Genomic DNA, 288358 nt, shown 5'->3' on the forward strand with positions numbered 1-288358 from the left:
TGAACAACTCCAGGGCTTGCAGGCCTGTGGGGTGCAGCCCAACAACTGGCAAGCCAGCTATGAGGCCAAGGGAACTCTGTGAGTGCCAGGTTGTCAGGAAATAAGAATGGGAAACTAAGTTTTGGGAGTTAATCTGTGTCTGTAAGCAATTATAGACACAGGCTTTAGGGGTTTTAACTCAGGCACAGGCTTATGAATTGGACGTGGCCTGTAACCCAGAAGGGTTTGGCTGGGGCCTGTGACAACAGCAAAATAATAAGAGTACCCTTGGGCTTCTGGTCCCAATTAGGGAAGCAGGCAGAGCAACAATACATTGTGATGGAACAACAGCCATACACATCTACAATGAGTTACAACAGATGGAGGACCTTATAGAAGGCCCACCTGAGTCATGAAGCAAGCCAAAAGAGCATGCAACATATGGGAACCCCGTGGATATGCATAGCAACCATGGAACTGAATTTACTGGCCAGGAAGTTTGGAATGGGCCGATAAAAATGACAAATGCTGGCATGTCCACCTGCCTTACCACTCCACTGCTGCCAGGCTAATGGAAAGGATAAATGGACTACTTAACAACAATTGAGATGGAATCCTGCCCTCTCAGCTGCAGACCAGGAGGCTAACTCATGTCCTGTGAGCCATAACTGAACATCAGGGCCTACACCACGTTCACCCAGAGGCAACACCATCCAAGTTCAGCTGTTGACCACCGAAAGACTGTTGCCAACTCTCGGACAGGACAGTAACTCACTTTTGCCCTGACTGCAGGGCTCGTCTACACCAGAGGAGCTCCCTGTAACACAGCCCTGTGACTGGCGGGTAAGTCCCCGGTGGCTCAGGTTTGCCTCCCCATGAGGTTAGGGTTGTAAAGGGACCTCGCCTGTCTTCTACCCAGCCCCACTTAAGACTACTAAGGCAATTAATTGAGGCCCCCCTACTGGAGAAAGGCATCATTGTATTAATCTTGTGGTCTGTCATTACACTGCCTCGGCCCTCTATTTGGCCCTGGCTGTGGGGAATGACGGAGAAGGCAATGGCACCCCACTCCAGTACTCTTGCCTGGAAAACCCCATGGATATAGGAGCCTCATGGGCTGTAGTCCATAGTCTGAGCAAAGGGAATCTGTTCATGGACTGGGTGACAACCGTGGCTTCACTGAAGAATGAATCTGATTGCTAGGTTGACAGTGAGATGCCATTGTCATCTTCCTCTGGACTTCTGTGAAAAATTGACCTGATACTCTTTAGCTGTTGGTGTCTGTAGTGCATTTGTGGTATTTGGTTTCCGTGCACCTCCACATACCTGACTGTGGCAGAAGAGGGGTGGACCAAGATTGTAAGAGTCAGGGAGGGTAAGTAGGGGTGGAGCGTGTGGTCAGGCCGTTCAAGCTGGCTATTCTCTTGCTCTCCGTGCATCCCCTGCTTGACCAGGCCCTGAGTCACTCACGTGACTATCCAAACCTATTAATCATAGGGCTTAATTAGTAACTGCCTATGTGCTTGCCCCGGAGAAGGCAATGGCATCCCACTCCAGTACTCTTGCCTAGAAAATCCCATGGACGGAGGAGCCTGGTAGGCTGCAGCACATGGGGTCGCTAGGAGTCGGACACGACTGAGTGACTTCACTTTCACTTGTCACTTTCATGCATTGGAGAAGGAAATGGCAACCCACTCCAGTGTTCTTGCCTGGAGAATCCCAGGGACGGGGGAGCCTGGTGGGCTGCCGTCTATGGGGTCGCACAGAGTCGGACACGACTGAAGTGACTTAGCAGCAGCAGCATGTGCTTGCCCTCTGCCCCAGCCACTGGCTTCACTGGTAACTCATGAGACTACCTGAGGTCAATTTCCCCTATAAATGGAAGCCTCCTAGATATCTCTCTAGGATCTTTGCCTCTGACATGGATAGGAAATCTTAAAATAAACTGTCAATGTTTCCAATACTGTCTCTGGGCTCTTATTTGGATTTGAGTCTGGGCAACTGCAAGGCTCCCAGACCTGCAGTGGACAGACAACAGTTGTTCATCTGATTATGCATTAACCAGGCCTCACAATGGCAGAAATATTTGCTCAACTGTAAAGATCAATTTTTTTTTTTCAGGCACTAGCAATATAACTTCACAGAAGGTAGCATTCCTTTCTCAATCTTGCAAAGGGTCAAGATGACCTACCACTCACTTTTGTTCATGCAGAACTTTATGTACAATGCCAATATGTCATTTCCTGTAAAGATACTAATTGTTGTGGAACAGACTGGGTCAGACAGCCTGGAGAAATACTGAGCTGCACCTAATGGAGGTTCTTAGCTTAAACACTTACTTATGACCTTATTAATATTACTAGCTGTATTACTTGTATTTTGCCCATTTTATTGTTTCTTGCATTACAAATGTGTGACTGAACCTCAGATAAAAATGGAGACTAGCAACTTCAAATGACTGCCCAAATATATAGTTCTATAAGATCAATGATGATAAGAGTGTAACTCTACATACGGAAGAAGCAACAAGAGAGAACTATTTCCTGGACCATAAAAGACTAGTGAGACAGATGGTCCAGAGGCCTTGTTCTGTTAACAGAACTTAGTCCTGTAATAGCCCACTGAGTAGCTTGTCAATGAAACTGTCCCCTGACTTGGGAATGAGTATTCCTAATGCTATGGGACCAGTTGGTCATCATGAAATGCCTCGCAAATCTTGGCCAAAATTAAGTCCAACAGAGGAGGAAATGATAACATAATGTTGCTCACCATCCAGTTCCACAAGACCCATCATTGGCCACAGCAGTTGCTGACTTATAGTACACCCTCAAAGGAATTCAGTGTGATCAGTATGAGGCATCTGTCTTCTGGGGAAATGGCAAAACTGGCCCTTAGGTAGTTAAATATTTTCAGAAGAAAATTTTATGAACCCAGTTTCTTGTATCTTCCCATACACAGAAAAGCACTAACCATTAACTAAAATGCCTGTCCTTCATAAATAGCAGTACACTTCTACCAAGATGTGTGCTTAATTGTGTGTACTCTTTCACCAGAATCTCATATACATTGCCCTTCCCACTTAGCTCTTCAGAAAAGTTCTCAGAGCTTTTTAGTCTCAGCTAAAGACTGTCTCCTGGATTATAATCCTCAGACTGGCTTCATCAACCCTCACAACTGAGATGGGCCTCACTTAGGAGAAAATGTTATGTATGTAAACTTAGCAAACTGGTAAGTTTGGAGGGAGAGAACAGGTAAATTTATTCCATTATAAAGTAGGGGGGGTCAAGCTCTTTTCTAGAAAATTTATTATAAGATTATTTAAGTAGCAAACACTTATGGTAATAATAGTATAGAATCAATTTTTCAAAAATTCCACTTAATTCAATTTTCCACAGGTGACAGCCCATAAGACCAAAGCCTGGGGTGGTGATGGTTATAGATGAACATTTTGTATTAAGAGGACGTCTTTCAAAAGTTATACTGGATGCTTGGGGCTAGTGCACTGGGACGACCCAGAGTGATGGTATGGGGAGGGAGGAGGGAGGAGGGTTCAGGATAGGGAGCACATGTATACCTGTGATAGATTCATTTTGATATTTGGCAAAACTAATACAATTATGTAAAGTTTAAAAATAAAATAAAATTTAAAAAAATAAAATAAATAAATAAATAAATAAAGACTTTTTTTATGTTGACAAAAAAAAAAAAGTTAACATATATGGTTGGTATTTTTAACTCTTAAACTGACAGTATACCTCATTGCCTCAGCCAAAGCCGAAGGATAGCTATAAGGCATGGAGTGAGAATATTGAATATGACCCTTCTAAAACCTGGCTTTTCTCCCCACCCACACACACAAATAAACCCCACTACATTATGACTGAAAACAGAGTATAGGCAATGAACCTCTTTTTAATACTAGATTGTTAAGATGAATGCATTTAATATTTTAAAACTGGGAAACCATTGCTGACTGCATCGAGGAGGAAATTTCACAGCTGATTCTTAGTTTTTTGTTAAGAAAGCAATGATCTTGGCAAGTTTCATAGTTCAGGCATCAGAACTCTGCTGCTGTTCCAAAAAATAAAAATAAATAATAACTAGTTAAATTAGTGTTTGGGGAAATGGATTAGAGTGTAATGTATGCAAGCAATTAAGCAACACGGACTTGATTCACTGTGATGTCTAAAGTGGCATTTTAAAAAATGAAAGTAGCTAAATTTGGCCCTGATAAAATATATAGCAGCAATGGGTTAGGAATTTTGCAGTTTTGCCCAAAGAGTCCAATCAAACAACCCATATATTAGGTGGCTGTTAACATGCTGGCAGCTGAATTTTTTACATCAGTTTCCAAGGTTGCACAGTAATTACATCTACTGTGAGTCATTTTTGCAGCATATTTTATAAAACTTTTACAGGTTTGCTGGGAAGGGATTATTCAAAGTCACCTTTTATAGATTCTGCCATGAATATTAGACAGTTCTTTGAAAATGTTAGTGTTTACCACTTCCATTGCTTCTGGTTTAAGCCTAGTTGGCATTTGAGAGTTTATGTATGAGTGGAGCTTCCTTTTCTGTGTAGACCTGCTGTTCCCTAGCATTGCTAGTTTATGTTCCCACTGAGCTGCTGCCAGGATAAAATAAATCCAGTTGCCTTTTGCTGCTCAAGGCCAGCCTAGCAACCATGGAAAGAATTAGTTGCTCTGAGCACTTGTCCTTGGATGTCATTGGAAGGTAGTGATGTGCAGTTTCATGGTCAATACAGTCCACAGAGAGTGTGTTCATTTGAATGGCTGACTAATTTAGATTTAATATTTTGGTCCTTGCTCTTTATTCTTACTCTCAATTATATCCAGCCAGTGCCCAAAGATGTGTTGAAGACTGTGATTGGATAAATTACTTTGTATAACATTTAGATCCACTGATTATGGATAAATAACTTAGCATTACATTAGGTCCATTGCTTATTAAGTCATTTGTGCTTTAGTTTATTCTATTTACATTAGCACATTTTCACACCTGAGTGAAAAGTCCTGGTTGTTTCAGGTTAATATTTTAAACATACTCTTATATTTCATGGATGATATTGCATTCATTTTAGAATATTAAAGCCTGGTGAGAAATTTATTACATTTTGGAGATGGTGCATGATCTTCTTGGGAGCTGATGTCAGTTTTGGAATTTAGGATGGAGGAAGATAAATGTCAGGAAAGCTGGAGCTCCTTGGGAAGCTGAAAGGAGGGAAGGAAGCACACTGGTCTTCTCCACTGGAGTCATCAGCAACCTCAGCACCATCTTCAGCAAAGCTCCAATGAGGTGTGTTCACTCTAGTTCAAAAGATGTGGGACTGTGAAGATTGTGGGTGAGCAGTAGAACCAGTCTCTGCTCTCACTCAAGGATCCAAAAAAACATGTAATTTTGTTTTAAACACCTAGTTTCTCACATTATTTTTATGAGAATGGTTGTTGAGCTCTGCTGATACTCTAACTTGCCACTCTGAATCTTCTTGTCTTTCAAAAAACTAGTCCTGGCTATTGTGCCATTTGGATCTTTTTCTTTTCATTCAAAGAAGAACAGATTTTGAAAATAGATTTCAAACTTTAATGTTTGTAATTAGCAATGTCAGTATCTTTGGAAACTTCATTCAGCACATTTATTGAATGTTTATTCTTTAGTGGGATCTCTTCTGAGCATTGGGGATTCAGGGCTAAACTGATCTCAGAACAACTAAAAGACCTTGATCTCATCAGGCTTCTATTCTGGTGGAAGAAAAAGGTGATAAAGAAATTATTATAAGTGCAATGGAGGTAAATAGAGCAGATCAAGGGAGAAGGGAAGACAGGGTAGTAGCTATTTTAGATTCGGTGCTCAAGTGAAACTTTTGTAAACTGTGCCATTTGAACAGAGACCTAAAAGAAGTGAGGATGGAAGTGTTGCAAAACCCTGGAAGAATAGCATATCAGAGGGAATAATGAGCTCCCACAAAGATCCCAGAACAAGAACTAGATTGGTGGATTTAGAAGAAGCAAATGTAGTAAGAGTTAAGAAAACAAAAAATTAGAAGGAAGTAAGGATAGGGATACAAACAGTGGTAAGATCACAGAGGACCTTCAAGATCCACATAGGTATGATTTTAAAACCCAACAGGTAGGTTGGATTCATTCTGAACATCCTAAGTTACCATAGTAGTTTTCAGGCAGAAGTAACATTTTCTGATTTAACCTTTCTAAACAATGTCTCTGCCTGCTGTGTGGAGAATATTGGGTTGGTTTAGGGGATGGAGATATGAAAGTAGAAGCAGAGGACCCATTAGGAGACTTTGCAATAGCTTATGCTAAAGATGTAAGTATCTTGAGCTAGGTTAGTAGCACTTGAGGTGGTAAAAAATGGTCAAGATTCAGGAAATATTTTGAAGGAAGACCTGATAGGATTTGTTGGTGAATTAGGATGAGGAATGGTGTGTCTGGTGGTGGTGGTGGTGGTGCTGGTGGTGGTGGTCGGAGGGAGTGGAGCACTGGTAAAGAGTCAAGGATGCCTCCTGGCTCTCTGGCCTAAACAAGTAGATTCCTACTGGTGCATCTTATCAAAATGGGGTAGACTGGAGAGAAGCAGGTTGGAAGGCAAAGGGAATTGTATTAATCAGCACAGACTACCGTAACAAGATACTATATACTACTGAGCTTAAACAACAGAAAATCACCTCTCATGGTTCTAGAGGCTGTGAAATCTGAGATCAAGGTGTCTGCCACTCTGATGTCTGGAAACAATTCTCTTCCTGTTGGTAGACGGCTGGCTTCTCGTTGTGTTCTTACATAAAACCCAGGCTCTCTCCTATCTCTTCTTATAAGGGCACCAATCCCTTCTTATAAGGGCACCAATCCCATCAGAGTTGGGGTCCCAGCCTTATGACCTCATTTAACCCAATTTTCCTCCAAAAAGCTTATGTGCAAATAGCATTGTCTTGGGGCTTAGGGGTTTGACATATTAATTTGGGAGAGGAAACATGAAAATTTGGTCCTTAACTGGAAGATACAGTTTTGGCCATTTTTGTGCTTTTCTCTACTGCAAATATATCAATGATTTAAGTAAAAATGACCAGGCAGTGCATCTGTATGAAACTCAAGGAGACTATGAGGCTGGAAATATAAATAAAGAAGGCATCAGCATTTAGATTTTAAACCACAAAAGGGATGAAACATCTAGGGAGTTGAAAGCAAAGATAGAATGCTAAGAACTGGGGCTCCTTTTGGAGGTGAAAGAGTTGTAGGATTCAGCAAAGGAAACTGAGGGGGACAAATCTCACTGAGGCAACAGGAATGCTAGCAATGTATGGTATCTAGACATCAAAGAAAGAATGAGCTTCAAGAGAGACAGCTCAACTGTGTCGAATTCTGTTAGTAAGTCCAGTAAGCTGAGAACTAAGAAATGACCGTTGAATTTTGCTAGGAGAATTCTGGGGATCCTGATAAGAATGGTTTCTGTGAGTCTGTGGAGAAAAAAAAATGCTGAATGAAATGGGTTGAGGAAAAAAGGCAATGAAGAGATAGATACGCAGAGTGTAGACACAGAAGACTTTTACTCAAGGGAAAAGTTTTACTCAAGGGAAAGCAAAGAAATAGGACAATAGTTAGAGGTGATTTGGGGTTTAGAGAGAAGTGTTTTTTTTTGTTTGTTTGTTTGTTTTAAGGAGAACTACTATAGTCTGAATTTATGCTGATTGGAAATAATGGAGTAGAAAAGCAGAAACTTAAGGTACAAGAAAACGGCAGATTAATTGTAGGAGTGAAGTCCTAGAATGGTCCAGAAGGAATGTGATCCTTATACAAATGGAAAGGTCAGCCTTACATAGGTACATGGTCCCCCAGTGCAAAGGAAGAAAAGTCAGGTTACACGGAGTCAGGTTTGATAGTGGGAAGATGAAGTAATTCTCTTATTTTCTCAATTTTGAAGTGAAATAAATGGTAAGATCACTAGCTGAGAGTGAGGAGGAGAGACAAGTGTTAGAAATTGGAGGAAAAAGGATAGAGTGTGGGTGTGAAACTGTTAGCTTAGAAAGTAGAAGAATAAACTGACTAGGTAAATGTAGTAGAATTGCTGAAGGCCCATTTAAAACCAGTAAATGTAATCTAGGGTGAGAAGAATGAGAATTTCTCTACTTAACATAAGGTCACCTGTGTTTTTTCCTAACCACCTTTACTCTTTGGTGCAAGCAGGAGTAGGTGGAAATTTGGGTTTTAAGAGAATTAAGATTTCGCTAGGTGGGTAAGAGGAGAAGGCAATGGCACCCCACTCCAGTACTCTTGCCTGGAAAATCCCACGGACGGAGGAGTCTGGTAGGCTGCAGTCCATGGGGTCACTAAGAGTCGGACACAACTGAGCGACTTCACTTTCACTTTTCACTTTCATGCATTGGAGAAGGAAATGGCAACCCACTCCAGTGTTCTTGCCTGGAGAATCCCAGGGACGGGGGAGCCTGGTGGGCTGTCATCTCTGGGGTCGCACAGAGTCAGACATGACTGAAGCGACTTAGCAGCAGGTGGATAAGATAGAAGAGAAAATGGATTTTTAAAGCTATTTCTAGTTGTCTTTTGCTAAAACTAATTTCCCTAACCAAAACTCGCTGTGTATTCTGATATGTAGGCATTCAGCTTTTTTCTTAGTCATGCCATAACTAAAAAACTCAAAAGCTGAAAAACAGCTTTCCCAACATAAGTACTATAATTTTTTCTCACTTATTTAATTCAAGTTGAGGACTCTATTTTTAAATTTTTTTAACCAGTTTTTCTTACCTAACAGCATAAGCTGTAGAGAAATAATTATGCATGTTATTAACATTGGTACTTTTGAGTTTCAAAACAACTTGTTATAAGAATGTCCAGGAAAATATGCTATTCATACAAAGAAGTTTATTTAAAAATTATTCAGATTATACTAAGTGAATGCATGAAACTCCATAATACCATGAAAACTATATGTGAATTTAGTTTTATTGAGCACCATGATGAAGGTAGCGTTCCAAACTGATCAAACAACTTGAAGAGATGGCAGAAGAGATGGCTATATAGCCTAACCAAGATATAAAAGCAGAGATCTTCATTCATTTGAAATATAGACTTTAGGTCTCACCTCTTTTTTTTTTTTTTAATTTCCTTCCTTTCAATTCCCTGTAGAGAGGGGCCAGGATGCAAAGTGGTCACAAATAAAGAATTGGACACTGTAGAAATACAAAATACAGGAAGTTGTCATAATTAGAGCTCAGGGAAGGTAGATATTCCCTTCCCTTTCTGACTGGTTAGAACATGGTGCTAGTGGTAAATTACCTGCATGCCAATGCAGGAGACATAAGAGACCCAGCTTCAACCCCTGGATCTGGAAGATCTCCTGGAGAAGGGTGTAGAAACCTATTCCAGTATTCTTGCCTGGAGAATTCCACGGACAGAGGAGCCTGGCAGGCTACAGTCCATAGGGTCGCGAAAAGTCAGACATGACTGAAGCAACTTAGAAAGCAGGGATCCTAAGACTTAACGTGAAGTTTTTTAAATAGGAAAAGCAAAGTGATTATAAATCTAGAATACTTGAAAAAGACTTCTTATTGGATAGATTTTTGGCTCCTGTTTGTAAGTACCTATGACTTGCATTGCTATAGCTTCATGTCCAGGTAAAACTCAGAAAACTTCTTGCTTCAGGATCTTAAAAAGGAAAGTGAAGAAGAAAACTTCAGTTCCTTTCATAGTTGTCCAACTAATTTATCAAAAGCAAGAATGACAGTTACAATTCAGGTGGATACCTTATTCAGAATTTAAAAGTGGGTATCCAGTAGAAGCAGCCATTCTGTATGTCTCTCATTATTAACTTGATTATGCTTGCATAGAAGCATGGGACCAAGACTGAACCTCAGCGCTAAGCATAGTGGAGAGCGCTGAAAGGGGAGCCAGGAAAGAAGAGAAAGGAGTATTTAAACAGTCTAAGAACTTCTGTTTTAATAACTCTTGGGTACAGTTGTCTGCTTATTTATTCTTGGTGGTTCTTAACTTCCCTTGAGAATATAATAAATGCCATAGTTCACACACATATGCACAGCAACATTTTATACATATATATAAAACTTGGAAAACAACATCAAAATTCCTGACCCCAAAAGTAGGGATACCCACATTATGATCTTAAAGATGCAACCAATCAATAAGTTATTTATGGTGTGACATCTTGAATTTGTAATGGGGGTGTAATGATGTCTTGGGTACATGTTTTTTGTGTGTGAAATCACCTTTATTTTCTCCATTAATTTGAAAGATATGCTGAAACAGAAATGTTAAAACAACCACTAACTGAAATGTTTATAGAATGTGAAAGAATATAATCAGAAACCTCATCAGATATTTTTAAGGTCTAACAATCTGTACTCGCCCTTCTCAGACTTGGTGCTATCTAATCCTATAGAAACTGCTTTTCTGAATTAGATTGGATCTTGATTAACCAGAATTATTGCACAGTTGACAAACTCAAAATTATAGCTGTGTTGTCAAGTACTACAGAAGACAATGTTTCTAAATCTCCAAAATATGGTTAAAAGAAGGCTTTTCTCCCATGGAATGTACCTAATAAGGTTCTGTAAACGGGATATGATTTCTAAGCTGGAGGCTAAGAGAGTTCTAATTCTGTGGTAGACATCTCCCTCAAATGTTTAGGTTAACATTTATTTTCACCACAGAGCACATACAGACTGTATTTCTCTTTTTCATGGCCCAATGGGGCTTTCCTGTGCATCAGACTTCAAATAGTAATAGGATTTTTAGAGGAAAGGGAAAAGAGAATAATCAGATGAAGGCAGATAATCCACATCTCCAAGTCAAAACAAAGGTGTAAACAGCCTTTCTCAAATAGCCTGAATAAATTTGCATTCCCTAGTCTTTATCAGTTCAATTCAGTTGCTCAGCCCTGTTGACTCTTTGCGAGGCCATGGACTGCAGCACGCCAGGCTTCCCTGTCCATCATCTACTCCCAGAGCCTACTCAAACCCATGTCCATCGCGTCGGTGATACCACCTTTTAATCTCCCTCAAATAAAAGTGCCCCTTTCCTCATGTAGCCCTTCCCCCACAGCCCTCCCCACACATAGGTAGAAAGTTTAGTAACGCGGTCTAAACTTTAAAAAGAAGGTACAACTCTTTTCTCACATATCATACTAATTCAGATAAGAGGATTTAAATGTTAACATTGCAGATGTTTTAAAAAGGAAATCTAGTTTACAATTCCCAAATCAATTTGTGTTTTTTAATTGTAAAAAAATAAAAAAAGAAACTTGATATAGGCCATGTATCTCATATTTAATATAAGGAAAAAAACATAATGTTTTCTTTAAATCTGGGCTGGGATTCTCTAAGAGGGAATACAAGAATCATTAAGTATTCAAGATTCTCTTAACTTCTCAACTGTGAATCTCAATAAAGGTAAAAGAAAGTAAAGCCATTTAAGCATCATCTGTGGAAGGAATCTTGGTCAAACACCAAATTTGCTCCATGTCCTTAGTAAAGATATGATTCCATAATATAATAGCTTTCAAGATAAATTTTATGTAAAATATTTCAAACTATGCCCAGGAAATATAAACATTTAAAAATTGGTACAGGTCTAATTTATTTTCAGTGAAACAAATATATGATTCAAGGTAATAATAGTAGCATCTCATAAAATAGTGCCATTCTCATGGAAGAACACACAATTCAAACAAGATTGAACTTCATCTCTGGTTACCTTTTCATAAACGTGACCCAGTCTCCCTCTAGCAGAGTGTCACTTTTACATGCACATTCAAACATGATAAATGTCATCTTGGCATGTGTTTCACATAAGGACGGCCAAGCCCTTGGCTAACACAATGCACGCCTGAAGATGTGTGGTCTCCCTCTGCCCTTTACCCTGGGGTTTCATGAACCAAGTCCAGGAAATGCGGTAGAAAGGGCAGTGAACCAGGAGTTGAAAGACCCCACCTATCTCCGTACTTTCTAACTACGCAAGGGTACGTGAAACCCTTAATCTCTCAGCTTCAATATGCTTCTCTATAAAATGCGGGGCAGTCACACCCTCTTGGCCCACAGAATTGTTATAAGAATCAAATGAGATAATGTAAGTGAACACACTTGAGAAACCACACTGCACACACACAAGGTAAAGGAAAATCTGGATTCAAGCTTTTATAGTTCTTTGGCTCTTATGTGAGTTATGAGGAGTTTCATAAATCCAGTCCATTTTTATGGTTAGCTCTAATACTTTATAATGATCCAAAAAGGGTTGGGAACATGTGCTATAATTGTGCAGGAGAAGAGCTGCGACTTTTTCTTTTCCATCTCAATTAACCTCTGCTGAAGGTCACAGACAGGCCAGAGCTAAAAGTCTATTTTCCGTTTTGATCTTTTCACACCTTCAAATGTAAAGGAAAAAAAATAGCCAGTTGTAGAGTATTCAGTTTTCTAAAATACTCTGAGGAGAAAGGAACATTTTCCTCATGTGGGTCCTTTATTCACATTTTGCTTAAATGAATAGATTTTTTTCCCAATATCTTCTTTGCCTCTTTGTCTCAATCAAATTTGTGTGTGTCTGATTATAGTCATCAATGGTCTATGACATTTCTATGTGATATCTTACAACAGTGGAGGGCTGATTTGTCTCTGGGGCCTCATAGGTTTGACAATGTTAAGGCTAGTGTAAGTAAAAGGAACTTACCACTATAATAATCCTAATTTCATAACAGTTCAGGCAATTTGTCTTACTGGTGTTCCTTTCGGTCATAATCAAAATGTAAAAGCGCAGCACTTTTTAAAAGGTATACGTTGTTTCACAGTGGGTTACCATTTGTCATGGAGAGAAAAGTTTTTTATTTTATGTGCAACAAATACTGTTTGAACACCTATCATGTGCATGACAGTATGATAAGAATGATGACATAAGAGTAATGGAAATAATATTAACCACTACTTGAGACCCTACTAAGTGCCAGATACAGGGCTACAAGCCTCATATGAATGGTCTCATTTAAGCCTCACAAGTAAGTATTCTTGCCCCCATTAAACAGTACAAGAAAGAGACTCAACAAAGATAAGTAACCTGTGCAATATCATCATTCAAAGATACTGATTGATTGTACAAGTCAGATACTAGCTGTGTTTTCCTTCCTCTGGAGATCTAGGTGAGACTGTCTTGAACAATTCAGTTACTCAGCTTTCGAATCCCAGTGCCTTCCCAAACTTTCCTGCCAATTCCCTGGTCTCCCTTCATCTCTTGGGTTCCAGCTATACCTGAAATATTAAAAATTTAATATAAAATTTATTTCAATTTATATTTAAATATAAAGCTTAAATATAAAGTCGTTCTTAGCTTTGGGAGAAATATCAATAACCTCAGATATGCAGATGACACCACGCTTATGGCAGAAAGTGAAGAGGAACTAAAGAGCCTCTTGATGAAAGTGAAAGAGGAGGGTGAAAAAGTTGGCTTAAAGTTCAACATTCAGAAAATGAAGATCATGGCATCTGGTCCCATCACTTCATGGGAAATGGATGGGGAAACAGTGTCAGACTTTATTTTGGGGGGGCTCCAAAATCACTGCAGATGGTGACTGCAGCCATGAAATTGAAAGACGCTTACTCCTTGAAAGGAAAGTTATGACCAACCTAGATACCATATTGAAAAGCAGAGACATTACTTTGCCAACAAAGGTCCGTCTAGTCAAGGCTATAGTTTTTCCAGTGGTCATGTATAGATGTGAGAGTTGGATCGTGAAGAAAGCTGAGTGCCGAAGAATTGATGCTTTTGAACTGTGGTGTTGGAGAAGACTCTTGAGAGTCCCTTGGACTGCAAGGAGATCCAACCAGTCCATTCTGAAGGAGATCAGCCCTGGAATTTCTTTGGAAGGAATGATGCTAAAGCTGAAACTGCAGTACTTTGGCCACCTCATGCAAAGAGTTGACTCATTGGAAAAGACTCTGATGCTGGGAGGGATTGGGGGCAGGAGGAGAAGGGGACGACAGAGGATGAGATGGCTGCATGGCATCACTGACTCGACGGACGTGAGTTTGAGTGAACTCTGGGAGTTGGTGATGGACAGGGAGGCCTGGCATGCTGTGATTCATGGGGTCGCAAAGAGTCGGAATGACTGAGCGACTGAACTGAACTGAACTGATGACAGTAATTGGCACTTTTTCCTGTAAAGGAACAAATAGTAAATATCTTTTTACTTTCAGGCCATAATCACGGTTGCAACAACTTAGAAAACACATTAACAAATGGACAGGGCTGTGTTTTGATAAAACTTTACTTATGAACACTGAGATTTGAATGTCATATAATTTTTGTACATTATTAAATATTTCAGATGTTCAAGCTGGTTTTAGAAAAGGCAGAGGAACCAGAGATCAAATTGCCAACATCCACTGGTTCATTGAAAAAGCAAGAGAGTTCCAGAAAAACATCTATTTCTGCTTTATTGACTATGCCAAAGCCTTTAACTGTGTGGATCACGATAAACTGTGGAAAATTCTGAAAGAGATGGGAGTACCAGACCACCTGACCTGCCTCTTGAGAAACCTATATGCAGGTCAGGAAACAACAGTTAGAACTGGACATGGAACAACAGACTGGTTCCAAATAGGAAAAGGAGTATGTCAAGGCTGTATATTGTCACCCTGCTTATTTAACTTATATGCAGACTACATCATGAGAAACGCTGGGCTGGAAGAATCACAAGCTGGAATCAAGATTGCCAGGAGAAATATCAATAACCTCAGATATGCAGATGACACCACCCTTATGGCAGAAAGTGAAGAGGAACTAAAAAGCCTCTTGATGAAAGTGAAAGAAGAGAGTGAAAAAGTTAGCTTAAAGCTCAAACTTCAGTAAACGAAGATCATGGCATCTGCTCCCATCACTTCATGGGAAATAGATGGGGAAACAGTGGAAACAGTGTCAGACTTTATTTTTTGGGGCTCCAAAATCACTGCAGATGGTGGTTGCAGCCATGAAATTAAAAGACTCTTACTCCTTGGAAGGAAAGTTATGACTAACCTAGACAGCATATTAAAAAGCAGAGACATTACTGTGCCAACAAAGGTCCATCTAATCAAGGCTATAGTTTTTCCAGTAGTCATGTATGGATGTGAGAGTTGGACTGTGAAGAAGGCTGAGTGCCAAAGAATTGATGCTTTTAAACTGTGGTGTTGGAGAAGACTGTTGAGAGTCTCTTGGACTGCAAGGAGATCCAACCAGTCCATTCTGAAGGAGATCAGCCCTGGGATTTCTTTGGAAGGAATGATGCTAAAGCTGAAACTGCAGTACTTTGGCCACCTCATGCGAAGAGTTGACTCATTGGAAAAGACTCTGATGCTGGGAAAGACTGGGGTCAGGAGAAGAAGGGGACAACAAAGGATGAGATGGCTGGATGGCATCACCAACTCAATGGACACGAGTTTGAGTGAACTCTGGGAGTTGGTGATGGACAGGGAGGCCTGGTGTGCTGCAATTCATGGGGTTGCAAAGAGTCGTACATGACTGAGCAACTGAACTGAAATACTCTTTTGGTGTTTTGGAACCAATTGAAATATTAAAATTTTAATATAAAATATATTTAAATTTACACTTAAATATAAAGTCATTCTTAGTTTCATACAAAAATGGCCATGAAGGCTATAGCTTGCCAACCCCTATATCATGATATCTTTTATAGTTGTGAAGGAAACATACTAAGTATTGTTAAATTTTTTTCTCTGCCCTGCCCTAGCTAAATCTCAAAAAAGATAATATACATAATAGAAAAAAGAGATACTTTTCCCACCAAGTACAATAAGCCTATCATTTCTTACCCCTTCCTCTTAAAAATGCAATGCAACATATTTAAATTTAGGGGATCTTTAAAAAGATACAAATGAACTTATTTACAAAACAGAAATAGGGTAGATGGTATGATATTTACCATTTAACTAAATGCTCACAGGAGTAAAGCTAAGCCTGTTTTCTTCTTAATTACAGACCCTTAGGTTTTTCAGAGCTTTTAATATCAAAATCATTTGAAACTAATGTCAATTATGACTCTTCAAGAGAATGATATATTGTTCAGTGATTCCTGTCTGCTAGCTATAGAACTCTTTCTTGAAACATTTCTAGAATGAATATTCTCAGATCTAAGTATCTTCTACTCAAAATGTAACTCATGGGGCAGCAGCACCAGATATACCTGGGAACTTGTTAAAAAGTACTCTCAGGCTGCACACCAGATCAGAATCCTCTGAATCAGAATCATTTTATTATAACTCCTAGGTGTTTTGAATGCACAGTAAAAATTTTAAACATTGCTATAGACCATAGTTTTGTAAATATTACTTTAAGCTAAAATAATAGCATAGATCAAGAAGCTAAAATAAGTCACATGAATTACTACAAAGTTTGGCTGCTCTGAATATAAAATTCATCTCTATTGGTAAATTTCAGTACCTCAACTTGTTACTTTCATTTTTTACTTCCTTTCTCATCATATTCTGATGTTTGCTTTTATTTATTTCTCTTTTTTTGGGGGGTTGGGGAGCGGGTTGGCAGGGCAGGAGAGAGAGAGCACAGTTGGAAAATACAACTTAAAGATACAATAACTGACTCCATACTCTGAATGTTTTCAAAGATTTAAACAAAATCATCTGGGAGCTAGAAATACGCCTCTTTTTTTGTTTCTGATTCTTAATAGAAAACAATCATCATCATCATTGTCTTTCAATATATCCACAGTTCTCTCCAGGAGCATCTGAATCTTTATTATCTATATTATTTTAGTGAATACAATGATTTTCCAGGTAAAAGTCCTAACACATGTTCTTCACCACAAATCTGCGTATGTAGGTAGGAGTAACAGCTAAATCTGACTGATGTTTACTGCAAGAAGATTTCTAAGGGCCTTATATAAAATTTACAACACAAGCTCTGCCTTCCAGACATATATCTGTTCAAAATCCCCATGATCCATGGGCAAATAGTTTTCTTATATTTGTAACTGCTTGTTATGAATAACAGCTGTGAAGTTGTTCTGTACTTCTCCATTGGCAGATACTGTTTGGAAACCAAATGAGATTCTTAAATGGGTTCAGATAACTTTTCATTGTGTACCACTAGTTCAAATAGCTAAAGAACCTCTCTATTGCTATTCTCAAACCCCACTTTTGTTGGTGGTTATTAAATTGCACCATATGATAAGAAATATGTTCCTGATTTTATCCTCCAGGTACAGCTCTAGATCTGTCATTTTCTCTCTCTGACACCTCAGAAAGAGGAATCTGATTTTAAAAGGTGGACATGAAGCACAATTGAAAATAACATCCACATTGTCTTTATTTGCAAAACTCTTTCCAGTTTCCAATCTGTTGGTCCCTTTTGTAAAACGGTTCAGCATATAAAATTAGAAAGTCATAAGACTTCCAGTGAACTGGATCCTCATTCTTCTCGGAGAAAGCCATTGAGAATATTCTGCATTAAAGAGCTATGTGGGCCATGATGCCGAACAAGCATCTGGACCACATGTGTAGTTAACACGGATGGAGATAAGTGATAAAAATATTTCTGTACTCACTGTGCAGTAGTGGCACCGAAAAGACCCTAACTCCAGCAATAATTCAGCATAACTCTAGTGCAATGATAGCCTGTGAACAGTTGACCCTAGCTGTGGTCTACTGCAGGATACTAAAGCAAGGTTTGTTCTTGTGTACATTCCCTGATGCTTAAGGCTTTCAGTTATTATAAAGTTCATCTGCTCAAATGTGTCAGCTGAAGATCCCTATAAAACTGAAATCTTTGGATCATATTTGATTATTCCCAAACAGTCAATAACTAGTTATTCAACTAAAAGGTAACAAGCCTGAATTACACCTCAAGTTCTTAAAAAGCTAACATGTGACCCAAGTTGATTTTTTAATTCAATTAAACTAAAACAAAATCAGTTCACCCATTTCTCTCATGCTCCATCCCCTGCCTCTAGCAACTACCAATCTGTTCTCTGTATCTATGCCCTTGATATATATAAATATATCTTTTAGATTCCACACATAAGGGAGATCCAGTACAACATTGTCTTTTTCTGAATGGCTTATTTCGTTTAGAATAATGCCCTGGAGGTCCATACAATTTGTCACAAATGGCAAGATTTCATTCTTTTTATGGTTGAGTAATATTCCACTGACACATACATAAGTATATACATATATATACATGTATATGTGTGTATATATATATATCATAATTTCTTTATTCACTCATCCATCATTGGAATGTTGTGCTTTAGTTGCTCATTCATGTCTGACTCTTTGTGACCGCACGGACCGCAGGCTCCACTGTCCATGGGGATTCTGCAGGCAAGAATATTAGAGTGGGTTGCCATGCCCTTCTCCAGGGGATCTTCCCAACCCAGGGATCAAACCCAGGTCTCCCACATGGCAGGCAGATTCTTTACCATCTGAGCTAACAGGGAAGTCCATTGCAAACTTAGGTTCTTTCAGTATATTACCTATTGTAAATTATGCTGCAGTGAACATGGGGTGCATATCTTTTCAAGTTCATCCTCTTGTTTTCTTCCAATAAATACACAGACATGGAAATTCTAGATCATATAATGTTTTTTTTTCTTTTTGAGGTATCTTCATTCTATTTTGGATAGAACCTACATCAATTTACATTCCCACCAATAGTGCACGTGTTCATCTTTCTTCATATCATTACCAACACTTGTTTATGGCTAGTCTTTTTTATAATAACCATTCTAGTCGGTGTGAGATGCTATCTCATTGTGGTTTTGATTAGCATTTCCCTGATGATTAATGAGGTACAGCATATCTTCATGTGCTTCTTGGACATCTGTATGTCTTCCTTGGGAAAATGTCTATTCAGACCTTCTCCATGCTTTTAATTGGATTGTTTGTTGCTGACTGGAAAAGGTCACTTTTCATTCCAATCCCATAGAAAGGCAATGCCAAAGAATGTTCAAACTACCACACAATTGCACTCATCTCATATGCTAGCAAAGTAATGCTCAAAATTCTCCAGGCCAGGCTTTAACAGTATGTGAACCATGAACTTCCAGATAGTCAAGCTGGATTTAGAAAAGGCAGAGGAATCAGCGATCAAATTGCCAACATACATTGGATCATCAAAAAAGCAACAGAGTTCCAGAAAAAACATCTATTTCTGCTTTATTGACTATGCCAAAGCCTTTCACTGTGTGGATCACAACAAACTGGAAAATTCTGAAAGAGATGGGAATACCAGACCACCTGACCTGCCTCCTGAGAAACCTGTATGCAGGTCAAGAAGCAACAGTTAGAACTGGACATGGAACAACAAACTGGTTCCAAATCGGGAAAGGAGTACATCAAGGCTGTATATTATCACCTTGCTTATTTCACTTATATGCAGAGTACATCATGCAAAATACTGGGTTGGATGAAGCACAAACTGGAATCAAGATTTCTGGGAGAAATATCAATAACCTCAGATATGCAGATGATACCACACTTATGGCAGAAAGTGAAGAAGAACTAAAGAGCCTCTTGATGAAAGTGAAGGAGGAGATTGAAAAAGTTGACTTGAAACTCAACATTCAGAAAACTAAGATCATGGCATCTGGTCCCATCACTTCATGGGAAATAGATGGGGAAACAATGGAAACAGTGAGAGATTTTATTTTGTAGGGGCTCCAAAATCACTGCAGATAGTGATTGCAGCCATGAAATTAAAAGACGCTTACTCCTTGGAAGGAAAGTTATGACCAACCTAGATAGCATATTAAAAAGCAGAGACATTACTTTGCCAACAAAAGTCCATCTAGTCAAAGCTATTGTTTTTCCAGTAGTCATGTATGGATGTGAGACTTGGACTGTAAAGAAAGCTGAGCACCGAAGAATTGATGCTTTTGAACTTTGGTGTTGGAAAAGACCCTTGAGAGTCCCTTGGACTGCAAGGAGATACAACCAGTCCATCCTAAAGGAAATCAGTCCTGAATATTCATTGGAAGGACTGAAGCTGAAGCTCCAATACTTTGGCCACCTGATGCGAAGAACTGACTCATTTGAAAAGACCCTGATGCTGGTAAAGATTGAAGGTGGGCAGAGAAGGGGATGACAGAGGATGAGGTGGTTGGCTGGTATCACCAACTCAGTGGACATGAGTTTGAGTAAGCTCTGGGAGTTGGTGATGCAGTGAAGCCTGGCGTGCTGCAGTCCATGGGGTCACAAAGAGAGGGATACGACTAAGCGACTAAACTGAACTGTATGAATTATTTATACATTTTGGATATTAGCCCTTTATCAGCTATATGATTTGAAAATTTTTTCTCCCATTTAGTATGTTCCTTTTTCATTTTATTGATGGCTTTCTTTGCTGTGTAGAAAACTTTTAGTTTGAAGTACTCCCACTCATCTAATTTAATATTGTTGCTTTTGCTTTGGTATCATATTTAAAAAATCATTGCCAAAACCTGTTGTGAAGCTTACCACCTATGTTTTCTCCTAGAAGTGTTGTAGCTTCAGGTTTTGTTTTTTTGTTGTTTTCTGTCAAACCTCAACATGAATCAGCCATAGGTATATATATATCCTCTCCCTTTTGAAACTCTCTCCCCTCTCCCTCCCACCCCACCCTTCTAGGTTGGTACAGAGCCCCTGTTTGAGTTTCCTGAGCCATACAGCAAATTCCTGTTAGCTATCTACTTTACATATGGTAATGTAAGTTTCCATGTTACTCTTTCCATACATCTCACCCCCTCCTCTCCCCAAGGCCATAAGTCTGTCCTCTATGACTGTTTCTCCATGACTGTTTCTCCATTATTGCCCTGTAAATAAATTCTTCAGTACCATTTTTCTAGATTCCATATATGTGCATTAGAATATTTATCTTTATGTAATATAAACAATATTTATCTTTCTCTTTCTGACTCATTTCACTCTGTATAATAGGTATCTCCCTCATCAAAACTGACTCAAATGTGTTCATATTTATGGCTGGGTAATATTCCATTGTGTATATGTACCACAACTTCTTTATCCATTCATCTGTCGATGGATATCTAGGTTGCTTCCACTTTCTAGCTACTGTAAATAGTGCTGCAATGAACAATGGGATACTTGTGTCTCTTTCAGATTTGGTTTCCTCAGGGTATATGCCTAGGAGTGGGATTGCTGGGTCATATGGTGGGTTTTTTTCCCCTAGTTTTTTAAGGTATCTCCATACCGTCTGATACCTAACGGTGAACAATGTCAGATTCATGATCTCCAAAGAAAATTTAGCTTCAGGACCAGGGAACAGTCTTGATCACTCAAGAGCTTTTGTGTAGCGGAGTTTTATTAAAGTAAGAAAAGGGACAGAGAAAGTTTCTGATGTAGACATCAGAAGGGGGATGGAGAGTGCCCCCCTTGCTAGTGTTAGCAAGGGAGTTATATATGTTTTTAATTAGTTATTACAATAAATCAAAAGAATGTCTCAATGTTGTAAAGTTCTTACTAGACCCACTCCCATAATTTATGTTTTAAGATAACAGGATTAGCCAGAAGGTTTTCAGGAAGAAGAAACTGTCCTCAAGCAGGATACATTGTTGTTATATAATCCTTCAGTCAGTGAGTCAGTTCAGTCGCTCAGTCGTGTTCGACTCTTTGCGACCCCATGAATCCCAGCACACCAGGCCTCCCTGTCCCTCACCAACTCCTGGAGTTCACTCAGACTCACCTCCATCGAGTCACTGATACCATCCAGCCATCTCATCCTCTGTCGTCCCCTTCTCCTCCTGCCCCCAATCCCTCCCAGCATCTGAGTCTTTTCCAATGAGTCAACTCTTCGCATGAGGTAGCCAAAGTACTGGAGTTTCAGCTTTGGCATCATTCCTTCCAAAGAAATCCCAGGGCTGATCTCCTTCAGAATGGACTGGTTGGATCTCCTTGCAGTCCAAGGGAAACTCAAGAGTCGAGGGTGGGATGATTTGGGAGAATGGCATTGAAATATATATAATATCATGTGTGAAACGAGGCACAATGCTGGTATGGGGAGGGAGGAGGGTGGAAGGTTCAGGATGGGGAACACATGTATACCTGTGGTGGATTCATTCTGATGTATGGCAAAACCAATACAATATTGTAAAGTTAAAAAATAAAATAAAATTTTAAAAAAAGCATCAATTCTTCAGCACTCAGCTTTCTTCACAGTCCAGCTCTCTCATCCATACATGACCACTGGAAAAACCATAGCCTTGACTAGACGGACCTTTGTTGGCAAAGTAATGTCTCTGCTTTTGAATATGCTATCTAGGTTGGTCATAACTTTTCTTCCAAGGAGTAAGTGTCTTTTAATTTCATGGCTGCAGTCAACATCTGCAGTGATTTGGGAGCCCCCCAAAATAAAGTCTGACACTGTTTCCACTGTTTCCCCATCTATTTCCCATGAAGTGATGGGACCAGATGCCATGATCTTCATTTTCTGAATGTTGAGCTTTAAGCCAACTTTTTCACTCTCCTCTTTCACCTTCATCAAGAGGCTTTTTAGTTCCTCTTCACTTTCTGCCATAAGGGTGGTGTCATCTGCATATCTGAGGTTATTGATATTTCTCCTGGCAATCTTTATTCCAGCTTGTGCTTCTTCCAGCCCAGTGTTTCTCATGATGTACTCTGCCTTAGTACAGAGTTTAAACTGAGTTTTGTTATGTAATCATCAGTTCCTTGCTTAAAGAAAAAACATTTTATGTGATTAAGAGTAAGGAATGTAGAGAAAACAAAAAGATGTTTGTCCTTTCCTCCTCCATAATAATTCCAGACGTCTCTCTCCTCGGGGACCCCCAGACTTCTTATCAACCTTCCTAGGAATTGATTCTCTCATTTCCCCCTTCTGATGTCTATGTCAGAAGCTTTCTCTGTCCCTTTTCTTACTTTACTAAAACTCTGCTACACAAAAGCTCTTGAGTGAGCAAGCCTGGTCCATGGTCCCAAAGCTAAAAATTCTTCAGAGATCACAAATCTGACATTGTTCACTGTCAGCTATCAAAGTCTTCCATACTAGCTGTATCAATTTACATTCCCACCAACAGTGCAAGAGCCTTCCCTTTTCTCCACACCCTCTCCAGCATTTATTTTTTGTAGACTTTTTGATGTTGGCCATTCTGACTGGTGTGAGGTGATACCTCATTGTGGTTTTGATTTGCATTTCCCTAATAAACAGCAATATTGAGCATCTTTTCATGTGTTTGTTAGCCATCTGTATGTCTTCTTTGGAGAAATGTCTGTTTAGATCTTTTTTCCACTTTTTGATCGGGTTGTTTGTTTTTCTGGCATTGAGTTGTATGAGCTGCTTGTTACTTTGGAAATTAATCCTTTGTCGGTTGTTTCATTTGCTATTATTTTCTCCCATTCTGAGGATTGACTTTTCACCTTGCTTATAGTTTCCTTTGCTGTGCAAAAGCTTTTAAGTTTAATCAGGTCTCATTTGTTTACTTTTGTTTTTATTTCTGTTACTCTAGGAGCTGGGTCATAGAGGATCTTGCTTGATTTATGTCATAGAGTGTTCTGCCTATGTTTTCCTCTAAGAGTTTTATAGTTTCTGGTCTTATATTTAGGTCTTTAATCCATTTTGAGTTTATCTTTGTGCCTGGTGTTAGAAAGTGTTCTAATTTCATTCTTTTACATGTAGCTGTCCAGTTTTCCCAGCACCATTTATTGAAGTGGTCGTCTTTGCCCCATTGTATATTCTTGCCTCCTTTGTCAAAAATAAGGTACCCATAGTTGCATGTGTTTATTTCTGGGCTTTCTGTCTTGTTCCATTGGTCTCTATTCCTGTTTTTTGTGCCAGTACCATACTGTCTCAATGACTATAGCTTTGTAGTATAATCTGAAATTAGGAAGGTTGATTCCTCCAGCTCCATTCTTCTTTCTCAAGACTGCTTTGGCTATTCAGGGTCTTTTGTGTTTCCATATGAACTGAGAAATTTTTTGTTCTAGTTCTGTGAAAAATGTCACTGGTAATTTGATAGGGATTGCACTGAATCTGTAGATTGCATCTGGTAGTATAGTCGTTTTCACAATACTGATTCTTTCTACCCAAGTACATGGACTATCTCTCCATCTGTTTATGTCGCCTGGTTTCTTTCATTAGTGTCTTATAATTTTCTGTGTACAGTTCTTTTGTTTCCTTGGGTAAGTTTATTCCTAGATATTTAATTCTTTTTGTTGCAATGGTGAATGGGATTGATTCCTTAATTTCTTTTTATGATTTTTTATTGTTAGTATATAGAAATGCAAGTATCCTGCAACTTTGCTAAATTCACAGATTAGCTCTAGTAATTTTCTGATACTATCTTTAGGGTATTCTATGTAGAGTATCATGTCATCTGCAAACAGTGAGAGCTTTACTTCTTCTTTTCCGATCTGGATTCCTTTTATTTATTTTTCTTCTCTGACTGCTGTAGCTATTATTCCAGAACTATTTTGAATAATAGTGGTGAGAGTGGCCACCCTTGTCTTGTTCCTGATCTTAGGGGGAATATTTTCAGTTTTTCACATTGAGAATGACACTTGCTGTATGCTTATCGTATATTGCCTTTACTATGTTGAGGTAGGTTCCTCTATGCCCTTTTATTGAAGAATTTTAATCATAAATGGGTGTTGAATTTTGTCAAAGGCTTTTTCTGCATCTATTGAGATTATCATATGATTTTTATCTTTCAATTTGTTAATATGGTGTATCACATTGATTGATTTGCATATATTAAAGAATCCTTGCATCCCTGGAATAAACCCAACTTGATCATGGTGTATGAGCTTTTTGATGTGTTGCTGAATTCTGTTTGCTAAAATTTTGTTGAGGATTTTTGCATCTATGTTCATCAGTGGTATTGGCCTGTAGTTTTCTTTTTTTGTGTTATCTTTGTCTGGTTTTGGTGTCAGGGTGATGGTGGCCTCATAGAATGAGTTTGGAAGTGTTCCTTCCTCTGCAAATTTTTTAAAAGATCTTTAGAAGGATGGGCATTAGCTATTCTCTAAATGTTTGATAGAATTCTCCTGTGGAGCCATCTGGTCCTGGGCTTTTGTTTTTGAGGAGATTTTTGACCACAGTTTCAATTTCAGTGCTTGTAATTGGGTTGTTCATGATTTCTATTCTTCTTGGTTCAGTCTTGGAAGATTGAACTTTTCTAAGAATCTGTCCATTTCTTCCAGGTTATTAATTTTATTACCATATAGTTGTTCATAATAGTCTCTAATAATCCTTTGTATTTCTGCATTGTCTGTTGTAACCTCTCCTTTTTCTTTTCTAATTTTGTTGATTTGATTCTCCTCTCTTTTTTTCTTGATGAGTCTGGCTAAAGGTTTCTCAATTTTGCTTATCTTCTCAAAGAACCAACTTTTAGTTTTATTAATCTTCACGATTGTTTCTTTCATTTCTTTTTCAATTATTTCTGCTTGGATCTTTATGATTCTTTCCTTCTACTAATTTTGGAGTTTTTTTGGTTCTTCTTTTTCCAGTTGTTTTAGGTATAAAGTTAGGTTGTCTATTCAATGTTTTTCTTGTTTCTTGAGGTAGGATTGTATTGCTATAAAATTCCCTTTTAGGACAGCTTTTGCTGTATCCCATAGGTTTTGAGTTGTCATGTTTTCATTGTCATTTGTTTCTAGAAATTTTTTTTATTTCCCTTTTGATTTCTTCAATAATCTGTAGATTATTTACAAATGTGTTGTTTAATCTACATATGTTTGTGTTTCTTACAGTTTTTTTCTTGTAATTAATATCTAGTCTCATAGCGTTGTGGTCAGAAAAGATATTTGATATGATTTCAATTTTTTAAAATTTACTGAGGTTCGATTTGTGACCCAAGATGTGGTCTATCCTGGAGAATGTTCCATGTGCACTTGAGAAGGAGGTGTATTCTTCTGCATTTGGATGGAATGTCCTGAAGATATCAATGAGATCCATGTCATCTAGTGTATCATATAAGACTTGTGTTTCCTTATTAATTTTCTGTTTTGATGATCTGTCCATTGGTGTGAGTGGAGTGTTAAAGTCTCCTACTATTACTGTGTTACTGTCAATTTCTCCTTTTATGTCTGTTAGTGTTTGTCTTATGTATTGAGGTGCTCCTATATTGGGTGCATAGATATTTACAATTGTTATGTCTTCCTCTTGGATTGATCCCTTGATCATTATGTAGTGTCCTTCCTTATCTCTTGTAATATTCTTTATTTTAAGATCTATTTTGTCTGATACGAGGATTGCTACTTCAGCTTTCTTTTGCTTCCCATTTGCATGGAATATATTTTTCCATCCTCTCACTTTCAGTCTATATGTGTCTTTAGGTCGAAAGTGGGTTTCTTGTAGACAGCATATATATATATGGGTCTTGTTTTTTTATCCATTCAGCCAGTCTGTGTCTTTTGGTTGGAGTATTTTAATCCATTTACATTTAAAGTAATTATTGACATATATGTTCTTATTGCCATTTTCTTCATTGTTTGGGGTTGATTTTGTAAATCTTTTTTCTTCTCTTGTATTTCTTGACTATATAAGTCCCTCTAATATTTGTTGTAAAGCTGGTTTGGTAGTACTGAATTCTCTTCACTTTTGCTTGTCTGAAAAGCTTTTTATTTCTCCATCAATTTTGAATGAGATCCTTGCCAGACACTGTAATCTTGATTGTAGATTTTTCCCTTTCAGTACTTTAAATATATCCTGCCATTCCCTCTGGCCTGCAGAGTTTCTGCTGAAAGATCAGCTGTCAAGCATATGGAGTTTCCCTTGTATGTTACTTGTTGCTTCTCCCTTGCTGCTTTTAATATTCTTTCTTTTAGTCTTTGTTAGTTTGATTAGTATGTGTCTTGGCATGTTTCTCCTTGGGTTTATCCTATATGGGACTCTGTGCCTCTTGGACTTGGTTGACTAGTTCCTTTTCCATGTTGGGGAAATTTTCCATTATAATCTCTTCAAAAATTTTCTCATACCATTTCTTTTGCTCTTCTTCTTCTGGGACCCCTATAATTTGAATATTGGTGCATTTGATATTATCCCAGAGGTCTCTGAGACTATCCCCAGTTCTTTTCATTCTTTTTACTTCATTTTGCTCTTCAGAAGTTATTTCCACAATTTTATCTTCCAGCTCACTGATTTGTTCTTCTGCTTCAGATATTCTGGTATTAATTCCTTCTAGAGTATTTTTAATTTCAGTTGTTTGTCTCTGCATGTTCATTCTTTAATTCTTCTAGGTCTTTGTTAAATGATCCTTGCATTTTTTTCCATTTTGTTTTCAAGGTTTTTGATCCTCTTTACTATCCTTATTCTGAATTCTTTTTTAGGTAGTTTGCCTATTTCTTTTTTATTTATTTGGACTTCTGTGTTTCTAGTTTGTTCCTTCATTTGTGTAGTATTTCTCTGCCTCTTCATTATTTTTTTTTTAAACTGATTGTGTTTGAGGTCTCCTTTTCCCAGGCTTCAAGGTTGAATTCTTTCTTCCTTTTGGTTTCTTCCCTCCTAAGGTTGGTCCAGTGATTTGTGTAAGCTTCTCATAGGGTAATTTGTGCTGAGTTTTTGTTTGTTTGTTTTTCCTCGATGGGCAAGGCTGAGTGAGGTGGTAATCCTGTCTGCTGATGATTGGGTTTGTATTTTTGTTTTGTTTGTTGTCCAGATGAGGCATCCTGCACAGGGTGCTACTGGTGGTTGGGTAATGCTGGGTCTTGTATTCAAATGGTTTCCTTTGTGTGAGTTCTCACTGTTTGATACCCCCTAGGGTTAGTTCTCTGGTAGTCTAGGGTCTTGGAGTCAGTGCTCCCACTCCAAAGGCTCAGGGCTTGATCTCTCTCTCAGCCAGAGAGGGGCTCAGTAGAGAGGGAGCCAGGTTTTAATGCATTTTAGTTAATTTTGTGTATTGTATAAGACAGTGGTCCAGTTTTTGTTTTGTTTTTTTTTTTGATGTGGCTGTCCAATTTTCCCAGCATTATTCATTGAAGAGACTGTCCTTTCCCTTGTATATTCTTGCCTCCTTTGTGATAAATTAATCATTTTTTTGTGTGTGTGGATTTACTTCTGGGATCTCTATTGTGTTTCATTGAGCTATGTGTCTGTTTTTATGCTGATACCATACTGTTTTAATTATTATAGCTTTGAAATACAGTTTGAAATCAGGGCATATGATGCCTCTTCCTTTATTCTTCCATAACAATATTGCTTTGGATATTTGGGGTATTTTATGGTTCCATACAAATTTTAGGATTTTGCTCTATCTGAAAAATGCCACTGGAAATTTGATAGGGATTGCATTGAGTCTAGATTGATTTTGGTGGAATGGCCATTGTAACAATATGAATTATTCCAATCCATGAGCAAGGGATATCTTTCCATTTATTTGTGTGTTATTCAATAACTTTTATTATTCATGTAGTTTCCAACGTACAGGTATCTTACCTTCTTGGTTAAATTTATCCCTATTCTTTTTGGTACAATTGTAAATGGGATTTTCCCTGAATTTGTTTTTCTCATAGTTCATTATTGGTGTATACAAACACAACAGATTTTTGTGTATTGATATTTTGTATCCTGCAACTTTACTGAATTTATTTATTCTAACAGTTTTTGATGGTCTTTAGGGTTTTCCATATATAATATGTCATAAGCAAAGATTGACAGGTTTTTTTTTCCTCTTTCCAATTTGGATGGCTTTTATTTCTTATTCTTGCCTGGGTGTTCTAGTTAGGATTTCCAGTACTATGTTGAAAAGAATGGTGAGACTATGCACTTCTCTCTTGTTTCTGATCTTAGAGGAAAAGCTTTTACCTTTTCACCATTAAGTATGATGTTAGCTTGTGACTTTGTTATAGATGGCCTTTATTATATTGAAATACATTCCTTCTATACTTTTCTATGTTGGTGTTTTTATTATAAATGGGTATTGAATTTTGTCAAAAGGTTTTTATACATCTATTGAGGTGATTGTATGTTTTTTATCTTTCATTTCGTCAGTGTGGTGTGTCACATTGACTGATTTGTGTATGATGAACCATCCTTGCATCTCTGGAGTAAATCCCACTTGATCTTGGTTTATGGTACTTTTTTAATGCTTACTATTGACTTCAGTTTCCTTAATATTTTGTTGAGGTTTTTTGTATCTGTGTTCATCAGGGGTATTGGCTTGTAACTTTTTTCTGTGTGGCATCCCTGGCTGCTTTTGGTAATCAGGGAAATTCTGGCTTTATAAAACAAGTTTGTAAGACTGCTCTTATTTTCTGTTTTTTTGAAAGAGTTTGAGAAGATTGGCATTTGCTTTTGAATGTTTGGTAAAATTTACCAGTGAAGCCATCTAATTCTAGACTTGTTTACGAGAAGTTTTTTTTTTTCCCTCCAATTCAATTTTCTTGTTAATAATTGGTTTGTTCAGATTTTCTATTGCATCATGATTCAGTTTTGAACTGCATTTTTCTAAGGTATTCATAGTAGTCTCTTATGACCTTTTGTATTTCAGTAATATAGCATCTCTTCTTTCATTTCTGATTTCATTTATTTGAGTCCTCTCTCTTGGTAATTCTAGCTACAAGTTGTAAATTTGTTTATTTTTTCAAAGAACTAGCTCTTAGTTTTTCATTGATCTTTTATATTATCTTTTTAGTCTCTATTTCACTTATTTCTTCTCTAATCTTTATTTCACTTACTTCTAACTTTGGGCTTTGATTTTCTTCTTTTCTAGTGCCTTAAGGTATAAAATTAGGCTGTTTATTTGAGGCCTTTCTTGTTTCTTGAGGCAGGCACACATCACTTAAGAACTTCTCTCTCAAGAACTACTTTTGCTGTATCCCATATATTTTGGTATGTTGCATTTCTATTTTTGTCTCGTTTTTTAAATATCTCTTTTGATTTTATCTTTGACACATTGGTATTCAGAGGCATGATATTTACTCTCTACATATATGTAAATTTTCCAGGGTTTTTTTTTTTTTTTGCCTTTACTTTAAAATTTCATAATATTGTGGTCATAAAAGGTGCTTAATATGATTTCAGTGCTCTTAAATTTATTAAGATTTGTTTTGTGGCCTAACATATGATCTACTTTGGAAAATGTTTCATGTGCACTTCAGAAGAAAGCCTATTCTGTTGCTTTTGAATGGAATGTTTGGTAAACATCTGTTAAGTCCATCTGGACTAATGTGTAGCTTAAGGCCCATGTTCCCTTATTGACTTTCTGTCACTGGATGATCTATCCATTGACATAAGTGGGTTATTAAAGTACCCTACTATTACTGTATTGCTATTTATCCTTTTGAAAGTGAAAGTGAAGTTGCTCAGTCATGTCTGACTCTTTGTGACCCCGTGGACTATAGCCCACCAGGCTCCTCCATCCGTGGGATTCTCTAGGCAAGAATACTGGGGTGGGTTGCCATTTTCTTCTCCAGGGGATCTTCCTGACCCAGGGATCAAACCCAGGTCTCCTGCATTGCAGGCAGACACTTTAACCTCTGAGCCACCAGGAAGCCCATTTATCCCTTTAGGGCTGTTAAAATTTGCTCTCTATATTTAGGTGCACCTCTGTTGGGTACATAAATATTTACAAATAAAACTTCTTGCTGGATTGACCCCTTTAGTGTTAGTGTTAGTCACTCAGTCATGTCTAACTATGATCCCATGGTCTGTAGCCCACCAGGCTCCTCTGTCCATGAAATTCTCCAGGCAAGAATACTGGAGTGGGTAGCCATTCCCTCCTCCAGGGAATCTTCCAGATGCATGGATCAAACATGGGTCTCTTGAATTGCAGGTGAACGCTTTACCTTCTGAGCCACCAGAGAAGCCCATAATCATTATGTAATACCCTTATTTGTCTTTTATTACATTCTTTGTTTTAAAATATATTTTGTTTGATATAAGTATCAGCTTTTTTGGTTTCTCTTTGTATGAAATATCTTTTTCCATCCCTTCAGTTTCTGTCTGTCTGTGTCCTTACTTCTAAAGTGAATCTGTATATGCTGTAGGCAGCATATAGATGTGTCTTTTGTCTTATTCATTCAGCCACTCTGTCTTTTGATTGGAGAATTTATCCCATTTGCATTTAAAGTAATCATTGATAGGCATTGCTTATTGCCATATTACTGTTTTCTGACTGTTTTTTTATAGTTCCTCTCTATTTCTTTTTTGCTTGCTCTTTGTGGTTTGACTTTCTCTGGTGGTATACCTATATTCGTCTTTATTTTTTGTGTATCTGCTATGAGTCTTTGCTTTGTGGTTACCATGAGGCTTACATATAACAACTTTTATATATGAGTTTATTTTAAATTGATGACAACTGAAGTTTGACACCATTGTAAAGCTCAACATTATTCCTATGTTTTTAATGTCACATTTTACATCTTTTTATCTTGTGTGTCCCTTAACTAATTGTTGTAATCAGTTATTTTTACTACTTTTGTCTCAACATTTATAATACCTTTATAAGTGATTAATACACTACCTTTACTATATGCTTACCTTTCCAGTGAAGTTTATTATTGTGTTCTTGTTACTATTTAGTGCTCTTTCTTTTCAGCTTAAAGAAGTCCCTTCATAACGTTTCTTGTAATGCTAGTTTAGTGGGTATAAACAGGTAACTTTTGCCTGTTTAGAAAATTTTCTCTCCTTCATTTCTCATAATAACTTTGCCAGGTTATCCTTTAAGCAATTTGAATATATCATGCTACTCCTTTCTGGCCTGCAAGTGTCCACTGAAAAATAATCTGCTAGTATATTTATGTAGGGGTTCTCTTGTATGTAACAAGTTATTTTTCTCTTACTGCTTTTAAGATTCTCACCTAGTCTTTAAATTTTGACATTCTAATTATAATGTACCTTGGCATGGGTCTCTTTTGGTTCCTCTTATTAGCACCCTCTGTACTTCTGAATCTGTATATCAGTTTCCTTTCTCAGGGAGTTTTCAGCCATTACTTCTTTTCAGCCATTACTTACTTTCTTCTATGAAATCAGAATAAAATTTCTGCCCTTTTCTCCCTGTCTTCTCCTGGGAGCCCTATGATGCAAATACGAAACCATTTGATGTTGTCCCATAAATCCCTCAAGCTATCTTCATTTTTTTTTTCTTTTTGCTGCTCTGATTGGGTGAGTTCCATTGCTTGTCTTTGAGTTGATTGATGGTTCCTCTGCTTCATCTCATCTGCTGTTGAACCCATGTAGAGTATTTTTTTAGTTTGTATTCTTCAGCTCTGTAACTTCTACTTGATACTTTCTTATATTGGGTTGGGCAAAAGTTTGTCCAGTTAGTGAATATGTTGTTCAATAAAGTTCTTGGTGAAAATAAATAAACACCTTTTATTTTCACTTAAAACCAAATAAACTTTTTGGCCAACCTGATATTTTCCATCTCTTTGAATTTCTCCCTGTATCCATCCATTCTTCTCCCTAGTTCAGTGAGCATCTTTATGACCTTTTCTTTGAATTTTTCATCAGGTAAATTAATTATCTCCATTTCATTAAAGTTTTTTCTTTGGTTGTTCTTTTGTTTGGAACATATTCCTCTGCTCCTTAATTTTGCTGACTCTTTGTGTTGATATCTCTATAGTAGATGAAACAACCACCTCTCCCAGTCTTGAAGGAATGACCTTGTATAGCAGATGAAACTTGACATTCAGCCCTGCCTCAAGTCTCGATTGTTTCTCAAACCTTTGTGTTTGTCCAAGCAGCCTACTATGTGTTCAGCGACTCCCAGTAACTGAGGATGTGCCAGTACCTGTCAGTGCACCAAAGGGGAGGATCTCAGCACCTATATTCAGGCTGACCAGAAGCCAGATCCTTAAACATCAGATTTTAATGGTTTTCAAATATATACAGATCTGTAGAACTGCAAGTTTTGTAAGTCCCACTGGCCACCAGAGACAAGCAATCTGGAGATGTCCATTGGTCAGTAATCACAATAATCAGGTCTTCAAACAAATGTAGAAGCTCTTTTCTGGATGACACCAGTGAGCTGGAGAAATAAAGAGGGAGAGCCAAGATGGTACTGCTCTTGGAAGCAACAAGATGATGTCCACAAGCCTCATTCCTTGCGAGCAGGTTTTTAGGTCACTAAAGGTGCTAAATCTGAAGCCTCCCCCTCAGGATGAATCTCCAAGATAAGTAAAGGGGCCTTCACAGAAAGACTGAGGACTATACCTCAGTCTTCTGTCTGTGCATAGCCCTGGTGGTGATAGCCAGCCAAAAATTTTCTGTCAAACTTCCATAGTACAAAGCAACCCTGGAAAGAAAGCCTCTTCAGTCACCAAAGCCAGGCAATCAAAGGGTGTCCATTGGGCAGCAGCTACACAAACGGGGGCACCAGACACAAAGGCCAAGGCACCAGACAAATGACAAGCTCCCCTCCAAGAGACACTGGTGCTCAAGAGCATGGCAGAGGATGAACATTAGGATGGAACTGTCCTCTGAGGTCTCTGAAAAGGATTGCTGTGTGCCTCAAGATGCAAGTGTAATTAGAAGCCTGCCCCTCAGGCCACAATCACGATTAGTTAATAGGCCTCCTTCACAGAAAGACTAGGCTTGTAGGTGTGTTGTCTCTTGCTGTGCCCTGGAGGTGTTAGCCTTTTAAGAACATGTTCTCCTTTGGTTACAGTCCCATTGGTCCCACGGTTGAAAGTCCCACTGGCCACCAGAGCCAGGTGATATAGAAGGGTCCCCTGGCAGCAGTCATAAAATTAGGGTATCAATAGGGATATGAATTCCTTTCTGGGTGACTCTGATTATCACTGTGCCATGGGACCGATACAACCAATTCCCTGGCCTCCAGTCAAGTAATCATGAAGTGTGCCCTAGGTGGCAGCCACAAAAATTGGGGTATCAGCTATGTGTAAAATTTCTCTTCCAGGAGATACTGGTACTCTGGAGAAAGGGAAAGGGACAGAACACTAAGATTGTACCCATCAGTCTCTGTCCCCAGAGAGTGTTCCCTCAGGCTCAGAGATGTGTGTGTTAAATGAGATGCCTGCTGCTGCTAAGTCGCTTCAGTCATGTCCAACTCTGTGCGACCCCATAGACAGAAGGCCACCAGGCTCCACCATCCCTGGGATTCTCCAGGCAAGAACACTAGAGTGGGTTGCCATTTCCTTCTCCAATGCAGGAAAGTGAAAAGGGAAAGTGAAGTCGCTCAGTTGTGTCTGACTTTTCGTGACCCCATGGACTGCAGCCCACCAGGCTCCTCCATCCATGGGAGTACTGGAGTGGGGTACCATTACCTTCTCCGGAGATGCCTGCTCCTCAGGCTAATTCTGTAATATCAGCAGGAGAGTCTCTAGTATAAATCTGAATGCTGTTGGCTGCCTATGAGCTGAGCCACGGGGTGGATGAGCCCGAGTATGTGAGCCATTTAAGAGCCATTTCTCAGATCACTACAGTCTTATGAGTCTTGGCTGCTGATTCTGAGAGTTAGATATTTTGGGGGCTCTTCAAGTGTATGTCCTAGAAGTTAAGATGCCTGATGAGGGGTTTGAATGCTGTGCTCCTCAAGGAGAAGCTCTGAGTTTCAAGTTCTCTCCCAGTTGTGGGGCACCACACTAGGTGTGGGGTTTATGGCAAGTTTGCGTCCCAGCCTATCTTATACACACTGATGTGCTTTTCTTCTCATTGGCTCAATGTGTAGTCATCACTCAGCCAGGCGTTAGGTTTTTTTTTTTAAAGAGGACTTGTTCTGTATGTAATTGTAGACTCACTGTGTCCATGGAAGGAGGTGAGTTTGGGATCTTCCTATGCCTGCATCTTGAACCAGCAGTTACTCCTGGAATACCCCATGTTGATTGAATTAAGGTTTGTACAGTATTTTCACTGTTTTACTGATCACCTTACATCATCTTTCTGAGCTTAAATTCTGCTGTTTCCATGAAACCATATTTATTTCCCCAACCTGATAGCTTTTCCTCTTTTGAATCTCTAAAATATGCTGTATCTCTCTCAAGGAACATATAATGTGTTCTGCCTTGTCCTATTTTTACATTCACGTGGAAGTGATAAGAGTACCTATTTCAAATGGTTGTTACAAGGATTAAATAGGTAAAGCTCTTCCTTGATAGCTTAGTTGGTAAAGACTCCACCTGAAATGCAGGAGACTCTGATTCAATTCCTGGGTAGGGAAGATCCCCTGGAGAAAGGCTAGGCTACCCACTCTAAGTATTCTTGGTCTTCCCTTGTGGCTCAGCTGGTAAAGAATCCGCGTGCAATGCGGGAGACCTGGGTTTGATTCCTGGGTTGGGAAGATCCCCTGGAGAAGGGAAAGGCTCCCCACCCCAGCATTCTGGCCTGGAGAATACCATGGACTGTATAGTCCATGGGGTCACAAAGAGTGGGACACAACTGAGCAACTTTCACTTTCTAAATAGGTAAATATATGTAAAACTCTTAGGACAGTGTCTTGCACATAGTACATGCTATGGAAACATTAATATTAGCTTCTAACATCATTAATGTAATATTTAGAAGGCCCCTTAGACTTCACATCTATGAAGGAATTCACTTGTTTTTTTTCCTAGAATGTTTGATTTTATTTTACATTTAAGTATTTGATCCATTTGGTCTTTCATTCTGATGAACAGGGTAAAGTATACAACTTTATATTTCTCTATACTGCTGCTATATAAAGGACTTCCCTGGTGGCTTAGAGGGTAAAGCATCTGCCTGCAATGCAGGAGACCCGGGTTCAATCCCTGGGTCGGGAAGATCTCCTGGAGAAGGAAATGGCAACCGACTCCAGTATTCTTGCCTGGAAAATCCCATGGACAGAGGATTTTAACCTGCTGCTCTAGAACCTCACTATCACTTACTGTCTTCCATTTCTCCCCCACTGATTTGAGAAGCCACTTTGATCAGATACTAAATCCCCATAGGTAACTAAATTCCCAGAATGGCACAATTCTCAAAGTTTGTAGTTTGCTTCAGTATCTGATAGATATAATCTCCCCATCAGTGATTTTCCTCTGGCTACACTTGCCATAAATTCCCAAATGACTCGAATTAGCTTGTTCAGTTTGGGCAGAGAGGCTGCTGCTGCTAAGTCGCTTCAGTCGTGTCCAACTTTGTGCGACCCCGTAGAGGGCAGCCCACCAGGCTCCCCCGTCCCTGGGATTCTCCAGGCAAGAACACTGGAGTGGGTTGCCATTTCCTTCTCCAATGCGGAGAGGGAAGAACAACAAAACCTGGTGGTGTTTTTTTAGAGGGTGAGGATGTTGTTAAATCTGCAAACTACCCTGTATGTGTTGTCACGCATCCCTCAGTACCTGACTCGTCTTCACATTTGTTTCAAGTGTACTTTGTGTTAATAAGGACTGTTTCTTCATATGTCTCTCACATTTTTTGTAGTGTTTATTTCTAAATATTCACTTTTTTATACCATTGTAATGTTTTTTTCAACTTTATCCTCTAAATGGATATTTGTATCATGAAGCCTTTTTAAAAGTATATTAATATAAAGCATCTTCCTAAACTATCTTATTGTATATAGTTTTTTAGCCAAGTTTCTTGGGTATTCCAGGTATATGATCATACCATCTGCAAATAGTATAGCTCTGCATCCTCATTTACAATTTTTACACCTGTCTCCTATATAATGTTATATCTTTCTCTTATACAAGTCAATAATTTAACATATTAATAATATTATTATGATTTTACATAATCACTTTCTCATATACAATTATGTTGCCTAATATCCCAGGTCATTACTGAACAGTAGTATGATGGCAAATAACCTTGTCTTGGTCTGACTTTAGGAAATATCTCCAGCATTTTTTTATTAGGTTAGATGCTGGCTTGGGGCTGAGATATGTGCATTTTATTAAGTTAATAAAGTATCTTGATTCCTTTTGTATTGGGTGCTTTTAAAAAAATAGCAGTTTAATTTTGTCAAACGCCTTTTGAGTGTCTTATGGAGATTATCATGATTTTCTCATTGGAGTTATAATATGATGAATAGTATTAACCTACTTCCTAATATAGAACCATTCTTGCATGTCTGGCATAAATCCTCTAAAGACAAAAATGATTCTGTAATTAATTGTTGGATTCTATTTGCTAATATTTTGTATTTTTGCAGTAGTATTTATAAGTGAGCTTATTTCTGTATTTTGTTTTGTATAAAATTTACCTAGATCCTAAAGGATAAGCAAGCAATATTATAGTTATATAGTTTATTAATCATTAATTCTATTCATTATTAGAGGGACTACATCTCTAAGGAGAAATTTTCCTTCCTCAAACACTTGGTTATACCCAGGTCTAGCTTATACTGAAAAGGCTAAATGCTCCATTTACTAATTTTTAGAATAATGAGTTTGTTTCCAATATTCCCCAAAGATAACGAATGAGGTTTTGTGGATCTCCTTCAGTATTTCTATGAATTCATTAAGTTTTAAGGTACTGATGTGTTTTAACTATTGCCATTTTTATTCTTACTGATACTCAAATTACCCCATTTTTGGCAAGGGAAAGTCTGTTTAGCTTGACTTCAGAGTCTTAAATAGTTTTCCTGCTTTCTTGTGTGTCAAGATTTCCAGGTTCATCTTGCGCAACTACCCTCTTAGGCCACAGCAGCCAGATCTTCACATTTCCCCTTGCTCAGCCATTGGCTCCAGTCCTACAAAAAAAGCACAACCTTGGGTGAGGTCGTTCAGCTCAGGCTGACTTTGTAGAACTGTCATTTGGAAGCTGTGTGTTGACTGCACCCAGCACAGCTGAGTCTTCAGTCCTTCCTGAAACTAGACTGGGGTAAAGTATCCTGTTCACTGCACATGTAAACATTTAGTCATGTGAGGCAAACAGGAGGAGTGGGTAATGTCTAGCCAATAGTGATTATGTGTTACAGCAACACTAAAAGGGTAAACAAAAGAGAAGCCCACAGAGGAAATGGTTTTTTTTTTTTAAAAAGACCACCAATGAAGAAGGAAAACCAGGAAACTGTCCCCCCAAATTGTGTCCTTTGCACCTAGAACAATGCCTGGTCTATGGAAAGAATTGAATAACTGTTAAATAAACAAACAGTCCACTGTGTCAAATTCTAGAAAAGTCGTGGGAAAGTATTTGCTTTGTCAAAACAAAGGTGATGGGAATCATGACAATGGTAATGCAGAAGCTACTGTGGGTTGAGGAGTGTGTGGTACCCAGACAGTAAAGAGAGACCATGCTAAGGTCTGCTCTGGAAGTAGCTCAACTAAAGACGAGAGACTTATGATTTTCTTAATAAAGGGTTTTTATTGGTTTTGTTTGTTTTGCTCTATTTCTTAAGTTGGAAGGCACCTAAGGATATTTATAGGCTGAAAGGGAAAAGCAAGTGGGGTGGGGGAGATGTTACATACAGGAGAGAAGGGATATTATTTCCGAAACAAGTCTTCTGAGGAGGAAAAGCAGTTAAGACTCACAGTCCACAGGTAGAGAGATTAACTTGAGCAGAAGAAAGGCCAAAGTTTCTTCTGGGAGGAGGAAAAGGATGGAAGCATGGTGAACATTCAGTAAGAAGTTTTTCAGTAAAGCATAAGAGTGATAAATTCAGAGCTTGGTGTCATAGGTAATGTTAATAGTCTTTTATATACACTCATAGTAGGTGGTATTTCTGTGCCTTTTTCCTAGTGTTGCAAGGAGCTAGTGTTTACAACATTTCATTACATAGTTACAAATTGAGACAGATTAGAATTAAAACAAAGTCCCTCTCTAAAAGCATGATAGCAGATTAGAGACAGGGCTGAACCAGAAATTGGAAAACCCAGGTTCTAGACTCAGCAGGACTACATAGGCCTCTCGGTTCAAAGAAATACTTAGCTTTTATGATTGTACACACTATAAGATATTTAAGAGAGATAATCAAGATCACATGTTGACTAGAAATGACATGGGAAGGGAGAAGAAAGAATCAAGAATGACTTCCAGTTTCTAATTTTGAATAACTGGATGGATGGTAGAAATACTGGAGAGAAAATAATAATACCAGATTATTAGGATAAAATGAGATATATTTAACCTACATGTAAATTGAGTTCTACAAAAGACACTGATGTTAAGAAACTGATACATAATGTTCACTGAAAATATGAAATATATAGAATAAATTATAATTAGCTAAAATGCGGTGGCAAACTATAGTACAGTCTTATAGCATGTGAGGTAAAAGGAAGAAAAATAATCTTACTGTTAATTTAAAAGAGATGGCAGGAATAGATGTAGAAGATTTCTAACAATTTAAATGTTCCTGTATTTTTCTTTATCCGGAAGTGCCATTGGTCTTGTTATTTAACTTAAACCTATTATTTCTTCTGAAACAACTGCATCACAGTAACAGTAGATCCATGTAACCCTAGAGTACGGTAGATCACTGAAATGTTGGTTGCTTTAAACAAAAAGAAGTATAAAATCCAGCCAGTATTCCAGATTGCTGTTCTCCTGGGCACTGATTCTTTGTTCAGGGCTGTCAAACAGTCTTGTCACTCCCAAGCTTCTGTGACATGCAGCACTAATTGTTTGCAGCCCAAGGCATTGCGTGTTCCACTTTCAAAGGCATCGAGACAAGCATCTTCTGAATTATCTAATCACTCTAATTCTATATTAATGGCACAATAACGGTGTTTTAAATTCTTTTGTTTATGATAGTAATTCTCACTCACCTACTGGGGTTTAATCAAGTATTCACTCTACTCACAGATAATTCAAATTATTTCAAACCATCTGGCTTAGTTTTAGATGCATTTTTAAGCTATTTATATTTTGAATAACTTTCTTTATAGAGCATAAAATGTATCTCAGTCTTTGGTCCAAATCTCTCAAAAGTCCAGATATATGAAATCTTTACAAATTTCTCCTACCTTTGGTGATCTGGCCATCTTCAAAATCCTAGAGAACTCATCTGAATGATTCCTTTATTACAGCGTCTATATTGTTCGTCCTGTCTAACTAGATTGAAAACTTCTAAGGACAGCAACAACTAATACCATTTTTCACATTCCTGTGCATAGTATAATAGTCTATATATTTTAAAAAATATGATCAAATATTTGCTGATAATATGGGATAATATGGCACTGGGATTAATATGAGATTAACATGGCCTGGTGTGAAATGCCAGCTCTGCTCCATAAGAGCTCCGTGACTTATCCAAACATTCCTGCTCCTCAGTTTCCTCATCTATTAAACAGGGATTTTGCTGTACACATTCATATAATTATTAGAGGAAGAAAAAGGTTAATATGTGTCAAACATTTAGATCAAATCCTTTTTTTTTTTTTTTTTTTTTTTTGCATACAGCCTGCGGCATGCAGGATCTTAGTTACTTGTCCAGGTATGGAACCCATGCCTCCTGTATTGGGAGTGCAGAATCTTAACCACTGTGCAGCCAGGGAAGTACCTGGACCAAATTCTTGCCATATAAATATTTGCTTGAGTTGATAACAATCCCTATTCAACTCCATTTAATTTTAAAGCTTAATTTATTCAATAACATTATATATAAAATATAATATCTATGAAGCAGTGTTTCCTTCAGGAAGAAAGTAATCAAAAGCATCATCCTCACCCTAATTTTTCTAGAGTTAGTAGCAATAGCCCCCAGGACATCTATGAACAGACTAACATTATGCTAGATCAGCAAAACAGCCTGATTAACTTCTTGGTGACATGTTAGATGATAAAGTAATGGTGTACATTCACTAAGTGAATGCCATTTTAAACAAAGGAACCTAGCCAATTTAGAGTTCAATATACCACTAACGTGCAGACCAAAGCAATGCCAAGAGATGCTGTGATGACAAACATTGTAAAGTCTTTCAAGTTCACTTTCAGTAGAACCATTAGTTGGTGCTTCTGGGATATGGCAAATCAACATGATTATTCTAGGAAAGAGAGGAAAAGAGTGGGGAAGAAAAGGGGGAAACGATATAGAAGGGCAGAGAATGGTAAAAGATGCACACACATGCACACACACAAAACTATAAGCCATTACATTCATCTAACCTGCAGCCATGAAATTAAAAGACACTTACTCCTTGGAAGGAAAGTTATGACCAACCTAGACAGCATATTCAAAAGCAGAGACGTTACTTTGCCAACAAAGGTCCATCTAGTCGAGGCTATGGTTTTTCCAGTAGTCATGTATGGATGTGAGAGTTGGACTGTGAAGAAAGCTGAGCACCGAAGAATTGATGCTTTTGAACTGTGATGTTGGAGAAGACTCTTGAGACTCCCTTGAACTGCAAGGAGATCTAACCAGTCCATCCTAAAGGAGATCAGTCCTGGGTGTTCTTTGGAAGGAATGATGCTAAAGCTGAAACTCCAGTACTTTGGCCACCTCATGCGAAGAGTTGGCTCATTGGAAAAGACTCTGATGCTGGGAGGGATTGGGGTCAGGGGGAAAAGGGGACGACAGAGGATGAGATGGCTGGATAGCATCACCGACTCGATGGATGTGGGTTTGGATGAACTCCGGGTGTTGGTGATGGACAGGGAGGCCTCAGATCAGATCAGATCAGTCGCTCAGTCGTGTCCAACTCTTTGCAACCCCATGAATCGCAGCATGCCAGGCCTCCCTGTCCATCACCAACTCCCGGAGTTCACTCAGATTCACATCCATCGAGTCAGTGATGCCATCCAGCCATCTCATCCTCTGTCGTCCCCTTCTCCTCCTGCCCCCAATCCCTCCCAGCATCAGAGTCTTTTCCAGTGAGTCAACTCTTGGCATGAGGTGGCCAAAGTACTGGAGTTTCAGCTTTAGCATCATTCCCTCCAAAGAAATCCCAGGGCTGATCTCCTTCAGAATGGACTGGTTGGATCTCCTTGCAGTCCAAGGGACTCTCAGGAGTCTTCTCCAACACCGCAGTTCAGAAGCACCAATTCTTTGGCGCTCAGCCTTCTTCACAGTCCACCTGGCGTGCTGCAATTCATGGGGTCGCAAAGAGTCAGACACAACTGAGCGACTGAAATGAACTGAACCTTTATATATTTTGGTGTTTCCCTTTAAGTGTGTTTGGATTTTTTTTGTTTGTTTTTATTTGGGTACACGTCTATGAAATATTACACAAATACTACTGCAAAGAGGATTTAAAATATTTCATTATCCTATTTTTTAAATTATGCCTTATTTTAAAAAATAAAGCTATTTAGGAGAATATTTTGTGCTTCAAAAAAGTACATTGATAGACAGGTGGATATATAGACAGACATATCTCCAGCCATCCTTTACAGAGGGCAGAAATAAAGTTGTTCTTCACTTGCTGGTTAAGGTCACTTTAGAACTTGAAGATATTTTCATCCGTGTGTTCCAGTAAAGACAATGATTGTTAAGTGTTTGGGACTATATTGCAGCAAAGAGAAATAGCAGAATTTTGACAAACCAAAAGGATTTGTAACCAGCAGATAGGATGAGGGAACACATGTTTCTGAGGAAGCATGTTCTGGGCTCTTTAGAGGAGCTGCCAGTGTGTAGAACACGATAAGGGCTGGCTCCCCAGAACACTCATGTTGTCTTCTATCAGCCAATCACCTTCTAAGCAACATGTCCACCTTCTAACTCCTCTAATGGAGAGTCATGTCAATTGCTGGTCTTCCTGAATACAGGCCAGTGTGTTTTACATACAGAGGGTAGCAAAAAAGCAAAACTCACTGTGAGTGTAAAACATATAAAACATAGACCCTCCATGCTATAAACTCTAGGATGAGTTACATGGCAATGTAGGTATGCACACAAAAAGCTGAAAGGAAATTCACCAAATGTTAACCTTATACAAAGGTGGGATTATATGATTTTGGCTTTATTCTTTACATGTGTCTTATATGGCAGAAAAACATATTGTTAAAAAAATCAGAATAATAATTTTAATGAATAACCTAAAGAAGAAAGGCAATTAAGATGTAATTAACCATAAAGTTAGCATTTTTTTCCTATACTTAGATCTCAATGTGAATCTTTGCCTGAGAATCCTTAAAATTCAAAGCTCTTACCAAGAAAAGAAAAAGGACAAACCAAAATTCACTAAAAATGATATTATGAAAAAGTTTTCTTCAGTTCTTTTATTTATATCAACAATTTTAGCCAGGTTCTAACTAGGCCAGCAACTCAATTGCTAAAGCCCTTGGTTTATCAGTATGGCACCAGCCCCAGATTAATAATTATGAAAAATCCCTGTTTATTGGCACTGATTTTAAATAAGTTGAGTTAGATTTTTGAGAGGAAAGGAGACAGGAAAAGTCTAATCTTAAGGGCAGATGAAAAAAATATCTAACAAAAGATAGCTCTCTCACAAAATACTATGTATGTGCTAGAGGTGATAGAAATTAAGGCTTTGGGGGAATGGCCCCCAAAATAAGAAAAGAATATTTCAATTAAAATGAAAAGTTAATGGTCCCTAAGGTAATTTCTAACCTGAAAAATCTTTAAGAGGTTAACAACTTCATAAAGTTATCATTAATAAAACAGATTCCAGTCTTTCTTAATAGTTTACACCTTTTAAAATAGACTCCTGTAGACTATAAGTGATTTCCAACTACATTAAGTCTCTTAGAGTTATCAGTGTTTGGGGCTTTTTCTTTACGTTGTTTTTTTGTTGCTGTTGGGTTTTCTTTTAAATTAGTTTTCTGGTCCAGTTTATGTCAAATTAATTCTTCAATGGTTCTCAAAATGAGCCTTCTTCAAGAAGAATGAGGGTGAGACTTAATCACGTTCTCCTAGTATTGCTGTGGTAAGATTCATATTTAGACTAGGTATGCATTAAGTCTAAGTTTATATAAAGTAGAATGTAGACAAGTTTAGCAGTCAATGGATCAACTTTGGGTACCTTTGAATCGAATTTTCCTTTACACCCTTCATTTTGCCTGTGAAATACCATAGTAAGAAAAAAACCCAAGGCTCACACTAACAAAGGGAGGATGGTTAGCTTAGAAGATCCAATGCATGTGTGCTAGTCATTTGAGTCATGCCTGACTCTTTGCAACCCTATGGACTGCAGCCCTTCAGGTTCCTCTGTCCACTGGATTCTCCAGGCAAGAATACTGGGGTCCACTGCCATGCCTTCCCCATGGGATTTTCCCAACCAGGGATCAGGCCCATGCCCCTTACATATCCTGCATTGGCAGGCGAGTTCTTTACCACTAGCACCACCTGGGGAGCCCATATGGAAATCTTAAACAGGGCAGGTGGGGTGAGGTTCCCAAAGGCAATGAAGGAAACGGATCAAGAGGACCTAGCAGTAAGACAGAAGAGTCTGTCCAGTGCCCACCCCTTCAGAATCTCAGAATCTTCAGAAATCAGAATCTCCCCCACTGTTTAAGGGATTTTTACAATATAAATTATGGCCTGGATTAGGCTCTTATTCTGCTAATCCTCTTAAGGATCACATTTGAGATCCTGTGAGATTCTTTGAGAAACCAGAGAAAACTGAATGATTATGAAGTTGCTATGAAATGCTGACTAGAAAAGTCTGTCCTGAGGTGTCTGAAGCATTTGGTTTGTGAACTCACCCCAGCATTGCTTTCCTGTGTCCTTTGTCCTCTTTGCATTTATGCTGAATCCAATTCCCACTTCACTTAGAGATTATTGCCCTGAGGATCTCATAATAGAGACAAGTTGTATACAAATTCCCCACACCCTGAGGAAGGACCCTTAGCCCCAGCCACTCCAAAGAGGGATGGCCACCTGCAAAACGGACGCATGACCACCAAGCACTACACTGCTTCATCTGACCTGGTTTCCTCATTTCAGATTTCAGGCACCTCTTTCTGGGTCCTATAATCTCTTTTAACTCACTCTAGCACTTCAGCAAAACCATTGTATCTTTGTACTACTTTTAAAAATGTAGAGTTTTCAAAGTTTTTTTTTTTTTTAGAGTAGTGCCTATCTTGGAATAGCTATATAGCTTTACTCAGTAATAAATAACTCTCTTTGAAAAAAGATGCTTAAGATGGATATCCTGCAAAACTCCAGAATTATTGTGAAATCACATTTTTATCTACCATTTTTAGAGTCCATTTGATTTATCCCAGCTTGGCATATTAGAGTAGACATGGGAATACAAACAGCCTGATAGTTAAAATTTTGTCTGCATATGAATCTCCTCTGGCTTCCTTCTCTGCCAGGAAAATTTTTCCTGTTGTCAGTCAACTGATCCTAATATCTTCTTGGAACAGAGCAAACATTTTAAAGTGCAAAGCAAAAGTCCTCCCCCAGCCTGGAGAGAAAACTTTTTTTTTTCCTTGAGCTGTTGATGTCTTTAAGAGAAATGACTTTAGTTGAACCAGTCAGATGATAGAGGACACAGTTAACTCCATATAAAGGAAAAATGTTTGAATACCAGTACCACTGATTTCAAGTAAGGTTTATTTGGGTAACATTGTTTAGGAAGATAATCTGAGTCATAAATTGCACAGAGGCTACATCCCTCTTATGCAACAGCAGAGGACTAATTTTGTTGTAGTTTTGAATTCTGTATGCTTATTTGAAAAAGTCTCATATTTGTATGCATTTTGAAATATTTTATCAGCTTAGAAAGGAACTCAGTCTTCCTAACTATTGCATTGCTTTAATTAACTGATCATTTCCAATTTTTTTAGAGTTTTGGTCAGAATTGGTTACTCTGAATCTAAAGAATAAAATGAAAACACAGCTTTATTTTAAACACTAATAAAAGGTCTTATTTTAAGGTAGACAAAACAAGTCTTCTTAAGACAGCCTTATGATAATAGACCCAGAGTCTCTGAGCTTATTTCAGCTATTATCCAAGCACACATTAACTGTTGGCTAAACGTAAATTGATAGAAAACAGTCACCAGAGAGAACACCTAAAAACCAGACCATACTACTGATAGTCACAGAAAAGAGATTTAAACCGAATTTTTTTTTAAAAGCTATGTTAGAGTGTTCATAAAGCTCTTCAATGATCTTGTATTTTAGAAACATGAATTATGTGTCAGGGATGATTCATGGACTGGATAAAAAAGGGGTGAGGAGCTGGGTAGAGGTAGAGAAAGAAACAACTCAGAGGACAGGAATATTGGGTAGAAAGAAATTCTCTTGAGCTTTTATAATTTTCATTATCAGTTTGAGATAAAAGGAATAAAATATTTTGGATCAGTTTAAACAAAGCAAATGAAAGGTACACAAAATGAGAATGGAGAATTACTTTTTTTTTAGACGTAATTAAGGTTAATGTCTTATTTGCAAAATGTTTGGGCAGTAATAGCTATTTAGGTAGGGTTTGCTTGAGGGGAACAGATCCAATAGGAGATGGGTCTTTCTTTATTTCTATCATCTATCTGCCTGCCTGCCTGCCTGCCTACCCACCAACCTATTTATAGAGACAGAAAGACAGAGATTTTTATGAAACTGACTTATACAATTTAGGGGGCTAGAAAATCTAAAATCAATAAGGCATAAGAAAATCATAAAAGAAATAAGGCAGGCCAGCAGGCTAGAAACTCAAATAAGAATTGATGTTTGCAGCCTTAAGCCCAAAATCTGCAACACAAGTCAGCAGGTGGGAAACTTGGGCAGTGTTTCTACGCTGCAACCTTGAGAAAGAATTGCTTTTTTCTCCATCTTTGCTCTTAAGGACTTCAACTATTTAGATGAGACCCACCTGGATTAAGAAAGATAATCTGCTTTATTTAAAGTCTTCTGATTGTTAATCATATCTAAAAGCTATTTTCATAACAACATCTAGACTGGTGCTTGACCAAATAATTGGGCACCATAGCCTAACTAAGTTTTCACACCACAATAGCTTTAGAGACTACCCTTAATTTTGTATGTTTCAGTTTTCTCATAGTGTCCAGGAAGAGTGCGATGATGTATTAAATAGTCAGTGGAATGTTAAATAGGATATGTATTTTCTAAGATTTTGGAGTTTGGTGTGCATCTGTATGTCTGTGTGTTAAAGTTTGTGCCATATGCTCAAAATTATTAGTGGATGCTTCTAACTTATACTTTCAAAACAAATATATGCTATTATAGCAATTCTCCTGCAACTTTGCAAAAGGAATATAATCTATACATTTCAAATATACGGTTAAATATGCCTCTAATAATTACACTTGATAAAAACTTCACTCCAGATTGTGAATCATATGGCTAATATCTTTGAAGAGGAAGGTACTTAATCATAAAAGAAATAAATGATCTATTAGGATATATGACTTCAGTAAATCTAGACATTTATCTTTTGCCCTTTGTTTTTTTTGTTGTTGTTGTTCTTTTTTTTTTATTTTTTCCTTTTTTTTATTTTTTATTTCAGGTATACACATGCTCCCTTTGTTTTAACATTAGCAAGATAACAACATAGATACATGACAGAGTTCATTCAAGCCATGTGCATCACTTTTCAAAAATGCTTATAAACTTCAAATTCTTTGTTTTGCTTTTTTTGTTTTTACTTATATTTGTTTGCAGAGTAAGTCATTTTGTTGGCTGAGTGATTCGTTGGTTGGTTTTGGGACTCAAATTAAATATTTTATCAGGCTTAGGAAAAAAAAAGAACCTATGAATATAAATGGGAATTTAGAGAATTATTTGGAAGAAAATGATCATAGATTTTAGTTGGTTTTATTGGAAGTACCGTATCCTAGTAAGTATAAACAGTTTCACTTGCTTCTATAAAATAATGCATTTTTATCTCTCTAATACCTGCCTTTTTTTGTAATTGGATAAATAGTATATAAAGGAAAACCATCAAGAGTAACTATAAAACATATTCAAGTAAGTCAGAGTATCTAATTTGCAATTTATGTAATGGAGATAAGTAGTTAAACAAAAATGGCACCATTTTTGTTTAACTTAAATCATTTAAATGATAAAACTAATCATATTAGCAATTTAAATACTTATTTAACTTTGGTACATATATTTAAATATCTTTTATAGATATTCAGATTTATGTCCATTCCTGTTGTATTCAAAGCCAACAAATAAAAGCACTGTCTTTCTTTGCTAGGTTTCTAAATACTTGTTTTACTTAAAAATACAAAGAACTTTTTAACATTGTCCTTAAGGATTATTTTTTTCCATTTCATATTTTGACAGCCTTTCTCTCTTTTTTTAAAAACGTGTTTTCTATAGCTGCTAAAAAATTTACCTAAAACTTAGTAGCTGAAAACAACACGAATTTATTATATTTCTGTAGGTAAGAAATCTACAAGAGGTCTCACCAGGCTAAAATCGAGGCATCAACAGGCCCGCAAATCATTAGGATGCTCTAGGTGAGAATCTGTTTCCTTGCCTTTTCAGCCACATTTCTTGGCTCAAGACCCCACTCCTCCAGTGTCATTCAGCAGCATCAGCCAGGACCTTCTCACATGGCTATCTATTTGGGTCTCTCTCCTCTGCCTCCTTCTTGCACTTACAAAGATGCAGGTGATTAGACTGTTCCCTCTTGGAGAATCTTAATTCCATCTGTTACCATGATTTTTGCTTACCACGTAACCTAACACATTCACAAGTTCCTGGCTTCTTCAGGACATGGACATCTTTCAGGGGCCATTATTCTGTCCTTATAGGTTAATCATTCTTGCAGCTAGGTGATGGGTGCATAGGGTTCATTATTCTAGTCTATCAATTTTTAAGAGGCTTTAACTTTTCCAAAACAAAGAGGTAAAACATAAATTTAGGATCCTATATCACCCAAGGAATTGTGTCCAGAAGAGAATTCTAAATTTATTTACAAACTCATTAGTATTCAGCCACTTAGGAAATTTCCATATTTATTTTCATATTTATTTCCAGTGAGGTATCTGAAAAAAAGATAAGATAATGCAACAATTTTAATACTTAGAAGTATAAAAACATAGACATACATTTTGCCTCCAGCAAACAGCCCTTCCTCAGATTTCATGCCAAAATTTTTTTTAATAATTTTTTTCTAATGTTGATTACAGATTCTTGGAACTTTTAGGTTTTGAGAGCGCTTTCATATTATCTGGCCCAAGAAATCTCTGACACATGACTTTCATGCCAAATGATCACCCATACGTCTACTGAACATCCCTAGGGTAGGACTGGGTCACAATCTCCAAAGCAGTCTAATGGACAACTATGATTACTAAGATTTTGTTTAACCCATAAGGCTTTGGATGAAAAGTATAAAACTACGTTCACATAACAGTCTACAAATATTTGAAAGCAGCTCATATGTCACGCTGAGGCTAAAATACCTTTAGTTCCTATAGACCTTAGTGGCAACCTGAAATTGGTAAAGAATGAAGACCGTGTCCCTATGGAAATTTATGCTTGGAGCAAAATTTGTCAATTTAAATGAAAATCCTCAAACAACTCATTTATCTAATAAATTGAATCACAACACATTGGGAAAATCTAGAGAAAATTTTACTCATTTCTTTACTCCAAAAGCCATCCCCACAGACTTTTTGGGATTCTTACCCTTCCACAGAAAGGTATTTTAACTGGGTGGGAAGTAACCATTTTTATCCTGGATTGTTGTTCTTGTTCAGTTGTCAATTCATATCTGACTCTTTGCGACCCCATGGACTGCAACACGCCAGCTTCCCTGTCCTTCACTATCTCCTGGAGTTTGCCCAAGTTCATGTCCACTGAGTCAGTGATGCCATCCAACCATCTCATCCTCTGTCGCCCTCTTCTCCTTCTGCCTTCAGTCTTTCCCAGCATCAGGGTCCATTCCAGTGTGTTGGTCGGTTAGTCCTGGACATAACTGTCCTGCACACCTGTGAGCCATGAGGACAGATGACGGACCTAAGGAGACAAGAGTTGCTCAAAGTGTGATATGATTGAACTGAAGGGCTTTCAACCTTTACTGAAGGTCTTTCATTTCTTAAAGACCAGCTGAATTTCTGCTTCTGTAACTTGAGGGAGAAGGTAATATCTTTTTACCAATTAGCAGATTTGAAAACCGATTTTACCTGAAAAATAAAATGACAGAAAATGCACATTCCACTTTTCTAGTACCTAACTAGACATGATTTGCTGAGAAGCTTACAATGACAAAACTAAAAAAGAGGCCATGGCTTTGTAAAATTTAAAGCTTTTAAGACTTATTTAATATTTAATATATTTTATTACCTCAGGAAAACCTTAGTTCCAAGAAAACCTTAAAAGGGCCAGAGCCATGTTTTAGATTTCATTAGACAATATGGATAAACTCTAGATAGAGTTACAAGTCTGAAATGAGTGGGGGAAAATTTATAGAGGCCCAACTGATAGGCAGGAGGCTAAGTTCACACCACTGTAAGAGACAGTTAACTGCCTCAGCTTTTTGTCAGTTGGGGCCTCTATCCTGTACAGCTGATTGAAAATATAAACCAATAAAAGCCCTGGTTAAGACATTTTTTCCTCAAAGCTATTCAGTGACTTTTCAGAACTGAGACCGTTCCTCTTCAATGGCTTGTTTTACGTGTTTATTGACTCTGGCATAGAAGATCCTGGTGCAAGTCTATCATTTGTTCCTTTTCCAGAAACGATCACATATGTTTCCCCAAATTGTACACTTACTAGACCGCTGGACTCTTCACTCAAATTGTATACAACCCACATGCCTGACCAGTTATTAGCCTTAGTTATGCAGGGCTTTAAACTTAGCTATTGTGCTACAAAGGGCTACCACACCATCCTGCCAGTGACCACTTCATGACAGTATCTACCCAGAACATTTTTAGATTATGTGCAGCTTTTATTAACTTTTGCCTCTGTGGACAGGAATTAGTTATGGGTCAGAAATATGAGCTCAACATATACCATTCTCCTCACCCTATCCCTATTGTTGTTGTTTAGTTGCTAAGTCGTGTTCAGTTCTTTGTGACCCCATGCACTGTAGCCCACCAGCTCCTCTGCCCATGGGATTTCCCAAGCAAGAATACTGGAGTGGGTTGCCACTGCCTTCTCCAGGGGATCTTTCTGACCCAGGGATTGAACCCACATCTCCTACATTGGCAGGCTGGTTCATTACCACTGAGCCACCAGGGAAGCCCCCTCCCCTCGCCCCACCCCGCCACACCATCCCTATATTTACACAGAAATCATCAGATTACTGACATAAGAGTTAGTGTTAACCAGGATGTCTTTTAACACAGCATTTTATATTTTCATAGCTTGTGTTTCCCTCTCTTGAACTTGCTTCTAAACAACCGTAGAAGCATGTCTGGATATACTCAATTAAAACTTGCTTATAATAGAAACTATTCGGTTAATGCAATTTAAGTCTTGCAAACTCAGAGTAGCCTGAATACTCAACTGCCCCTATTAGCTAATCATTGCCAGAAGGAAAGGTTACATGTCAACCATTGTAAACCCAAAGTTAGTGTATTTGTTAGGTGGTGTTTAAAAATAACAAGCCAACCAGTAAGTTATTTATTTATTTGGATTGGTATAAATGTCACAAATAAGTCATCTTGGCAAATATTCAGGCAGTAGAATTATTAAAGACAGGCATTACATGAGCACTTTATTAAGACTGTGTTCTGGTGAAGGGGACATCTGGTTATATCTCCTTAAAAAAAAACTCTTTTCAAATGAAAATCATATCCACCATGATATAAGAAATAGAACATTATGGCCTCTATCACCCATCTGTCCCTCTGATTAAATGGTTCCAAAATCATTCTTTTGAAATACCCTGACCTTTTCAGTGGGTATAGTTTCAGCTTACTTAGGGGGTAGCTTGGCTTTCTCTCCTCAATTGGTTTTTTAACATTCATACAGAGATGGAAAATAGCTCCAGTGTCTGCCAAGGTTCATGGACATCTGCTCAGCGAGCCTTATTCCTAACTCCATTATATCCTCTCCTTCATCTTTTCTATCACTCTCATTTTTACTCATTTTATGCATGATTTTTGTGTACTGCATAAAATCATATATATATATATATATATATCTCATAAATAAATGTGTAGATGTACAGAGGAATAGATGAACAAACTTGTCCTGCTTAATAATGAACCTGAGCCCTTTTCTGTAGTATGGCTTACTGTTTATTATATACACTCCTGAAGATCTTTCTAACCTCATCTCTTGACATTCTCCACCATATCCTTCATACACCAACAAACTGAAGTAGTTACAACTCCATAAACATACTGGTTTTTCTTTGGGACAAGTTTCTAAAACATTTGGGACCTGCTATTCTCATCAGAAAAATGGAATAACACCCATTGGGGTGGTTGTAAAGATTAAAACCATTAATTTATGAAAAGCTCATAACAGATACCTGCCCATATACCTGCCATATAGTAAGGGCATAGTACACATTATTTGTTTTTGTGATTGCTGTAATAGTGATGATCATATTTTTCCCCAAATCCATGGTTTTATGCATATTCTTCTTCCTAAAACACTGCCGTGTCCACCTGGCAAATTTGTATTTATTTTTCTCAGAGAGGCCCTTCCTTAACCCCTATAGGACAAGTTAGGGTCTTCCTTCTCATACTTTAAAACATTTTTGTAGACGTTTGTTTTTGTGCTTAATACATAACACTCTAATAATGCCTGATGTCTTCTCTTCCCTATGAGATTGTTAAAGGTCATGTCTCTTTAAAGATACCTCTTAGCACAGAACAGAGCACCAGTGTCTGGGGAGATGGAAGGAAGGAAAGGGAGAAAGGGGAATGAAAGGTTAAGGAGGGAAGAAAGTAAACAGAGGAAGGAAAGAGCAAGCAAATAAATGAATCCAGTCTTCTGGCAGCTGTCCTGTCCTCCATCATTCCTGGAAGACCCCCAACAGTGATGCATTGATCTCATTTACAAATTCTGTCAGTGCGCTGATTAACAGTTCCCAAGTTTATCACTCAGGGCATAAATAACTGTAGTTCTGCAAGATATTAATTCATTTGCAGTGACTAATTTGCCTCCTATTTGATGATAATGCCAACTATTGACTAAGGCAAAATCTCTCAGCTTGCCAACCCCCCAAAAATCACTTATTCAGAAAATGGCTCATATAGGAAAGAAGCAGCTGCTTTTGAAATTGACACAAATGAGCCAAAATTTTTTTCTTTTAGAAAAAAATCTTATTCAAGAGATCCATTTAGCTCCAGTGGTGAGGTTTTGGTGAAGACAAGTGGAAAATGAAGGATAAGGGAGCACAGAGTAAGTAAGCATATCGATTTTTGTCATCATTTGCTTTCTCTCTGATGATCTTCCCTGTCTTGATTTTCTAAGTTATAGATGCAGGGTTCTTATTGATCTAGCCTGTTATAATGGAGAAAGAAAATTCCATCAGAAAAATAAAATTAATTGCAAACTGGAAACATTTTCTCATAAAGAACAACAGTTTTTCTCTCTTGATGTGACAGAGATCCTCTTTAAAAACATCGGTTTTGGATACACTGTTCATTGGCAACAGAACTCATGAACGTGAGAAAAATCTTCCCATTTTATGAAACGATATTTCAAGCTCTGAAAATGCTACAAATATGTAAGTTTTATCCGATATCCTGTTATACGATCCTAATAATAATAAAGATCACCAATTTTTTTTCTATGGTGAAAAGATATGTGCTAACTAAAATAGAGATGAAGTTACTTTTCTCACACAAACACACACACATTCCCTCACCACTAATAGAATGACCAAGTGTAGATCACAAAGTCATCTCTCTTCTTTCAACCCAGGTTCCTTTTCAAGACAGTCTGTGCGTGAGACCCACGCACAGCTGGTGAACTCTGCTCTTTGGAGCAGGCTTGGTCCTTCTCCCAGGAACTTGTGGCACTTTCTCCTTTCTGCCCTCTGCATATTTCTCAAAACTACCAACCAAGACACATTCTACAGTTAATCCTACCCTCCTTACTCTTTTTCCATCTTCAAATAAACACTTGTGCTTTCTACCTGTTTTTTATTTGATTTATTTTCTCCTTTTTGGCTCTTTTATAATTATTCTTGTGTTTTTGACTCTCTCTCATATCCCCCACCCCTCCGCCGCCATTCTTACTCCCCAAATCCTACAGCAGACATGTGATTTCTGCCCCTTTCAGCCCATCCTATCCACCAATGCCATATTACGTTCCTAAGTCACCATTCAGAAACAGTTCAAATTTCTGAGCTTATTGTAAGCCTTTGGCAGTCTGGTCACAGTAGCCTACTTTTCAGTCATATCACTCACCATTTGGACTTTTGATTTCCACCCTTCTCACCCAAACCTGCTCCCTCCATAGTCTTCTCTGGAGCAGCAACTGACATGATCAGACAGCCAGTTACTCAAGTGAAAAAAATCCTAGAAATTTTCCTTGAGTCCTCTCTTGCAGCCCCCACATCTAATCCATCACCAAGCTCCCTGATTCTACTTCCATAACATATGCCTACTTTGTTCATTTCTGTTCACTTGTACCACTGCCTATGCAAACCATCATAATTCAGCTGGACTACTGTTTGGTCTCTCCTGCATCTCCACAATCCAGTTCCCACACAACATCTGAAGAGAGTTTTGTGAAAACATAAATCAAATCACATCACAGCCCCACTTCTGCCTTTATGTCATCTGGCTCATATGAACCTCTTGGACCCAAGCCTTTACCACTTTATCTTCTCCCGCTATGCACCAGCCACTCTGGCCTTCCTTATAATCTTCTTACTCACATTTTTACCTGACAGCCTTAGCACTAGCTTTTTTTTTCTGCCTGTGGTGCTTTTCTTCCTAAACTTTGCATAGCCACTTTTGTCTTTCATCTCACAATCTAAATGTCACTAAATTCTTTACCCAATATAAAGTAGCTGCCAGGTCCTGTCATCATACCCTGAATGGAATTTATCTGATATTTCTTTTTATTTTCTATGCTTATCTTGTTCATTGCTGAATTCTCTCATATCTAGAACAGTGCTTGGTTCTCAATGAATATGTGTTTAATGAATGAATTAAAACATCTTTCCCATCTCTGTGCCCTGTCCTCAACACTGGACAATATTCCTAATGGAGAGTAAGAGAACCAACAACCAGAGGTGGTTGAGTTGGTATGGAGACAGTAAGGCTGAGAAAAAGGGAGAGAGAACAACCTGCCTAGAGGGGAGCATCTTTGTTGAATGATAGTTATGAGACACAATCAACTAGGATCTTCAACATTAGATTCAGAAGGTTTGGCTCAAACATGATTTATAGAGGATTCTTCTTAAACTTAGGGAAACAAAAACTGAGCTCCATGATGTTTGTTTTATCAATTCCTTAAACCCAATACCTAGAACAGTATTTGACACACATTGGCAGCTCAATAAATAGTTGAAGGCATAAATGAATGAATGAACATGATCTAACCATTGCTGCTGCTGCTGCTGCTAAGTTGCTTCAGTCATGTCCGACTCTGTGCGACCCCATAGACGGCAGCCCACCAGGCTCCCCCGTCCCTGGGACTCTCCAGGGAAGAACACTGGAGTGGGTTGCCATTTCCTCCTCCAATGCATGAAAGTGAAAAGTGAAAGTGAAGTCACCCAGTTGTGTCTGACTCTTAGTGACCCCATGGACTGCAGCCTACCAGGCTCCTCCATCCATGGGATTTTCCAGGCAAGAGTACTGGAGTGGGGTGCCATTGCCTTCTCTGGATCTAACCATTAGCATTCTTACTTAGCAATAGTTTGTAACAGCAGTTCCCAACCTTTTTGAAACAGGGAACTGTTTCATGGAAGACAATTTTTCCACAGACTAGGGGTGGGGAGATGGTTTCTGAATGATTCAAGAAAATTACATTTATTGTGTACTTTATTTCTATTATTATTATTATTATATCAGCTCCACCTCAGATCATCAGGCATTAGATCCTGAAGTGTGGGGACCCCTGGTTTATAAGACCCAAAAGAGATAAGAAAAATGTAGAATAAAATTTCTCAAAACCTGGGCAATGGATTATATTTAAGTGATTTATTAAAATTCAGCTTCCTGTGCCTTTCCTGAGACCTGCTGAGTCATCTAAGACTGGGATCAGGAATCTGAATGTTATGAGTTTCATGTGTATTTTTTACACACAAACTAAAGTTTGAGAATTATTGCCTTGAGAGAGGTAAGATGATGAAAGACCTAAAGTAGGATCTATATTTGAGGAAATTAGTGAAAGACAAGTTGCCAGAATTTTGAGAAGTAGGGAGAAGAATCAAAATGACTGTGCAACCTGGCAGACAGAGAATTACACTGTCATTGGTAAAATATAGGAGACTTGTGCATCATTTTAAAAACATACAAGGTAGTAGATTTTTCACCTTTTGGAAGACAAAGTAAAGGCATATGTGTAAAGGTGAAATGTGAAACTAAACTAAGAAAACTATGTGTTCCCCAAACCACAGAAGGTAAGAAATAGCAAAGGTATTGCCACTGCATTCCACAGTGTGAGAACGCTAAAGACAAATAAGTCTCGTTTCTTATTGTCAAAACCCTTATTAAAGTCATGTCATTCCTGTTTATTTCACAGTGAAAGCACTGCATATGTCTCAGTAAATAGTTCCTCATGCAAAAGATCCTTGAAATTAGCTTCCTCCCAGCCATAACACTGGAACACTGCTAGAACACAAGGAATGCTAGCAATCTAATCAGAGGAAAGATCTGAGTGCAATTATCTCCAGTAAACAGTAACATTTTAGAAAGTTATTTGGTTTTCCATAGTTCAGGTTTTATGCATAAGTGTAGGTTTCAGAATCTAGAATCTATACTTACAATCAGATTTTTTTGATGTAAAGATGGGTTGAGGCCAGTGAATGCGACTCATGAGAAGAAATCTTAAAACTTGGGAACTACTTCCAGCATGTTAGCCTCTGTACTTCTGTACTGAGTAACCTGACATTTAAAATCCCCAGTGAGTTGAATACCCAAAAATAAGTTAGCCCTTCCCACCATGATGGACAGATGTTTAATATTACTTGAAGAATGTTCAAGTTCCTTTTGGCAGGTTCTAATTAATGACTATAATATGAAAGAAGTAAAAGAAGGCAGGTCAGCTGACAAGCAGTATTGGGACATACCTGTAACTGTGCTCAGGAGACTGCTCACTTCACTGCAACCATGTGGAGACTGATTTTCTGAGTCTGTTGCAAAAGTAGAGGAGATTCTATGCAAAAGTATTAGGAGATTTTATGTGAATTGCTCTGCAGATAACACCTCTATGTGTTTTCCTCTAACTAGAATAATAAGTAATGTTGACCTCAACTTTTAAACAATAGCAGAGAAAAAAAAAAAAAAACAAAACACTGCTTAAAAGTTTACACAACAAAATTTGGGACACACATTAGTAAGGTGTGGGGTACAATAACTAATTACTTCATTGTTCCTATCAAGGGAGCTATGAATGTGTCTTGCCAAAAAAAAAAAGTCATAATCTACGTAAGGCAGCATACCTGAGAGTAACAATTTCTGCCCCTGCCCCACAATCCTAGAAAGATTGTGAAGAGATTATTCTCTTCACCTGGTGAAGAGAATAAATTTAAATATAAGAAGAGCAGAATTTCTTTCGTGGAGTTCTATCCTTCATAGATGACCATTCCTAGGGCATCTTTCATGCAGAAATTCTAGATCAAGAAACTACTGATGAGGGAAATAGTTAAAATCTTTAAAGTGTGCTAAAAATTACTACTCAACAATACCAATTCAAATACTGAAAGAAGGATCTTGGGGTTATTTATGCATTCTGTCAAATATCTGTGTACAACCTTAACTCTGCATGATATAATTATGTTTCAATATCAATTATCAGAATCTTACTTGACTTGATCCTACAGTAAGAAGGAAGTAAAATAATTCCTTGAAGATCCTCAGATCTAAACCACTAATTGGCTCAGGCTTAAACCACTAATCAGCATATAGCCCATGGCCTCTTTTGCTTGGTCCCCTCAGTACCTGAGCTACCTCGAGGATGTCCAGTGCAGAAGCAGTGGAGGGGGAAAGAAGTGATCCTTATCCAGAGGCTCAGAACACTGGACATAAAGCCAAGTCAAAGGTTTCAAAAGACAGGGAGCTTTTTTCTGTGTCCTTGGCTTGTTGTGAAATGGCTGACTTTAAATATGAAGATTCTCTCCCTTCATCTTAATACTGCATACTTCTATCATTTTTATCACTTTCTCCCACATGGATAAAGATCTAGTCATACACTAGAAGGAAGAAATGTTTTCTTTCTGAAGAGAGATATGTTTTCTATGTGTTAAGGACAACTGAACACAGAAGGCACAAATTAGATTTATTTAGAGGTCCGTCTTGTCAAAGCTATGGCTTTTCCAGTAGTCATGTATGGATGTGAAAGTTGGACTATAAAGAAAGCTGAGCACCCAAGAATTGACGCTTTTGAACCGTGGTATTGGAAAAGAATCTTGAGAGTCCCTTGGACTGCAAGGAGATCCAACCAGTCCATCCTAAAGGAAATCAGTCCTGAATATTCATTGGAAGGACTGATGCTGAAGCTGAAACTCCAATACTTTGGCCACCTGATGCAAAGAGCTGCTTTGAAAAGAACCTGATGCTGGGAAAGATTGAAGGCAAGAGGAGAAGGGGATGACAGAGGATGAGATGGTTGGATGGCATCACCGACTCAATGGGCTTGAGTGTGAGTAAACTCCAGGAGTTGGTGATGGACAGGGAGGCCTGGCATGCCGCAGTCCATGGGGTCGCAAAGAGTCGGACACGACTGAGTGACTGAACTGAACTGAATTTTGCCCATCTCTGGTCCTTCTTTCAACAATAGCTAGTCTAATATGTTTAGAAAGGAAAAATTAAAATAAAATTTCATTCATTATATTCAACAACTACAAAATGCATTTAAAATTTTCTTTGTCATAAGATTATAATGTTTTTCTGTAAGGCATTAAAAAGACTTAGCACCAGAGACATAAATATAAAGAAATAAGTTACTTTCGATAATTTAGTTTTAAAAAAATTAGCTCTGGGCCATTTCTCAAAGTCAGTCTTCTGGGTTAGGAAAATGGAAAGTAATTTAGAGAAGCATAATACCTTTTACTAAATATTTCAAAGCCAGGACATCCATCTATATTATAAGTGAGTAGAGAAAAAAATTATTTAGCAGCAGTTCAGACACTGCCCAGCTATGAATAACCAACTTGCAAACATCAACTCTTGAGTAAAGGGATGTACACTTTCCTCTCCCCACAACAAAGCTCAACTGATGCTGCTTCTGAGAACTTTCCAACTTACATTTTCCTCTGTCCATTCCCTTCTTTACTTCAAGAAGACTGTGCACAAACCACACACAGCAGGTTAGCTGGCTTTTCTGAGATGGAGAGGGACTCAGCTTCCTTCCATTTATTGAGACTCCCCATATGTTAAAAATTTTAAATGTGTTAAAATGAGGTTACAAAATTTGTAGCATATTTTAAAAGTTCAGTCTTGGAAATGAGTCTCAGTGACAGTGTGGATAACCTCATTAGGAGACAACATCAAGTATCTGAATTTGAGGCCCTCATGAAGATGAGAACAGACTAATGGCTCCCCAAATTCTCTTTATAAATAGCCCCGCTATTTCTGCCCAGCGCTCACTCTGGCAGTTTCTAGCAGGTTTCCCTGCCACCAGTATTTCAGACTTCCAATCTATCCTCCACAATGCTTCCAGAATGATCTTTCTAAAATGCCCATTTGATCATATTATTCCCCTGTTTGACCCTCCTCAGATCTCCAGTCATCCGTAGAATAAGGCAGGCCACTTCACACGGGGACCACAGCCCTACCTGGCTGACGCCTTCACTTACGTCTCCTGGCAATCCTCCTCTCCCTCTAAGCCTCCTACTCTGCGCACTCATTTGTTCACACAGTTCCCAGAACCTGGATTGTTCTTACTCTCTCCCTCTGCCTGTAAAGTACCTGCTCAGCATTCACCACAAGCCTTTGAGGACCCCTTTGGGAGGCTCTGGCCATCTTTTTCTTTTTTGACCCCACGTAGCCTGGTGACTTTTTCACAGTCTTTATCACAAATATTGGGCTTAATAGTTTGATTCACCTTACTAAGCTTGAAGTTTCTTGTGAGCCAGGACTGTGTTTGATCCATTTTTTTTTTTAATCATCAGTACCTGGAACACAGAGAGTATTAGATTACCTCATATTGCAATATTTTCATCTCTGCTGTTGCTCTTCAGTTTACTTGATTTTTCTTCACATTTGTTTCTTTTCCTCTTTTCACTATTCTCTTTTTGAATTTTAAAAAGCACTTTCATCATAGCTGATAAGAGTTAAACCAGTGTTATTCAAAGACTTTTTATCATGGATAAGCAGAATTATGTTTTGGAGGGGAATTATACATAATTTTTAAAAAGCCATCAGCTTCTAAATTTCTTGAGAATATAAGCCTCTCCATGACAATTTCCATACCTCTCTTCTCTCATACTTAAATCTGTTTCTCTCCAAGCACTGAGAGACAAGAAAATTTTAAGGTTTTATTCAATTTTATTATTTCTATCTTTGGTTTTATTGCTGCAGTATTTTTTTTCTGCTACTTGTTCATTTCAAATGTATAATGTTTCTGCTATGTTGTAGATTAAGTGACTTTCATGGGCTGGCCTGCCAACCCCTGTACCATCCATAATAGTTTTTTTCTGTGGGGAAATATATTTTAAGTTGCAACCAATATGCCTCAAAATTCTTTTAGAATTCAGCATATTTGTAGGTTGTGGATTTCCACTAAGATTCTCCAGTGAAATTAGAAAACTTGTATTAATTTGTTATTCATGCAGCAAGTATTATTAACATTTAATCAATGTGTTGATGAACTTCAGGATGAGCTTCAAGTTCTGAGGATAGGGAGTGAGATGAATTAGGTGCCTGACTTCGGGGTGTTTGCAATCTACACATAAATTTTCCTAAAAGTCAGCCTGCCTCTTTAGTATTTGTCGTCCCTTGTGCAAACATATAAATTCTATTTATGATCTTAATGACATAAAAATAGTTATTATGAGAACTACAGTAACTTTCATCCTTCTGAGAAACACTTCATAGATATAAGAAATATTTTGTCATGTTAGTTTCCTTAAACACTCATTTGAGATCATAATCATCCAAGAATGGTTTTTGTTTTCACTTTTGTTTTCTGGCTGCACCGTACGGCAGGTAGGATCTTAGTTCCCCAGCCATGGATCTAACCATGCTCCCTGCAGCAAAAGCAGAGAGTCTTAACCAATAGACCTCCAGGACAGTCCCAAATGTCTTCTTTTTTAATGAGCTTCCCTCCATCTCAAAGAGATTTGTAATATTTTGTTATTTCATAATAACTACATTGATCCTTGAATACTCTTCTGGAAGCACTCCTCAAACGACATACTTATTTTTGTAGCCCTCTTTTTCTTTGGTCTAGACAGATGGATCCATCCACTATTTAAGGCTCTCATTTATTGTCTTCTACCAAGAGAAAAAAGATAATGGGTCTGGAGATGTAAGGTCTTTAACGATGTACAATCTTGAGCATTTAATATGTGAATTAGTGGTCTTAAATGGTTATCCTTTAATCAGATAAGAATTATTCTTGGAAACTAATGGATGTAATCTGTAAAATAAAATTTGTTCATTAGTGATGGGAAGGTTTCTAAGGGTCTTTTAACATGAAATAAATAAAGCAGTAGATCAACAGATGATAGGTACATTTCATAATAATCACTCTGGAAGAGCCATTCCAAGTAATAATTACCTACTCAGGAATGATGAGGAATTTCTAATGGTTATAACTATCAGGTTCACTTACCACATGGCAAGCTTAAAATGGAAACATTCTTTAATGGGAAAATAACGTCTTAATTTACTCTCTTAAAATTTTTAAAATAAATTAATAAGTGCAATGTTTTCATGTCTACAGTTTTATTTATTATTTTCCTAAGGATAATAGTTTTTAATTTATCCTCCCAAGAATTAAAATATTATAATAATAATACATTACAAATAATTATAAAATATAAATTAAACTACTGGCAAAACAGTATACTCTTTTTCTGTTTCCACAGAAGCCTTCCTTCTATAAGACATACCTTACATTTCCTGATAAAAGTTTTTATTTAACCTTTTCAACTTTTGGTGTCCTTTTTCCCAAAATCTTGAGTTTAAATCAGTTTATATTTTGTGGCTTGTCTAACTGAGGAGACCTCCTACTCTGAAATGGGTCACACTACCCAGAAAAAAAAATAGTTTTTTGGTGCCAGTCTGGAAGGAACAAAGAGGTCAGCTCCTACTATTTAGATGGTGATTGCAGCCATGAAATTAAAAGACGCTTACTCCTTGGAAGGAAAGTTATGACCAAACTAGATAGCATATTCAAAAGCAGAGATATTGCTTTGCCAACAAAGGTCCATCTAGTCAAGGCTACAGTTTTTCCAGTGGTCATGTATGGATGTGAAAGTTGGACTGTGAAGAAAGCTGAGTGCCGAAGAATTGATGCTTTTAAACTGTGGTGTTGGAGAAGACTCGTGAGACTACCTTGAACTGCAAGGAGATCCAACCAGTCCATTCTGAAGGAGATCAGCCCTGGGTGTTCTTTGGAAGGACTGATGCTAAAGCTGAAACTCCAATACTTTGGCCACCTCATGTGAAGAGTTGACTCATTGGAAAAGACTCTGATGCTGGGAGGGACTGGGGGCAGGAGGAGAAGGGGATGAAAGAGGATGAGATGGCTGGATAGCATTACCAACTCGATGGACATGAGTTTGGGTGAACTCCAGGAGTTGGTGATGGACAGGGAGGCCTGGCATGCTGCAATTCATGGGGTTGCAAAGAGTCAGACATGACTGAGCAACTGAACTGAACTGAAAGAGAAAGAAATTGTCACCATCTTTCTTGCCAGTTAATTCATTTGTTACCTATTCATTCAACCCAATATTTACTAAGTATCTATTTTAGACAGGCACTACTAGCTTGGGAACTAGCCAGGGAATGTCAACACACACAGTGAAAATTACTGTACAATACAAGACAAAACACCAGAAGTTTATGTGTGGCTCTCTAGCTTAGGGAAAGCACTAGACCTTCACAATACTGTTACAATTAGGTAATTTTTGTCCACTTAATAGATTCTACTCTTCCTAAGATTTCATGGTTTCTCTTACCAGGGAACTTCTGAATTATATGTCGGTCAAAGATAAGAACTGATTTCAGAAACTCCTTGGAAAGCTTCTATAAATAACCCCTCATATGGTTTTTAGAGCATCTACTGTTACCCTATCATTTTTATTGGAAAAAATGCATAGATCCTCAGCAATCATTGGTTGAATGTTAATGATTTTTACTGTTCTCAGATAATAGTTTCAAGCATGTACCTATGCTTAAGGCATCTATTGAATGAATCTAGCAACATTCCCTATACATCTCTTACACAGCTAACTCAACCAGACTTGTTTGAAACCAGGTTTCTTGGTGTGGGTGCCGTGGAACCTGAAAGATACTAATCATAAGAAGAGTTAATCTACCTCATGAATCAATCAGAAGCCTGAACTCAGAGTCTTGCCCTTTGTGTTAGACTTCCTCCTCCTGCACCACCTCTATCCCTTGAATTTCCCGTCAGGAAGAACTTTGAACCTTCTCTCAGTGGTGTGGCGCCTCCCTGCCTGTCCAGTAACAGATTCATCTTTAATATTTTTCAGCTTTGGTCTTTATATGTTGATTTTGACATATAAAAGATATACAATGTGTATTTTTCTAATCTAAAAATTATAATGTTTACCACATGTGAGACACTTTTCTTAGAACCTTGCAAGTCTGAACTCATTTAAGTAGCAATTTGTAGTTTTTCTAAAGTGAGGACTGGAATCACAGATACTTTTAAGATGCATCATTTAAATCAGTGAATGAGCCTGCCTGATTGCCCAGTATTTCTGTCTTACCATCTAGCACCTTATTACTGTTCAGCCTTGTTTTTCACTTGTTTTTAACAGTAACTGTCATGAAGAGTTATGAAGAAAATTACTCAAAAAAAGAAGGCCAAATGCTAACTAAGGCTGTTGACAGAAATAAAAAGGAAGGAAGTAATTTGGGAAAATAATGTTTCTGGATCAGACATGTAACATGAAAGAATTCACAAAACCCTCTACACAGAACAAAAGAAAACCATTTTAGAGAGAAACCATTTCATCTCCCAGCCAATACAGTAGCTGCATACCATGGAGAAGAAAGGTCAATGAAAGTTGAATTCATTTCCTTGGTGTTAGGAGGCTATGTACCAGAGAGAACTATCAGTGCAAAAGTAACTAGGGAGTAAGTCAGAAGTCAGAATAAAGTCAGAACAAATATTCCCACAATATATAAAATTGAGGATTCACAAAGGTCTCCAAATGTCGTTGTAAAAGTCATGAGTCTACTACACAGTTTAGGATGATTGCCTATGACATGGTTTTTGTTATTCACTGTGAACTTTTGAATTTTTATTTTATATTGGAGTATCATTGATTAATAAAGCTGTGTTAGTTTCAGGTGTACTGCAAAGGTGATTCAGTTATACATATAAATGTATCTAATCTTTTTCAAGTTCTTTTCCCATTTAGGTTATTACAGAGTATTGAGCAGAGCTCCCTGTGCTACAAAGTAGTTCTTTGTTGTTGTCAATTCCAAATTCCCAATTTATACCTCCCCCCATACCTTTTCCCTTTGGTAACTGTAAGTTTGCCTTTGAAGTCTGTGAGTCTGTTTCTGTTTTATAAGTAAATTCATTTGTATCATTTTTAAAAATTCTGCATGTAAGTATTATCAAGTGATATTTGTCTTTCTCTGACTTACTTTACTTAGTATAATAATCTCTAGATCCATCCATGTTGTTACAAATGGCATTATTTCCTTCTTGTAATGGTGCAGTAATATTCCATTGCATTTATATACCATATTCTTTTATTCTTTTTTATTTGAGTATATTAAAAGCAGTATTTATTGCTTTATACTGCTGTGTCAGTTACTGCTATACAGCAAAGTGAATCAGCCATGCATATAACATATATTCCCTCTTTTTTGGATTTCATTCCTATTTAGATCACCACAGAGCACTGAGTAGAGTTCCCTGTGCTAGACGGTAGGTTCATATTACTTATGTATTTATATATAGTGTGTTCAACTCAGTTTAGTTGCTCAGTCATGTCCGACTCTTTTCGACCCCATGAATTGCAGCATGCCAGGCCTCCCTGTCCATCACCAACTCCCAGAGTTCACTCAAACTCACGTCCATCGAATCGGTGATGCCATCCAGCCATCTCATCCTCTGTTGTCCCCTTCTCCTCCTGCCCCCAATCCCTCCCAGCATCAGAGTCTTTTCCAATGAGCCAACCCTTTGCATGAGGTGGCCAAAGTATTGGAGTTTCAGCTTAAGCATCATTCCTTCCAAAGAACACCCAGGACTGATCTCCTTTAGAATGGACTGGTTAGATCTCCTTGCAGTTCAAGGGAGTCTCAAGAGTCTTCTCCAATACCACAGTTCAAAAGGATCAATTCTTCGGTGCTCAGATTTCTTCACAGTTATTTGTATATAATATATATTGGAATATATATATCTCCCAATTCATCTCACCCCTCCTTCCACCTTGTCATCTGTTCTCTATGTCTGTGTGTCTATTTCTGCTTTGCAAATAAGATCATCTATACCATTTTTCTAGATTCCACATATATGTGGTAATATGTGAATATTTCTCTTTCTGATTTCATTCTGCATGGCAGTCTCTAGGTCCCTCTACATCATTGCAAATGACACAATTTCATTCCTTTCATAGCTAATACTCCATTGTATGTATGTACTATATGTCTTTTATTCATTCCTCTGTCGATGGACAGTTAGGTTGCTTCCGTATCCCAGCTATTGGAAACAGTGCTGCAGTGAACGTTGAGGTGCATGTATCTTTCTGACGGTTTTCTCTGGTATATGCTCAGGAGTGGGATTGGTGGGTCATGTGATATCTGTTTTCAGTTTTTCAAGGAACCTCCATATTCCTGTCCATAGTAGATGTATCAATTTACATTCCCATCAACAGTGTAAGAGAGTTCCCTTTTCTCCACACATTTTTCAGCATTTATTTCTCATGGATTTTTTTATGATAACCATGGCTCCCCAGGTGGCAATACTGGTAAAGAACAGCCTGCCAATGCAGGAGACATAAGAGATGCAGGTTTGGTCTCTGGGTCGGGAAGATAACTTGGAGGAGGGCATGTCAACCCACTCTGGTATTCTTACCTGGAGAATTACATGGACAGAGGAGCCTGATGGGCCCCAATCCATAGGGTTGCATAGAGTCAGACATGACTGAAGTCAGACATGAGGACATGACTTAGCATTCTGACCAGTGTGAGGTGATACCTCATTGTAGTTTTTATTTATATTTCTCTAATAATTAGTGAAGTAAGCATCTTTTCATGTGTCTCATAGCCATATGTATGTCTTCTTTGGAGAAATATCTATTTAGGTCTTCTGCCCACTTTTTGATTGGGTTGTTTTTTGATTTTGAGCTGCATGAGCTGTTTTTATCATTTGTATGCATATATAATTTATATATTTTTTATATATGTTTATAATTTATATACACATTTATCCATTCATCCATTGATGAATATTTGGGTTGCTTTCACCTTTTGATTATTATGCATAGTGCTGCTATGAATACTGGTGTACAAGTAGCTGTCTCCGCCTTCAATTCTTCAGTGTATACGCCCATAAGTGGAGTTGCTAGATCAATGGTAATAGTACCTTTAACTCTTTGAGGAAACTCCATATTTCAACAGAAATATTTTCATAGAACTAATGCAGTTGGTATAATGGTAGTAAAGCTTAATTTTAAATAATACATGCCCCCACTATTGATTTTAGTAAACTAATTAAAAATCACATCCACCCTTTAATAGTCCTTATTTGCTGGTGCAGATATCTTGCAAACTTCTATTCTTTCTAGACCAGGATGTCTATGGCCATGAGTGTTCTCTGTCTCTCTGTGAGCTGTCCAATGATTTTCCCTGGTGATTCATAGCTTCTTGTTCTTAATTATTAACTCTTGGTTTGATAGCAGAAACTTAAAAGCTGAAGAATTATCTACTGTGAAACACGTTCATCAGAATTTAGGTTCATATTTTCTTTTGCCTGTAGTTCTTGCTTATTTTCTTATACAAGTCAGAAATAAATTACAGTTATGACCATGGTCTATTAACTTTTGATAGTTTATTTTACAATGTTTTCTGTCCACATTTGTAAGGAAATAACTTACTTAAATGATTGGGGATCTTTTTTCCTCCTTTGATTGCAGCCCTGTCAGTGGTAGTTTCGGCGGGTTTGTTGAGTGTCTTAATGTCAGAATACAGCTGTTACCCATCACAAAGACTTTTAAGAAGCCTTTTAGGTCAAAAGCTCAAATATTCAAATATCCACTAAAGTTAATACATTTATGAAAATAGTTTTTTTATCTCAAAGTTTGTATAAGAATCAAGTGTCAGACAAGCTGTTTTGTGTCTCTTGTTAACAGCAAAACTGTAGTTTAATTAAAAATGTCATTGATGAATTATGCAGGAAAAGAAAGGAATTAAAATAAAATTCGTGAAACATTTTCCCTAACCTATTTCATTTATGCATTACACTGCTGGCCCAGTAATGAACCAGATTTCTGTAATAATATTTACTTCACCCTGAAAATATGTGTAGCATCACATGTTGTGATAGTATAATCAAATTATATATAATATTCTTATTCTGGGGCTGTGATGTATATTGCTCTAAATTTGAAATCTGCTTACCTTTCTTTGCTTCAGAGTCTTAAATCAATTCAGATCTATAAGTGTGTAGCTTCATTTATTCTGAACCAAATATAATTTCCTTTTCAGGGTTGTAGTGTCTTTAAGAGGCTCATTAATAAAATCCAAATGAGGTATCTTGGGACTTAGGAGAATACTCATGTCATTTTTATGAGTTAAGTACAAATAGTTATATACATATAAGATTTCCTATCAAACACACAATAGCAAAATGTTCCTGACAAAGTCAGAACATTCTAAAATAGCTGAAAACTTTTCTAATGCCTTTGAAAAACACCAAAGCAATTATGCTGGTATCTTTTGAACCAAAAATTCTATTTTCTCATTGTGACTGAGTCTAGCTGACATACCTTTAAAACAAAGTGGAACTCCTCACTGGATTTGTAGCCCAGGTGGCCTTACAACTTTAACTTTGAGGCACAAATACCCTACTTCTAGAACTGTGTAAATACACAAATAACCATTCCATGCCAATTTACAAAATGAAAGGACTAGTTGAAGAAATATATAGGTAAATTAATAGGAATCCATGACTGAAGAATTGATGCTTTTGAACTGTGGTGTTGGAGAAGACTCTTAAGAGTCCCTTGGACTGCAAGGAGATCCAACCAGTCCATTCTGAAGGAGATCAGCCCTGGGATTTCTTTGGAAGGAATGATGCTAAAGCTGAAACTCCAGTACTTTGGCCACCTCATGTGAAGAGTTGACTCATTGGAAAAGACTCTGATGCTGGGAGGGATTGGGGGCAGGAGGAGAAGGGGACGAGAGAGGATGAGATGGCTGCATGGCATCACTGACTCGACGGACGTGAGTTTGAGTGAAATCTGGGAATTGTGATGGACAGGGAGGCCTGGCGTGCTGCGATTCATGGGGTCGCAAAGAGTCAGACATGACTGAGCGACTGAACTGAACTGAATGGCTAAAACTAAATATGGACAGATAATCATTGTATTTAATAAGAGCGCAATGTAAACCCAACAACAATAAAATTTTACCTATTAGTTTGCATCAAATGTAGGACCAGTGATCTGGAAGCATAAGAAAGGCATCAAAATTTTGGAGGCTGTTAAAATCATCAAAGGTCAAAATGCTTTTTCTAAATTTAGCAACAAATCCATCCTCCAACTCGGCTCATACATGGCCTTATGCCAACAGCTTACAGTTTATTACTGGGATCTGTAATACTGATAGAAATAATCACAGAATCATTGATCTGCAAGGAAGCTCAAGAAATTATCTGTTCTGCTCCCCAAACAGGAAGACAACCCATTTAAGACAAAGTATCAACCTGCTAGTTTTAGAGTTCTTCAGGAGAATTGCTGCTGCAGCTCTTTCTGTTCAAAGGTGATCTAACACATTTATCTGTTTTGCTTTGTGGCCCCTGAGTTCAGAACATAAACTACAATTATGTTTAATTAAACCAGCTTAAAAGTTTTGCTTTCTTCAATTTCTCTTTATCTAATCCTCAAAACTGCTGAGCTGATTTTAATATTAAAAAAAAAAAGACTTATTCCTAGGCTGTAACCCTGCATGACGAATTCCAGCCCAGAGCAACATTTTATGATCCAGTGTCAAGTTCTTGAAAAATGAAAACTGAGAGGAAAGAGAGGTTTAACTATAACATGGATACACTTTGGACTAGATGTTAGCCACCTGAATAAGGTGTATGTGTTTAATCATAAAAACTTACTGTTATTTTCCTTTTCTGGTTTGAGCATGTAAAACCTGTTATTTTCATAATCGGGACCAAATGTATTTTGTACTCTGAAATTGAACCAGAACTCAAAAGGGGGATGAATGAACATTACCCATGCAAGTAATAGGTTTGAGACAAGGTTTAATTGAAAAGGAAAATCCCACCACCTATTCACTTTTAAAGCATGAATTGCATTCAACACACAAATCCTTTATTATTCATACATGGAAATATGTGCTTAATGATTAAGTCTCTAAGGATTTGCTTGACAGAATAATCTAAATTTCTTCTTTTAAAAAGAGGCAAATGAAATGTAGTTTTTAATTCTTTAAAGGACAAGTCACAAAACATGTAAAAATATAACACAGGCTCTTAGTTTTTAAAAGTGTATCTATAATTTGCCTATCCATTGGTTTGTTCATCTGGATATCAGTAACATACAGACTTGATCTAATAATGGCTAATTATGCAGTTGTTTATCAGCTCATTTGAAACATTTTGAGATTCAGTCTAGCTCAGCAAATTACTGTGCTTAAGGCAGTTCTATATTCTAGAAAATTATAATATCCCCAGAAGGCAAAGAATTAATAAAAATCCTCTTTTGTAAAAGATTATCATTGCAGAGCAAATGGAGCAGATCTTCTCTATCCTACTGCATTTAATATTCTCATTTTTCCCTGAAACTTTGATGGAGAGGCAATGAGAATATCTCTGTTTTATTAACTTATTAAGAGGCACATTTATAGAACTCATGCACCATATTGATTTCTAAAGCCACAGTGCTGCTAAGAGCCAATAATCACATAAGAGCAGAATGATTCAGTTTATCCCAGAATGTTTCTGAAACTTGGTAGAGCCCAAATTTTCACCCAATTCAGAAAGCCTGGTTATTTAACATCAGTACAGTCCATGGGGTTGCAAAGAGTCGGACACAACTGAGCAACTGAACTGAAGCCTCAATTTATTCATGTATAAAATAGAGGTAATAAGAAAAGACAACCTCTGAATGTTATGACAAATAAATGAGACAGTGCATGCAATGCACCTAATACAATGCCTGTAGTAAATAATGTTAGTTTTGGTTATTATTATGATGAGTATTATCATTATCTCTTATGGTTTAGGAATCAAAGATATATGCATTTAATTAGCCATTTGCCTAATATTTATATTTTTCCAATAGAAATATCTTCATATCAGCTGGAAGTTTAACATGAACTTTCTGCTCCAGCACTTTGTGACCCAGAACTGCCTCAACAAGCTAACATCAACCCAGCCAGAATAGGTGAGCTACTATTACACAAGATAAATTATCTAGGCTGTAGTTGGGAATCATTCCAACTTCATAGCAGCTGGGCTTGACAACATAGTATTTTAAAAAGCACTTGATGCTGCCTCAATTGAACTATCCCAAAGAGTTTTGAACTTTTTCATCATGACTCAGATGTTTTTGTAGATTTTGCCACTTTCATTTCCTCCATATGGGATCATTGTATCATATTTTAAGAAGAAAAAAATCTTTAAAAAGAACTATTCAGTTACCTTAGCTAGAACATATGAGACTCTTTGCTTTATAGCATTATTTGCACAGAATACATGTACTGCCTTTTCATCTATTTTGTCAACCAGGACTACTTTTGGACTACCAGTAAAATTCAGTGTGCTATCTTTAGTTTATAAATATGGTTGAAGCCAACATATATGTGTGTGTGTGTGTGTATATATATATATATATATATATATATATATATATATATATATATTAAAACAACCAACATCTCCATTTGTATACTTCAAGAACTAAGTTAATAAGTGTTCCCTTAAAACCAGAAATCAACCCTAAAGGTAAACTTTGGAACTGATGATGACCCAGTTTCCCAATTCCTGGCTTCCAGATGTCTCTGCTTCTCTTTGTTCAAGAAAACAATTCCTGACGCAGGGCATTTCAACTTGGTGGAAATGGACACATTACTGATTTATTTTTTGCCCTAATATGTGAAAAGCAGACTATCCAAACATCAGGAATGAACTGCAGGCATTAGCTGCTCTTCTCATTGTTCAGTTGCTAAGTTGTGTCTAGCCCTTTGCAGCCCCGTAGACCGCAGCACTCCAGGCTTCCCTGTCCTCCGCTATCTCCCAGAGTTTGCTCAAGTTCATGTCCATTGAGTCGGTGATGCCATCTAACCATCTTATCCTTTGTTACCCCCTTCTGCTTATGCCTTCAATGTTTCCCAGCATCAGGGTCTTTTCCAATGAGTTGACTCTTTGCATCAGGTGGCCAAAGCATTGAAGCGTCAGTTTTAGCATCAGTCCTTCCAGTAAACATTCAGGGTTGATTTCCTTTAGGATTGACTGGTTGGATCTCCTTGCTGTCCAAGGGACTCTCAAGAGTCTTCTCTAGCAACACAATTTGAAGGCATCAATTCTTTGGTGCATAGCCTTTTTCATGGTCCAACTCTCACATCTGTACATGACTACTAGAAAAACCACAGCTGTAACTAAACAGACCTTTGTTAGCAAAGTGATGTTTCTGTTTTTTAATACACTGTCTAGGTTTGTCATAGCTGCTCTTCACTTCACTCTGTACCTAGTGTTTGACTTCTTATTTTAAAGTGAAAGTGTTAGTTGTTCAGTCGTGTCTGACTCTTTGCAACCCTATGGACTGTAGCCTCTGTCGGTGAAATTCTCCAGGCAAGAATACTGGAGTGGGTTGCCATCCCTTTTTCCAGGGGATCTTCCCAACCCTGGGATTGAACCTGGGTTTCCTGAATGGTAGGCAGATTCTTTACTGTCTGAGCCAATATCCTCGCATAATGGCATTTAGGGTATGGTTGTAAGTAAAATATTTACACTGAAAAAATATGTATGTGTTAGAAAACAAAATTCAACCCAGTAAATTTGAAGATACAATTGGCTTTATTCAAAGATTCATGAATCAGGCAGCCTCCCATCTAAGCAATTTTTATTAAATTTTAAAAACACCTAGTAATAGCCTCTTTTCCTTAATTATTCCTCAAATTTTCCTAAGGAAGATAGAATCCATTACACGGGCTACATATGTAGAAAAGAAAAAACAAGACCAAACAAATTAAAAATCCATGTAGGGTGCACCCCATGTTCACTGCAGCCCTATTCACATAGCCAGAATGTGGAAGCAACCTAAATATCCATTGACAGTGGAACGGATAAAGGAGATGTGGTGCATATACATATAATGGAATACTATTCAGCTATTAAAAAGAACAAATAATGCAATTTGCAGCAACATGAATGGACCTAGGGATTGTCATACTGAGTGAAGTCAGACAAAGAAAGACATATATGATATCACCTATATGTGGAATCTTAAAAAAATAGTACAAATTAAGTTATTCATAAAACAGAGTCACAGATGTAGAAAACAAACATGGTTACCAGGGGAGAAAGAAGGTGAGAGGGATAAATCAGGAGATTGGAATTGTCATATACACACTACTCTATATAAACTAGATAACTATATATAAAACAGATAAATAAGGACCTACTGTAGAGCACAAGGAACTCTACTCATTATCCTGTACTGACCTATATGGGAAAAGAATCTAAAAATGAGCAGATATATATATATATATATAACAGATTCACTTTGCTGTACACCTGAAACTAACACAACATTGTAAACCAACGATACCCCAATAAAAATTATAAAATAAAGCTAACTTAAAAAAGATTGGATATATGTATATGTATAACTCATTCACTTTGCTATACATCTTAAACTTACACAACATTGTAAATCAACTATACTTAGCAAAAGATTTTTAAAAGAAAAAAATCCATGCAGGGTACAGAAGCTAACAGCTTTAAAAGAAGTGAAGACTTTCTAGAAAGCAGTGACTCTGGAGTGCATGTTTACTCTGTAGACTAATGAGACTTGGGCATTCTGAAGGAGAATGTTTTGAGCCCTTTCCATTACTAGAAACTGTTAAAATGGGTTATTGTCACTCTGCTTAATATAGTGGTGGTTTAGGAAAAAGCTAGACTGGAGAGGGCAAAGTGTCTTTCACCAGAGGCTTCCAGAATCCCAATCAAACCCTTTAGCATGGGGTCATGAAAGCACCACCTTTTCATCACTACCATCACAGCTGTGGTTGTGTTGCTGTTATTGTTTAATCTCTCTGTGTTCAGCCTGCAATAATCACCATAATTCACCCTAATGTTATGTGATTAGCAGTCTCAGTTGTGGTGAAAATTAAACACCACTCACATAGCACTTGTGACCTTTCACCCCTCGTGGAATGGGTCAGGGCTGCAATGGCTGAGAGACAAAATGCAGAAACTCACATGGTGCTGCCTGCACTCTCTCACGCTGGGGAATCAATGGAAATTTCATCTTCCAACCATATGTGTTGATCCCTCAGCAGCCATACTATGAAAGTTCAATTCTTCCACTTAATTTATTCTTATCCTGTGAAGATTGCAAAAGAATTTTGTAAAGTATTGCTGCAGTGCCTTAATACAGAGGCAAAGTGTCATTTTTAATAGCCAGAAATTCAATTTCATTCACACCATCATCTACAGATTAACTGAATATTGGACGTATTAAGAAGTTTGGCAAATTAGAAGCTTCTTGGTCTTACGCTGAAGCCAGTACAGACAAGTCCACTGAAAAACAACTGGCAAGAATGTACAAATAACTATCATCCTTTTCTATAAGGAATACATTTCCTTACATGCTAGAGTTCTAAGTTTCGTAGAACACCGTTAATAGTAAACACTATAGGAATCTGTTATTAATTTACAGACTTTTCAGATTATAGCAATGATTAGAATTTGAAAATTATTTCCTGACAACTAATTATGGCAGGGTGAAAAAGTGGTAAATTTTTCAATATATGAATGTTTAGGCATTTATAGAATGTTGCTATTTATCATGCCTATACTTTTAACCAGATTTGACAATATGTGGCATGATGAGTTTAATTTTCTATAGCACAGTACAAACTCTGCATTTTTCCTAATTATAGCTTCCTACATGTCAGCTCAAATAGGAATAGACTCACTTGGTTCAGCTCAATTTCCACAGCCTGACAGGCATGGATATCAAAATTAATTCTAGAATGAAACTTCATAAAAGAAAATCCTATTTGACAAAAGAACTACTGAGCTTGAATCACAGTTGCATTTGCATTGTGAAGTCCCATTTTTATTTTTACTGTATATAAAATAATGCCAAAGGAGAGACTGAATACCCAGAGAGAGTTCATTTGAGGCATCCTGAGAGTATCTGCCACGTGCAAGTAAAGCAGAAGCCTTTTTTATGACATCTTCAGAACTTGACGATTGAATTACAGTTTTAGTAATCATCCGTTCCCCTTCTCCAGTGTCACTTCTTTTGTAATATAGTGCATAGAAAAGACTTATGGTTCCAGTTTTATCAGCCTGCAATAAAAATATAACAACTGTTGTATTAAATTATTTAAGTTGTAAACCATTGTGAAAAAGAAAAAGTTTTATCGACAGGCAGGCTGAAAAACTGATTATAATGGAGAGCCAAATGTATTGTGCTGATTATTCCCAATTTTTCCCCTAGTTTAGCATATTGTAAATCTTCAAGATATCTTTCAAAAAAGGTCTGGGTATGTAGGGTTCTTTCATTTGTTGCTTATTTAGAACTGGACATGGCAAGAGACAAACAAAACCTGTATAGTTCCAGGTATCAGTTTATTTTAGTAGAGTTGTGAATGCAAATGGAGTAAGGTATTTGCATATAATACAGAGATACTTAAGGTTATGCAATGGAACAACAAGGTTAATATAGACTATATTAAGGTTAATATAGAGGTATATCTCTCAAGATAATATAGACAGACATTATATGGATATGGAAATCACTCAGTTGTGTCCGACTCTTTGCGACCCCATATTCTGTAGCCTACCAGGCTCCTCCATCCACGGGATTTTCCAGGCAAGAGTACTGGAATGGGTTGCCATTTCCTTCTCCAGAGGATCTTCCCAACCCAGGGCTCAAACCCAGGTCTCCCGCATTGTAGGCAGACGCATTACCGTCTGAGTCACCAGGGAAGCCCAGACAAACATTAAGTATCAATAAAAAATGATAACTGAAAGAAATTTAAATGTAAAATGAATGCATTTCTCCAGAGTGATACAGACCCAAGAGACTGTCAAGTCTTTTCAGAATTTTTTTTTCTTATATTGATTTTACAGTCACTCAGTACTGCTACTTTCTATCAAATTATAGTATTCTGATGCTGCGTACAAAAGTTACTAGGCTAAGAACTTTTCTCACTCCAGTGTTCCTCCATTCCTCTAATAGGTATTTCTGTCTGTTGTTCAAGGGCTAAGTCATGTCCAACTCTTTGTGACCCCATGAATTGCAGCACACCAGGCTTCTCCATCCTCCACTATCTCCCAGAGTTTACTCAAACTCATGTCCATTGAGTTGATGATACCATTGAACCATCTCATCTTCTGTCACCCTCTTCTCCTCATGCTCTCAATCTTTCCCAGCATCAGGATTTTTTCCAAAGAGTTGGTTCTTCACATCAGGTGGCCAAAGTATTAGAGCTTCAGCTCCAGCATCAGTCCTTCCAATGAATATTCAGGGTTGATTTCCTTTAGGATTGACAGGTTTGATCTCCGTGCAGTCCAAGGGATTCTAAAGAATCTTCTCCAGCACCACAATATGAAAGCATTAATTCTTCTGTGCTCAGCCTTTATTATGATCCAACTCTCACATCCATACATGACTACTGGCAAAGTCATAGCTTTGACTATACAGACCTCTGTGGGTAAACTGATGTCTCTGCTTTTAATGTGCTTACTGTCTAGGTTTGTCATAGCTTTTCTTCCAAGGAGCAAGCGTCTTTTAATTTTGTGGCTGCAGTTATCATCTGCAGTGATTTTGGAGCCCAAGAAAATAAAATCTGTCACTGATTCCACTTTTTCCCCACCTGTTTGCCATGAAGTGATGAGACCAGATGCCATGATCTTATTTTTCTGAATGTTGAGTTTTAAACTAGCTGTTTCTTTTTTTAATTAACTCATTTTAATTGGATAAATCACTTTACAATATTGTAATGGCTTTTGCCATACATTACCATGAATCAGCCACAGGTATACATGTGTCCCCCCATACTGAACTCCCCTCCCATCTCCCTCGCTACCCTATCCCTCTGGGCTGTCCCAGCGCACCGGCTTTGGATGCCCTGCTTTATGTATTGAACTTGCACTGGTCATCTATTTTACATATGGTAATATACATGTTTCAATGCTATTCTCTCAAATCGTCCCACCTTTGCCATGTCCCATTGAGTCCAAAAATCTGTTCTTTACATCTGGGTCTCCTATGCGGCCCTGCATGTAGGATCATCGCCACTATCCTTCTAAATTCCATACATGTGCCTTAATATACAGTATTTGTCTTTCTCTTTCTGACTTATTTCACTCTGTGTAACAGACTCCAGGTTGAGACTATACTATATAAAGCTACAGTCATCAAGACAGTATGGTACTGGCACAAAGACAGAAATATAGATCAATGGAACAAAATAGAAAGTCCAGAGATAAATCCACGCACCTATGGATTCCTTATCTTTGAAAAAGGAGGCAAAAATATACAACGGAGGAAAGACAATCTCTTCAACAAGTGGTGCTGGGAAAACTAATCAACTATGTGTAAAAGAATGAAACTAGAACATTTTCTAATAACATTCACAAAAATAAACTCAAAGTGGATTAAAGGCCTAAATGTAAGACCAGAAACTATAAAACTCTTAGAGGAAAACATAGGCAGAACACTCTCTGACATAAATCACAGCAAGATCTTCTATGACCCACCTCCTCAGTTCAGTTCAGTTCAGTCACTCAGTCGTGTCCGACTCTTTGCGACCCCATGAATCGCAGCACGCCAGGCCTCCCTGTCCATCACCAACTCCTGGAGTTCACTCAGACTCACGTCCATCAAGTCAGTGATGCCATCTAGCCATCTCATCCTCTGTCGTCCCCTTCTCCTCCTGCCCCCAATCCCTCCCAGCATCAGAGTCTTTTCCAATGAGTCAACTCTTCGCAGGCAGAGTACATCATGAGAAACGCTGGACTGGAAGAAACACAAGCCAGAATCAAGATTGCTAGGAGAAATATCAATAACCTCAGATATGCAGCTGACACCACCCTTATGGCAGAAAGTGAAGAGGAACTCAAAAGCCCCTTGATGAAAGTGAAAGTGGAGTGAAAAAGTTGGTTTAAAGCTCAACATTCAGAAAACGAAGATCACGGCATCCAGTCCCATCACTTCATGGGAAATAGATGGGGAAACAGTGGAAACAGTGTCAGACTTTATTTTTTGGGGCTCCAAAATCACTGCAGATGGTGACTGCAGCCATGAAATTAAAAGACACTTACTCCTTGGATGAAAAGTTATGACCAACCTAGATAGCATATTGAAAAGCAGAGACAAAAAAAAGAAAAACAGAGACATTACTTTGCCAACAAAGGTCCATCTAGTCAAGACTATGGTTTTTCCAGTGGTCATGTATGGATATGAGAGTTGGACTGTAAAGAAAGCTGAGCGCCGAAGAATTGATGCTTTTGAACTGTGGTGTTAAAGACTCTTGAGAGTCCCTTGGACTGCAAGGGGATCCAACCAGTCCATTCTGAAGGAGATCAGACCCACCACCTAGAGTAATGCAAATAAAAACAAAAATAAACAAATGGGACCAAATTAAACATAAAAGCTTTTGCACGATGAAGGAAACTAAACCAGTTTTTTCATTCTTCTCTTTCATCCTCATCTTTAGTTCCTCTCTGCTTTCTGCCATTAGAGTGATATCATCTGCATACCTGAGGTTGTTGATTTCTCCTGGCAATTTTGATTCCAGCTTGTGATTCATCCAGCCCGGCATTTCACATTATGTACTCTGCATTTAAGTTAAATAAACAGGGTGACAATATACAGCCTTGATATACTCCTTTCCCAATTTGGAACCAGACCATTGTTCCATGTCTGGTTCTAACTATTGCTTCTTGACCTGCATACAGGTTTCTCAGGAGACAGGTAAGGTGGTCCAGTATTCCCAACTCTTGAAGAATTTTCCACAGTTTGTTGTGATTCACACAGTCAAAGGCTTTAGCATAGTCAATGAAGAAGAAGTAGATTTTTTTTTCTGGCATTTGCTTGCTTTTTCTATGATACAATGGATGTTGGCAATTTGATCTCTAGTTCCTCTGCCTTTTCTAAATCCAGCTTGTACATCTAGAAGTTCTTGGTTCATATACTGTTGAAGGCTAGCTTGAAGAATTTTGAGCATTAGCTTGCCAGAAAGTGAAATGAGCACAATTGTATGGTAGTTTGAATATTCTTTGGCATTGCTTTTCTTTGGGCTGGAATGAAAACTGACTCTTTCCAGCCCTGTGGCCACTGCCTAGTTTTCCAAGTTTGCTGGCATATTGAATGCAGCACTCTCACAGCATCATCTTTTGGATTTGAGACAGCTCAGTTGGAATTCCATCACCTCCAGTAGCTTTGTTCATAGTGATGCTTCCTAAGGCCCACTTGACTTCACATTCCAGGATGTCTGACTCCAGGTAAGTGATCACATCATCATGGTTATCTAGTTCATTAAGACCTTTTTTGTATAGTTCTTCCATGTATTCTTGCCACCTCTTAATGTCTTCTGCTTCTTTTAGGTCCATACCATTTCTGTCCTTTATTGTGCCCATCTTTGCATGAAATGTTCCCTTGGTATTTCCAATTTTCTTGAAGAGATCTCTAGTCTTTCCCATTCTTTTGCTTTCCTCTATTTCTTTGCACTGATCACTGAGGAAGGCCTACTTATCTCTCCTTGCTATTCTCTGGAACTCTACATTCAGGTGGGTGTATCTTTCCCTTTATCCTTTCCCTTTTGCTTCTCTTCTTTTCTCAGCTATTTGTAAACTGTTAATTTGTCTGTCTTTCTAGTACCATATCTCCTCCAGAACTTTCTGTCCATAAGGTGCCTCCTTTCCCTTGCACCTATAGGCCACACCTAGGGATCCTGGAGCATTTTCTGGTTTGGTCAGAATGTTGACATTTAACACTTTTGCTCTCCCACACTCCACTCCCTTTCTGCCTCCACAATTGCTGGATATTGAAACAGCTCAAATCAGTCACTCATACCTACCCTCCCCCTCACACACACACAAACACACACAGACGCCTCCTAGCCACCTGGAAAAAAAAAGGGATCCCCTTGACTAAATAATCAGACATTTCTTTAAAGGAAATTAGAATATGGAAGCCCTATATTTCCACCGAGTAAATCAAATCATACAGAGGATTCACAAAAACTATGGGTTAATGGATCCTTTATTCTTGTGCACAACAGTAATCCTGGCTCTCTTACCTGCTACCACAGATGTTTTCTCTAATCTAGACTCAACAACAAACTGGCCATATTCTCACTTTGATGGTGATTATAATAATGCAATTTCTATGTGCCAGGCCCTTTACATTAACTTATTCAACCCTTATACCATACCCATGAAATATGTATTATTCTGATTCTACAGGTATTTAAGACAGTTAAGTCTTGCTCAAAGTGGCATAGCTAAAAAGGGTCAGAATTATGATTCAGATTAAGCACATGGCATCCACATGCTTACCAAGTATACTACATTAATACAGAGTGATTCAATCTCTAAGTCATCATCACAAAAAGGAAAGAGTAGGATTAAAAAGAAGTGTGTTAGAGTGAAATGGTTTTATAAAGAAATTAAATTAATGTAAGCATTTAAAAAAAAAAAAAAGAAAAATAAAAAGAAGTGTGGAAGACCTGGTGCTCCTCTCTGGCTTCTCCTCTTCACTCCTTTGTCATACATTTGCTGAGTACAGGTAATGTGCCAGTCTATCCTTGGTCTGAGAGTATAAAGAATAACATATGGTTACTGCCCTCATTATCCATTGAGAAGGAAAACCAGGTAAACAGCTGTAGTTCAGTATGATGTTGTAATTGAAAAACATAAACAAGGCATTATGGGAAGACTGGGAAGAAAATAAAGCCCAAGGAATTCAATGCTTTTACTAAACTTATTGACAGTCTATCTCCAGGAAAAGAGTAGGTTTTCTAAGGGAGAATCCAGACTAGCTCCATTCTAAACTAAGTTTTATGAAAAGTAACTGTCTGCTTGCTCTCCCTACACTAAAAAGGAAAAATACTAGCTAGGTCAACTCCATTCATTTACTTGAAATCAGAAATCATTTACTACCTTCTTCCTTCCTCACCTACAGTTTTATGAGGCAGGACTCAGATCAATTTGGACAATTTCAATCAGCAGTCTGGAACTGGCCACTTCCCTGACATCTAGACTCCCTAAAGGTACATTGCTTTGTTTAATTAGATCCTCCTACACCTTCCCTTCCAGTTCCACAGCAATGAGACTTGAAATTAAGTAAGCAAAGACACATGGATAACTGGTCTTTACTATTGATTCCTATTATTGAGACATTCTACCAAGCTGGTTTTATTATATATACATGGCCCAGAAGTAGTGAACCATACTGTTTCTTCCATACTTCCAGAAAGCACTAGATACTTCCTATTATTTATATTATTAAAAACCATGAACTTGAATTCAGAGTGCAGCAGTCAGTAGAGGTACCAGTCATTATGTTTAGCTTCCTAAATAGATAGCAGAGTTTCATTGTTGTTGTTGTTCAGTCACTAAGTCATGTCTGACTCTTTGCAACCCCATTAACTGCAGCATGCCAAGTTTCCCTGTCCTTCACAATCCCCCAGAGTTTGCTTAAACTCATGTCCATTGAGTCAGTGATGCCATCCAACCATCTCATTCTCTGTTGCCCCCTTCTTCTCCTGCCTTCAATCTTTCCCAGGATCAGGGTTTTTTCCAGTGAGTCGGCTCTTCACATTAGGTAGCCAAAGAATTTCATAGGAGAGCCAGAAATTGAAAACACCTTAGAAAAGCCAAGCCACAAAACTTCACAAACAATCCAGGAGAGCTAAAATCTCTTTTCTTTTCTCCTGAGTAACCCAGGTTCCATTCTCTCTTAACTAAGAATAGCTAGTATCTTTGTAATAAAAGTCTATTAATTTTTCAGTCAAGTCAAGAAACAAACAGTGTTTGGACCCTGGCAACAAAATCTATGGTATTACAACTAGAAAGGTCTAGAAAACAAGGTTACCTGACATACCTTGAATAAAGAAGGCTATTAGGAGCTTCAGCCAGAACAGGGGATGAAGGAAAGAGCATCTTCAGATGTTTGACCTACTGTGATGAGATCAGCTAACCAAAGACCAGGCCTGTGTGCTACCCAGCAGATCACTATGGATGCCCAGGTTGGGGTTAAAAGGTTCCTAAAGACAAATGTGTTAGAGAAGACTCTTGAGAGTCCCTTGGACTGCAAGGAGATCCAACCAGTCCATTCTGAAGGAGATCAGCCCTGGGATTTCTTTGGAAGGAATGATGCTAAAGCTGAAACTCCAGTACTTTGGCCACCTCATGCAAAGAGTTGACTCATTGGAAAAGACTCTGATGCTGGGAGGGATTGGGGGCAGGAGGAGAAGGGGACGTCAGAGGATGAGATGGCTGGATGGCATCACTGACTTGATGGACGTGAGTCTGAGTGTACTCCAGGAGTTGATGGACAGGGAGGCCTGGCGTGCTGTGATTCATGGGGTCGCAAAGAGTCGGACACGACTGAGCGACTGAACTGAACTGAACTGAAAGACAAATGAAGAATAACCATCTGACCCAAGAACTGCTAAGAATAATATTTACTCAGGGAATCTATCTATCTGCAGGACCTGGACCTGGAGTTTTTATTTAATGAGAAAAGATAAGAACACTATAACCTGCACTTCAGAAAAGACCTGAAAGGCAAACAAAGAAAGGAGACACACACATATAATCTCAGGAAAAGAAACATTTCTACAAAGGAAAGAATATATGATAGTTTGAGGCAACCAATCAGAGATCAGCTGGTTTCATTTGCAGGAAAATGTCCTACAGAAATAAATATTCGGTAACTAGATACAGCAAGCCTTGAAGATAGAAACCACTTTTGTTTACCATAGGAGATTATAAATGTGAACATATCTATGAATAATAACTAGCACTACTGATAATGCAATAATCTCTTACCTTTACATATAACTCAGACAATAAGTGATAACGTCTTTGAATACAAGGGACAATGAATTTGTGTGAGGGACTTAGTTGAAAGTACTGGTTTGTTTCACACCAGCTGTCAAATAGGCCTCTCAAAACTCCTTTAAGTATTGGAAACAGTGACCTGGGGATGAAAGGCCTGTAGCCCAGGAACTGATCCCTTGAGCCACCCAGATCTCGTCACTGACGATACTGATTAATCCATGCTGACAAACCAGATTTGAATCAATAGAAATTATCTGTAACAAGAAACTAATTGTGTATTTAGTAAGTTCAGGGAAATTTTGGGTGGCTTTAAATTTATATGGAAAAGACTCTATTGACTTTTGGAATCAAAATTCATACCACCTTAAGGCAATATTGCCTTGGGTTGTAATAACTTATGGTGTTCTATTTTCTCTCTTGAGTAACGTATGGTCTGAAGGCATGTAATCTGTTTACTCGTAGACTATGAAAATTCTGTAATTGTTATTTATGGGGACTTAAGATCTATGTACATAATGAGAAAAGCACAGAACATGTACCTCTTATACTACTTTCATACAAAACATCCCTGTTTAAATGAACCAGCAAATCACAGCCAATTTCAAGCCACTTTACAATCTCAGTTCAAATTATGCAGTGGCTTAGAATAGTAAAAAGATGTCCCTAAAGTTGCATCATCTTTAGGAGACAGGAGACCTCAGGTGTTAGAGAGCTGCTGAGAGGCAAAGTGGATGAACCAATGAACCAGTGCTGAATTTATATTGTACTTTTCACACAGGAAGATTATCTAGGCCTCCAGTACACCTACACGTGAATCCATGTGTGACATCTAACTCTTCACTTAATTTCCTTATGGACCATTTTTCTGGAAAGGAAGATGGAAAATTTCAGCCAGCCACAAATGGACTGAGACCCTCCGATCTCATTTCACATCGAGCAGGTGTCCCAGACAGGGTTTGAAACTGAGCTACAAAGGTGAAAAAAAGAGAGAGAAAATACTAATAGAGCTAAACAAATGGCCCTTCATAGGAGCTACGGCATCAGCTTAAACTAGGTTTGTCTTAGTATCTAGAGTAAAGCCTTGCCTTGTGCTCTTTGCAATTCAGTAGTATTAAAATCCTGTTTTTAGCAGAAACTGCTAACATATCTAACAGAAGGACCTTACTAATCGTTTCTCTCTCAAGGAGGAAAGAAGTCTAAAGGCCAGAGCTTGAGGTCACAGGTCTATGAGGGAATGTGGCAAGGTCTGTACTTTATCAAATGCAGGAGCCACAAGAAACCTTCACCTCTTAACCAGGTTGCTCTTTTTGTGGCCAAAAACAGAACTCTTCAAACCATTCTTTGCCTTAGATGGATAAAAATCCCTCTGAATATTCACCAGACCCCCTCTAGCATGACTGCATTGGTTATATTAAGGATTTTAGGCAGACTATTAGGATTTGTTCTGAATAGTTGCGCCACGGTACCAAGCACATGTAGGGCAATAGGTGAAAAGGTAAAGAACCTCTGTTTAATAGAGTTTACATGCTGTATGGGTCTAAATTGTTTAGCTGCCTGATAGAATTTTTATAAAGCCTAAAATAAATATCCATAAACTTAACAGATATGCAGGAGAACTTAAAAAACTGCTTGTTTTTTTCCTTTAAAGGTCACACTTTTTTCCCATAACAGTAAACAGCATGATAAAATGCCTTCAATATATCATAAATTATGGAAAATAACCACTGACTTTTCAAGATAGTTTAGGATATAAATACTTGGATAGTAATGCTATAGATGGTTTTCAAATATGAGTGAGAAGTATTTCCAAACTCATCACTGTTCAAATAAATTATGAATGTGATATAAATTAAAAATTAGAATATTAGCCACACTTAGAAAAAATAGTTCTAGAATAGTCCATTTACTCATTACATACATTGATTTGAAATTGTACAGATTTGAAAACCATTGACAATGGACCTAGGACCACTATTAATATATCTGAAAATCTATTTGATTTTATCCTTTGGCTGTCTCCCTGGTTCAGTGGTATCACCTAAAGATTCAAGTAATCCCTCAGTCCACTAATGTGTTTACCAAATATCCTAACTGATACCATTTAAAAGAAATAACAAAATAAAAGTAACCTTAAGAAGATATAACAGTAGTATCCTAGGCTGTCTTCAAAAATTTTCCCTATTCTCTAAACCACATCTCCAGCCCTGACTTGTCACAGAGCCCCATTCCTGTGTGTCATCTATGTATAACATATTTCCAATTGAATTTTCCTCAGTATCTCAGACATTATAAACCAGGGATGAGCAATCTATGACCCATGGCCAACTTTGGCCAGCAGTCTGTTTTTGTAAAGGCGTATTAAAACTCAGCTACCTATATTAATTTACATATGTCTGTGGCTTCTTTTGCCCTACAGTGACACAGTTGAGCAACAGATCATACAGTCCACAAAGTCCTTTACAGAAAAAAATCTGTCAATCTGTTATAAACACAAAAGAAAACTTACGATCTTTTCCCTAAAACATGTGCCTCTCTTCAGTTCCTACTTCCTGTTGTTGTTTAGTTGCTGTCATATCTGACTTTTGCGACCCCATAGACTGTAGCCCACCAGGCTCCTCTGTCCGTGGGATTTCCCAGGCAAGAATACTGGAGCGGGTTGCCATTTCCTCCTCCAGGGGATCTTCCTGACCGAGGGATAGAACCTGCGTCTCCTGCCTTGGCAGGTGGATTCTTTACCACTGAGCCACCAGGGAAGGTACAACTATAACTCTAATTTGGGGGCTTATCATGACACATTCATTTTATTGCCTAGCCTCCATTCTAGTTATATACTGCTGCGTAACAGAACACTCCAAACATAATGACTTTAAAAACCACCATTGTTTTATATCTCATGATTCTATGAATCAGAAATTTGGGCAAGATTCTGCCGGGCAATTGTTCTGCTCCATTTAGCATGAATGAGAGTTGCTCATTGGAATTTATCTGATAGCTGGCTTGTCTGGAGGGCTCAAGGCAGCTTCATTCACATGTCTGGTGCCTTCATGGGGACAGCTGGACAACTGGATTCAGCTGGGCCCTTTTGCTTGCCCTGTAGTCTTCAGTTTTGCTCATCTGACACCACCATTCCTTGGTGACTTTCACTGTGTACATCTTCCCTATGTTTGAGTTTGTTGAGGATGCTTTTGCTTGGCTCCTGTCTCCCAGAGTTTCCAGCACAGTGTCACTAAGCACTCAAATGTTATCCTATTAATAGGCTTTAACTTATGACCTGTTTGCTTCAAAATAATATCTTCTAGGCCTGACTAATTCTGTTATGCATCAGGGCTAGGATAATCTGCACTCCTGAAGAGCATCCTAAGGGAATTTAGGAGTGTTTTTCTGTTTAGTGCTACTATTACCTTTTGCCAGCCTGGATGAACATACTATGACAGAGACAGAGAGAGAGTAATTAGGGGTAGGGGTGGGGAAGAAGAACACAGGGTATAACTCAGTGTCATATATGAAGTAGATACCAAATAAATATTAAATGAAGACGATAAGCCCACATCATGACTGATGGATTTGTGCGGAGAAGCCAATGAATGACATTTTTAAACATGCCATAGTCCTTTGGGCACTTTTATAAAGCTCAATTAATTCTGGTATTAAGGAACAAATATAATTTATATCATTCTAAATAAAATCATAACAAAGGGGAGAAAAGTACCATAGAAAAGTAGGTATAATTAGCTAATTTAAAATTCAATCTCTTACTATGTTACTGAATCTGCGTTTGTTTATAGTTTCCCTAGAACCTTAACAGTGCCAGAAACATGAAGGTTAGTCAAGGAATACAATTCTCTGAAGCTATCTACTTGCCATGCTAGTATTCTATATGCTATAAACCCAAATAGATGGTGTTCCTGGCATGTAGTTACAAAACTATCTGAAGAAAAGGACTATTTTAGGCAAAATTAGGGGTTATATTTTGCAAAGTAACTAGAAATAAGAAAAGTTTGCTGTAATATTTACTGCTTTAGAACCCTCCTCCCCGCCACAAAAAGAATCTCTATTTTTTTTAATTTTAATTGGAGGCTAATTACTTTACAATATTGTAGTGGTTTTTGCCATACATTGACATGAATCAGCCATGGGTGTACATGTGTTCCCCATCCTGAACCCCCTTCCCACCTCTCTCCCCATCCCATCCCTCTGGGTCATCCCAGTGCACCAGCCCTGAGCACCCTGTCTAATGCATTGAACTTGGACTGGCGAAGATTCTCTATTTTGGACCAGAATATAGCTCCATGTGAATTGTTAAGATCTGGTATTACTTAACTTCACTTCCGGTGTTTTAAGATGACATCAGAAGGAGCCTTGCCTTTTCTTACAGAAAAGCCTAATGGCTAGCTAATTCTGGAAACGAATTTCTTCCCTGCTGCTATTCTTAGCCAGAGACAGTCATTTGAATGCTTTACACATACACACACACACACACAAAAAGGCCTCAAGCCTCCTCCTGTTTCACCTTTTCATTGCTCAGTGATCATTTAGAAAGCAGACTTGTTCCAGACAGCTTTAATTAAACTGTACCAAGGAAGCAGATAGATGTCAATGGGAATGATCCATAACATGAGGCTAAGCATGTATTTAACACTGTTCCATCCAGTTCAATCACCTTCTAGCATTTCAGTGGCTTTATATTCATGTGGCAAAGAATGAATGTGTATATGTGTGTTTTTTTAATCCATCCCATTAGTGGCCATATGCTTGGGCTTCAATGGATATAAGAACTGTCTGCAATCTGCCAGGGATTTAGGGACATCAATAATTTGTGAATAGTCATGTTGGTACTGGTCGAAGGGTTAAGTGCTCTGCACACCAGGGGCACCTCTTAGGGGATCTGAACTCTTAGTTGACTGTTAGGGACCTTATCCCCTGTGGGGCTTCCTACTACATGCTGCTTGTCAGATACATCCAGCTGTAGCTGGGAAGCATTATCAGCTTGGGGATTTAAAGATCTGTGTTAAGTACTGATAGAATGGTATCTTTGAGTTAAAAAGCGGGGAGTATATTGTGGCAAACTCAAGGAGGTTTTCACGGTCCGTGTGAAGCATATGTTCTCTCCTTTTGCATGTTCTTTCATATATTCCTCATGGCTAAATAACACAGCATCCTTCTAAGAAGAGTTTATATTTAACATTTGCTCCCACAGTTGTCTGGTAGATTAGACTGTGTCAGTCAAAGTAGAAAGACAAATGTCTCTTTAAGAGAAATTTTGCCATAAAAGGCTTTTCTTCCTATTCCCCTAAAGAAGATGAGGGACAGGTAACGTGAATGAATTTTGAAGTACTGGTCTTCCCTGAAGATTTCTCAAATAAGGTTATTTTAATACTGAAAGAAACAGAGATCACATAAAACCTTTTGCATTATGTGTTAGCCCATGACTTCATGTCCACCTAAAGCCTTGTCTGTCTTACTCACTATTGCAGCCCCTGCACTTGGCACAGTGCCTGGCAGATGAAAGTGAAAGAGAAAGTGAAGTCGCTCAGTTGTGTCTGACTCTTTGCGATCCCATGGACTGTAGCCCACCAGGCTCCTCAGTCCATGGAATTTTCCAGGCAAGAGTACTGGAGTGGGTTGCCATTTCCTTCTCCAGGGGATCTTCCCAACCCAGGGATCAAACCCGGGTCTCCGGCACTGCAGGTAGACACTTTACCATCTGAGCCAAGTACTTAACAAATGCTTGTGGGACGAAAGGATGGATGGATAGATGGGAGAAAGAGAGGAAGGGAAGAAAACACTTGGGGGAATTCTTTTGTAAGTCTGACCTGCATGCAAGTAGTTGCTCTCTAGAATTTTCTAGGAGCTATTTTGGATCTGGGAATAGCTGTTTGGCAATAAAACTTTCCATAGTTTTAATGGATAGGGATTTCAGAGCAAACTTACAGTAGTATGACCTCTTAGTAATACTAGCACTTAGTTCTCTTATTGAGTAAAGATAGGAATAATTATGTTGTGATGACAGGTTTCCATCAGATTATTTTTGCTACCATATATCTAGATGTGGTTTTGTTAAAACAATATAACAATATTAAACAATATTAACAATATAAACAATATTAACAATATAAAACAATATTAAAATATGACTGGATACTACCATAGTAAAGCATACTGTGGTTTCTTAAAGGAGAGTAATGATGAAGTAAGCAGAGGGCTCTTCAGTCCTTCTTTCCTTATATGTGTAATCTGACCTTTATAAATATAGAGATAGTTTGTCTAGTTTACAGTTGAGATTCTATGTGTGTTCATTTCCAGTAATTCCAGCCTTCTTACCTTGGAGTCATTTTATCCATTCCTTAATTGTCCCTAGTTGATGTCTAGAAAGTCTTTTTAAACTTCTTAACTGCACAGTGAGGCCTCAGTGGACACCTAGATTGTGTCTGCTTGGGAAGATGCCAAGCACTAATGAGTATTTTGTTTAATGTAATGGAAACTGAAAGCGCATGGCTTCTTCCTTGACTGATCAATGCCCACTTCTGTTGTTTGAAGGTATCTATAGATTCTGAATTCTAGAAAAAAGGTCACAAAGGGGCAGCTACTTAGTGTCTGCCTAGGAAGTACTTGAGGATTCAGAAATTGTGCTTATATGGCGCTCAGTATAGGTAGAAAGTACTAGAGTTAGTACTTTAGCCTCTCTGTTCAGATAAGCCAGCCTTTCTTTCAAACCCAAATTCCATAATCTTAAACTTTGCCATGTTAATTTAAACTATTTCATGTTAATTTATTCCCTAATTATTATTTTTTTAAATCATGTTGTTAAATTTTAGGCCAAGCAATATACACTTCTATGTAATCATTTATTTTGGTATTATTTTATTATTATAAAGGAATTGGTATATATCATATTTGCTTTATTGTTTGCTTTTTCCAAGTTTAAGTCACAATGTGTTCAGCACAAATTTTAGTGTAAATAATTAAGACACTATTTCTTAGTTATATAAACAGATTTGCTGAAAAACCAAACCTTAAGCAATTCAGTAGGCCAACAAGATCAAGTATGTTTGAGTAAAAAGTAATGATTTCCATGTGTTACTAATGTTCTACACACAACTAAGTGGAAAGCGTAGAGGGTGTTTCTGAGATTTCATTGAACCATATCTGGCTGAACAGATACAGAGCTCCCTTTGGTTGTACTTATAATTTACAGCCTACTTGAATGTGCTAGATAATTTTCAAAAGTAAAGATTTCAAGCCACTTAAAAACTCAAAAGAGATTTACCTCTCATCTAAAGCTTCCTGGGTTTAAAGATCTCATAAAAGGTCCATGGAGATGGTAAGAAAAGATGGGTTTTAAATCTGAAGAATGGAAATAATTTAATTCTTCAACGTTGACTATAATGACTCACTTTCTCTTTGTTTATTTCCAAACTATCATCTTGCTTCAATCATACTATTATATACCTTTAAGAGACTCTGGAACAACACATCCCAAGCCTCCCTGAATTAGAGTTTATAATAGAAACCCTGCCTGACCCTTAATAATTGTTACTTTACTGAAATACTGTAATACTTAAACTAAGTTGCTTATTACACCAAACATGAAGTCCTTTGACCCTTAAGGTTCAATATTGATCAGCCCTACTTCTGTCAATACTCACCTCGAGTGTCAACAGTTTTCAATGTGGAATAAATTCAAGAATGGATAGTCTTTTTAATCCATAGAAATTTAAAACACTTCATTCCTACGCATTATAATTCTTACCCAGTTAAATAATTGCTTATTTCTTCCATACTCTGACTGGAGATGGGGCATCATTGTGAGTATATCATTCAATGTGATTACAATAAGTTAGCTATAAATGATTCTTACATTGGGTACAGGATTCATGTAAAAATTTTAACTGATAAAATGTTTCTCCAAAAGAAGACTTAAAGCAAGTGTACTGCAAATTCAACAAAAGTGGCTGAGCAATTTTTTAATTTTGAGATCATGAGGGGGAAATGCTTTTAAAAAGAATATTCAAGTGCTTGCTTTGCCCTTGGATAATGCAATAGCAGATTCACTTTTTTTAAGCTGTCATATTTTTCAGATTGTCAAATGCATATCAAAGAGCTATTCTCTTGGCAAATTTTATGAATTTCAGTTCCGTTTTCTTGACAATTTAAAATTCAATTATTCCAATTATAACTAAAGGTCATTAGTCTAATGTGGCAACTTCATGACAGTTTTAGTTACAAGAGAATTTCTCAGTTTAGACAGGAAATTCTGCCATATGAGAAATTTTTATTGTACTAAAAAGTTGGATGATAGTAGAAAAGATTTTGGTTTTCTTCTCATGCTTTTATTATTTACTAATGAAAACATATACTTATTATAAATATGTGATTGGAAGAAAATTACATAATATCTCATGCCTCACTTCTATGATTAACATCACCAAATTAATAGCAAATGCCTTCTGATATTGCTGGTTTTATCATCATTATATTTTTTCTTGAATATTTCTTTTGAATTGCATTCCTTTCTAATTTTAAATAACCTTAACCTGAACATCATTTTCAGATCTAGGGGAATACATTTTCATTTCAATCATGTTACAGGTAGAATTTCTATTAAGATGAAAAAGGAGATGAGTTGGAGACCTGGTAAATATTTTAACATTGGTTCTACTTGGTGTGATAATGGAGAACTCCTCAGGGAAAACATACCACAGAACCAGACACAGTGGGTGCTGAATGTCAGGCCCACAAAATACAAGAGTCTTTATCCTTGTCCTACCTCCAAAGAAACTGACTTTGCAGCGGCAGATAAATGGTAGATAAATGCATTCAACAGCTATCAGTTGTGCATCTGCTCTGTGCAAGGTCAATAGTGAAAACTCACCATTTTCTGTTTTTGCATTTTAGTGTTTCAGACCCTGTTAGAGGTACAGATGAACAAGATGGTACCTGCACTGGTCCCGGTACCCGTGATGCATTTACCCTGAGGAGAAATGGTCCATGTGGCTTGCCGGCAAGCACTTAGCTTGCTTGGGAGCAAGCTCTCCACGCTAACTGTTCTCATCACCGTTCTGAAATCTCTGTGTCACGGACGCACAGCTGTCCTAAGGATTTTAATACTGCAATTCATAGGCCTTTTGTTACACAATAAGCCCCCAAATGCCTTTCTACCTAGATGTAAACATGTGTTTCCCTTCAAGATTTCAAAAATATTCCCTAGCAACACAAACTCTCTGAACTTTTAGCTTCCTGCTAGAGTCGTGTAAAGTCAGCCTCTTCTGAGTCACTGGTTGATTTTTTTCTGGCAGTATGGTTTACCAATTGCCTCATCATTATCATTTCTTGTCCACTGACCAGAAAGGCTGGAGGTGTACATGACAGTTGTGTTTGGCATTCTATATGGTCTCCCTATCAGCTCACTTTTGAGGCCCAGTATTTAGCAGAGACTGTTCTTTTCTATACAGCAGCTCATTAGTTTCACCCACTATTGTGCTAAGCATGCATTTTACCTGCACTATTTCATTTCACCCTCACAGTGATCCTCTGTGGTGCAGAGATAAAAATGACTAGGACGTGATCACCACAAACTGAAGAACCAGGACATGAACCAGGAGGATCTGACTCCAGAGCTCTTGTTCTTAACCACTTCATTTATACTGCTTCTGCAAGAATGGCCTTTATATAATTAAAATTATATAATTTATTTAAAAAATTTATTAGAAGAGTAAATCCTAAGAACACAAAAACTAACTCTCGGTCAAAATGAACGCTTTTTTATTGGTGTGCTGAAGAGACTGCTAGAGAGACATGTACCTTTACTGTTAATTTACAAGTAGGACACAGGAGCAGAAAATGTGGTGATAAAAGACTATTTCTGTCTTTTTAGACATTCAGCACATTCTCCCATCACCTAATTGTTTAGATATGTATTCTGCAGTGTCCTTTAGCTTCCCTACCATAGTCAAGGCTTCCCTGGTGGCTCAGAGGTTAAAGCATCTGCCTCCAATGCAGGAGACCTGGGTTCAATCCCTGGGTTGGGAAGATCCCCTGGAGAAGGAAATGGCACCCCACTCCAGTACTCTTGCCTGGAGAATCCCATGGACGGAAGAGCCTGGTAGGCTACAGTCCACAGGGTCGCAAAGAGTTGGACACGACTGAGCCACTTCACTTCACTTCACTTCACTTCACCATAGTCAAAAGGTACTGTATAGCTATTTGCATGTAAGTGGTGAGGTTTATTTTGAATAAAGAGTGAATGTAACTTTCATTTTTGCCTGTAATATATAAACATGAATCGATAAAAATTCTTCCTGAATCTTCTCCAAGAAATGGCATGCATTTCCAATTAATCTCATAACTTTAACTGTTTGGCCATGTTCCACAATTGATAGATGTTATTTTAGTTCAGATACAAAGAAGAGAGAGAGAATACACCCAGGCCAGAGGATGGGGTGTATATTAACTTTTAATCACATTTTGCTCACCTAGTCAGTGTTTTTTTTGAAACCCAACATACTTTGGTTGATCTCTGGGACTATTGTTGTCAGTTCTTAACAAATTGCAAAAATGACATGCCCTACAGAATCCATCAAATTGGTGACAGAACTTACACAGGGTCTAGGACATCAAGGCTATCCGTTACCTTTCAAGGGTGGGTGTCCATGGAAAATCACTAAGCCTCTATAAAAGATGGCTTTTAAGGAGCAGTTTGGCTGATGGGCTGGGAGAGAAGGAACTTGAAGTCTGACTAAAGATATTCAATGAAAGTAAGAAAAACATAAGGCAGAAACTAAAGAACTTTTGAGATATTAAAAAACCATATATTTTCCTTCATTATTGTCTACATGACAGTATCCAAAACCCTTCATGCAAGGCCCTCCAGAAGCTGTGCTGACCTGTTTTTCAGGTCTTACTTCCCAGAATTCTCCCCTGTGTTTTCTGCCCTCTATCACACTGGGTGCTTTTTCCCAGCACCATGGTATACCTTCATGTCTGAGTGCCCCTGGTACCTTTCCACCTTTGCCCCTGTGTCATCTGCTTCACAAAATGCCACTCTCTTTTTATGAGAACTCTGCACCTCTCCTCTCTCCCACCTCCACTCACCACACCCAACAAGCACAAGTAACTGCCTTTTCCCCAAGCTCCTCTAGTTCTCTCAGTATCTTCTTTATCATGCTGACATTTGCTAAGGGTCAAATGCAGAGCCTCTTTCAAGGTCTTGTCTCCAAATCTAGTCACATAAAGTACTGGAGGTTAGGGCTTCAACATATGGATTCTGGGCAAACACAATTCAGCCCCTAAGAGTATCCACTACCTCATTCATCCTTACAAGCAACAGCTGCAGCCTCTCTGTACCTCTGCACTATTTTCACCATTAGTTTCGTCAAAAACACAGCGTTTCTGTGCCTAACTCTACTCCTTCCGGCTCCCACAGTCTAGACCTCAAGTCTGTTTATTTTGCAAAGGGACTTTGTTCCTTAATGAGTGAATAAAGACAATGGTTCCAAATTCCAGGGTTTCTTACAGAGTTTAAATTGTCAAATGCCAAGCCCTTGTGTCAATATAAGGAAACAGAAAAACAACTCCCTTTTTTAGCACCGAGAAAACAGGAAACAAATATATTTTGGAGAGGTTGCAGTCATTAAAAGCTTGAGAAAGGAATCTAAAGGTACATATACTAGCCATTTCAAGTGGACAAACGCTGGCCTAGTTAAGGAGGATGACTGGTGCTTACTACCTAGTGTATCAGCCTACATTCTGACCCTGGGACCTATGAAACACCCATGGACATGAAGGGATTCTTTCTTGTGAAAAAAAAAAAAGTGCTAACTTTTCAGAGGGTCCTAATTCCAGGCCAAAATGAGGAGCATTGACTAAAGCCTCTTTAGAATTCTGCAAACTTTCCTGTTTCCACATTCGTCAGGGGTAAGCAGGCGGACTCTTAGGCAGTATGAAGACACTATGTTAGAGGGCTCACCTATTTCCGTCTCCTCTCTCATAAATCATTCTCACACTGTGCCCAGAAAAAGCAATTACCTGCGATCCAACGCACTGCATTTGAGCTCCAAGTGGAAACCTGCAGTGGATGAAACTAACCATGACCTCAATTTGGAGCTGGCCTCATGTTAGGCCTCCTTACTTCAGAGGGGGAATCAGTATCCCCTGTGCTCTTTTCACTCAAGTGCTGCAAAGGGAGGAAACAATACAGACGTTCAAGACACGGTAACTCCTCTCCAATCAAGAATTCTTTTCCTTTTCTGCGTGGGAAAATTTGAAGTCATCCCTGTGGGAAGGATTGTTTTGGGGGTGAGGGACTGCTGATGCTACCCTTACCGAGCCTCTGTATTCTTCTCTCCCCCTTTCACTTCCTCGGGCTTTTAATAGATTACATCAAGCTTTTAACAGTTTACATCAGTATGGTGATGCAATTTATGCGTGTAAATAAATGGAAATAGCTAGTAAATATTCAGAAAGCAGCAGAACCATCTTTTAACACACGTTATACTGGTGAATATTTTTTCATACTTTCCCAGATCTACTGCTGAAGAGCATTTCCTAGAGATCTTTGTAGCAATGTATGCATCCAAATATAGTGTGAGGCATCACCTCACTGGAGTCAGAATGGCCATCACCAAAAAGTCTACAAACAATAAATGCTGGAGAGGGCATGGAGAAAAGGGAACCCTCCTACACTGCTGATGGGAATGTAAATTGGTACTGTCACTATGGAAAACAGAATGGAGGTTCCTTAAAAAACACTAAAAACAGTTACCATATGATCCTGCAATCTCACTCCAAGGCCTATATCCAGATATCTATTTAGAAAAGATACATGCATGCCAATATTCATAGCAGCACAATTTACAGTAGCCAAGACATGTAAGTTAAATGACCATCAACAGATGAATGGATAAAGAAATGTGGTAGATGTATACAATAGGGTATTACTCTGCCATAAAAAAAAGGGAAATATTGCCATTTACAAGAACATGGATGGACTGAGAGATTGTTATACTAAGTCAGACAGAAAAGACAAGTATATGAAATCATTTATATGTAGAATCTAAAAAATGGTACAAATGAACTTATTTACAAAACAGAAAGAGACTTACACACACAGAAAATAAACTTGTAGTTACCAAAAGAGAAGAGGGGATGGAGGGATAAATTAGGAGTCCGGGATTAACAGATACACACTACTATACATAAAATAGATAAACAACGAGGACCTACTGTATAGCACAGGAAACTATAATCAATACCTTTTAATAACTTATAATGGAAAAAAATCTGAAAAAGAACACATATATACATGTGTAACTGAATCACTGTGCTATATACCTGAAACCAACATACCACTGTAAATCAAGTATACTTCCAATTTAAAAAAAACTAGTCTATGCGGATGGCTATCAGAGCATCCAAAATACAAAGTTGTGTTAGAAGACTATCAGCACAAAGTTATAGGCAGTTATGGGAACATATGCATTTTTTAAAGGAGCCTTTAAAAAAGGCTTGTGTATATCAGGCTGTGAAAATACCTATTAGTAATTTTTTTTCCATATCAGTGTTGTGTACGTGCTTGTCTGCCTCGTTTGTTTCATCCTCTTTCTCATCACTCAGAATTCTTCCTGCTCTTTCTCTAATTGCTGGGCAGCACAGAGATGGAAGGATTAGGCTAAGCAAGTAGAGCCTGCAGAGAGCAGAAACAGATTTACTAACTTTGATGGCGGCTTCTAGTGAGTCCTTACCATACACATGGCTGGGTTGCCATAAAGCCAGCTGAGCTGATCACCCTAAATAGATTAAAAGATGACATCGACAGATTTTGAGCAGAAATGATTTCATTCTTTCCTCTCTCCAGTTACATGGTTAGCTGGTTCATGCACTGATTTGTTATAGCACATGGGGCTGGCTCGCAGTCCCTGCAAGCCTTCTGAAGTCTTGATAGCATCGGAAACTGTCTCCTGAGAATGTGCAAGAGAGGAGGTCTGAGCTCCTCTCCTTCAAGGACACTCTCTTCAATCCATTATCTCCTACTCAGGTGCAATAGTCTAGTCTATCAAAATACAGTGATTGAATAAAACTTTTATTTCAGATAATGAATGCACTGATTTAATAAAGGGTTTGTACTACATGGTATTATAGTTCCCTAAATGAACACTGAAATGCTAAAATGGAAAAATTTACCATTGGTCCGAGTTAAATCATAGCCACTTCTGTTAAACTGCATACCCTAACAAGATACCAATCCATTTGATACTTTTTTAAAAATGTGTTATCTTATATAAGTGCTTAACATTTTCCAGCTGTTTTAAAGCCAACTGTTTTTCCTATCATACGTACATCTGGCATCAGGCAAACAGATTATAGCCATGGACAACTGACTAATTTATGATGTTTTTGTATTTTCATATTTTTGGCAGACTAATCCAGGTTGATATATTAGCCTAGCTTTCTTAGATGAATCTTAAAATCTTGCATTCTTAACAACCCTTTTACCTTTTTCTCTCCCAAACCCTAGAATATTTTTGTCATGTCCTAAAATTTAATTAAAAAACAGAGACAGGGAGAATGAATTGAACCCTTATGTTCTGTCCTCTAGTGCCCCTTCTGCAGTTGACTTCCTAGAAGGAATTATGCATCTGTGTACCAGTGTTTCTTTTGAGAGATCTTTATACTTTTGATCATTTTTCTTCCTAAATTCATTAGGCACACTGACACTGGTGTTTGCATCCTACTGTTAGAATTGCATTTTGTCCAAATGCAATGGGAGCTTGGTAAGCCAAACCAAGCAGGAGTAGAATCAGTTGCTTGCCTTTGCAAAAGAAATATGAAGTTTTAAGCCACAGGGAATGGAGGCAAGACTACTTTCTGTGGTGGTTCTGTTTCTGCATCTTGAGTTAGAGAGGCCAAATCCACTCACCTTCTCAGACGTCTTTTTAATCTGACATCCCCTGGTGGGCCATCCCTTAGCTACTTATGGGAAATCATAACTGCTGGGTTGAATATGCCATATTCTTCCTTTAAATATCCGCCCAAGGCCTCAAAGTAATGGACGTGTTTTTAATAAATCTAATATATAAATCATTCATCAGATACACTTCAAAACAGAGCAGCTATCAGAACACCCTGAAAGATTCATTAGAACATTTTTTTTTGGCAGACATGTCACAGAGTTAAATAAATGTGTGTCAACTCAAAACTGAGATGAGAAATGGCAGAGTGTTTTATGGGTTGAGTCAAGAAGATAGGAATTCTAGTCTCATCTCTATTGCTGACTTGTTTAATGACTGTAGTAATATTTATGACTTACTCCTAACTACTCTTCCTCCTGGCCAAAAAAAACAGACAATGTCTACAGAGGATGTTGAGCTCCTAAGAGAAGGGCCCTAAATAAGTTCAGTTGGCAGTAATAAAGCCCTGCCTTTATAAGCATGGAACCAGTTTGCCTGGATTCAAGTCCCAGCTCCACTACAGCTCGGCATTCAACCGTGACTTAATCCACCACTGAAGTGCACTGGGTATTATACATAATACCACAATGAACATCTGTTAACACATAGATATGTTTATGCGTTTATATGATTATATCTGTAAGGAGAATGGAAAAGTGAACTTCTTCACTCTAAGGTTGGGGCAATTTTAAATGTTCATGTATATTCCTAAATAGTCCTCCAAAGAGGCTATACCAAATTTGTACTCTGGACAGTATACGTAAATTCCTATTTCTCTACACCTTTGTCCATATCATTCATTGGCGATTTTAATTTTTTTAACTTTTATCAGTCTCAGAAGTGAAAGATGGAATTTGACTTTAATTCAAATTTCTTTGAGTGAAGATACTCATCTTTTCATATTTTGATGGCCATTCATTAGTTTTATGCACATCCCAATCCCCATTTTCTACTGGATACCTGGTGAATTTTTTTTTCATTGAATCATAAAGTACTTGGTAGAGAAAGATTAAGATCTTTGTAAAAATATAATTTGGAAAGCAATTCTGATTAATTTTGGTCATGAGGGATATTAATAAATTTGAGAATTTTATGGCAATTGGCACTTTTTGTTGTTCTTGCTGTTCAGTCACTAAGTCATCTCTGACTCTTTTGTGACCCCATGGACTGTAGCACACCACGCTCCTCTGTCCTTCAGTATACCCCAGAGTTTGCTTAAATTCATGTCCATTGAGTAGGTGATGCTATCTAACCATCTCATCCTCTGCTACCTCCTACTAACTGAAAAAGGATAAAACCTCCCCAAGCATGAATAGTGAAAGGATATCACCTGAGTTATTACAATAACTATGGAAATAATCCAGATTATATGTAAAGCACAACGTAAAGGAGTCCAAGGTCTGATCTCTGCTGTTAAAGGATTCAAAGTAAATAACAGAAGACAAACTCACATGAAGTGATAAAAACCTCAGACGGTAAGAGGAAGAAGTGACCATAAATACTCTAAGAACCGAGGAAGGAAAGTTCATCTTCATTGGAGTGGTTAAAGGATACTGCTTAAAATAAAACCACATGCTGGAATAGACAGAGAAAGATTAATAAGTACAAAAGTGAGAAGCAAGGAGAGGAAACAGACAAAGGTGAATGGAACAGAGGCTTGGATGGAGGAATAGGGAAAAGTTTACACACAGAAAGGTGGGTTGGGTCAAATTACTGAAGGTCTTGGCTATCTGGTTTAGCTTGGATTCTACGTTGTTGGAGCAAATGATTTTTTTTTTTTTGTGAAGAGCACTGATATAATAAAAATAATTTTAGGATGATAACAAGTGAATGGAAAATACTGAGTTGCAAAAGGAGATGAGTATTTTATGAATACTTTCTGTGGGGAAGGATCAACTAATTCAAAGGAAGAGTGGTTTATATTTTCTTCAACTTATGAAACATAGAGCTATTATGGAACTAATGCCACATAATGTTACCTAAGAAAATAAGCAAGATCGCAAAACCCAGAATTCTTTGTGTATGTGTTGAGCATTCCAATGCAGTGCCTTTTTCTAAATCTGTGATTCAGCTTTCATACCCTTTCACTCACTCGTCCTAATGATGGTGAGCTTTTCTTTGTTCGGTCTGGAATTCATATTGGTCTTTTCACAGACTTAGAAATTCCAAACATGATATTGTCATTACACCTCATCTGTCATCCTAAGGAATGGCTTTATTTATTCCTGTGATTTAAAGAAATAAAGTGATTGTAGAAGGGGCTTAGAATAATGGGAGGAAGGTGCTGGCTACATAGAACCAGCAGTTTCTTTCTTACTCTATTTCCCTTACATGTTGGTAAGGGCTGGGCAATAGCTCTGAGAGTTCTCTGCACTGTAAATCAGCATTCATTCAACAAGTATTTACGGAGCACCTAGAATGCGTCATGGACCATGCAAGGCACTAGAAACACAGAGCACTGCTTGGAGGAGGGCACAGGGAGCTCTATTCAGTGCTCTGTGGTGACTAAATGAGAAGGAAGTCCGAAAAAGAGGGGATGTATGTATACATATCGAGGACTTCCAGGTAGCTCAGACTGCAAAGAACCTGTCTGCAATGCAGGAGACCTGGGTTCGATCCCTGGGTGGGGAAGATCCTCTAGAGAAGGGAATGACAACCCACTCCAGTATTCTTGCCTGGAGAATCCCATGGACAGAGGAGCCTGGCGGGCTACAGCCCGTGGGGTTGCAAAGAGTAGGACGTGACTGAGGGATTACCACTACTATTATGTATATGTATAGCTGATTCACTTCGCTGTACAGCAGAAACGAACAGAAAGCAACTATACTTCAACAAAAATTAATTTAAGAATAAAGCCAGTCTTTGCTCTTATGAAGCTTACAGTGTGGTGGGACAAATACAAACAAGGCCACATTCTATCGCTGCTGCTCATCACAGGTGACAGGGGGCTGGGCTCCTCTCTCAAAATTTTCCTACATAACAACTCTGTACTGTTGTTAGGGTTTACTTCATGTATTTCTGTGTGTTCACTTTTGATAGGCATAAGTGGATAAAAGGAATTAAAGCAATAAGTATCTGGCAAACGTGAAATAGCAGACGTGCTAGTCGCTATGGAAATCACCAAAGAGTAACAATGGAAGCAAATCATAGAATTGGAGAGATACAGTAAATACATCCACCAAAGTAAACTTTCTAATGGGGGTAATGAGTACTAAATTGATGGCACAGATAGTAAGTGCCATGGAAACTCAGAGACTTCCAGAAGGCACCATGTCTCAAAGGATGGGTTGAGTTTGAACAAGGTAGAGGGCATATGAGGAGTCAGTGAGAGTTAGTGAAGCCCAACACAGACTGATTTATGCAGGAGTGGTTCGGGGATTCCCAGCATGGCTGCAAACTTGGGGTCCTATGATTTAAATTGGCTTCTCTTTCTCTCTCCATCTCTTGGCTTTGTGTTCCTCTGCACTAGACTCAGTCTCAGATGAACTGACTCTATACAGTAGCTGCAAGGCTTACATCTTGCTTCTTAACTACCCAAAAGACAGTGTCTCTTTTCCAATAGTTCTAAACAAACTCCTGGGATTCACCCTCATTGGATCAACTTATGTAATTTTCCCATCCTTGAGCCAATCTCTATAGTTAGGGGGTTGGAATTCACAGATTACCCAGGTCTGGGTTATGTCTCCACCCTTACAACAGAAGCGGGTGGGGTCAACCTTATTTAACTATATCAGAACAATATCAGGAAGGGGTTACTGGTTTCCCAGAGGAAACAAACTATGCTGTAATTAGAAAAATAAGAACCACCATCATCATCATTGGAAGCTCTCTATAATAAAGAATTACTATGTAAGTGGGTATTGAGCTAACCAACTTCTTTACATTACTTATTTACTCCTCCTAGCATCCCTGTGAGGTAGGTAATCATCCCATTTTCAGATGAGGAGACTGAGGCATGGGGATGTTAAGTAATTATCACATGGCTAGTAAATGGCAGACCCAGGAGTTGAACCCAGACTGCCAAGTTCATGCTCTTACCTGCTCTAGTACATTCAGATTGACTTCTATATGCATAGAGTAACACTTAGGTTCAGAAATGAGCAAAGTATATGAAGAACAATGAGAAGACCGGTAATTCAGCAAGATGGTAATTTTGATCTACTCTCACAGTTATGGAAACAATATCCAAAAAGCCAACAGGTTGGGCCATCCTCATGAAGAGGATGAGCAGTTTCGGGCAACCACTGACTGAACTCCCAAGGGAAATGAAATGGTCACCAGAGAAAAGGGAATAATTCCTCAAAGGCCTCTCCAGCCCAATTCTCTCAACAGCTTGTAGTTACACTTTGATACAATTTACCAAGGACTGATTTCATATCCATGTCTCTTTCTCTCCTGCTTTGAAACATCAGTCACACAACATATATAAATCTTAGTTAAAAACTAACAATGCATTCAAAAACACACACAAAATCAGAAGACTGCCATTTGGCATAGAGAAGCAGACCCAGGCTTGAGTCTGTTTATTGTGCATTTCCCGATGCAAAGAAAAGCAAACACAGTCGAGAAAACACCACAAACCATTATATGACGACAGCTCCTGCACTTCAGAAGAGAAATAGATACATTAGGAAAAGTTTTTCTCCCTTTGATGTAGAATATGCTATCTTTTTTGTATTAAAATGGGAGTTAACTTTAAATAAATAAAATTCAGCCTGTAGGCTTCAGAAAACTAATGCCCTATTTTGACAGTGTCATTTCTCTGATCCCTGAAAGCATTATGGGAGTTAACTTGGGCCTTCATCATGATTTTCCTTTACGGCGTGGAGAGCACATTACTTTTTCATCTCTGTTTTATTGATTTCCCCTCACTTCCTCCCACATTTTCTCTTTGCCAGCTGTTACCTGTGCCCCTTCTGCTCTCCCAAGCGCTATGAGGGTAGATAGAGAGAATGTCCTCTGTGTTTTTGGCTGTGGGCAGAAGAAGGCAATGGCACCCCACTCCAGTACTCTTGCCTGGACAATCCCATGGACGGAGGAAACTGGTGGGCTGCAGTCCACGGGGTCGCTAGAGTCGGACATGACTGAGCGACTTCACTTTCACTTTTCACTTTCATGCATTGGAGAAGGAAATGACAGCCCACTCCAGCGTTCTTGCCTGGAGAATCCCAGGGACGGGGGAGCCTGGTGGGCTGCCGTCTATGGGGTCGCACAGAGTCGGACACGACTGAAGCGACTTAGCAGCAGCAGCAGCAGCAGTCCAGACACTGCTGCCTTAGTGCTCCATCCTCAAGTGAAAATCTCTATTCTGCACGATTTGGGAGGTCGGTGGGGGAAGATAAGCCAAGGACCTTAGACCTGCCTTCAAGAAGAGATCAAGATGAGCCTCATGTTCCTACAGTGAAATAGAGGAAGAATGTGCAATTTGTAGTTTCTGGTGGTTGTTTAGTCGCTAAGTCGTGTCCAACTCTGTGACCCCATGGACTATAGCTGACCAGGATCCCCTGTTCATGAAATTCTCCAGGCAAGAATACTGAAATGGATTGCCATTTCCTTCTCCAGGGAGTCTGCCCGACCCAGGGATTGAACCCGCACCTCCTGCATTGCAGGTGGGTTCTTTGCCGCTGAGCCACCAGGCAAGTCCACAATTTGTATAGTCAGCATGCCTTTAATTGGACTTGAGGACAGGCCTCCTCCATTCAGGACACAGGGTGCATGAGACTGGGGGATAACAAACTTAATCTCTTTTGTGAGTTTTAGTTTTCCTAAAAGAGCCCCAAATAGTCAAATATTAGGTAATTTTAGTCCTCTAGAATTTGGTAATAGAATGAAGCCTTTTTTCTTTTAAACAAAATTACTCAAACAAGGTGTACTATGCGACATGAGAAAAACACTGATAACAAGTATTTTTACCCTTGCAATTGTTCATTTTGGCCATTCTTAGAGTTCTAGAAATTGCCTCTAAAAATAAGTGTATTTGAAAGATACACTTGTACAGGCAAGATTACAACTGGAAAAAGAAATTCTTTAATACAAAACAGTTGCCATGATTAAAGAGTTTTTCATAATTTCTTCATTATTAATAAGATTTGGAAACAGCTTCTACAGTTTAACTTTTTAAAACAAGAGGGGTGTGTGTGTGTGTGTGTGTGTGTGGCTAAAGAAGGTGGGGATTCATGGAATTTTATGCAAAACTGGGTATGCATATGCATATGTTCTTGTTCTGGAGAAAGGCTTGGTAGCTTTCATCAATTCTCAAGAGGGTTTGTGACAGGAAGCGTTCTCAATTTACTTGTCTCACTTGCTTTCCCCACACCAGCCCTCCCTTTCTTCTTTGTAGTCAATAGTGCTCTGTCTGTCTTGCCAGCTTCCTATTTATCCCTCCCCAGATGAATTGGTTTTGTTTTCTGACCAAGTGAGGCTGGGCCAGGGGAGCTCAGGAGCTGTTTCGCTGGTGGTGATGCTGACAGACAGATGGCAAGACCGCTGGGAGTGGCAGTGAGTAGCTTCTGGGTTAGCTGTTAGGAAGATGAACGGAGCACCTTGACCCATTCTGAACAGCATCTTCTAGGTGGGAAATGGGGCATCCAAGATGCCACCCACGTAGACAAATCTCCATTAGAGTGAGGACAACGGCAAGGGGGAAACCTGAATCTGGCAGTAGTTTTCCCTGAATACTCCACTGTTATCTATTTGTTTTCATTCAATTATATTTTTATTTGATATTTTGGGGGATTTTTTTTTTTTTTTTGCCATTTTTCTTAGCTTCTGTACTGTCTTTCTATGGGACAAATAGGAAGTACTATTTCTGGCAAGACAGGATTTTCTGTCCTGTTGATTGATGGGTTAATTTTTATTGAGCACAGCACGCTACCAGCAGAACCAAAACTCCAAGACAGAATTCCAGCTCTAGGAATTTATGTTCTAATGAAAAGTATGACAGACAACACATGCAGTCCTCCTCCCAGTTTCTTTCTTTTATGAATATCCCCTCCTATTTCTCTCTCTTAAGATAAGTCTACATAAGCAAAAAGTGCATACTGAGGCAATTAGACATATAACTTGGGCCCAGAAAGGAAAGGAAAGGAAAGTGAAGTCGCTCAGTCGTGTCTGACTCTTTGCAACCCCATGGACTGTAGCCTATCAGGCTCCTCCATCCATGGGATTTTCCAGGCAAGAGTGCTGGAGTGGGTTGCCATTTCCTTCTCCAAATTTCCTTCTTCTTCTTCTCTTCTGGGCCCAGAAACATGCTATCAAAACAACAAAGACAGCCAATTGGATCAGGCAACCTGGTCAGGAGCTGGAGTCTGGTTTCATGGAAGGAGTTTCACTAATCATATTCGCTGAGCAGCTGCTCAATATCAAGCTTTAAAAGAATCAAATATTCCTCCAGATTCTTTTGGTTTCATTCTATATCAAGTTAGATTCAATTATGTCAGGTTAGATTTTTATTTATTTTTTTCAGGTTAGATTTTTAAAAGTTACATTCTTAAGAGTATGTAGTAGCTTAAAACAGAAATCCCTTCACTGAAATACAACTCAACACTGTATGGCATAACTTCATGAAGAGCTGATGATTTTTTGATTTTTTTTTAAGTCATTTGAAGAATGTTTCATTGTCCCTCCAAGGCCATGATACAAGGATCCATATGATCATTTCTTCAATAAATTAGTGGCCCCGCCAAAGAAATTTCCCTTTCCAAACCATTCTCTCTCCCTTCTCTCAAGCACTCAGAGCTGAATAATTGGGTGGGTGTGTGCTTAGTTGCTCAGCCATGTCTCTTTGTGACCCCATAGACAGTAGCCTGCCAGGCTCCTCTGTCCATGGAATTCTCCAGGCAAGAATACTGCAGTGGGTAGCCATTCCCTTCTCCAGAGGATCTTCCTGACCCAGAGATAGAACCCGGTCTCCTGCACTGCAGGCAAATTCTTTACTGTTTGAGCCTAGAATGTTTTCCCATTTGCTTAAAGCAAATTTCAGTGGTCAAATGAACAAACTGTGTCACCCTGAATCAGTCACAGTATTCAGTATTTCCAAGCCATCATTTCTACATCTATAAAATGAAGTGTATTGGAGATGATGAAGTCCAGCTATGAAACACCAACACACACACACACACACACATTCTTATATGACTTTTGAACTCATTCATATCTTTATTTAATTACAATAAAAGCTGCGTAAAAGCCCTGCCCATGGGCTGTATACCCTGGTTCCTGGCACATAAAAGGAAAATACTAAGGGGAGGCAGGTGGGAGGGGGGTTCAGGATGGGGAACACATGTGCACCCATGGCTGATTCATGTCAATGTATGGCAAAAACCACTACAATACTGTAAAGCAATTAGCCTCCAATTAAAATTAAAAAAAAAAAAAAAAAGGAAAACACTAAATACACCCTGAATGAATAATTATCCAATGTTCACAGCAATGTGTTCTGCTGCATGATGCTTTGATTCCTTCTTTGGAAGGAAGCAAAACCCATATTATAAATTCTCATAATTTATTTGTACATAATTCTCACACCCTATTTTAAAATCTTACATTTAATCTGCCTGTGTAGCTACAGCTAAAAACTTGCCATTTCTTTCTCCTCCACTTTTCTCTTACTGAACTCACTGTTGTGTACACTTTTCATAAAAGGCCCAATTTAAAATTAAAGCTAAAACATAGAACATGAAACTTGCAGGCAGGTGACTAGGGTTTGGCATGCTGGAAAAGAAGTGAGCATGGTCCCCACACCCATGGAGGCTAGGTTCGGTGCCGCCAACCTACCAGCGGACAGCCAATCCAACACCACCAAGAGGAAACAAAGCTCTTTGCTCCCTAACCTAACAATGTTAAACTCCCATGACCCCTAGCAATGGGCCTGATCCTGAAGAACTGGGCAGAATGAGCCAAACAGAGTCCCGGGAGACCCCTGAGATTCTTGCTGCCCATTGAAAGGGTCCACAGTGAGGCATATGGTCAAAACACTTCCAACAAGGTTAAATGTGCAGATTTTATTTGTTCCTAACGAGTCAGAGGTTCTCCTCTAAACAAAAAGCCTAGCCAGAATACGGAGATCGTGTCCTCGGATAGGTGGATGGCAGGGAGTTAAAAGGTGGATTATGGGAAAGACAGAAGAGGAACAGGAGAGATGGGAATGTAACTGTACCTGTGGAACTGGTTTTCCGGATACGAAACCTCCGGTGCATTTGATAGGCAATGCTTCCCTCTAGTGGACAAATGGGATAAGCACAGGTTCCACTTAAATGCCCATAACAATTTAGGACATGAGTTTGAATAAACTGGGAGTTGGTGATGGACAGGAAGGCCTAAGTCGGAGAAGGCAATGGCACCCCACTCCAGTACTGTTGCCTGGAAAATCCCATGGACAGAGGAGCCTGGTAGGCTGCAGCCGTCTATGGAGTCGCACAGAGTCGGACACGACTAAAGCGACTTAGCAGCAGCAGCAGCAGGGAGGCCTAGTGTGCTGCAGTCCATGGGATCGCAAAGAGTCAGACACGACTGAACTGTAATTGAACTGTAGCAATTTAGGAGCATTTCTTCTTGCTTGGGATTTCTGTCTAGTTTTAAGCTTCGCTGATGGCTCAGCAGGTAAAAAAAAAAAATCTTGCAATGCAAGAGACGCAGGAGACGCGGGTTCAATGGCTGGGCCAGAAATATCCCCCACAGGAGGAAATGGCAAATCACTTCAGTATTCCTACCTGGGAAATCCCATGGACAGAGGAGTCTGGTGGGCTACAGTCCATGGACTTGCAAAGAGTCTGATATGACTGAGCACATGGTACACACACACATCTAGTTTTAAGATTATTTTGTTTTTAAATATTAAAATGAAAAAACAAACCTTTTACCAAAACACAAAACTTCTTATAAAAGAATTTGTATGACTTTTCTCCTATTGCTTTCTCCACTTATTTCCCCATGATGTCCCTTTCTACTTCGGCTGTGCTGGGCCTGTCAGCAAACCACTTGGTCCTGCTCCCTGAAATGGCCTGAGGAAGGTTGCACCTCATGTGCTGCCTTCTTGAGGCCCACAGGGAAGGGAACGGGGTGGAAATCTGCCCTCATTGCTCCCTTCTACTGGAAGGCTCTGTTCTTCCTTCCTCACATAGCTGCTTACTTCTCACCACTTAGCTCAGCTCAGAGGCCACCCGGCTATGGCAGCCCCAATCCAACCCAATCTAGCCCCACCTTCCCAGGGTGTCAATCCATGGCACATGATCATTCTTCTGGCTTCATACAATTCATCACGTTTCAAAATTATTTTGTTGTTTTCTTATTTTCTGATTCTCTCTCCCCCATCACAATATAAGCTTTATAACAGTAGGGATGTTATCTGGCTTTTTTTTCATTGATATATGTCCAAGCACTAGATAATGTTATAGGAGCTTGTCACACAGCAAGCTCTCAATAAATATTTTTGAATGAATGAATGATCAAGAATATTTATCTCCTAAGCCTCTCTTCCAATAGCAATGTTTTTGTCTAACATCTTGCCATCTCTAATGTTAGGAAAGTGGGGACATGGAAATGCAGAATTTCCCTTGGGAACTGCAAGGTATGAAACTTCTAACCACACACTGGCAGAGGAAGCAGATTAGGATTGAAAATTTCTAGTACTAGGTTTAATTTCTAAGTCTGATTATATATGTTTTCCCTGTCTACACCGCAAAAAGTCCTATTTTATTCAGGCACGGTTATCTAAACAATAGAAAGTGAAAGTCGCTCAGTCATGTCCAACTCTTTGCGACCCCATGGAAGCTTTCAGGGAAGCATGGCTCTGTGCAAGGATGACACGCAAATCTGTGAAGTGTTCCATATTTGGGGGGGCTTCCCTCATAGCTCAGTTGGTAAAGAATCCCCTACAATGCAGGAGACCCCAGTTTGATTCCTGGGTTGGGAAGACCCGCTGGAGAAGAGATAGGCCACCCAGTCCAGTATTTGGGGGCTTCCCTTGTGGCTCACGTCTATGGGGTCGCACAGAGTCGGACACGACTGAAGCGACTTAGCAGCAGCAGCAGCAGCAGCTTGTGGCTCAGCTGGTAAAGAATCTGCCCGCAATGTGGGAGACCTGGGTTCAATCTCTGGGTTGGGAAGATCCCCTGGAGAAGGAAAAACAATAGAAATACACAGAAAAGATATAGAAAAGAACAAGATGACAAAGAAAAGTCTCACAGTCTTATTAATTATGCTTATTAATAAATGTCAGTTGGTAGTATGAGTCAGCCTAACTGATTTAAGAAAAGACATAAACTGAAGCAGATACACAACCCATCATCCCAGAACCATTTTTAAGAACACTGAACCCTTTTCTTGATAATGCTAGTACTATGCTGTAGGGACCAAATACCTGCCTCCATTATGTCTTTTAAAGCAAATATTTTCATTTCCTTACTTAATTGTAGAACCATCTTTATAAGACCTGTTTTGATAGCTTGCTTATATCAGGGCTACTTTTTCTTATTGTTTCATTTTTCCCTGCTTTTTCCCCATAGAAAATATAATGATATAATATACCACCCCAGTGCATAAAACAAACAAATCCTAGTTGCTCCGGTGTAAGCCATGTTAAGGTCCCGAGGTGGGGACCAGTGAGCCCCATCATCCTGTTCTCCCTCTTCCACCCTCTTCTCACCATGAAAACCACAGAGTTCTCTCTGTGAGGCTATAGGGCTCCTGAGTACAGATAGGAGCCAACAGATAATATCCATAGTGATCCCAAAACTTAAAAAAACATTCTAATATCTACTATTAATTACAGTTAAAAAGTGGCACTTGTTAAACTAGCTAGTGTGTGATTTTCATACATTTGTTCGTTTAGTAGACACTTTATTTGTGGATTGTGTTCTCATCACGTGTCAGGCTCTGCCAAGTGCAGGGAATACCTGTGAGACAGACAGGGACTCTGCTTTCACAGAGGTTAGTGTCGTGGGAGATAGTGGTAAACAAGCAGGTGAGTATAAGGAAGGTAGCAAGTGGGATGATAGAGCAAATACAGAGGGAAGAACATAGGGAGTACGGCCAGCGGGAGATTCACAGGCCAAGAAGGGCTTTCTGGAGGTGGAGATACAGATAGACGAGGAAGAGTTTGGAGAGAAGTTTCCAGCTAAGAGAATAACAAACATACACAGTTCCTCCTCAACTGGAGGAACTGGAAGAAGCTGTTTCAATGGAGCCTCAAGTGTGTAGGGGACAGAACACGGAAAGGAGGGAAAGACGAGGCTGGAGAGGTGAGGGGAGCGCACATCACAAAGGGTCTTGTTAGTCATTGTAGAAAGTCTGTATGTTAGTTGGACGGCAATGTAAACCTCTCGAGAGATTATAATACGGGAAATGATGTGACTGAGCTGCAGTGTGGAGAATGGCAGCAAGACTGATAAATGTGATCAATAAGGAGAATGTTGTAGCGATAGAGATGAGAGAAGATGGTGGTCTGAGTCAGAAAATGGTCATGGAGATGAAGACAGATGGATTCAAGAGATACTCAAGATTAGACCTGCTTAGTAGTATTCCCCATATTTGGGGGCAGCGGGGGTGAAGGTAACCAAAGTTTCTGTCTTGAGCCACTGACTGGATGGAGATTACATCACCAAAATAGGGGAACTAATATGGACATAAAGATAATTAGTTTTATTTGGACATGCTGGGGAACATACCTGAGGGACAAGCAAGTGTAAATAATCAAGATGTAGTTATGTATGTGAATTTGAAACTCAGAACTGTGGGCTACGGATAAAGATTCAGGAGTCATCAGCATTATGTGCTAGGTGGTCCTTGAAGACATGAAAATACTTAAGATATCCAGAAGATTTTATAGAGAAAGAAAAATAGAATCTACAATAGAACTTTGTGGGCCAACAATACCTGGAAGGGGCACACAGGGAAGGAGGAGGCCCATCGGAAACAGAGAAGGAAAAGAAACGGAGGTAGAAGGCACGTTTCTGGAAGCCAAAGGAGGAGAATGTCCCAGGAAGGAGAGTGGTTGTCTATGCTGAACTTCACTGGGAGATAACTTGAGATGTGTTCTTTAGATGTAGCCAGAAGGCAGTCCTGAGTGACCTTGGTGAAAACAGCATCGGCGGAAGTCATAGGATGAGAAGTCACACTGTTGTCAGGTCAAATGAAGATGGGAAAGTAGAAGCACTGAGACAATCCTTAGGAAGATTTTCTATAAAAGAAAAGCAAGTGGTATGGTGAGAGCACAATAGAAATGTGAGCTCAAAGGAGGTTTTCTTTTAGGTGTATGTGGAAATACTGACGGCAAGGAAAGTTATGATTATTTCTATTATATAGAAAATGAAAGAGGTGAAGCAATTTGCCTAAAGTTATATAATCAACAGAACTAGGATTCAAACTTAGGTCTGTCTGGCTCCAAAGTCTTTGTTCTTAACTATAAAAAGTACACAACTTAATTCTGGGTACTGGCTTCCCAACAGAATTTACTGTGTTAAAATCATATTCCAATTAATACTGGGGAGAAAAGTATATATCATGTACCCCAGGCCTATTTAATAAACCAGGAAACTGAAGCTAACCGTGTCTGGCTTAAGCTTGCACAGCTCACTGGTAGCAAATCTCAGCTCTGAAGTTCAGTGCTGTCTTCTTTTATTCTAACTCTCATAACGTTTCCACTTGGTTTAGAAGCAGATGTGGAACTGGAAAGTAAAGCACAAAGTACCTTGATAAGACAACAAATTGGGTTATGCTACTTAGATTTGCTGTGTGAATATCTATGTCTCTCTTCATTAAGGCTAAACTGATCTCTAAAAACTCTGCTTAGCATTCTAAGATGTAAATAAGTAGAATTCTGAAGATACATATGGAGCCTCCCATATATTTATATTTCTAGTAAAAATTATCAAAATCAGCACTGTCAGCTCAGTCTCAGTTGGTCATTCACCTGGCTAAACAAGTATATAATTATTGCCAAAGTTATCTTCAGGGAAATAAGTGTATCATTTTTGCATGCCTGATTTGGTTTACCCAACAGGTACATAAATACAGATTGGATAATTTAGGGAAGTTATAAAAATGAGAGAATGTAAAACCATAGTGAAATAGAAAATAACTATTTACAAAACTCTGCAGTGGAAGCAGTCAACCTTTTCAAGTTTGTATGTGCATCAGATTCAGTTCAGTGACACAGTGGTTTAAAACATGGAAAAATAAGATTTACACACATATTCATAATCTCTTCATCAGATCTCAATACTTCCTAGTGAGTTCAGCTTCTGTCCTTCTCAACTGAATCTTTTTATAAATTTACTGATGAAAGTCTGTTCAGATTAGTATCTAGTTTTACTTATTGCTATTATTCACTTTTGCCTGATAGAGCTTTATCCATGCTATATATGCTTTTATTTTATGATTTTAAGAATCTTGCATATATCATTTAATTAAACTTCCTGAAAAATAAAAAACAAACAAACATGGGAATGAATAAGTAGGTGAGGAGTGTCATCTAGACAGGGTAAGTCCTTGGCACCTGCCCAAACACCTCCTATATACACCTACCTGCACCCAAGTTCTTGTCTCAGATTCAGCTTTCAGTGATTCAAACTAAAATGCTACTTTCATGGAGCATGTGCTCTGAAATCAGATTGCCTAGCTCAAATGCTAATCACACATGTGCTAATTTTGTGACCTAAGGCAAGTTACTTACACGCTGCCCCTGCGCCCAGTCTCAGTTTATTCAGTAGACTGTGAGGATATACATAGTATCTATTTGGGGGATACTGTCCTCTATGAGTCTCTCTTACTCCTACATACCTTGTTAAGACCCTGACAGCCCTTTGTTCCACACTTCTCATTTTGCCAAGCAAGCAGCCATGCAAGACAGAGATGACATCTTCCTCAGAGCAAAGCGTAGGCCTATTTACCACCCATTATAAAAGGTTCAGGTTTCCTAAGCTTAGGGTTCCCTTCCTATAACACCACACACTATATGCTTCTCTAGGGGATCTTCCCAGCTCAGGGATCAAATCCAGGTCTCCTACATTGCGGGCAGATTCTTTACCAGCTGAGCCACCAGGGAAGCCCCTATATGATGGCATTCCCACATAACTTCAGGGCTGGAGGAACTATGCACACACGTTGATGCTCATGCTGTGAGCTGAACTGTGAGTAATAAAGTCCTTTGTTTCTGACCCAGGAGACGTGTGTTCTGCCAGCATCCAAAAGCTTGCAAATAGAGCACAATTTCAGATCCTTTGCAGCTCCTGATACATAACAAAATTTAAAGATGAAATGAGTTTGTTCATTGAAAATGTTTAGCACTCTTCTTGGCACTTGGTAAGCACTCAGTAAATACTAGCTCTAACTACATTTGTGAACTCCTCTTTGCCATCAACATCTCAGTGACTACCACTATTCGTTTCTCATAGCAGAACCTCGCAGGGGAAGTCTTAGGACATGTTCATTTTATATGATTAGGAGAGATATTGTGAACATGAGGTGTTAGCCAAATAAACAAAGCTGAGTAGGAGCCACAGGTCTTATCACAAGGATGGTATCCATCAATATCTATCTTGCTCATTATTGTATTTCCAACATATAGCACAAGGCCTTCCAGGTGGCCCGCCTGCCAATGCAGGAGACATAAGAGGCTGGGTCAATCCCTGGGCTGGGAAGATCCCCTGGAGGAGGGCATGGCAACCCACTCCAGTATTCTTGCCTGGAGAATCCCATGGACAGAGGAGCCTGACAGGCTATAGTCCATGAGGTCACAAAGCGTCGGACACGACTGAAGCAACTTAGCACACACACACAGTACAAAGCCTGGCGTAAAGCAGAGGGTCAGCAAGTCTTTTGGGATGAATGAATGCTATTCCAGAGAGAAGTGAAGGGAGATTTTCTTTACCATCCATAAGACATCTGAGTCACTCCAGCGTTCCCATCCTCAAATTATCCCCACCAAACAGTGGGCAATCATTTTACCCACTACAAGGAGCTCCATCAAAAAATCTAAGATGAAAAGAAAATAACAAAACAAATTTTTGACCTACTTTGTTATGCACTGAAAGGCACACTTTGGCAGACAAAAAGGCTCAGTGCTATATAATTGTCATCAGTGTTTCACTTAATATTTTAATGAGCTGAACAACTGACATCTTGGCTGAATACATGTCTTTTGTCGGTCTTGTTACTAAGCAAAAAAAAAAAAAAAGTGGTATAAAAACTTGCCCTTTTAAAAAAACTCATAATTTCTTAAAACATAAATGTATCCCAATTGCCACTTGGATTTGTACAAAGATGATTCCTGTCACCCTTCCTCCTTCCTTGCAAGCCAGCTCTTCTCATATTTTCCTTCTCCTCCCTCAGAGTTGGGTTCCAGACTCCTATGCTGCTTCCTGGACTCAGAGAAGATCTTTCTGAGCCAGGACATGTCTGCCAGGACAGGCGGTGCCATTTTTAGCTATTTCTCTCCTCTCTTCTCCCTAATCCTTCCCAGAAAAAAACGTTGATACATTTATTTTAATATTCCTTCTTTCCCTTCTGCTGGCAAAGTCTTCTCTATATCAGATAATTTTCTCTCTTTGTTCCATGCAATTCTTCTTTCTTTTCTCTTTTTTCCCCCCTTTCATTTTCCTCTCTCTGGGGAGGGTGATGGACTGGGAACCCCAGGACCATCAAGAGGCAATTCTAGAAAAGCAGGGGAGACTGGTAACGTGATTCTAAATTGGGAGGGAACAACAGAAAGCTGACTATCCTTTAAGCAGTGTGGTATTTGCATTCCTTCTTTGCCAGCCTTTGAAAATAAGCATTAAAATTCTTCCCATCACATAGATGGAAAAACAAAGGACTGAAAGGTTAATTCGCCAACTAAGTCTAACAGAAGACAAATGGTAGCACCAAGATTTGGGCCCAAACAGTGACTCCAGGACCCCTGGTTATCCCTGTGCTTCTCCCGAGCCCAGATTTGAGAGACGCATGTGAGTTACCTAAACAAATGAAGGAGAAGCCAAGTTCTTCCAGGCAGAGGGCCGAGCATTATACAGAGACCTAAAGACGTGAACAAGTTTAACAAGTTTGGGGAACCACAGTGACCACAGGGAAGTAAGCAGGAAACAAAATAACTAGCAAACTTCAGAAACTCATTTATGACATAGCTGGGGAATGGCAAACACACAGAGTTCATATTCAGGAGATGATCTGCTGGAATGACAGCTCCATTTCTGGTTAGTGTGTTATTTAAACTCTCTAAGCAGCTATTTCCCCATCTCTAAAACTGGAACGACACACATTTCACAGTTTAATAGCAAAGATTTTAAAAAGATAACATAGGAAAAAGCTTGTAAACTGTGGCGTTCTATGCAAATGTCTTTCTCTCTTAGCTTCTCTCTCCCTGTAATGGAAAGTGGGTTCAGCACAGGGACTCAGAAAACAACTGTAGAGTAAAGGACATTCCAGGGGCCTGGAAAAATCTTGCAGGCAGCCTTCAGTCCAGAAGTAATTTTTTTCTAGCCTGAAGTCTGGGAGGTTTGTAAGACCCATCCTAACCCAGAGGTACAGAGAAAACGGTTTTGCCAAAGGCATTAGTCAAGCATTTTTCCACCAGAGGAAAGTTGTACCTTTGACCTTCAGCATTTTATGGATTTATGAAATATGATAAGAACATAAAAGACTAAAATGAAAAAAATACCAGACTCTATGTCTTAAAAATTGAACTTTGCAAAAATAACAAAGAATCTCCAGAATCTGTATGTACGTGTGCATGTGTGTGTGTTGGTCACTAAGTCGTGTACGATTCTTTGCGACCCCATGGACTGTAGCCTTCCAGGCTCCTCTGCCCACGGAATTCCCCAGGCAAGAATACTGGAGTGGGTTCCATGCCCTTCCAATCTGTATATTCGCTCTAATCCAATGAGCTGGTGTAGGGTGCAGGGTCAGCTTGGGACACAGACTGGGGTAAGAGCAAGGCTGATTAATAGGTGAAGAAATGGCCCGTGATGGAGGAAGATGCCAAGGCCGATGCAAGAGCCGCTTCCCCCAACCACCACTGGGTTTCAGTACATGGAATGATTTGGAGCCATTTGCAAGTTGTGTAATACTAGCTGGAAGAAAGGTCAAGCTGTCATGTTTGAGGGCCCTTCCCTATCCCCAGGCTCCACTCAAGGGCCCTCAGCAATAAACAGGCAACATCACTGCTCTCTTAGAGCTTATGTTCTGGGCCAGCTGGGTGGGGATAGAGAGTATAAATGAACTGAACAATTTCAGATAAAATGCTAAATGGCACATAGGAAGTGATTGGTAGTGTTTGCCAACTGGATGGATAGATAAATGAAGCCTAGGATCCTCTCTTCACCTTTGTACAGCAAGGCAGTAAAACCACCTGTCTTCATGGACAAAGCCATTTAAAGCAGTCATTCAAATTTAAGTCATTCAGCAAACAGTTCCTAAGTATCTAGTCTATGCCAGGCACTATGGTAGGGACACAAAGACAAAATATATCCCAGACACTCAACACCCTTTTATTGAGAAATCAGCTTCTGCTTGTTCTATCTTCTACTGAATTTGCCCATTTTCAGAACCAGCCTGCATGTACCTCCTTCCAGGAGGGACATAAAAGGCCTGATGCCTAAAGGTTTGCAGAGACTGGATGGTCCAGGCCTCCTGAGTAGGAGAAGCAGGAGGTGACGTTTTCATAAGGCAGGTGGCTCCTTGCTGGCGTTTCCCATCCCACTCAGAATCTCATGTTGAACCACTAGTGAGAATGAAGGTTAAGGATCAGGCAAGGCAGAGACCAATTCTCTCCCAAGCGTGAGTCCACATACTATTTAATTTGTAGACAAGTGATCCCACCACAGAATGTTCTGAAAGCCTAAGATGTCTAGAAACCTAGAATGTTTCAGAAGTCTAGAAGTTTGCCTTCTGTAAAGAGGAGTGGGAAATAATGACAGAGGAAGAGCATCCCTGGCTGCTATTTCCACACAGCTGAGAAGAGTCCCATGACTGTAGTATAGGTCCCCATACCACTGGCTCTCCAAGCCTACAAACATGCATAGAGACACAGGTAATTAGGATGGCTTTGGCCATCTTATTATTAATATTAAGATATGTGAGGAAACAAATCCAGCCAGTTTCTTCTCTAAATCCCATGGAACCTTTGGGGGAAAGCCTAATCTTTCTTGCCAAGATATAGAGCTTCTTCCAGGTGCTTGTTAATCCTCCTTTTTATTTTATTGTTTTTTATTGAGCTGACAAAACCATTTAATTTGTGGTCTCAAAGTTGCAACCAGAGAACACTGAATTTATGAGTTGTGTAAAGGTTTGGAAGGTGGAAAACAGCCCAGACAAGCATCTAGAAAGACGAAGGAGGAAATACAGGTGCTGAGAATGGAAAATAATCTACCCCAGAGGCAAATGAAAAACATAATACAGAACAAAAAAGAACACATGGGTCTACCTGCAACTTGCTGTGAATCTCTTTTCTTCAAAAAAAAAAAGGTGATTTAATATGTAAGAACAAATAGATGTGTCAACTGAAGTTGCCTTCAGGAAGAAAGTCAATCCATAAATCCAAGACATAAATAAACAAGCCACCATCTTAGACAATATGCTTGAAAAACTGACAAGGCAAATCTACTCTAAGTTGATAGGCTGAAGTTGGAAAAGTGGCCCTGGATTCTGCTTGCTTTCTGCTGATTTGATAAAGATTTATGATGGCGGTCCTCCCCAGCCTCCAGCCCTCCTCTCCCCACATTCATATACAGGCACTCCACTCAGAGATCAGTGTCTTTGTAGCATGTTGAGATATCACACTGAGGTGTCACACTCTGGCCTCTTTGGGTCCTAAGAGTCAGCAGGTCAGTTTTTCTAGATAGGCTTTGGTGTGACTTCTTACCCTTTCCTCACTTTAAGTGGTAGGAAACAGTTTTTTATTTGGAATTTACATGTATCATCACAGGACATGAGTGAGAACGACATGACTAATGTAAATTTTATATTCCATAATATCATTAGTATGGACTTTGATAACTCTCTTTTATTTTTGTTTTATTTCAATGATGGAGGAAGTCTGATTAGGACTCAAGCTTTCCTTCAAGGTGGAAAATTCTATCATGAACCCTAGATTCAGGACTCTGAATGGGAACCTTGGCCCTTTTTTTTTGGATACTGGGTAAGACTGATATATTCCTGGATAGATGGAAGGAGGAGGGTGGTCCCTGAACACAACCATCGCCCCTCTAGATCAGTAGCTATGTTTCATACCTTAAGTAACAGAACAAACTCAGTTGTAAAAGTCCTGTTCTAAAAATGAAGCTGAATGCTGTTCTAAAGAATGAATCCTGGAGGGGATAAAACAGACTACAAAGATGAGGGTTATCTTATCTTCAGTACTTAGTGTCTGGCATGGAGGAAATGTTCTATTAATAATATTTTGAATAACTGTAAGTACCCTTATCCTCATTGGTATATTTGTCAAGCATCTAACAAAACACTAAAAATCGAAGTGAAAGTGAAAGTCACTCAGTCATGTCCGTCTCTTTGTGACCCCACTTTATTCAAGTTTCTCAACTTCCCTCACTAATTAATATCTTGCTGATGGCAGAATGAACCTTCTGGACTGTCCTGTGCCCAGTCCTTCTCTCTTTAAAACCTGAAGGATCCCTCACCTATGAGACCTGCACTGGCCTTGGTTTGGTAGCTCAGATGGTAAAGCGTCTGTCTACGATGCGGGAGACCTGGGTTCGATGGCAACCCACTTCAGTACTCTTGCCTAGAAAATCCCATGGATGGAGGAGCCTGGTGCAGGCTACTGTCCATGGGGTTGCAAAGAGTTGGACACGACTGAGCGACTTCACTTTCACTTCACCCAGATTGCAGATGGCTGTTGCCTTGCAGCGCCCTCCCATCACAGAGATCAGAGAGCACAAGCTCTCAAGTCTTTTCTTATAAAGGTACTAATGCCATTCAGGATGGTCCCACCCCAATAATCTCATTACCTCCCAAAGGCCCCACCTACTAATACAATCAGATTGGTGGTTTAAGATTTTAGAATATGAATTTTGGGGGGACAAACATTCAATCCATAAGAGTGCCATCTGTCACTCCTGTGGCCTTGAAAAACAGACTTTGTATTTAATATTTTCATTTTTTACTTGTTTTAAGTTTGGTAAATCTTCTGAATGTAGACAAGATTAAAAATGAGTAATAAGTCTTAAGTTGTTCTTCCTCTTTTTTGCCTCTATCACTTGACACGTTTCCTGTTTCTTTGCTGGAGCATCTCCCTTTAGGTTTTAGTTTTTCTCTTTAGTTTTTAATAGCTCCATAAAGCCTCAGTCCTACCCAGCCCTACTTTGAGTTAGTTTGTCTTGTTACTTTTTGCTTTTGGTCAGTGGAGAAACTCTACAGCTTGTCAGGATGTGTCTCTGTAGGATGGGAACTAGAGAGAAAATTCTGACAAGCAGAGTATTTATTTGATAAGCTCTCTCATGTGAAGTCAAATCCTCTCTTTGACTTATCAGGACAGGTGGTAGAGAAGCTTTTTAGATCTTTTTTCTTCTAGGAAACCTTGCACATCTGGAGCAAAAGCCTCCTTTCTTATCTTTTGCCATATTGTTCAAAGCTTTTAAGGAAAAAAGAAAAAAAAAAACAACAACAACAGCAAAGAGAAAATCGGTTTTCATCTAGAGATGGCTCCTTTCGGAAGTCCTGGACTGCAGAGAGATATTTAGAAGGCAGGAGGTCACTCTTTTGAAGTCCGACAGCTGTCTCTTTATCATACTGACAATTTCTGGCTGAAAAGAACATCTGAAAAACATATTTCGCAACATGAAAGTTAAGGCAGCCCTTTACCCTGCCGTCTCCCGCTCTGGTCTCTACAGGAGTGCCTCCAAACAACCCTCCTGTTGTAGGAGTGGCAGCCACTCTTTCCATCCCATTCTGCTTCACAGCCTTTTGAAGGTCCCTTCTTATCCTCCTCTCTCTCAACCCCACTTCTGTAGCTGTTTTGAATTTTATACTTCAGAGATGAGAGGAAAGTCTAGTGTCTCAATGACAACATTCAAGTGGCATTTTGGCCCCTGCAGAAATGAATAAATCATCACATCCACTTTGAAACTGGGAACTGAGGGGGACTGTAGACCATATGAACTATAGGGACCTCACTTGGAACCCTCAGTAAGGTTCTGAGTGATGCTTTAGGAAGACATTTTACATCTTGCCATGATCCTGCCTGTAACCTTGAAAGGACATAGGGGCAACTATTTTCGCTAGTCAGAAAGCCCAGGAATGAGCTTCTCTGAGAAAAAAATAATTTATGCAATAAATATTTAAATAATAACAACAACCAATTTTATTGAAAATTTACTCTGTACCAAAAGCACTATAAAGTGTTTTTAGAAGCACTATCTCATTTAATCCTGCCACCAATCCTATAATTTCTTCATGTACAGATAAGGAAACAGAAATAAGTACAGCAAACCAGAAGGATATGTGTGTGTGTGTAGGTGTGTGTGTGTGTGTGTGTGTGTGTGTGTATGCATTGTTTGAAGTTGCCAACAAAATGGAAACGGAATGACCTGTCCATTAATAGAGAAATACGTAAGCATGTTTTTAAGTAAAAAAGTAATTTACAGTATAATAATGATTTTAAAACAACTCTCTTTTAGCCAGAGAGAAAGAAGAGAGGATCAAAAGAAATTTGGGTATGATTAAAAATGAACACACAGTAGGAGCCAGGAAGCCCAAAGCCTCTCAAAGAAAACTCTTGCCTCATTCTAGACCAGTTTCTTGGTCCTTAAGAAGCTTTCTGTATAGTATGTCTTACTGGACTGTCAAGCATAGCAACCTCTTTGGGATGCTGATGAAAGATCTAGTGAGGTGAACAGCTAGGGTGACAGAATTTATGATCCAAATCAGGACTCTCTTAAGAATAGAAGGGGTGTTATCACAACTGCTTTGGGCAACAGGCACGACCCAGGAGAATGCTGAGCAGACCAGAATGCATGGTCTCGTGCACAGGAGACCCTCCAGAGAACAAGCCCCAGATAACCCCACATACAGCTGTGACTCTGGTTCCAGGTCTGCCCTCCTTTGGCTCCAAGGCTCCATCCAGATCTAACATCCTGCTACTACATCTCGGTTTTCAAGTGTTATGTCTCTTTTCTTCTCATCCCCAACTTATTTCAGGTACCCCTGCCCCAGCAAACTCCCTGGGGTTAGTAGCTTCTACTCCTGTCTCCAAGGGGATGAGATCATTCTCCACCAAAGTCAACAGAATCAAGACCCTGTCTCACTCTCAGCCTCTGTGAATCACTATGTGACCACAGGCATCTGCATAGACTCACAGCAGGGCAAACACAACCGATGCCTGAGGAGAGAGAGACTGGCTCACAATCTCTTCTGCTTTGCTCAAGAAGACCAGACGGTCCTAAGCTCCAGGAGACTGAAGGAAAGCCAAAAAAACCCACAAAAAACCATGGCTGAGGAAATCCAGAAAGTAAAACTAACTCTATTCCACTCAAATTGTCTCCATCATTTGTCAGGAAGAAAGCCCTGGCCCTAAAATTAAAACATCCTCGTTCTAGCCTCTTTAAATGAAACAATGCAGATGGGAGATCCATCCTCTCCTTTCCTTGCTCACCTGCCACCGCCTGCCTCACATTAGTCACCAGAAGCCTTTTACGCAACATAAAATACAGCCCAGGAGAGGCCAGGCCCTTTGATTCATGAACTATATTTGTATCCATTTTATAGGGTTCTAAAGAATCCTAATTTCATGGAGCAAAAAACGTCACTTAAAATATTGTGCAGATGATTTATTAAATCCTCCTCCCTTATCTTTCCAGTGGTCGTTTCTTCTGCTTTGAGTTCCTTGGTTTAGTAGAAACACCTGCTAAACATTTTGTCCCAAACAGCAAGACGTGATAGAGGACTCTCTTACTCAGCTGTTGCGCTCAGTTGCTTCAGTCGTGTCCAACTCTTTGCGACCCTTTGGATTGTAGCCTGCCAGGCTCTTCTGTCCATGGAATTTCCCAGGCAAGAAAACTGGAGTGAGGCGCCATTTCTTTCTCCAGGGGATCTTCTCAACCCAGGGATTAAACTGACATTTGTGGCATCTCCTGCATTGGCAGATGGATTCTTTGCCACTGAGCCACCTGGGAAGTCAATTAAGCTTGTTACCCAGGTCAAATTATGTGAGTCAAATCTCGTGCCATGGGAAAGAATGGCTTCCTGTGAAAAATGCCCCACCTGGCACCTTTAAGCAGTGTTTTCCCTGAGTTCTCATCCTAGCTGAGGTGGAGGATGAGTTGCTGCTAAGTCGCTTCAGTCGTGTCTGACTCTGTGCGACCCCATAGATGGCAGCCCACCAGGCTCCCCTGTCCCTGGGATTCTCCAGGCAAGAACACTGGAGTGGGTTGCCATTTCCTTCTCCAATGCATGAAAGTGAAAAGTGAAAGTCAAGTCGCTCAGTCGTGCCAACTCTTAGTGACCATGGGCTGCAGCCCACCAGGCTCCTCCATCCATGGGATTTTTCCAGGCAAGAGTACTGGAGTGGGGTGCCATTGCCTTCTCCGGAGGATGAGTTGAGGAGACATCAAAAGGACCCCAAGAACTCTGCTATTCAACCCAGAGTCCCTTGCCTCTGTAGTTACACCCTCAGTCAAGATGGAGAGTGGATGTGGTGCAGAGGGTCAAGTTTAAGGAAAGTCACCCTGGGTGGGGATTGGGGAAGAGGGATAGAGGAAGTTAGTGGACAGGCAAAGTGAACAGTGCTGTCCCTTCTCACACACCAACCCCTGTGCTTTCTGAATAATCACTAACACAAATGACTGAGCTGTCTTCAGTATCTCTAGCTTTAACTGGGGACAGAGGAAGATTCACAGAGACATCTACAGGTCACAGTTGGAACTGGATTAAAATAAAGCATGGCATATGCTAACGTGTCAATACACCCATTTGGACGATTCCCTCAAAAACTAAGGTCAATTTACTGGGAGTTAATTGGACTAAATCAACTACGAAACAGTCATTTGTTTATCAGTATGAAAATTAATCAGTGTGAGGAGAAAAGAAGTCGACATTTGTTGAGCATTTACCATGTGATAAACCCTGATTAACTCTATATTCAGATGCCATCTGATCTCAGAACAGATCTCGGAGGTAAGAGGTATGAAATCCACTTCACAGACAAGCACAGCTCATACGTGTCAAGTAACCCACCCAAGTTCCCACAGGGAGGAAACACAGTGGAAGAGATAGGTTCAAACCTAGGTCTACACAGGGTCTGAGCCTACCCTCTCTCCACTGTCCCACTACAGCCAGAAGCTTTCAAATGTATGAACTGACCAAACACACGGCTACTGACAATCATGTGTGTATGATGAGGTTGTAACCTACTCACTCTTCTAGTAGATGGGTAAAAAGGAAAACTGGTAGTTTTAGATAAATAGATGAACTATGTGAACTTCTAACTGCTGAGTAACCAGGAGAAAAATAATTAAGGTCCGATACGCTATAAACCTTGGTCCAAAGAAACCATTTAGTCCCTGTGTTTAATGCTCCACCTTTCTAGATAAAGGTACTCAGTGATGTCTCTGTCTTCCATCCCCCTTCCTGGCTCCTCTCCAGGACAGCATCTGAATACATGAGTACACACGAGATTGGGCTGTTGTTCTTAAACTTTGCAGTTTTGTGGTAGGGGGCCGGGGCCTCGAGCTCCTCGGTCTTCTGCAGGTCCTGGTCACCGGTCTATTCACTTGCGGGTGTGCTGTTCCTCGTGCTCGTAATGCCTGCAGCTTGTCCTCGGGTTTCTCTTTCCATGTCTGCTCAGTCGCTTCAGTTACGTCTGACTCTTTGCAACTTTATGGACTGCAGCCCACCAGTCTCCTCTGTCCATGGGATTCTCCAGGCAAGAATACTAAAGTGGGTTGCCAAGCCCTCCTCCAGAGGATCTTCCTGATCCAGGGATCGAACCCATGTCTCCTGCATCTTTTGCATTATAGGTGGATTCTTTACCTGCTGAGACATCAGGGAAGCCTCTCTTTAACATAGGTTTCTCTTTAAGTTTGGCCAGATGCTGTGGTGTCCCCTAGCTCCTTAACAGCCTCACCTCCACTCTTGCTGGGATGCTTGCTTTGCTGGAGACCGTGTGGCCTTCCTACAAATCTCACTTGCACTCCAGACCAGTGCTGCCCTGAGTCTCCCCAGACATACACACAGACATATGTAGATACACATGAGCCAGGTGCCCCACTTAGCCTCTGGTGAGCTTGCCAGCCAATGCCTTCAGCAGTGTCAGCGCTTCTTCGGGATGCACAATGACCCCCGGGTACCTTCAGGGTAGGGTGGAATCTGGGTGAGAGCCCTCAGGGAATTCAGGCCCTCCCTTTATGTCCACATGAGCCATGCCACAACTTTTCCTTTGATGTGGCTGCCACCTTCTCCAACACCAACAAATAATATTCAATCAGTTCTTCAGACTTCTGCACCACTCTTAGGTTTATTCAGCAGCCCAGCCAGCTTGGGCAAATGTGGGCCTTACTATTTTTACATAAGACAAAAATGAACTTGAATATCAAGAGAGGTCTTAAAAAGGGTGTGGGGGGTGGGGAGGAGTAGAAATAGGGAGCAATCTCAAAGACAGTGATCTGTGGGCTGAAAAATGACTGGAAGGGGAGGTAGCAAGAGGGCCCACTGCATGACAGATTAACAAAAGTAGCTGGAGAGAGAGTAGGGCAGAGGTGGTTTCTACTTATGTATTAGAGTGGCTGTTCATTCTCAATTAAATTTTTATCTTTTTCTTACTACCAACAAGATAACTTCCTTCTAGGAGCCCTGTGACAGTCTGGTCACTGCAGGGCAGCTGGGCCAACACAGAAATGAGCCTTTTTCTAGGCTGCCTCACCTCCCACCAAAGTCTCCCCAACTTCCCTCACCAGTATCTCCATTCCTGCTCTGTCTACTCTCAGGACCCCAGAGGATTAGTCCACGCACAGGGCCTGCCACCTCCGGGTCCAGCTATACCCTTACCCCAACAGGTTCAACACCGCAGGTTGTATTTTATGCCTGGCAGATCTCTAACAGAGCTTTGTCTTTAATTTTAGGCTGTTTAAGCTTCCAGATGTCTAATTTCAAATATTTAAACCTTTTTTCCAACAAATCGCAAAAATACCAGATGTATAAATGTCCAGTATTAGAAAATATCTTTTTTCTCAAAATGTAACTTTAAATTTTATTAAAGTAACCAAATGTGCCTAAGTATTTCCAAATCTTTGACTGCCTCTGTTTAAAAGTTCAAATAAGATTGTTTAGGCTACCGTAGAAAGACCAGAAAGGCCCCTCCTAGGGGCTCAAGTGGAGAAGGCGATGGCATCCCACTCCAGTACTCTTGCCTGGAAAATCCCATGGATGGAGGAGCCTGGTGGGCTGCAGTCCATAGGGTCGCGAAGAGTCAGACACGACTGAGCAACTTCCCTTTCACTTTTCACTTTCATGCATTGGAGAAGGAAATGGCAACCCACTCCAATGTTCTTACCTGGAGAATCTCAGGGACGGAGGAGCCTGGTAGGCTGCCGTCTATGGGGTCACACAGAGTCAGACTGAAGCGACTTAGCAGCAGCAGCAGGGGCTCAAGTTCTAGCATCATCTATTACTTGAAATGTCTGTCCCCCCTAAATCTTGGTGTCAGGAGCTCAACATCTCATTGATTGAAACCAGCACCCTGTGTCATCTGCACTCAGCCACTCTGCTTCATCCCCACAAAGCACTACTCACATAAGAATGTTGTAAATGCCAGCGACTTCCCTGGCAGTCCAGTGGTTAAGAATCCACCTTGCAATGCAGGGAATGCAGGTGTGATCCCTGGTCGGGGAACTAAGATCCCACATGCCGTGGAGCAACGGAACACACACGCTGCAACTACAGAATGTTTGCCTCAATGAAAGAGCCTGCATAACGCAACCAAGATCCCGTGTGCCTCAACTAAGACCCGGTGCGGCCAAATAAATAAATATTAAAAAAAGAATGTTGTAAATGCCAGATTTTATTAGTTTGGGGGATTCATTCATTCATTTAGCACGTATGTATTAAGCACCTACTACAGACTAGGCCTTGCTTGGGTTTTCAGGATTTAGCAATAAACCAAAGAGAAAAAAAATTCTCTGCCTTCATGGAGCTTACATTCCAGCATAAATACTCAGATAATAGACACAACAAATAAGCCATTATAGACTGTGTCTGGTAATAGTAAATGTGCAGAGATTTAAACAAGGGGAAATAAAGGGGAAGCAGAGTGCTGGGAAGAAAGTGATTTTCTAAACAGGCGACTCAAGAAGGCTTCACTGAGAGGTCTTTACATTGAGCAGTCTTGAAGGAGGAGTTGGAGACAGGCATGCCCCGCCCCCTCAACCCCTTGCTCTGGGGGAAACACGTCCCAGGCAGAGGGAGCAGTGGAGCCTCTGATGGAGGAACAGCTAGACCAGGGTGGCTGCAGCACAGTGAAAATGCACTAGGGGAAAGAGGACACGTGATCAGAGAAGTTGGAAGTTGGCTGTGCAGGCCAGTAGGTCAGCATGGCAGCATTTGCTTTTACACAGAGTAAACTGGGAGGCTGCTGTAAGTCTGACTTACATTTTAGAAGGACCATCTGGCTCCTGGGTTGGAAAGAAGCTAAAAGAGGCAACAGTGAAAGCTGGATGACGAATTTGGAAGTTATCAGAATTACCCAGGATAGAGCTGGTGGCTGGAACCATTGTCCCAGCAGGGTGATGGTGAGTTTATGGGTATGTGTTGAAGGTCTGCCAAACAGGGTTTACTGATGAACCAAATGTAGATGTAAAAGAATGAGAGGAAGCAAGGATAAAACCAGGTTGGGGGCCTGTGTAACTTCAAGGTGAGCGTTTAATTTACTGAGACTGGAGAGGAGAACAGTAATAACAATGCAGTTCAGGAAAGAAGGCCAGGTTGGATGTTAGGCAGGTGAATTTCTCCCTGGTTGTGTCCTTCTCTCTCCAGGCTCTTTTTCTTTGCCCTCCTTCCCAGGACTCCAACTACCGACATTGAGCTACTAGACTAGAAACTCCAAGGTTCCTTTTTTTTTTTTTTCCATCATATGCCAAAGAACAATTTAGTTCTTTCCATGTGATGAAAAAACTGAAGAAAGCAAATTATCAAATTAATTACAAGAAACATCAGCATTTTATTCTAAGCTTGCTACACTTCACACCAAAGAATTTGCTCTTAGGAGAAACATTTATGGAAAAGAAGAAAAAGGAAAAGGATGCAAAAGAGGAAAAAGGGAGAAGTTGCAAGAAAGAAGACATAGAGGACGATGAATAAATACAAGTCTGGTTGAAAACTGTCAGCTTGACACTGTCTGTTAGTAGATAGGTGGCTAACCAGCCTTCCAGACAAGGTCCTCCTCTCAGTAACATCAGTCCTGCACTTGACTGGAATGCTAATTACTTCCCATCAGAGGCCTGGTGCCTTTTAAACTAAGTAAGAAGAGCTCTGTCCACAGCAGGATTTGAGACTATGTTCTTTCTCAGTTGTCTCCCTTCTCTTTATCCACAACCAATAAATTCCAAATTCTGGCTAAGTGATGAGTACTACGCTTCCACTACGATGCTCAGAGTGACAACCATTTCTCTGTGTCTAGCCATAATATCTTTGTTTTGTTATGTTACGCTCTAAAAGAAAGGCTTTCACTGACACCATATTATGGTACCACTTCCTCACATGTTACTCTAAGCGCCATCAATGGCCTCCAGCCTACATTTTTGTGCCCAGAGCTCCACTGACTGTGGGCTCTAGAACAGGAGTCTGGTCAAAGAAGTAATGAAAGTACCAGCAGCTCTGAGAACCAACCGTGCTGGCATGGTTTTATTTAGGCTTTCTATGAAAAGAGAATTCTAACATACACAAAAAGTAGGCAGACTCGCATGATAAACTTTCTGTACTCATTACCAAGCTACAACAACTGTTAACTCAGGCTGACTGTATTCAACTGTTAACTCAGGCTGACTGTATTCGCCTATCTTCCCACCCACTTATATTCTTTTTGTATTATTTTGAAGTAAATCCTAGACATGGTATCAATTTAACTGCAGATTTTTCACTATGTATTTCTAAACTGTAAGGTTAATTTTTTTATATATAAACTACATATCATTATCAACATTTAAGAATTAACAATAATTCCTTAATATCATTAAATTTCCAGTAAGAATTAAAATTGTCAACTTCCTTATGAATATCATAATTTTATTTTACAGTGAGTTTGTTTGAACTGGGATCCATATAAGGTCTACTGTTTTGATTGGTTTGTTAAGTCTTTTGAGTGGTTTTTATAGGTTCCCCCTTTCTGAGTAAAGTCTCTCAGTCATGTCTGACTCTTTGCAACCCCGTGGACTGTAGCCTACCAAGCTCCTCTGTCCATGGGACTTTCCAGGCTGGAAAAGTACTGGAGTGGATTGCCATTTCCTTCTCCAGAGGCTCTTCCCGACCCAGGGATTGAACCCAGGTCTCCCGCATTGTAGACAGATGCTTTACCATCTGAGCTACAGGGAATGGCAATATCATTAAATTTCCAGTAAGAATTAAAATTGTCAACTTCCTTATGAATATCATAATTTTATTTTACAGTGAGTTTGTTTGAACTGCGATCCATATAAGGTCTACACGTTTTGACTGGTTTGTTAAGTCTTTTGAGTGGTTTTTATAGGTTCCCCCCCCTCTCTCTCTCTCTGTCTCTCTCTTTCTCTCTCTCTCTCTCATTCTCACCTCGCAATTCGTTTGTTGGAGAAACCATTTGTGGTCCCGTAGGATTTCCCGTGGGAAGGACACTACCGCCCCTCACTGGCATAGTTTACCATGTTGCTGTTTACTTGCTCAGTCACATCTGACTCTTTTGCAACTCCACTGACTGTGGACCACCGAGCTCCTCTGTCCACAGGATTTCCCAGGCAAAAATACTGGAGTGGGTTGCCATTCCCTTCTTCTGGGGATCTTCCTGACTCAGGGATCAAACCTGGGTCTCTTGCATTGGCAGGCAGATTCTTTACCACTGAACCACCAGGGAAGCCCTAGTTTACCATGTACTGCCCGTTAATTAGTAGGCAGATCTAGACACTATTGGCTTTTTTAAAAAATCACAATTGCACTCTGTTAGTCCCGATGATCCATTATGAAATCTTACTATTTCTCACAAGCATCGGATTTCTCTTTCATGTTTTTTAAATCCTGCAATATTCTTTTAAGGTAAGAAATATTTGATACTTTTATTCCAAAAGGACTAACCACCTTAAATCAAATATTGAGAAAAAATTATTATTTTAGAACAAAGATCTGATAAGAACTTTTGATACAAAAGTTACATTCACATTGAGAATAAAAATTGTCCCAAACCTGGTCTAAGGCAGAACTTTCTTACATGATATAATTCACAGCCTCCTCTGGGATGTAACAGGTATTGCTGTTAAAATGCTTGAGCAATTTTCTGATAGAGCTAAATAAGATTAAGGACCTCTGGGAAGCCAGGGTTACCCACCCAGCTGACTGGCTAGCCTAATAATCTTTAACCAGACATTATTTTTTCCTTGTATTTGGTTTAATAATGATTAACCACTCACTTTTCTTACACTGACAGAGTCCTTAAAGGGAATCTTGAATCAGCACATTGAAAGGTCTCATCCCTTGTGACTAGCTCGAAACAGTTTTGGCCCAGTCTTTGAACTCATTTGTCTAAGAAGTTGTTTTAACATCATTTAGGAAGAAACATATTTTTTTTACTGCTTTGTGTGGCTACAAATTTTCATTGAAAGGTAGTAAATATATATAAATGTATATACAAGAGTCTTTAAATTAACGGAAAATTAGTTTCTTTGAATGTTCTGAGTACTTTGATTTGACTTATGGAGAGAAAATTCTACTTTGGAGAACATAATTCAAACTTAACTGCAATCCTCAAGTAAAAGATGTCCCTTCAGGTTCTTTCTATGAGCAAATTGGTGCCTTGGACATCAGTTCCAAGGGCCTTGAGAAAACATCTCTTGATAAGTGGAAACTGGTTTAACATTATGATGTAATTGTTGTATCAGATGTATCATGGATAATCTACAGACTCAAATGAATTTAATAGGTGAAGGCTGAGTTGGTAAGAAGTGAACTGACATCTGAATTTTAAAAAAATATATAAGCCCAATGAAAAGTAAAGGTGTATGCTTGGATAAAGTTTTAAACTTGATCATAAATAAAAATGGAATGAAAATATAATAAAAGGATAGATTATACATAAAATATGTATTTTAAAAATTATTTATCATGTCTGTACAATTTTGTTGACACTATCTGCAAACTCTTTTAGTAACCAAGGAAAAATATACAACCTTCCAATGTATATATTACAGCAGAGTTGAGCCCATACTCCTGTGTCTTTCAGAATGCCGGATTGTGTCAAATGGCTCACCTCAACCCCTGTGCTATGCTCAGTCTCTCAGTCATGTCCAGCTCTTTGTGACCCCATGGACTGTTACCTCACCAGATTCCTCTGTCCATGGAACTTTCCAGGCAAGAATACTGGAGTGGGTTGCCATTCCCTCCTCCAGAGGATCTTCCTAACCCAGGGATCAAACCTGCATCTCTTGCGTCTCCTACATCGGTAGGTAGATTCTTTACCACTGTTGCCATCTTAAACCTGTAGACCTCAAGGTCTGAGCAGGGCTACGAAGGGTAGGAGGGTAGGTTGAACATCACCTACCTTCAAGGGTTGACCAGCTAGATGTATAGGATTTTATGCTGATATGCAAAATAGCTGGCCCATTCTGGGAGCCAGCTCAGGTACTTTATACTGGGTTTTCTGCTTTCATTATCCCTGACTCTACATCAAAAGAGAACAGGACTCTTGTATGAAGAACATGATTCTAGGGGCCACAGGGAATAATAATAACTATTTAATAGAATTTTTAGGATTAAAAGCAATGGATGTATATAAAGTACTTAGCACAATGTTCAGTGGACTGGGAGAGATGATATGTTTTAATACATTAAATTATTAATAAATGTATTAAATATTAATAGACATATTAAGCTAATAGTATTTATTAGATCCTTTTCTTTCCCAGAAAGTTGAGAGGTCCACTTGTGCCCAGAGTCACGGACTATCAATGAAGAAAGTATGATGTAACCAAAATAACTGTGTCTGCAGAGTGCTTTATAAACTACTAAAAGCTTTAACATGCATTACGCACCCAAAGTGTTCTGTGAGATAGGAATTAGTACTTCCACTTCACAGATCCCTGGGAACCTGGTGAGTAAGGATGTGATACGGCAGCCACACTCCTAGTGGACACCTGATTCTGTGGGCTCTGACTTTCAGATGTCACATCCACAGTCTCAGTTGTGGACCTCAAACCACAAACCAAACTCCTCTCCTCCACTGTCTTACCCTAGAGATCAACCTTCTTCATGAGACATATCCTGTAATTAGAGGAAGACTTAAGAGGCGTCTCTCCCTTCTCATCCCTCACCACCCCCTCAACTTACGGAGGATCTGAAAACAGGGTTATTTGATCTTGGGAGAGAGAAGCAGACTTTTTGGACTTTCAACTGAGTCGCGGCCTCCCTCCAACAGCGCACGGTTGTAAGATTCCAATGTGGGTGACTGAGTACAGAGATTTCCGGTACACTAGACTTCCAGTGCTAAATCCAGGAAAATCCCAGGTAAACCGAGATGATTCAGTCACCCTAATCCCGAGAAAAATCAACACCAAACTCCATAGACTAAGAGTGCAAAAGACATTCGCCATCAGAGCCGTAGGAAACCTGCTGCTTAGCACACACTGTAGAACTCCAAGGTTTACCTGGAGCGAGAACTTTACACGTTGTGAGCTCTCAGCTCTCCAAAGGAGGCAGAGAGCAGGCTACAAAACATTTCTCTGCAGGGCCTCTGTCAAGAGGTTGGCACTGGTGCTAACCTCCCTCCGTGGTTTAACTGTACACTTTCTGAGGCTCGTCAGGTGTGTCTCAGCATGAGACTGGGTGATCACCCAGCTCAGGCTTCCCCTCTGAAGCAGGTGTCTGCAGGAGCACCAAGCAGATCTGCTACAGCTCCTCTAGAACAGCTGTGATGAGAAACTGTGTCACAGGGTAAAGGAGAGGGCACCATCTCCAAACCTCTCCTTTTAGGGAAATCTAAAAACTCCCTCTTGACATAGAGTTTTAAAACTTTGTGCGTTAAAAAAAGAGTGACGGCCTTTGCATTCAACGCTGATCCTCATTTTAGAGCCTGCATCCGGAGCTCATGGTACATTTCTCTTCCCCTTTTGGATCTAGTGTACATGAGCTCACTGCAGTACCTCTAGAATATCTGAATCTAGGGGGAAAAATCTCTAGAAGTAATGCTGAATCATAAAGCTGCACAGCAACACCTCAGTTCTCATCCAGAAAATCTACTTCTCTCTCCCAAGACCAAATAATTCAAATTCTCCATAAATTGGGAGCAGGGGAGGGAAGAGAAGGGAACAATCCCTCTAAGACTTCCTATAATTACAGGACATGTCTCATTAAAAAGGTTGATCTCTAGGATAAGGAGAAGAGGAGTTTGGTTTGTGGTTTAATGTCCATTGCTGAAAGGAATACAATTAAAAAAGGCATCAGAGAAAAATGCAGTTTCGTCATCAATGTGCCTACCAGGGGAGCAACCTCCACAAGACATGGGAGGCTCAAGAGCTATCGGACAAATCTGGAAGCCAAAGCCGCAAGGAGACCCTAAGACTATAGGGCATCTTCTACCAACCATACTATTTGACTACTTATAAAAATAGCTATCCACAGAGGAGAAATGACTATATAAGCTTATAAGAGAGAGTTCAGCGACATATTCAACTTACCATGTAAAACCCTCTTATGGTATAAAGAGGCAACCTCAGCTGAGATCAATGACTCAGTGTGCCAGATATCTTCAGCACCAGCCCACCAGATACACTTTCTGCCCTCCCCAACCTTCTCTGTCCCCTGAGAGTTTGACTTATGCTCTTTGCATCATTCCAGCTCCTTTCCCCTCTGCCTTTTGATTGGATTCGCAAATGAGGAGATGCTTCCAAGAGATGGGTTGGAGACATGAGGATGGGAGAAGAAGAAAGCAGAGTGAGGCCAGAGGCACTCCTTGTGTGACCAAGGGTTGGCAGTGGCTTCTTCCCTCAGGAGAAGTCCAGAACCCTCACCAGACTAGGTGCAGCGCTCTCTCAGACTGCTGGTAGCTTTTTCTTCCTCTGCCCCTACAAGCCTATCACTGGTGAAGATTCCTAGCTTCTGCTAAGATTCCCTGGGGATACTTCACCATCCTCTTTTGGTTTCCCTTAAACCTGCCTACATCCTTATAAATAGCCTCTTTGTTAAACTCCCCTAATAAGCCCCTTTGAATGTGCCTTTGTTTCCTGTTGGGACTTGGACTGACATCCTTAGCATATCAAGGATGGTGCTAGTCTACACAGGGCATGCAGCAAAGTATACAAGCCAACAGCAAACAAGAGGTTAAGTGTTACGACTGTCTTCCTCCTCTTTCCCAGTTTCAGCTATCAGCCAAGGAATGTATACAATGAAGGGAGAGTTTGGTAATAAACAAGGGCTGTAGGGAATCTTTCTGAGATTTTGTCCCAGGATCCTAAATTCCTGGTCTTAATGACTTCTGAATGAAACGTCCAGAGGAGCTTTTCTAAATACAGTTAAAAGGGTCTTGAGTTAATCATCATTTTGCTGACCCTGAAAAAGCTTGCTAACCCCTTCTTTTTCTAACAAAACAGCACATCTGGGTTTCTATTACTGTCTTAAAACTGAGCGGGAGTGTTGGACAAACCAGGAAAAAAATGGAAACTTTCAGGGTCTGGGAGGCGTTAGAGATCCATACAGGAGGTCATCATGGCCAGACGATGACTGTTCTAAGAAATGATGCACGAGTCTAGGAAACGGGGCTGAAACAAAACATTTGGCTAAAGGAGAAAGGACAGGAAGAAGTGTAGACTCCGAGGACTAGAGAGCACGTGTCTATCCGGGCAGGCACAGAGCAGGCAGTTAGCAAGGATGTTCACTAGAGGCAGTCGGTGGGATCAATGAAGTCAGCAGCTGATATCGTGTCCCCATAGGGCACCTAGCCCAAGGAAAACAAGAGGAAAATAGCTAACACTCATTCTAGTAGAGCCAACAAAGAGGATCCACTCTGAGATGGCATGAGGCTCCTCACTGGCCCCATATTAAAGCCAACATTAGATCCCCATTTCTGAACAAGGAAGGCCCATAAGTGTGGGGTTAGAAACCCACTGCCAGAGCCAGAGGGATAGAAATAAAGCAACCATTGCAGCTAAATTGATGTGCCATAAATAAAGTTGGTGTTGAAATGTATTCGTCTGCCTAACTAGACAAAAGGGCATAGAATAAAAGATTTCTTTACAGAGAGTCTTTACAAAAATAAACAGTATTCTTATCTTACATTCAGTATGTGTTTAAGTAAAACTCCAAAACACCCACTATTTCTCCAAATATTATATATCAAAGAACAAAGGGAAGAAATGAATTCCTGCCAGAGATCTGATTGGGTATTTTCTATGCAACTTACAGGTAAGGTTCTGAGTTGATATTTTCCTTCTCATTGTCAGTAAAACTCTTCTTTACCCGCGCCCCCCCAAATAGGCAATCAAATATAGTTAGGGTGGTAGTCAGCAGGCAGCTGAAGCTGAAGAAGCAAGCAGTTGAAGAAAATACATGTAAAACAGGTGTGTGGCACATAATTAACAAGCAGAAATATGTACTACCTGAAGATAGAAGAGAAAATAGTCTCCTAAGTGAGACATGAATTTTAGTCATGTTGGGAAGGAAGAGCAAGAGCGAGACACTTGAAGGATCTCACTTCTTAAAATGAAAGGAAATGTGGGAATTTGATCTTTCTCAAGACTCTGACCTTAACCATCACAGCTACATCAACATAAGGAGTTGAAAACACCCAGGTGCGTGTGTGCCAAGTCTCTTCAGTTGTGTTAGACTCTGTGCGACCCCACGGACTGTAGCCCCCCAGGCTCCTCTGTCCATGAGATTCTCCAGGCAAGAATACTGGAGTGGGTTGTCATGCCCTTCTCTAGGGGATCTTCCTGAACCTGGGTCTCCCACATTGCAGGCAGATTCCTTACCATCTGAGCCACCAGGGAAGCCCAAAACCTGACATGCCACCTATTATGTACTGGCTTTGTAGTAACAGAAAGACAGTACTTCTGTTGACCAGAAAACAATTTGTTTCTCAATTGTTACATGAAACAATTACATGAAACATTCTCTTTCCTGGAATTCTGAATTCAAACATATATATGTTATATTAAATATACTTTATATATAGTATATATAAACATATAAATATCTATATATCTACACACATTTATAATTATAGAATGAATGTCTGTATCTTTATATACCTATACTCATTTTATTCAGTCATTCATGAAAGAGTAATTGGCTATCATGTTTGATGCTGGGAATGCAGAGATGAATAAGATGTTTTTTCTATTACAACTGAGTTGGAGAAGCTAATTGATTCAATATATAAAATTAAAATCTAATGTGCTAATGTGCTATGCTATCAGAGAATAATAATAATTAGGTACCCACTGTCCATGGAGTACTATATACATACATTTATTAAAGCTCATAACACATTACTCAAGATGTGCTCTCATAGTTACTCCCCCAGCCTCTCAAAAAGCTGGACTACAACACTATTCACAGTGTGCAACAAGTGTTTGCTCTTTTAATAAGAATTAAATAGATAACACTATGAAAGTTCTCTGAAAAATATAAAATGTGACACAAACACAGGCAACTGTCATTGTCTATTCAATGAAGTTGAAAACAGAAACCCATTTAAAATAAACCCATTAAAGATCAAAGAGGGCCAACTCTTTAAAATAACAGCACTAAGAAGGTAAGTAGTATATTAACATGTCCAGGCAATATGAATCAAAATGGACCAATGTCTACCAGAGGCCTGATAGCCAGATTTTAAATGATCACTCCCTTTTAAATCCAACCTCACATTCAGGAAAACTCTGAAATATTCACTATCCTAATAATTGTGTTATGATTTAAAATATTAAAGAAATCACTACATTCCAGCTTGCTTAATACTTCCGCAGTGGAGATAAATGATAATACAGGTTTTACTGAAAATTTCCATTTGTTGAACACAGTGGGAAAGTTAGTGGCAGCTGAGCTCTGCTGATGAGAAACCAATTTGGGTTAGACTGATATGAAAATTAAACTACTGTAGTGTATCAGGATGTGGTAAAGTGCTTTTAAATCTTAGCTTTAGTGATTTATTGAAAAGAAAGAAGTGACTTATTGGAAAGGAAGAAGTAAAGAAAGAGTACCGAGTGGAGTTAATGATGATGAAAAGATGGAAGAAATGATCAGGAAACCAGCCAGTTCCTTCCTTCAGTTTTTGCACCTGTGTTTTACTACATTAAAACGAAGGGCCTCCCTAATGGTTCAGTGGTAAAGAACCCACCTGCCAATGCAGGAGACTCAGGTTCAATCCCTGGTCCAGGAAGATTCCACATGCTGTGGAACAACTAGGCCCAAGCACCACCACTATTGAAACTGTGCTCTACAGCCCAGGAACTGCACCTACTGAACCTATGTGCTCTAGAGCCTGTGCTCTGCAACAAGAGAAGACACTGCAGTGAGAAACCCGTATACCAAAACTAAAGAGTGGCCCTGCTTGCCACAACTAGAGAAAAATAACTGATGCTTTTGAACTGTGGTGTTGGAGAAGACTCTTGAGAATCCCTTGGACTGCAAGAAGATCCAACCAGTTCATCCTAAAGGAAATCAGTCCTGAATACTCATTGGAAGAACTGATGCTGAAGATGAAACTCCAATACTTTGGCCATTTGATGTGAAGAACTTACTCATTGGAAAAGAACCTGGTGCTGGGAAAAATTGAAGGTGGTAGAAGGGGATGACATAGAATGACATGGTTTGATGGCATCACTGACTCAATGGATGAGTTTGAGCAAGCTCTGGGAGTTGGTCATGGACAGGGGAGCCTGGTGTGCTGCAGTCCATGGGGTCACAAAGAGTCGGACATGACTGAGTGACTAAACTGACTAATGAGCAAAGAAAAGACAAAAATCTGAGCACTTAAAAAAAGGAAGGATATTATTTTCTCCCATTCTCAGGGTTGTCTTTTCACCTTGCTTATAGTTTCCTTTGCTGTGCAAAAGATTTTAAATTTAATCAAGTCCCACTTGTTTACTTTTGCTTTTATTTCCATTACTGTAGGAGGTGGGTCAGGAGAAGGCAATGGCACCCCACTCCAGTACTCTTGCCTGGGAAATCCCATGAACAGAGGAGCCTGGTAGGCTGCAGTCCATGGGGTCGCTAAGAGTCAGACACGACTGGGCGACTTCACTTTCACTTTTCATTTTCATGCATTGGATAAGGAAATGGCAACCCACTCCAGTGTTCTTGCCTGGAGAATCCCAGGGACAGGGGAGCCTGGTGGGCTGCCGTCTATGGTGTCGCACAGAGTCGGACACGACTGAAGTGACTTAGCAGCAGCAGCAGCAGCAGGAGGTGGGTCATAGAGGATCTTGCTTTGATTTATGTCATCAAGTGTTTTGCCTATATTTTCCTCTAAGAGTTTTATAGTTTCTGGTCTTACATTTAGGTCTTTAATCCATTTTGAGTTTATCTTTGTACATGGTGTTAGAAAGTGTTCTAATTTCATTCTTTTACATGTAGCTATCCAGTTTTCCCAGCACCATTTACTGAAGAGGTTGTCTTTGCCCCATTGTATATTCTTGCCTCCTTGATCAAAAATAAGGTACCCATGGGTGCATGGGTTTATTTCTGGGCCTTCTATCTTGTTCCATTGGTCCATATTTCTGTTTCTGTGCCAGTACCATACAGTCTCATTGACTGTAGCTTTGGAGTATATAATCTGAAGTTAGGAAGGTTGATTTCTCCAGCTCCATTCTTTCTCAAGACTGCTTTGGCTCTTTGGGGTCTTTTGCACTGTTGGTGGGAATGTAAATTGAAACAGCCACTATGGAAGATGCTATGAAGATTCCTTACAAAACTAGGAATAAAACAACCATATGACCCAGCAATCCCACTCCTAGGCATATACCCTGAGAAATCCAAAATTGAAAGACTCACGTGTATCCTGTTGTTCATTGCAGCACTATTTACAATAGCTAGAACATGGAAGCAACCTAGATGCCCATCAATAGATGAATGGATAAAGAAGTTGTGGGTATATACATACACAATGGAATATTACTCAGCCATAAAAAGGAACACATTTGAGTCAGTTCTAATGAGGTGGATGAACCTAGAACCTATTATACAGAGTGAAGTAAGTCAGAAAGAGAAAGATAAATATTGTATTCTAATGCATGTATAATGCATATATATGCATCATAGTCAACAAAAGAGTCTGAAATGCAGTACTTGGATGCAATCTCAAAAACGACAGAATGATCTCTGTCTGTTTCCAAGGCAAACCATTCAATATCATGGTAATCCAAGTCTATGCCCCAACCAGTAATGCTGAAGAAGCTAAAGTTGAACGGTTCTATGAAGACCTACAAGACCTGCTAGAACTAACCCCCAAAAAAGATGTCCTTTTCATTATAGGGGACTGGAATGCCAAAGTAGGAAGTCAAGAAACACCTGGAGCAACAGGCAAATTTGGCCTTGGAGTACAGGCTGAAGCAGGGCAAAGGCTAATAGAGTTCTGCCCAGAGAATGCACTGGTCATATCAAACACCCTCTTCCAACAACACAGGAGAAGACTCTACACATGGACGTCAACAGATGGTCAACACCGAAATCAGAGTGATTATATCCTTTGCAGCCAAAGATGCAATCTATACAGTCATCAAAAACAAGACTGGGAGCTGACTGTGGCTCAGATCATGAACTCCTTATTGCCAAATTCAGACTTAAAAAAAGTGGGGAAACCACTAGACCATTCAGGTATGACCTAAATCAAATCTCTTATGACTATACAGTGGAAGTGAGAAATAGATTTAAGGGACTAGATCTGATAGACAGAGTGCCTGATGAACTATGGACAGAGGCTCGTGACATTGTACAGGAGACAGGGATCAGGACCATCCTCAATAAAAAAAAATGCAAAAAAGCAAAATGGTTGTCTGAGGAGGCCTTACAAATAGCTGTGAAAAGAAGAGAAGTGAAAAGCAAAGGAGAATGGGAAAGATATACCCATTTGAATGCAGAGTTCCAGAGAATAGCAAGAAGGGATAAGAAAGCGTTCCTCAGTAATCAATGCAAAGAAATAGAGGAAAATAATAGAATGGGAAAGACTAGAGATCTCTTCAAGAAAATGAGAGATACCAAGGGAATATTTCATGCAAAGATGGGCTCAATAAAGGACAGAAATGGTATGGACCCAACAGAAGCAGAAGATATTAAGAAGAGATGGCAAGAATACACAGAAGAACTGTACAAAAAAGATCTTCATAACCCAGATAATCATGAAGGTGTGATCACTCCCACTCACCTAGAGCCGGACATCCTGGAATGTGAAGTCAAGTGGGCCTTAGGAAGCATCACTATGAACAAAGCTAGTGGAGGTGATAGAATTCCAGTTAAGCTATTCCAAATCCTGAAAGATGATGCTGTGAAAGTGCTGCACTCAATATGCCAGCCAATTTGGAAAACTCAGCAGTGGCCACAGGACTGGAAAAGGCCAGTTTTCATTCCAATCCCAAAGAAAGGTAATGCCAAAGAATGCTCAAACTACCGCACAATTGCACCCATCTAGTAAAGTAATGCTCAAAATTCTCCAAGCCAGGCTTCAGCAATATATGAACCGTGAACTTCCAGATGTTCAAGCTGGTTTTAGAAAAGGCAGAGGAACCTGAAATCAAATTGTCAACATCCGCTGGATCATCAAAAAAGCAAGAGAGTTCCAGAAAAACATCTATTTCTGCTTTATTGATTATGCCAAAGCCTTTGACTGTGTGGATCACAATAAACTGTGGAAAATTCTGAAAGAGATGGAAATACCGGACCACCTGACCTGCCTCTTGAGAAACCTGTATACAGGTCAGGAAGCAAGAGTTAGAACTGGACATGGAACAACAGACTGGTTCCAAAGGAGTACATCAAGGCTGTGTATTGTCACCCTGCTTATTTAACTTATATGCAGAGTACACCATGAGAAATGCTGGGGTGGAGGAAGCACAAGCTGGAATCAAGATTGCCAGGAGAAATATCAATAACCTCAGATATGCAGATGACACCACCCTTATGGCAGAAATGAAGAAGAACTAAAGAGCCTCTTGATGAAAGTGAAAGAAGAGAGTGAAAAAGTTGGCTTAAAGCTCAACATTCAGATAACTAAGATCATGGCATCTGGTCCCATCACTTCATGGCAAATAGATGGGGAAACAGTGGCTGACTTTATTTTTCTGGGCTCCAAAATCACTGTGGATGGTGAATGCAGCCATGAAATTAAAAGATGCTTACTCCTTGGAAGGAAATTTATGACCAACCTAGATAGCATATTAAAAAGCTTTACTTTTTAATTGTTTCGAATCATTACTTTTCCAACAAAGGTCCATCTAGTCAAGGCTATGGTTTTTCCAGTGGTCATGTATGGATATGAGAGTTGGACTATAAAGAAAGCTGAGTGCAGAAGAATTGATGCTTTTGAACTGTGGTGTTGGAGAAGACTCTTGAGAGTCCCTTGGACTGCAAGGAGATCCAACCAGTCCATCCTAAAGGAGACCAGTCCTGGGTGTTCATTGGAGGGACTGATGTTGAAGCTGAAACTCCAATATTTTGGCCACCTGATGTGGAGAGCTGACTCATTTGCAAAGACCCTGATGCTGGGAAAGATTGAAGGCAGGAGGAGAAGGGGATGACAAAGGATGAGATGGTTGGATGACATCGCCGACACAATGGACATGGGTTTGGGTGGACTCCGGGAGTTGGTGATGGACAGGGAGGCCTGGCGTGCTGTGGTTCATGGGGTCGCAAAGAGTTGGACACGACTGAGTAACTGAACTGAATGCATATATGTGGAATCTAGAAAAATGATACTGAAGAATTTATTTACAGGGCAACAGTGGTGAAACAGACATAGAGAACAGACTTATGGATATGGAGAGAGGGGAGGAGAGGGTGAGGTGTATGGAAAGAGTAACACAGAAACTTACACTACCATGTGTTAAATAGATAGCCAATGGAAATTTGCTGTATGGCTCAGGAAACTCAAACAGGGGCTCTGTGTCAACCTAGAGGGGTAGGATGGGGAGGGAGATGGGAGGGAGGTTCGAAAGGGAGGGGATATATGTATACCTATGGCTGATTCATGTTGAGGTTTGACAGAAAAACAACAAAATTCTGTAAATCAATTATCCTTCAATAAAAAATAAATAAATTTTTAAAAAGGAAGGATAAAAGTAAGAAAGCTGGCTAGGAAACAGACAGAATTGGTTCCTTTATGTAAGGTATTTTTGCCCTTCAAAATGGTGAAACAAAGTACCTTGGTAAAGGTTCAGTATTTTCTTTTTCTAATGTGTTCATCATCCTCCTCCTTGTTCTAGAATGTTTTTTAAACACTAACCACTATTATCCCCTCCTTCCTACTCTTTCCTTTAATATTTTACCATTTTCTTTAGGTGAGAATTTCAAGATCCATATAGTCTAAATATTGGAGCAACTGAATTAAGATTACTGTTTCCGGAACAAGAATACCAATTCTATGTGGTAAGACAGACCATCAAAAATGAACAGTGGCCCAAACTTTTGGAGTCCAAGCCATCCAAAGATTTTAGAGATGGTCAACTTGTACACATCATCCCTAAAGTTGGGATAAATATATCTGTAGGGTACAGAGTCATTGTTAGAATGAAATGAGTTAACGTTTATAAAGTTTCTAGCATGGGCTAGGTAATAGCAAGAGCTCAGTAGTTGGATTTTGAATTTAATTCAGTTTAAAAAAGGAGTTGTGCTTGAACTGTTTCAATAACTGAAGCATCAAAAATTTTCTTTAATCAAGGGAAATGCTTATTTTTAATAGATTCTTATTCTTTAATGCCTTTGAGATGTAAAACTCACAAAATAAAACGACTCCAGGTGGCTCAACGGTAAAGAATCTGCCTGCCAATGCAGGAGACTCAGGAGACATGAGTTTGATCTCTGAGTCAAGAAGATCCCCTGGAGTAGGAAACAGCAACCCACTCCTGTATTCTTGCCTGGGAAAGAGGATTATGGTGGGCTACAGTCTGCCATATGGGGTCTCAAAGAGTCGAACACAAATGAGCACACACGCACACACAAAGAGGTACTCAGAGAAGGAGTGATGGGAACTTTCCCCTAATGAAAACCTGGTCAAAGATTTCCTCCATTTTCAAAGAATAATCTGCCCCCATGCTCATGTTCTGACATCATGACCTTATACTCTTTCCTGTCAAGAAATGATCTCCAACCTTACATTCATCTAAACAGCACAGGCATGACTGCACCTCTCCAATTTTCTCCCAGTTTTTCTCACACGGATAGATAGTGTACGTAGATGCTAACACATCTGGCTGTCTTGCTAGAGGAGTACTTTAAAAAATAAATTCACGATGGCAATTTCCTCAAACGAAAGGGTAAAAAGTGTGCCAAGTAATTTAATTTTAAAAGTGACTCTAAGACAGGAAATCGGGAGCTGGTTTATGGGAATCTTGGAGAAGCCTGAGGATTAAGGTGGAGGCACAGATCCTGTACCACCCCAAACTTAGTGGAGTTGACCCCTGCCAGAAAAAGCTTGTAAGCCCTTTGTAGAACGATATCTTCCTTTCGGGCCTCTGACTGTCAGTCCTCTGCTCTGGTTAATGTCATCAAGGGAATCCTTGCCTGACAGAATGTAATTTAGGATCTATTAAATATGATTACTTGGCCTTGAAAATGATGGATATTGGACAGAATTATAGAATCACTTTACAAAAGAAAGGTCTCTTTTACATCCTTTCTTGTGGAGCCTAAAATGAAGCCTAGGGAAATCCCTCAGAGGGGTTGTGGCATTTATAGGTTAGGTTTATGAAAAAGGGAATTGATATTCATATTAAAAACTGTAAAGATTGAGCAAGGTGAAGATAGTGAGCATGCAGACAGCTGTGACGTGTGTCTGAAGGGTGAGTGGCACATTGCCCAACTGATTTACTTGCTTTAATTATATTAGTAATGTGAAAGTCGACATGATTCGAAACAAGCTCTCCGGGTTTTTCATTCAAGTACTAGCCCCAAGTGACTACTTTTTATGGTCCTCCCAATTTCCAATTACTCAAATGTTCATAGCTGAAATACTTAAGAGTTCATTGCTGGGTTTGCTTTGGAGGTGGCCTGTGCTTGAGTTTTTATTTAATTACATTTTGTTCTTGGTTATAAAAGTAATATATGGTCACTGAAAAATTTATGGAACATAAAAACCTCCAAAAAACAAATTAAAATCACTAATAATTCTGCCACCCAGAGATTATCATTAACATTTTGCTGTATACCTACTAGACTTTTCTTTAATATATATGTATATATCTGTATTATTTTAATTACTTGATACAATGTCATATATACTACTTTCTAAAACTTTTAACAAAATTATAACATGATCATACTCCCATATTTTAAGTATTATTCTCTTATGAGGTATTTGGTGGTTATAAACTGTTCATTATATATATATGTACTATTAATTTTTAAACTGATATGCAATTGAGGAGGATTTAGAATATCTATTCACATTTCTTAACCATAATCAGATAACTTTTTTCACACATCCCTAGTTATTTCCTTAGGATACATTTCTAGAAAACTCACTATGTCCAAAAGTTTTCAAAATATTCAACTGTTTTTACCTGTGGCTGAATTGCAAGTTTTTTCTATCATTCAAAGTCTACATTACAGTTTTCCTTCTTTTTTTTTTTAAACCACTTCTGACTGTTTATCTTACAAGGACCAAAACAATGGAAGTAGCAGACAGAATTGAAATTACCACCATTTGAAGTTCTGGTTGGCAGTGAATTTTGTGTTAGGAATACTGTGGGAGCGGTATTAGAACTGTAAATTATCTCAAAAAACAAGAAAGCAGGAAGGGGGGATGGGGAATTATTGTTTAATGGGTACAAAGTTTCAGCTTTGCAAGATGATAAGAGTTCTGAAGATGATCTTGATGGTTACACAACAGTATGAATACATTAATACAACTGAACTATACACTTAAAAATGTTAAGAGTAAATATTATGTTACATGTATTTTACCACAGAAAAAATGGGGGGAAAATGAAGAAGAAAATGGGAAAAAATCTCTATTAGTACTACTTGTGTTGTAGAGAAGCACATTTGAAAAAAAAAAAAATAGGCTCCCCATATTCATGATATTTTCCTAATGTTAAAGAAGTCATAACCATAACAAACATGTATATGGCACTTTACAGTTTATGAGTGCTTTACAGCTTACAAATACATGTAATTTCATTGCCATAACAGTCTTGTGAAATACTTGACTATTCTCATTTTGTATATGAGAACTCCGAGACTAATGTAAAATAACTGTCCAAGATGATATGATTGGCAAAGAGTAGAAGCAAGACATCATTCCAGGGCCCCAGTTCCTTGCCCAATAGTACAGCAGTGAAGCTCTTGAGCAGGCAAAAGCACCAAGTATTTTCATTTGACAAGTCAAACATTTCATATACAAACTGAAAAGGGCAAGTATTTAAATTGCACTCAAAGAAAGGATTTAGTTCAGGAAACAACTTATTTTTCAAATAGCTTTGGATAGTTTAATAAAATACTGATTTTACTAATATCAATAATAACACTTCACTGCTTGATTCTTTATTTTGTGCTTTTTGCACTTTCAAATATCGATTTAATTTTTTAAATTGTCCCTCTATAGTATATTTATCATCCTAAAGGGGGAAACATGCAAGGTGACCAGTTATCAGAGTGGCCAGACAAGGTTCCAGAGATGAAAATTGTAAAATTTACAACAATTTAGCTCTCTTCATTGCCTCTTATCCTATTAAAATACAAAGAGAAAAGTTACACATTTTCAAATTAAATATTAGCATAAAAATAGACTTTTCAAATGTAGATTTTTCCCTTGCTCCTCAAGATTTCTTAGCATACTTTTGGATGAAGGATCTGATCAAAGATTAAAAATTGTTATTGGCTCTTATTTCTATTCAATATCTTTATTTGTAATAGATGATTTCTCCAACTTTTCAATATCTCCTAAGAGTTTTGTGTTTGGATGATTTCCAAATAATTTAATCTGACAAGCAGATTTTTTGGTAAACAGAAAGCAGGTCTATGAGATTTATTTTGTCTGTCAGCCCATTTATCTTTGGATTTTTCCAAACATAAATTTATTCCATTTATCTTTGGAATTATAAGCATGGTAGATATCATGAATATTTCTTGTTCTCATATATGACTAACCACACGCATTCAATACCCTTTACTGTCAACCTGCTATGTGCCCAGTACTGCAAAAATAAAGACACAGTCCCATGGAACTCACACCATATTAATAAATAGAGAAATTAACACACACAAAAATTATTATAATATAATGAAATAAAATAAGTGCAGTACTAGAACAATGTATACATACTCTGGATGTCATAAAAGTATGATTTTTGCCTCTGTGAATAAGCTTCACAGAAGAAGAATCATCTGAATCGGAACTAAAAGGTTTTATGAAAAGGTTTTCATAAGGAAAGGGATGGGAAGGTTTATACACATATATTACTTTGTCCCTTGCCTTATGATTAGATATTTTTCTTCAATGAATAGTCTGGAGCCACCTGGTATCAGTCAACCTGACTGTAACATTAAAAACATCTTTAGATTTCATAGCCAATTCATCATTCTTTTGTACAGTCTTCATTCTCTTTAAATTCACTAAACTGTGTATCATTTTCTACTGTGCCTGCGATTGAGCAGACTGAAAAGAATTTATTGTTGATCAATAAATATTAAGCTTAACCATTAACTTCTTGATTCATTTACAACTGCATTTGTAGTGTCAGGATGCCCAGCTCCAAGGGATGCCATTCACGTGAACACTATCTATGGGCTGGGCAGTCTTCTGCACATCTCTCTGATCTAAAGCATTTGTTTCCATCGTCCTTGTACACAGTACTATTCTAACTACTGCATTTTCCTTTCCAGATGAACTATACACACAGCAGAATTTTAAGAAAACAAAAATTGCAGCTGACTATTTATACCAGCTACTTCTCTAGCTAGTTTGGTTAAAACAGATAATTCGGTTGAAATTTTTTAAAACAATAGTAATGACTTTCTAAAATATTGTATCATCATTTGGCCTAATCTCTTATTGGCATTGATGGAACATGTATCACTGGACAGTGTAATCTCCATTGTGCAGTGGATATTGATAGTTTCTACTCAATTGATATACACCAGATTTATTCAGAAATCATACCAACTTTGAGATTCCTGATCAACTCTGCTGAGTATTCTCAACCATTAATTGAATTTTGAAAAGGAATCTCATATATCTCTAACTTCTTTATTGATGGTCAATCAGGTCATAAATGGTCTATTGTCTAGAATTCTGAATGGCATCTACCTTACTTGTTCTTTGCTAACAAATATTTCAGGTTATTTTAACTATAGCTGTTTTTTATTACATATTTGAAATGAATGGATAATAGAACAATACTTAGATGCTTGCTCCAAACAAATTTGCTTCATTTTATAAAGTTGTATTATAAATTCCATGGACAGAAGAACCTGGCAGGCTACACAGTCCATGGAGCCCCAGTAAGTTGGATACAACTGAGTGATTGAATACATAGACTCTTCCATGCCTCTCAGTTCAGTTCAGTCACCCAGTCGTGTCTGACTCTTTGCAACCCCATGGACTGCAGCACGCCAAGCATCCCTGTCCATCGCCAACTCCCAGAGCTTACTCAAACTTATGTCCATCAAGCTGATGATGCTGTCCAACCATCTCATCCTCTGTCATCCCCTTCTCCTCCTGCCCTCAATCTTTCCCAGCATCAGGGTCTTTTTCAATGAATCAGTTCTTCACCTCAAATGGCCAAAGTATTGGAGTTTCATCTTCAGCATCAGTCCTGCCAAAAAATATTCAGGACCGATTTCCTTTAGGACTCACTGGCTTGATTTCCTTGCTGTCCAAGGGACTCTCAAGAGTTTTCTCCAACATCACGGTTCAAAAGCATCAATTCTTTGGCGCTCAGCTTACTTTATAGTCCAACTCTTGCATTCATACGTGACTACTGGAAAAACCATAGCTTTGACTAGACGGACCTTTGTCAGCAAAGTAATCTGTCTGCTTTTTAATATGCTTTCTAGGCTGGTCATACCTTTTATTCCAAGGAGCAAGTGTTTTTTAATTTCATGGCTGCAGTCACCATCTGCAGTGATTCTGGAGCCCAAGAAAATAAAAGTCTGTCACTGGTTCCATTGTTTCCCCATCTATTTGCCATGAAGTGATGGAACCAGATGCCATGATCTTGGCTTTTTGAATGTTGAGTTTTAAGCCAGCTTTTCCACTCTCTTCTTTCACTTTCATCAAGAGGCTCTTTAGTTCCTTTTGCTTTTTCCCATAAGGGTGGTGTTATCTGCATCTGAGGTTATTGTTATTCCTCCCAGCAATCTCCACACCTCTCAGTAAATGCCAAACTCACCTCAGTAGCTTTTTCTTTTCAGATGTTTCTCTAATGGTGAAAGGACTTATACTAAATCTTTTACCTAATAATAACAAATGCTAATTAACTCTTTTTGAGCAATCAATATATACTGTCCCAAACACATAAGCATATTATCTCATTTAATCATTATCGCAACAATCAAAAATGACAGAATGATCTCTGTTCATTTCCAAGGCAAACCATTCAATATCACGGATATCCAAGTCTATGCCTCGACCAGTAACATTGAAGAAGCTGAAGTTGAAAAGTTCTATGAAGACCTACAAGACCTTTTAGAACTAACACCAAGAAAAGATGTCCTTTTCATTACAGGGGACTGGAATGCAAAAGTAGGAAGTCAAGAAACACCTGGAGTAACAGGCACATTTGGCCTTGGAGTACAGAATTAAGCAGGGCAAAGGCTAAGAAAATGCACTGGTCATAGCAAATATCCTCTTCCTACAACACAAGAGAAGACTCTACACATGGATGTTACCAGATGGTCAACACCAAAAATCAGATGGATTATATTCTTTGCAGCCAAAGATGGAGAAGCTCTATACAGTCAGCAAAAACAAGACCAGGAGCTGACTGTGACTCAGATTATGAAATCCTTATTGCCAAATTCAGACATAAACTGAAGAAAGTGGGGAAAACCACTAGACCATTCAGGTATGACCTAAATCAAATCCTTTATAATTATACAGTGGAAGTGAGAAATAGATTTAAGGGACTAGATCTGATAGACAGAGTGCCTGATGAACTATGGACCGAGGTTCATGACATTGTACAGGAAACAGGGATCAAGACCATCCTCAAGAAAAAGAAATTCAAAAAAGCAAAATGACTGTCTGGGGAGGCCTTACAAATAGCTGTGAAAAGAAGAGAAGCGAAAAGCAAAGGAGAAAAGGAAAGATATACCCATTTGAATGCAGAGTTCCAAAGAATAGCAAGGAGAGATAAGAAAGCCTTCCTCAGCGATCAATGCAAAGAAATAGCAGAAAACAACAGAATGGGAAAGACTAGAGATCTCTTCAAGGAAATGAGAGATACCAAGGGAACATTTCATGCAAAGATGGGCTCAATAAAGGACAGAAATGGTATGGACCCAACAGAAGATATTAAAAGGAGGTGGCAAGAATACACAGAAGAAATGTACAAAAGAGATATTCATGACCCAGATAATCATGATGGTGTGATCACTCACCTAGAGCCAGACATCATGGAATGTGAAGTCAAATGGCCCTTAGGAAGCATCACTATGAACAAAGCTAGTGGGGGCGATGGAATTCCAGTTGAGCTATTTCAAATCCTAAAAGATGATGCTGTGACAGTGCTACACTCAACGTGCCAGCAAATTTGGAAAACTCAGCAGTGGCCACAGGACTGGAAAAGGTCAGTTTTCATTCCAATCCTAAAGAAAAGCAATGCCAAAGAATGCTTGGCTTAAAGCTCAACGTTCAGATAACTAAAATCATGGCATCCGGTCCCATCACTTTATGGCAAATAGATGGGGAAACAAGTTAAACAGTGACTGACTTTATTTGGGGGGGCTCCAAAATCACTGCAGATGGTGATTGCAGCCATAAAATTAAAAGACACCTACTCCTTGGAAGGAAAGTTATGACTAACCTAGACAGCATATTAAAAAGCAGAGATATTACTTTGTCAACAAAGGTCTGTCCAGTCAAGGCTATGGTTTTTCCAGTAGTCACGTATGGATGTGAGAGTTGGACTATAAAGAAAGCTGAGTGCTGAAGAATTGATGCTTTTGAACTATGGTGTTGGATAAGACTCTTGAGAGTCCCTCGGACTGCAAGAGATCCAACCAATCCATCCTAAAGGAGATCAGTCCTGGGTGTTCATTGGTAGGACTGATGTTGAAGCTGAAGTTCCAATACTTTGGCCACCTGATGCGAAGAGCTGACTGATTTGCAAAGGCCCTGATGCTGGGAAAGATTGAGGGCAGGAGGAGAAGGGGATGACAGAGGATGAGATGGTTGGATGGCATCACCAACTCAATGGACATGAGTTTGGGTAAACTCCGGGACTTGGTGATGGACAGGGAGGCCTGGCATGCTGCGGTTCATGGGGTCACAAAGAGTCGGACACAACTGAGTGACTTAACTAAATTGAAATGAATCATCATTGCAATTCTATGAGGCAAGTACTGTCAATAGTCCATTTTACAAATGAGTAAATTTACACTGAGGCACAAAGAGGCCAAGTGACAGCTTGAGGTTGCACAGCCAGTAAGTAGTAAAGAGTGTATAAAAAGTCAGATTTTTTGAGAGATGAGTGATACTCTGCAAGGAAAAAGCACGCTAGTCTTATAAAACAATGAGACAATTAAAGTTTTTCTTCTTCCATATGAGGATCATATTGGAATTTTTCCTAAAAGATTATTTTAGAAAGAAGGAGATGCACCATAAAATTATTCATGCTAAATTTTGGAGAAAAAAATTCCCCCAGGCAGTGACCTTTATTACTAAGAGTGGATTTGGAAGCCAATTTTTATAGCTCTGTTAAAAACTGCTAAACCCAGGCAGTTATATAATAGAAATGCTGACATGACCTTAATTCCAGAGGTGCAAAGGGTATAATTGAATTTAAGAACAATGTATCTCCTCCATTAAGTCATTAAATAGATAGTAATAATCTGACACATTTGGTAAGTACTACATGAAAGTGGTTAACAATGGTAATGCAAATAAAATGAGCCTGTGCTATTAGCTACTGTATTTTACTTGTGTTTGCCAAATATTATATTAAATTACAATATAGTCATTTAGAAAATATTACAGCAATATATTTTAAATGTTCCAGAACCTGATGCCAACATAGAGAAAAGAAATGTTAGATTATACAGGATATTGCCAAGTGCCTATGTGCAATTTAGATAAGTTATATTTACTATTCACAGAATTAAACTGAAGCAGAACTACATTCTTTTGACCCAAACCAGAGTTGCCCCAGTGGTATAGTGCACCTGGTTCAAGAGCATATACAAGGATGCCAACTAAATGCCAAAACCAGAACATTCCTCCACACAGATATATATTTGGCTTTTTTGAAAAAAAAAATCTAGATGTTTGGTATCATGCAACTAAATGCATAAATCTAAGTGAAATCATAAGTTAAACACACATTCAGGGAATATAATCAATGCAGACAATCACTTGGGCTCATTCTAGCATAAGCAAAATTAAGCCAAAACCCCATTCTTCTTTCATAAAAGCAGAGCTAGAGACCTGGATTTTCCATTTATATTGGTAAAAATCTTCATTTAATCTGACTGTTTCTAAGACCAATAATGAAGTGTACTAATCATTTCAGTGCAATAGAGAATCTAGGAGTGCAAAACACAATTATTTTAACTACATAGGACTTCCCTGGTGGCTCAGATGGTAAAGCGTCTGCCTACAATGTGGGAGACCCGGGTTCAATTCTTGGGTTGGGATGATCTCCTGGAGAATGAAATGGCAACCCACTCCAGTATTCTTGCCTGGAAAATCCCATGGACAGAGGAACCTGGAAGGCTACAGTCCATGGGGTCGCAAAGAGTCGGACATGACTGCGCAACTCCACTTCACACTTCTGTGTGTTTTATTTCCTTACCAAAATGCTAATATAGCAAATAACAGTTAATAAATAAGACTATATCTAATAGATTTTCCAGGTAAACAGTTGGTCACAATAACTGCAAATGTTTTCAAATGTCTTATTTTAGGTTTATATACGGCAGCAAGCCACAAAAACACATATAGATATATGTGTTAATGTAGGAGATATATGGGCTTCCCTCGTGGCTTAGACAGTAAAGAATCTGCCTGCCATGCGGGAGACCTGGGTTCGATCCCTGGGTTGGGAAGATCCCCTGGAGGAGGGCATGGCAATCCACTCCAGTATTCTTACCTGGAGAATCCCCATGGACAGAGGAGCCCGCCAGGCTACAGTATGGGCTCGCAAAGAGCTGGACATGACTGAGCAACTAAGTACACACATAAGAGATATACCATACAGTGATGTAAAAATTGAAAATGTCGGAAATCACTGCCATAGTAAAACAGATTTTTTTTTTAAATCAAGGATTTAAATTGTGTATATTGCATATAACTGACTCACTATGATAGATGGTCACAAAAATGGCTCCAAGTTTTCCCACCTCTTACAATAAACCTATATAGCTCCTCCTATTACAATGTGACATTTATTTGTCCCACACTCTTACTCCTTGAATTAGGCTGTCTTGCAACTTGCTTTGGCCTCTTCAATGATTAGGTGCCATATTTAGCTGATCTTAAGTGGTATTATGCATACCCCTTGACTTGCTCTCTTCCTTTGCCATGAGAACAATTCTGGCCTGACCTGCTAAATAACAAGAGGCCATGGGAAGGAGAGCCAAACTGTCCCAGCTGGGGCCATACTAGACCAGCCAGCCTCCTGCTGACCCACCAGCTGATCACAGACGCACAAGCAAGCCCAAGAACAGCTGAACCTGGCACAGAAAAGCAGCTCCCACTCAGCTGCTTTGTAGTCTGATGAAAAACAATACAGTAAATGGTTGTTTTAAGCCAATATGTTTTGAGGTGGTTTCTTATGCAGCAATAGATAACTTGATACAATTATCATCAGACAATATTTTTATAGCAAAACAATACAAATACCATGGTCATCTCCAAATATTAATGATCCTTGAATTTATATATATTTAATACTTTTAATGCACTGTCACAGACTTGGCTCATGCTACAAGTAAGACAAATACAATAATTCTCATTTTAAAGATGAGACTACTGACCCAAAAAAATTAAATCATGTGGCCAGGTATTAAGGAAAGGAGTGAAGGTAACATAGACAAAAGAGTAGAATCAAGTCCTTTTCTCTATAAGTCCATATCAATTTCCAATAATCTTCATGATCCAAACTGGCTTGATGGTGATTTTTGACTTAAGGATTAAAAATATCAGCATTCTGGTATCCCAGCTAATATGGTAAGCTCTATCTTCACCATTAGGAGAACTAGGATATCACTGACTCCAACAAACCCACTAAACTGAAAAATGAGAAGATGCAAAAAAAACTTACAAATAATTTAACATTAACTGTTGCTGTTTTTGTCTTAGGCTTCTGTGTGCCTACCCTTCATTCAGAATATCTTAGGCATCTGTGGTGCTTACCCTTCATTCAGAAGAAAAAGGAGCAAGAGGAAAATTCACCTCTCTTACTCTGGTGTCAACCTTTAGACTACTTAATAAACCAGTTAAATTAAAGATTCAGAATGTACCAATCTTTACACTGAGATAACCACTGAGCAATCAATGATAATTAAAAAAATCAATTGGTCTTCTGTAGTAATTAAATTTGTCCACTTAGATATAATTGATATTGTTCACAACTAATTATCCAAGTAAAGGCTCTGAGGGACTTTTAGAGACTAAAGGATTGAGCCAAAGATTCTTCCTAATTTGAAATTGGACTGAATGCCATGTTTTCTCAAAAACTGATTAAGTCTTCCCTAGAAACACAGTATTGAACAAACTCAGATACAGTCAGGAAATCAGTCTTTCATTAGGAGCAATTTAGCATACTCTCTGGTACTCCCTGTGTGACCATGGGCTAATCACTTAACCCCTGTTTTAGTGTCCTCATTTTCAAAACCCAGAAAATAACAGTAACCTACCTCATGGAGTTGTTGTAAGCATTAAATTATGAGTAGTAAAATGTTTAGAATAGTAAGCGCTGTGTTAGTATCATTTTTAATACGGTCATGTGGAACTTTTTTTTTAGAAAGGTAAGAAAGCCGCCAAGCATAAGTTTATTCCATCATTTTATTCTCGCTTGCACCTAGTTCCTATAGGCATTTTACATTCAAGGGTTACTACTGCCCTTTCCCATGTTACAAGATACGTTGTTTCCCATATTAAAAGATAAGTTGTTCTTTTGGGGATAAAAGATAGCTAAAACAGGGAAATAGGAAGTTCACATTTGCTGTGGCATATCTGATTACAAGTTATTAAGCCAACCTTCCCTTCCCTCTTCTAAGCAATTCATTTCTTAGCACCAGAGGGGAGGAATAATAATAAAACATGGATGATCTTATCACTGATGCTTAGCATTTGTATATTCACTTAAAAAGGTGGCAGAGCAATTTACTGCAGCCCTCAGGCGGCCTAAATGACATGTTAGCAAGTTATATAGATATGCTATTACCTATTTATTCTGATATTCAATGCAAAAATGTCAGGAGATCCCTACTTAAGTACATTAAATTACTGACTCCTAGGGCAGGAAAGTACAGTAGAAGCCATTAGCTATTGAACCCAGCCTCAAGATAAGAATCTATGGCCCATATAGATGCAAACCTTTCCAAGTTCTAGAGAAAGCTATTAAACTCTCTTCTATATTCTGATCCTCATTCTTCCAGGAAATTCTTTTTAAGGTACTCTGGCTTCAGCTTAAGTACATGTACATTTGTCCTGTCATCTGAGGGAATGAAAACAGCTGGTGAGTCTTCTGACCCATTGGCATTTTCTTGAATTCTCTCCTTCATCTCATACCTGTATTTCTAGTACCAACAAGACAGCTTTATCTGAATGCCATCCATTTATCCTGTAACCTGTCTTCTCACCTGAGATTACATTTAAAATTCCCTGTGCACTCTGATTCTGAAAATGCAGGAATCATGACTTGAGCTGCAGTCCAGATATGGCTTCTCCAAACTTCTGCAATAGCTATCAATCAAATAAGGGTTAAGGAAAAAGAATACCCACAAGGTTAGATCCTTCTCAATTGTTAGTGCCAATATTGGGTTAAACTCTCTGGCCTAGGATCAGAACTTGAGCCAGAAGTCCAGCAACAATGGATCTTAACAGCACAGTTCATGGCACCTTGGAGCCCGTAAGTAAATGTAGAATTGAAAACAAGTAGATGTGAGTGAGATACAATAAAAAGCTCTTGGGCTTCTAAACATATTTCTTAATTAAGAAATTCTGGCATTAAACAAGTGGAAACAACCTGATGTTTCATGTAAGGAAAAACCAGAATTTGATTTTTTATATTAAGAAAGCTTTATAAAGCATCAGTTTCAGAATGGCAGACTGAGCACATCTATCTACCTCCATTTCTTTCCACTGTCATTAAAATTCCTATTTATTAATACACATTGGACTAGAAAACAAAAAAAAGGATCCAGCATCAGAGCACAAAGTTTCCAGTAATGTTAGAGGAAAAAAGTAGGACCAATAGAGAAAACAGAATAGGGAACTCTAAAGGCCAAATCACCAAAAGGTAAGAAAAATCCTCTCCAAGGAAGCCCTAAAGCAGGCCTGATTTGGGAATCAAGATTAAGCCTTGAGACACTAATCAAGGCTATTAATTTACAAACTTCATTCAGAACAACAGGGCGGGGTGGATTTCTCCTTTTCCTATTTCCCCACTTTCAGCTAAGCGTAAGACATAAAGCTAGAATCTGGTTTTTGTTCAAAAAGAAAAACCCAAACTTTTAAGAGCTCATCAAAGCTTTCAAAAAGTAGAAAGATAATTCACACAACAAAAAATGTTTTTAAAAATTCTAATTAGAAGATAGTAATGTCAGTCTAGGTTTTCCCAGGCAGCGATAGTGGTAAAGAACCCACCTATCAATGCAGGAGATGTAACAGACGTGAGTTTGATCCCTGGGTCAGGAAGATCCTCTGGAGGAGGGCATGGCAGCCCACTCCAGTATTCTTGCCTGGAGAATCCCATGGACAGAGAAGCCTGGTGGGCTGCAGTCCATAGGATGACAAAGAGTCAGACACAACTGAAGTGCCTTAGCACACACATGTACAATGTAAGTCTATACATGTGACAGAATTGCACACAGCTACACACACATATATGCAATCATATATCTGGTGAAATTTGAGTAAGCTCTATGGATTGTACTGATGTCAGCTTTTTGGTTTTGATATTGAAGGGGATCAGAACTTGCCACCTCAAAATATGCCAATTTGGCATACTGATTATTTTGATCTGAAGGCACATGCAGGAAACAGCAGATGCAGGCAGGGCACTCTGACTTGCCCCTTTCTGCCTAGAAGCAAGTTTAAATTTTCCCATGAGAAAGGTGCCCTTCCTGTATGAGAATAGAAGAATACCCTATCAACGGAGATGAGGAACTGACCTGCACAAACCTACCTACCAAGATAACTCTTTATCTCCCACTGGTCTCCCCATATATTTCTAGTCACTTTCCCCTAATCTATCAACCCTAGAAGCTTAATCCCCTTTTCTTTTGCTACTTTTTCATAAGTTCATCATTATTTGTTAAAATGATATATAAGTGCTCAGTTATATCACCTTCTTTGAGTTTTTATTTCTTTTTATTGAGTTTATTAAACAAGAACTGCCTGCTATGGAAAAAAAAAAAAAAGAGTAATAAGAATAATAAGAGTGCTAGAAAATCAGAAATGTGATTTTTTGAAATTAAAAAATTCAAGTTCTAAAAATAACTAACATGAAATAAAAATGAATTGGACATTAACAAAAAGACACTATGAAGAATAAACTGGACAGTACTAAAAATCAGACAAATAATAAAGAAGGTAAATGTAATGAAATTTTCTATTACCTAAAATAGAAAAACAAAGAAACAGAAAATATGAAACAAAATTGAGGGACAGTTGACATATGGGGAGAGGATCCAGGAATTTCAACATCTTTAGGCCCAGAGACAGGGTTGAGGGAGCAGAGTGCAGGCACAGAAGGAAAAAGAAAAAGAGAAAATTTTTCTGAGTTCAAGAAAAATATGAGTCTTGGGATAAAGATACCTACTGAAATAACCAGATAAACATAAGAGGAAAAAATAAAATGGATCCACTTCTCACACAAAAGCAAAATCCGAACAGATCAGATTTAAATGTAAAAAGTAAAACCATACAAGTACTAGATGAAACTATGGATAAATTCCTCTACAACTAGGAGTGAGGGAAATCTTTCTTAACTATGACCCCAAATTTAGAAGCATTAAAAGAAAATATTAAGAATCTTGATTACATACAAATTTTAAATAATGTGGGTTTGTTTGTATTTTTGCGAGGCAGGAGTGTTGTTTTTTGTTATGGCCAAAAAAATACATCACAAACAAAGTAAGGTCAAATGATGTATTAAGAAAAAAATCTGCAACTTATATCACAGACAAATGGTAAAATTCTACAGCTTATATTACACAGAGCTAAAGTTTCTAGTGTATAAAGAGTTTCTAAAATTATTTTTTGAGAAGATACACACCAATGATCATATTAAAAGAAAAAAGGACTAGAGATAGGAACATACATCTTACAGGAAATAAAATGCAAACCACTTTTAAACATATAAAGGGATGGTCAAAAGCACTTACTATAAAACAAATGCAAATTGAAACCTCAGTGAGATACCATTTCTCACCTTTGCTTTTGGCAAAAATCCAAATGAAAATCCAAATGTTTGACACGTCTTGGAAAGGTAGCCATATATACTGTTAGCTGGAAAACAAAATGGTACTACCCTCTTCAGGGGAAATCTGACAATAACTAGCAAAAATACATATATACACTTACCTTTTAACCCAGTAATCTCATTTCTGTGAATTTATCCCAAATATACACTCTCCAATATACAAAAACTGATGTATGCACAAGGCTATTCATTGCACCATTATGTGTAATAGCAAAAGATTGCAAACAAGCCAAATGTCCACCAATGGACTGATTACATAAAGCAAACATCCATACAACAGAGTACTGCTGCTGCTAAGTCACTTCAGTCGTGTCTGACTCTGTGTGACCCCATAGACAGCAGTGCACCAGGCTCCCCCGTCCCTGGGATTCTCCAGGCAAGAACACTGGAGTGGGTTGCCATTTCCTCCCCCAATGCATGAAAGTGAAAAGTGAAAGTGAAGTTGCTCAGTCGCGTCCAACTCCTAGCGACCTCGAGGACTGCAGCCTACCAGGCTCCTCCGTCCATGGGATTTTCCAGGCAAGAGTACTGGAGTAGGGTGCCATTACCTTCTCTGACAACAGAGTACTATGCAGCTGCAAAAAGAAGTGAAGACTATATCTATGTACTGTTATAGAAAGATCTCCAAACTACAATATCAGGTGAAAGAAAGCAAAGTAAAAAAAAAACCAAAAAACTATCTAATAAAGAAAGTGAAAGTGAAGTGGCTCAGTCGTGTCCAACTCTTTGTGACCCCATGGACTGCAGCCCGCCAGTTTCACCTATCCATGGGATTTTCCAGGCAAGAGTACTGGATTGGGTTGCCAGAGGGAGGATACAAATATATTTTGTATTTGCTTAATTAAAAACAAAAAATGGAAGTATAAACCATGAAGAAATACTTATTTATCAGGGGAAGAGCATGAATAGAAGCTAAATTTCTCTGAATACACATTGTTTAACAGATTTGATTTTGGAATCATGGGAAAGTTTTCTGTAGTAATAAAAAAAGTCATATCAAAAATATTAAAGGTATTTCTATCACTTAAAAGCAAAATGATACAAATGAACCCAACTGTATATCAAATCCGTGACAACAATGCAGAGAAAATATATTTCAAATGACTTTAAAACATAGTCATTTGACTATGTATCCCTGGTGAGATCAGACCTAGTGATGAAGGGGAAAAAAGTCCTCAACTTTTCTCAGTAATCACATTATTAGTATTATAATTCAGGAACCATACAGAGAGAAGGACAAAATGAGTAAGTAATCATATTAAAGTCTGAAGAACAAGGATTTCTGAGCAAGAGAAAAGAGATACTAACATAAAATCAAAAAAGTTTCATAGAGCCCTGAAATCCTAAATTCAAGCTAGAAATACTAGTGAAGAATTCATGATGCATTCCTCTTTTTAGGAATGTGTGCATCTTCTAGCTCTCACCACTAGAAGGACTAAGCAATAACCAATCCAGTAGCAGTGAGCACCACCTGCAACCAGGTTCTGGCCTCTAACTATGACTCTTCCTTAAAGGAGCCAGGACTCCACAGAGGAAACAAGCAATCCCAGGTCTGGGGCAGGAACTGTACCAGTTGAGCCTGGATATGCTGTCATCAAGTATTCAAGGAGGTTATCAAAAATTATGTGGGGTCATGTCAAAGGGTTCATGAGCTAACTTGAGGGAAATCAACAGAAATAATTACGGCAGTGGACTGCAAACACATCAAATATGTTACGTTAAAATCCATGAGTTTATGATGTTAAAAAAAAATCTCATTGGTAACTTTTGGAGAATGCTAAGGAGCCAGCTCATAATTCTAAAATCTGGCAAATAAACAGAAAGAACCAAGCAGTTAACCTGCCTTTTTGTGTTGGATAATTCAGAGCACCACCCAAATCCCCCTCTTCAGGACTGAGACACTCATTCAAGTGCCAGGAGCATTCCCAGGAACTGTCTTTAAATAAAAGGAGCTATCTTACCCAAGCTTATATCCTCAACCCTGGGGCAGCCCACAAAAAATGATTAGTCGATGCAAGGATGGGAATGGGTACAAAGGTGCAGCCTCCACTTTCAAGGGCTACCCCAGCCTCAAAGCTCCTGTGGGACTGACTCAGTGAATCCTCCATCAGAGTTCAACTCCTCCCCCAGCCGGTCCCTGCTTCCCTCAATAGGTGTTTTTCCCTACTGCTCTGCTTTTTAAGCCTCTCACATGCAAGCTTCATCTCAGAGTCTGTTTCCCAGGAAACCAGCCTAAGATATTTCCCATAAAAAACACAACTCAGGGTAACGAAGTAGCTGATGAGGTGATTCAATGAAAAGTGAGACCACTGGGTATTATGTGTATGAAATATTCTTGCAAAAAAAATTTAACGTAAATTAAACTGAAGGTCTGGATTCAACCATCAGTTTACAGGAAATGCAGAGACAGAGGGTCATATTAAATGTATACCATAGGGATACAACAAAAAACTCAATGTAGGAGACTCAACTGAACAACCAGCTTTCTTCAATAAACAGCTTGCAAGGGGAGAAAAAAGGAAGGAGAAAAGTATCAACAAATTACAACAAAGGGATTTAATTTGGTCTGGTTTCTGATTTAAAAAAAATAACTATAAGAAATTTATGAAACATTATTATTAGGCTACTTTGAACTCTCATTACATACTGGATACTATATTAAAGAAGTGCTGGGGTTTTTTAGGTATGATTATGATATTGTTGTGAATATTTTTTAAAAGATCTTTATCTTTTTAGAGATATTACTAAAATTTCTCTCATTTGAAAAGACCCTGATGCTGGGAAAGATTGAGGGCAGGAGGAGAAGGGACAACAGAGGATGAGATGGTTGGATGGCATCACTGACTCAATGGACATGGGTTTGGGTAGACTCTGGCAGTTGGTGATGGACAGGGAGGCCTGGCGTGTTGCAGTTCATGGGGTTGCAAAGAGTCAGACACGACTTAGTGACTGAACTGAACTGAACTGAAACTTTAATTTGAAATTTCAATATAATTTAATACAATATAAAATAATATAGGAAAACAATCCCACTGAGTGCTGAGCAGAATGAACAAAATGCAGTACCCTACCCAACATTTTCCACTGTGTAAAGTGGTGATTTCTTTTACTTGCCTTCAAATAATACATAGTGATATTATTAACTATAATATAATAAAAGGAACATAATGATAAAAATTCTTATTGACTTAAGGTTAAAACACAGGAGATTCCCCAAAATACACAAAATAATTAAAAAGGTAAAATAATCTTAATTTCCTATATAAAAAGATGAGTGAAAAACAATGTCTATTTTAAAGGCAAATGTAATTTTAAAGACACTAAATGAACTACAGAATGAATATTGCTACAGAACATTTTATTTTTTCACTACAGAATAATTAAAACAGAACTAAGGAAAAAGGAGAGGCCTTCAATTAAAGGATGCCTGATAAAAATACAGGATACCCAAATATATATGGATTTCAGATAAGCAATGAATATTTATTTTAGCATATGTCTCAAATAGGGCTTTCTTGGTGGCTCTCCTGCCGATTCAGGAGACCTCGGTTTGATCCCTGGGTCAAGATGATCCCCTGGAGAAGGAAATGGCAACCCACTCCAGTATTCTTGTCTGGGAAATCCCATGGACAGAGAAGCCTGGCAGACTATAGTCCATAAGGTCGCAAAAGAGTCAGACATGATTGAGAACTAAAACAACTGTCCTGAATATTTTTATTTGCTATATCTGGCAAACCTACTTCTAATTCCTTACCTTTCTTTTTTTCTAACCTTTTTGAGATATAATTGACACTTAATATTGTGTAAGTTTAAGGTGTACAACATGATGATTTGCTATACCTATATATTGTGAAATGTTTTCACTTATTTTTATAATTGATTTTTTTCTTTCTCACCACCGTTTGACTGCCTGTCTTAACATGCTACCCATATGGTACTTCATTAAAGCAACTATTATTTAAAACCTCTCCAGTTAAGAAGTCAAGGGAAATTTCTAGCACTATCACCTTGAAGATGACAGTTCTGGTACAGGTATTTAATTTTGAAATATTTTCAGAAAAATTATCCCCTAGAGAAAAAGGAATCTGGAAAGTGTTTTTGACAGATCCACCACAGTTTTACACCAGTAAATGCTGCCACTTACTTGGTTCTCTCTCCTCCTCCTATTTCCTTTGCAATAACACACAAACTGTATTAATCAACCAGATAATGGTGGTGGTGAGTGGGAGCTGATGAGGGCTCCACTGTACTGACTGTGCTGACTCTATCAGACATGGATTGAGGTGGGGAAAATGGTAACCAGAGCACAGTCCCTTAGTTATAACCACAGCCTTTTAAAGATGATCAAATACATACACTGCTGCTGCTGCTGCTGCTGCTGCTAAGTCACTTCAGTTGTGTCCGACTCTATGTGACCCCATAGACGGCAGCCCACCAGGCTCCCCTGTCCCTGGCATTCTCCAGGCAAGAACACTGGAGTGGGTTGCCATTTCCTCCTCCAATGCATGAAAGGGAAAATTGAAAGTGAAGTCACTCGGTCGTGTCTGACTCTTAGCGACCCCATGGGCTGCGGCCCACCAGGCTCCTCCATCCACGGGACTCTCCAGGCAAGAGTACTGGAGTGGGGTGCCATTGCCTTCTCTGATATACACTACTACATATAAAATAGATAACTAATGAGAACCTATGTATAGTACACGGAGTCTACTCTGTAATGGCCTAGATGGGAAAAGAATCTACAAAGAGTGGATATATATATATGTATAACTGATTTACTTTCTGTATACCTGCTAACACAGCATTGTGGATCAACGATATCCCCCCCAAATTTTTTTTTAATACAATAAAGATGATCCCATCTCTTCTATGTCTCCACTACTTCTATGTCTCCACTACTATCAACTCATATTGTTTTCAAAAGACTTCCCCAGACTGTCCTTCACTACTCAGAAAAGCTCTGAAAGATAAAGAGGTTAAGCAACTGGCCAAAAGTCACACATCTGTGTGAACTGTGTAGTCCTGACTTTCATCCTGGGATTCTTCACAGGATAATCTGAACAAGGCTGGGTTTTGGTAAAGTTAGGGATTCTTTCCAGTAGAATTCCTGTGACTTGATCACAGGTCCTGACCCAGCCTTGAATTCTTTTAAGTGAGGGGCTCACTAAGCACTTAGTCTCAGATTCTCAGCTCATTCAGTCCTCAACACATACTTAATGAACATTGGACTAACTATGAGGAAACAATAGTGGACAATACAAAAAAGGCTCCTGTCTTCACTGAACTCACAGTTTAGGGGTGAATAGGCAATTAGGTATGCAATAACAATGAAATGTGAAGAGTACTAGACAGGAGGGTTGTTGGAACATGTACAAGAGCTTCTAACCTCTGTGTTGGGAGGCCTCCCTGAAAAAGGGACGCTTAAGCTGAGACAACAAGACCCATAAGACTAATACAAGTGATGGGAAAGAAGATGAGAGAGAACAGAAGAGTATTCCAAACAATGGGACTAGATGTGCAAAGACTTGGAGGAAAGAGGAGATGATGCAGGGGTGGAGTGAGAACAGGGCAGGACCAAAACGTGGGGATGCCTAAGCCAAGTCAATGATTTTGTGTGGGGAGAACACTAGTGGCCTCTCAGCTACTCCTCTGTGGTCCTAAACATGGACACACTTTGACCCAAACTTACAAAGCCTCTCAGCCAAATACAAGATCCGCACTGAGCAGGGCATGTCCTCCTTAGAAGTTGTTTAATGACCATCTATTGCTGAAGCAAGCTCCTTGAGGAGGGGCTGGTCCTCTCTTCCCATTCACTACCCCAAGAGGTTATTTTTCTTTTCAATTTTAAACACAGTTGAGGTTTCAGTAGAGTTCTACTAAAAATAATTTCTTCTATCTTGGTACATTTATATGTTTCATTTTAGCACCCTTCCCAACTGGCTGGTTTTCCACAATTCTGATGTTATGAGAGAGACAGATGAAACTGAAGAATCAACAGGGGCCAAGGGTAGAGGGTTTTGTGCAGGGTGTGCAGTTCACATGAATTTCCTCCAGCATCACTCACTCACTGGGCAGAGTCTTCAGGTCCAGGCACAAGAACATCACCTGCCTTGTGGCTGATATGGAAACAGCAACGTGGAATGGAACAGCAGGCCTCAAACCTCCCTGACCAGCAAATCAAGAAGGCTTTTTAAAATACAAATTCCTTGGTCCCATTCCTGACCTAATAAATCATCAGAATTTCTAGGGATAGGATTTAGGAATCTATATTTTCCAAATTCTCCTTGAGTGAATCTGGTGTTAAACAGTTCTGGGACTCATTGGACTTTACTGTAAAAAACACAAATTTCAGAGCCAGTAAAACCTGATGTTAAACTCCAGCTCCAGCACTTATTAGCTGCTGGTAAGTTGGAAGAGGGTTAAAATAGATTCTTAGGAAATACAAGAAGGCAGTAAGCAGGACTGCAGCTGAGGCTGGAACCAGAATTAACTTGGCATCCTGGGAAGGTAAGATAAGGTAAGGTAGGTCACACGATTAGATCACACGATCTTGGATGAGATGTTTTGCCTCTCTGAGCTTACAGTTTAAAATGAAAAGAAAGAGGAGGAGGAAAAAGAAATAATCTAACTAAGCTCATATTTTTAGAGGACTGAATGAAATCATGACTAGCAAGTACTTGACACAACAGTCTGTGAATGGTAGTAGTTACCTACCTTACCTTAGCTTAGCTTCCCAGGATGCCAAGCTAATTCTGGTCCAAGCCCCAGCTGCAGCCCTGCTTATCGCCTTCCTGTATTTCCCAAGAACCTATTTTAACCCTCCTCCAACTTACCAGCAGCTTCTATGGGGAATGACATGAGATAGTGGCTGCTGCCTGCTGAGAAACAGGGCTGAAATTGAAGCCACAGGAAAAAACAAGAGTCTGTCTACACACTTCCCACCTCAGGCACAAACACTTTCCCAAAGAGTTTGCCATCCCTCCTGATGACTGGATCAAGTTGCTATTTAACCACCAAGGTCTCTTTGACTCTTTCTTGGACACCAGGGTCAGCATATAAAACTAGATCTGAAGTGGTAGTGGCTATCCTGTGCCTTTCTGATGACAGGGACAATTACTTCCAGGCACCTCCATTCATTATCAAGGAAAAAATGCTATGCATGGAGACATTGGTCAAAATTTTCTTTTAACATAAATACTTAGACTGTTTAGCTCATGTCTGTCAGAATTCAATTTAAGCTCCTGTTATTTCATTTTACTCACAACATCCTTATGAATTAGGCTAAAGCAATTCTTTCTATTAAAAACAACATATTTTCCTTATGGTAGTATTAGTATTTGTCCATTAAACACAATTTGGAAAGTAGTGAAAATACTATAGGAAGAAGAAAATTAAATCCATCTCTAGTTACCATCCGGAGAAGGCAATGGCACCCCACTCCAGTACTCTTGCCTGGAAAATCCCATGGATGGAGGAGCCTGGTAGGCTGCAGTCCATGGGGTCACTGAGAGTCAGACACGACTGAGCGACTTCACTTTCACTTTTCACTTTCATGCACTGGAGAAGGAAATGGCAACCCACTCCAGTGTTCTTGCCTGGAGAATCCCAGGGATGGGGCAGCCTGGTGGGCTGCCAGACGTCTATGGGGTCGCACAGAGTCGGACACGACTGAAGCGATTTAGCAGCAGCAGCAGCTAGTTACCATCTAAAGATAATAAAATTAACATTTTGATGTATTTTATAATCATCTATTTTTTAAAACTGGCATAACTCAATATATATACTTTCTGAATCATGCTTTTTCTCTCAGCATTATATTGTGAATTTTTCGTACATTGTTAAAAATTTTCAAAACTGGCATTTTAATGTTGATAATATTGTAGCATATAATATTGCATAATTTTTTATTTCCCTGTTGCTTCTATCTGGGCTTCCCTGGTGGTTCAGACGGTAAAATCGCCTGCTTGCAATGCTGGAGACGCATGTTTGATCCCTGAGTTGAGAAGATCCCCTGGAGAAGGAAATGGCCGCCCACTCCAGTATTCTTGCCTGGGAAATTCCATGGACAGAGGGTCCATGGGATCACAAAGAGTCCGACACGACTGAGCGATTTCACTTTCACTTTCTACTTTTTTTTTTTCTGTCATAAATATTAAGAGCTAACTTTCTTATTTGCAGTTTACCTTTGGGAAAACTTTCAGAGGTTAAATGGCTTGCTGCAAGGCTACATCTGGAATGCAAATTCTGTACTGTGGTTTAATTCTTATTTTCATAGGCCACAAATATTCATTTGTTTTAGCACTATCAATAAATGCTTAGACCATACTTGCCACTTGAGTAGATTTTATTTCCTGGCCTTCGTTTTTAAAACAAACAATACTAACAGTGTAGCAGAGTATGAACGAAGTTGAAATAGAGTCCCAGTGGGAGGCTAAATAAGACTGAGAGACTAATTCAAACATCTTACAGCTCCTGCTTCATTCCTACCTTTTCTCATTGTACCAACTTCCCCAGTTGAGTCATTTAACAATGATATCACTTCCTGGTTTTGACTCACAGGAAGAGACAGAGCTTCTCTGATGCTCAACATCCCCACCAAGACATTGGGCCCTGTATTTTAGTGCTTTCCCTCTCTTTCTTACCTGATTTTCTGCTTCTCTCTCTATCTCTCTCTCTCTCACACACACACACACACACAGGCTTCTTGGTCTTTGATTTTCAGTGGAAACCATTGGTATCTGCCATTCTGCTCTGTCACACTGTTGAAAAGACCCACTTATAGTTTAAGAGCTACCCAGTGACCATCCTTCTTCCATGTCGCTTAAAGTTAGACATCAAAAGGATTCAGCGCAGGGGTGTGGGAAAAAACCCAGTCCTGAGAACCTGGCAACCCAAGTTTCAAGTTTTCGGCTGAACTCTATTACTAACTTGCAGTCTGACCCTGAGCAAGTTGCCTTTCTTTGTAGTCTCAGTCTGTCTTTATTAGCTGATCTTCACAATTCCTTTCAGCCCTGACATGACATACTTTTGAATAGTCTTATTCTTTTAGATGCCTTTTTCAATCTCTTGAGACCTCCCTGTTTAAAAAATGTCTTGCTTAAGGTAGCTCCTTTCTGGCCAACAAAAGTCTTTGATTCCATTCTTTGTACAGGTCCAACCCAAGACAATGTCTATAGGAGGGCTCTATCCCAAAGGTGTTTCGTTAGCAGTACTGCTCTTGATCCAATCAACCAGAACTTCCTTCCTGGGTTCCACACTTTAGAAAGACATATTCTGGTCCTCCTCCTCCCTACATGAACCATGTTGGGGCTGTGAGCCCAAGGGTGTTCAACCATCTGTAACCTTCTTATCCTCTTCTAGACCAAGTTCTCCCTAACCAGAATCTTTAGAATTCCCTGCTCATGAATCTCTGCTTCCCTGCTTCCAGGGCCTGCTTGGGCTTCTGCTCCTCTCTGAACAATAAAGGACAGACCATATGGCCCAAAGTGAAGCCAAAAAATAGTCGTTTGTGTAATTTGTATTTGGAGTTATGGACAGAGCTTGAATATATAGGGTGTAGTCAGCATACTTATACACAGGTTTCTTTGAGGTCAGTATGAACAAAGGGTTGCTGCTGCTACTGCTGCTAAGTCACTTCAGTCATGTCCTACTCTGTGAGACCCCATAGACGGCGGCCAACTAGGCTGCCCCGTCCCTGGGATTCTCCAGGCAAGAACACTGGAGTGGGTTGCCATTTCCTTCTCCAATGCATGAAAGTGAAAAGTGAAAGTGAAGTCGCTCAGTCGTGTCCGACTCTTAGCGACCCCATGGACTGCAGCCTCCCAGGCTCCTCCGTCCACGGGATTTTCCAGGCAAGAGTACTGGAGTGGGGTGCCATTGTCTTCTCCAAACAAAGGGTAGGTGGCCGACTTAGCTTCGGGATGTGCGGAATCATTTGTACATTCATCTCAGGCTCACAAATGGTAGAGATGTGCCTGCTTGTGGGATATATTATCTTGCAAAGAGAGGTACAGGGCAGTCAAGAAGAGTGGTTCTTCAAAGATTCTGTGGTATTTGTGGCTACATAGATGGACGTACTAACTGGAATGAGGGGATAGTAGGAAGAGAATGGGGAAGCTACAGACCGCTCACCTTTGGCTCTAGCTGGATGCAAGTTTGCCAGGTGGTGAATTGGTAAAGAACCTGTCTGCCAATGTAGGAGACGTAAGAGACACGGGTTTAGTCCCTGGATCAGGAGGATCCCATGGAGGAGGAAATGGCAACCCACTCCAGTATTCTTGCCTGGACAATCCCATGGACAGAGAAGCGTGGAGGAGTGGCAAAGAGTTGGACATGACTGAGCGATTTGAGCACACAGTGAGAGCACAGGTGCAAGTTACAGACATAAAGGAAATTTATAATTTCTTACTGGTCTTCATACTGTCCACCTAGAGTCATGATCTTGTGGCCACAAAGTGTGATATTCTATCAATAGTAATGGCAATAGGTTATTGAGCCTCACTGATTCCTATCTTGATATTATTTTTCTCTATTTGTGTTGGTTCATTTCCCCTCAACTCCCTCCCTCACCAAACTTAGATAAAGTAAAGCAATCTCTTTTGGCTCACCTAGCCAACCTTCAACTAACTTGTACACCTGAGACCAGCGCGGCAAAAAATTGCCTATTAAAAAGTACGTTAATTCCAAATCTGTTTAACTGTCACATCACGATGTTTTTCAGAATTAGGAGTCCTGATTTTATAAATTTGAAGGTGTTAATTATATACATATGGTATTTCAAAAGGACAAAGATGGAGAAGTACATGGCCTTTAAAATGGCTTTAGTTGTAGTTCTACCCAAGCAAAAAAAAAAAAATAGCTTGGGAAAATTCTATCCAGCTTACAAAGTAACTGGATGACACAGAACAAGTTATTTACCCTCTTAGGGACTCAATTTCTTTAACTATAAAATGAGAGGGTTGGATTAAATGGTATCTAAGTTTCCTTGGAAGGAAAGTTATGACCAACCTAGATAGCATATTAAAAAGCAGAGACATTACTTTGCCAACAAAGGTCCGTCTAGTCAAGGCTATGGTTTTTCCAGTGGTCATGTATGGATGTGAGAGTTGGACTGTGAAGAAAGCTGAGTGCAGAAGAATTGATGCTTTTGAACTGTGGTGATGGAGAAGACTCTTGAGAGTCCCTTGGACTGCAAGGAGATCCAACCAGTCTATCCTAAAGGAAATCAGTCCTGGGTGTTCATTGGAAGGACTGATGTTGAAGCTGAAACTCCAGTACTTTGGCCACCTCATGTGAAGAGTTGACTCATTGGAAAAGACTCTGTTGCTGGGAGGGATTGAGGGCAGGAGGAGAAGGGGACGACAAAGGATGAGATGGCTGGATGGCATCACCGACTCGATGGACATGAGTTTGGGTAAAATCTGGGAGTTGGTGATGGACAGGGAGGCCTGGCATGCTGCGATTCATGGGGTTGCAAAGAGTCGGACATGACGGAGTGACTGAACTGAACTGAACTGAAGGTTCCTTTAAAAATCTAAGGTTTTTATGGCTGCCTATGATTTTATAAGCAGTTATGTCGAGAGCTATTTAACAGAGAAAACTGCAGAATGTGAAAACCTTTAGGACATAGCTAAGAAATAAAAAGATCATTCATCAGGAAACAGGGTCAAGTTAGACAGTGAAGAGTAGTTGCCTGAGCAACTCTAAATAAAAAAGAAATCATTACAGAGTTAAACAGAGACCTATGCTGCAGGCCAAGGAGAAAGAAAAGAAACAAGATCTCCATTTTTTTTTTTTTATTGTCCTGTTAGAGGAATCATATGATAAATGCTTAACTTTCTGGAACAAGGTGAAGAATAAAATAAAACAAACATATATAATACCTATCATAAGGTAGCAACAGTTATAACTGCTACAGTTTCTTTCCTAGTGCTTTTTTTCTTTCCTCGTGAAAGTCTGAAACTTCGAATGGCAGCTCTCCATGGGTACTTTAGTGGCTACTCCCAGCATGTTAATTTTCCCTCCCTCTTCCTGTATCAGAAATCCTCTCCAAAATCCTACAAGTAGATTCTATGCTAAAGCTGGTGTCAAAAGCTGGTGTCAAGCCCTCCAATCCTGTAAGTGATATTATGAGGAAGTAGGACATTCAGCTCTATTGTGACACTAAATCATAACACATCAGACAAGAATATAAAACTATTTGGTCAGAGTGCTCAGTCCAAGGCTACAGTCAACCATTCCAGAGATTACAGATGCCCCCAGGAGGGACCCTTTTACTCTGTATCTTTTTGCTGAAGAGGAAATTAAAAAAATACACAGTTTGACTTGGAAGTTTAACCATGAGAGAAACAAATCCCCTACTTAACTTCACATGCTTTGAAACTGATCAAAACACAGGATATTGCAGGGGCAGGATAAGAAGAAAAGAATAACAGAATACTTGTAAAATCTCAAATCTGGCTAGCCAGCTCTTCATTAAATAAAACTTGGCTATACTTCTAATAGTTATAGTAGTAAAATTTGAAAATGTGGGTTATGGGAATTCCCTGGTGGACCAGTGGTTAGGACTCAGCATTTTCACTGCCAGAGCCCAGGGTTCGATCCTCGTCTGGGAACTAAAGGCCCCACAAGCCTCATGGTGTGGCCAAAAAAAAAAACAAACAAAACATAGAAGGAAAAAAGAACATGAAAATGTGGATTATAAAAATAAACTGTCAGTGAGTTTTCTATTATTTTCTTATGTTCAGAAAGACATGACCCCTGAGAATCCAATCTGTTCCTGTACTTACGTTTCTGAAATCTGACTCAATTTCTTCCGTGATATACATTTTTGCAAATCTCCTCTTCTTGTTAGACTATTTCGTTGAATACAAAGAACGTGCCAACAACTGTGAGGAAACAGACACCCAAAATCTGTCCATTTTTAACCTGCTTTTTTAAACCTAAATATCATTTCTCATTAGAAGTTTAGACATCCAGCATAAATCATTGAAATATAGGGCGTCTGTGAACACTGAGTAGAGAAACCTCCACAGTGAAGATCTGATAGGGAGGAGAAGGGAGATTTTTCACAAGACATTCTGAGCAACTTCAGCTATCCTTGAGCTTTGGGAAAGTTTCTCGAACAGTTGTTTCTTTCGGAGACTTCACACTCTCCATATCATTGTGTTATTTTATCAAACAAACACCCACGTGTGTGCTCAGTCACTAAGACATGTCCAACTCTTGGTGACCCCATGGACTGTAGCCCACCAGGTCCCTCTGTCCATGCTATTTTCTAGGAATACTGGAGTGGGCTGCCATTTCCTCCTCCAGGATATCTTCCCACCCCAGGGATTAAACGTGTGTCTCCAACAAACACTTGGATAGTGGTTATTATGTGCCAGGCCTGATAGGTGCTTTACAAATATTAATCTTTGAGTGTTCACAACAACCCCACAGAATAGGCAATATCATCATCATCACCATCACCAACCTTGTTTTCACTGAGGTAGAAATTGCAGCACAGAGAAGTTAAGTCATTTGCTCCAAGCCCACAGCTAATGAGTACATAAGTCTTAAACACCACTCTCTGCTCCTCTCACAAGAGCTCATTATTTGAGGCAATGGTGGAAGCAGAAAGTTAGAAAAGGTCCTGGATGCCACAGCCCTTTAGCATGTCACTTCCCTAGTGAGGAAACACCACTTAAACTTCTAGCAACTTCACTTCTTTAATCTGGAGATTCTTCCTCAGGTCTGTGCCTCTCAGATGTTCTTAAGATAAAAGATATGATGAAGTAAACACCAAAGAAGAATTTTAAGAGTAATCTCTAGAATGACCTTGCATAAGAAACTGAGATTAGTGAGCAAAAGAAGAAAACAGCAAGATATTAATAGTTCCTACTGGACCTAATTAAAGCTCAACATTCAGAAAACAAAGATCATGGCATCCAGTCCCATCACTTCATGGCAAATAGATGGAGAAACAGTGGAAACAGTGGCTGACTTTATTATTTTGGGCTCCAGAATCACTGCAGATGGTGATTGCAGCCATGAAATTAAAAGACACTTATTCCTTAGAAGGAAAGTTATGACCAATCTAGACAGCATATTAAAAAGCAGAGACATTATTTTGCCAACAAAGGTCCATCTAGTCAAGGCTACAGTTTTTCCAATAGTCATGTATGGATGTGAGAGTTGGACTATAAAGAAAGCTGAGCGCTGAAGAATTGATGCTTTTGAACTGTGGTGTTGGAGAAGACTCTTGAGAATCCTTTGGACTGCAAAGAGATCCAACCAGTCCATCCTAAAGGAAATCAGTCCTGAGTATTCACTGGAAGGACTGATGTTGAAGCTGAAACTCCAGTACTTTTGGCCACCTGATGCGAAGAACTGACTCATCTGAAAAGACCCTAGTAGTGAAGTTGCTCAGTCATGTCTGACTCTTTGCAACCCCATGGACTGTAGCCTACCAGGCTCCTCGGTCCAAGGGATTTTCCAGGCAAGAGTACTAGAGTGGGTTGCCATTAGACCCTAATGCTGGGAAAGATTGAGGGCGGGAGGAGAAGGGGACAACAGAGGATGAGATGGTTGGCTGGCATCATCAACTCAATGGGCATGAGTTTGAGTAAACTCTGGGAGTTGGTGATGGACAGGGAGGCCTGGGCATGCTTCAGTCCATGGGGTCTCAAAGAGTTGGACACAACTGAGCGACTGAACTGAACTGATCTGAACTGGACCTAAACTCTTAGTCACTTTTATCATTTGCCTAAAATTCAATAAAATGATTTTTTGTTGTTGTATTTATGAGTTAATATGAATGATTTCCAAGAGAAAGTTTAAGAAAACAGATGGTATGATTCTTTACATAGAAAACCCTAAGGATGCCACCAGAAAATTACCAGAGCTAATCAATGAATATAATAAAGTCACAGGATATAAATTAATACACAGAAGTCTCTTGCATCCCTATACATTAACAATGCAAAATCAAAAAGAGGAATTAAGGAAACAATCCCATTCACCATTGCAACAAAAATAATAAAATACTTAGGAATAAATTTACCTAAAGAGGCAAATGACCTGTATATAAAAAACTATAAAACACTAATGAAAGAAATCAAATATGACACAAATAGATAGAGAAATACCCCACGTTCTTGGGTTGGAAGAAATAATATAGTGAAAATAATTATACCATACAAAGCAATCTATAGATTCAATGCAATTCCTATCAAACTGGTATTTTTCACAGAAGTAGAACAAATAATTTCACAATTTTTATGGAAATACAAAAGACCCCAAACAGCCAAAGTAATCTTGAGAAAGAAGAATGGAATTGGAGATATCAACCTTCCCAACTTCAGACAATACTACAAAGCTACAGTCATCAAGACAGTATGGTACTGGCACAAAAACAGAAATACAGATCAATGGAACAAAACAGAAAGCCCAGAGATAAATCCACACACCCGTGGACACCTTATCTTTGACAAGGGAGGTAAAAATATACAATGGAGAAAAAGTCTCTTCAAAAAGTGGTGCTGGCTGTTTATAATAGCCAGGACATGGAAGTAACCTAGATGTCCATCAGCAGACAAATGGATAAGAAAGCTGTGGTACATATACACAATGGAATATTACTCAGCCATTTGAATGAGCCATTACTCATACATTTGAATCAGTTCTAATGAGGTGGATGAAACTGGAGCCTATTGAGTGAAGTAAGCCAGAAAGGAAAACACCAATACAGTATACTAACACATATATATGGAATTTAGAAAGATGGTAATGATAACCCTGTATGCGAGACAGCAAAAGAGACATAGATGTATAGAACAGTCTTTTGGACTCTGTAGGAGAGGGCGAGGGTGGGATGATATGGGAGAATGGCATTGAAACATGTAAATTATCACATGTGAAACGAATTGCCAGTCCAGGTTCGATGCATGATATAGGATGCTCGGGGCTGGTGCACTGGGATGACCCAGAGGGATGGGATGGGGAGGGAGGTTGAAGGGGGTTCAGGATGGGGAACACATGTACACCCACGGCAGATTCATGTCAATGTATGGCAAAATCAATACAATATTGTAAAGTAAAATAAATAAATAAATAAAACTGAAAAGAAAATACTCGGACAAGGAAAAAAAAAGTGGTGCTGGGAAAACTGGTCAACTATGTGTAAAAAAATGAAATTAGAACACTGTCTAACACCATACACAAAAATAAACTCAAAATGAGTTAAAGGCCTAAATGTAAGACCAGAAAGTATAAAACTCTTAGAGGAAAGTAGTAAGCAGAACACTCTCTGTTATAAATCACAGCAAGGTCCTCTAAGACCCACCTCCCAGAGTAATGGAAATAACAAAACAAACGAACGGGACCTATTTAAATTAAAAGCTTTTTTACAGTGAAGAAAACTATAAGCAAGTTGAAGAGACAGCCCTCAGAATGGGAGAAAATAATCACAAATGAAACAATTGACAAAGAATTAATCTTCATAATATATAAGCAGCTCATGCAGCTCAAAACCAAAAAAATGAACAACCCAATCAAAGAGCAGGCAGAAGATCTAAACAGACATTTCTCCAAAGCATCGCAGGAGGATTCTTTACCAGCTGAGCCACAAGAGAAGCCCAAGAAAACTGGATTGGGTAGCCTATCCCTTCTCCAGTGGATCTTCCCAACCCAGGAATCAACCCGGGGTCTCCTGCATTGCAGGCAGATTCTTAACCAACTGCACTATTAGGGAAGCTCCAAAGAAGACATACAGACAGCTAAAAAACACATGACAAAATGTTCAACATCACTCCTTATTAGAGAAATGCAAATCAAAACCACAACGAGGTATCACCTCACCCAGCCAGAATGCCATCATCAAAATGTCTACAAACAATAAGTGCTGGAGGGGGTATAGAGAAAAAAGAACCCTCTTTCATTGTTGGTGGGAATGCAAACTGATACAATCACTATGGAGAACACTATGGAGATTCCTTTAAAAACGAAGAATAAAACTACCATAGGACCCAGCAATCCCACTATTGGGCATATACCCTGAGGAAACCAGAATTGAAAAAGACACATGTACCTCAATATTCATTGCAGCACTATTTGCAATAGCTATGACATGGAAGCAACCTAGATGTCCCCCGGCAGATGAATGGATAAGAAGTCGTGATACATATACACGGTGGAATATTACTCAGCTATAAAAAGGAATGCATTTGAATCAGTTCTAAGGAAGTGGATGAACCTAGAGCCTATTATACAGAGTGAAGTAAGTCAGAAAGAGAAAGACCAATATACTATATTAACACATATATAAGGAATCTAGAAAGATGGTACTGACAATCCTACATGCAGGGGAGCAAAGGAGACACAGATGTAAAGAACAGACTTTTGGACTCAGTGGGAGAAGGAGAGGGTGGGACGATCTGAGAGAAAAGCATTGAGACACATACATTGCCATAGGTAAAACAGATGACCAGTGTGAGTTTGATGTATGATGCAGTGCACCCAAAGCCAGTGCTCTGTGACAACCCGGAGGGACGGGGTGGGGAGGGAGGTGGGAGGAGGGTACAGGATGGAGGGGACACAAGTTTACCTATGTGTACCTACAGTACCTATTCATACTGATGTATGACAAAACCATCAAAATATTGTAAAGTAATTATTCTCCAATTAAAATAAATTTAAAAAAAAGAAAATATATGTTATTAGTTTCCTATAAAATATATACTTTGGCCAAGGACCTTAGAGAACAAGGTCTTTCAAGTACAACTAAGAAGCAGTACAAGGATGCTAATCTGAAGGATTGTCATCATAAAAACTTTAAAAGCCTATTTACCATCAGTTACAGAATGGTTAAAAAAAACATTTCTGCAAGAGAACACAAAGCAATCATTAATATTTACATGAAGAAACATGTAACATATCAAGTGAAATAGGCAAATTAAGAATACTCTCATTGTATTATGCCATTCTGTGGGAAAACAACACAAGAAATAACATTTGTTTTTGTATGTCTATAACATTTAGGCAGGTTTGGATACAAAACTGAAAAAGTGTACACACACCTCTTAAGAAAGGTTACCTCCAGAGAAAGTGCTGAAGCGGGGATGAGTGGTGGTGAAAAAGAGATAAATTTTTATTGTATAGACTTCCACTTGCTTGCGGTTGGTGAGATTCACAAAACACACATGAATTAAAGCACAAGCAAGCATATGGAAACAATTACACAATTAGAGAAAGATTAGAAGTAATCAAATTATAAATAGGCTGTGTAATAAGTTTGACAAAGTGACTCATGAGATACATCATATAATCACTTTATGTACCAGTTCTTCCATAATTATGCATAAATTGCTGTGCTAACTTTACTAGACTTTTATTTTGCTTAATGTTATAGATGTTTTGGTTTTATTTTCATTAAAACTTGCCGGGAGCCAGCATGAGGAACTCCGCCCGTGGCAAAGGTCATGAGGAAGGAGGCTCGGCATACGCAAAGGCAGGATCGAGCCTCAGGAGTCCCCCTGGAAATTCTCAAGCATCTACCCCCAAAACCAGAGTCTGCCTACTTTACTGCTTTGTGCTCTCACCTACACCTCTGACTTTATGGGGGGCTGTCCCCTACCACCTCTCTCTGAAAAAGAGTTAACTTACAGCTCCAGTTAATAAAGTTCCTGGGCATGCCAAGGGTGTTTCAACCTATAAACTCCTTTGGAAGTCCTCTAGCCTGCCTGAATAGATTCTTCCGGCCACATGTGATTGTTCAGAGCCTCCCAACCGTGAGAGGCATGAGATGTTCTAAACTGTCTAAATACAGATTGCTCTGAGCAGTTAAAAGATGGATTAGAAATTGTATTGGTGAAGGGTTTTTCACTTGTTGGGCCAATGTTTGCTGTTAAGTTTCCATATCGCTTACCTACTATGTCCCTGGCAGTGTATTGATTAATATAATTGGTGTATAGGAATGTAAGTAGTAGCTATAATATTTGTAACCTTGGACCCTTGAGTTAATTCTTTTCTTGTTATAGCCTACCACACCTTTGCCCTATAGGAATGCAACTTTATCTAATGCTTTTGGAGGGTGGCGCCCGACTTTAGAATAATCACCTTTAGAGAAAAATAAGTTTTCTGAAGAAAGGATCTTAAAATGTTAACAGGCCTCTTGGCCAGAAGATGATGTAATTCACCTAAACTTTTGCATATAATAAGTTTGCAGGAAGAAAGCCTGGCTTACTGCTAACTCTACCCTTTACCCCATTATTCTCTATGCACAGCTTAAGGTATAAAAACTACTTTGGAAAATAAAGTGCGGGCCTTGTTCACCGAAACTCAGCCTCCCCGTGTCGTTCTTTCTCTCACCTTCTGGCTGAATTTCCATCTGGGGCATGGAGGCTTGTCAAGCCTACTAATTTTGCCTGGGCTTCTAAGATCGGACTAGGGAGGCCTTAGTGTCTCCTCTCCTTCGGGAGAATGGGAGGATGCCTGCAGCCTACGTAGGTGACGTAAATTCTTTATTTTGGAATTTTATTAGCTTTCCACATAAACCAAGTTATTCAGCCTCTTTTCTCCACTGAATTTTCTCACTGAGCTATCCTTATTTAACCACTCTTTATATCTTTAATTCTATCGTATCCTGATCGCCGAAGCCGTCTCCCCTTTGAATTCCCTGGATCCACCGGGGCTGGACCCTGGCAAAAACTTAAAGAGGAAAAAATTGTACCTTCCAAAGACTGATAAGTCTATAATTAACGCACTATCTCCAAGAGACGGTGAAGGACTGGGAAGCCTGAGGTGCCGAAGTCCACAGAGTCACAGAGTCGGACATGACTGAGTGACTAAATAACAACAATGCACTAGTCTTTTATTTCTACATATTTTTTTCAGACCCTCAAGCACACATTTATGTGAACCATCACCATATCTCAGACTGATTGGATGGTGCTGTGGTATAATAAAAACAGCACGGCATAGAGTTATTAGAAGACCAGTCCAGATTCTATCACAGACTCACTGGGTAATTACTGCCACTTAACACCTATGAGTCCCTATTCATTCTTCTTAAAAAAGTACCTATGGTGTAAAAAAGCAAGGGAAAGGTATCTTTTTGGTTGATGAGCAATGAACTACATCTGCTGTGCTGGCAAAAAGTCTTGTTCAGTTCAGTTCAGTCACTCAGTCTTGTCCGACTCTGCAACCCATGGACTGCAGCACGCCAAGCTTCCCCGTCCATCACCAACTCCCGGAGCTTGCTCAAACTGATGTCTATTGAGTCAATGATGCCATCCAACTATCTCATCCTCTGTCGTCCCCTTCTCTTCCTGCCTTCAATCTTTCCCAGCATCAGGGTCTTTTCCAATAAGTCAGTTCTTCACATCAGGTGGCCAAAGTATTGAGCTTCAGTTTCAGCATCAGTCCATCCAATGAATATTCAGGACTGATTTCCTTTAGAATGGAGTGTTAGGCAGCTTACTAAGCAGTGCTGAGCATGACATTTGAAATTGTCACAGTCTCCTCTTCTCGTCCCCTGCAGGTGTTTCTCTGATTCTTCCATGTTCTGTTCAAGTGTCATCTGTGCAGTTGTGGGAGTCACAAGAGCCAGCCTTTCACCACCCTTTGCCTCTGCTGCTCCTTCTCTACTGTGAGGTACCAGAGAAATGCCAAACCCAGGCCATCCCATGCTCTGCTGCCCAGGAAAGTCCAATCCAGTTTGTGCATGATAGCCAGAGAGATCTTTGTAGAACATACCTAACCTTGTCACCCCCTTTAAAGGTCTTTATTATAGATCCCCACCATTTACCACATCCATACTCTTGGCTTGGCATAAAAGCCTCTTCCTGTCACAGCTCCAGTCCACTTTTCCAGTCTCCTCCTGACTCCTAACTCCCAACATACAAAATCTAGCCATATGGAAATGTCTCCAGTTTACTTAAAAGTTTTCTGTTAAGTATTCACTTAACAGAAACCCCAGAGACCACAAGTGTTTCAGAATTCATATTTTTTAATATTTTCAACAGGTAATCCCATGCTTCTGTGTGTGTGTGTGTGTGTGTGTGTGTGTGTGTGTGTTACATAACACCCCAGATTGTCTAAGGCATCAGCTCACTTCAAACACATGAATATTTCTGCAGCAAACCTAGAATATTCACATTAAGTGTATTAAGATCACAAGTGGCCTCAATCAGTTGGGTCTGGCTTTGCCACTGAGTCATTTCCCTTGGCTCCTCCAGATCTTTTCCACCTGCTCTATGCCTAGAAAACTAACCTATCTGGGCTTCAGGCCCATACCCCATTGCCCTGGGATTCTAGCCAATGGGGAGCCCTGCAGGTTATCTGGAAACCTGGGGTGTTTCCTTCTCCTGAAGCACAGTCTCCTGGAGGCAGCTGTTCTTGAGGCAGTCTTATTCCCGTGACTCTTCCTTCTGGCCTCCAAGATCCACTCTCTCCTCTCGTCTCGTAGGATGTGTGTCTTGGTATTATCACAGCTCTGCTATCCCACTATCACATTCCCATCTCTTGTACCAGCACTCCACCCACACCTTTGAGGGAGTCTCCTTATTAAACCCTCTTTCAATGATCCCAATCTGAGAATACCATCTGTTTCCTGATGGATCTCTGACAAATGCTACACACCAATGCATTCAGATTGAGGCAGGTTTTCCTGCCTATGGATTAAGAAAAAGCTTTCAGCTTTTAAAACTTTCTGGACCTAATAATATAAGATATTGTAAACCCATCCATTTTACTGTTTCTTCGGTTTAATATATACTGCTACTTCTACCTGGAATGCCCTTTTCTCCTTGTCCAACTAGCTAACTTCAATTTAGTCCTTATACGCCATGTGAACTTCCAGTGAACTTCAAGGGTGAACTAGCCATTGACCAATGCCCTGTAGACAACACCTCATCCAATAGTCCTGGACACTTGTAAAGTCCCTGGAATAGCCTTGGAAAACTTATGTGAGTTGGGGCTTAAAGGGAAAACCCCACTGAAGGAGGTGCTGGACTTACAAGTACTGTTACTGTTACATACATTAAACACATGATGAACAAAAGACTTAACATTTCTTAATATTATTGCATGATTCTAACAACACTGGGTGAGCGCAGTCATAAACAGTTAAAATTTGCTGATTTTAAATTTCCCATTATTCACCCTCTTGTGCCAAAGACTCATGGACAAAACACAAATTTTTGAAAAATACTCGCCCTTAGCATGTGCAATGTACTCTGACATTTTCTAGCCTATTGTAGTCAATATCACTTTTTAGAATATTGATCACACCCTAGAAACATGTCATACAATGCACAGTGTGAAAGACACCAAACAAAACAATATGCACTGACAAATGCTTCCAAACTTTGTCAAACAACCAAAAAATGTTAACTAAAATTGTAACCACACTTTAGTTTTTTGCCATTTCTACTTCCAGGTTGTTGCCCCCATCTTCAGAGTCCCTTGGACTGCAAGGAGATCCAACCAGTCCATCCTAAAGGAAATCAGTCCTGAATATTCACTGGAAGGACCAATGCTGAAGCTTCAATACTTTGGCCACCTGATGCCAAGAACTGATTCATGGGAAAAGACCATGATGCTGAGAAAGATTGAGGCAGGAGGATAAGGGTACAACAGAGGATAAGATGGTTGGATGGCATCACCGACTTAATGGACATGAGTTTGAGCAAGCTCTGGGAGTTGGTGATGGACAGGGAAGCCTGGCATGCTGCAGCCCATGGGGTCACAAAGAGTCAGACATGACTGAGCGACTGAGCTAAACTGACTCCCATTTTTAGTGATTTGCTCTCCTGAACAGAGCCCAGGAATTCCTGTCCTAAAGTTGGATGACATCTGGCTAGACCACATGACGTGTGCTGAGACAGAAACCAGAGCAGCAGGCAATCAGGGAGTTAGGATTGTCTTAGCCAATTTTGGAAATTTGGTCACCTTATCTGAGATTACATGTAAACTTAATTTTTTCAGTCTCTCAGGCAGCTTTTATTGTGTAATTTTAAAAGAATTTTTTTCCCTGTGTTGTTTAATGATTTGGATTAATTTTAAACAAGGGTTTAGGAAATGTGAGCTAGTGCCAAGAAAATGTGGATCAATTGTTGCTTCCCTAGAGAAAGTAGGGGTGCTTTTAATAATAGATTCTAGTAAAGTATCTATAATTCTTTTAGAACTTTAAAGGCAAAGCAAAATATGGGTTGGTAAAGGGATTTTGTGTGTGTATGTAGACAATATACACAGGCTTGACTAAGAAAAAAACATTGTTCTAATTAGCCTATTGTTTGCACCAAGCAGGCATTCATTTAGATGTCCTTGAAAAAAAAAGGAGTTAATTATATGGACACTGCTTTATTTAGGATTAACATCGGCTACATGTGATAGAAATAGAAAACAGTGGTGGATAACAATCTTATATCAAATAAAATAGGTTTTAGCTCTCTTGTAAAAGACAAGAAGTAGGAAGTCCAGAACTGGCATGGCTTGATGACCTGGTCCAAGGACCAGGATCCTTCTCTGCTGCCTACTACTGAGATTGTCAACACATAAAAATTCTAGACAGCCAGAATGAGGAAGGGAGGAGGAATGGCATGCCCCATTCTTTAAGGTCCTTGCCCAGCAAATTACAGACAATTACAGACAAAATGTCCCCCATAGCCCCATTAAATGGAATATCATCACATGACTATACTTAGCTGCATGGAAGGTAAGGAAATGTAGACCAGATTTGTGGTCCAGATATTGTCCCAGGACAGTAAGATGAGCCAGGAAATTACAGCCAAGTGGGTGCATTGCAGTGGGGCCTTGTGCCCTTCTCTTTTACACCTTTCAAGTGTAAAAGCAATAGGCTACTGCTTCCTTTCTGCCTTCCAAATAGCATACAAAATGCTCCTTGTGAGGCTGACCAACCCCGAGTCTCTCAGGGAGGGGAATTCTGGGAAACATCTTATCCTGGTGGCTCAGATGGCAAAGAATCTGCCTGGAATGCAGAAGAACCAGGTTTGATCCCTGGGTGGGGAAGATCCCCTGGAGAAGGGAATGGCAACCCACTCCAGTGTTCTTGCCTAGAGAATCCCATGGACAGAGGAGCCTGGTGGACTACAGCCCATGAGGTCGCAAAGAGTCAGACACGACTGAGAGATGAACACTTTCACTTTCTTTAACTCAGGATTAGCTAAACTGACATTATACATATTCTCCAAAACCCTTCACTTGACTCTAACATAGCAGCAATAAATATCACTTAAAAATTCAAATCATACAATTTTTTCTTCTTAAAGCCTTCCAAATGCTTTCTCCTGCATCTAGAATAAAAACCACTCTTGACCATAGTTTACAAGGCTGCATACCATCTGATGCCTACCATTCTCCAAGCTCATTTCATCTTGCACTACTTCCTCCTTGAACACCATTCCTGAGCCACTAGCCTTCCACCTGCTCCTCAAATACATGGAGGTCTTTCTTGTCTTCATCTTCTCATGGCCTTCTTCTGCGTGTCTGTGTGTCTCTCTGTGCCCTTCCTTTTCTTAAAAGGCCAATCATCACTGGATTTAGGGTTTACCTTAAACCCAAGATAATTTCACATCAAAATCATTCATTACATCTGGAAAGACCCTATTTCCAAACAAAGTCCCATTCACAGGTTCCCAGGGTTAGGACTTGAACATACCTTTTCAGGGAACACAATGCACCTCATCACAAGGCTAATGAAAGGTTCCTACTATGCCTGCTTCTTTTGAGACAGGATCCTTCGGAGATCAGAACTTGGGACTGACTAGTAGGACCCTGACTAAATGCTACACGCCACAAGAAATATAGACACTTTCAGGTTATGCAGAAAGGAGGAATTTTACATTCCCTGAACTATTAGAGGCATGACAGTTGGGGTATGGACAATAATTAACTGAAAGTTTGCAGAATCCAGAATTAGAAATTTACGTGATTGCAAAGCTTCCAATGCATCCCTTGGAGTATACTGGGTAGCTGAGTGCTTAACAATACTTTTGTTGTTTAGTCATTCAGTTTTGTCGGACTTTTTGTGACCCCATGGATGGTAGCCCACCAGGATCCTCTTCCATAGGATTCCCAGTCAAGTATACCGGAGTGGGTTGCCATTTCCTTCTCCAGGGGACCTTCCCAACCCAGGGACAGAATCTGCGTCTCTGCTTGGTAGAGGAATTCTTTACCTCTGACCCTCTGGAAGCCCCCTAACAATATGTGACAATGTGGTAAACTGTCTGGATTTGTAAGTTGGATTTTTGACAATTTAAGAGCTGAAAGGAGAAATGACCTTTGCAGTTGTGTTAAAACTTAAGCGGTTCTTGCCACAAAGCATCCATGTTGCTGTTGGAAAGCAGTCTGGAACACTCAGGCTTGCTGGAGAAAGTTGCTATTGGAGGATTTTAAAGCAAAACATTACAGGAGAAGCTCAGAATTTCCTGCAAAAATGTGAGCTACCCTTCCCACCCCTTGCTCTTAAAGAAGTTATCCAAGGGGAAGAAGAGAAGGAATGTTCAGGGTTAGAAATAAGGGCACACATCCAGCCATATAGGTACACATCAGCCCCTCAAGTTCAGGTTTCTAACTTCCAAAGCCCCCAGACTATGCGATAAGTGACTTCCTCACTTTGGGTTAGAGAACACACAAGAAAAAATCCCTGGGCCTTAAATCTGAACCATGACCACTGAATTTTTCTCCAGTTGGGAAGCCAGGTCCTAAACGAGAGATCAGTAATATCTCACATATTTGCCCCTGGAATCTAGCAGCCACTTCCCTGCTGCTTCCATGGTGGCTCAGACGGTAAAGAATCTGCCTGCAATGCAGGAGACCCGGGTTTCATCCCTTGGTTGGGAAGATCCCCTGGAGAAGGGAATAGCAACCCACTCCAGTATTTTTGCCTGGAGAATTTCATGGACAGAGGAGCCTGGCGGGTCATGGTCCATGGGGTTATGAAGAGTTGGACACAACTGAGTGACTATTTATTATTATTATCTAGCAGCCACTGAAGACAGCTTTAATATCCACAGCACCCCTTGGGGGTGGAGACTAAGAAGAAAAACACCTCCATATGTTCCAGTTCTTGTGAACATGGGCACTTTTTGGTGGAACGTGCTTGTGAGAAGAGGAGGGCACAGCAACTCACTCCAGTATTCTTGCCTGGAAAATCCCCGTGAACAGATGAGCCTGGCAGGCTATAATCCACAGCGTCACAAAGAGTTGGACACGACTGAGCAACTTAGCATGCACACGTGTTAGGACTGTCCTCCAGAAATTAAGATCCAGAGACAAGAGAAAGGTCTCAGTGTCAAGCTCTCCTGACCCCATATACAAAAACTCTTGGTAGCTACCACACCCCTGCCTTCCCTCCTTGGTTAGCCTCCACTCTGGTATTAAAATAGTTGGAGGGTCTCCAAAGTCATGAGGCTTCAATGGTCAGCCCTGACTTAAGGGTGAACAAATGTGGTCAAAGTCCTACACTGAGAATTCTGCCTGCTTTATGGTAACTCTAGAACCCCTATGCTACTGAATTTAAACTATAGAGAGTGCGGTGGGATGGTGCTACCTAACTAGACACAGAAATCCAATAGGCATTATCCACAATGGAGCTGTAGAAGAAAACTTCCAGCAACAATTTAGGAGATTGAGAACCAGCCTATGAGTTGGAGGTTGTTCAACTACTTTAAGTAAAATATCACTATACTATGTACTGTAATACCTCTGTATTTAAGTAAATACTATATTTAATATGGTATTTAATGCCATAATTAAATACCATATTTAATACTGTATTTAAATAAAATACCAGTTTGCTGTAAAATACCTTCTGATGCCAACTGACCACTCCCCAGCCCCAGCATCAGTCACCCTTCCCTCAGAAATCATGTAGCAGAACATAAACAGACTGCAAATATTTTTCTTGAGGAAATACAAAATGAGGAGGAAACTGTAGTCACCAAGTCTTAGAAAGGGAGAGCTGTCTTTATTAGAAAAATTCTTTGAAAAACACCAGTTCAAAAGGACATCTGCACCCAGATGCGCTATTGTTTACGAAAGCCAAGAGATGGAAGCAACCCAAGCATCCACCAAGAGATGAATGAATAAAGAAGATGTGGTATATGTACACAATGGAATATTACTCAGCCATAAAAGAATGAAATTTTGTCATTGTGACAACATGGATGGACCTGGAGGGAACAATACCTAGTGAAATAATTCATACAGGGAGAGAATAAAACTGTATCTCTTCAGTGATATGTAAAATCCAAAAAATAAAACAAATGAACAATTGTAACATAATGGAAACAGACTGACAGAAACAGAGAACAAATTAGTCATTACCAGAGGTCGGAGAAGGCAATGGCACCCCACTCCAGTACTCTTGCCTGGAAAAGCCCATGGATGGAGGAGCCTGGAAGGCTGCAGTCCATGGGGTTGCTAAGAGTCAGATACGACTGAGCGATTTCACTTTCACTTTTCACTTTCATGCATTGGAGAAGGCAATGGCACCCCACTCCAGTACTCTTGCCTGGAAAATCCCATGGACTGAGGAGCCTGGAAGGCTGCAGTCTATGGGGTCGCTGAGAGTCGGACACGACTGAGCAACTTCACTTTTACTTTTCACTTTCATGCATTGGAGAAGGAAATGGCAACCCACTCCAGTGTTCTTGCCTGGAGAATCCCAGAGATGGAGGAGCCTGGTGGGCTGCCATCTATGGGGTCGCACAAAGTCAGACACGATTGAAGTGACTTAGTAGTAGTAGTAGTAGTAGAGGTGGGAGGGGTGGAAAGATGAAGGGGATAAGAGGTACAAACTACTAGGTATAAAATAAGTGAGTTACAAGGATGCAATATACAACACTGGGAACGTAGTCAATATTTTACAATAGCTTTGTATGGAGTATAATCGTATCATATTTGTCTCTGTTCACATCTCGGCTATTCAATGAACTCTTCCAGATGACTCTTATTCACAGTAATTTCTCCCTTTTTTACATGGAAGTTTTTTGAAATAGCTCTCATGGTAAATGGGGGAGGTGACGAGACAAGGTATATGACCTTGGAGAACAGCCCATCCACTTGTGTTCCACACTCCATATTTCTCAGGTTCTTGGTGCAAAGGCCTATCTGTTTTTGCAAGTAATGCACCTTTCATTGGTCCCCAACCTCGGGTAATAGTCTCTCATGATATTTAGATCTCTCCTAAAGACTTATATGGTTGGTGATGGATGCAATTATTTCCTTAATTTGACTGAGCTGAGCTTCCAAGAGAAGCTGCAGAAGCAAGCAAGTCTGGACAATCCACATCCCCACCCTGGGATCAGCACTCAGGATACATAAAGCTCTTCCTCTCTGCTTGTGTTGGAAGTTAAGGGCTTCAATCTTCCCAAATGTGATTCTTCCAAGGTTGCTTCCTGAGAAGCAAAAGCTTTTTCCTATTATCATTTCCCCATGTTACATCAAAAATACGAGACTTTTCATTGGCCCAATGTCTCCCTTTTTAAATAGAAGTGCATATACCAACATCAGAAATAACAATTTTTGTTTGCAATGGCTCTTGAAAAGTAATATAAAAAGATACTCACAGGTGAAAAACGTGCTTCTTAGTTCTCATTTCCTCGCCTCTTAAGCTGAGACAGTTACAATCAGAACCTGCAAAAGCCACAAAAAATTCTCCTCTGATGTCTTTTGTACTTAAAATTTTCAATAGATACTCAAGCATCTTAATAATAATGTGCCACCCTAGTTTGCAACTACACTACAACACGTATTCCTTAATTGTGCCTACATAATGTTGGGATATCTACAATTTGGGAGACAGTACTGAATTAAAAGGACTACCTGTGTTCAAATCCCACTGCCATCATTTATCAGCTGTGCGAAATTCAGCTCCTTAACGTCTCAGTCTCATTTTCCTCATTTTACAATGGGATTACTTTTACTTCATAAATTTGTTGTATTTAAAATAAAAATAGTAACTAATAAATGATAATGGTTATTTGGGGGGTTATTATGCACCGGGCATTCCATTGAGCATTTTACATCCATTTCATCTGTCAAATCTGAAGAAACTAACACTCTGAGCACAGGTCTTCGTACATTGCAGACGACCCGAAATACATTGAAGGAATGCTCAAAGAAGCTAAAAGAGTCCGCTGCTAGCAGGATATTAGCAGAGCCGAGAGTGAAGCCCAGGTTCCCTGACCCCTGCGCTGTACTCTGACGACGTGCAGAGTACCCAGGACAGTGAAGGCACAGAAAGTTCTGACACATGGCGTGTTATCATCGGCCCTTTTCTCTCGCATTTTAGAGGACTAGAAGAGTGGGCTTTGAACACGGGCTCACCAGCTTCCAGTAGAGCCTTGAGCCCACCGGTCAAGGCTATGTGGTTTTCCTAGTCAAGCATTGAACTGAAACGGAAAATACACCTTCTTAACTCTGTTCGCTTCCCCCTACAACTGCAGTGCCGGGTGAGCAGCGCCGAGGTTGGAAACATCCCTGGAGCCGCATTTCACCGTAAGACTTCCAGGCAAGCCCAAGCGACTGCGGCCCTGGGCTGGTGGGGAGCCTGTTTCCAGTCGGACCATGTCCCGAGGCTCTACCGAATCCTGCGCCTGCGCACTCAGCCCATCTCCGTGCCGGCCCCGAGGACGTGCGCACGCTGCCTTTGAGGCTCCTGGCCCCGAGATGCGCGGCTCCCGGGCCCGTGACAGCTGCAGGTGCGTGAGGAAGATTTCAGGAATTCAGGTGTGAGGTGGAGCGACCCACGGGAAAGGTCGGGCCTGCCTCAGTCCCTCCAAGGTGCCCGGGGACCCAGAACGGGGGAGCCAGGAACTCAGCTCATTTGATTTTCTCGTTTCTCCAGCTCCTGACCGTCTCCTGGGGAGCAGGAATCTCTGAAAGGAAAATGCAAAAAGCATACTTTCCCGTGCAGTGAATCGTATCACATGTGGCATTCCCTCCCCGCGCCCCACCGTGGCCAAAGCAGTTTTCACCCTTGCCTTGCCTTTCCTGCTGTGGGGTTTTGCAGTCTCTGGACTCTCGTTCGACTCCTAGGTGCTTACTGGTTGTGGACGATTAAGGCGAGGGCCAGTTGTGAGGGCCCTGTGTCCTCTGCAACACCTCCCCCCACCAACCCCAGGAGAAAGAGGTGATGGTTCAAGGGCAATAGAGTGGGCCAAGGGAAGTAGAGCAGAAGCTACAAAGAGGGAAAGTCCGTAATAAATGTCGCCAAAGATTATTCCCTAACTGAAAGTTCTCAAGTTTTTCTCAGTTCTTGTGTTTCTTGTTCAATGATTTTTATGATGTCCTCACTTCCTTTTAATGGTGCTGTTTGAGACGGGAAAGCCAGTAGGCTTTCAGCCTTAAAAGTTTCGTTGGAATTTGTTGAGATCAGTTTTTTCAGTCTTCCAACTGTAAGAGTGTTTTGCTGTTGTCAGGATAATGTTGGGGTTGAACCATTGAGATTTGCCGTTTTTTATTTTTACTTGAGTCTAGGAAAAATTACACAGTGTTGGTTTGTCTTTTAAAATATTATCGACCAAAAAAAAAAAAAAAAATCAGTTGAGAACACAAGATCCAGTTGAAGTGGGATTTGGAGTTCTAGCAAATTAACGTGCATGTGCTTAAGTACACGTGGGACTGCACTTGGAGCTTGGGGATCCCTGAGCTGTCACGTATAAATAGCAGATGAGATCACTGCTTGCCACCAATGATTCTAACAATATAGAGCTTCCAGTCAGTGCTTTCCACATGGCGTGGATGCAAGTGACAATAGGCTCCAGTCTTAGGGCTAGTGTTAGGTGATAATCCATGGTCTCTTTTTGGCACGGTAACTATAGGCAGTCAGTTCCTGGTATAATCAGAAATGGTTGCCATGTGTGTAGTTCTAGTGTGGCATTTTTTGCCAGTGATCCAAAGAAACTATTAAAGGAAAGAAGAAATACACAATAGGAGTGGAGGAACCTGGCTTCAAGCCAGAATAGTACGTGTGATCTTTCAGGCCCAACCGTAGACAATTTCGTGGCTTTGCCTGGCTGGCCTCAGCAGGGGAAGCTGCTCTTGCAACACTGGACTTGTGTATGGCCAGTGCACTGCAGTTTTGTGGAGGGAATTGCAGTTGAGGACACACCAGTTCCCTCCCACTAGCCATGCTCATATTCTTCTGCATTCCTGGTTCAGGTACCTCCATTCTGAGGCCCAGGTACTTCCCAATTGCCTCCACCAATACCTCCCTTATTGCCAAGGGAGGGAATGTGGAAGGGGTACCCTTGACTGAGGTACTTTTCTCCATTTTGACTCAGGATCTTTCTACTTATAGCCCTTCCTTCCTCCTCCCCTGGCTCACGGGTCCATAAAGAGCCAGTAGCCTTTTTTTTCAGCCTTCTCCCCTGGGATATGACTGTGTGCACTGTTTTGTTTAATTGACCACTGGGTGACCAGTACTTTTTTAGCCTCTTGCTTGCACTGTTGCATAAGTAAATAAAGATTTGATAATTACTTGCAGTTTGGCTCATTGTCCTAATTGACACCTCAACACCTGATTACTTGACAGGAATTAAATAAATTGCCAAATTTGGGGCAATTCACCTAACTGTAATCTTCATAACTGCTGCTGTGTTAGCACTTTAGGGATTTGGAGGCTGTTCACCTGTAATTTCTCTTAACTCAGTATTGTGAAAATGCATACTAATAGTATCAACAGCTGATTGTTGCTAACATGGATATGTGGGTTATAGGGTGTATTTTATAAATTAATAGAGTGGCTTGCAGTCAGAATATTTTGTGTGTCATATTACCTTTGACCTCTAATTAAGTTTTTTGATAATATTTTGGGGTTATTTGGGTCAATTGAAGAAAATTAGTAATCCTTAGAAATTCCTGTCTTGTCCTATGGACCCCAGTCTTACCTAATGGATTACTTGGCCACTTTTGGATAAAGTGATTGATTTGTTGTGGGTTCCTTTGTCTCCTGTGTGAAGAAATATGCAAGAGAACAAGTTTCACAAAGTTTGTGTCTTCCTATAGAAGTTTCACAAAACACTGTCCTTACCATATGTTATGCAATCTGATATTTTCTAATCTATTTTATTAAACAAAAATGCAGATCATGACCCATTAAATTTATTTCATAATCCATTAATGGATAGTGACTTGGAGATTGAAGGACACTATGTTAAAAAAACTAGTAGAAGATAATTTGCTCAATAAATGATTTTTTTCCTATTTTTAAATCAGATTGCTGACGAGCACTACAGTGGGTGTGTTTGAGATTTTGTGTTTAAGGTGTTTTCTAGACATCTTAAACACAAAAGCGGTAATAGCACACAGCACATATGCCAGATTGTCACTGAAAATGAAAGTGAACGTTGCTTGGTTGTATCGGACCCTTTGTGACCCCATGGACTGTAGCCCACCAAGCTCCTCTGTCCATGGAATTCTCCAGGCAAAAATACTGGAGTGGGGTGCTATTCCCTTCTCCAGGGGATCTTCCCAACCCAGGGATCAAACCCAAGTCTCCTGCATGGCAGGCAGATTCTTTACTGTCTGAGCCACCAGGGAAGCTCAGATATTCACTAAATCAGCTGACAAAAAAAACAGGGAGTCTCCTGTAGGCTTATCAACTCTCTTATCTCAACCAGAAGATTCACTTTTAGGATGAGAGAGCTGGAACACCTTTTTTAAATCTCTGACTTCCTTATTTAAAGAAAAGGGATTAGTAGAAGAAGGATAAGAAGAAAATTGGCTTTTCAGATACAATATATGGTATAAAATGGTTGTGAAAGTTCCTCATAAGCTTTTGCGTGTGTCCCATAGAGGCATATTAGGGAAAGTGTTGTTTATCTTTTTAATAACTCTTAAGACCAAAATGACCTTTTAATTATATTGCCTGAAAGTGAATTGTACTCAACCTGCAATTACTGAGCCATAGATAAATACGTAAGTAGCCACTGTGTCAATCTTATTGCCTCTATACTTGTCTTTTAGGACTTCTACAACAAAGTGGAAAGGAGGAATAAAAAGAACTATACATTTAGTGTGTTTATCTCTTAGTTGCTGCTGCTGCTACTGCTAAGTCGCTTCAGTTGTGTCTGACTCTGCGACCCCATAGACGGCAGCCCACCAGGCTCCCCTGTTGCTGGGATTCTCCAGGCAAGAATGCTGGAGTAGGTTGCCATTTCCTTCTCCAATGCATGAAAGTGAAAAGTGAAAGTGAAGTCGCTCAGTCGTGTCCGACTCTTAGTGACCCCGTGGACTGCAGCCTACCAGGCTCCTCCGCCCATGGGATTTTCCAGGCAAGAGTACTGGAGTGGGGTGCCATTGCCTTCTCCGATCTCTTAGTTAGAAACCCTAAAAATATTAAGTAGATTAAGTTTTTAAGTTTGATTAGTGTTGAGCTAAATAATACCTTACATTTATATACCGCTTTAGTTTTCCAGCACCTTCAGATGCATCATCTCCATTGATTCTCACAACAGTGATGTGGTAGGCAGGCCAGGAGGCACTTTGCCTGACTTAGAGCTGAGGAGTCTATATATTTCCTTCTCCTTGCCACCAAGATCATATGGTAGCAAATCCAGGACTAAAATTCAGATTTCCTGGAACATTTTCTTCCAGTTGCCTGTGTTATCTTTGTTGGTCCAAAGAAGTAATTAAGAGTAAATACTACTAACGATGTGGCTAAGAATTTTGATAACGTAAACATTCCATTCTCAGATCATATCCAAGGAGTGTTATAATTGAATGCAGATATGTCTTGTCTTATTTTTAGTATTATATTTCTTATAGTTTTTACCTTTCTAGTCCAATTTTTGAAAATGGCAAATCTACTTAATAGTGAACTAAGAAAATTGGAATTAAAAGTTCTAATTAATGTTAAGAAATCCAACTCAGTCTCTTTAATGTATTATCTCAACTAATTAGAAATACAGCTTAAAATTATATACATTTTTAAGTATTTCTTTTGAAGACTCCTTATTTCTCTATATGTGTGAAATTTGTTTAATGATTCTAAAGTATCTAAAATGGTTATTAACTTACTGTTAAACACAGGAAAATTTGAGGTTCCCTATTTCCTTTAATATCTTTAGCCAAAGGGCATTTTAAATTATTTCTTTTCACATAAATAAGTAATTTTTAAATTAATACATTTTTATTTTTAATTTTTAGACATCTATGGAGTTTAAGAACACTATGGAGCTCATCAGAGTATATCACCGAAGAATATGATGGCTGAAAACAATTTTAAAATGCTAAAGATTCAGCAGTGTGTAGCAGCAGCCAACAAGCTACCTAGAAACAGGCCATATATATGCAATATTTGCTTCAAGCATTTTGAAACACCATCAAAATTAGCTAGGCATTATCTCATTCATACTGGTCAGAAGCCATTTGAATGTGATGTGTGTCATAAAACCTTTAGGCAACTAGTTCACCTGGAAAGACATCAACTAACTCATAATCTGCCTTTTAAATGTAGTATTTGTCAACGCCACTTTAAGAATCTGAAGACATTTGTGAAGCACCAACAGCTTCACGATGAAACATACCAGAATGATGTTAAACAGGTCAGAAGATTGTTGGAGGCCAAGCAAGAAAAGCCAGTGTATGGAATGTATCATACTTTTACCCCAGAGGAGAGATGGGCATTACACCCATGCTCCAAGTCTGATCCTTCAAAGAAAAAAAAGGATATTCATGCGTGTACAATCTGTGGCAAGATGTTTCCATCACAATCAAAACTTGATAGGCATGCTCTAATTCATACTGGTCAGAGGCCTTTTAAATGTGTCCTGTGCAGTAAGTCTTTTCGACAGTCAACTCACTTAAAAATCCACCAACTCACACATTCAGAAGAAAGACCTTTTCAGTGTTGTTTTTGTCAAAAAGGATTTAAGATTCAAAGCAAACTTTTGAAGCATAAACAAATCCATACCAGGAATAAAACTTTTCAGACTCTTTCATTAAAGGTGAAGAGTTCAGAATCATGTTCCCTGCCTAATAAATTAAATGCAAAGCAGGATGGCTTTGAAAATGGTAATATAGGTGCATCTGAAGAGAATAATCAACTTGATGTCCACTCTGTTTATATTGTCCCTTTTCAATGTCCTGAGTGTGAAGAATGTTTTGAATCAGAGCAGATTCTCAAAGGACACAAGTGTTTTCCTGCCAGAAGTGGCAAAATTCCAAGCAAGCTCAAAAGCAGCTACAACTATAAAACCATTGTTAAAAAAATCTTGGCTAAGCTTAAACGTGCTGGGGGTAAGAAATTAGATAATTTTCAAGCTGATAAAAAAGTATTTAAAAACACTTTCATGAAAAACCGTGATCTTATTTCTGGTGAGCAGAGGCCCGAACAGACCCAGAGAACATGTCTGAGTTCTCTTGGCAAGCATGGAACATATAAGACAGTTGGCAATAAAAAGAAAACATTGACTTTGCCATTTTCTTGGCAAAAGCACTGCCAGACCCAAAATATGGGGAAAAATGTAAAAGGTATTCTTACACCAGAAAACATGTTAACTATGGATAATCCTGTGCATAAAAAAGACATATCTATCTATGGTTCATCAGGTGAGGAATTCTTTGAAAACTGTCAAGTGCTCCAGTGTGGCTTTTCAGTTCCAAGTGGAAACATACATACTGGACATAAGATGTGTCCTTGTGACAAATGTGAGAAAGTGTTTCCTTCTGTTTCTAAGCTACAAAGACACTATTTAATTCATACTGGACAGAGGCCTTTCGGCTGTAATGTTTGTGGGAAATCTTTTAGACAGTCAGCTCACTTGAAAAGACATAAACTAACTCATATTGATAAGCTTCCCTATAGAAAATCTCTTTGCCAAGTGGAATTGGAAAATTTTAACAAACTTCTCATTCACCAGGGTGATAATGTTGGCTACAGTGCTTCCCAACAATGTCAGACTCTTGGTTTTCAAAAATACAAGGTCTCAGAGTCAGATCAAATGTCAGAAATAAAAGTGAAGGCAGAATCAGAGGATTTCATTCTTGGTGCCCCCTGTAGGAGCAGAGAGCCCTATCTCTCTAGCACACTTCTGGAATCAGAGCAGAGCCATCATAGTCATTGTAGTTATTCAGGGCGTGCGGAGAGGAATGATGGCCTTCTTTACCAATGCAGTGTTTGTTCTAAAAGTTTTAGATCCCCATCTAAACTAGAAAGACACTATCTAATTCATGCAGGGCAGAAACCATTTGAATGCTCAGTTTGTGGCAAAACATTCAGACAGGCTCCTCACTGGAAGAGACATCAACTTACTCACTTTAAGGAATGACCACAAGAGAAAATGGATATCCTAAATTCAGTTATGAAACTGACAGAACCACTGATACGTTTGTGGTGTCTCTGGTGACCTTGTTCTTTAGCCTGTTATCATTTAAAATGTATTTTTATCAAAAGGCCTACATTAGATTGAATTACTTCATAAGCAGTTGCTTGTCCTGCATACTAAGAGGTAAGATACATAGGCATTTAATACAGTGTTTTAGGAGCAGCCAAATTAATTTTTAGAGGGGAAAATATGATGTCATAAAGCAAGCATTTATTTTAACATACACTTTGTATTGAAAATGTTATAAATCCATCATGGTACAAATAATTCAGCCTCATTTTTGAAGGAATTATTCCTTAAGACATATGATCTCCTTTTATATATACTCAAAAGACAGGCAAAAATTGGTTTTTTGGCTGCAGCAGATAGCATGACTAGATTTCATTTATTTCATAGATTTTAGGTCTATGGTTCAAATTCCCTTGGAAAATTTTTTCTTACAAGCTGAAAAATGTAAAGCCAGTAAAAGTGAAGGTAGATGAGAAGATAATAACATTTTCATTGGTCTTTTCCAAGCTATTTATTCTTAGGACTCTGGTAACTTCACCTCCTGTTCTACAGGAGATTGGTGGTTTTTTGTTTGTTTGTTTTGCTCAGCCTGCTGTTTTTCCCTCCAAAATTTAAAAGGAAGAAAGAGCCTAGTATGTACCGCTGTACATTTACCATGTTTACTCATTAAATATAGTGTTCAAGTGCCATAATCTTTTTGTTGATGTGAATGCAGTGTCATCTTTTCAGAGGAATGAATGTAAGTCATCTACATGCTTTTTCATAATTGATACCAGTCGACTTAAGGCTCACTTGTAGATTCCATCTCCACAAGACTTTTACTTTCTTTTAATACCTCTTTAATTGAGTGATTCTATGACTTAACTAAATCTGTTAAATTTAATCAAATGGCAGTGACTAGATCTAGTTTTTATTCCTGTTTTTTGCAAGATTCTAATGCTAAACAATGTTATTTTGATCATTAGTGAATTGTTAATTTTAATTGATAAAGTAATCTTGTACAGAAATAAGATCTTTATGGAATTGAGAGTGTCATTCTAAATAGTTCTGTCATGATTTGGGAAATATGTAATCAAACTGTAAAAGAGTTATAGTCACACATTATCCTTCATATTTGCCATTTTAAATAAAAAATCCTTCAGTCAGTTCAGTTGCTCAGTCATGTCCGACTCTTTGCAACCCTATGGACTGCAACACACCAGGCTTCCCTGTCAATCACCAACTCCTGGAGCTTGCTCAAACTCATGTCTGTTGAGTCAGTGATGCCATCTAACCATCTCATCCTCTGTCATCCCCTTTTCCTCCTGCCTTCAATCCCTCCCAGCATCAGGGTCTTTTCCAGTGAGTCAGTTCTTTGCATCAGGTGGCCAAAGTATTGGGAGTTTCAGCTTCAGCATCAGTCCTTCCAAAGAATATTCAGGACTGATTTTCTTTAGGATGGACTGGTTTGATCTCCTTGCAGTCCAAAGGGCTCTCAGGAGTCTTCTCCAGCACCACAGTTCAAAAGCATCAATTCTTCAGCACTCAGCTTTCTTTATAGTCCCAACTCTCACATCCATACATGACTACTGGAAAAAATGTAGCTCTGACTAGTTGGACTTCTGTTCGCAAAGTAATGTCTCTGCTTTTTAATATGCTGTCTAGGTTGGTCATAGCTTTTCTTCCAAGGAACAAGCGTCTTTTAATTTCATGGCTGCAGTCACCATGTGCAGTGATTTTGGAACCCCCCAAAATAAAGTCTGTCACTGTTTCCATATCTATTTGCCATGAAGCCAACCTAAAAATCCTTAAGAATGACACTTCCTAGTAATAAGAGAAAATAGCCATAATCTTTCTAAGGTGAAAAGAATGGGTGGGTATTTATCCAGCATACTCAGATATACTTGGTGGCAAACTCTCTATTAAAATGGACAAGTGAACAATTTTACATCCTACTGTAAGAACTGTCTTTGTGGGGTGGGGAGGAAAAGTTGGTCTGCTGTTTTTTACAAGTGAATTTTGAGAAACTTGGTTTAATTCACAAAGGTTAAACGTAACAGTACAGATAAAATCCCAACAATTTACAAACATACAGGAGAGTCATGTTTTAAAGAGTAATTTCTTTTTTCCTGAGATAATGTTCCTCAAGTGCAAGCAAGATGCTGGTTTATAGAATTTGCTTTACACAAGAACATTTCTGTTAAGTAAAAGCAAAGGACAACTACTTCATGTTTTCCAAGAATAAAAGTTCAAGGTTTTTCCTTTAATATGTCTGAAAGTATCTATTTGGGGATTTTCCTAAGCTATTTATGTAATTTCATTTGAACTTAATGATTTATATACTCCTTTCCCAGCCCAAACAGAATCCTAACAGTGTTGTGTTTGTATGATTATTAGATTTTGTTTGCCCAAGTGATACTACTATACACTTTTTATTTTTTAGGCCCACGCCTTTTTAAGCTGTTTCATATTGAAAGTTGGAATATTGTAAAAATTTTGTCAAAGATGTACTGTAGTGCTATTTGAAGTACCTGTAATGGAACACTTTTATTATCACTGCACTCTTCTTGTGGGAACTTTATAGGAATGAAAATAAACTGTATACATCATGATAAGAAGATGAAACATTAGATGTTAAATGATTTGCTGCATGCTCAAATTGTTAGTATTGTTGAGTCAATTACTTCAGTTTTCTGAAAAAAAATAAAGTTTTAAATATCTTTAAACGAAAGTAGAAGATTTATTTTCATTTGGACAGGAGCAGGCTGTAGCATGATTATTTACTGAGATAGTTTGAGTTAGTGGAATTATTGTTTTGTACTGCCATAGGGCCTATTAGGGGATTCCCTGGTGGCACAGTGGTAAAGAATCTGCCTGCCAATGCAGGAAATGGAAAAGACATGGGTTTGACCCCTGGGTTGGGAAGATCCCCTGGAGTAGTAAATGACAACCCACTCCAGTATCCTCTGGAAGATTCCATGGACAGAGGAGCCTGGAAGGCTACAGTTCATGGGGTCACGGATGTGACTGAGCACACACACGGGGCCTATTGAGAGAAAATGTATGTGGAATGAAAGATGATGATTCTTGAAAAATTCAAATTTCAGAATATTTTTAAAATGTCAAATTATGCAGTTTGGACTTTTTTTAAAAGGGAAAATCATATAGAATAGAAACAAGGTACCAATAGGCAAACACTCCAGGGCCCACTCCAAGCTACCTTTTCCATTGAACTTTCTAACATAGTTAATTGTTTGCTTCCTTCTTCATAGTACGTTTCTTTGATAGCTTCTTATCACTTGCAAAAGGATATGTTAACTCCCTTGCATGTCACATGATATGCTTGTCCATTTATCCTCCTCATTGCCCTCCCTCTCCAGATTTGTAATGAAGAAACAAAGTTATTTCCTCCAATACATATTCTTGTTATTCCTGATTCCATCTTAACCTACATAAGAGCAGTGGCTGCGCGGTGCTGCTGTGGCGAGCAGCTGAGGAGATTACCCCACGCCCAAGGTCAGAGAAACCCAGTAAGACGGTAGGTGCTCAGAGAGGGCATCAGAGGGCAGGCAGACTGAAACCACAATCACAGAAAACTAACCAATCTTATCGCATGGACCACAGCTTTGTCTAACTCAGTGAAACTATGAGCCATGCTGTGTAGAGCCACCCAGGACAGACCGGTCATGGTCGAGACTTCTGACAGGATGTGGTCCGCTGGAGAAGGGAATGGCAAACCACCTCCGTATTCTTGCCTTGAAAACCCCATGAACAATATGAAAAGGCAAGAAGATAGGACACTGAAAGATGAACTCCCCAGGTCAGTAGGTGCCCAATATGCTACTGGAGATCAGTGAAGAAATAACTCCAGAAAGAATGAAGAGACGGAGCCAAAGCAAAAACAACACCCAGTTGTGGATGTGACTGGTGATAGAAGCAAGGTCCAATGCCATAAACAGCAATATTGCATAGGAACCTGGAATGTCAGGTCCATGAATCAAGGCAAATTGGAAGTGGTCAAATAGGATATGGCAAGTGTGAATGTCAACATTTTAGCAACCAGCTAACTAAAATGGACTGGAATCAGTGAATTTGACTCAGATGACCATTATATTTACTACTGTGGGTAAGAATCCCTTAGAAGAAATGGACTAGCCATCACGGTCAACAAGAGTCTGAAATGCAGTACTTGGATTCAGTCTCAAAAATGACAGAATGATCTCTGTTCGTTTCCAAGGCAAACCATTCAATATCACGGATATCCAAGTCTATGCCTTGACCAGTAACATTGAAAAAGCTGAAGTTGAAAAGTTCTATGAAGACCTACAAGACCTTTTAGAACTAACACCAAAAAAAGATGTCCTTTTCATTATAGGGCACTGGAGTTCCAAAGTAGGAAGTCAAGAAACACCCGGAGTAACAGGCAAATTTGGCCTTGGAGTACAGAATGAAGCAGGGCAAAGGCTAAGAAAATGCACTGGTCATAGCAAACACCCTCTTCCAACAACACAAGAGAAGACTACACATGGACATCACCAGATGGTCAACAATGAAATCAGATTGATTATATTCTTTGCAGCCAAAGATGGAGAAGCTCTATACAGTCAGCAAAAACAAGACCGGGAGCTGACTGTGGCTCAGATTATGAAATCCTTATTGCCAAATTCAGACTTAAACTTAAGAAAGTAGGGAAAACCACTAGACCATTCAGTTATGACCTAAATCCAATCCCTTACGATTATACAGTACAAGTGAGAAATAGATTTAAGGGACTAGATCTGATACAGTGCCTGATGAACTATGGACAGAAGTTCATAACATTGTACAGGAAACAGGGATCAAGACCATCTTCAAGAAAAAGAAATGCAGAAGAGCAAAATGGCTGTCTGAGGAGGCCTTACAAATAGCTGTGAAAAGAAGAGAAGTGAAAAGCAAAGGAGAAAGGAAGGATATACCTGCATTTGAATGCAGAGTTCCAAAGGATAGCAAGGAGAGATAAGAAAGCCTCCCTCACTGATTGGTGCAAAGAAACAAGAAAACAATAGAATGGGAAAGACTCTTCAAGAAAATGAGAGATACCAAGGGAACATTTCATGCAAAGATAGGCTTGATAAAGAACAGAAATGGTATGGACCTAACAGAAGCAGAAGATATCAAGAAGAGGTGGCAAGAATACACAGAAGAACTATACAAAAAAGATATTCACAATCCAGATAATCATGATGGTGTGGTCACTCACCTAGAGCCAGACATCCTGGAACATGAAGTCAAGTGAGCCTTAGAAAAGCATCACTACGAACAAAGCTAGTGGAGGTGATGGAATTCCAGTTGAGCTATTTCATTCCTAAAAGACGATGCTGTGAAAGTGCTGCACTCAATATGCCAGCAAATTTGGAAAACTCAGCAGTGGCCACAGGACTGGAAAAGGTCAGTTTTCATTCCAATCCCAAAGAAAGGCAATGCCAAAGAATGCTCAAACTACCACACAATTGTACTCATCTCACACGCTAGTATGGAGAAGGAAATGGCAACCCACTCCAGTGTTCTTGCCTGGAGAATCCCAGGGATGGGGGAGCCACCAGGCTGCTGGTGGGCTGCCGTCTTTGGGGTCGCACAGAGTCGGACACGACTGAAGCGACTTAGCAGCAGCAGCACACGCTAGTAAAGTAATGCTTAAAATTCTCCAAGCCAGGCTTCAACAATAATTGAACTTCCAGATATTCAAGCTGGTTTTAGAAAAGGCAGAGCAACCAGAGATCAAATTGCCAACACTGAAAAAGCAAGAGAGTTCCAGAAAAACATCTACTTCAGCTTTATTGCTATGCCAAAGCGTTTGACTGTGTGGATCTCAACGAACTGTGGAAAATTCTGAGAGAGATGGGAATACCAGACCACCTGACCTGCCTCCTGAGAAATCTGTGTACAGGTCAGGAAGCAACAGTTAGAACTGGACATGGAACAACAGACTGGTTCCAAAGGATTATGTCAAGGCTGTATACTGTCACCCTGCTTATTTAACTTATATGGAGAGTACATCGTGAGAAACACTGGGCTGGAAGAAGCACAAGCTGGAATCAAGATTGCTGGAAGAAATATCAATAACCTCAGATATGCAGATGACACCACCCTTATGGCAGAAAGTGAAGAGGAACTAAAGAGCCTCTTGATGAAAGTGAAAGAGGAGAGTGAAAAAGTTGGCTTAAAGCTCAACATTCAGAAAACTAAGATCGTGGCATGCGGTCCCATCACTTCATAGATGGGTAAACAATGGTGGACTTTACTTTTGGGGGCTCCAAAATCACTGCAGATGGTTATGCAGCCCTGAAATTAAAAGATGCTTTCTCCTTGGAAGAAAAGCTATGACCAACCTAGGCAGCATATTAAAAAGCAGAGACATTATTTTGCCAACAAAAGTCCATCTAGTCAGAGCTATGGATTTTCCAGTAGTCATGTATGGATGTGAGAGTTGGGACTATAAAGAAAGCTGAGTGCTGAAGAATTGATGCTTTTGAACTGTGGTGTTGGAGAAGACTCTTGAGAGTCCCTTGGACTACCGGGAGATCCAACCAGTCCATCTTAAAGGAGATCAGTCCTGAGTGTTCATTGCAAGGACTGATGCTGAAGCTGAAACTCCAATACTTTGCCACCTAATGCAAAGAGCCAACTCATTTGACCTGACCTCAAAGACCCTGATGCTGGGAAAGATTGAAGGTGGGAGGAGAAGGGGACTACAGAGCATGAGATGGTTGGATGGCATCAACAACTCAATGGACATGAGTTTGGGTAAACTCCAGGAGTTGGTGATGGACACAGGGAGGCCTGGTGTGCTGCAGTCCATGGGGTTGCAAAGAGTTGGACATGACTGAGTGATTGAACTGATCTTACCTACATAGTATGAATTTAAATTAGATACAAACTTTCATACTCTATTCAAAGAAGAGATTTAGTTGAGCCAGGTTTAATTTGTTTTAATTCCATCATTATGGAAGGAAACTAAAGTTTAATATGCAGAAATCAGATTTCAATTTATATTATGTAAGATAACCAGTGATAATTGCACACATTTTTAAGGGGATAGCACCATGTTTGAAGTCTGCATGACTTTTAGGAATCCTTTATTAGAAGTGATGTTGGCTAGGACTGTTTCATGCAGAGTCTCTGCTCTTCAGAAGCAGTGAAAGAACACACTTAATTCCTTTTTGTTGAGGTTTCTCTTATTGTCAGTTAGGAGGGGTTAGAATTTCAGGGCTAACTGCTGGAATTCTATTAGCACTATTCCATTAGAGAAACAGAATTCTATTAGAGGAAAAAAAAAGAACTAAACTGAAAAAGAAAAGTGGTTCAGTGGTGTTATTAAACAACATTGAACATGTAATATTTTACATCTGTATTGACTAGCTTCTATTCACTCTTTGAAGTTTGAACTTAAACACTGCTTCCTCTGGAAGGCTTTTTGATTTACCCTAGCATTCCATTTCCAGTGCTCCCACTGCTTTTTCTTCTTAACTATGTTAATTGTCCCTGTTGATTAGTGGTTTTCAAACTTTAGTGTGCACTGGAATCTTCTAGAGGGCTTGTTAAAAGCAGAGATTGATGAGCTGCACCCTCAGAGTTTCTGATTCAGTATTTGGGGCTGGGCCTGAAAATCTGCACTTACACAAGTTATGTTATTGCTGTATTGAAGCTACACTTTGAGAACCATTGAGTTAAACTGTTGTTAGCAATACATGTTTCTGGAAAGCAAGAGAAGGCATGATTTTATGTTTTAAAAATATAGTATAAAACAGTGTCTGATGTTGTTACGTTCTCAGATGTATGCTGAATATATAAAGAAGGAAGTGAATGGAGTCATCATTACAAGCTCTTATCTGTAAATCTCTATTCATTTAGAGCCTTTCATTCACTCTTGGAATGAGTTTGCCTTCTAATGTGTTGAGGTCCCTCCCTGATGTTTGTCAAAATCTTATCTATCTTGCAACACTCATCATAAAAGCTATTCAGAAAATCTTATTTTACCTTTTGTTTTATAGACTTTATTTGTAATTAAAGTGTAATTAGATACTTAATGTATTCATAATCTGTTGCATTTAAAATTATGATCATGCAAATCATCTTTAGTTCTAAAAACAAACTTTATACCATAGAAATTAGGAGAAGAAAAGGACTCCATATTTAATTTTCATATTTACAGACACTTTTGTTTACCTTCACAACTGTTTATTCTCAAACAGGCTATAGATATTACAAAATTCAAATGTTTCAAAAGGGTATAAAATGTAAAATAAGACTTCCCTTGCTCCTGTTCTTCCCTCTCCCAGTACTTTCTCCCTAGAGGCAGCTGTGTTACCAGCTTCTTGCCTGTGGTTATCCAGGCAAGGTTTACTAGAGACACATGTTTAATTTTTGAATGGATTTGGGAGTGGTAGAAGTATGCATTCAAACTCAATGATAAATACAACTAGCAATTCAATCAAAAAATTGGGCAAACAATTTGAATAGAGGATTCCACAATCATGAATGGCAAAGAAGCACAGGGGACACTCAACATCATTAGTCATCAGGGTAATACAAATTAAAGTTACAATGTGATATGCCACATAACTATTAAAATGGCAAAAATTAAAAAGACTATACCAAGTGTGGATGAGAAAAGTGGAATTGGAACTCTCATACACTGCTGTTGTGAATATAAATAGTACAACTACTTTGGAAAATAGTTTCTTAAAATTTAAGCATACTCCTACCATATGACCCAACTATTCCACTCCTATGTATATACTTGAGAAAGGGAAACACATGTCTACATTAAGAATGCTTTTAGTGCATTATTTGGAATAGTCAAGAACTGGAAACAATTCAAATGCTCGTCCATAGATGTGTAGGTTAACAAACAGTGGTATGTCCATAGAATAGACTACTACTCAGCAATAAAAAGCAATGAACTATTAATACATGCATCAACATGGATGAACCTCAAAATAAGTATGTTGGACTTCCCTGGTGAGAATCCACCTGCCAATTCAGGGGCCACTGGTTCAATTCCTGGTCCAGGGAGATTCCACGTGCTCTGGAGCAGCTAAGCCGATGCACCACAACTACTGATCCATGCTCTAGGGCTTTCCAGTCACAACTTCTGAGCCCAGATGCGCAACTACTGAAGCTCGTGTGCCTGGAGCAACAGGAGCCTCTACAAAGAGAAGCCTGTGCACTGCAAAAAAGAGTAGCCTCTGCTGACCACAACTAGAGAAAGCCCAAGCACAGCAACAAAGACCCAGCTCAGCCAATAAGATAGATAAATAATAAAAGTCATTATGTTGAGTGAAAAAAAGAAAGAAAAAGGTACATACTATATTATTTCATATTTGTAAAATCTGATTAAAAATATGTTAATCTACAGATTAATATACTTTAGATTAATAGATTAGACTATGGATTAATATACATTATTAATCTGTAGGTTAATATAGTTTTAATAGGATTTTACAAAAATGAAATAATATAATATATATCTTTTTCTGTAGTGACAGAGAGGCTTTCCAGGTTGCTCAGTGGTAAAGGATCTACCTGCCAGTGCAGGAGATGTTAAGACACAGGTTTGATCTCTGGGTCAGGAAGATCCCCTGGAGAAGGAAATGGCAACCCACTGCAGTATTCTTGCCTGGGAAATCCCATGGACAGAGGAGCCTGGTGGGCTGCAGTCCATGAGGTCGCAAAGAGCTGGACACGACTGATGCGGCTTAGCACGCATAGTGACAAAAAGATCACTTCTACCCAGTGGATACGAATGGATCACACAGGAGTAGTAGGAAACTTTTAGGGACACTGGATATGCTTATTATTATGATTTTGGTAATGGCTTTACAAATGTGTGCCTATGAAAAAAATATCAAATTTCACACAAAATATGTGCAGTTCATTATAGACTAATTTATATTTCCATGAATCGGTTTAAAAAGTTAAAATCAAGCCTTGCCTCCCCGTCTAATTTTTTTTTCACTACTACTTTTTTTTTTGTTTGTTTTAGGGTTGAAAGATATCCCAAGTCTCCCTCTTCCTCCCCAACGCTAACAACATAACCTCCACCAACACCATCTATCAGGCCACTGAGACAGAATTCCAGTCTCGCTGGTGTTTTTCTGTCGGTTTCCCACTAGGGGGCAGAAGCGGGAGAGGGCGACGCTCTTGCTTCTCTAGCGCAGAGCCGACACCTTGCATGCACTTCCGGCCTTGTTGTGTTCCGCTTCCCGAAGAATGTACAAGCTGCGGTACGCCTTCCTAGTGAGACTGTAAACCTTGAGGATATTCTGCCCCGCCGAATTTTTGCATCTCAGAATCAAACAGCCGCAATCGCCTCTTAGGGGAAGTTCATCAGATTCACCGCTGCTCGGAGCGGTCCTTTCTTTTCCATTGGAGCGGAGAGAGTGCTGCCATGACGGCCCCTGCTCAGCCCAAGAAAATCGTGGCCCCTACGGTGTCCCAGATCAACGCAGAGTTCGTGACCCAGGTGGGCTAGGGCGAGTCTGGTGTGTGTGAAGGGATGAGAACTCTGAGGCCAGGGGGTGGAATTTTCCTCGGGAAGGGAGCACCCAGGAAGCATTTGTTCATCGATTCATTAACTCAAGTCTTTTTACTGAAGTGTATGTGCTGTGTGCCAGCCACCGCACTAGCTCTTGGGGAAACCATGGTTAAAGAGCCTCTGCCCTGAGGAGTTCACATTCCGGGGGATACAGATACATGAAAAGAAAGCTTTTATGTTAGAATTTGTCTCTCGAGCGATGAAGTCGCAGAAGGAACACCCCAGTCTACCTGAGACTGGCAAGATTTCGTAGCAGAGGTGATGCTGAACTGAGTGTTGAAGGAGGAATAGGTTTATTCTTATCCTTAGAGTAACCTCGATCTTTGAGCGGAGCGATGAGAGTCAGACAAGAGACTTGCTCCAAATAAATGCGTTTAGGAAGAGCAGTCTCCGACGCTAATGCGTGAGTGCTCCTCTAGAACCCGTTACTGTGTTTTATTGTGAACCGCGGTTGGCTTTGAACAGGGAAATACAATCCCCGGTAGCTCTTAGCAACATTCCTATCCTTATTTGTTGTTTGGGGTATTGACTAACAGTGCAAGTAACTCAAGGTAGAACTTACTACTCACCAACTTCTCTGTGCCCTGTCTCAGCAGATTTGCCAAGGCAGAAGCATAGGAGTCACTTTGAGTCCTTCTTTTCCTAGCCTGCACTTTGCTACATTCTAAATGTCTCCTAAATCTGTCTGCTTTCTGTGCCCTAAGCCAAGTTTCCATGGTTTTCTTTCTGAACCTAGGTATCCTAACCTGTGTTCCTGTATTTCCACTTGCTCTCCTCAGGCTCATTTTTCATATTGTTGTCAGAGTGATTTTACCCAAGTACAAATCTGATCACCTCACTTATCTTCTTAAAATTTCGAATAAGTTCTAATTGCCCTTAGGATAATGACTGGAATCATCCAACGCGTTTTATAGTCTAGCCTGTGCTTATATCCAGTTTTGTCTGTTATTTCCCCTTTTCTAATTGTGTTTTAGCCATACTGAACTGCACTTAATTGTGCTGTGCTATCTTTCACCTCCTGGCCTTTCAACATTGTTCCCTCTACTTAGATTCCTAATCCTCTCTGCTCCTCCCACCCTTTTCTTATATGGTTAATTTGTTGTCATCAATTTACATTAATTTGGAGAGGTTTTTGCAGATAACTTAATACTAGATTGTTATGGTTGTTCAGTCGCTAAGTTCTGTCCAACTCTTTGCAACCCCATGAACTGCAGCACACCAGGCTTTCCTGTCCTTCACTATCTCCCTTTGCTTGAATTCATGTCCAGTGAGTCACTGATGCCATCCAACCATCTCATCCTCTGTCATCCCCTTCTCCCCCGCCTTCAGTCTTTGCCAGCATTAGAGTCTTCCAGTGAGTAGGCTCTTCACATCAAGTGGTCAGAGTATTGGAGTTTCAGCTTTAGCATCAGTCCTTCTAGTGAATATTCAAGATTGATTTCCTTTAGGATTGACTGGTTGGATCTCCTTGCTGTCCAAGGGATCTCAAGAGTCTTCTCCAGGACCGCAGTTCAAAAGCAACAGTTCTTAGGCTCTCAGCGTTCTCTATGGTCCAACTCTCACTTCTATACATGACTGCTGGAAAAACCATAGCTTTGACTATACGGACCTTTGTCAGCAAAGTGATGTCTCTGCTTTTTAATATGCTGTTTAGGTTTGTCATAGCTCCAGACTAGATTAGAACTCTATTTTCCCATATACTTGAAATTTGGGGTAGAAGTTATTAGTTCCCTCCTCTCAGGGAGCTTACAGTTTAGAGTCAGTAAATGAACAGTGTAGTTTCAGACAGTTATCATTGCTATCAGGAGAATGAAACGGCATTGTGACAGAGCAGGTGGAGTGTATAAGAGCAGTCGGGAAAGTCCTCTCGGAGGTGGTTTTGACCTAAGACCTGAATGCCAAAAAAGGAGCCAGTTGGGGAAGAGCAGGGAGTCTTGGGAGGCAGTGCAGAGGCCTTATGATGTGCATGTAAAGAAGCTAGGAGAGCGAAGTTGTGAAAGGAAGGATGGTAGAGATGGGACAGAGAGTATGTAGGGATAGTACCGTTTCCCTGCCCCTCCTCCTCCATTATTTCTGAGCACCTGGTGCACCTGACCAGAGAAGGTGCTTTCTAATGATTATTGAGTGAATGAGTTGTAGAGGTTGAAATTTAGTTATAAAGAAGATCAGATACCTGAATTCTGTGATCTCACTTTTTTAATGATAAGCACTTTTTAGCAATAAAGTATTCTTAAAGTATATACATGGTTTCTTTTGAGACATAGTGCTGTCACTTAATAGACTACTGTTATTGTTGTTTAGTCTCTAAGTCATGTCTGACTCTTTTGTGACCCCATGGACTGAGCCGGCCAGGCTCCTCTGTCCATGGGATTTCCCAGGCAAGAATACTGGAGTGGGTTGCTATTTGCTTCTTCAGGGGATCTTCCTGACACAAGGATTGAAACCTAGTCTCCTGCATTGGATCCTTTGGCCATCTGATTCGAAGAACTGACTTATTAGAAAAGATTCTGATGCTGGGAGGGGTTGGGGGCAGGAGGAGAAAGGACGACAGAGGATGAGATGGTTGGATGGCATCACTGACTTGATGGACATGGGTTTGTGCAAGCTCCGGGAGTTGGTGATGGACAGGGAGGCCTGGTGTGCTGCAGTCCATGGATTTGCAAAGAATCGGACATGACCGAGTGACTAAACTGACTGACTCCTGCATTGGCAGGCAGATTCTTTACCACTGAGCCACCAAGGAAGCCCTCCTGAGTGTGCTAATCACTTAAAGATTTATTATTTTGCAGATCAACATTCCTGAGGACTTTGAATCTGGGTTTAGTACTGGCTCACTTGTTAACATTTTATTGTGGGCAGCTCATTTAATTTTTCTAAACCTGGGTTTCCTTAGCTCTATGCTGAAGATGTTTGACTGTGGTTATTAACTTTCCCCTGGGAGTAATTAGAAAAGTATGTTTTGTTTTGTTTTTAAAATCACAGTAGCAGGTTGCCATGCAGGGCATTACTGACATTCAGCGGATTGTAGCCAAAGATGCTAACTGATTTACAAGCCCATGTAGTCCCCTTAGTAGGTAAATGACTCTTATCTAACGTGGCTCTGTGCCAGAAGTGCTTGTTACTGAATGATCTTGGTCTCTTAGCTCTACAGCCGTATGAATATATGACTTACTGTTTATACTGTTTACTTTTGCAGTTAGCATGTAAATATTGGGCACCCCATATCAAGAAAAAGTCACCCTTTGATATAAAGGTAAGTATTTTTGATTTGCAGTATCCTTTATGAATAAGTATGCTCTTCGTATCTCTTTTTCAAGAGCTGATTCATCAAAAGGTTTTCACTTTTTTTTTAAGTTAAAATGAATGGTTTTCTAAACTAATGATTGCTCATAAGAGAAAATTTGAAAAATACAGAGGCTACACATAAGAGAATAAAAGGTCATTTCTCAGTGATAACCTCTACTATCATATGTTGTATTTCCTTTAAGCTTTTTAAAAAGTGCGTGTGGATTTTCCTGTTCAGAGATTCTTAGATTGTTTTTGATTTATCATTATTAGATGACCATGTAATGTTGTAAATATACAGCAGTTTTCCTGCAGTTTTTTTGACAGTTCACCTAGGATAGAATCTATTGTTTTCTGGTTGATGAACTTCAATAAAGATATGTAGTAATGGTGGAAGAGGGGCGACTTGTTTAGTGTAGAGGATCAGATGCGTGGGGCCAGTCATATTCAGTTAGAGAGTGAACTTAGGATTCATGTGACACAGTTTAGAATAATTGAAAAGAAAAAAGCCTAAACCTAAGATTAATTCTTACTGAAATAGGTTCTTAAAAAGAGGTCCTTACATGAAATAGAGCTGACATATTGCATGCCACTTAATGTGTAGTAAAGACAGATATAAAGCTTTGCCATTATATACTTCCAACTCCAAAACCTGAATTCTTAGGGATTATACCATTCAAGCCCCCCAACCCAAGTAAATGGAAACCTGAGGTTTTATCATGCATTCGGATAACAGAATGGCGTTTGTTTCTGTTATTTCTTTGTGCTTTCAGTTTGCTTTCTGATTTTTGAAAACACATTGTTAAAACGCTTAGGTGAAGCCCGCTAACATTTAGTATACCTTGTTAAAACTATGTTTTAAAAATTATCCTGATTTTGTGGTAAAGGCAGGAAGATAATGAGGCAAGCAAATCTTGAATTTATATGAAATTTCTGTTTTTTTCTGCTTTATTTTTATCAAAATCTAAATTATTAAAAAATAATAAAATGCCTTTACCACCCACAAACATTTATTTGACAGATATACTCTGAGCAATTAAAAGATATCATAGTTACCATAAAATTATATTATACCATGTTAAAGCACTTTATAATTTTAACTTTTTTTTAAAAACTACTCTTATCACTAGTACTACTATTATTTCTGCTACTGTTAACTATTATTTAAGGCTCACCATATGCAAGGCCCTGGGCTGAATTCTTTATGTGTGTTGTCTTTTAGCAAACCCATGGGGCTCTTAGTAGTATAATTAGATCCTTTTTGTATACTGGGAAACAGCCTTAGAGCAATCAGGCACTTGCACAGGTTATAGCCATCAGCAGTGAAGGTGACTGGTTTGAATCAGGCTTCCAACTCCAGAACCTGAATTCTTAGGTATTATACCATTTTATCCCCCACCAACCCAAGTAAATGGAAACCTGAGGTTTCATCATGCATTCGGATAGCAGAATGGCGTTTGTTTCTGTTATTTCTTTGTGCTTTCAGTTTGCTTTCTGATTTTTGAAAACACATTGTTAAAACTCTTAGGTGAAGCCCACTAACATTTAGTATACCTTGTTAAAACTATGTTTTAAAAATTATCCTGATCTTGTGAATTTTTGTTTTCCCTAGAAATGAAATAAATACATCATTTTAATAATTATTTCTATAATTATTTTTATGTAGACATATTTATTTTTTCTACTACTTTGCTTTCTTGTTATTTTACATTTTGAGGAATATAATGGGGTTATAAAAACAATCTCTGAAGTATTATTTCACTAGCAGTAATATTTGATAGCTTTCCTAAACAACTTGTTTTGTGTAATCTCAGTAACTAAAAACTCTCAGAGTCTGAAAAAAATTATTTGAGATATTAAACATTTTTATATTTTTAACAACAGGTGATTGAAGATATATATGAGAAAGAAATTGTCAAATCAAGGTAGGAATGAGTTTAATTTTTATACATAGGAATTAGATGTTTCTAACTTGGATCTCATCTGAGCGTCTAAACTAAATGTAATTATAAACTTGGAACTTTCTTTTCTTTCTTGATTTGGTCATCAAGGAGATGGTAGCTAGAAAAATTACATCTAGCTGCTGAAGAGTCATAAGATATTTCTTTGCCTTGTAATTTTTGACTCAGATTAGAGAGATTTAGGGTTTATTTTCTTTTTGAAGGAATGTGAGGAAGACTGAACATAAGAGATTTTAAAATTTCAGTTCAGTTAATACTAATTTTCTTACCATTTTCTGATAAATCTTTTTAAAGGATTATTTAAAAATTGGAAAAGTAAACATACATGATAATTAAATACCAAACAAAGAAGTATTTTGTACAAGCTATATATGTAATAAAAAATTATTTTGAACAATACACAGAAGGCGATAAGTTTCAGTAAATCTTCTTCCCTGGCCCTTAACCCTCAGTGTCTTTATTTATGTATACACCTGTTCCAGTTCCCTACTCCTGTGATTTTTTAAAAACTGCGTCTTGGACATTTTTCCATATTTGCACATTTTTCCATATTTGCACATGTAGACATATATGCCCAATCAGTATTTTAAAAGGTAATTGACTAACCGTTTTAGTATGAAATGGAAACATTCATGTTATGAATGTCATAGAAATTATAAAATGGCAGATTTTATTTTTTTCATGTGTTCCATGAAATTAGGAGGTGAATTTTGCTAAATATTATAAACACAGTGTCAAAATAAGAGGTTAGTTGTTTTGTTTTAATGATTGATTCTTGAGCCTGATTGATTCTAGAGCCTTTGGTCCTAACAGGACCAAAGACCATGTTAAGGTTTTTTTGTTTTAAATTTGAAGAGCAGTAGGAAACCAGCGAAGCCTGATGGTGGTATTTTAAAAATGCCCCCGTTGGAGGGGGGCAAGAGGCAGGTAGTTAGCTAGGTGAATATTGTTGTAGTCTGGTTAAAGATCATAATGGCATGGGTTAGCATGGGAAGTTGAGATACAGAGGAGTTACCAGTTTGAGAGAGAGGGAAGTGAAGAGATGGTTGGTGGCTGGATGTGATGAGTGTGGGAAGGGAGAAATCAAGGATGACTCCACAAAGTTTTTGGCCAAGGTAGTCAGGTGATTAGGTGCCATTCCTGACTTTTGCTGTTGTTGGTGATTGGATTGGGTATAGAAATGTTGAATTCTAGCTACTAAAGAGCCTTATAGATGTAGTATAAGCAGTTAGGTATCTAGGTGTAGAGTTATGAATAGAGGACTTGGTTGAGCCTACTTTGAGCACCAACCACCATTCTAGTGCTAGGGGTGCATCAGTGAACATGGCAGGTAAAGTCTCATGTTAACTCGTGGAGCTTATGTTCTAATTCTTACTTAGACAGATAACACATGCAAATGTAGCATCGGCAGGTCGTGAGTGCTATAAGTTAAAGTGGGATTAGGGTACAGCGACAAAGACTGCTACTTTAGGTTGAATGATCGGGCAGTCCTCCCTTAAGGTGTATCACATGTGAGCCGACACATTAACTATTATCTTCCTTTTATGGATGAGAAAACTGAGGTACAGAGAAGTAACTAGCCCGATGTATTTTACCATAGGTAGATGAAGAGGCTGCTCCAGTTATTAAATCCTTGTTCTCTGGCTCTTATCCAATACTCTGTTCTTAAATAGGACAGGGTCCAGTTGCTCTTTAGGACTCTCTTAACCCATACACTGTGATTAATTGTTAATCCAATTATGAATCCATCCAAGTGATTTTTATACTGAAGAAAAAAGGATAACTTACAGAGCAGTTTACTTTTGCCAGTGTTTAGATTTCTTTTCATTAAAAATATTTAATCCTCTTTACAATGAAATTAACAGATACTGCATAAAATGTACAGAAATGTATAGCCTTCTGAATTTTACCACCACCAATGTTGGAAAAAAACCAACACCAACATTGTCAGCATCCTAGAAACCCTTGTATGGCCCTTTGCTTTACCATTTAAATATGGAAGTATGCAAACATGAATACTGTAATTTAATTTTGCTTGGTTTTAAACTTTAAAAAAAAATGGAACCACATAATATGTACTCTTTTGTGCTGGCTTCCTTTGTTCACAGATGTTATTTGATTTTTTAATCTGTGTAACAATCAAATCTGGAGTAGATAGCTCAGAAGTTCATGTCAAGTCCTTGTCAGCCTTTTAACAAACTTTGTATAAGCAATATTTGTTATCATTACTTGTAACTTTTCGCCCTTTAAAGATTTTCTGGCATGTCTAGTCTCTAGACCCGTTTTTATATCTTACATATATATAGCATTAGTTAAGCTCTTTACCTGTCTCAGCAAGTTTAATTTGCAAAACTGGAAGCTTATATCCAGTGGCATGGTTCTGGTCTCGTTCCTTTATTTCTAATATACAAAATGATAAAGCTAAATTAGTGGACATTTGAACCTACCTTTGCAGAGATACCCTAACTACAGGATCATTTATCCATATAAAACAAACACTTCTGTTTCTTAAAGTATATACAGAAATACCTGATACTGTCTCTACAATTTTCTAATATTTTAGATTTAATATCAAGACTACATGACATGCCTGTAATACAAATATGTGTCCCTTATATAGGAAGGCATGCATGACTTCAGCAGAATGTTTCCATTTGATTATTATTAAATGAAAGAAGATTAGTGCTTAAGAAATTGAGGCAGACTAGCTTTTGGCAATGGTGATCCAATAATATTGGTGATCCAATATTATGAATATTGATGAGCACTTGTGTTTTGATTAAATCTACTTGGCTTATTAGTTTGTGTGTTATATCCTTGTATGTCATGGTGCTAATTGTGTTTGTTATATGAATAGGATATAATTCTTCTTAGATAGTTTTTAAAAATAAATAAACTGAACAAAATAAAAAATATATAAAAGCAAAATTTGCTTTCTTCAGTGTTTTATTGGATATAATTATTCTGCTGTATAAGTCAGTATTAAAACAAGATTCCAGAATACATCTGTATTAGTAACTCAGAAATGTTATATTCCCTATTTAAATATTTTTACTATTGACTTTTATATTTTTAGGTTTGCTATCAGAAAGATAATGCTCTTGGAATTTAGGTGAGTTAAAAGACTTTACTTTGATGAAGTTAAAGATGACAACATGACTTAACTTTTAACTAGGTTTACTGTACACTTCTGTGAGTTGGTAAGAAAATAATTACTATAGACTTTTCAAGGTTTATATTTTTGTGTTTGGCTTATTTTGGAATATGTGTATGATGTCTTTTATTTTCAAGGATGTTGTTCCATTGTTAGTGTAACTGAATTTTGAATTGTTTCTCACTAATTAAGATACTGTGTGCTGAGCAATTTCTGAACTCTTACTTGGTTCCTCTAGTTACAATGGAAGTAAACTGGAATGCATTCTATAGCCATTTTTTTTCCTTCCAAGCTTATTTATTATGACCAAACCAACCTTGTCCTGACCTAAACCACTTAAAGATATTTCAGGCAGAAGAGGATATGCAATTTTTAGATTATAATTTAGATTATATTACAGCTAGGTATGGCCAGTAGACTGGAAGTAAAAGCCAAGATTGTTGTTGATGATAGTAGTATTTGTCATTTATTGAACCTTGTGCTAGACATAATGTTAAACATTTTATATATAGAGCAATCATAGCAATCCTGCAAGAAGTCACTATACTTTCCATATAGTGAAGGAAAAAAACTGAGATCAGAGCAGTTAAGTAATTTGTTCAAGATAATGCATTTAAGTAATTGGTGGAGCTAGGATGCCAGTGTCTTATGCCAAAGCTCATGGTTTTTCCACTTCTCCACACTCCCTTGAGGTATAGTCTGCATCAGAAGTCAGTCTCTGTTTTAATGACTGTAACTCCAGGAGATAGTGAAAGACAGGGAAGCCTGATGTGCTGTAGTCCAGGGGTTGCAGAGTCAGACATTATTTAGAGACTGAAAAACAATAGCAGCTCCCTTCATAAACTGATTTGATCCTCACAAAAATGGCATAAGACTAGCAATCACTTCAAGAAAATTAGAGATACCAAGGGAACATTTCATGCAAAGATGGAAACAATAAAGGACAGAAACGGTATGGGCCTAACAGAAGCAGAAGATATTAAGAAGAGGTGACAAGAATACACAAAAGAACTATACAAAACAGGTCTTCACAACCCAGATATCATGATGGTATGTTCACTCACCTAGAGCCAGACATCCTGGAATGTGAAGTCAAGTGGGCCTTAGGAAGCATCACTAGGAACAAAGCTAGTGGAGGTGATAGAATTCCAGTTGAGGTATTTCAAATCCTGAAAGATGATGCTGTGAAAGTGCTGCACTCAATATGCCAGCAAATTTGGAAAACTCAGCAGTGGCCACAGGACTGGAAAAGGTCAGTTTTCATTCCAATCCCAAAGAAAGGCAATGCCAAAGAATGCTTAAACTACCACACAATTGCACTCACCTCAAAATTAAGATGAGTAAAGTAAGCTAGTAAAGGAGTGCTCAAAATTCTCCAAGCCAGGCTTCAACAATACATGAACCGTGAACTTCCAGATGTTCAAGTGGAATTTAGAAAAGGCAGAGGAGCCAGAGATCAAATTGCCAACATCTGTTGGATCATCGAAAAAGCAAGAGAGTTCCAGAAAAACATCTACTTCCACTTTATTGACTGTGTGAAAGCCTTTGACTGTGTAGATCACAACAAACTGTGGAAAAGTCTTCAAGAGACAGGAATACCAGACCACCTGACCTGCCTCCTGAGAACTCTGTATGCAGGTCAGGAAGCAACAGTTAGAACTGGACATGGAACAACAGACTGGTTCCAAATCGGGAAAGAAGTACGTCAAGGCTGTATTTTGTCACCCTGCTTATTTAACTTATATGCAAAGTACATCATGAGAACTGCTGGACTGGATGAAGCACAAGCTAGAATCAAAAAGATTTCTGGGAGAAATATCAACCTCAGATATGCAGATGACACCACTCTTATGGCAGAAAGTGAAAAAGAACTAAAGAGCCTCTTGATGAAAGTGAAAGAGAAGAGTGAAAAAGTTGGCTTAAAGTTCAACATTCAGAAAACTAAGATCATGGCATCCTGTCCCATCGCTTCATGGCAAATAGATGGGGAAACAGTAGAAATAGTAAGTGACTTTATTTTGGGGGGCTCCAGAATCACTGCAGATGGTGACTGCAGCAATGAAATTAAAAGACACTTACTCCTTGGGAGAAAAGTTATGACCGGCCTAGACAGCATATTAAAAAGCAGAAACATTACTTTGCCAACAAAGGTCCATCTAGTCAAGGTTATGGTTTTGTAGTCATGTATGGATGTGAGAGTTGTACTGTGAAGAAAGCTGAGCGCCGAAGAATTGATGTTTTTGAACTGTGGTGTTGGAGAAGACTCTTGAGAGTCCCCTGGACTGCAAGGAGATCCAACCAGTTCATCCTAAAGGAGATCAGTCCTGAATATTCATTGGAAGGACTGATGCTGAAGCTAAAACTCCAATATTTGGCCACCTGATGCAAAGAACTGACTTATTTGAAAAGGCCCTGATGCTGAGAAAGATTGAAAGTGGGAGGAGAAGGGGACAGCAAAGGATGAGATGGTTGGATGGCATCACCAACTCAATGGACATAAGTTTGGGTAAACTCCAGGAGTTGGTGATAGAAAGGGAGGTCTGGCATGCTGCACTCCATGGGGTCATAAAGAGTCTGACATGACTAAGCGACTGAACTGAGCTGAACTGAGCTGAGGTGTTCTTATTATTACAGAGAAAAATTGAAGTTTGTAGCTATGAACTAACTAGTAAGTGAAGTGCCTGCTATATCTTAAGAACTGTATTATTATTAAATACTTGATCTCATTTAATCCTCATAATAATTCCAGTAAGATTTTCCTTATTTTATAGAGAGCACTTAGGCTAGAAATTGGATCCATATGACCCTTAGATTAATACACTTTTTCATCACACTTTTTCTTCATCTTTCAAGAAGAACAATAAAAATCAAGTGGATGCTGTTATACAGTTAGGATAAAACCAGAGTTCTATGGTCCTGGCAAATATCAGATACCAAGAGAATTGCAAGAACTAAAGGAGAAAGCAGCGGAACATATTTAAGGCACCAATGACAGTGAAAGATTTTTAATAACTGATAAAGTGGGTCGTTACCTTCCAGGAACTTTTATGTAATTTCTGGGTGAAAATGCCATTTTCTCTGTGCCAGCCCCCAGACACAATAATTCTCAAGTTTGTAGTAGAGATAATTGATGGTCTCTTGCTAGAGTGGAAAGTGAGTTGGCATGGAGAAGGTGTCTAGGTATAGGAGAGTGAACTGAATCTTGAGAAAACTCATCAGAGGGGCATGTTATTATATAGATTACATTTGCTGCAACTGCCAAAATAGAATCAGGGAATTAGTGAACAGTCCTTAAATTTGGTTTAAAGAGATATAGTTTGGAGTGTGGTCAGTATCATCTATATATCACAGAGATAAGTCCATCATCTTGGGCAGATCATTGACTCTCATATTCTCAAATTCCTTATCTAAAAAATGTAAAGAATAGGTTTGGAGTTCACTATGTAATCAGATAATACCCATGATATTACTGTTAAAAACTGTGGCAAGCCAATGATATCTGTGGGGCATCTGGTAGAATCAAACATAAAGATACTCTGAAATGATATGTATTTCATCTAGACTGCCAAAAAAAAAATCCTACAGCTAAAACCTTGATGAATGTGAGTCCAGACTCTCAAATTACAGGGCACATTACAGCAAGATTTAGTTGAAACAACAAAGAACAGAATTAGAAAACTCCTCAGAAAACCACTGGTAATTAAATAATATATATACTGTCAAATCATGTTTAAAATTATTATGAGTATAAAAGAAGAAATAGAATATGTGAATAGAAACAAGACACTAAAAATGGACAGGTTTGGGGGGAAATGAAAATAAAAGTCATTGAAATTAAAAAACTCAGTGGTTAAGTTGAATAGATTAGACACAGCTAAAGAAGGAATTAGTGAATGGGGATTTAGAGCTGAGAAAATTAACAAATAATAGAAGCATACAAGGCAGTTAAGAGATATAGAGGGTAGAATGAGAAGGTCCATTAGAAGAGATTTAGGGGAAATGAGGGAGTGGCAATTTAGAAGAGGTGATGCTTAAGAATTTTCTACAGTTAAGATATGAGTCTGTAAGATTCAGAAAGTATATTTAGCAAGCTGTGAACAGAGCAACAGTGACAAAAATCTTAAAATCTACTAGAGGAAAAACGATTACTCAGAGGAAGAAGAACAAATTGATTGTAGACTTCACAATTGCAGTAATAGAAAAGATAGTAGAATGAGTCTAGTAAATAGAAAAATAGAACTATCGACCAAGAAAGAATTCTATCACCAGCTAAACTGCATGAAATAAACAGATTTCAGACAGATTCATACTAACAGACTTGCTAGCAGAAGTTCTGAAGGGCGTAATTTAGGGAAAAGGAATTTAAACTTGTAAAAATAGAATGATATGAAGTTTCATGCATTTCCTATATGAAAGAGTAGTTATAACTTGGAGCCTTTTGGCAGTTATTTAGGATAAAATATTATTTACCAGTTTCCTAGGCTCTTGCAAACTAAGTAAGAATGATTCCTAAAGGTAGACCCATGGAAATATCAACATGAGGAGACCTTTGACTCTTAAGAGGAAGTAGAAAAATTCTGTGTTACAGCGCCATCTGAAATGCACAACTCTGTGTGTGCACCTGTGCCTGCACGCATGTGTACATGAAGACGTAAGTGAAAGTTACACTGAAAAGTTATACATGTGGAGTGGTTCAAAATAGAAACTAGTTCTGTGTTCTACATTAGTGCTCGAGAGGATTTTACAGCCCACAACAGTGATTGATGTTTATAACTACTCTGAACAAGAAATGGTTAAGTTTTGTTTTGAAAATCAGAATTACTTAGTTTAGGAATGTTTTCACCAGTCTTAAATAAGAATTTTGGCATTTTGAAGAGAAAATGCCAGTTACCTTGAAAACGGACGTATGTTAAATGCCTTGTAAATTAAGTAACAAATCCTCTTTTTGAGTAAGTCTTTTTCTTAGTTTTCAGAAATCATTTGGTCCTGATATGTGTTTGTGTTAATTTCTCAGTTACTTTTGTCTGTGAAGCTGTCTATCATATGATTTTAGAGCTGATATTTGTCAGATATTTTTGTTTTTTACTCTGTGAAGCACCTTAGATAAGGAAATATCCAGTGCTCTAATGGTGATAATTATATATGTCAGTAATCTTTGATGTTTTCCTACTTTGAAAGTATAAAACTCTCTTCTCCAGAGCCATATTTGCTACATATGTTTGCAATAGTAGGACTGACCTACATTATAGATTAATTTGTGAAGGGCTCTCAGACTATCAATACAGATTTTCAAAAAGTTGTAAGTAATTAGACTTTTTCAGGGGAGTGATATAATGAGATGGTAGTAACTAATGAAATATTCTATGCCTTTTTATTCTTCGTAGCCAGTATCTTGAAAATTACCTCTGGATGAATTATTCTCCAGAAGTGTCCAGCAAAGCCTATTTAATGTCAATCTGCTGTATGGTGAATGAAAAATTCAGAGAAAATGTCCCTGCATGGGAGGTAACAGATTTAAATTACTTCATAGCTTTCTTACTTTGCTCACTTAAGCTGTTACAAAGTAACTTTTTTACTGATGATAGTTTTAGAACAGAAGTTTATCCAAAAATAAAGTAAATATTGAGAAGAAGAACGGATGTATGAAAAATGCTGGGTTGGCCAAAAAGCTTGTTCAGGTTTTCCCTAAGATGGTATGGAAAAAGCCAAACAAACTTTTCGGCCACTCAATGATATTTTTTTTGGTTTCAGTTCTTTCTTTAATATGCTGTGAATTGAAAAATTATGAATGTGAAATTTTTTTTCTCCTTTGTGCTTAAAACAAAGAATGGCATGTATTATAAAGACTTTAATAAAGACTTTTACATCAGATAAAGTATATTTTATATTAAGTAGCTCAAAGAGTCGGACATGACTGAGCAACTGAACTGAGCTCAAATACATAATGTTCAATGAGATAATATTTTTCAGTGCCTTGTTTCACAACAGAGAGTATGTGTTTATAGTTTTTCCAGAGTAAAGTAGTATGTCTAAAGTCAAGACAGGTGCTTATATTCTAATTTCAGTCTTCTCTTTATCTGATTTGGGATCTGTTTTCTCTTTTGAAATTTATAATTGACATTTTCTCTTTGGCTACTATAACAGAGCCTTGATCAGCTAACAGAGGTCCAAAATCTAGGTTTTCTTTGGCCATTATGAAATGGTCAGCTCATCAAAAGAGTTTCTTCCCCTCAATCATACTTCTTTAAGTGAAGGAAAGCCATGTATACTTGCCATCTCTTTTGAGGGGATGGTCTCAGTACCATCGTATAAGGGCCTTGTGTCTTATTGAGAAATCTTAGACGTTTCTTAAAGTTGCTTTCAACCGCCAGAGGAAGGGAGAGGGACACCAGAGAATGACTTCATCAGTTTTCATGTTGTAAAGATCACTTTGGTGATTAGAGTTGATACAGATACAGAGAAGAGCTTACACACAGATTTGGAAAGTAAAATTGATTGGATTTGATAATTGAAGTAGCTTGAGGGAGGGGATATTATTTTCAGTAACCTTCCAGGTTTGGGCAACTGAATGTAAAAGATGAGAGGTGCCTCTTACCAAGATAGGTAGAAGAGGGTTGAGGAATACTTTGGCGGGTACAAAATTGTTGAATTGAGTTTTGGACTTTCTGAGTTTAAGTTGCTTTTGGAATATCTAGATGTAATTGTAGTAGACAAAGCAATCTAAGGACTGAAGAAATCTGGACTGATGATGTGTCTTTAGAATCATTAGCATATGGTAGTTGAAGTAATGGGAGAGGGAGAAGAAGATTGAGGCTAGATCCCCAGGGATACTGCCTTGTAAAGTGACAAGAGAAACCTTCGCATCAAAAAGGAGTTGAGGGTTGGTAAGCGTCCTTAGGACTTGACAGCTGTAACAGCTTCAGGGGAGTGCTGTACATGGAAACTTGTTTTAGAGAAGTAAGTGAAAACAGCTAGTGTAGGTCATACATTTGGAGCACTTGCCTATGAAAGAAAAGAGAGCTAACAGAAAGGTGGGGAGGTAGATCACAGAGAAGCTTAAATATGTTTACATTATTTACCTTTTCTTTTTAAAACATTATTTGTATATTAAGAGTAAAGAGATAATATAAAGGAAAGGGTGTCTTTGAGATTAAATAGAATAGGAAGACTTCCGTTTTTGCTAAAGATGTTTCTTTGTTTAAATTAAAAGAATTAAAACACTTTAGATCTTTAATTAAAAAAAACAAATCCTAAGCTAATTACCAGCCTAATACTTGAAGAAAAAATGAAGGAATCAAAGCAATTATTTTATTAGCTGAAAATTTCTGCAACTCTCACATTGTCCTACCAGAAATCTATATTTGACTTGCTACAGTGAATTTTAAGTAAGCAAGTAATCTTTTTGTAATTATTATGTTTGGTTAATAGACTCCTAAAAAGTCTGCCAGTGTTTGCTTACAGGAGAAAAAGAGGTGAGCAAGCCATTTCAAAATGAATTTTTATTCTTTCTCTTTTCAGACTTTTAAGAAGAAGCCAGATCACTTCCCATTCTTTTTCAAGTGCATCTTGAAAGCAGCATTAGCTGAAACTGATGGTGAATTTTCACTCCATGAACAGACAGTCTTACTGCTTTTTCTTGACCACTGCTTCAATAGTTTGGTAATTTTACTTTGCCTTTGGGGAGAATGTTCAAATTTTCTTATTCTTTTAAGTTGACTGTAAATGAGATGAGCTCTAGAGCCAACTCCTCATAGTAGTGGAGAATGAGGACAATGCTAACATTTCAGCCCCTTCTTGGGAAAATCATCCTATAGGATCTGTTGGCTTTTTAATAGATTTGGACTTGATCCCTTCTTTTTTCTATCTAGCTTCTAAGTAAAATAATAAGAATTGAAATTCTCCAAATATAGAGCAGCAAAGAGTCTGCTAACATGAACATTAAGTAATGAGATCAGTATCATAAACTATACACAGGGACATGGCTTCATTACTTCTCAGTCACACCTCATACGTAGCCCAGCAGGTCTTGTTTTGAGTTGACTGTTTAGGGGTGATTATGGATGATCTTTCAAAATCTCTTGAGTTGCGTATGATACATTTTTAATTCTTCGTAAGATTATGCTCTAAAAAATAAACATTTATAGTAATTAATATTTCATGTGTACTTCTCTCCTGTGGTTATCTGAAGGTATTTATCTTTAAATAAATAGGTATATACCTGTATGTGTATGTGTATATATATATATATATATATATATATATATATATAGAGGTGCTCCTGAATTGATAGTGCATTTAGACCCATGCAGGAGAATGCATGAGGTTCTTTCTTACCCTGAAAACAGTGTTGATAGATGTATATTTCCATGTAGTACTTCACATGGGTCTCTTTAACATTTATTAAATTAAACAAAGCAAATATAAATAGATGTGATTCCTTGTCAGAAATGGTACAAAACCAAGATTTAATTAGTATTGGTAGTTTGGTGCTAGTTGAATTAACTTAAAAGCTAGCTTATTATTGGTACTTTTTTTCAGTTTACCACCAGTATTCATTATTTGAGGTCGTTACGCTCTAAAAAATAGCTGTGAACACAGAATTAGCTAAAACCGAACCACTGCTCTTAGGGAAAATACAGAGATAGTTTCATGCAAGCCTCTGGTCACATTTTCATCAGGTGATCAATGTATAGCCTTGTTTTATGTGTTTCTGTTTAAAGTCACTTTATATATATTGTTGATTTGTTAACTTTGAACTTGTGACCAACAGTGCTTTAACTTATGTCTGAACAAACTTCCCTAACACACAGTATTTTCTCTTTAAGGCGCATCACAGCATTCTTTCACCTGGGAACACTGAACAGCACTGAAGCCCTGTGCTTAGGGACATTTTCAATAGCAAAATCACCAACAAAACTCACAATATTGTGAGAAAGTAGCACTCCAGTGTTCTTGCCTGGAGAATCCCAGGGATGGCGGCGCCTGCTGGGCTGCCGTCTATGGGGTCGCACAGAGTCGGACACGACTGAAGTGACTTAGCAGCAGCAGCAGGACTAAATAGACCAAAAAGAGATGTGAGTGTAAGAGAGCTGAAGCAAGAAGGCAGAGCCCACCTTGTCTGACCTCAGCTCAAAATGTGTGTGTTGGGCAGTTCACACTTGGCTCTGCTCTGTGCTGTCACTGAATGACAATGAAAGCATTGGGAGTATTGAACTGAGGGCTGCAAATACATTCTGCAGGTTGATGAAATCACAAATATGGAATTTGAAAATCATGAGGCTTAGCTTTATCTCTTTAAAAAATGGATTGAACTTCTTAATAATAAAAAAATCATTAATTTGGAAGAATTGATGGCATATTTTCCCCTCATGACTGTTTTAAACAGGAAGTAGACTTGATACGGAGTCAAGTACAGCAGCTTATCTCTCTCCCGATGTGGATGGGCTTACAGCCTGTAAGTATCTCAGTTCAGAAACTTACATGTATTTGTAAGTGGAACATGTGGTTTTAGATGGTGTAGCTTTGATATGGATTAAAATGACAGTTAAAAATCCCCCACCAAATTTTTCTAATTTACTACGCATTAACTAATCATAGGTGTAGTTTTTTTCACTTTTAAAGCTTTTGTGTGTAAGCCAATAAATGTTTCTCCTAATGTCATTATTTTAAGGTGAAATAAGGTAATATCTATTGAGCTCATAAAGGGAGTTAATTTAGTAAAATATTATTTTAAGGTGAAATAAGGTAATATCTATTGAGCTCATAAAGGGAGTTAATTTAGTAAAATATTATTATTCATAGATATGTCTCTGGATGAGACTAAATACAGACTTGAATTTTTAATTTTCCTTGAATGGAATGTACATACAGCTATAGGAGAACATCTGAATTATGTTTAAGAACTTCATTTTTTCTGTCAAAGTCTTATTGGATAATATGGTCGAGTATCAAAGCCAAATTAACAGATTTTAGGGAGTAAAGTTAAAACTATCAGATTTCTATATAATACTGTATTCAGAATTTCATTTCCTGCACGTGGGTGGTTTTGCAGACATTCAGATATGCAAGCTTATTCATAGGTACCAGTTGATGAAGGTTAAAACAGGCACCTATAAATAATTATTACCAAGTTAAAAACCGATAAATGCCATGAGAAAGAGTGGTGGTATGGACCTTTCCTTATTATGATAGCTGTTTTATATGCATTGTTTCAGACTGACTTTTGAACTTTAAATGTTAATGCCCATATTTTTCAAACTGAAGTCCTGAATTTTAGAAATAAGAAAGAAAATTTAGAAATAAGAAAGAAAATTTATTACTGAGCTTAAAATCTTAACAAGAAATTTCTTTTGTCTTATTTTTTTTTTCTATTGACAGGTATTGGAATTGAACTAGTTTTTTAAAGTGTAGATATTAGTTTCTTAGGTTCCAGCTTTTGTCACGTTTCTATCTGGTTTTATCCCATTGCTCTATCTTATAGTCTTACATTGGGGTTATGGCTGATTTAATGCCACATCATTCTTTCAGGCACGATTGGAATTAGAATTAAAAAAGACACCTAAGCTAAGAAAATTCTGGAACTTGATTAAAAAGAATGATGAAAAGATGGATCCAGAAGCAAGAGAACAGTATGTTGCCAGAGCTTTGTTCCATGTTGGTTTGTTATACTGAGTTGTGAGTCTTAGATGCTGCTGACTTGTTTTGTTCTTCCCTTTACGTAGTGCTGAACCAATTAAACGATTAAGAAGTGCTTTTGCTTAGACCGTCATAGAAATATTTTTTACACAGTTTCAGTGGAGATGCCACACATCCTCATTTCTCCTTTCCCTTATCTCTGCCCCCATTGCAAGTGTTATCAGTGGTCTTCCCTTTGCCTGTTGTCCATCATAGTTTGTTCATCATGGATGGGTCTCAATTTTCTCCACAGTCTTTAGGCTGTCAGTCTAAGTTTCTTTCTTTTTCCTATTCCCCCACTCTTAACAATGACTTACGCACTACACTTTATACGCTTCATTCATTCAATAAATTTAAGTGTTTATTATTTTATTGGGTACTATTGTAGGTGTAGGCGAAATGGCATAGAACAAAATAGAAAGTAATTCCTGCTCTTGTGGAGTTTACGTTCTAGTTGGGGAAAGCAGCTAATAACAGATGGATTTTATGGTATATTATCCAGTGGTTCATGCTAAGGAGAAACATAAATGAAGTATATAACGAGTAAGGAAGCAGATGAGGGTTGCAGGTTGTTTTAATAGTAATTATTATCAATTGGATAAAAGTCTGGTAGCAAGCATTTATGTCAAGTTCTATTAGTAGGAAGGAAGAGAAGAATCTGTATACTCTTAAGACAGCAGTCCTCAACCTTTTTAGCATCAGGGACCAGTTCATGGAAGACAGTTTTTCCACAGACGGGGGCAGGGAGTGGGAATGGTTTCAGGGATGATTCTCATAAGGAATGTACAACCTAGATCACAAGGTCTGTGCTTCCATGAGAATCTAATGCTGCTGCTGATTGGACAGGAGACAGCTCAGGCAAGTCATGGGGAGTGGCTGTAAATACAGATAAAGCTTCACTTGCTGTGCAGCCCAGTTCCTCACAGGGTTGGGGACCCCTGCTCCAAGAGGTTTGTTCTGCTCTCTCTTTGAAGCTAACTGGTCTACCTGTGCTCTTGCTTTATTTATTTCGTGACTCTTCTAGCAATGATCCTTTTTTCTTTCTTCATCTTCAAGTGTTCTTTCCACTCATTTTTTTCCTCCCTCTGCTTATGTATATATGTTTGGGACTCACTTCTTGAGCCTACGATAACTTCTTCTCTTTTTTTTTTGTCCACTTAAGGATAATACTCTGTTCACCCATAGATAGCAGCTGAAGTCATAGGTATGAGTAAGATTATCTAATGAGGTATATAAACTGTGAAAAGAGGGTTGAGGACAAAAGTGAAGCGTGGAGTTGTGCTGGTGATCACTGAAAACGAGAGAAACTGAAAAAAGCTGGATGTCAGAGAAACGAGTTTGGGAGTAAGGAAATGAGAAGTGTAAGGACAAGAGAATAGGGTCAGAATAGGAATATCCTTTCTTTAACTTCAGCCTCCAGTCTCATCTCTTCCATGATATCTTTCTAATCAGTAACCTCTTAGTGGGGCTACTTACATGATATCTTTGCATTATTTGACTACTTTTTAAAAATTTAAACCCTCTCTTCCCATTACCTCAGTATGATTTAATTCCAAATCAATAGACTGTTCATGGTTTCTTAAACATTCCTTTCCTAACCACCTTTGCCCCTCTGCTTCACTTAATTGAGGCTAACCTTTTAAGCAGTCTTCCAGACCAAGTACTAAGCCTGCAGTGCTTTCTTCCGAACTAAAACACACAGTGTTTTCATTGAAACATCAGCTCTTTTTGTAATGGTTAGACTGTGTATAGTTGTTTAGAGTGTAAGTTCTATGATCAGACTTCCGTAGGTTTCATACCCACCTGCTGTGTAAGTTTGGGCAAGTTACTGCGCCTCTTTGAGCCTCAGTGTGCAGTCAGGACAGTACAGTACCTGTTGCATAGGACTGCTGTCAGCATTAGACTATCTTGTATGATGTCCTTAGCACAGCTCAGATCCTAGCACAGTAGGTGCTCAGTTAATGTCGGGCAGTTTTACTAATTAATGTTGGCTTGTGTTACTGATTATATTTTATGACTTGTCGTCATTTTAAGTATATTTTAGTCATTTCCCTCCTTGTTATTTCCAGCAGGGCTGGCATAATCATTTGTAGCTGTCCAATATGTGATGACCGGTTTTTAAATAGTTGGTACATGATGCATCTTAAATTAGTAATGAGTAAAAAGTTGTTTTTTAAACTAACAGTTAATTTTTATACATTATAATACTCTATTTAATAATTTAAGCATATTAAAGTATGAAATTGCTCATTTCAACTACATACTTAAGTATTAGATTTTTAATGTTGAAGGCAGACTATAAATGAAATTTTGAAAACTCCTTTCTAGTCCTGACCTTTAAATCACAAGTGAAAACTTTTATAAGACAGAGATACTTTCTTCACTTGTTATTAGGCCAGTAATGAGGCTCCTGTTTTCTTCATGTAATGCTGTATTTCTGTCAAGGAAGAAGCTGTTTAAGTTATGGTCCTGATTTCAGAGAGAAATGAAACAATTTGAGCAGTATAAGAAAGGCTGTTCAGCATTTAAGTTTTACTTTTGAAATAATTATTTCTAAAAAATAATTTGCTCCCTGTTTGTTATCTCTCTGATTTTAGAGCCTATCAAGAAAGAAGATTTCTTTCACAACTCATCCAGAAGTTTATCTCTGTGCTGAAATCAGTCCCACTTTCTGGTAACTATCTTCCTTTTCTCAGCTCATTTGTGAAGTTACCATTCAGATGCCCATCTGGTATTTATATTTAGTCTAAAAACTGCTCTCCAAATGATTTTAAATTATATTGACAAGGAGTTATGTCCTTCCCTTTTCAAGTATGCTACCAGTCTGAGTATTGTGACTGCCATAGAAATTCATATCATTTAAGGGCACCAGCATGGTTATTGAAATGTTCATTTATATAGCAATTATTTTTGGAGCTTCCTTATAACACACAGGTTTTGAACAAGGTTTCCAGGACATGGTGAACAAGATAGGCACAGACCCTATCCACGTGGCATTTATAATTTGGTACTGAATAATGTTTTCAAGCCATATCAAATACTGTTTAGGAGCAGAAAAGGAGGATTATTTTGAGATATAAGCTACAAGATGAAATGGGAAGTATTTTCCTCCATTGTGGTCCCCATTTATTATGAAACAAATAGAAGTATATACTGTGTGGAGTATAAACTTCAAAATATATTATGATTATCCACTGTATATAGATACATATATGTGTGTATATGAGTATGAGCTCGATGTACCAAGAGGATCTAACTACATTTTGCTGGGTTGGCAAGATTGACATAAGCATCTAGTGAGTGCAAATAGGGTATTGTTTACTTAATAAAAGTATGTGTATGCTATGTATGATATATCATTGGTTGTTAATATTTTATTTTCTAACTGAAATATAATCTAAGAACAGTTCAATAGGTGTACCACATTTATATGCACCAGAGATTATACCGTACATATGAATCAGAGATTGTAGCTTTGTTTAAACTAAAATACAACAATGTGTACTTATAAATGTTGACTTTCATCAAGTAATAGTTTACAGCTGGAAGTCACACCTGTAATTCAGTGAGGAATAGATAATAATGCTACAGATGCCAATTTATGGTACCAGATTTGGGGTATATTATTACTACCAGTATTAGTATAAAGAAAAAATTGTCATATGCTTATAATCTGTCACCTAATTTTTATATATTTAAATCTTTCAGTTAAGCACCATGAACCTGGAAAGAGGACTTAGATTGGGTTTCCTTGACCAAATGATAATAATGAGAAGCAGTGATGTATAACAGTTAGTGTCAGGTTGGGAACCCCCTGGTCCACAGTGCAGGTGGGTCTTGGCACTTGCACTACCTTGGGCTCAGGTTCAGCCTCTGGTCAGGGAACCAAGACCCTACAAGCCATGCACTGTGGCAGCACCCCACCACCTCGCACCCTCAAAAAACTGATGGCATCTAGAAAGGTCTGAAAGTCAAGTAAATATAACAATATAGGGCCTGCAGAAATTTTAATGACTCACAAAGCACTAAATGTTGCCATTGTCATAATATGTTGTCAGAAAACAAAATTTCTTAGATTGATCTTGAGCTTTAATCAAAATTTATTAACTTGCTGGCAAAGGAAGCAACAGAGATGAAAATAGTGTGCCAGTTTAGAAAGGGCATAAAACCAGATGGATTATATAGTTAGAAAACAGAAAACTAATTTTTAAAAGATTGAGTGTAGTTCGATTTTGCAAGGTTATTGCAAACAACTGTCCACATCAGTTGTTATAAAGGAAATCTGTGTAGGATGATTTGAAATGTCAGGGCTGCTATCAAAAGAAGGAAAGAACACAGTACACATAAAAAGCAAGTGATAAGAATTTATTGGTGTCCAAAATTGGAATAACAGGGCTTCAGCTCTGAACAGCATGCCTCGTAGGGCCAATTAGTATAAAAATATGCAGCTTTATCCACCAGAACTCAGAAATTGAGTGCCAAGCATCATGTTCTAATTTTAAATAGGCCATTTCCAGTAATTTTCTCAAGCTATAAATAAAAATATGGAATACAGATTTTGCTCATTTTTAAATTTTGGACAAAATTATTTTCCTTTGCCAGTAATAAGAACAGAAGATACAACAGAGGACCAGTTTGAACGGATTTAATTTAAAAGTCACTCATTTAAATTCTTTAGTTTTAGCAACTGTATGACCTAGGCTGTGACTCAGAAAACTGGATTCCACTTCTAACCAGCCAAAAATCAAGTCGTTTTCCTCTGGTCCTTAGTTTCTCACCTATAAGATGAAGAGCGAGTAAGATGTTGTCTGAGATCTTTTCTAGCTGTGAAATTCTATAGTTATGTTATTTTAGGGTTTGAATTACGGGCATATGTTACTTACAAAAGTATCCATATTCTTCCTTCACATAAAGCCTTCTATTTGCCTATGTACAACAAATAAATAAGTAGATTTAATTAAATTCAAATAAAGCATTTGTAGGACACCTTCTGTAGGTCTAGCACTGGGTTATTCACTGCTGGGAGTCCTTAGACTAGGGACCCTAAGTTTTTCTCCTTTTCAATTGAAACAATCTTGGCAGGATGGTTTCAGATGGTAAAATAGCAGAACATTTTCTGACATTAGAAAAAAAAGAGATTTGTACTCTGAAAGTATATCATGTCACAAAGTTGTACTTATTTTAAAAATGAAAATGTTCTTAAAAATAAACACTTTAGAAATATGTTTGCAGGTCTGATTTTTAAAATGTGTCTCTGATGCAAGCTATGTTTTTCATTTTCTCCTACTTATAGAGCTTAATGTAAGGGTAAGGCCTGCCCTTTTTGAAAATATGTGAGGTCTGTACTCTGAATCACAGTCCAATTCTGATGAATGAGATGAATAACCTTGTTTAAATAACTAAATAACTGCCAGTTTTAAGATATAGTACCATAGAGTGACCTAAGTAAGAAAGTTTTAACATGTTTTCTCTCTTATGTTTAGATCCTGTCACTATGGACAAAGTTCATTACTGTGAAAGATTTATTGAACTTATGATTGATCTAGAGGTAAGAAGTGTGCAGTGATTTTTCCGTTACATAATCATTAAGGAAGCTAATGATTATATATGTAAGATTAAACCCATGACTATTTATGAAATATTATCACCTCAAACTGGCCTTAGTTTGTTTGTACCTATTTCAAGTGTCTTATAGAGAAGAAAGTCTAAAGTGATTGACTCTTGAAGTTTCAGATGACTGTCAAAGGGCTGTGTTTGTATTAAAAACCTCATTTAGTAAATCAACATGAGTCCAGCAAGGGCAAGTTATTTTCTGTCACAGTTAATTACCCTTTCATAGAGTTTTAAAAAGCTGAAGTCATAGGTTTATGGCCATCTTTTAAATCATCTTACTTTTCTAACTGTGCCTGCTATTGTTGATGAAGAAAGATATAGCTGCTTGCTATTGTCAATTTTTAAAATTAAGATTCTTAAAATAAAAATTTCATGCACTAGGTGCAAGATTTTGATGCACAGTTCAGATGCAGAGCTCGTGTAAAACTGGATTCATTTCCTTTCATTTCCTCTCCCTTTTTAATGCAGGAAGTTGAAAGAAAATCCTTTTTCTTCATTTCTTATTGGGAGAGCTAGGGTGGTTTCTAGACATGAAGATTAGAGTACTAGACTAGCTGTCATTCATGAGATCTTCATTCAGATTCAAGTTCTGCTAGAAATTACAATCTCTGAGGATCTCAATAACCTCCCCTTTAACATGAGGGTATTTGACCAGATTAGTGGTTTCTGAACTATGTTTGTCATAATTTCTCAGTATTATCTTGCTGACTATCACAGGACGATGTGGGAAGGAGACACTGAGAAAGGAATCTCCAGCTAGGGATTTTCACTCCCTTTCCCCCATTTCGAAATCTACACACAGTATATATTGGGATTTGACATAGGATTTTGTTTCAAAACTACTGGCCAAGATAGAATCTGAGATTTTTTTCCAGTGCTGTACTTTGTTTAGTAACATGACCACTGAGTTCATTTGCAGCATGGACTAGACCCTTTGCCTTGTGCAGTGTCTTTTGAGGGGCTGAGGGTACTCTGTATGTGATTAACACTCCTGCACTGAGTGTCAGTGGACTTCACCTCCTGCTGGGAGAGCATGCAGACTTACTGCTCTGGTGATTATTTTGTCTAGGCCCTACTCCCCACAAGACGCTGGTTTAATACCATCCTGGATGACTCCCACGTTTTGGTTCACTGTTACCTTTCCAATCTTGTTCGTAGAGAAGAGGATGGCCATCTTTTTTCCCAGGTAATCATTGGTGTATCTGAATATACTTACTGTTTTCATTTCTAAGTTGATTTTTTTCTTCCTTTGCCATGCAACCGGGAGTAGCAGGGCATGGCACAAAGTAAATTTTTGCTAAATATTTAGTTGAATGATGTAAATTCCAAATTAGTCATTTTAAACTGAAACCAAGTCTTAATATACAAAGTGGAAGCCTTCTCGTGTAGGTGACCTCTACTAATGTTATATCATCATCTTTTTTTCTCTTCCAAATACTCATTTTATTAATTAAACAGTAAAACAATTAAGCATTATTAAGTTTGAGGGGGATCGTTAATTCAAATAAAACTTTTGTTAATATGTGATGTTATCATTGGGCTAAATTATGCATGATATAGTTCCACATGCTCATATATTTTGATTCTGTGTCAGTGACTACTGTGGACTATAAATAGATGATAAGCATTAATTTCAAGCGAAGTGATTTAATGTCATTAAATATTAGCAAAGAGCCTAATGTCATGGCTCTCTTTCCATGAGGTGATGGTGACGGGGCGGTTGGTAAAGTGGAAGTGTGCATATGCTTCGTCTGCTGCCTTGGGTTGAAAGGCAAGTGCATTTGGTTTACTGCTTTGTGTAGGAAGACAGAGTAGTAGGGTTTCCCATTTCCTATAATGTCATCCAGAAGAAAAGTCTTCTAACAAACTTCTAACACTTGCCTTTGGTGTGGTCACAGCTGGAGATAAAATTTTTGTATATATTTACATACTCTCCTAAAAACTCTTATCTGGTGTCTGTGAGCATTCCTTCTTTTCCTATTCTCATACTAAATTTTACCCAGTGATTGGTTGCATGTATTAAAATACATTAAGTAATCCTAATATTGGGGAGGGGGAATAAATTGGGAGATGGGACTGCCATATACACACTACTGTGTATAACTAATAAGAACTTACTATACAGCACAGAACACTCTACTTGGTACTCAGTTATGACCTATTTGGGAAAAGAATCTAAAAAGAGTGAATGTATGTGCATGTATAACTGATTCACTTTGCTAGATAGCCAAAACTAACACAACATTGTAAATCAACCATACTCCGATAAAACTTTGATTTAAAAAAATCCTAATATCTGATTTGCTGTAGGTTAGAATTAAGAATAATAAAAATGGGGGGCAGATGCAGCCCCAAATTCTGTTGATGCTGCCATCACAGGGGGAAAGGAGGCCTTCAGCAGTCGCAGGAACTAAGCCAAAGAAAGGGCTTGATGGCCATGGAGACTGAAGAGAGGAACGAATAACTTAGCTTTTCCTCTTACCTTGCTATTTTTTTTCAATATAGAGAAGAGTATCACTAATTGTGAATTGCAAAATTCTCATCAGAAAATTCTGAGTGGCATAAACCCTCAGGAGTTCCTGCTAATTGTATGGGTCCATATATTTACAGTGATGTAGAGAGGTTTTTTTTTCCCATTAAAATGATTGACTTCCTTTGATTAGTTCCTTAATGTTTCTTTAGTATTGGGATTGCAGTTTTAAGTTCTTCCCTGTAGACGTAGACCAAGTATATGAGATAGACTTAACAATTTATTCACTGTGTGTACTTTATTCTCACCTAAATAAAACATTTGTACACGTTCTGAAATGTTTGCTGTAGTGTTTACATTCCAAAGCTTTTTGGTACCTCTAAGAAGGTATGTGGACTTATTTATTATTTTTAATAGTGTCTGTTTCGGCCTTCTTGCTCTCATGTTTGCACAGTTTGTTAATTTAAGTGTCTCCTTTCAGCTCTTGGACATGCTTAAGTTCTATACTGGTTTTGAGATTAACGACCAGACTGGAAACGCTCTGACAGAGAATGAGATGACAACTATTCACTATGATAGAATCACTTCTCTCCAGGTAAGTGAAATGCATTATAGCCTTTGCATCTGTTCCATGAAGTTGTGTCATAAATAATTTAGGTTTTATATAGTACAAATGGAGAAGGCAATGGCACCCCACTCCAGTACTCTTGCCTGGAAAACCCCATGGACGGAGGAGCCTGGTTGGCTGCAATCCATGGGGTCTCGAAGAGTCAGACACGACTGAGCGACTTCACTTTCACTTTTCACTTTCACGCACTGGAGAAGGAAATGGCAACCCATTCCAGTATTCTTGCCTGGAGAATCCCAGGGACAGAGGAGCCTGGTGGGCTGCAGTCTGTGGGGTCACACAGAATCGGACACGACTGAAGTGACTTAGCTTTTTAGCTTTATAGTGCAAATAGGAAAGGTACTTATTTAATAGTATGCTCATCTTGAATTTTTAAAATATTGCTAATTCTGATGGATTTATGAAAAAGAAAGTTTTCTTTTATAGTCCTCAGTCTTGAGAATCAGTATATTGATATTTGACAGTCAAAAAATATTAGTTATTGGGCAAACTTGGTACATTTAAATATCAACTTTATTTTATGAAAGAGTATTTCAACTTGACAAAGTAGATGTGCATACTTCATACATTTTAAAGATAAAGGCATGTAATGGTACTGAAATTTACCAATGCAGCTCAGATATGCCCTAAAAGTACCTTTGTTTTTATTACTGAGCTCATTTTGCTCTTGAACTCCATTTCCTCTGGTGGCAGAAAGAGACTTTTATTTCTCAATTTAAAGTAATTGAGATCCTAACCTTTTAAAGAGTCTTTTGCGGGGAGGAGGGCAGGGAACCTGTACAGACACAGCCAAACTTAAGTTCAGATTATCTTTCACCATCAGGTCCACTGTCTCTCAAGGTCATTGCTCTTCCTGCACACAGTCCCAACTCAGATATCTTTTCCTGCTTTTCTCAGAGGGTTAGTGTTTTTGTTCCTCTGCCTCTGCCCTAGAAGTGACCATGGCTGGTGTGGTGTGTGCTGTTCTCTTGGCACCGGCAAGGCTCAATGATTGGTCTCTTGGAGGCTGTTTGTCAGCCTACTGACAGGGTCCCAGTGCTTGATCTTGATGGTGCCGGAGTCCTCCTGGGAGCTGACTGCTTCATCTTCTAGCTTGGGGAACTCACTTGCAGGCTTGGTGCAGGGTCATTTTGCCATTGTCTATGGTAATCTCATGGCAGGCCGTTATCCATAACCTTGGCAAGCTTTTGTGCAATCCTCTACAGGGAACTTAAAAACTTGTGGAACTTTTACCTTGGCATTAAGGAGGACTAGAGATGTTACCTCTCACACACTTAATCAAATCAGCATAATGCTGCTCTTTCTGTTTTCTTGCAGCTTACCCCATGTTGATTGGAAGTGTTACCCTGGAAGGGCCTCTCTTTCCTGAGTTCCAAAGTCAAGCAGGGTGCATGCACACTAAGCTGTAGGCCCCTCCCTCAGATACCTCTTCAGTGGGAGTTGCCCTTGAGACTTCCTTTTAGTTTTGTTAAGCCAGTTCTTTATTTTATTTATTTTTTTAAGCCAGTTCTTAATAATGAAGTGTTTTGTTCTGTTTTTTGTCGTTTCCTGTCAGTGAAGCTGGCCTTCCTGGGTCTTATCATGTATATTCAAAATGTGACTTTAGAAATCAAAAACTGAACATTGACTCTGGTTTTACACTCTTGCTGGAACAATTCTGTTTTCTTTTCCCATTGTATTTAGTGCTTTTGAACAAGGCAGAGGTCACATTTGAGAAGCATATAAGAAAGAGAAGTGCATTAATATTTTTTTTAAATATTTTTTCTGTTGTGCAGTAAGTTGTTATATGTAGGCATTAATTTTTTTTTTCTGTTCTTTTCTAGAGAGCTGCTTTTGCACATTTCCCTGAACTCTATGATTTTGCTCTCTCAAATGTGGCAGAAGTAGATACTCGGGAATCCTTGGTCAAGTTTTTTGGACCTCTTAGGTAAGGCAGTATGAAAGGACGACTGGATTTTAATTTTCTTTATTTGCTTTTAGTTATTTTTGCACTGCTTTAGGTGATATTATTTGTTGCACTACCATTTATTGACAGTTAAAACTAGCTTCTCTCTAGCTTTTCTTATCTTTGGGTCACTTAAATATAATTATACATCTCTCTTTTTTGTAAAATTTATATTTTTGTCTTAAAAAATTTTTTTTTCTTTGTCGTATCTTTCTTTTTTATATTTTTTATAACTTATACAGTTTTCCTAGGTCATCGGGTTTGAACCTAAGTAGTTGGTTGTCTGATTTCTGAGCCCTAATTTTTTTTTTTTGAGGAGTAATTGACATAAAACATTATATTAGTTTCATATATATAATGTAATGATTTAATATTTATATTTATTATGAAATTGATCACTTCAAGTGTAGATAGCATTCATCTTCATGCATGTAGAACTTTTTTGGTCTTGTAATGAGGACTCAGCTAAGATACGAATTCTACCCAAATTCATCTATAGATATAAGTGTGTTCCAGTCAAAATCTCAGCAGGAAATTTTATAGAAATTGCCAAGCTTTCTCTAAAACGAATATGGAAAGGCAAAGGAACTAAGATAGTCAAAACCATTTTTAAAAAAACAAAGTTAGAGGATTTCTACTACCTAACTTCAAAACTTACTATAAATTCACAGTAATCAAGACATTGTGGTATTGAAAACAAGGTAGACGTGGATCACTGAAACAGAGTCGAGTGAAACAGACCACAAATATATGATTAATTGGTTTTTGACTCAGGTGACAAGTCAACTCAATGGGAAAAGGCTAATTTCAGCAGTGGTGCCAGAACAATTGGACATCCATATGCAAACTATGAAACTTGACCAATTCCTCATATCATATACACAGATTAACTCAAAATAAATCATAGACTTAAATATCACAATTAAAACTTAACAAGAAGTATAGGAGAAAATCTTTGTCATTGTGCTTTGTACAAAGTTTTCCATAGATACCAAAGCACAGTCCATAAAGGGAAAAGATTGATAACTGGACTTGGTCAAAATTTGAAATTTCCATTTGAAAGACATTGTTAAGAGGATGAAAAGAGAAGCCCCATACTGGGAGAAAATACTGGCTAAATTCATATCTGATAATGGACTAGTATCCAGATGTCTTAGTAACAAGAAGACAACTTAATGGCTGTAGATTTGAGCAGGTACTTCACCAAAGAAGATATGTAGATTTCAGTGAGTCTATAGAAAGATACTAGTATCATTTGGCATTATTAGTTATTAGGGAAAAGCAAACTTAAACCAAAATGAGATACCATTACAGACCTATTAGAATCGTTTATAAAAGCAACAAGGTACTGAGTCTTAACAAAGATGTGGAACAATTGCAGTTCTTATATATTGCTGATGAGAATTCAAAGTGGTCGTGCCACTTTGGGAAAAATTTGATAGTTGCTTACACAGTTTAGCATGCACTTACTGTGTGATCTAGTGTTCTCAGACATACCCAAGAGAAATGGAAACTTAGATTTACAGAAAAATCTGTCCAGAGACTTATATAGTAGCTTTATTCATAGTTGTCAAAGCTGTTATTTTCATTGAAGTGACAGGTTTATTATTGTTCAGATTTTCTGAAAGTGAAAGAAAGTGAAAGTGAAGTCACTCAGTCGTGTCCAACTCTTTGCGACCCCATGGGCAGTAGCCTGCAGCAGGCTCCTCCGTCCATGGGATTTTCTAGGCAAGAGTACTGGAGTGGGTTGCCATTTCTTTCTCCAGGGAATCTTCCCGACCCAGGGATCGAACCCAGGTCTCCCGCATTTTAGACAGACGCTTTACCATCTGAGCCACCAGGGAAGTCAGATTTTTTGCCCTTATTCAGATCTGAATAACCATAGTTGTCAGTCATTCTTTCAAGTAAAAAGCGTGTACAAAGTATGTACTTCCTGTTCTGTTGCACAGAATTTCTAAAAAACAGATACTTAAGTCCACATTTAATAACATTAATAAATCTTTGCTGTTTCATCATGGACATTTTTAAAATTGACTTTTTTAAAAAGAGCCAGAGTGGTGGCTCAGAGGTTAAAGCATCTGCCCATAATGTGGGAGACCTGGGTTTGATCCCTGGGTCAGGAAGATCCTCTGGAGAAGGAAATGGCAACCCACTCCAGTATTCTTGCCTGGAGAATCCCATGGACGGAGGAGCCTGGTGGGTTATAGTCCACGGGGTCGCAAAGAGTCGGAGAGTCAGACACAACTGAGCAACTTCACTTTCACTTTTTAAAAAAAATGACTATGGCAGCAGGAATGCCATGATCACTTCTTACAGCACTGGATGGTGCCACTTCCTTGATCCAGGCCGCCAGTTTTACCCACCATCACATTTGCACTGTCACTATACATGTAAAGACAGTGAGAAAAAGCCCAAATAATGTCTTGGTATTGATATGAAAAAATGTCCTTGAAACCTCCCTGAAAAGATCTAGGGACTATGAGAGGTTTGCAGAAGACTTTGAGAAGTCTGTATTAGAGGTTTAATATTCATATATGATTTCATATATTTGTTGCTGTGTCATAGGATTATATTTTCTAGGTAAAACTTTTCAAGCAGCCTGTAAAATTACTTTTCAAAAGTCAAGTTATAAGACAATATTCTGATCTCAATATTTTTATTCTGCAGTTCCAATACCCTCCACCAGGTGGCATCATACCTCTGCTTGTTACCAACCCTTCCTAAAGCTGAAGACACGACTTTTGATAAAGGGTTTCTTCTAGAATTGTTGGTAAATATTAGTGTTCCTTGAATTATGCGTGTTTTTCCTACCTTTTTGAATCATTCTTAAAGATGTAGGTTGGTAGAGATTTTTTTTCTGGGCTAAAAAATTGGTTGATTCTTTTACCTGGTTTGGATCATATCAGCATTTGACTTTGTCAGATTTCTTTTTCATCTCTTAGATTACTTTTTTCAAGTCTCTTACCTCTTAAAACTGATTTCTGGTGTGGATTCATTCCATGCAGACATTTATGAGCAACATCTATGTCAAGCACTGGATTAAAGACGTTGGGGATACAGAGATGACCGACAGCATTTCTGCCTTTAAGTGATCACAGTTTACATTTACACAAACACACATACATGGATAATATATGTATTCATATCATTTATCTGTTTATTTTTAACATTATTACTTAAATATAGCACCTCAAATATTAAACCATACCTTTATCACTAGAGAATTCATGAATGTTTAGAAATAGAGAAAATTATCACTTCCTCAGTCATTTTGGGAAATGAGTATTAGTTTGAGCATTAACTCAAGCCTTTTGTAAAGTTTTATTTTTTTAGTGCAGTTTTAGATTCATAGCAAACTTGAGGGAAATGGATATACCTTATGTTTTAAACTTCCATGAAATATTTCCTAAAGAGGATGATTATTTAACTGTACCTTACCATGAGGATCTAGGCTGTTTGCAGTGTTCAGTCTTACAAATAATGATGCAGTCTTGATATAGGCCCCTTTGTGCTCAGATGTGGGCCTTTAGGAGAGGTGCCTAGAAGTGAAATTATTTGACTGAAGCATGTGCTTATTTAAAAGATAAAAGATGTAGTCTAACTGTCCTTCAGAAGCTGTGTGTTCCCATCAACAGTGTGTCAGAGTCTGTCTCCTTAAGCTCTTTTCAGCATTGGACGTTATGAGTTTCCCAGTTTTGCCAGTCTCATGCATCAGTAATGCCTAAAGCGGCTCCTGAATGGAGTCTCATGGTTTTTGTTTTTTATTTTTAAAAAGCTTATTTTAATTCTCTGTTTCCTGATTACTATAAGAATGAGTTGTCTTTTGTATGTTTCAAACATATTTTTATACCTATATAAACTTTCACTGCATGGAGGTGTGTTGTATATATCTTTTTTTTATACATAATAATAGGCAAATGGTTTTGAGATATATTTCAAGCTAATATAAGGTTTAAAACACAGTTCCTTACTGTAAAGAGGAAGATGATATGCTTGTTTTTGGGTAGTAACAGGAAACTATTGGTAGCAGGTGTTTTAAGCCTGGTGACAGGTGTTTAATGCCATTTGGAGAGAAATTCTTGGGAAGGGTTTTAAATTAACCAAGTATGAAAACTACTTTTTATCCATATACTCACTTGGATGAATTGTGTGTCTTGGGTCACTTTCTTTGCCTGCCTTCTTACAAATCACTTTTCATTGTCTCTGACTGGAAGTGCTTTCTAAAAATTCCTTGTCCTATTTTCTGACAATGTAAAATCTTCTCTGGTAAGTCAGGTTTTGGAGATTAATAATAAATCCTTACTATAGAAAGAAATGAAGATTTTTCCAGGAACCTTTCTAATGGAAAATAGGTTTGAGTATAAAATTGATCCTGTCTATGCCTTTTAGGGTCTTACAGCTAAAATTTCATCCTTAAAATGTAAATAGTTATGTGAAAAGAAAACGGTTTTAAAAATTTATAGTGTGATATCATTATCTTTCATTTTCTCCCTCTCTTAAAAGATTTTCACAGGCTTTGAATTCTACTAATAGCCAACCAAATTATGATTAAAAAGTTAGAATATGCATATTCTTTACATAATAGTACAGTGTCTTCTTTTCTAAAACAATACTATCTTTACTGAAAAGAATGTGACACATTTTTCAAATATTATTTTAGTATCTCTTAACTAGGTAACACACTTATTTCTGTATTTGAGATAGATCTCTAAAATATTAACAGTGGAGGGGTACATAGAGATCATTAAGTCCAGCTCTCTCATTCTCATTTTACAAAGACTACTGAAGCCAAGTCATTACTAAACTTACCCAGACTGTTTAACCAGTTAGTACAAGAATGAAAACCGTAACTAGGACTTAGGGCCCCCATCTTGTTCTTCCATTAATGAGTGCCGTGTGCTATAGCATTCTCTTTTTTAAGGTCTCGGCGTGTGCCGAGCTCTCTGACACTGTTTTACAGGATTCCATTTCATTTTTATAGGAAACCTAAGAGGGGAGTTAATCTGTTTTACTGAAAAGGAAATTAAAATCAGGGAGTTTGCAGTAACTTGCCCAGCATCCACAGAGCCCGTAAGTAGAGGTGCTGGGAGTTAAACTCAGATCTGCCAAACTCCAAAGTTCATCACAATCAGTACCTCTTTCGTATTTGATTTATGGAGAACGTGGAAAAAGGAAAAAGCATCTCTTGTTAAGTTTTATGAAAAATATGAAATGTCTTCCATACTTCATGGAGAATTTTTTAATAAGTTATTTTGATTAAAGAAAGATGTTTCTGACTTTCTTCCTAAACTTGTTTCTTTTAGGTGTCTCGTCATGAGCGTCGAATTTCTCAGATTCAGCAGTTGAACCAGATGCCTCTGTATCCAACTGAGAAGATCATATGGGATGAAAATATTGTCCCAACTGAATACTATTCTGGGGAAGGTATGGTAATGAAGTACAGCATTCAGATGTAACATGAAAGTTAGTGTAGAAGTCATCATATCTACCTGAACATACTTCTATTTGCTATATCAGTCAGTTCAGTTCAGTCTCTCAGTTGAGTCCGACTCTTCACTACCCCATGGACTGCAGCGCTCCAGGCCTCCCTGTCCATTGCCATCTCCCAGAGTTTACTCAAATGCATGTCCATCGAGTCGGTGATGCCATCCAACCATCTCATCCTCTGTCGTCCCCTTCTCCTGCCTTCAATTTTTCCCAGCATCAGGGTCTTTTCAAATGAGTCAGTTCTTCACATCAGATGACCAAAGTATTGGAGTTTCAGCTTCAGCATCAGTCCTTCCAATGAATATTCAGGACTGATTTCCTTTAGGATGGACTGGTTGGAACTCCTTGCAGTCCAAGGGACCCTCAAGAGTCTTATCCAACACCACAGTTCAAAAGCATCAACTCTTTGGTGCTCTGCTTTCTTTATAGTCCAACTCTCACATCCATAAAAGACTACTGGAAAAACCATAGCTTTGACTAGACAGACCTTTATTGGCAAAGTAATGTCTCTGCATTTTAATATGCTGTCTTGGTTGGTCATAATTTTTTTTCCAAAGAACAAGCGTCTTTTAATTTCGGGGCTGCAGTCACCATCTGGAGTGATTTTGGAGCTCAAAAGAATAAAGTCTGTCACTGTTTCCATTGTTTCCCCAGCTATTTGCCATAAAGTGACAGAACCAGATGCCATGATCTTCGTTTTCTGAATGTTGAGTTTTAAGCCAACTTTTTGACTCTCCTCTTTCACTTTCATCAAGAGGTTCTTTAGTACTTTTTCACTTTCTGCCATAAGGGTGGTGTCATCTACATATCTGAGGTTATTGATATGTCTCCCAGCAATCTTGATTCCAGCTTGTGCTTCATCCAGCCCAGCATTTCTCATGATGTACTCTTCATACATTAGGGTAATTTTCTGGTACCCTCAAGTGCAACTGTAGAAGCTAGAAACTATTCAGTGTTTTGAATGCTTAGCATTAAGAATTTATTAAACTTAAGAATTCCCTAATGAATAGTGGTATGTGTGTGTGTGTGTGTGTGTGTGCATCATGCTGTATAAAATGTGCCCATAAAGCTGTGTTTTAAGGAGACCGAATAATGCTATAAGTGTAACTTTAGTTATGTCACTGTAAATGTATTTTGGGGTTCTTTTTTGACCTTTTGATGTAAGTGCTGAGTGCTTGGTTATTTATTATCCAAGGTAAATAGTGTTACATGAGGGTAATGGAAAAAATTGTATTCATTAACATTGTCAGAGAAGGAAAGGAATTCCAGGAATAACATAAAGTCAATGCCTTATCCTTAAAGTCTATCAGAAAGGCAAAGGTTCAGAACACAGTGGTGATCACTGAAGATAGAGTTGTGTAATATAATATGCTAATTCAGTTTCCTTGGTAAATTTGGTCATGGGCTGTGTTTATGGTAGCATTATTTCCTTTGAGATTTGCCAAATGTAAATTAGGTGGTAAGGAAAGAATTTTTTAGACCACTTGTGTCAGTTCTTTTAAGTATCTTTAAACACTGTTTAGAAGTACTGTTTGCATATGAGTCATAGATGTACAGACTACATATATTAATGAAATTCATCCTTATTCCCAATCTTAATATATGGCATTCATTAACTTGGTTTCAGTTTCTGTATGGAAACAAAAATAAGACCTTTTCAAATATGCTCTATTTTAAATATTATTAAATTAGGTTCTTAACAAATTTGTGGTGCCTTTATAAAGGCACCACAAATTTGTTAAGAACCTAATTTAATAGTGTTAAAAAAAAGAAAAATTCAATATGTATGTTATTTTCCTTTTCAGGTTGTCTTGCTCTTCCCAAGTTGAATTTGCAGTTTTTGACCCTTCATGATTACCTCCTAAGGAACTTCAATCTCTTCCGCTTAGAATCAACTTATGAAATTAGGCAAGACATCGAGGATAGTGTCAGCAGAATGAAGCCATGGTTAGTAAATTGGTTCCACTTGCAACAAAGAGATGCAAACAGTGGCTGACATACTTCTGTCAGAAACCTCACACATGTATTTGGAAATAATACATCTGGTGAAGATGCACTTTAAAATATGAAATATTTATTCTTTGAGAAATTATTTAATGTGAATTAGATATATCCAAAATACTAAAATAGAAAATATGTTTCTGGGTACTTGGGAGTGAGACTGAGGGAAAGGGAGGAGAGATCACTGCTCTGGGAGGTGGGGTGGGAGTGGGAGTAAGTCAGGCGATAGTAAAAGGGTAAAGAGGGGAGGGGATGGGCTGGCCAGCAGGCGTGTACTAGGCAGGGCAGTTTAAGTCCTGGAAGAAGCTTATGATAAAGGGGTATTCTGTTACCCCAACTGCTCTTGCGGCTGTCACCACTAGTCTCGGTCAGCCTCTCTAAAGGACCTGGCAGGAGATGAGGGGCATAGCTGAATATTGCACAGAGCAGACTGTTGGAAAATCTTCCCTGGCCCTCCCTCCATAGGTTGCCTTGAAGAGACGGAATCGTCAGCCCTCACTTTTAGGGCCTGTTGAGTAGGTTCCATTATTTGAGGAACTTTTCTGGCCCAAACTCAACTTTCCACCTGCTAGCTTACATCTGGAACTCCTTTAGCTAGGAAAAGCCTTTCATTCTGTTATAGGCAGTTCTGCATTATAAGATTTGTGATGGTTAGTTTTGCTTTTCAGACATGACTGACTTTGGGTAAATGCCCTTCATTCACTGTTTCATTTGAAGTATGAAATTGTTACCGGCAATAAGTTACATATCACAAATGACTGAAAACGAGTAAAAGAATTCTATAAAATGAATTTTTCATCACATGAGTGTCATCCCATGCAGACATATATATATATAATTATACTGCATTCTTTGTGAAAAGCTTAATGTGTTTTAAATGTGAACTGATTCAGGTATCTTCCAGGCTTCTCTCCTGACTAATTACAGAGAGCTGCATGGACACTGTGATTATGATCCTTTTTTTTTCATTTCCATATTTTATTTCATACACAGTTCTATTTTTTAATTAATCATTATGTGGAAAGTTATTCTGGGTGAGGTTGTAAAACACAGCATAAAGTATTTTTGACTTAATAATCAGTTGAGTCAGTGGGCAGGCCAGCACTGTGAGATTTGTATACTCTCTGGCTGATCATCTCTGCCCACAGCTTTGCTGAAATCACTGCCCATTGTTTGGACCCCGGGGGAGTGCTTGATCAGAAAGCTGCCTTACAATTTATGGTTACCTTACACTTATATGTTCAGATTCTGGACCAAATTTTGATCATTTTGCAAAGTAGGGACTTTATAGGTAGCAGTTCATCAAGTAGAATGCACTTATACTTTACTTAAATGCCAAATAAAGTAATAAATACTTAACAGTTCTTATGGTTTATTAATAAAGTAATTTTTTTAGCTTACATTATTTTCTATGAGTAGAACATATGTCTTTTTGGAGATAACTTCTGATAATAAGTTTTTCTAAATTTTGAAAAATTTATTTTTCTGCCCATCATTGAAAACTGTTAAAAATAATGAGGTCTAAAAGGGTGGGTCTTCTTTCTGTTTCATGTCTTGAAGGAGGAAAAGTAGTAGAGGCATTGTTACTCATTACACAGTTCTAATCATACTTTCAGGCTGTGAGCAGTATAAGAGGATGTGCTTATGAGGGTCAGAAATCTATACTTTTAATACCTCGTGTTGCAGGTAGATTTTATAAAGAGGGAAGGAATTGGAGAGAGTAGACTAGTGGTTGCTTAGGAGTAGGAACAGGATTGACTAAAGTGGATGAGGGGGATCTTTTAAAGCATGATGAAAATATTCTGTAATTGGATTGTGGTGATGAATGAACAACATTATAAATCTACTGAAAATTACGGAATTACACATTTACAATGAATGAATTTTATGGTCTATCAACTATATTAAAGTTGTAAAGAATGGAGAAGGTGATAGAAAATTATTACAGAAGCTTTTATGCTCAAGGTAATGCCTTTTTAAGGGGCTTCCTTGGTGGCTCAGATGGTAAAGAATCTGCTTGAAATGCAGGAGACCCAGGTTCAGTTCCTGAGTCTGGAAGATCCCCTGGAGAAGGGAATGGCAATCCACTCCGATATTCTTGCCTAGAGAATTCCACAGACAGGAGCCTGGAGGGCGAGTCCATGAGATCGCCAAGTCGAACATGCCTGAACAACTAACACACACACACACACATTGCCTTTTAGAAACTGTTTCAGTACTAACCAAGTCTTTGGAATAGCAAACTTTATTTTTAATTAGTTTCACTCTTTAATGTCATGTAGTTTTACAATTTTTTGTTATTTACAAAAGCCTTAGGATATCGATTTTCTTTATCTTGGTAAGCATGTGATTTTAGGTAGTACTTTCCAATATTGGAGTGTTGCTGCAGTTTTTAATATTACACATTTCCCAAATACGCTATTTAATGTAAAAGCTAAAGCACTAGTATAAGAAGCAATAATGAGTATTTGCATGTTAGTGGTTCTCGTTATTAGATCTACCTTGATTACTCCCGTTCATGGCAATATCTTTTCAATATCTTAAATATTGTCCCCTAAAGAAAGCATTTGCGTAGATATCATTTGCTTATCTTTAGTTTTTTTAAATCTAATTTGTTCTAAAAATTTTTGAAACAACTTTTAGAAATATTCCCTGATGGCTCAGATGGTAAAGAATCTGCCTGCAGTGCAGGAGACCTGGGTTTAATCCCTGGATCAGGAAGATCGCTTAGAGAAGGAAATGGCTACCCATTCCAGTACTCTTGCCTGGAGAATTCCACGGACAGAGGAGCCTGGCAGGCTACAGTCCATAGGCTCACAAAGAGTTGGATACAACTGAGCAACTATCTGAAGAGGGAGAAAGGGCAAAAATATAAAACTAAATGCTGGATAATTTTATTCTTTGACAAAATGGCTCAGCTCTTACATATATAAATTATATGTTTTTCTTTAGTTTAGGAATAAGATTCCATATTATTGTTAGGACTTAAATACTAGCTAAACATGTGTATTTAGTTACGAGTTTAACTTGTCTAAAAGTTGAGCAAAGTTATGTTTTGTGTGAGTAATCATCTGCTCCTGCTCTTTAGGCAATCAGAGTATGGCGGTGTGGTATTTGGTGGTTGGGCACGAATGGCCCAACCCATTGTGGCATTCACCGTGGTTGAAGTTGCCAAGCCCAACATAGGTGAGAACTGGCCAACCCGAGTCCGTGCGGACGTTACCATCAATCTGAACGTCAGAGATCACATCAAAGATGAGTGGGAAGGTAATTTTGTATTTCAAGAAGTGGTTACCTTTTGTCTTTTACTTTACAGACTTTTGCTTACAGCATTAACAAAAACACATATACTAAATATTGCCCTTTTAAGTGTACTAAATTTTATCTTTAAAAAGTTTGGCTTAAAAAATGACAATTGATTTATAATTATTACTAGTAAAAACCAAGGATCATACAGAATAATAATTAAATACCTTAATACTTTACTAAAAAGCATAAAATAGCATGTATATCAGAGTGTTTTTAAAATTGCAGTTGGCAGAGCTGAGAGGAGAGCATTTTACATGTTAAAATGTGTCAGAAATGGCTCGTAAATGGATTTAAATTGGCACTTTTCTCTTCCCAGCTGCCTGTGACAGCTCTTACTACCCTGTTAGGAGAAACGGGCACTGGCGGGCTTTATTTCCTTCTACCTTTGTGGCGTGCCAGAAGGAAGGGATGGTCCCTTAACGGATCAGTTTTCAGAAATTACTGCTCTCAATATAGCTGTTTATAACCTCAGGGACTGTATGATAACATTTGTTAAATAATTTTGAAGGAATCCAGTAACAAAGCTGGCCAGATGTTTAACAAATGGCCACCGTAGTGGGTAGCATTTGTGACAGATTGTTTTTACGACTCCTGTATCCCTCAAAACTGTTCCAGTCTGGCATATTATACGTCTATAATAATGTATACTTTCGTTATTGCTGAATTGTGAGAGAGGCATTCAGTTGCTGAGGAAGGTCTTAACGTTGACTGCTCCTTAGAGCTTGAGGAGGTATTAAGTAAATACTGTTTTACATAGTGGGTAATGAACTGAAGTAACTTATTGGCCACCCCAGAAGTTCTAGTGATGCCTGGAAATAAAACTTGGGGGGAAGCAAAGACCCTTTGTAGAGATATATAGACAAGCTGTCTTTATGATGTTAAGGGGGGAAAGAGGTTCTTTACCCCAAACCCCTTGGGAACTCCTTACTTCCATTACTTTGGAGACAGCTAATCAGAAGCCCATCAAGTCATCTTATTTTTTTATTTTAATGGACCTCTGGCAGATGAGAAATACAATGGATAAATTTTGATGGGCAAGATAGGAAACAATAGGGTATTGTGGGATGAGAGATTTATTTGGGGCAGTGGTCCCCAGTCTTTTTGACACCAGAGACAGGTTTCGTGGAAGACAGTTTTCCATGAATGGGAGTAGGGGAATGGTTTTGGGATGATTCAAATGCACAACATTTATTGTGTACTTTATTTCTATTATTATTACACTCTGATATATAGTGAAATAATTATATGACTCAGCATAATGCAGAATCAGATCATCAGGCATTAGATTGTCATAAGGAGCATGCACCATAGTGAGGTTCACGCTCCTATGAGAGTCTAATGCTGATCTGGCAGGAGGCGCAGCTCAGGTAGTATGCGCCTGTGGCCTGGAAGTTAGGACCCAGTCAGGGGCATGGTGGGTAGAAGAGTATTTTCTGGGAAGCCAGAGCCAAAATGCAGGCCCTTTATTGGTTCCAGATAGAGCAACAAGATAAAAAATGAGAGAGAAGTTCTGTAAACAGTAATGAGCATTGTCCTGTAAAAAACAAAAGTTTTGCGGAAATGAAACTAAATACTATAAAAGATCGTTGTCTCTTCGAGAAAGTATGAAGCTCAAGTCATTATCTTCTCCATTACCCCATTTAAAATTATAGAAACAGAATTAATGAAACTGAAATATCTAGAAGACAGAGCCAGGATGGAGTAAATGCAAATGGTTGAAAGAGTTGAGATTATTGTAATACAAGTATTTTTAATGTGGACTGAGACATCCCACAGTATCCCTCTGTGATGCCAAAAAGTGACGTTGGTAGGGACAAAATTACTTCTCAGGCCCAATTCTTTGACTGTAAGACTTGGAGGTTTCAATGAGTTGTGTGCATCAGAAGCTATATAGGCAGTGCCACTCACATAGTAGATCATTTCCCCTTCATTTTCATTGTTCTCCTGCTTTATTGCCTAGAATTTGTTGGGATATAAGCAATCAAATCATTATTATGAGTCAGTTATTATTTCTAGCACACTTGAACCATATTCCATATTGAAACCACCAGAATGGTGCTAATACTAGCCACACTCACATTTACTGATTTGATTGAGTTGTTTATCTTGTTACCAAGGTTATAAGTAAGCAAAATGTTCAAATTTGCATTCATACTATACAATAACTAACCAAAAATGAATGAGAAAAAATGATATATAACATTACATGCTGTGTGGTCTAAATAAAAATCCCTCATCTTCCAGTATGTCTGCTTTTAATAGAGGTGGGAATCTTATTTAATCCACTATTTGAGCTAATGAATGGGAAACTACAGACTTTGGCACAAGTATCCCGTTTCTTGACATTTGCTTATGAAAATTTCAGTATTTGCCAACTGAAGCAACGTCTATTTGGCTGTCTCCTCAAGATGCTGTCTGTAAACAATGTTTTCGTGCCTTGATGAATTATTCTAGAGTTGACCTGTTCTGGTGAAATGCAGTTAGGCTATTGTTGAAATGACACTGATGGATAGTTTAAACTGATGTTAGAAACCTGCTAAATATGATACAGATGCCAGCCATGTTTTTGGTTACTTATTAAGAATGTTAAAAATAAGAAAGATGACAAGCATCTAATTTTGGAGTTGTAACATGATCTAGAGAATTTATTCAGTAATGTATATATGGCATAAATTTCCTTATTTTAATATAAAGAGAAATTTTTATTTAATTATTGCTTTAAACATTGAGTATTAAAGGTATAGGAAATCTATAATTTATTACAAAGTAAATATAATCATTGATCATCTCTGATGTTTTAAATATTTTTTATATCTTTTCCAAAGATAAAAGGAAGAGAATTTACCAATGGAAGACAGAAAACAGCAGCATTCTAATAAGTGAAAATGTGTTTTATGTTTTACTAGGCCTTCGGAAGCATGATGTATGCTTTTTAATTACTGTGCGTCCCACAAAACCTTATGGTACCAAGTTTGACCGAAGAAGACCTTTTATTGAGCAGGTTGGCCTAGTTTATGTCAGAGGCTGTGAAATCCAGGGCATGCTAGATGATAAAGGGCGTGTCATTGAAGACGGTATGATGATCTTTATTTTTGAAAGACTGTGTACATAATGAAAAATTTCTTTGCCTTTTTGTGTACTAGGTAATGTTTTAGTTGTTTTATATACTAAATCAGCACAAAGGATTATATATATAGAAGTGTGTAGGGTACCTACCACCCAGTTTTAGAGATAAATAATATGGTTTCTGGACTTCTGTATTATATTTTGGACAGGCTCTTTTGAAATTGCCTATATTTAAAACTCTTCCTTTTATGATACTTTATTGCTTTTAAAAACATCTTAATACCTCCTACAGTTGTTCCCTGATATATCTTCCTAATTTCTCCTTTTTAAGTTTCACTGATCTGATTCATGATAGCAGTGGCTCATAAATGGAAACCACACTCCTGTGATTTAAAATGCATGGTGGTATCTATGATGTCATATAACTGGCGTAGGGAAGGGATGGTCAGCTATTAATGTTTGATGGGTGGGGCCAGGAATGTTAAGTACCTCAGCAGAACTGTCTTCTAAAGGGATTTATCTTACCCAAGATGCCAGCATAACCCTATTTAGAAGCATCTCCTTGGGGCTTCCTTGGTGGCCTGCAGGGGAGAAAACCCAGGTTCAATCACTGGGTCAGGAAGATCCCCTGGAGAAGGAAATGGCAACCCACTCCCGTATTCTTGCCTGCAAGAGGAGCCTCATGGGCTACAGTCCATGGGGTCGCAAGACGAGTTGGACACAACTGAACAACTAACATAGCACACACACACAGAAGGAGCTATGAGTAACTGACACAAGTAAAGCTCTTTGATTTGTAAGGCGCCTCTTCCAGTTGAGGGCGTACACAAATAACTGCAGTTCATGGCATTGTACCATAAACGTCACACGATTGTTCTGGGAAGAAATAGTAACAATTTAGAGAACGGAGAAAATCTTTTCAGCTTGGAATTGGAAATGGATGAGTGAAAGTCATTCTAGTTGGAGGAATGGCTTGCAGTTAAGTCTGAATAGTTTACTCATCATTTCTAGAAAGGGAATACTGCTAACTTACTTTGATATTTGAAACATATATATTTCATTTAACAAACTTTAAAAAAAAATGTCTAGGACCTGAACCCAGACCCAGTCTTAGAGGAGAATCAAGGACTTTTAGAGTGTTTTTGGATCCAAATCAGTATCAACAAGATATGACCAATACTATACAAAATGGAGCAGAAGATGTGTATGAAACTTTCAATGTAATAATGAGAAGAAAACCAAAGGAAAATAACTTTAAGGTAATTTCTGGGCTATACAATTAAAAGTACTGTATCTTCATTTGAATAACTTTTAAGGCATAACTACATAGATACTAGGTTTAAAAAGATGTAAAATAGTGATCACTGCTTTTGTTTTGATTTTAAACAAATCTCTTAAATTCTTAACTTATAGATTAAATATAAAATACATTTATTTGCTAAATCTTATTTTGTCTTTTGATGAGACTAAGAGAATTTTAGGTTTAAAGATTAGTTCAAGAAAATAAGATAAGTGTGATTAACATACACTATCTTGTTATTTCATTATCTTGTTGGATGTATAGCATTTATAATATAAAAATACCTGGTTTTGTTATTCTTTGAAATTAATTGCCTAACCTGATTTTCGTATGTTGCATAGATCACTTTGTTGAAATAATTATTGGAAAGTCTTAAGAATCTGCCTTGGCTTCTAGTAATTACTTTTGACAATGTATATATTAACTATTATGGGGACCTCTTACTGTAGTCCTAATTCTTTCATTCTGAAATTTAGACATTTCATTTTTATCATTGTTAATTTATTTTAATTTCTTATCTCTAGCAGTGCTAATTTTAGTATTTCTAAATTGTGGTATGTTTCACAATCAAGGCATACATTAATGTGCTTCTGGTTGTATATGTCTCAGTAATGAGGAACTATGGGCTATAAGGTGGAGGAAACTGCAGTAATTTCTAAGAGGAAACATTTTTTTCAAGGGTTTGTTCTGTAATGTTTTCTTGCTATTGTGTAGACCTGATCAGATTTTCATCCTACTCAACAGAAGTCAAGTGGTAAACTCATCTATGACATTCTGTCTAAATGATCTCCTAATGGATAAACTGTTCTTGCTAAATTTGGTCTTTTGTTTAACTCAGTGTATGGTATCAGCTGGAAATATAGCTGTTGATTCAGTCTAGCCAAGCACCTGTCAGCAGAAAATAGCTTCTTGCCTTGAAACACTTGGGAATTCTGGATTAGTGCAGCCAGCTCTACATTCCACTGAAGTGCAAATGTTTGAGATGTCTTCCTTACAATTCAATTTTTGTCGTCTTACTGACAGGCTGTGCTGGAGACTATCCGGAACCTGATGAATACTGATTGTGTGGTACCTGACTGGCTGCATGACATCATTTTAGGTTATGGGGATCCAAGTAGTGCACATTATTCCAAAATGCCCAATCAGATTGCCACCCTTGATTTCAATGATACATTTCTCTCCATTGAACACTTAAAAGCCAGCTTTCCTGGTCATAATGTTAAAGTAACTGTGGATGACCCAGCTCTACAGATACCCCCTTTCAGGTAAAGTCAAAACTGGATATACTCCTTTCCAAGCTTTCTGTAGTCATTCTGAGTGAGGCCATCAGGACTGTAGCTAAAGTAAGTTTTAAGTATCATATCTAGATTTTGTTTGGGTAGTTTTCACCTTCCCCATATAATCACTGGGATAAATTTATTTTATTAGACTCTATTTCTAATTCTTTGTGTAGTAGCTATTTTAAGACCACAGTAAAAGTAGCCTTTGTCTTACAAGGAATCAGTTTGAAGAGTATTATATAGATATATTTGTGGCCTTTGACTGAAGAAATAAGTCCTAATTAATATAAAGAGCCACGTGATTTTGAACTCTTGCTTTTTAGGGAAAAATTCTTCTTTTAACCCTATTTGCTTTCACAATTTTAAATATTAATAATATTGTTATACTCAAAATTAAAGGAGCTTTGGATTAGTTTTAGTAAAAAAAAGAACAGAGTACCTGAAGTACTGAATGCTTCGTGAATTCCATCATATGAATTAGTGGCAAAGCACTAGGTAAACTTGGGATGTTAGCAAAGGATTTAATTACTTTCTTAGTTGCAAATTAGAACATATAGCTTTTAATTAACCATTAAATATAAATATAATAATTATACATATTAAAAACATGTACCCTTTTTAGTTCTCAAACCTAGTCTTCCTCCATACGTCTCTAATCTTGTTAATGGCAAAATCAACTGAAATCTCAGCATTATTTTTTAACCTTTCTATTCCCATCACTCCTGCTGTGTCTTACAGATTCTGCCTTAAGGATACATTTTTTTTTTCAAATGTCAGTCCTGATGGCTCCCTCTCTAAACCCTCAACACTTTCAGTCTTTGTAATGGTAGTGTCTTTCCTGCCCCTTGTCTCCTTTCTTAAATCCATTACATGATGCCTACTGCTAGAGTCATTCCACTGTCTGATGAAAACTGACCTCTTAGTTTCTTTGGTTCTTAGCTTTTTTTTTAATCTGTTTTTTTCAGAATGTGAACAAAGACTGGAAAAAGTACAAATAGAGAATTAACTTTTTAGTTTAGTCTTAAGAGTTTTCATTGACTCTTCACCAGGTACCTATGGGAAGTTGCTTCCTGGGGTATCCCTGACGCCAGGCTAAGAACTTCTGCCTTAAAGGCTTGATATTCCAGAGGTGTCATAACCAGGTGCCAGTCTAGCCTCTCTAGTTTTCTCTACTGTATCCTAAACTTCTCTAGAACTGGCTGTTTGTTTCTTCCTGGAATGTCTTTTGAAATTCATTTTAGATACTATCTTTCCCATAAAGCCTTTTCTGATTAAATGAAGAACAATGTGTAAAGCACTTTACAGTGAATATGCTGTAAGTATGTAAATTGTCTTTTGTAAACATTATGCTAAGTGAAAGAAGCTAGACAGAAGAGAACAAATACTATATGATTCAGTTTACACAAAATGACCGGAATAGTCTGATATAAAAACAGAAAGTAGACTGATTGCCAGAGGCTAGGTTTGAGTTGGAATACAGAGCGACTGCTTAATTGACATGGAGTTTCCTTTGGAGTGATGAAAATATTCTGGCTTTAGAGTAGTGATGACTATACAACCTTGTGAATGTACTAAAACCGATTGAATTGAACCTTTTAAAATGGTGACTTTTATAGGAATATTATCCCAGTTAAAAAAAAGTTATTTCCCATAGGAAAAAAAATTAGATAAATGTTTCTTCTTTGATTCTCCCTTAATCAGGTGGCCTTTTTCTTAATCTAAATACCTGTAACCACATTTCAGTGCTTTTAAATCTACTTTTTTGAAATTTATATGCAGAGAGTAAATTCCTTTAAACCATAAATGATTCTTGCTCATTACTGTCCTCTGTACAATGTCATGCATGAGACAGTTACTTGGCAAATCGTTGTTAATTGTGAAAATAAACAAAGGTTTTGGTCTTGTAGGATAACTTTTCCAGTAAGAAGTGGAAAGGGGAAGAAGCGGAAAGATGTAGACGGGGAAGATGAAGACACTGAGGAGGCAAAAACTTTAATTGTCGAACCTCATGTTATTCCTAATAGAGGTCCTTATCCTTACAACCAACCCAAACGGTAATTTCACTGCCTCTGCTAATTCTAGTAATAGATAATAGTTTGCTATTTCACATGGGTTAGTAATATTTAAGAGTTTTTCTGATTCTTTGAAAATTTTAAGAAACTTCTGTTTCTGGACCCTCTTTAGTTTTCTTCTGTTAGTTGACTCAATAGTTCAGACATTTTTGACCATTCTGTAATATTTCAAAAAGAAACATTTTCAGGTGCTATGAACAAGAAATGTTAGCATCTGCCTGAGTGTGACCCAGGTTCTCACTTCACGACCATGTCGTGCATTTAGCAGCTACCCTGGTGCACGTGTGCCGTGAGTAATAACGTGGCACTGTGTTTGGTGTTAGATGGGGAACCAGTACTTTGACACTCCAGTTAAGATCTGGGCTAACCATATTGAAAAATATCTGTCGTCTTTTCTTTCCACAAGATTGATTCAGTTTTAATTGGTCTGTGGAGGGGCAGAGGTAAAGAAAGTCAAAAAGACTGGGTCAGTCACGTGATCTGCTGTGCAGCATTGTGCTTATGGTTAACAATACTGTTCTGTGCATTTAAAATTTGTTAAGAGTATGTCTTTATGTACTTTTTGCTGCACACGCACAGCACAGAAAGGGCTCGGGTGGGAGGAGAAGAGATTGGGAGACCAGGGACAAATACAGAGCACATGTCCAGACCTCTCCTTGTCTAAGTTCTTATTAACGTCATCCATCTTCATGTTTAACCAATTTCTTATCCACTCTCATTTGCAGTAATACAATTCAGTTCACCCATACACAGATAGAGGCCATCCGTGCTGGAATGCAGCCTGGGCTAACTATGGTAAGAGAATTACTGTTCTACTAGTTCTTAAATGGATTCAGACTAGAAGTAAGCATCAGATTTTCAGACTATATTCCATTTTTAAGCACAGAAACCCAATTGAATTAAGTGTTTATAAGTAATTGTGGCATCTTATGTCATTGGACACTACTCATTTCAATGTTCATAAAAAATGTTTCATTAGAACTGAGCTATGGCCATTTGTTTATGTACTACCTATAGCCTTTTTATGCTGCCACAATGCATAAAGGGTTTATTTGCTGGCTCTTTTTAGAAAAGTTCTGTTGACACTGATTTAGAAGTGTGTTTAATTTCTAGGTATTGGGAGGTTTTCTTGTTGTCTTCCAGTTACTGGTTTCCTGGTCTATATCCATTATGGTCAGAGAGCATATTGAATACTTTCTGTAATTTTCATTTTTTTAATTTAGTAAGGTTTGTTTTATGGCCCAGAACATGATCTGTTGGTGACTATTCCATGTGCACTTGAATATGTGCTCTGTTGTCTTGAGTGGAGTGTCCTCTGTATGCCATTTGGTTGTTGCTGCTGCTCAGTACTCCTCTGTCCTTGACAGAGGAGTGTTGAAGTCTCCAACTGCAGTTGTGAATTTGCTTCTCCTTTGAGTTCTGTCAGTTTTTGCTTCATGTGTTTTAAAGCTTTATGGAGATGTACGTACCCTTTCAGGGTCGTTGTGTCTTATTGGTTAATCGATGCTTCTGTCATGTATAATGTCTGTCTTCATCACTGGTAACTTTCTTTGCTCTAAAGCCTACTTTGATATTAATATAGCCAATGCAACTTTCTTTGATTAGTGTTTACATGACAAATCTTTTACTGTCCTTTCACTTCTAACCTACCTGTTATATTTAAAGTGAGTTTCTTGTAGACAGCATATGTATGGGCATTTCATTTTCCCTCTATTCTGAAGTCTCTGCTTTCAATTGGTGTGTTCAGTCCATTTACATTTAATGTTCTTATTGATGTGTTTGGATTTAAGCCTCCTATTTTATTATTTCTTTTTTATGATTGTTCCCTTTTTGTGTGCTCCTATTTCCCTTTTCCTGCCCTTTTCTGAGTTATTTCAGTAGTTTTAAGTGTTTCATTTCTACTTATCTATTTTGTTTATATCTCTTGTATAATTTTTCTTGATGGCTACTCTAGAGAATTATAATATACATATATGTTTTCACAGCCTACTTAGAATCAATATTTTGTCTCTTAAATTGAATGGAGGATCCTTGCTTCCGTGTAAGTCCCTTTACCTTCCCATTTTATGTTGTAGTTGCCATATATTTTACCTGTAAATCCATTGAAAATACTATCACACAATATTAAAATTTTTTATTACAGACATCAAACATATTTTAAAGAACTCCAGAGGAGAATAGTCTATTACATTTACCATTTATCCTTTATTCCTGATATCTTAAGTATCCTCTGGTATCATTTCCTTTTTTTTTTTTTTTTGTTGCTGTGCAGCATGTGGGATCTTACTTCCCTGACCAGGGATTGAACCCAGGCCCCCAGTAGGAGAAACGCAGAGTCCTAAACACTGGACCACCATGGAATTCCCTGGTGTCGTTTCCCTTGTCTGAAGAATTTCTTTTACCAATTTGAAGAACAGATCAGCTAACAATGAATTACCTTTGTATTCCTTCATCTAAGAGTATCTCTAATTCATTTTCGTTCTTTAAAATATTTTTCACTGGACATAGAATTTTCATTGATAGTTTTCTCTCTTTAGCCCTTTAAAAATGTGATTCCACTTCCTTTTGGTTTCCATGGTACTGATGAGAAATGTCTTTTTGCTATATGTAATATATCATTTTTCTCTAGTTACTGTTAAGATTATTTTTGTCTTTAGATTCCAACCATTTAATTATTATATGTCTGGTCGTAGATTTCTTTGGTATTATTCTGTTTATGCTTCAGTGAGCTTCTTGAATCTGTTGATTTATGTCTTTTGCCAGATTTGAGAAATTTCCAGCCATTATTTCTTTAAATACTTTTCTACACTGTATACTTTTCCCCCTCTCTAGAACTTCAAGGATATCAGACCTTTTAATATTGCCCCATAGATTCATGAAGGCATGAATCTTTTCTTCTGCTTTTTATTCAGGATGGCTGATTTCTATTGATTCATCTTCAAGTGCACTAACTCTTACCTTCTCCGTGTTGCATTGAACTTACCCAGCAAATTTTTTAACTTGTTTCATCTTTCAGGTTTAAAATGTTCTTTTTCTAACATTGTGGTAATTCAGTAGTTTGCTATGTGTTCATCTGCTTTTTAGGTTGTGGGCCCACCAGGTACAGGAAAAACAGATGTGGCAGTTCAAATTATATCCAACATCTACCACAATTTCCCAGAGCAGAGGACTCTGATTGTTACTCATTCCAATCAGGTAAGAAAAAGGGAATGTGTGTGTACATGTGTGCTCATGTGTGCACATGCTAGTATGAAGTGGATGTGCATGTATGGAACAGGAGATGCATGGAAGCACAGTGTAGATTTCTGCATATATGATAACCTGATTATGGGCACACAGCATACCAGCAAAGGCTGATGGCCATAGTGTTTGTTGTTGAATTAATCTTGGATTATCACTGATTATGACCAGACCGTTCTAATAGAGGCAGTCCACATGTGGAAAAGCTGAGAGGAATATTTGGATACGTGGTAATTGACTTTTTCCCCCCATCTTCCATTCTTAGCTAGACCTTTTTCTTTAAAAGCATTACCCCTTGCTAGTAGTATTTTTCTGCTACTAGAATGGATATTCCTAAAAGACTGAACCTACATCATACTGACACTGGGTTGAATTTTAAGTTCCTATGAAGTATACATATGAATATGTGTATTACATGGGTGGACTGTTTGAGGTTGCTGGTCCAATACATAAAGCATGTATAAATGGCTGGGGCTTCCTTGTGGCTCAGATGGTAAAGAATCTGAGCTGGTAAAGAATTTGCCTGCAATGTGGGAGACCCAGGTTCAATCTCTGGGTCAGGAAGATCCCTTGGAGAAAGGAATGGCAACCCACTCCGGTATGCTTACCTGGAGAATCCCACGGACAGACAGGCCTGGCAGGCTACTGTCCATGGCGTCGCAGAGTTGGACACGACTCAGCAACTGACGCTTTATAAATAACTAAAACAAGAAAAACAAACTCCTTTCTTGTAAATAATGGATGAAAAATGATCTTTATATGTGTGCCAGGGTATTTATTCTAAAGCTGTTATAGAAATAAGGAAGAACAAGTAATATTTATTAATTCTCATGTAAATGTGACAGGCAGCTCTCAGAATCTTCTGAAACATGTTGTGAAACTTGCACAGTAGTCTGTGCCAAAGGTACTTGTTTTCTCTGAATACATATTAAAAATAGTGCTTTCGGTTCACTAGTTTTTTTTTTTTTTTAAACTGGTCTGTGAAGAAGCACTGGGTTTTTAGAATGTTCAATGTTATTTATTCTGTTATTCATCAACTTTTAATCCCAGAATGTTAAAACTATTAACTGTCCATCCAATTCATTCACTCTGTTTTCTTATCTTTAATGTTTGTAAGTAACTGGCATGGTATACTAAAATTGTGCAGGGGAGAGGGTAATTGAGACTTTATCTTGATAAAAGAAGCAAACTGTGTAAAGACTTTTTCTTTCTTCTCTTTAATGAAATTTAGTCTGTAATAATTTTACCTATTTTCAACTTCTTAGAATGAGTAAGATATTATTCGTGTATTTTAACACACTGGTTTTTTTTTTTTTAAACAAATTTTGTCATAACTCGATAATGACTTTCTGTAGTATCCTCTACTTATGACTGACTTGTGTAGCACTGTTTTAGAGATGATGTTATTTTGCAAAAATAGCCAAAGATGTCTTTGATCCTCTGATAATCAAATCATCCTCTTTAATACAAATTGTTTATTTTTCAGAGTTTGTATACCAGATCTTGGTTTGAATATGTGATTCAAGCCATTCTCCAACATCACTTTAATTCATGATGAAATCTTACAGTTTTTTCTGAGATTGCCATGTGCGAGTATTTTTTGCCCTCTAAATCTATGTGGTTCATAAGTTTAGATAGGGAAGGTTTAAATAGTGAGTAATGCCATGTGGTCTGATCTATTGTATCTCAAGTTTTAGATGGAGAATATTAAGAGTTTGGATAGTGTGAATTATTTTTTCAGAAAATTTTGTTGTATCTCATCAGTTTCTGAGCTCTAATTGCTAGAATTTTGGTAGTAAAAGATGGCTGGATACTTTATAGCTTGGATGTTTACAAGACTGGCTATTGACTTCATGGTCAGGGCTAGACTAGTGGTAAATTCAGAGAAATATTTGAATGGGGGCTGATTTTTAAATGTCATTTTTATTAGTGTATCTTTAAATGCAATGAAATGTTTGCCTTTCTACAAAACCTTATGACTATGGATGTTCAGATATTAAGTGCTAGGATTTCAGGAAGCCCCAAAGATGAACATTTCATGGGTAAATGTCTTTCATCAGAACAGTTTACAATTAGTGCTCTGCTCCTTATTGTGTCAAGAGCTGATTTAGACTCTCAGCCTAAGATCTGAGTGCTGCACTTTGGGTTCCTCTCCGAGGTCCTCTTGATGCCTTCTACCAGCACATCTCCTGGGAGGCCTTCTCCAGCCACAAAACCCTTCCAGTTTTCTGCAACTCATAGAAATTTTGTTGAGTAAAGTGAAATTTGATGTGATTGTTAATTATTTTAGTAATTATTACTACTTGAGGGAAATAGAAACTGAGCCAGAGCCTTATGTTTTCATAAATTATCAGAGATGTAATAGACAGATGACTTTTTATGATTTCCAGTTATTATTTGACTACACATACATATACTGCATTATCACAAATCAATAAAAACACTATTTCGTTTAAATTATAAATGACCTAATATGTTTCCTTCTGATCTCACTGGGCAATACTCATTCATTTCTACCCTTGTGATCATTAGTTTTTGTTACTTTTAAAGGAGCCTACTGATTCTTTAAAACTCACTCGTTCTTTTTTTTGTTCTTCAGGCCCTGAACCAGTTGTTTGAGAAAATCATGGCTTTAGACATTGACGAGCGCCACCTCCTGCGTCTTGGTCATGGAGAAGAAGAGCTGGAGACAGAGAAAGATTTCAGCAGGTGAGCAAACAGGGATGAGTTTTGAAATAGTATACGAAGAATTTTTAACCTTCTCCTCTTTTTCTTTAATAAAGAAAAAAACAACAGGAAAGAGAGCAGTGAATAATCCAACTGAATTCTGAAGGGTTTTAGCATAACCTACATAGGTATACTAGGTTGACCCCAAAGTCTGGTCATTGATTTCCCTCTGCTCGAGTTCTACATGTTTATGTCATTTTTCCCCTCAAACACATGGTTATTTCAGAACAAGAGTTATCTTGTTCATCTTTTTTAAATTGCAGATTTCCATTTGCTTTCTGTTTACTAAAGTCAACATTGCCAAACCCAAACTATACAACTTTACACAATTGCTTTTTACATTTCATCTAGACATTTAATTTCATTTAATCTGGGCCCAATTAGGTAGATTCACTTAACAAAATGCAATTGGAGATTAGTGATTGTATAAACTTTGGGGTTGCAAGTATTATTTCAGGAATTTATTGCCAGTTTAGCTGGACTTTATGTTAATATGACATAAAGTGACTAAAATTTTACAAGTCAGATTTCTTCTGCTATTAGTATTTTGGTTTTTCCTTCAAAGTTGCTGTATAAAAAACAGCTCGTTTCATTTATAATTAAACTAGTTTTTAAAGCTTGATTTCTGACATAGACATAATTAACAGCTGTACATAATTAATACAGCCTTTGACTATTGAACATTACTTTTGTAATCATTACTAAATTGATTATAGACATCAAAAGAACTTAAAAGAGTATTAAATTACTACATTGCATTTATTTAGAGTTCTTATATTAAAGAGCTCACCAAATATTTTTTAGCTTCTAAAAAGTCAGAGGGCAAGATCAACACACCTTAAGTTACTTAGGGCTCTGGATTCTTAATTTTTGAACAGCTGGTAATGCTTCTGAATTCTTCCCATGGGTATTTCTTCTTGTTGAACCTAACTTATTAAGTGGACTCAGCTCTAAAAATCTGCTAATCCAGATTTCAGTGAATGTATTCAGGCTGATGAAATGCTAAGTACTGTAACTATAAGTGTATTGCAATATAATTTATAGTTTTTAGAGAATATTATAATAGAAAAGAAGTAGAATTTTTAAAGTGATTTCTGGTACTACCAATTTTCTTGGGGAAAAACTCTTTTTGCTTTCTGATGGGTAAGTCAAGCTCCAGGCCTTATTAGTAATGTGTGTGTTTATTTGATTGTGCAATTATTTCATTTTTCTCTTTGTCATAATTAAAAAGATGAGGGAATAACCAATTGATGGAGCATAACACGTAGTCAGAGCATGCTCATTCATCAGTTAAGTTTGCCATCTTACATGGGCATGGTTCATGGCACCCCAAAGTGGTTACAGTGATAATGTCAGAGATCACAGAACACAGATAACAAATATAATAATAATGAAAATGTTTGAAATAGTTCAAGAATCTCCAAAATTTGATACAGACAGCAAATGCTGTTGGAGAAAAATGACAGTGGTAGACTTGTTAAATGCAGTGTTGGCACAAACCTTCAATTTGTAAAAAACGCAGTATCTGCAAAGTACAGTAAAGTGAAGCCCAATAAAATGAAGTATTCCTGTACATTGCTTTCCCGTTTTAAAATTAATTGAGACTTTTTAATATAGTTTTAGATTTACAGAATACTTGAGCAAATGTTACATAGGATTCCATTGTATACTGCTGCTGCTGCTGCTTTTTGGTGGTGAGGAATTGTAGCAGGCGCTTTGTTATGGTGGGAAGAATTTGCACAGGCTTTGGGATCCAGTTCTGGTTCCCCTTTTTTTCCTTAACTACCTAGCTTTGGGCCAGGTACTCTCCAAATTTCAGTTTTCTTACACATTCAGCAAATATTTATGAACCTATTTGGACCAGATGCCAAGCTGTGTTCAATGCCAAAGAATAAGCAAATAAATTTTGAAATTACATTTCAAAAGTTTTAGAGCTAACCTCCTTTTATGATAGTGGTATTCAGAGTAGCCAGTTTGTAAACTATATTCTGGTTTGTTACGAGATGAACTAGCACTTGAATGTACTATGGTGTTTTCTTCTTTGCAACGGTCTTTTTATGAAGAAAAAAGAAAAGATAGCTGAACTAAAGGTGTTTAATAATATAGTTAATTTTCCTTTCTCACAGACCACCAACACATTTGCACAACATCCTTGATCCAGCAGTAGATTTTAAGTAGCTTTGGTACCAAATAACTAAAGAAATACCACTTGAGTTATTTTATACCAATGCTACCTAGTAAATGTAAGCTATGTTTTCTACCTTTTATTTTCTTTGCCCATTTATTATTTCTGTTATGATTTTCTTAAATATTTTGCTGACAATTTCCTTGAAAGTGTCTTCATAATATAATTTTGCTTTTTTACTTAATTGAAATTTTTAGGTATGGAAGAGTTAATTATGTCCTAGCTCGAAGAATAGAACTTTTAGAAGAAGTCAAACGATTGCAGAAGAGTCTAGGGGTTCCAGGAGATGCTTCATACACTTGTGAAACTGCGGGCTATTTCTTCTTGTATCAGGTATAAGAGATTAAAGATATTTAAATCATACTTTATTGGAATATACTCTTTATTTAGAAACTGGGACGGGTTCTGGAGATCCTTTCTTGAAAATTATTTTTTCGAGTAGATTAAAATATATGCTGTTGCCAAAGCTATATTTGTGGATGTTAAATGTTTTGTCTCCTATTGTCTTCAATTTTCTTTGCTAAATAACTTGATGACTCATTCAGTGAAAGGCCAGTGTTGCTACTTTTAAATTTTTTTCTTCTCCTTTTTTGTTATTGACAAAGTTTCTAGTCTCTTTTTTTATTTTTTCATTTTTTTTTCATTACTATAGAAATATAACTAAATAGCTACCCAGTGGTAACAGATGCAGTTTTTAACTTACTTTTAATATGCATATTAATCAAGGAATAAAGAAAAGCATATTTTCTGTTTAAATTTCCAAAAATACATTTTGTTATAGAATTGATTTCAAAGTAGGAGTTTAAGTTAAAAATTCTTTGACTTCAATTTGGAGGTATGTTTTTGCTTTTGTTAGAGTTAATTTTGGGAGTGTGAAAATTAATGAGTAATAGACAGCCAAATAAAATGAATAAGCATAAAATTTTAATACTTACTTGGTTTACTAGTAATTTTAAGTGGACTGAACATAAAATAATGAAAATTTTTGTGTAACTCTATTTGTTCTCTTTGTACTAATGCTATTTGCATATTTTAGGTATAAATCACAGTGTTGAAATTTTTAAATGTATATGAAAAAAAGTTTATGCTCATTATAAGCTGATAAACCAGTTGAGTTCATTCAAAATGAGTATATTTCATGGTTCCTATGGAACATGGGACAGATACATGGTGTTGCAAAGTTATCTTCATTTTGGCCTCTTTAGAACTTTGGATAATGGAGTAATGATCATGCTTAGGTGCATGTTTGTCACAAGATAAAAATCACCAGGCTCTTAGTGAAAACTACTTTTAAGAGTAGTAGAAATGACATAAATTATTGAGGCCTAACTAATAAATTTGAGAAATATGAACTGGAGGCCTCACAGTGTACATCAACAATTTTCAACACACAATAATCACATTAGGAAAATCGTTGAAAAGGAAAATTCTCAAGCTCTGTCCACAGAGACTTTCTTTTAATACAGTGTGATATCCAGGAATCTACATTTTTATTTAGCTTCTCAGACATTCTGCCTAAGGACCACAGTTTGACAAACACTGAAGTAATAACGGAAAAACTGAGAGAATTACAAAAATTAAGTAGGAACTGAGTGGGGTCATAGTTAACATTTACACCAGCATATATTTAAACTATCTATACCCAAAAAGTCATAAAATGAGCTTTCAAATACATAGGCAGCTTAACCAGAAGTTTTTTATATGTATACTAAAGAGAATTCAAAAAATTTTGAAGATCTAGGAGAAGAGTTGACAAGTGCTAAATTGATTAAAAAGCTACTAGAGCTGGACTTAACCATATATGGAAAGAAACTGAGATAGTGAAAAAATAAGGAATTTCTTTGTTCAAAGAGGGCTTTTTGGATCATCGATCATAAACTGTTTTGAATATGCATGGGAAGTCTGAAACATCTGAGATAAAAAGTCCCATGAGATGATTCTAGGGTTCTTTCCCATCTGTACATGTTTTAAGGGTTTTTTACCCTACAGTCTTGAAGTTTACTTTTATAAAAGAAGAGCAGTTTGTCAGTGACTTGGATAAGAAATAGTCTGGTTGGGTCAAAGATTGCTTTTCTTTTCCTTTTCCTACTGGACCTCCAGAGAAGACTAAGCGCATTTTTGTTATTTTATTATTTAAAACGTTGTTGTTTAGTCACTCAGTCATTTGGACACCAACTCTTTGCAACCCCATGGACGGTAGCCTACCAGGCTCCTCTGTCCATGGGATTTTCCAGGCAAGAATACTGGAGTGGGTTGTCATTTCCTTCTCCAAGGGATCCTCCCAATTTAGGGATCAATCCAAGTCTCGTGCACTGGCAGGCAGATTCTCTCCCACTGAGCCACCAGGGAAGTCCATCTAAAACATAAGGGCTGGCCAATTTAACCTCAGGTCTCTTTTTCTTACAGGTAATGTCTCGTTGGGAAGAGTATATCAGCAAAGTGAAAAATAAAAGTAACACGATGCCAGATACTACTGAAGTCTCGGCTTTCTTCCCTTTTCATGAGTACTTTGCAAATGCCCCTCAACCCATTTTTAAAGGCCGATCTTATGAAGAAGACATGGAAATTGCTGAAGGATGTTTCAGGCATATTAAGAAGATCTTTACTCAGCTTGAGGTAAGGATTCTCAAGTTCTTTTTACTTTCTTTTAAAGGTGTTAAGCTTAGCTGGTTTTCTTTTTTTTTTTAAGTAAGTAGAATATTCAAATCTAGCAAACAAGATTATTACTTTTAAGTGGAATTATTAGAAGCATGTTGAAGAAATAAGTAAAAATTATGGTATGAATTGAATTTCCTTTTTTTTTTTTTTTCCTGGTTTGAAAGTATTCGTATTTAAGAAAGGAATGCTTTTTTTAAGGAGATTTGACAGTAGTTCCTTGAATGGGAATTTGGCCATTCTAAATTCTTTATGCCTTTGACTGGTGGGCAAAAAGTGAGGTTGCTGTGTTATCCAAGATGTTCCTGATTATTAAGATGAAATAAGAATCACGGCTATACACAGGGGACAGAGAAGACTGTTTGGGACCCAGGGCCCTGGGATGCTTCCTAGTTTTCTCATTCCTTATTGGAAACATCCCTAGAAGACCACAGCAATACTGTAAAAGGACCACATTTCAGACTCACGTTCCTCTCAGTTAGAAGGTTTAGGATTACTTCAGATTAAAAGGGCAAAGATCATCTCTTCTGAAAAGTCTTTGTACCTTTTAGATATGATTTTATCCCTACTTCCTACGACGATATCTGGCAGATAGTAAATATTCAGTAAACATTGACACATGGTGTGAGTAGGTGGATAGAAATGGATGAATGGTTAGTACAGAATAATAAATATATAATTATATACATATGTAGTATATATGTAGTATGATAATGATAAATAAAATTGTAAAACCTGGAAAACTGTGTTGTGGTATGCTTATGATTACATAAATAGAATATAAAAGGATAAAAACATATAATTTATAATAATAGCTGTCTGGGGAGAGAGTGGGAAGAAGGAAATATAGGGTACCTCCACCTGTGCCTGTGATGCTTTATTTAAAAATAAATAAACCAAAACAAATGTTTAAAAGTCTGACATAAGTATGACATAATGTTCAGACTTGATAAAACTTGATATTAGGTACTCTGCATGGCTCGTTTACTCCTTACATCCATCTATTGTCAATTCCCCTACTCTGCTCTGGGATCCTCTGCCATGGTCTGGACTGAGACTGGTCCTTGGAGTTTTGATTTCCCAGCCTCTCATGTCAGCTGACTTCTGGCTGGGTTTAGCCAATGAGAAATGTGACAAAAATAGAGGAAAGAAGGAAGCTAGGATTTTTCACCACCAGCTCTCTTGCCTGGGGTTTCATCCCTTACATGACTCCAGTTTCTGCTGACCTGGTCCACTGCTGTTCCAGCTTATAATGATACCTCAGGTTCTGGGCTTAGATAACACTTCCTCCTCTTTATCCTTCCTAGCCTACCGGAGAAGGCAGTGGCACCCCACTCCAGTGTTCTTGCCTGGAGAATCCCAGGGACGGGGAAGCCTGGTGGGCTTCTGTCTGTGGGCTTCCGTTTATGGGATCGCAGAGTCAGACACGACTGAAGCGACTTAGCAGCAGCAGCCTACAGATGGTCATAATATTCTGCTGTTGCCAATCTCTGGGTTACTTCACCATTTGCTGGTTGGCTTTTCTACTCCTCCATCACCTGCATAATGGGTTCCTTGCAGTAAATTCCTTTCATTATGAATGCTTGACATAGTGTCTGTTTTCCTGTAGGTACAAGGGTGATCGATATTCAGTATTCTTGTTGATACAGTAAATATTTTACCTTATACAAAAAAATCAGTCCAAATTGTAGCTTTAATATCAGTTATTATTTGAACTTAATTAGTAACTTATTAATCATGGACAGAATTGTTCTGTCAGTTCAGTTCAGTCACTCAGTCGGGTCCGACTCTTTGTGACCCCATGGACTGCAGCACGCCAGGCTTCCCTGTCCTTCACCAACTCCCAGAGCTTGCTCAAGCTCATGTTCATCGAGTTGGATGATAGGCTTAGTTTATGCTGCTGCAGCTAAGTTGTGTCTGACTCTCTAAGCCTATGGACTGCAACCCACTAGGCTCCTCTGTCCATGAGATTCTCCAGGCAAGAATACTGAAGTGGGTTGCCATGTCCTCCTCCAGGGGATCTTTTCAACCTGGGGATCAAATATCTCACGTCTTACCTGCATTGGCAGGTGGGTTCTTTACTACTGGCACCACCGAGATATTTATATTAAGGTTGTACATAAAGTCTCATAAACTGGATTATTGAACGTATGCATGATTTTCCTAAAACAAGTATCTCATTGTTTCCCCACTCCCATAGGAATTCAGAGCCTCTGAACTGCTTCGAAGTGGACTAGACAGATCTAAATACCTTTTGGTGAAAGAAGCCAAAATCATTGCTATGACCTGTACTCATGCTGCCTTAAAACGACATGATTTAGTCAAGTTAGGTTTCAAGGTAAAGACTTGTATTTTAGTTCCTTAATTCATCTGTGCAGCTGTTAGTTCCTTTCTTTTCTCTTCTCTCCTTAGTACTTGGCCTTTTCCCTTGAATGTTTGCTTCTTACTGAAGTTTGCATGTATAATTACTTTAAAATGTTTCTAAAGTGATAATAGTCTCCCATGTTTATACGATTAGTAAACTGTCATAAATCTAATTTTTCTAAATTTAGTTATTAGATGCATTAATATGTCTTTAAAGTAACATTATAGCCATATGACTATCTAAATAACTTCTAATACTTTTTAAGGTAAATTAACTTACTTTCACTGTGTTAAAAGAATCTCCAAACAGAACTAAAAACTTGATGAAAACATTCGACAGTGTTTTTCACCTATTAGAAATCTGTATGCTTGCCTTATTTACCTTTTAAGCACTCATCCACTGCAGTTATTTGTTCATTCAGTAAATGAAAAGCGTTCTGTATGAGGAGATGGAAACACTTGTTTAGACTGTCAACCAAGATATTTAAATGACTCCATCTCAGGATAAGGACTGGAGAGCCAAGGGTAAAGACAGCCTGTTACTTGTCGCTCAGTTGAAATGTAACGTAATAATTGATCAGTAAATTTGAGTTTGCAGACACTTTGTGACTTTGCTAGTGGTACTGACTAAGCTCTGATTTTAATGCAAATCATTTAACTTCCCTCCAGCTGGTTTATCTGATGTTATTAGTGTTTTGTATACTGGTTTGAATTCAAAGTTAGCAAAACACTTGTTATGGATGAATATAGCTGACTTTTTAAGTTTATGAGGTCACTGGAAGATAAGTGCTAAATAAATTCAAGGTGATAGAATTGTTGCAATCTTGGATTAAAGTTTCCTCAGCTAGAAGGTAGGACAAATATGATAATTTATTAAAAGGTAGTGTGAACTTAACCTAGTGGTGTGAACTTACCTTTTGCAAATTAGTGAAAATTCTGCACCTAAATATTTTGTTCTTGCTTTGGGCTGACACATAAAATATACTTTGGATTTGCTATTAAAGCATATTACTTTTCACAACACAGGGAAATGATACAATCTAAACTGAGCATTTTATGCTCTCATGCACCTGTTCACTTGCCTAATCTACAAAACATTACTTGTAGCTTATCACATTTTCATTAATCATTTTCTTACACTGTGCTAGTAAGATAGATACTGTGAGTGCTGAGGGTATCCCTCCCCACTCCCCAATTATCTAGTCTTTCAACTCTTTTAATATTTCCTTTGTCCTTTTCATTTATATCAATAAAAAATGCTAAATTTCCATTTTAGGCATTGTCTTTTGATTCTGTGTTGTCTCCAAGGAGACATGCAAGCATTTTTCTGTACTCTTTTCCTTCCTCAATATACCCAGTATAGTTGTATCATAATTTTGCTTTGCAATTAAAATCTCCTTTTTAACAGGAGCTATAGATATATTTTTATAAGTTAAATCACTTTAGATTTTCAGAGTGGTTTCTCAGGAAGGAGTCTCTTTAAGCTGTCATCTTTGAGCTTTTCCCATTCTGTTCTCCATATTGTGTCTATCACCTTGAGACCCCACGTGGGAACTTCTGAGAAAATATGACTCTTTGAACCCCCTCCTCCTAGGTTTCCACCAGGATGACCTAACTAATCATTGTAATAGGGAAATTTAGCATCAGATAGAGCTAGAGAAGATACCTACCCACATGCCTAAAACTTAAGGTAATTTCACTAGAAAACAGTACAGAATTGAGCCTTAAATTTCATCATGTCCAATAGAAATCCAGCTCCCAGTCTTGAACAAATACAAGCATATTTTGGTAAAAATGAGTAGCACAAAAACTGCTGCTGCTAAGTCACCTCAGTCGTCTCTGACTCTGCGACCCCATAGACAGCAGCCCACCAGGCTCCTCTGTCCCTGGGATTCTCCAGGCAAGAATACTGGAGTGGGTTGCCATTTCCTTCTCCAGCACAGAAACCAGAGGATATATAAACAATTAACTTAAAAGAAAAAAAGTTAATTAAGCATTAAGAGTAAATATACTCCCCCTACCATCCACTTCCTTGAAAAAAAATCAGGGGAGAAAACTTTGAAAATAGAAAACAAAGGAAGTCTACTTTGTGCTTAGAGTCTCAAAGAAGGTATTTTATGAGGAATAGGATATCATACTATAAATAGCAATCAGAATTAGAAGAGGAAGGGAAAGATAAAACCTGAGGAGAATAAATCTAAAAGAAATGGAGCAGATAGAAGATTCACAAAGAATGAAATTTCCTTCGTTTGGAGCAAGACTTGATTTTTCATTATTTTATAGATACACAGTGCCTAACATTCCTGGAAATGAGTATTCAAGCACAGTGGTAAAGAAGATCATGAACTTTCTGTTTGAATAATTTGTATGTTATTTTTATCTGAATTATTTGAGAGGTTTGGGGATGCTTATTACAGTCATGGTGGTAGCTGTTTGGGTTTCAAACTGTCTGTTTCACAAGCTTTCTTTTTCTCCATTTCTCAGTATGACAACATTTTAATGGAGGAAGCTGCTCAGATTCTGGAGATAGAAACTTTTATACCTCTTCTTCTACAGGTAAGATACTGAAATTGAGACAAAGTAGAGGTTTAAGAATTCTGGAGGGTGGAATCAGAAAACTAGAGTTTGGAGGTGCTGATTGCTATGATTATGTATTCTCCTTAACTTCGTGATGTTTAGTATTCTATTTTAAGCATATAAACTTCCTTTAATCTATTCACTGGTTATTGAGTAGTTTGTATTATTGGGAGTACTATATAAAAATTCATAGTTTGTCTCTAAGTTTTGAAAAGACAGCAATTTTTCTCAAAAAAATTACATTTTTATGCAGTTTGGAGGGAAGACAAGCTTTTTTTTCATTTCTTTTAGAGTTGTTTCTGGAATTATTTTTGATCCCTGGGTACATTATTTTTCTTTATTTTATACCTGAAATGTTTTAGTTAAATGATGATGTTTAAGGATGTTTTCTTTTATTGTACAATAGTCTTTACTATGGAAGTGTTAAAAAAAAAATGTGGAATTCATGATTGAAGAACAGAGGCTCCTCTAATTTATAGATAATTGGGTTCCAAAAGTTGTTTTATAAAGCCAAGTTATCTGGTATTTTTATTTTATCAAAATATGTTTCAAGAAACAAGGAGACATGTAGAGTAGGAAATTGAAGTAATAGAGTAGGAAATTAAAGAAGGTATAATTTCTGCTACCTGTAATTGTGATACAATTTGACATCTTTCTATTTCCCTGCTTGGGCATCTGTTTCTGTGCACCCTTTGCCTGATTAGGACCTAAGCCTCCCAGACCTCTTTGGGTTACCCTGTGTAGGGTGAGTCCATGCCTGCCTTCTCAATCCTTCCAGCCTCCCTCACACACTGTCAGTGGGTGGTACCCATACAAGTCATTCTGTAAATTTGCCAGATTCTTCTCTGTGGAACTGGTGAATGGCAAGAATTAGTAAACAGTTAAAGCCATCATGTGAATAGCAACAATCTTGTGCCATGAATTAGAGATTAACAGGGTACTACATTAATTATTTTGCCATTTCCCCACTTTTTATTCCTAGAATCCTCAGGATGGTTTTAGCCGACTAAAACGCTGGATTATGATTGGTGATCATCACCAGTTACCTCCAGTCATTAAGAACATGGCCTTTCAGAAGTATTCAAACATGGAGCAGTCCCTCTTCACTCGCTTTGTCAGGGTTGGAGTTCCTACTGTGGACCTTGATGCCCAGGGGAGGGCCAGAGCAAGGTAAAGGAGACTGGGCAATGGGAGAAGGGAGCAGGGGACTGGATGTTAGGGATACTACTCCTGTTTAAGGACATCAGTTCCATGATCCAACTATTCAATAGCATCTTCTGTATAGACTCTTAGCACTCTCTGCTATCTAGGAACTTGCCTGGATACACATCTACAAATTGGAAAATACCTTTATTGCCTTCAGCGTGGGTTGTGAATTGAACAAATGAGTTCCTTCATTTTATTCGTTGAGATTAATTTAAGTGACTTATAAACTAAGGGCTTCCTTTCACTGTTACCTCCTTTTTCTGCATGGCCCCAAAAGACATATGATTAATATCACTTTGAAATCTAAAGCTAGAGATGAACAAAAAGAGAACACACTAATTCTTATTCATAAAATATATAGGTTCCCTCTCAGAGTTACTTGTAGTACTTGTAGTTGATTTTCTTATTTAAGGAATAAAGATAGCATTTACCTTAGAAAACATAATAGAGTTATCATTTCTGTAATATACAGTCTCCTGATTTGCTTGATGGTAGGGAGACAAAGGTTCCGAAAACATTATTGCTAAAACAATGAGCACAAAGTAGGTAATATGGAAATTAACAGGAAGAACCCAGTTCCTTAGAAACCCCCTTAGGCGTATTAAAAGGGAATGCACACTGCTAATGTTTCCTGTTGGGGGGATTTGTCTTTGAAAGCTTGTGCAACCTCTACAACTGGCGGTATAAGAATCTAGGAAACTTACCCCATGTGCAGCTCTTGCCGGAGTTCAGTACAGCCAATGCTGGCTTGCTCTATGACTTCCAGCTCATTAATGTTGAAGATTTTCAGGGAGTTGGAGAATCTGAGCCTAATCCTTACTTTTATCAGGTAAGAAAAAACAAGAAACTTTTACGTTTATTTTGTATTTTCCTGGCTTACTATCTGAATTAGTATTACTGAACCATTTAGCCAACCACTGAATAAAGGAAAGTTAGATTTCCACTTCACAGACAACACACACTTTTCTGTTTCAAATGGATTAAAAATATATAAACCAAAGAAAAGAAACAGTAAACATACTAGAAAGAAGAAAATATTGATAAATATATAATGTTGGGATGAGAAAGGTTTTTTAAGCTTACAAAATCCAAAATCATAAAGAAAAATACTGATTTAGAACAGAATTTATTTTCATCATTTAACAAACAATTAACAGCCAATAGAAAAATATAATAAGGACAAGAATATACAGTTCACAAAGATACATGTATAGCAAGTATAAATCACTGGAGCATATTTTCACCTCTGTTAGGTTAGGTTTGGGAAATTCTATACTCATGCAATGCTAGTAGGAAAGTTATGTGGTGGACATATTCTTAGTACTTATTAAAAGCAATATTCTTACTTCTATGAATTTATCCTTTAAAAAATAGACAAACTTGCAAAGACTTATATGGTAAAATGTTCAACACATCTTCCTTTACTTCAAATTATTTTGGAAAAGAAAAACAACCTAAATGTTATCAATAGGAATTAATTACACCTTTACCTATTCCATATAATACTGAATAGCCACTAAGAATAATATTATAACTTGGTTTACTGACAAGGAGAATTTTTATGCTATCAGGTCAGTTCAGTCACTCAGTTGTGTCCAATTCTTTGCGACCCCATGAACCACAGCACTCCAGGCCTCCCTGTCCGTCACCAACTCCCGGAGTCCACCCAAACCCATGTCCATCGAGTCAGTGATGCCATCCAACTATCTCATCCTCTGTCGTCCCTTTCTCCTCCTGCCTTCAATCTTTCCCAACATCAGGGTCTTTTCAAATGAGTCAGCTTTTCGCATCAGGTGGCCAAAGTACTGGAGTTTCAGCTTCAACATCAGTCCTTCCAATGAACACCAAGGACTGATCTCCTTTAGGATGGACTGGTTGTATCTCCTTGCATTCCAAGGGACTCTCAAGAGTCTTCTCCAACACCACAGTTCAAAAGCATCAAATCTTCGATGCTCAGTTTTCTTTATAGTCCATCTCTCACATCCATACATGACCACCATAGCCTTGGCTAGACGGACCTTTGTTGGCAAAGTAATGTCTCTGCTTTTTAAGATGCTGTCTAGGTTGGTCATAACTTTCCTTCCAAGGAGTAAGCGTCTTTTAATTTCATGGCTGCAGTTACCATCTGCAGTGATTTTTATGCTATATTAATGAAAAAATCAGGTTGCAAAGTGTATCTATAGTATCCCACTTTGTTTTTTAAAAACAAGACATAGATATAGAAATACGGACAGATAATTACCACATACGGTATTTTCATGTATCATTGTTAATTTAGGATAAGTTAATTGCTCAGTTTTATGAGAGATATTCACTTGTCCAAGATAGTAACTTGTCACTTCTTGAGGTGTGATGAACGAGCAAATTGTACTAGTTAACAGTTTTCTCTATATGTGCTGCATGCTTAAGTCACTTCAGTCGTGTGCAGCTCTTTATGATACTATGGACTGCCAGGCTCCTCTGTCCATGGGATTCTTTAGGCAAGAATACTGACATGGGTTGCCCTGCCCTCTTCCAGGCAATCTGCCCAACCCAGGGATCAAACCCGCATCTCTTAGGTCTCCTGCATTGGCAAGCAGATTCCTTACCACTAGCCTGGAAAGCCCTGATTTTTGTCTATAAAGGGAAATAAATGCACAATCTGATTGATGTTTTCGTTACAGAATCTTGGAGAGGCAGAATACGTAGTGGCACTTTTTATGTACATGTGCTTACTTGGCTACCCTGCTGACAAGATCAGCATTCTCACAACGTATAATGGGCAAAAGCATCTTATTCGTGACATCATCAACAGACGATGCGGGAGCAATCCATTGATTGGAAGACCGAATAAGGTAATTTTATAATATGTTCTCTTATTCATGTTGTTGGCAAGATAGAAAGATTTATATTTGAGTTATTTATGTTGTTCTACTTTGCTATCTCCTTTTAAAATATGTGAGAAAATGAAATAATAAGAACTCTGTAAGTTATTCTCTGACACTTCTGACAGTGTTGTTGATTTACTGTGAATGTCTGTCTCACCTATCACATGGAAGATTTTTGTTGATAGTAACCAGAAATAACTGTTTCTAAAACTTTTTGTTGGTAAATGATATCTAATTATATATGTCCTTTACAATAGAAATAGGAATTGTAGCATTTTTTTATCTTATTTTACAAAGGTCTAATTCATACTGCTTCTTAGTGTGTGTGTGTCTCTGTGTGCATGTATACACGCATAAGAAAGTGTTTTTCTTGGGGATAAAGGAAAATCAAGTATAGTCAGACCTCAGGATTTTTTTTATTATTTTTTTTGTTTCTTATGTGATATGACAGAGTGATATCAAATAAAAATGAAGATCCCTGATTTTATCAATAAAAGTTAGAAAAATTAGAATAACAAAATGTAAATATAGTATTAGTAATGAAGAAATTAGGACTTTGGTTGTGAACGTAGCTGTATAAAGCTCTTTCATCTTTTCTTGGAAATCATCCACAAGTAAGAGGAAAATGGGAGGAGGAGAAAACAAATGACACTTTTAGTGAGACGGCGTGTAACTCAAGATCGGGAAGAAAATGTAGGGGAAGAGAATCGAGGGGATCAGTCTTGAAAGGGACAGCAAAAACACACTTTCTGAAAGTGAGTGGCATACTTTGAAGTGTAAAAGCCACATTCTTACTCAACAGTGGATGTGGGTATTGGGGTGAGCAGAAGCCTTTCAGGTCCCAGATTGGTTCAGAGGAAACTATAGGTGAAAAATATTTGGGAAAAAAAGACTGTCTGTAGTAACAGAGAAAAAGAGGACCATCTGTTGTGAAAATCACTGAGCCTTTAGGAAACAGTTGTGCTCACCCCAGCCTATCTTCTTTATTAATACATAGTTAATCTAAGAAACCCACTTAATCAGTGGTGAAATAGAGGGGAAAAGGAAACTAGCACAAGCTCAATTTATAAACACACTAGTTGATAAGATAACATACTCCAGAAAGCATGTTGGCCTAGAACAGATGAAAATGTTGAATGCATACTTGGGTATGAATTTTAAAATGCTTAATGAAGTAGCCACTTCTGTAAGGGAAGGCTACAAAACAAAGAAATTGAAGAACCCAGGAAGAGATAAAATGGAAACTAGCAGAAAGTAAAATAAAATCAGAGCTGGAGACAAAAGGAATGGGGAGGAACAGACGCTGTGGAACATTCCTTAAGGGATATAGAGAGTGAAAATGAAAAACTAATAACTTTGAAATATAGAAAGTTTAGAAATATAAGAATCTCTATCTCTGTTCTTTTACTTATAAGTAACAAAAAAAACTTAATAAGGAAAGTTACTCTCTCTTATATCAAGAAGATAAAAGGGATACTAGGTATATAATGAACAAAGATGGTCCCTGCTTTCATGGGCTGAGTAGTCTAGTAGAGGGAAGACTATTAAAACCACAAATAGTTACTTCATTATCCAAAGTTAAAGATGAGTGCTCTAAGTGTGACATAGGGACATAGCCTAATCTAGTTACCATGGTTTATTTCATAGGGTTCATTTACTTATTCCTTCAGTTCCAACTATATAGTTATGTTCTTTTGGGACTGATTATTTTAAGGATAAGCTTTTTATGTCTAGCATATTATTTTAATGATCTCTCATGAGTTTTTGCTTTTGAAAATCTACCACATTCCCCTTTTTTCCTCCCAGGTGACAACTGTTGACAGATTTCAAGGTCAACAGAACGACTACATTCTTCTGTCTCTAGTACGAACCAGGGCAGTGGGCCATCTGAGGTATGTAAGCAAGCATTTTTATAATAGTGTTGAATCTTACTATCTGCTTCAATTTTGAGCTTTCATAGCTAAGTAGTTTTCAGGTTTAATTGTTATAGTTAATTGTTATGGCAATTTTTGGTGCTTTTTGTTGGAATGTAACAGTATCATATTCTTTGTGTAATCATTGCCATTGCTTCTGAATTTTTTGAATCTTAAATATTTTAGTCATTTTAACTTTTTTTCTCTTCAGGAGCATTCAGAGATAGCATTTGATCATAAAATATTATACATACACACATATATTTATATATATGTATCCTATATCTGTTTGAAATTTAATGTAAGAAATTAAAGGAGGTAAAGTGGTAAAAAGTCTCAAGTAAATTTTTCATTGCACAGGATTTCTGACTTTACCCGGCACAGTCTTTTAGCTCAGTGTTAGAGAGGATAAAGGAACCATTTGTTCTCTCAGGATTAAGAATTGTCAAAACAAACAGTAACCTATTTTTATCATTTATTGTGATGTATTTATGTGCTGGAGATTTTGTGGGAATAATATCTCCTTATTACAAAGCAGCCATTTAGTTTTACATAAACCTTCATCTCATATGACTTACTAGCAAAAATGTAAGGAGAGTTCATTTTATTATTTTATTTAATGGATATATAAAGAAAATTCTGTATGCTCTCTTAATGTTGTCATTAAGTCAAGATCTATTTGATATTTAACCCAGAGTGCTCATGTTCCACTAAGCCAATAACTTTTATGTAGGAGTAAACAAAAGATGTAATGTTTCAAGAAATAATTTCAAGACTATAACATTCTAAAATACAGTTTATTTTTACTTAAGTGTCAAACATGTTTTTGGAAACTAACTTTTCTAAAAAGCAGTTCCCTTTCCACATTGAAATTTATAGCTGCTGCTAAATAGGGCATCATTATGATTTACCTAGTTAAAATCTCTTTATCCAGGCTCACAGTATGAAGACAAGAATACTGCTTCCTCCTCTCCCCACCTTTTCTCTTACTCTGTAGTACTTTTGTCTTTTCCACATTCCCATGACTTTATCTCTATGCTGTTCTTTACCTGAATTTTCCGAAAACTCAACTAAATAAAGAGAAAGATGATGATAATAAAATGCTTATAAATGAAGACTTAAAAAAGAACCTGATTTCATTATTGTCTCACATATCCAGCTTTTCTTTATCCAAATAAATTAATCCTCTTTATATCTGCCAAACTTTTGTTTTGGAAGTTCAGCTTCTTCGGTGGCTGCTGGTAATAGTGATGGTAGTTTTATTGAAGCACAGAGGGGGAAAAACTTAATTTGCCAATTACCTGTAATTCAGCTATCCAGATAGTTTAGGTATCTTCGTGAGAATTTTATCAAGCTCCTCATAGAATTTTTGGTTTGTAGATGCAGTCTTTCATGTCTTTGTTTTTTTTAAGAAGCAGTAAAATATTTTGTCTTTCAAATTTCAGGATACCAAGGAAACCTTCCGTCTTCCATATTTTCTTCTTAGTAGCATTTTTATTGAGATATAATACACATGCTGTACAATTCAGTGTGTAAACAAACTATTTTTAAGTGTATAATTCAATGATTTTTTGTGTATAAATAAACTGTATTTTAAGTGTACAGTTCAATGATTTTTTAGTATGTTCATAGAGTTATACAACTATATTCACAATTTTAGAACATTTTCTAAAATAGCAAGAGACCCTATACCTATCAGCGGTTACTCCCTTCCTCTCCCCGTCAAGTCCTTGGCAACCACTGTTCCACTTTGTCTATAGATTTGCCTGTTCTGGACACTTCATGTAAATGAAATTACTTGGCATAGTGTATTCAGGATTCATCCATGTTGTAGCATGTGTTGATACTTCATTCCTTTTAATTGCTAAATAACATTTTGTTTTGTGAATATTTTACATTTTATGTACCCATTCATCAGCTGATGGACGCCAGGATTGTTTCCACTTTGTGACTATTTGGACTGCTGTGAACATTCATGTACAAGTTTTTGTGTGAAACTATGTTTTCCTTTCTCTTGGGTGTAGACCTAGGAGTAGAATTGCTGGGTCTTGTGGTAACTGTCTAACCCTTTAAGTTAGTACCTGCCATATTTCTTTTACCCATCCAGATAGACTAAGCAGGTGGTTGTGTAGAAGCTAGATTATTCAGCTTTGATTCCAGAGACCTGTTTTGGGACACTGTGGAGCTGTTCAGAAGCTAGAACAGTGAGACATTTCTGGTCCCTTTTCCAGCATTCATTGTTCTTGTCCCTACTGACTTGAATAGTCCAGCTACAAATAGAAATGCTTGTGACTCGTTCAGAGCAAGTCAGTGAAACTGTCCCCAGCCATCCTCTGGAGATCATGAAAGAAGGTAGCAGTTCCCATTGCCCCAGTTTCAAGTTACAGCTCCAAGGAACCCGATCTCTTCATGCTGCCACCCTGTACTTTTTTTGCCTGGTAGTTTGTTATGTTTGTGGTGTTTGATCATTTATTTAACAGATATTCTCAGATCCTTCTGTTATTTGGCAGTATGCTAGGTTCATGATATATAATGGTAAATCTAACATTCATTATCTCTCCCCCCATGAAGCTTAGAATCCAGTGGGGGAGACATTAAACATGTCTTTGGGAAATAGCTGCATTTGATTCTGCAGAAGATTTTAGTCTGTACAGTGGAGATGAGCGTAGTAGAGCCACTTAACTGCACTGCCGTACGGGGGACTAGAGGGCAGAGTTCCTCAGAGGAGCAAGTGTGCTGCCCCTGCAGTAGCGCTGTGGCTGTGCTCTGCCTAGAGACAGAGCCTTCTAGGATGAGAAGAGGAGAACTGAATAAAGTTTTAATACTTATGTGAGAGCTCATGCTAAGTATTTCTAGCATTGTACCTCTATTACTAGTTTTGGAACCACCCACCTATGGCATGACCCCTTGGGCTTCTAAGGAAGGTGGAGGAAGTGAAAAACAATTTGACTTGCAGTAACCTAAAGATAACATTTCTTTCAAGAATCCAGTGTGTCACAAATGTAGAAATTCATGAGAACTTCTGTAAAAGGGTATGCTTTCTCCTTCCACCTAAATGAATTTCTCTTAGTTCGGGTTGGTGGGGTATAGGGGTTGTACACCCCTCAACATAACTGCTATTATATATTGATATTGTACAGTTCCTTCTGATAAGGGAAACTAGATCCTTATCAAGGCCATAAAACAACAGAAAATGAGACTGAATAGAGATATTCCCCAAATATCTCACATTATGCAGAGACAAAAAGCCATTTGATAAATATTTCAATTCCCAATTCTCTGTCTGGTTATTATATGATCTTTGTAACATTTGGTCCCTATAACACTCTTTAACACTTTTTTTCAGGTATTAGGGATGCTTATACCAGATTTTGTTATTATTCATAAACATCATCTCTTTCGTAGAATACTCAAAAATTAAATAGCCATCTAACAGCATCTTAGGAAAACAAACTGTCCTCCATATTGAAAACGAAAGCCATGTTTTCTTACTAAAACACATTGTAACTAATGTGAAATAATGAAGTGAAATCAGGCTTGCATAGCTACTCTTTTATTGTTTTTTTTTCTTTTTACAGTAGATCCTTGTTGTTTATCTGTTTAAATATAGCAGTCTATACTTATCAATCCTAAACTCCCAGTCTGTCCCTCCCCACCACCCTTTGCTCCAGGTAACCATGAGTTCATAATCTGTTTCTGTTTTGTAAATAAGTTCATTTGATTCAGGTAAATTCAGTAAAATTTTAAGAACATATTCTTCCTAAAAGATAAAGGAAACTGCCATCATTCATCATTTGGCCAGCTACCTGTGTAGCTGAAGCATGCATTTTGGCATTTTTATCACTGTTTATGTGAACACTGAGACCTATTATAAGCCAGGGATTGGGCGTAGGTACTAGAGTAAATGCATGAATAAGACACGATATTATTATATCATATCATCATTTTGTATTTATGTTTGTATTGTAATTATTATTATAAATATGTATAAAGCAGTGTGATTAGAGTTATCCAAGAAGTAAAATTTGACCTATTAACCTTGACAGAGCATGGGAATTTGGTGGGTTGAAGTAGAGGAAGGGCTGGTTTGGATTGACTTAATGGTGGTGACACAGTAAATTGGTAACTAACAACTGAACTACTATTGCTACTTAAACCTTTTTTTAACTTATTTTATATTGGAGTATAGTCAATTAACAGTGTTATGATAGTTTCAGGTGGACAGCAAAGGAACTCAGCCATCCATATACATGTATGCATTCTTCCCCAAACTCCCCTCCCTTCCAGGCTGCCACATAACTTTGTATTTAAACCTTTTAAATCAGTGTATTGGTTATTTTGTGATTTCCCCCTACTCTCTCCACTCAGAAACACTTAGAAGTTGGTAATAAAGCATTAACTTCTTACTTGGTTAACTAGTTACATAGCACCCATTAACTTAATGCTTATCCTGTAAGTTTTTAAGAAACCTAACCTAACTCTTTATTTGGAGAAGGAAATGGCAACCCACTCCAGTATTCTTGCCTGGAGAATCCCAGGGACAGGGGAGCCTGGTGGGCTGCCGTCTATGGGGTCACACAGAGTCGGACACGACTGAAGTGACTTAGCAGCAGTAGCAGCAGCAACTCTTTATTGCCACAGCTTAGCAGTAATATTTAGTAGAATGTTTACAAAATAAAAGGCTACATAAATATATTTTTAATCGTGATATATTTTAATTAATTTTGTTTGTTTCTCAAAGGGATGTCCGTCGCTTAGTGGTTGCCATGTCTAGAGCCAGACTTGGACTCTATATCTTCGCCAGAGTATCCCTCTTCCAAAACTGTTTTGAACTAACTCCAGCTTTCAGCCAGCTCACAGCCCGCCCACTTCATTTGCATATAATTCCAACAGAACCTTTCCCAACCAGTAGAAAGGTAAGACTTCTTTCTTCATTGTGTGGGGCAGCATTTTTTTAGGTGACTGCATTGTTTGAGAGCACCACATAGGTCGTCTGATCACTGGTTTAGAGTGCTCCTTACACTAAGGAACTGAATTAGATCTTCTATGTAAAAATAATACCAGCTATCATAGTAAGGAAATCCTTACTGGATTCTAACACTTACCGCTTAATGTCCTCTTACTGTTCTTATGTCCTCCAAACCCTAACAGTTTTCATACTTAAGTTGGAGACATGAACTTCTATTGAAGTGTTATCTTTCAGTGTTTTTCACTATATACTTAACTTTCTTTTTCTGTTTTTTAAAATTTATTACTGAAGTATAGTTGATTTACAGTGTTGTGCTAGTTTCTGGTATACAGCAAAGTGATTGAGTTATACATATATATACATTCTTCTTCATACTTTTTTCCATTGTGGTTTATCATGGGATATTAAATATAGCTCCCTGTGCTACACAGTATATTGTTTATCCATTCAATATATAATAGTTTGCATCTGCTAATCCCAAACTCCCAGTCCATACCTCCCTCACCCACTCCCTTGGCAACCACAAGTGTGTCTGTCTGTTCTTTCATAGATACGTTCATATGTGTCGTATTTTAGATTCCACATATAAGTGATTGTACTTAACTTTTCCTTTTGCCTTCTTCTAGAATGGAGAGAGACCATCCCATGAAGTACAGATAATAAAGAATATGCCCCAGATGGCAAACTTTGTATATAATATGTATATGCATTTGATACAGACCACACATCATTATCATCAGGTAAGTTTTCTCGGAATTGACTTACTATTGTTCTTGCTGTAGAATCTTCTCTGTTGGCAAATAAATCTTTAAAGTACTTGATTATTCCTTGTGAGACACCAGCTAAACCAAAGTAGATTGCTATTCATATAACATCTATATTTTAAAAACATCTTTTGTAGATACGATCTGGTATATAATAAATTCCACATATCTAAAGTATACAATGTGATATGTTCTGGTATTTGTATGTACCCATGAAAAGCAAAGGAGAAAAGGAAAGATGTAAACATCTGAATGCAGAGTTCCAAAGAATAGCAAGAAGAGATAAGAAAGCCTTCTTCAGCAATCAATGCAAAGAAATAGAGGAAAACAACAGAATGGGAAAGACTAGGGATCTCTTCAAGAAAATCAGAGATACCAAAGGAACATTTCATGCAAAGATGGGCTCTATAAAGGACAGAAATGGTATGGACCTAACAGAAGCAGAAGATATTGAGAAGAGATGGCAAGAATACACAGAAGAACTGTACAAAAAGATCTTCACGACCCAGATAATCACGACGGTGTGATCACTGACCTAGAGCCTGATATCTTGGAATGTGAAGTCAAGTGGGCTTTAGAAAGCATCACTACGAACAAAGCTAGTGGAGGTGATGTAATTCCAGTTGAGCTCTTTCAAATCCTGAAGATGACGCTGTGAAAGTGCTGCACTCAATATGCCAGCAAATTTGGAAAACTCAGCAGTGGCCACAGGACTGGAAACGGTCAGTTTTCATTCCAATCCCAAAGAAAGGCAATGCCAAAGAATGCTCAAACTACCGCACAATTGCACTCATCTCACATGCTAGTAAAGTAATGCTCAAAATTCTCCAAGCCGGGCTTCAGCAATATGTGAACCGTGAACTTCCTGATGTTCAAGCTGGTTTTAGAAAAGGCAGAGGAACCAGAGATCAAATTGCCAACATCCGCTGGATCATGGAAAAAGCAAGAGAGTTCCAGAAAAACATCTATTTCTGCTTTCTTGACTGTGCCAAAGCCTTTGACTGTGTGGATCACAATAAACTGTGGAAAATTCTGAAAGAGATGGGAATACCAGACCACCTGATCTGCCTCTTGAGAAATTTGTGTGTAGGTCAGGAAGCAACAGTTAGAACTGGACATGGACAACAGACTGGTTCCAAATAGGAAAAGGAGTTCATCAAGGCTGTATATTGTCACCCTGTTTATTTAACTTATATGCAGAGTGCGTCATGAGAAACGCTGGACTGGAAGAAACACAAGCTGGAATCAAGATTGCAGGGAGAAATATCAATAACCTCAGATATGCAGATGACACCACCCTTATGGCAGAAAGTGAAGAGGAACTAAAAAGCCTCTTGATGAAAGTGAAAGAAGAGAGTGAAAAAGTTGGCTTAAAGCTCAACATTCAGAAAACAAAGATCGTGGCATCCGGTCCCATCACTTCATGGGAAATAGATGGGGAAACAGTGGAAACAGAGTCAGACTTTATTTTTCTGGGCTCCAAAATAACTACAGATGGTGACTGCAGCCATGAAATTAAAAGACACTTACTCCTTGGAAGGAAAGTTATGACCAACCTAGATAGCATATTCAAAAGCAGAGACAGCCTGGCGTGCTACGATTCATGGGGTCGCAGAGTCGGACATGACTGAGCGACTGATCTGATCTGATCTGATGACTAAAATTGAGATTATGAACAGATACATTATTCCCCCCCTCCAAAGTTTTCCATGTACACCTGAATAATCCCTCTCATCCCTCACCAGTTCTTATTCCACCTTCTCCAGGAAACTGAGGATCTACTTTCTGTCACAATAATTAGTCACCATATTTTAGATGTTTATGTAAATAGACTCAAACAACATGTACTCTTTTTCCCCTACCTGTTATTGCTCAGCATTATTTTAATATTCATTTGTACTTCAGAATGTATCAGTAGTCCTTTTCCTTTTATTGTTGAATAAGCAATCCATTATACAGATGTGCTAAGTTTACCCATTCATAATTGATGGACATTTGGGTTTGCCTCCAACATTGGCTCTTACAAATGAAACTACTATGAACATTCTCCTACAAGTCTTGTACCTTCTCTTTGGTAAATTTCTAGGAGTGGAATGGTTGGGTAGTATGGGAAGTATGTATTCAACTGTTTTTAAGAAACTGCCCACCTGTCTTACAAAGTTGTCGTTGGTCAGTTGCTAAGTCATATCCGTTTCTGCAGCACTGTGGACTGCAGCTCGCCAGGCTTCCCTGTCCTTCACTGTCTTCTGGAGTTTGCTCAAACTCATGTCCGTTGAGTCAGTGATGCCATGCAACCATCTCATCCTCTGTCACCCTATTCTCCTCATGCCCTCAAGTCTTCCCCAGCATCAAGGTCTTTTCCAATGAGTGGCTCTTCACATCAGGTGGCCAAAATATTAGAACTTCGGCATCAGAACTTCCAGTGAACATTCAGGGTTGATTTCCTTTAGGATTGACTAGTTTGATCTCCTTGCTATCCAAAGGACCTCTCAAGAATCTTCTGTAGCACCACAGTTCAATTCTTTGGCATTCAACCTTCGTTATGGTCCAACTCTCACATCCGTACATGACTACTGGAAAAACCATAGCTTTGACCATAGTCTTACAAAATTGTACTATTTTATATTCGCACCAGCAATGTGTGAGTGCTCACACATACTTACGCTTGATCTTTTTTATTTTAGCATTCCAGTAGGTATGTAGTGGTCTCATTGTGGTTTTAATTGGTGTTTCTCTAATAACTATTGATGAACATCTTTTCATGTGGTTATTTGCCTTCTGTATATCTTATGTGAGGATGTGTCTATTTAGATCTCTCACTCTTTTGGATTGTTTTATTATTAATGAGTTTTGAGAGTTTTAAATTTTAATCTGACTGCAAGTTCCTCATCAGATGTTTGTTTTTACAAATACTTCCTAGTCTGTGACTTTTTTTTTTTTTTCATTTTTAGGTGTCTTTCAAGTCCCAGTGTATCAAGTTGTTTCTTTGTGATTCATGCTTTTTATGTCCTAAAAGCATTTAGCATTACCCAAAGTTATGGTTTTATTCCAGTGTTTCATTCTAGAAGTTTTATAGTTTTTTTGTTATATTTATAAGTATGATACATTGTGAGTTAATTTATTTGGTGCAAGAGTTGAATTTTGCTCATTTCCATGTGAACATCCAGTTATTTCAACACCATTTCCTGAGGAGGCTGTTTTTTCCCCTCTGTTGACCTGACTTTTTTTTTTTCTTTTTTTTTTAGATTAAAAAAGCAATTTTTCAAATTGAGATCTAATTGACACATAATTTTATGTTAGTTTCAGGTGTATAAAATAATGATTTGGTATTTCTATACATTGCAAAACAATCACCACAATAAATCTAGTTAATATCCTTCACCACACAAAATTGCACATTTTTTTTCCTAATGTTGAGAATTTTTAAGATCTTGTGGTTTTAGTAAAAAAAAAATCCATTGACTGTATATGTGAGAGTCTTATTTTGGGGCTTTCTGTCTTGCTCTGTTGATCTTTGTGTCTTTCCTTTTGCCATTACACTATCTTTCTTAGAATTTCTTTATAGTAAGTATTGAAATTAGATAATGTGAGTCCTGGAAATTCCCTTGGTAGTCCGGTGGCTAGGAAGGACCCCATGCTTTCACTGCCAAGGGCACAGGCTCAATCGCTGGTCAGGGAACTAAGATATTGCATGCCACACATTACGGCCAAAATGATAATAATAATAATGTTACTCCTTCATTTTTGTTGTTCTTTTTCAAAATGTTTTTGCCTATTCTAGTTCCTTTGCTTTTCTCTTTACATTTTAGAATCAGCCTATCTCTTTCTATCCCTAGACAAAAGCATGCTGAGGTTTTGATTAGGATTTTTGAGTATTATTGCTTAGGATCAATTTGGGAGAAATTAACATAACAATAGTTAGTCTTCTTTCCATGAGTATGATATCCCTCTCCACTATATTTAGGTCTTTGAATTCTCTCATCAGTGTTTGGCAGCTTTCAGCCTACAGCCTTCATACATATGTTGTTAGTTTTATTGCTAAGTATTTCACATTTTGTGCTGCCATTGTGAATACTGCTTTAAATTTTTTTCAGTTTCCAACAAGAGAAACAAAATTCCTAAAGAAAGAAGCCAAGCCTTAGCTCCAGAAAGGGAAGCCGAGTATATAGGGCTGCTCCAGTGCTCTGGTTAAGTGGGACAGAAGCCCTGTACCTGCTGCTCTCTCCCTGCCTTGTCTCAAGGCTTGGTTCATCTTCCCCCTCACAGCGCTCCTTGATTGAAGTGGGCCTTTTCTTGAGTTGGTGTGCCAGTCAGTCCTAATCAGCCACTCTTTTCCAGTGTTTATAATAAGTTCCTTTATGAAAAAATTTAATAGCTTTTGATATTGGTTTTTCTCCCCAAAGATTTAATATATATTCTCATCTTATTATCTGATATCTGTGTAAGCATATTCCATGGAATTGACAAAACCTAGGCCATTATCATCAGAGTTGTTACCTCTGCAATATAAAACAGCCCTCAGTGTTTTGGAGCTTTCTAGGGTGACAGTATCTATTAGGAAGATAATGCGGGAGCGTAACTTTATAAGCCAGGTGGATTTTTTGTTTTTTGATTCATTAATGTTTTCCCTCTTTTTTTTTCTTCATCAGACTTTATTACAGCTACCACCTGCTATGGTAGAAGAAAGTGAGGAAGTTCAAAGTCAGGAAACAGAATTGGAAACAGAAGAAGAGGCCATGTCTGCTCAAGCTGACATTGTACCTGATGAAGCAACAGATGCCAGCTCCAGTCAGGAAACCTCAGCCTCTGAGACTGAAACCACCCCCAACCAGACAGGAGCCAGCTCCAGTCCAGAGGCTATCCCTGCTGAGTCTGAGATCACTGGGACAGGACCGGTAACTGTACCATCGGAGAATAACACCCCTCATGATGTCACATCCACTCCCGGAGAAACCGAGTAGCCAAGCTGTAGCCCTTCTTAGAGAGAACATTTCATTAACAAAGTCATAGGTAAAGTTACTTCTTGTATTTTATATATGCTTCTGCCATTATAATGGCACTAATTAATATTCAGTCCTTATTTTTGTTAGCTGATTGTCAGTGTTTGTCGTCTTGGATATATTAAAAAAGAATGTATGTGTATGAACAACTCCAATTTTATTTGTTCAATCAGAAGAATAAATAACCATTCCTTTGCTATTTTGATCATTAACTATGTCTGTAATCATACCGACATTAGAAGAATTTTGTATGGAATAATAGTTCACATTTTTAGTGAACTTCTCTAAAAAAAAGGATAAAATGTACTGGAATTAACCATAAATGACCTTAATTAAGCAAGTGTCCAAATTGGGGAGGAAATCATTTCTTCTATCATAGTGTGAGATGATCAGGTCATGTGTCTTTTCTGTCCTTCATTTCTTTGCTGTCTTCCTTGATGGAAAGGCATTAACACCACAGGATATAGACTACTCCAGTCCATCGAAGAGGACATGCATTTCCTTCCCCCAGACCTCAGAGTGTGTTAGAGTCACCTAGAATGTCTATTTATTCTTGAGGCTGCTCCAGAACTAATGAATCAGAGTCTCAGGGTTAGAGCCCAGGAGCCTGCATTTTTATGTTTACAGGTGCTACACCATTAACATTTGAATTGCTGACTGAATGGCATTGGATTAGTCTGGTGAAGACTGAGCCAAAATTCGTCATTCAGCTAAACAAGAAGAATCTGGCAAATCCATCTGGGCAGGAGCAAAGGTCCAGGGTCCAGGCAGTGAAAATCAGTGAACTTATTTAATTCCTGTATTCATGATGGATTTCTCCCAACACAGAGGTTCTAAGTTTTCTGTCTTGTTTAGTTCTCCTGATAGATAGCCAACTACAAGGAGACCTCAAGGTAAAATGTGCTTCAGATTTGGGAAAGCAACTGTACTAGGACCTTGCTACTCAAGTGTGGTTTGCAAATCAGCAGCATCAGTGTTGCGCTGAAATTTGTTAGAAATGCAAAAGTTTGGGCTGTAGCCCAGGTCTACTAAATCTCAGTCCACATTACCACAAAGTCCCTTGGTGATTCATCTGCACTTTGTAGTTTGAGAAGCACTGTACTGAGATTACTGTGCTGTCCTCACATGAGCCAGAGGTAGAACAGTGATTCTGTGATGATAGAATTTACAGTGAGTGTGACTTATGTTTTCTGACAATGAACCTCTACTTACAAGGTCCCTGGGCATGGTGACCAGAGAAGAGATGAATATGTATATGTGGGGAGGGTGAGATTGCCCACTGGCTCTCTTCCCGCTTTCCACATCTGCTGGAGTGGCTAAGGGGCACATTTCCCCAAAGTTCTCCTCCAGTGCATCTACCTTGAGGCCTGACCATGTCCAACAAAGTTTTGAAGAATTAAGCAAGAATTAGCACAGTGCCAGTGAAATGCTTCTCTGGTCTTAACATTTCGAAGGAATGATGAATTTGTCAGGACATTAAACCCAGAAAGTCAAGTCCCTGATATTTTTGAGTAACTAGTGTTTACTTAACTTTACAAGTCTATGGTGGGTGTCATTTAGACTCTCATCTTGATGCTTCCCGCAGCATCAACAATTGTGTAAAGATTGGATGGGGAGGGGGAAATGAAGTGATAGGATAATGAGGAGAGTGAAATGCCAAGGAAACTAAACTCAGAAACCCACCTCTGTTTGTTAGCAGAGCCAGGATGGCACCAAACGGTCTGTTATGTAATTTCTCTGGGTATAAGCATTTGAAACCAGGTGTTGTGGGCCTCACCTAGTGTGAGGACTACTCTCAGAATTATTTTCATTTGTGAATATATAGTATCAGGCTAAGCAAGAGGGAAAGCAGCTTTACCGTATTACTGTCTTTCCTAGAAAAGATTGATTTTTCCCTCTAGCCTTTAGAGGATATGAATCATGGTACCTGAAACCAAAATAAGCAAACTGTTGTGCTGTCTTTCCTTAAATAAATCATTTCCCTAAGACTGTATATCACTCTGTCTAACTCGGTGACTGAACTTTTTTATCGGCCACCTGATTTTTATCACTAACAAGAAAATTTTAACTGGAAGGTAAATAATTTCTTTGCCTTCATCAAATTAAGAAAGGGATAATGAAAGTGGGACTTGAATTATTTTAAATTGTTTATTCACTAGAAAGGCCAGTGAATTGCAGTTGACTATAAAATTGTGTAATTTTTAAAGGAACTTAAGAGAGCTTTTCTTATTTTAAATAATGAGGAAACTGAATCAGAGGTTCTTAACCAGGGTCACAACTGTGGGAGACTGGGGTAGAATCCAGTTTATAGACTAGGGCAGTTTTTGCTTTTTTTTTTTAAGTCAACCACACTTGAGCACTTGCTTCATAAATGTAAAAATTTTCTATTTAACTTGGAGTTACTACAGACACAGGTATTCTCGCCAGGTGACCATTTCAGATTAATGTTCCCATTGCTCTGCATCCTGTTTTTCGTATTTGAATATGTCATGATTTTGGAGTTTATTTTTAAAAGCAAACCAAAAAGACACATGCCAAGAGAAATAGCATGAAATGAAGCAATTCAAGTATTTAGACTTTTTCCCACAAAATGCTGAGTTAAGAAAGTTCATTACCAGCAGTTGAGAATAAATAGCTGTATTGATTTGGGCAAGTGAGTGGAAAGATCTAAATATTATCAGTTCCCTTGAAGTTAGTGTGATGATAAAAGATATTTTGTTAGATACCGAGAAAAATAGTACAGATGGACCATTTGTGCTCCTATAAAAAATGAAGTTTTTTATGATCAGGAGACAACATGATATTGTAAAACAGACTTTGGATTCATCCAGTCCTGACTTAAATTTTACTTCATTTGCTCATCAGTATTTGGTTTGACCTTGACAAGTATTATAACCTCTCTAAGTCCCAGTTTTGTTATCTACAAAATGGGGGAAAGATCTGTTTGTTTGTTAATAGGGTAATTCTTACGAAAATATCTGCCACCTGGCTGCTCAGTAAATACCAGTACCCACCCCACCCCACCCCACCCCCGCCCTCCATTTTCCTCCAAATCTTTTATTACCAAATAATTCTCTGACTCGAGCACCTAGCTATGCCCCGACCCAGGGAGCATGGAGGACGATGAAGGCCAAACGTGGCGGCAGTTGACATTTGAGATCAAGGGTCAAATTTACTGATTCAGAACCTTGAAATCAGCCCATAACAACATTGAGGAAGGTCTCTGCTGAAATTAAAATATCTGGCAGATGAAGATGCTAGGTATCATTGTGCTTGGGATGTACTGATAACATCAGTTCTGTATCCTGTATCACCCACCTCAAGATCATCTATATTATTGCGCTTATCTAGCTTGAATATGCTTTTTCCTTTTCATCTTGCAGTCACTCATATAGTGTTTTAGAGATGTTTCTTCAATTAAAATAAGATTAAACAGATTGGAAAAAAAAAAAAAACGACCTTTTTGCACACGCCAGAAAAGCTCTTAAAAACAGGCAGTGCTTTGCTTCCTGTGAAAAATGCTTGGCTGTTAGCCTTTGTAATTATGAAGCAGTCATGTTAATAGATGTTTAAGAATGATAACAACTGGAGCTGTACTGAGCCAGTAATGGAAATGAGCATGTGAGACTGTTTTTTCTTTATCCATTGCTACTCTTCAGTGCCCAAGAAAGGGTTCTAATTCAGAAGTATCCAAAAGCTTTGGACATTCTTGTCTTCCTTCATAGAGACAAACCCCAGCTCAGCCTTCTGGAGCATGACTCAGAATGCAGCACAGTTGCTGTGCAGACTGACAGCTTTATTGCTGGCTCTGCCTTTTTGTTTCCATTTAACATCACTGCCTACTTAAACTTTTGCACTTACATATAAAGATGGCTGATCCCAGTATTTCTCAACATATGTTACAAAAACCATTCATCTGAAAGAATACTTGGAAAAAAACACGTTCCATGGTCAAATAAGTTTGAGGAACATAATTAATTATTATTCCCCATTTGTAGACTAATAGTGCATTGTTAGTTAATGAAAGGTTATTTACTGCTGGAAAAAAATCAAGTTAACTTTATTTAATCTAGCATTTCTCAAACTTATTTGACATTGGAACTCTTTCTTTTTCTTCTTTAAATTAAGACATTCCAGGGAACTGGTTCTGAGGTTTGATATTTTTACATTAGCAAATGAACTT

General features: G+C 38.3%; 2 protein-coding genes and 2 long non-coding RNA genes across 21 annotated transcripts in view; 3 read left to right on the plus strand and 1 right to left on the minus strand.

Annotated features, from left to right (window-relative positions):
* Positions 1 to 690: 690 nt before the first annotated feature.
* On the plus strand, positions 691 to 53423 carry LOC147364812 (uncharacterized). The gene is made up of 4 exons (XR_015135034.1): positions 691 to 822; positions 48106 to 48181; positions 52946 to 53033; positions 53240 to 53423. It is a non-coding gene; the product is annotated as an uncharacterized LOC147364812 (long non-coding RNA).
* LOC147364813 (uncharacterized) lies at positions 37383 to 186190 on the minus strand. 9 transcript variants are annotated; one of them, XR_015135027.1, is made up of 5 exons: positions 185896 to 186190; positions 185136 to 185202; positions 73617 to 73740; positions 49359 to 49688; positions 48611 to 48712 (listed from the first exon to the last, which is right to left on the minus strand). It is a non-coding gene; the product is annotated as an uncharacterized LOC147364813 (long non-coding RNA). The 9 variants fall into 9 exon arrangements; XR_015135029.1 differs by having other exon boundaries at positions 185979 to 186174; XR_015135025.1 differs by lacking the exon at positions 73617 to 73740.
* Positions 186146 to 195618, plus strand: ZNF770 (zinc finger protein 770). Of its 8 annotated transcripts, none has more exons than XM_086322016.1 (3): positions 186146 to 186269; positions 189538 to 189845; positions 190720 to 195618. In XM_086322016.1, the coding sequence occupies exon 3, from the start codon at positions 190776 to 190778 to the stop codon at positions 192840 to 192842; it is 2067 nt and encodes a 688-aa protein (XP_086178142.1). In that variant the 5' UTR covers positions 186146 to 186269; positions 189538 to 189845; positions 190720 to 190775; the 3' UTR covers positions 192843 to 195618. The 8 variants fall into 8 exon arrangements, with proteins under 8 accessions (XP_086178142.1, XP_086178141.1, XP_086178140.1 ...); XM_086322015.1 differs by having other exon boundaries at positions 189538 to 189716; XM_086322018.1 differs by having other exon boundaries at positions 186165 to 186269; positions 189604 to 189845.
* Positions 195619 to 203140: 7522 nt separating this feature from the next.
* AQR (aquarius intron-binding spliceosomal factor) overlaps positions 203141 to 288358 on the plus strand; it is a 92836-nt gene continuing 7618 nt past the window's right edge. For 2 of the 3 annotated variants that reach the window (XM_086322013.1, XM_086322012.1), the window contains exons 1-35: positions 203141 to 203391; positions 206660 to 206716; positions 208633 to 208673; positions 211786 to 211821; positions 217248 to 217368; positions 219382 to 219522; positions 221249 to 221317; positions 222391 to 222491; positions 225135 to 225211; positions 228021 to 228085; positions 229220 to 229336; positions 231102 to 231215; positions 233072 to 233175; positions 235861 to 235963; positions 238497 to 238617; positions 240486 to 240627; positions 243770 to 243948; positions 246897 to 247064; positions 248146 to 248315; positions 249380 to 249621; positions 251544 to 251690; positions 252434 to 252503; positions 254793 to 254903; positions 257548 to 257657; positions 260058 to 260193; positions 262267 to 262476; positions 264716 to 264853; positions 267364 to 267435; positions 268439 to 268626; positions 269320 to 269491; positions 271326 to 271496; positions 273336 to 273421; positions 278184 to 278358; positions 279038 to 279151; positions 283825 to 284185. In XM_086322013.1, the coding sequence (XP_086178139.1) occupies positions 203317 to 203391; positions 206660 to 206716; positions 208633 to 208673; positions 211786 to 211821; positions 217248 to 217368; positions 219382 to 219522; positions 221249 to 221317; positions 222391 to 222491; positions 225135 to 225211; positions 228021 to 228085; positions 229220 to 229336; positions 231102 to 231215; positions 233072 to 233175; positions 235861 to 235963; positions 238497 to 238617; positions 240486 to 240627; positions 243770 to 243948; positions 246897 to 247064; positions 248146 to 248315; positions 249380 to 249621; positions 251544 to 251690; positions 252434 to 252503; positions 254793 to 254903; positions 257548 to 257657; positions 260058 to 260193; positions 262267 to 262476; positions 264716 to 264853; positions 267364 to 267435; positions 268439 to 268626; positions 269320 to 269491; positions 271326 to 271496; positions 273336 to 273421; positions 278184 to 278358; positions 279038 to 279151; positions 283825 to 284136 (4455 nt within the window). In that variant the 5' untranslated portion in view covers positions 203141 to 203316 and the 3' untranslated portion in view covers positions 284137 to 284185. Of the gene's footprint in view, positions 203392 to 206659; positions 206717 to 208632; positions 208674 to 211785; positions 211822 to 217247; positions 217369 to 219381; positions 219523 to 221248; positions 221318 to 222390; positions 222492 to 225134; positions 225212 to 228020; positions 228086 to 229219; positions 229337 to 231101; positions 231216 to 233071; positions 233176 to 235860; positions 235964 to 238496; positions 238618 to 240485; positions 240628 to 243769; positions 243949 to 246896; positions 247065 to 248145; positions 248316 to 249379; positions 249622 to 251543; positions 251691 to 252433; positions 252504 to 254792; positions 254904 to 257547; positions 257658 to 260057; positions 260194 to 262266; positions 262477 to 264715; positions 264854 to 267363; positions 267436 to 268438; positions 268627 to 269319; positions 269492 to 271325; positions 271497 to 273335; positions 273422 to 278183; positions 278359 to 279037; positions 279152 to 283824; positions 284375 to 288358 lie in introns of those variants that run through there. The other variant, XM_086322011.1, reaches the window with a different exon arrangement.

The sequence above is a fragment of the Bos grunniens genome, chromosome 10, assembly GCF_055505025.1.
Source record: "Bos grunniens cultivar Pamir isolate PY7600 chromosome 10, Bosgru_T2T1.0, whole genome shotgun sequence".
NCBI classification, from domain to species: domain Eukaryota; kingdom Metazoa; phylum Chordata; class Mammalia; order Artiodactyla; family Bovidae; genus Bos; species Bos grunniens.

Coding starts and splice junctions, on each gene's coding strand:
- ZNF770 (XM_086322016.1), top strand. CDS start 190,776: ATGATGGCTGAAAACAATTTTAAAATGCTAAAGATTCAGCAGTGTGTA.